Source organism: Mytilus galloprovincialis, chromosome 8 (assembly GCF_965363235.1).
Source record: "Mytilus galloprovincialis chromosome 8, xbMytGall1.hap1.1, whole genome shotgun sequence".
Lineage (NCBI taxonomy): Eukaryota > Metazoa > Mollusca > Bivalvia > Mytilida > Mytilidae > Mytilus > Mytilus galloprovincialis.
In genome coordinates this window covers 59,368,026-59,656,383 of record NC_134845.1, presented here as the reverse complement: position 1 = coordinate 59,656,383, position 288,358 = coordinate 59,368,026, and the positions used below count along the sequence as shown (strand labels likewise).

Genomic DNA, 288,358 nt, shown 5'->3' with positions numbered 1-288,358 from the left:
AGTCTAGGGAAAGGATACGCCATATTAAATATAAACGAGGCTTATATTTCTTACAAATTATTCATAATCCATATATAAAATGATATGAACACTAAATTTTAGCCCAGAAAAAAAACAGTGTTGTTTTCTAATGCCGTACATGAATACATGAATCATTGTTGTGTTTCGTTTGTTATTTTGTACATATACATTGACTTGAATTGCTACATTTGTCGTTTCCAGGCCTGTTATAGCCGACTATGCAGTATTGATTTTCTCATTGTTGAAGGCCGTTCCGTGGTCTATAGTTATAAACTGTTATGTCATTTGGGGGAGAGTTGTCATTGGCAATCATACCACGTCTTCTTACTTTTATTATTATAGAAATGGGTAATTAAATGTGTTATACATCAATTGGTACGTTTTCAAAACCCTGGATAATGTGCATACCATAAAATTGAGATTGGAAATGTTCATTACTTTGGAGAACATTTTTGAATGATATGCAAGAATAATGATTTCAGGTGTTGTAATTTGAAAATTCTTTAACCGAGATAAACGTAAGATTTGTTAAATTGGTGCATAGTCCTAGTAAACTATAGTGAAATGAAGATATTTTAAAAATATACCATTTAAAAAGTAAAATTACTAAAGACTTTTCATTAAAACGTCGGGTAGGTTGAATATATATTATCTTTGAAGAGAAATCTGTTAATAAACTATCCAAAGACAGTAACCGATACTTTTAATATTTCGGTCTGGTTTATTTAGCAGGATCGAGGTCAACATTGTTATGTATTTTGTCCCCCCCCCCCTCTTTCATGATTTAATTATTTTCTATATGTTTTTCTGCTTACGTTCTACCATTCATCTTTTGAATGGAAACTTATCTTTTTTTTTCTTTCGGAACAAACAATTTTCTCCCTCATTTTTATTAAAGAAAAGCTCAGTTTTTTTCGATGACATACAGAAACCGCAAGATATCTTAAAATATTATTATTTCGTATATTTGAACTAATACGGCGGATAGCAAAATACTATTGCACAGCAACAAGCATAATGCACTGTTATTATAGAATATCTAAAAATCGATATACTTTGTGACGTCATGAAATGAATTTCATGATATTGTTTTAAGTTTTATAAAAAATATCTATGATCGATTATTTGAAGAAAAAAATCTTCAAATCCATAAGATATAATAAAAAAATTAAAAATAAAATATGTTGGTATTGCCTAGAAGACAATATGATATCTATAAAATTCAAACAAAACCAAATGACGATTTTGATACAAATATGGTCGGAAATTAATAATATAGAGAATAATACATGGCAAAATCCGTAGCATATGTCGTATCATCCCGAGACATCAATATCAGCCCAAGGGCCTTTAGGCCCGAGGGATGATAATGGTCGAGGATGATACGGCATGTGATACGGATTTTGCCATGTATTATACGCTTCATCATATATTTCAATAGAAGAGTATTATATTATATGAATTGTTTTCTGATCCATAGCACTGGGTTACCTTCAGTTCTACTTTTGTCTTGTTTCAAAGGCCTTAAAAGAACTGCTCAATTACTTATCCAAAGCACCTGGGTTACCTTACAATTTGTGTGCTGTTGTTTTCAAAATTTTTTGTTTATTATTGTATCTTTTTGTGTTTTGTATTTTTTATATTTGCATTTAGTGTGCCAAAAAATATGAAAACTTGACGTTCGTGACGTTACATACAAAATGAAAACTTGACGTTCGTGACGTCATATACCAAACAATGACGTCATTGAAAAAATTGACCTATTTTGAGGAAAATTTTTCTTAAGCTAAAAAAAAACCAAAACTGACTTAATGTAAAAAAAAAGAAAAGAAACAGTAGGGGTGTGATAAAGGGTAGGTGTGTGATAAAGGATATGTGATAAAGGGTAGGGGTGTGATAAAGGGTATGCGATAAAGGGTGCGCATCAAAGTTGCGCGATATGGATTAAACAGCAGGCTATTTATCAAATATGCAAAACTACTGTATTTACTACTAAACATATGATAAATAACAATTATAGCATTTGTATGAGGTCAATACAGGATATATCGACCCAAGTTTTGCATAGTCATTTTCTAATATTTTATAAAAGTAAGTTAATAGTGTTTTTGTTGAGCATGTCAATTTACAAGCTACTCTTATAAATGTGTGTAATACGTGGATTTAAAGTTGAATCGATTCGTAAATTGTATAGTGTACTTTTTTGGTAATCAGTATATTTTTCAATTGTATATAATATCAAGTTTTTTCACTAATATTGTATAATAAGTATATGATATGAGGATATTATGTACTAGGTTTTTTTAAAGCAATTCGTTTTATAATTTATTTATAAAATATTAAATGCACAGTATATGTCTCAATAAAAGAGTATATCAGTTAAGGTGGCTCGGGCCTATTTGAAGTTTCTATCAGAAGTGCCGTTTTTTTTGTTATTTTATTCTTTACAGAAAGTGAATCAAATTGGTCGACAATAAATATGGGTTCACGGACATTTTAGCTCAAAATTTTACTTTTTAACAGGTATGTAAAAGGGACCATTTTTCAATGAAAAGATAAGGAAAATAGAGATGTTGACATGTTTTAATCGGAATATTAAAAAAACGTTCTATTACATTTGGTCCAAAACTGTAATATAACAAGCTGAAGTATAGCTTCAAAGAATGAGCAAATAAAAAACATAGTTCACCGATAAGGAAAACAAATATTTTGCCTTAAAACTCAAATTTTGGCGGGCAAATTGTGAAAATGGGTGAAATGTCATCTTCAGCCGTTCACAGATACACCTTATAACGATAATATTTTTTTAGTGACATAACTACAATGATTTAACATTTTTAATCAATCAAAATATTTAAAAAAATAATATCGAATTTACGACACATACTTGTCGTGTGCATTGTAATTCATGCGTGCAATTATGCGCAGTCGAATAGTCCGGATCCACCTTAAAAGTCAATTAAGAAAAATGCTTATGATTATAAGATAATCAAATATTGTATGCCTGTTATGAGACAACAACACAACATAGTTCTAACAACGAGCGTGAAAGCAATTATACATTATCAAACGTCCGTAAAAAAGAGTTGAACCACTACCGCATAGTCAGCTATATCAAATCTCCATTTTGACAAGATGACAGTTGAAACAAAAACAAAGAACAATGTTCTTATTTATGACAATACAATAAACGAAAACTTATTTAACACACCGCAACTAACGACAACCAAGGCTACCGACTTAGAACCGGCTCACATAAAGAATGTAGCGGGGGATGATGCAGATAAACATGATTATATAATGTTAGTCGTTATCTTTGCAAATCACGTTATGTCTATAAAATAGGAAAAAATCGATGTTGTGAAAGCCGTCGATGTTAAACCAATTGTTACAAGTTTGATTTTTCTTTCTAAACATTTTTTTTTACCAAATTATTCAGTCCGCTAAAGCTGTACAATCAATAATCACTTATATCCAATGGTGATCAGTATTGATATTGAAGAAGCTAACATTTTAGCTACCAGTTAACTATGATATAGTCAATTTTTAATATCCTCTACTTATAGATGAAGTTGGCAAGCAGAAATTCATACTTTGGTAAACATGTTACATGTGTTAGTTTGACGAGTTCGATATAGTCAATTTTTAATTGGTTTACCGTGTTAAGACTGTACTCTGCAATTATGAAGCCGACTTGTTCAAAAAAGAAGAGAAAGATGAAGAAGGACAATATGGACGATAAGCTGTGATGAGATGGCAAAATGAAAATGATTGAGTATAGTCTCATATGTTGTGACTGAAACGAGTGGTGCTATAACAGTCTCCGGGACAAGTTTGCAATTCCGCTGAGTGCAAAAGTTGTCACCTTAATTTTTGGAGTTAAGTCAAAATGAGGTTGATAACTTGGTTGGCATTGGTTCCCTGATATTTGTCCTAAAATTGTTTGGCTCTAGCACCACTGTTGAAAAAGTTATGCCCCTTTTTTCAACAATTTCCTCAGAGGAAAAGTAGTTTTCCTCAAGGGAAATCAAATTTCCCTAAGGGAAAAACATTTTTCCTCAAGGGAAATTGTTTTTTCCTCGAGGGAAATTGTTTTTTCCTCGAGGGAAAAAGATGTCCCTTAGGGAATTTGCTGCATAAACATTTCCTTACAGGAAATTCTATTTCCTTGGAGGAAATTCTTTTTCCTTTGAGGAAATTTGCATCTTCAAATTTTCCTTTGAGGAAATTCTATTTCCTTTGAGGAAATTTGCGACTTCAAATTTTCCTTTGAGGAAATACGTTTTCCTGCGAGGAAATTTGCAGCTCAAAATTTTCCTTGGAGGAAAATTTTTTCCTGTGAGGAAATTGTTGACAAACACTTTTCCTTGAGGGAAAATTGAACACATTAAATTTCCTCTAAGGAAATCATTGTTCTTCAAATTTCCTCTAAGGAAATTTCTAAACATCAAATTTCCCTTAAGGAAATGTTTTCCCCTATTTTTCCTCTATGGAAAATTCATGAGAGTATAAATATAATTTTTCCTAGACCGAATTATTGATACAAAAGATAATTTAAACTTTAATACAAATTTTCATGGTGAGTATTTAACATACAAAAACAAAAGGCTGACTGTTTAGCATGTTTAAGACAATACAATAATAAGCAAAATGCTATGAATATCATACCACTTGTGTTGTTATTAATATTGTGCTCATATTTGCATATATATTAAATAAAATAAACACTTTTTATGTGAAATTAACTTGTCTTCTGTTTCAGCTGCTGTGTACAATTATTCGACCCCCTACATAACAGTTCAGTGCATAAACATGATAAATAATTCCATTCACAAGACATCTTCCTTCAATTGGTTGAATAAATTTTTTGCAACTTGTTCTTCAAACATCTTCTCTGTATATTTGATATTATGGAGCCATGTACATGAATGGATAAGGCAGTTGTTTATTTCGACAACAAACATGACAAAGATACTATTTTTTTCTTAATTTCTCCATAATCCATCAGTGAATATATGTAGGTTGTTACATTTTACACAATTGTGTTCTTGTGCATCTTTGATAGTACTCCAATTTGTTAATAGCGATTTTGTAGAATTTTTTTCGATTTCTTTTTCCAGAAAACACACAGTTCATTTCATACAATATTTAATACAATTAGAACATTATGTAGAAAAGTATTAGCAATTAAGTTTCCTCTTCAGTTTAGACCCTGCAGGACCTGTTGATGATCATAAAAACCAAGATATCTGACCTATAAATAAACAAAATTAAAAAATAATGTTTAAATTGACAAAAAAACAGCAATATAAATGAGCTTATTTTATCATGGTTAATGAACATTTTGAGAAACTTTCATTTGATATTCGTACTTCATTTGTACTTATGAGTTCTCTTATTTCAGTGCTTTGTGTCCAAATTTAATATTCGTTGTTTAACTTGTCTTGCAGTGATATTTAAAGTTGAGCCACATGCAATAGTTGTTATAGAATGTTCATATGTTGTGTAATTTGAACCACTGTCTAATATTATGGTAAGGTTGAGTGCTCACAGACATGATTTTTGTTTGTTTGTTATTGACTTTGAACATGTTGAACTAAATTGGATTGTTTAAATCTTTTCATATTGGGATCTTTATTGGCTGACCTATAAAGGAAGTGTTTTCTCATTATTGAAGGCCTGTCCATCATTGGCTTTTAATTTCTTGCATCCACTTTATTGAACTCTGGTGGATAAGTCACTCGTTTACCATTTCTTCTTATTTTTATATAAGTCATCATTCAAAGGCAAATACTTTTATTTCTGTAATTCAGAATTTATCGAGAGGTTTTTAGTAATTCGAATAATGTGACTGGTGAGTATTGCAAAAATAAGAACCTATGTTTTGATAACAGAAACATATATATATATATATAGATCTTTATGCAGATTTTTTTTGTAATCACAATAAGCATGATAAGTTGTCCATTCGTGAAAAATCACAATAAGAAATGCAAGCAATAATTTCTGAATTTACAGTATATAGAAGTGGTCTTACCGTTTAGGCCTTGTTGTAGTCTGTTTATCTTGTTTTGCCACTCATTTTTATTGTAACTGTTTATATTTTTCATTATTTTTCTATATTTCTTGTCCATGTTGTCCTAAACCTAAAAAGGGTAAAAACTATTATTAAACATCAGTATGTGTTTTTCTATATATATAATATTTTGAAAGAATGGAATATGTGTGCTATTTCATTTCACAGACTTTTTGCCAGTCATCATTTTCAGACTTTCACCCTGGTCAATAGTTTAAAAAACAAACATTCCCATACTTTTTTTTCGTGTTTGTACTAATTTTTCATTGGACATCAAAGACATGATTCGCATATTCTAATATGATTTGTTTGCTTGACTACATTTAACTCTGAAATATTGTTTACAGTATAATATACATGTGTCTCACTCGTCAGAAGTTCAAATTAATATATATATATATTACTTACAGAAGCAATTAAACAAGAGGCTATCAAGAACCTGAAGTGCTCACCTGAATTTTTTTGCATCAATCTTCCATTTGTGATCATTTTACCCCCATGTTCCATTTTAGCCATGTAACTATAAAGTGACTATGTTTCTTGACCTAAAAGGAAATAAAATACAAACGTTAAACTAGTTACTCTGAAACTCATTCAGTCCAAGTTTGGCTGTAATATATTCCGCAATGTCACTTCAAAGGAGAAGATTCTTTAGAGTATTGAGCAAACTAGATGAACAAATTGTGAAAAATTGTCCTTAAAAGGCAATAACTCCTTATGGGGTCGATTGACAATTTTTGGTGTATTAATATCATCTTTGTAGACTACTTTGCGAATTATATTTGCTGTTTACAGTATATCATTATCAGAAATAAGATTCAAGATAATAACCAATAAAAATGCTACGCATGGCTCAGCTTGATACGACTGTACAGGTTGAACCCTGAACAGTTGGGACACGTATGGACACAACATTTAAGCTTGATACAGCTCTGAATTTTGAATTTGGATTGTGATTCAATATTCGACACAGCATAGGTTTCTGACACAGAATGAATGTGGTCCAAGTAATTAAAAATTTTAAATTGACAATTAACCTCTAATATGGTCCAATATTCAAAATCTTAATACATGGTTAGATGCAGCATACCACCATGATCAAAGAACCCCAATAATTCATTTTTTGATGAAATCAAATAAAGTTCAAGTTTGGACCCTTCAGACCTCCATGTGGACCAATTTGATAATGGGCCAAATTATCAAAAATCTAAATGAATGGTTAGATTCAGCATGTTCAGCATATCAAAGAACTCCATATATTCAATTTTTGTTGAAATTTAACAAAGTAAAATCTTGAACCCCTGTTTGGACCAACTTGATAACTGGGCCCATAATAAAAAATCTAAGTAAATATTCAGATTCAGCATATTCATGATATTAAAGAACACCAAGAACTTAAATATTGTTAAAATCAAAATAAGTTTAATTTTGGACCCTTTGGACCTTAAGGTAGACCAATTTAAACAGGACCAAAAAATTAAGAATCTAAATACACAGCTAGATTTGGCATATTAAAGAACCCCCTTAATTCAATTTCTATAAAATGCCTAATTCCTAAACTCTGGACAAAAACTCCCAAAATAAATCCCAACCTTCCTTTTTATTTGAATTTCATAGATTTCTATTAAATTATCCTAAAGTAATTATGCGAAAAGCAATTGGCTTCGGACAACGACTACATGATACCATTATATGATCATAAAAAACTTTTTGCAGTCGTACAAAAATTGCAATATTTCCTTAAAATTACCAATCTAGTGGCAGCAACCCAACAATGGGTTGTTACACTTGTTCTAAAAATTTATTGTTGAAGGCACTTCACCTATAAAAAAACAACTTACATTGTGTCAGATTTACTCTTAATCCTTTAATTTGGGTTCTGAGATAAAAGCCCTTTCCTCCTATGTTTTTATTTAGTAAGTTTAGTCATGATCACAATGTTTTTTGACGAAACAGAAAACAAAACAACAAGAGTGCACACGCTGAAATGTCTCGCCTTCTTTACTAATCATTGATATTATGTTGATAGTTCTAAATATAAAGATTTATTACAACTGTCACATAAATTTAACATTAACCAAGAAAACTAAACATTGACCAATGAACCCTGAAAAATAGGTCAAGGTTAAATGAGCCATGCCAGGCAGACATGTGCACCTAATAATCCTTCCATACAACAAATACAGCTGATCTATTGCTTATAGTTTAAGAAAACAGACCAAAACACAAAAACTTAACACTGAGCAATGAACCTTGAAAATAAGGTCAGGGTCAAATTATACTTAAAATATCTTAAAATATTATTATTTCGTATATTTGAACTAATACGGCGGATAGCAAAATACTATTGCACAGCAACAAGCATAATGCACTGTTATTATAGAATATCTAAAAATCGATATACTTTGTGACGTCATGAAATGAATTTCATGATATTGTTTTAAGTTTTATAAAAAATATCTATGATCGATTATTTGAAGACAAAAATCTTCAAATCCATAAGATATAATAAAAAAATTAAAATAAAATATGTTGGTATTGCCTAGAAGACAATATGATATCTATAAAATTCAAACAAAACCAAATGACGATTTTGATACAAATATGGTCGGAAATTAATAATATAGAGAATAATACATGGCAAAATCCGTAGCATATGTCGTATCATCCCGAGACATCAGTATCAGCCCAAGGGCCTTTAGGCCCGAGGGATGATAATGGTCGAGGATGATACGGCATGTGATACGGATTTTGCCATGTATTATACGCTTCATCATATATTTCAACAGAAGAGTATTATATTATAAAAAGCTTTTTGCAGTCGTACAAAAATTGCAATATTTCCTTAAAATTACCAATCTAGTGGCAGCAACCCAACAATGGGTTGTTACACTTGTTCTAAAAATTTATTGTTGATAGCACTTCACCTATAAAAAAACAACTTACATTGTGTCAGATTTACTCTTAATCCTTTAATTTGGGTTCTGAGATAAAAGCCCTTTCCTCCTATGTTTTTTTTTAGTAAGTTTAGTCATGATCACAATGTTTTTTGACGAAACAGAAAACAAAACAACAAGAGTGCACATGCTGAAATGTCTCGCCTTCTTTACTAATCATTGATATTATGTTGATAGTCCTAAATATAAAGATTTATTACAACTGTCACATAAATTTAACATTAACCAAGAAAACTAAACATTGACCAATGAACCCTGAAAAATAGGTCAAGGTTAAATGAGCCATGCCAGGCAGACATGTGCACCTAATAATCCTTCCATACAACAAATACAGCTGATCTATTGCTTATAGTTTAAGAAAACAGACCAAAACACAAAAACTTAACACTGAGCAATGAACCTTGAAAATGAGGTCAGGGTCAAATTATACTCAAATAAAACCTGGGTGACTGATATATAGATTATAAAATGTTTCCGAAAATCAAATATAGTTGACCTATTGCTTATAGTATTAGAAAAAAAGACCAAACTCAAATCTTAACTTTGACCACTGAACCATGAAAATGAGGTAAAGGTCAGATGGCACCTGCCAGTTTGATATGTACACCTTTTAATCATTCCATACACCAATTATAGTAGACCTATTGCATACAGTATGAGAAAAATAGACCGAAACACAAAAACTTAACTATAACCACTGAACCATGAAAAGGAGGTCAAGGTCAGATGACATGCACCTGCCAGTTGGACATGTACACCTTACAGTGCTTCCATACACCGCATATACTAGACCTACTGCTTATAGTATCTGAGATATGGACTTGACCACCAAAACTTAACCTTGTTCACTGATCCATGAAATGAGGTTGAGGTCAAGTGAAAGCTGTCTGAAGGGTATTAGGACCTTGCAAGGTACACACATAACAAATATAGTTATCCTATTACTTATAATAAGAGAGAATTTAACATTACAAAAAATCTTAACCTTTTTTTCAAGTAGTCACTGAACCATGAAAATGAGGTCAAGGACTTTGGATTATAGGCTTTATTTTTTTTGTTGTATATTGTGATGTTAGCTTTAAAAAGTTATTTGTTAGTATTTTGTGTAGATGCGATATATATAAATGTGTAAACAGAGCAAAATTAATTGATCTTTTTTTTTAGAGCAGATGTTTTTGGAACCTTTTTCACAAAGGGCTATGGCTATATGCTATCAATAGTATAATATTAAAAGGAAATTTCTCTGTCTGATATTGCCTTCTCTTATGAAAAACAACCATAATGATAGGAATTCAAATATAATGTAATGATTATGTTTTAACGCTTTACAGATTACCACAAAACTGGTTTATACGCTTATAAAATGCTTATTGTAATGTTGGTTGTTTAATTGCTTCGAAATCAGTTAGCAACAATTTTTTTTCGCGATTAATATTGTCTAATGATACAAAATTTAAAAACTAATATCATGCTAACTGCATACAAAGGTAAAAGGATACGAATCGAAGCTTTAAAAAAATGGAAACAAAAGTATTTTAGTTTTCAATTTCAATTTTTTTTTGCCAGATATAAAACGTTTGAATACCTTAAAATATATATTGTAATTTAATTGACAATTCAAATTTTTTGATTACTTTGTACACATATCTAATAAGGGTTACTGAAAGTATGTGTACAAACCTTTCCCCGAAAATGGTAGAGTAGACACTGGTGACCTCCTCGCTGGACCGTGGTATCCACAGCCCTGAAAAAGTAGTACTTCAGTATAGTCGTAGCAACAGGAGTACTTTGAGAATTCATCGGGAGAAAAGGAAAAAGACATAGTAGAGCGAGCGACAAGAGTGAGCGAGAAGACTGAGCGTTGGGATGCAAGAGAGCAGAGCGAGAGATAGTATCTGAGAAGGCAGAGCCAGATTTAAAATGTGAGTGCCTAGAGCGAGAGAGATTGCATGTAACAGGAAAACGAGAAAACGTCCGTTAGGGAGCCGCCTGAAACGGAATGTTGTGTGAGAGAGCAGAGCTAGAGAGAGTTGAGCGAGAAACAGCGTATGAGAGAGCAGAGCTAACAAAAGTGTGTGAATAAGCAGAGAGAGAGAGAGAGAGAGAGAGATAAGAAACACAATTCCAACAAATTGTGTCCCGATTGGGCGGCCCTATTTTGTATACTTTGAAATGGTTTATTAACGTGAGTATTAATCGTTAAAATACAATATAAAAGTTGTTTGATTACTTTTCATCATAAAGATTTAATGTGGCGAAAGCTGAAATATAAAACTAATAATCACGTGGTTTAGATGAAGTTTATAAAAGGAAAGATTAGGTATGGAATATAAGAGATAAAAGTTCAAAACAGAAATCGTCATTTTTTACAGGAAGCTGAATCGATTTCTTACATTATAATAGCTTAAGAAATCAGGAGCGCAGAAAGTAACATTAGGTGTGCTTGAGCTTTAATTTTTACATTTGATAAGGTCTTTCCGATTTGAATTTTTAATCGGAGTTCAGTATTGTTTGTTCTTTTACTTTTAACAGTTCTAATCCAACGTGCATATCTGATGGAGTGACTAGAAGCATTTATAACTCTTTTAATTAATGGCGTGTTTTACAAAAACCCTTCATAGCCTTTCTGAAATAATAAATGATGTACACATATCCTCTCTTTTGCCGACTACTTGTTTGTGGTGGCCTATACTAAAGTTATTACTGAAATTCACTTCAAACTTGGTGGATAGTTTCATTTACAATCATAACATTGTACAGGGTTTGCACTGGATCACATATTTTTTTTGCCACCTCTTTCGCCAAAACAATACATTTTTATGCCACTTTATTTTTTTGGCAAGTAACTTAAAACTTTTTCCTTCTTTCTACATACACACTAAACATTTACTTTAAAAAAGAATACTTTCCTTTTTTAACTAAAAAGGGGGAATATTCTTCATATCTGGAACAACTTTTCTATAAGAGAGGTCCACTTTCCTTTTGATAATAAAGAAGATATATAAGTCCAGGAATATAACAAAATTCTTGTTTTTACCATACAATACCACATCTCCCTTTTTTTTTTTATATTAACACACCTTTTGAATTTTGATGCAAGAATGTAATCTTGTACCAACCATTTACCGTTTATATATAAGCTTTAGTCTGCAGGTTGCTCAAATGCTAAACAGTACAACAAAAAAACTGACACAACTACCGTCTATAAACGATGACATCATTGACGTTTAAAGTTTTTAAATGTTTATGTTTTTCGAATGTAGTTTTATTGATTGTTTAGTAGTAAATACATTAAACCAATGTCCCAATTACACACGACGGGTGTAGTTGAAGAAGCAAGACATATTAACATTATGCACACTAATGCCAGTTAATTCTTAAAGCAATGGAGTAGCATGTCTTTCCTCGTTTTATACACTGTATAGGGTATACTGAAAGTAGACTGCATTCATATAGAGATAAGCATTGAAATTCAGGATATATACTTTATAATAGTTGCTAGAACCTGAAAATACTATTCAATTTACAAAACTATTATATGACTATTACAAGACGTTCAAAATATCCTCAGATGATTTTGTGATATTGTGTTATAATTTGGAGTCAGTTAACATTTGGCCTTTTTTAACTTTTTTGAATTCGAGCGTCACTGATGAGTCTTTTGTAGACGAAACGCGCATCTGGCGTATATACTAAATTTAGTCCTGGTATTTTTGATGAGTTTTTTTTACCCAAGTGCAAATTTCTTAGACTTTTATTTATAAATATTCATGACAAAATGTATGCGTAAGATGCTGCAAGTTGCGACCATGCCGTAAGATTCTCTCCTAGACCTTTTAGCTGTCTTGATTAAAGTTAAAATGGTGGGGTTTCGTGTTGTTTATTCTTTAGTTATCTATGTTGTGTCATGTGTGCTGTTGTTTGTTTGTCTTTTTCATTTTTAGCCATGGCGTTGTCAGTTTGTTTTAGATTTATGAGTTTGACTGTCCCTTTGGTATCGTTCGTCCCTCTTTTAAAAGTAATCACATACATGTTGTATATGGTTTAATTATGCATAGTAGTTTTTATAGGTAAACTTATTTCCGTTCCAAAATCAATGTTTGAATAAACCATGCATGACATCTTGGACTATTTATATGCTGATTTAATACCATGAATTAAAGAATCGGCAATAAAATTACAGATACCTTAGTTCCGGTGATTACTTTGATTGGCTTATTATCTTACTAGAGCAACGACCACTGTAATGTTTTGATAATAAAGTCACACAGATGATTTATATGGGAAATTGTTTTGTTTACAATTGATGACTGAGAAATTTCTTCCAATAACATTCTGCGGACGTGATCATTTATCTTTACAGTTTGTTAATCAGATAAAATCTTAAGGTTTTGTCTACCGTTTCTAATTTTATAGCATAACAATTATACTTTGAAGCTTATGACAAACTTGCAACACAGTGTCAAATCTAAGATTGGTTGCAAACTAAAGTTGTGATTCATTATTCAATTTGGCCTGATACTTTGATTATAATTCGTCGAAAGTAACTGGCATAAATAAAATTCATGTTGATATTAAAAGGAGATGTAGTAGGCTTGCCAATTAGACATCTTTGAAGTTTGTTATAAAAACTATAATTAATTAGGTCCGAGTACAGCATTCAATAATGAGCGAAAAACATACCGCATAACATAGCTGTAATAAGTCCGGACATGACATGACAAAATGTGAAAAAAATGGAATTCCTCAACAACGGACAATGCTATCCGCAAAATATAATCAAAAGACATAACACACCATAGACTTGACTGAGCAATACAAATAACATTATGCAAAATTCGAGTACGGATCTCATGTGCGCTAGACGGGCTATCTCAAATAACTTGTAAATGTAACAATGTGAATTCAAAGAGATGGGTGATCTGCTGGATGGGAGTCAATATTAAGTGTTTAAGGAAAAATCGATGTAATACATTACAATTGAGTTTCTAATTTCAAATTTCTTTTCCCATTAATTGCCTCGCTAAACAATCTTATAACTTAATCTTGCCGATTTATGGTAAATAATCATTGTTTTTGTTTATCGTTCATTTCCTAGTATTACCTAAATATTAAACATGTTAAAGACATAAAGTTATCCCTGATTCCGTCATGAAATCAATCAATCAATGCGATGAAAAAATATGATAAACACTTCATCTTTATCTGCTGCTGATGTGAAAGAATCTTATATTTGATATACTTCCGGCCGGAAATCCTAACAAATATCACAGAACTGAGTGTTATCTAACTAGAACCATACATTTTGTACATAAACATGAAAATAAAAAGGGATGACTTGAAATTAATGAGAAGAAAAAGAGACGACTCCAAACATTGTGTTGGCATGACCAAGTACTGATAATCTGACAAATGACAAATGACTCAGATTGGAAAGGTATAAATGGCTAATCCATAAAACAATAAACTAATCTGTACTGTAATGCTTTGCCAATGAATTGTAATAGGTGCATATTTAAAGAAATTTATAAACTGTGGTTCACAAAAAGACATGCCATACAAATACTACTTATGTCGTGACAACTCTTCCATGCTTCTCTTATGAAGTAAATGCACTTTTAATTTTGAAAACCAAAGATGAATTAGTTTGTATTTGTGTCGTTGGGTTGTTACCTCATTTCATCTTTCATGTAATAGTCCGGCGGCTACAAGCATATTTCAGACGAATTGTGCACATCCTGCTACAAGCATGAACTTTTGCATAGACCTTCCTCAACTATTTCTCTTTTATTTCAGATAGGGAGGCATTTGAAAAAAATGTCTCACTTCTGGTAAAATTCAAAATGACGGACATCATACTTAAATCAGCCCTATATCGAAGGCTGGTATGTGAAAAGGTGTTATTATCATGCTACTAACATAATATTTGGTACCAACCTTTGTTATATACTACTTTTGAATATATGAAATAGATAGGATGTCTTCAAAAACCTTACTTCCGGTAAAATCCAACACGGCGGACATAGTACAAGAATAAGCTTATTTTTAGGGAGGGTAATTGAAATGTGTTTTAATGTATTGCTACTATCATTACATTGTGCAGGAACCTTTCTTTTGTGCTTCTCATGGGTACAATGTATAAAACAGATCTCTTTAAAAACCTTACTTCCGGTAATATCCAAAATAGCGGACATAGAAATATCAATTTTCTATTTTAATATTCAACTTTTTTTAAAATGTAAAGAAAATGTTGTTTTTTCTTTTTTTTTTTTTTTTTGCTTGTCATTAAATTTTTGGCTTCTAGTAATCCTCAAAACCACTTATTTTATTCTGTTGTGAATTTTTAAATAACACTTCCGGTAAAAAAAACAATATTGCGTAAATTTAAAAAATGAGTCATCAATCCATATCTTTGATTTTGAGTTTTAGATAATTGGTTAAAACAAAATAAAATTACTAAAGTACTAAAACATTTTTCAAATTACTACTATTTGGTTAAAAAAACATGTTTATTCACAGTCACCACCACATGCAAACAAACCAGTGCACGGGAGACCCGATGTTCTACATTAACAACGACCTCTGTATCTGTATCTGTATCTTTATGAATACGTTGTCGATAACAATTCTGGCTTTAATATAACGGTTTGAGAGAGCGGCGCCGATTTATTGACGAGGCGTAAGAGCAGATTTGACGCTCTCTACGCTTGATGCGCGCACTACAGTGTCGTCTAGCTGATTCGACGCGATCACTGTCTTAACAAAGAATGAGTTTGAGTATTGTGGTGTTTTGCTTAGTGGAATGTCAAAATACTTAGAGTGGTTCTTTACTTGCTTTTCCACAATATTTTTTGCGTGGTATTCTTCGAACTTCTTGGTAGTTATGTTTATCTTAGGACGTGCTTTTTTAAGAAATTTGTTTGGTTTAATAGCGGGAATCAGCACCTTAAACACTTTGTACATAAATATCAACTTCTAGCTTGTTCGTCTTGCAATTGTCTGGAGGTCTTGTAGTTCCAGTTGGGCAAGCATATTGGAGACACACCCGTCCTCTCTTGACTTGTAATCTATGGTTCTCTAATCTTGCCGCTTGACGTTGTATCCTTTCTAGCTTAATTATGTTTGTTACCATGTAGGGGACCCATACTATGGCTCCATATTCCATCGTTGATCTGATGATCGAGATGTAAGCTGTTTGCAAACTTGTGGGCAGTATTTCAAATTTCTTCTTTGCATGCCTAGTGTTGAATTGGATGTCTTTGCCACGTTTAATATGTGGGTGGTCCATTTGAGGTCTTCCGAAATTTGTAGGCCTAGGTACGGGTTATGCTTGACTTGTTGTAGTATGTGTCCATTTAAACTGTAGATGCTATGGCTTTTGTTTCTGATGCTTAGGATGTAGCATTTGTTGGGCATTGAATCGCATTCCCCAGTACATCCACATTGTACAAGCTTCTGACAAAATGATGAGGCCTTAGAAAGAGTTATTTAAAAGTGATCATCTTTGTCCCTTCGCCATCCATCAGCGCCTGAACTGGGTAGTCTAAGAGCCAATTCCAAGCTCGTCCCCCTAAACACCTGCCTTATTATATTGGACGTTTTACATGCTGGAAAAGACTAGACCAAATTGATGGAATACTCTCAATTAGTCTTCCTTTTGCGCAAATGGTTATGTTCTTGATTCGTTAACCATGTTAACCCCATCTGATAGGTTTGTGTAATATTACAGTTAAACCGCGGTGATTTATGCTGATCAATCATCTTGTTTTATGTTAAAGTCACATCTTCAAATGCCATCAATGTCTCCCACGCAGTCTTTTTTTTCCTTTTCAAGCAATCCACCACATGAAGATGTTTCAAACTTAGCACCATGTTTACAACAAGATGCATGTGTCTGATGCAGTGAAACACAGACCTAGCTGAGTCATTACTCGAACAGTTGATACTGATGTTGCTGTCATTGCTGTTTCGCTATTCAGTGACATAGGCGCAGACGAACTTTGGCTTGCATTTGGAAGTGGGAAAAGATTCAAATATATATCTATCCATGAGCTTTCAAATACACTAGGCATTGAGAGATTACACGGTTGGTGGAAAAGGAACTGCGTTGGTGACATGGATGGTGTTTGAAGATGTGACTCTATCATTTAGAATGATGATTAATCAGCCAACATCACCAGATATGGATTTGACAATGTCATTGATAGAGCGATACATGGTTTTGTTGTAAGATCGAACAAACTTATCAGAATGGGTAAACGAAGCAATAAAACATGTGTTTTTGGAAGAGGAAATACTTATTGAGGCTATTCCTACGACTCGGTCTAGTCTTTTTCAGCAAGTAAAACGTGCAATATACCATGGCAAGTGCGAATGAGTAACACGCTTGGTATTGGTTCCTATGCTAACTAGTCCAGACGCTTATGAATGGCGAAGGGAAATATATAATCCATGGGAACCCTTTTGGACAACTCTTTGTGAGGTCACTTCATCTTATCAGGAGCTTGTACATTATAGATGTAAGAAACAATACCACGATCTTTGTAAATTTGGAAAATAAGCTCTCCGACTGTGAATAAAATGTATTAGCGGCCGTAAATTAGTTATTCTAAAGATGATTAAGAACTTAAGTGATTTTATTTTGTTTTAATCATTCTATCCAAAACTCTTTATCGAAGATATGGATTGAGGACTCGTCTTTGTAATTTACGCCATATGGTTTTTTTTTACTGGTAGTGATAACTTTGTATTTAAACATATAAAGCTGAATAGCATTAGTGGTTATGAGGATGACTGAAAGCCAAAAGTTTAATGACCAGCTAAAAAAACCATTTTCTTTACAATTTGAAAGAAGTTAAATATTAAAATGAAAAATTATCAATATTTCTATGTCCGCCATATTGGATATCACCGGAAGTAAGGGTTTTAAAGACATATGTCTTATACATTGTATACATGAGAAGCACCAAAGAAAGGTTCCAGCACAATATAATGATAGTAGCAATACTTTAAAAAACATTTCAATTACCCTCCCTAAAAATAAGTTTATTTTTAGTACAATGTCCTCCATGTTGGATTTTACCGGAAGTAGGCTTTTTGAAGACATCTTATCTATATCATATATCAAAAAGTAGTACATAACAAAGGTTTGTACCAAATAGAATGATAGTAGCATGTTTATAACACCTTTTCACATACTAGCCTTCGATATTGGGCTAATTTAAGTATGATATACGCCATTTTGAATTTTACCGGAAGTGAGACATTTTTTTCAAATGCCTCCCTATCTGAAATAAAAGAGAAATAGTTGAGGAAGGTCTGTGCCAAATTTAATGCTTGTAGCAGGATGTGCACAATTTTTCACAAAGCCGCCGAACTATAAGAACCCCAGCATAAAAGGAAATGAAGATGCTTCGGAAGGATAAGCAATTAATTGTATACGAATGCGAAAAAAAAGGAAACCGATAAAGATATGGTTTTGTTGTTCAAGGTTAAAAGGTGATTGCGGGGTTCCTATGTATTAATTCAGGAATCAGCATTCCAGCGACTTAAAAACCGGACGCCGAAGAGTCATAAAAAAACATTAAAAGGTCATGAAGTGGCACTATATTCTGAACTTACATTATGTGGTCAAGTGATCTGAAGAAAGTGTTTGTAACAGTAGTGGATTGGTAAAACAGTTTGTAGTTTTACTTAGATTTGCTGAAATATTATGGTATATATGTTGTCAGTTCAATCTCTAGGAACTAAAATTGACCATTTTTTTTACAAAAGTTGTACTATGCTCTCTTAGTGTCCTTCGAAAAGGGTTTGTCTGTATATATACCCCTCAACAGCTCCCTATATTTCATATTTGTAAATATTTAATGCAAATTGTTTTTGTGTTCAATTATCAATAGTCACTGCACGTATGCATGCGCATTAGGTAATTTTTGTAATTAACATAAACTGTTAAATATAAAAAAAAAAGATGTGGTATGAGACAACTATCCACAAAAGACCAAAATGACACAGAAATTAACAACTATAGGTCACCGTACGACCTTCAACAATGAGCAAAACCCATACCGCATAGTCAGCTATAAAAGGCCCCGATAAGACAATGTAAAACAATTCAAACGAGAAAACTAACGGCCTTATTTATGAAAAAAAATGAACAAAAAACAAATATGTAACACATAAACAAACGACAACCACTGAATTACAGGCTCCTGACTTGGGACAAGCACATACATATATAATGTGGCGGGGTTAAACATGTTAGCGGGATCCCAACCCTCCCCTAACCTGGGATAGTGGTATAACAGTACAACATCAGAACGAACTATAAAAATATGTTGAAAAAGGCTTAACTCATCAGATGGACAAAAATACAAGTGGACGTGGCCCGGTACTTTTACATCCCGACACAAACAGACACAATGGACAGATCTGAGAGTAAGTGCTTTTTTCATCCCTATTAGCAAACATGTCATCATCAAAAGTCTATGTGTATTAATTATAAATTGAAAATGTACAGAGATGTGTCTTAATAATAAAGCAAATTAAAAATTAAACTCTTTAAGTGCAATTTTTATTTAACAGATATAGTTATTTTTGAATGTCATCAATCAGTAAATAGGATATAAGTTCTTTTACATACAATTTCTAAATGATCAGTATGTTTTTAACACTTAAATTCCTTTCTGAACACAATTGAAACCTCTCAAGTATCTGATTCATTAATAGAAGTCACATAAACGAACTATAATGAAACAAAGGCAATTTTCCTGACTTGGTAAAGTTCATTTTAAGAAAAAAAAATGGTGGGTTGAACCTGGGTTTGTGCAGTGGCTTGCCAAACCTCCCGCTTTTATATAAAATCATCAATCTCTACGATAACCGTAAGTAGTGCAAACGTACGTAGTGCAAAAGCTATTTTTGAAGATTTTCGATTGCTTTACATTAAGCGACAAATATGCCATGCATGTTCATGACCGTGTTCACACTATACTATATAAAATTGTAACAAGACTATTGATTTAGATGCGTTTTCATCTATTTTTCGATTCAAAGTTGACTTTTCATCAACGTTTAAATTGTTGGATCGCAGACCTCATGAACGTGTTGCATACAGTTCGTGAACAATGATTCATAACCGTCCGATTTTGAGTTGATTGGATGTTAAATGTACTTTAATTTTTTTCAAAGATTTTCAAATATCTTTAAATAAATATGTTGAACATGTTGATATAGACTTTGACTAAATACTTGTACGTTCGATTAAGTACTTAATCTTATATAAATTGGCAGATTGATTGACAGCAATAAACAATCAAAATTGAAAGTGGTTATCATAAGTATCTATAAGGTCCCCAAACATTTAATTTTGTAAAGTCAATAATTTGATTCATAAATGTCAGTGTAGAATTCAGTACCCTGTGAACTTTAATTGTATGTAAGAGTACAATACTTATATACACTGTAGTAACTTCCTGTTTATGAAATCATATAATTGTGATAAAATCCAAGATTACCAATCCTTGACGAAAGCAAGTATTTTTCGAGATGTTTCTCTATGTAGGTTCTAACACCGTTCTTGAATCTATTTTGCGGAATTTTTGGGTCCAATTGTCTTCAATTCTGTATCAATTTGGATCTCCAACTGCTGTGTTTGAAGCCACTGATGAGTCTCTGTCGAATAAAACGCACGTCTTGCTTATCGAAGTATATAGCCTGATACATTTTGAAAATTATTTGTATCTGTCCAATCTTAGAGTTTCAAGCGAACCTCTTATGGTCATACGGTTAATCTACATGTATTAAAAACAGAAATAATATTAGCTATTTTTGGGTCCAACATATACTTCGTACTAATTTAACAAGCGGCATATATTAATTTCAAAGTCATCGTGTAGACCCAGCCGTACTCAAATGTAGATGCAGTAAGTTCGTATGTTTTATTTTTATTGCAATGTAACTACAAGTAGAGCACTGTATAGATTGGTGAAATATTCGGGGGGGGGCGGGGAGGGGGGAGGGTGTCCTTCGTACTTTTCAGTATTTATTGAGTCATGTCATTGACAAAAAGATCTGCATTCATAAATGATCAGAAGATTGACAGAGACATACTTACTGGGTGCAATAATATGTTACATGCATAACTTAATGGCCTGACGAGATGAAGTGCTGTATGGAAAAGTACGCATATTGTAAACAAGTCAAATTTCAAAAGTAAACTGTGCCTATGTGAGCTTGAACATTTCTGAAATGATCAACAGATTATTTAAGAAACGTTTGTTGAAAAATAAAATCGGTATTGGAGCATTGAATGTTGAGTCGATGAAAAACACTATTTACCAAAAAAAAAATAAGCTTAAACAAGATTCAAATATATATATATATATCGGTTTTTATTATCAAACTTTGCTGAAGTGAAATTGGAGGTACATGTAATTATTCATTTTAATGAAAATATATAATACATTGGATTCGAGGTTCAATATAAGTTTATATTACAAATATATACAATATATTTTTCTTATCATACATTAATGAAGTGAAAAATGCATTCATTTGAATGAATATAAATGTTCAGTTGAATACGAGGTTGACAAGCAGTTCATTGCCATTTAGAAAACTCCCGAGTCAATGTACTTGTGAATGATGAAATGCAATTTATGATAAGTACAATGAGATTACATCCAGATCAATATTTATTCAAATTATATCGCTTTATTTATAATATTTTGAAAGGGACAAAATTAAAAAAGATGAAATACAATTGAAAATGGATAGATATTTTCTATATCATAAAAAAAAAAAAAAAGGAAATTAAACTCAAAGTAAATATGCTATTCCAGCAAAATCAAATAATGCAGTAGTCACGAATGCTGTCTTTTCGAACTACTGTATCACTAGCCTGTCAACAATGAGGTTGTGAGTTATATTCTCGCACGTGGCAGTTGCGCTCGACACCAATCTGAATTGATATTTTTACGAATTTGGATGGTTCTCTCCAGCTTCCTGAACGGCAATTGACACTAACCGCCACAAAATAGTACAAGTATAGATCAGTAGGAAAACTGACAATCCTAATTATTTAGAATTAGAGAAGAGCAAATAGCAAATTTGCCATATGTGGAATTTGAACTCAAAACATCAGTGTTGACATTCACCATTCATTTGTCCGTTAGTTTTATCGTTAAATTGTTTTGCATTGTCATTTCGGGGCCAAATGTAGCTGACTATGTGGAGTGAATTTTTCTTTTTTGTAAGAGGTCGTACAGTGACCTATAGTTGTTAATTTATGTATTAGTTTGTCTCTTGTGGAGAGTTGTCTCATTGTCATTCATGCTACATCTCCTTTTTATACATCTTAATTTTACTTTTAAAATAAAAATTGAAAACAAAGGTTGTAACATATTTTTTTTATTCGATTGTATTTACATTTATGGTCAACTAAAATCTCGTTTTCTATACGAATAATTATTCATGCTTTACTTTTGTCAAAATTATTTTTTTCAAATTATAATTTGTAAATTGCTAATTACGACAATTACACATACAAAGATCTGGATGATCGCGCCAATTTGTGAACAAAATATTTCCATTCGTCGGAAGAGTGTTAATAAATGAAAAAGCAAAATACATAGACCTAGACCTCGATGATTACGCCAATTTGTGATAACAGATTTCCCACTCTTCGGGGGAGTGAAAAAAATGAAAATGAAAATGCTAGTTATTTTAAATGAACCGAGATAACACCGAGTACTTTACCTTTGTTAGGTTAATTGCAACCGTTTAAAAACTTAAATTATACTAATTATATATATTTTATTTAGATTTTGGTAGATAATAGAGTGATATAATCTTTGCATTCAAATAAAATACAATTTAAAATATCGCTGAATTAAGTGATTAAACTCTTGCCACGCTTTACATGCTGGTTGTTTAAATGTTTGCTTTTGTTATTATTTTTTTTATCTTTACTACAGCCGTTTAAGAAAACTAATCGATTTTTTTAAAGGTAAACGGTATTTGCTTGACAACATCAAGTGACTAAGCTTATCTGATTCTAGCCATAACCGCTCAAACTTTGATTTTAATGACTGCAATATGCTCTCATTGATCTCTATACAACACGTCATTTTGAACCAAATGTGTGCATGCTGACACGCGTTTTATTTGTGACGCTAGAATAAAAAGAAAGTTAGGAAGGCAAAATAAAGAACGAGGTTAAAGTTGTGACTCACCAGATATGTTTAAATATTTTTGTTTTACAGAACTTGAAAACCTACTTTAAAAACAAATTTGTAAATCCTTAGAATTTCACTAATCTTAGAACAAGTACTTGACAACTAACATAAGTTAAACAAAAGATTCCAGGCTTAAAATTTGAAGTGCCATAAAAATGGAAAGAAGCCCGTATTCAATGGTTTCATTTTGTAAACATTAATACATGATAATAATAACTGATTTTTTTTTTTTTTGTTTTGAAACTTACTGAAAAAAAATGAAAACAACACGTTTAATAATTTCAGTCGTCCAAAGCGCTTTTCTGGATTTACCTCCATCAGGAACGCTCAAAACCAAACATTTGAAATCCGAAGATGTATAAGAACCGAACATATGTTGCTCTATTACAAGTCGTAAAAGAAACTACTTCGGTACCGACATGAATAATGCTCATTTGAAACTTTTCTTTAATTGTCCATAGTGCAACTCAGCAAGCAGTATTATACAAACTTCTCATATACCATAAACTCTAAAGCTGACAACAGTTTCCATGTAAAATAAGGAGTAAGACAAGGCTGTGTTACGTCATCTGTGCGGTTCATAATTGCCATTGATTGGGTAATGAATACAACCTTAGCAGAAAGTAACACCGGACTGAGATGGACACTACGTACCACGCTTGAGGACACATACCTTGCTGATGATTTGGCACTTTATCTCGTACCTCAATACAGAGAGACATCCTGTCTTATTTAAAAAAGGGAAACAGATGAAAACAGTGGATTCATTTGATTATCAAGGCAGTTGTATAACACCAAAAGTTGGTGCTGAAAGAGCTATAAAGATCTGAATAGGAAAAGCTAGATCTGCATTCATTAGATTAAGCAACATCTGGAAAACAACGAAGACCAAGTTTAAACTCTATAAAAGTTGTGTACAATCTGTAATCCTATATGGCTCAGAGTGCTGAAGAATGACTAAGAAAACTAAAATTTATAATTAAAAAAATTATATTTTCAGAAGTGTCAAAAACTTGAATTCAGAATTTTGAATAATATTTTCTATAGATATTAAGATAATTAACATCGAAGGTATTTCTATATTTATCAGAGAAAAACTTAAACATGTTTTCTTCGTGTTGAAGAATTATATTTAAAACAGTATGGTCTTTAAATAAATATCAATATGTTTCTTGAATTCAAATAATAATGCAAATTGTAAACATTGTCAATGTCGAAACAATCTACAAATTAAGACCAGATATTCACACACAAACAAAAAAATACGATTTGCAAGATGACTTTTACCTTTCACCTTTCAAGATACTTTAAACTACATTAAAAAAAAAACCAATCAAGTCTAATATTCGGGAAAATAAAAGTAGCTAAATTGACAATTATTCCATATTCGTGATATTATAGCGTTTTCAATGTCAATTTCTGTCAACAATTCAATGATTTTGAAGGCATAACAAAAAAGAAAAACCGGATATTAACTATTGAATGGAGCGCTAAATTTTCGGTAATCGAAAAATATAAGCTGTTTTTTTTTGCGTCGTTAAATTGCCTTCAAATTCCTTTAAATGATACACCTGTACATACATAGCTTGAAAACTGCATTTATACGGCCATTCGGGCCATACAACGCACTCTAACAGGCCACAACACCACGCACAAACATCCATTATGACACAAAAGGCGATCGACATGAAGCGGAAGATTACGGTAATGTTTGAAACGAATTTTATATGGATCATGATAATTAATTGACAGATGTTAAACCGACCAGTTACGTTAAACGACTTCAAGCGATTCTCACATGCATATGCATTTGATTGCATGATAGATTCTTTTCTAGGCACGGGAAACGGATTTCGACAGATCATCAGCTGATCAACCGAGAACATAAGAAACGAACTTACTATTGTTTGTTCTAAAGAATAATACTAGACAAACCAAAAATCGGATAACGAATTTTCAATTGTATTTTAAAACGTGTAGTAAATGACTAAAATGTAGCAGTATCATAGTAAAAAAATGTCCGAAAGGAGAAAGAAAATGGGATTGTTTATCAACAATCGAGATAAAAAGTGAAAATTTAAAAATAACAATATTTTTGAGAAAAGTAATTCTACAACAATAAGATTTAGACTGTTTAATAATATTCTCTCTTGATATTAAACTATTTCATTTAAAATTGAACATGATAAATATTTAAAGAAAATAAACATTTTTTTTTTTTCACATGCAAGAAATTTAAAGTGATTTTTATATGATTTAAAATAACAAACACATCTAACCTTATTTCAAATTTAGATTTAGGACAATTTCAACCACTTGATGTCTAGTCAAAATAAACATTACTGAGTTTCATAATTTAATCCGATAAATCGACACAAAAGACAATTTATTATTCTTTAAAATAAATAGCGAATGTAAGTGAAAAAACAACTATTGTTTTTTTTTAAATCAAAGCACGAACTTCAAGACAATTTATAAAATCAGCATTACTGACACACAGCGACTACAGATAATAATACATATTCTCTGCTTGGTAGTGCATACAATTGGCGTTGTTATCAAACAAGATATATACAAATATAGCACCAAAGATTAGAAATGGTTACTACATCAATCAATTATGACAGTGCATTAAATTTCAAGGTCAACAGGTGTCGTTGTTTTGTTTTTTGCCTTTTTTTTACATGCACGTCTTTTTAATGTTTCTTTTTTCTATTTCAGGGACTTATATATTACGTTTGTCTAACAACCAAACGAAGCTAGTGACAAAAACCTACACAGTATACGTAGTCTTCAGTTACTGAACGCATATTTAAAGGATGTTTACTTTTATGTCATTTGGTCTCCGTCGAAGTGCCGATTAATTAGCAATCATATCATATCTTCTTATTTTATTACACTAACAGACAGTTTATTCATATCAACGTGGAGTTCCTTAATTTTTAATGGGTATAAATTACGCAGTATTGCATCGTCAATCTCGACGAGTACCAATACTTGTCACAAAATAAAGTCACGGCTAACAATAAAGTCACGTAGAAAACAAAACAACAGAAGGTTATTTATAGAAGAGACAATAAAATATAGATTCAATATCATTTTCGTATTAGTTGAAACTTTATTGGTTATAAATTACAGAGCACTCAATCCGAAATATCGACGACACGTGTCACAATACTTGATTTCAGAAGGGCCAAGGCTAACAATAAATGCACATAGAATATAATACAACAGAAGGCAAAAAAGAGAAAAAAATGAAATTCAATATCATTGTGGAATCCATCGAATCTTTATTGGTTAGAAATTACAGAGTGAAAATTTTATCGATCTTGACTTTATAAATATTTTGGTATGAGCGTCACTGATGAGTCTTATGTAGACGAAACGCGCGTCTGGCGTACTAAATTATAATTCTGGTACCTTTGATAACTATATTGACGTCTACCAATATTCGACCTCAACGTTATCAAGGCTAACAAGAAAATCACGTAAAAAATAACTTAATTGCTACATTGTAGTAGGTGTTACTCTTTTTAGAATTTGACCATCCATGCAAACGAAATTATAAGGACACATATTGTAACAACTATTGTATATTGACGAAGCATCAAACACATGTATACCACAGTCATATTCCTTAATTGGTACGGGCATTTGCTGGTTTAATACCTAGCTAAAACTGAGGATACTCTCTATAGTTGTTTTGTTTTCTATACCTATACAACGTTAATCTATGTCGATAGGCATTTCTAGGTGTATGTATGGTTTCGAAGGTTTATGCCATATTGCATGTCTACATGAAGTTATTCTATAAATTATGCGTCTACAATAGTATTCAATGTGTATTGAGTTAAAAAAGATATGGTATGATTGCCAATGAAACCACTCTCCACAAGAGACCAAATGACACAAAAAAATAACAACTATAGGTCACCTAGCGGAATTCAACAAACCCCATACCGCATAGTAAGCTATAAAAGGCCTCGGAATGACAATATAAAACAATTTAAACGAGAAAACTTAACAGCCGAATCTATGAAACAAAACATGTACGAAAAACAAATATGTAACACATAAACAAACGACAACCACTGAATTACAGGCTCCTGACTTGGTATAGACACATACATTGGTATGCTGCAGTAATATATATGTATGACATCTTGATTTTGACGTTGAATGCTAACATATTGCAAGCATAAGTTTGCCTTGTTACTGTATCTTAAAAAACGATGATCAAATGTTGCACTCATGAATGTCACATGTGGATTTAAAACAATAAAGTCCACTCCTAGCGTTTATCCCATACAAAGTACCTTGAAAGGAAATTAAAGCATTAAAATGTTATATTCAAAAACAGTGAGTGAAACCACAAACAAAGATAAATATCTGACGTCAAAAAAGGTAACGTCCTTCAAATTAAGCTCTTCATTATCCATTAGCAAACAAATTAATTTAATCACTTTTTATTGAATTTCGAAAGGCCATTCAGTTAAAACCTTATCTATATATTAATCAAAACTTAGGCACCGTCATCATGATAGCTAAATTTTAAACTATTCAGTCAATAGTGGAAAAGCGAGACAATTTCCGCTCTTTAGAAAAGGCCGTTCATAAATTTGTTTGCTTTTTAAAATGACATCTTTGTATCCATAGAAGCAAATATTTACAAAAACAAAAAATATTATCAAATTGCTATATTAAAGCGTTTATCTTGTTCTTTTAGAAGTGCATTTCGGTTAGTTGTTAAGTATTGATGTGTTTGTGGTTCGTCTGGAGTTCACCGAACGATGGAATGTGTTTACTACTTTCCAGATTTGTGGAGATTTGGTTCTACATATTTGTGTTGCATTTGTCTACTGCTGCAGACCTATTCTGACCCTAGGATGTTTTTAAATGTGTGGTCGATTTTGTATTGCTTGATTGCTGTCTTGTGAGGGCATACCCGACATATCACTTCATGAGAAATAAGGAAAACAAGTCACCAAAAATTCAGAACGACACTGTCGTGGACTGTTCTTGTCTATCAAAATCAGATGTTGTGATATCTTCATACGCAAACATCCCTTTGTGTAATTTTATAGAAAAGAAGGCTTCATCTATATTGTCCAGCTACTGCATCTAAACAAATTATGTTAGTGTTCTTATTCCGTTTATCTGACTATCATGATTGATATTAAACAAAACAATTAGAAGAAAAAGAACAACTGAACATGTTTCCATAAAATAAAGTGTTGATCTGATGTTAAGTGATAACATTTGATGAACGATCCTATCGTTTTTTAAAAGTAGCAGAGGCTTCATTTGCGTTGTATGTCGTCAAATGCAGAGGTTTAGGATCTAACAATTCGGTCACTACTTTATCGTGTTTATCGGTTAGTGTTCTAATTCCATCTATCGACTGGGATGGTTAAAATGGAAACAAGACATTTAGCTGAAATGAACACACGACATTGACATGCTTCCATTTAATAAAGTATTAATCTAAACTATAATTAGTACATAGACCCGTGATGATTGCTATCATTGTTTTACCTGTATTGTCTGTTGTTAGAGACAGAGCGTCAAAGTCGAACAAAAATCGGTCACTACTTTAGCAGTTGTTGTTTTTATTCCATTCACAGCTTAAATGATTAGGATGTAGCAAAACAATTATAAGATAAATGAACAATCGGAAATTTGAATGCTTTCATTTAATAGTAATACAGTGTTAATTTACAATTAAATGCTGGTTTGATTATAATTAATTTCATTGTTCGTGGAGGAGGATTCATATTTCATTTTGTATTTGTTGCTTAATGTATTATATTTACAGAATGACCTTATGTACATTAACAATTTGGTCACTCTTTGTGTTTATTTGAGCTCGCATACATTATTTATCAGGTCTACAGATACATTTCAGACTGAAAAAAATCTAAAACCGCGAATGCATTATCCGTTAAAACTTGGGATAGAGAACATTGCCTCAAAGATACATAGCATTTCGAAGTTAAAGCCTCCACCAACTTATCGACTTACCTTTTCAAACGAACATGCGAAACTTAAAAACAAAAGAAGAAAACAACAAATTTTAGAGCAGAAAAGGCAATTTTTCGTTGAAGGTTTTGGTTTTTGAAAAGTATACAGTAAATTAAATGTTTTTGACATAATGGATATTTTAAGGACTATCATGATTTAGATTTTTAGAAATGCCCTACACATCAACGTAAAACCAAACATAACAGGTCTTTATGAGAGAATTTAGATTAAGTACCATATCCATCCACCCTGTACTGAATCTAAATCCTCTCATAAGAACCGGGTCCACTAAGCCTTGTCATAGCGAAAGAACAAAATCCTTACACTTCGATGCATTTTGATTACTGTCTAACTTATTGTGTAAACCAACCATAGTTTCGACAGAAACGACATGGTCAAACGGATATGTACGGTATATGCGTCAACGAGAAATGTAACAACCAAATGACATATAGAGGACAACAGACAGCTCGAATAGTCTAGAGGTTGACATGTCGTCGAGTTCCGAACAATCTAATGAGCACCATAGTTTGTCGAACAATTTAAAGGGCAACATGCAGTCTCTGGCAATTTAAAGTGCATCATACACTCTGTAATAACAAAGAGTGCAACATACAGTCTTTAATAATATAGAGGGCAACATAAGTCACTAACAATCGAGTGGGCAACACACAGTATAAAACAACTTAGAGAGCAATACACAATCTCTTAAAATGGGACAACATATAATCTCGAGCAATGCACAACAAAAACCTCTATATCGTATAAAGCCTCTATGAAAATGGTGAATGACGAAAAAAATGAAAAATGTTTTCTTTGCAATCAAAGAACTAAGATTGGCTGAAATTCAAGACAAAAATAGATTATCCTTGATGTTAAACAGTTTATGTTACAAATTGTTCGCGTAGTAGAAGATTATTTCTTTTACTTTATTGCCAATAACTTCTTATTAATCACTGTTTTCCTCCTGATTTTCATCTGATCATATCGTACCATGGTGTTTCGATCCATATAAGCTCAAGTAATTTTCAAGTGTTTATTAATTGAGCAATCGTGTGAGTCCTTGATGATAAAGAAACACGGATAGCTGTAACACTAAACTGTTGTTGTTATAAAACCATTGCTTATGGATGAATACGAAGATGACTTATCTTACCGCTTGGTTGCAGTAAACCATTATGTAGTATGGACGCAGTCATATCATGAACATGGTATTTAGGATTTAGAGTATCTTAGCTAATCCTGATTGGTTGTTGTGTGCAGTCGATAATTTCTATTACTCGACAATTCATGCTCTCTTGATTAAAGCAAAATACAACAAAAAATATGCATTATCCAAAAAAGGTCTCAGAATTATTTTCTATTCTATAACAATATACGTATTTTTATAGACAAGGGCGATAAGTACATTTTGCATTGAAAATGGGAACAGTGATTTATATTTCGGACTTAACAACAATAATGTTCCTATAGTTGTTGTGTGATGCTTGCCTGTTTTTGTTCAAAACATCAACTTTCTAAAGTCTGTTTTATTTTTCGAGAAGCCTAAGTACTATCGTCGTATATCGGGAAATCAGTTGTAGTTCTCAATCTTAAGATGTATTGCTGTTTAAATTTGATCTTACTATAAATTAATCACATTTTCACTATATTGTTTATAAACTCCAATTTAATCAATGAAAGTTTATCATCTCGGCTATCGACCAATGAAATTACCAGTTGATATGGATCAATTGTATTATTATCTCGTTTTCATTTCCGGCAAGTTTTTACTTGATTTATCTGCATGGGGACAATATATATAATATATATATGATTTATTATCTTCGACTGCAATAAACAAACTACTTTACCTTATCAGTTTATTAGTATGTTTGTGAACATATATACCTAGTGTTTATCTAATGAACTCTATAACACGTTGATATGGATAATCTCGCGATACCGAGCAGGAAACTTAACAATTAATGTGTATTAGATACACATGTATAGCGATATCCCGAATGGGTATATCTATATGATGATACACGCTAAGATATGATTGTAAATGCAGAATGAAAGTTTTCAGTAATTTATGAGGAGTGTCTTGCAGCGATTCGATCTTAAGTTAATAAAAACATGATACACGCACGGTAATTGCATTAAACGACTTTTTGAAGTAAGGAAAACAAAGATTTCAAATTATTTTCATTGGTTCAAATGGATATTTAAAATAATACAAGAAACAGTGAATCAACGTGTGGTTTATACAAATAATAGATGTTAGCCTTTTGTAACTGATATGAAAGGATTGCATCTGATTCATATATAAGTAAAACATATTTGTTTTATCTTTTCTTTTGTCCTAAACAGAGAATTCTTTTGATACAAAAAGAACAGTGTCACTATTTTACATTCGTCATGGAAACGAGAAACATAAAGGTGCCACATGTGGAGCAGAATCTATTTACCCATTTACCCTTCCGGTGCACCTGAGATCACCCCAAGTTTTTGATGGGGTTCGTGTTGCTTAGTCTATGTTTTTTTATGTTGTGTCATGTGTGCTATGACTTGTCTGTTTGTCTTTTCCTTTGTTTACCATGGCGTTGTCAGTTTATTTTCGATATATGAATTTGACTGCTCCTCTTGCATCTTCCACCCCTCTTTTCTAAAGAGGTCTCATAGTGAACTACAATAAGAATGAAGAAATCCACAATCATTGAAGGATCGAGAATCATTGTGTAAGCGAACAATATAATTTTAAGTAAAAAAAAATTATCAATGAGAAATAAAGTGAACAAAAATAGTGGCTGAATGGAACAATAGCTCAGACGACTCTTCAAACAAATTGTTTTTCAAGCCTGTCCTTTCCAATGCAGTACTCCTTCCTAGAAATAGTTGTTTGTCAAGATATCGTGCCTAGTAAGGATACGGATTATAATCTTTGTTCCACAAATAACGACGCCCGTTGTCTGACAAGGTTTATTAAAAAATACCTTTCATATTATCTTGTTGATGAAAATGTTGTCCACGATTCACATTAACTTCTTCAAAATGGTTAATATTTACTCAACAAAGTTATGTAAGTTGTGAAAAACACAAACAAAAAATCCACTACAAGTAGTCTAAACGTCGATATACGCCACTGAAAAACTAGATTGTGTTTTAAAAGATACATTTGAAAATTCATTATCAGTCTGACTAAAGTGAAAAATGCAGCTTTAAATTATACCATGACATTTCGATTCATCCACTGAAACAACATACAAGAAAGCAAACATCAATCTGATTTCCATAACAAAAATTATTAAATACCACTTTAATACAATTTCATCTCTTGTGTCTACATTATAAAATATTCAAAGACCTATATCGATTGCTCATATCGCCTGTAACTAGATATATTCATTATATAGCAAAAACTAATATCTTATATTAATACATTTAATCTGTCGTATTGGTACAAGAAGTGTTAAATACCTTACACAAATCATTCCACCAACGTTATTTGAGGTTTTTTTTTAAATGGACCAATTAAGAAACATTTGTAAGGATTCAAGAGTATTTTTAAAAAAATGAATACAAGTGTATCAATTTAAATGGGCCACAAATATCTAATTAACTATCTTGAAGTACATTTTCTGTTTTGCATCATTTGATATCTTTTCAATTAGAACCTGTTATCTATATAAAATTGAGAAAGGAAATGGTGAATATGTCAAAGCGACAACCAAACAGTAGACCAAACATCAGCATTTCGAGTGCTTAATTAACATGCTATATTGTTGTTGGAAGTTGAAATTAAAATTCAATGACACTTAAAGGGTATGGATGAAGTTTACAGGAAAAAGAATAATTAGCAAAAATATAAAAAATAGAGAAAAATGGACCAAAAAAATGAAAGAATAGAAAAAAATGAGGTGCTATAATATAAAGAATAGAAAATAATGGACAAAACATATACGGAATAGAGTAAAATAGCATACAAATTAAAGAATACAGAAATGATGGACCCTCCATGCAGACCCTCACGGACGAACCCAATGCTAATAAGGCAAATGTATATACAATGCTAAGTACTCATAAAATAATTAGAAACCATCGAAATCGAGGTTGATCAAAATCTATTACCTTCCTTTCTTAGTGAATACGTAGTTACTGAAAGCTAGTTCAAAGACTTAATTTATATATAAACTATATATATATCTTACAAACCAAAACATTAATTGGAACACACAAAGCGGATTTAATTAAAACATGTTGTAAAGATGTCGTTTTGTTCTATTTGTATATTATACCCTTTTGCACAACGGACAAGCGCTAGAGGAGACACGTGCGTAATTAAAACACAATATGAACAAGCAACATTAAATACATGTTTCAAATATCTAATTTGAAATCTGAGGATATCAGTTCAGTGTCTAATAATTTCATACTTCGCCTAAATAGCATCATAACACATTGGTTTTGTTGTCAAAGCATGCACTGCAACACCTACCTCATAATGTCTAATTACATGATGTAATACATAAAAACCTTAAAAATTAAACCTTTCCCAAACAGTTAATGATATCAGAAATAAGAAATTTTATATTAAAGAAAGATCGTTCGCTCATACCGTCTGTAAAATATTTCTCTCAAATCTCAAAACAATATCCAATTCAGAACAATACAAGAAACCCATCACCTATCATGTCTAGTAAAGCCCAAACGCAAGCTGTAAAAGGCCCCGACATGCCAATATACGACAATTCAAACGACAAAACCAACGTCCTGATTTATATACAAAGCAATCAAGAATAGTTGATTTTTCATTAGAGTTAAACCAACATCATGAATACACTATACACAATACAGCATATTAGAAGCACTGTTGCCTAATTTGCAATAAAAATATACAAATCGAACCCTTAACAACTCCATTAGCAAGCTCTTAACAACGGCCGTTAATCGAAAGCAAATTGCTTCTTTGAATGATTGCGATTATGTTTGAAGAACAAAATAGATATGAATTGATCTGCTTAACACACGTAAACTTCATTGTATCAATGTTTAACTTATATGGCAATTTAAGTGAAGGTCTAAAATCTGTGTTGGACTATAATACAGGCGTGTTTGCTGTTTAGACATGTTCGCTTTCAAAGCTTTTGATCTATACTATATATTTGTTCATACAAATGTATAGATTGATATATAATATTAGGTTTAGCAAGTTTAGCGAACCAAATTTGAAGCTTGGATTCTTTGAAGATGTTTGGTTTTCTTATAGTTACTCAAACAAAAAAGAGAAGATGTGTTGCATTTATAATTGTTAATTCTAAGGCTATATAATTCCAATTAACATGTGTTTCTTATGTGAACTTCAATTGACTTTCTTTTTTTAAACAATAAAAATAAGGAGATGTGATATGTCAATGATACATCTATCCAATAAAATTCAAATGAAGAGGATGCTAGCTATTTCAGGCACTGAAAAAACACCATAACGTATAGTTCGCTACAAAAGGCCCCCGCATGTTTCATTGAAGTTAGAGTTCGAATTTCGAATATGTTTTCGGATGTACAGTTCAGCAATATAATTTCAATATCTTATATTGTTTGGTAGACAGACTATGCACTCAATGTCCTATATCACACCTTCAGTGGACCAAATTGTATTAAGGCAACTAAATCGGGATTAACATTTTAAATATAGGTACTGTTTGAAAACACCTTCCATATTTAGAACAAAGTATAAAGTCAAATATTGAAATAATATTCAGTAGGTCATTTCAATTTTAACTGAATCACAACCAAAGAGTTATTGCATAGTATCAAACACGTGTATTTGATCTCTTATGGATTCTGTATGCATGATATGGGGGTTATCTAATATAAGTTATCTACGTTCATATCCGTAGATATGAATATTCTTTCACCCTTAAGTATCCAAGTACACCCTGAGGAGTAGCCGAATGGTGTACAGGGTACCGAAAGGTGTTAAAAAATCTGTATCTATGGATATGGACGTAGATAACGAATTTATCCCCGGTTTTAGTGTAAATCTGAAGGTAACGTTTTTTTTTCTTCATTTTTTAAATGTCTGTTATTGACATTTGGGATTTTGACATAATTTTAACGGGGTTTAGGTTACTAGTACACATACAAGACGTTTTTAATCTAAAGACAGTGAAAGTGAAATGGGTTATATTTGACGCTCAAATTGTGAGAGTTCCATCATAGACGGTGTGACGTCAACGTGAATCATTTGCAGATCTAAGGTCAGTAGTCCCATTTATTGACAATGTGGCAGAATAGTGATGCATTTACTAAAATGAGTGCAAATAATCGACATAATAAGATAAAATCGTTAGTGAATTAAGTATCTTGTTATACAGACATCATGGATAATCTATAGAATTCGATAGTTCATAAGGAACAACCATGGAACTAAGGAAAACGGGCGTGAATTTCCCTGATGTAATGGGTAGCGACACTGAGGGGCTATGGGTTTTGTAACGACGTGCGTTAACCAATCAAAATTCTAGAAATATACTAAGCCAGGGGTAATGTATATTCTCTATTTGTTGATGTTTTTCTCTCTATTTTTGATGTTTAACCTATCCACACCCTATACTTTTTTGTGACGTCATAAACATGATTCTGACGTCTGAAATTTGAAGCATCTCAGAAAAAATAAGCTTGAAGGTCATGACAGTATGAGGTTTCAGATTTTCTTAATTTGAATTCGTTACTCTTGATTTGATCAAGAAACAGCACAAGTGAATGCAATACCCAAAATAGAATTAAAACAAGGACATATGTGACGTCATGCTGCCTAAATTTATTTCAATATTCTTTAGACTCGTTTTAAAGCACTTCAGCAGGATTAAAGTATAAAATCACTGCATATAAATTCTTAATGTATACATAGCATTTGTGCTATAGATTAAACAAGATTGAAATCTAAATATGTATTTGTTACTAAATCATTACACAATAAAAACATCTTTTTTCATTTATAAATTCAAATTCAGTTGAAATATGTATTCTTATATAAACTCTTAACAATAAGTTTGTGACAAATAATATAAACATACACAAAATACATTTAACAAACAAAACCATGAAAACACAAAAAAGCAAAAAAGTAAAACAATCTATCTATATGATATACAAATATATTTTATAAATAAATCAAGAGTCCCCTGTCCTCAGTTCTAACGCCTGTTTAAAATAGGACCCCAAGCTTTCTACTTCTTTTGAGGTTGATGGACAAAGAAGATATTTTTTTTTCATTTTCTTGCCAGGACATAAAATCTGGTATATGAACAACGTTAAAAAATATGATAAAATAATCCAATAAACAATAGAAATGTGTCCTCTTTTTATTTATGATTTACATAAAATATACGAACACGATGTAATATGATATTATTACGTAAGTATTTCTGTATTGGCCTTGTTATTGGTCCGAGGCTTGCTGTATTGGCATGAGTCGAAGACCAATAACAAGGCCAATACAGAAATACACGTAATAGTTTCTTTATTAATTAACTACAGTGTTACAATATTTCTTTTAATTTCATTTCAAAAGAGATAAAAAAATTTACCTTGAAGTGGAACTATCCAAATCTCAGTTTGTTTCTTTTTATTAGATGCAATACATAATGCTCTGGTGCTGTTTCCAGGTGTCTTTTCTCATCTGATGAATTTTTCTGCCCTTTTCAGTCACTATAAAGTGTTACAACTTAAATTTAGACGCAACACATTAATAGTAATTGAAAAGGTATTGCCATTGCATGTGTTATGCAGAACTAATTTAAAATCGTTGAATGAGCAGTGTTGATTTTTTCTTAAATACGTTTTAACAAATGATCAAACAAGTAACCCGACCTTTTTCTTCTTCTTCTTAGTGTAATAGATAAGAAAGAATTACAAGTGTATTGTAAACTTAAATAAAATAATATGGTAGCTAGAACAAATATTTAAAATATCAAGATGAAACGAGATGTCATCATTTATCAAATATTGTAACATCTTAATTGGACTACTAACTGTGAATTCGTGAGACTATTCTTTGTACAACATGTGCAACAATGGATACGAATAAAATAGTGTAATTTATTGCACTTTGTGTAAATATTGACCGTTATAGAACTGACACTGAAAAGTTGTCACTAGGCACATATACATTGAAATGTTAAGTATACTTCCTTAATTTTTTATGTACTTCGTCGTTCCATGGAGATAAAAACTTTCAATTAGGTCATTAGCTCTGAGTGTATTGTTTATTTTAAATTTAACATATATATATCTGTTGAGCCTATAATCTATCATTCTAAAAATGTAATTGCAATATCATGAACGTATTACTAATGCATTTGAATTTTAAAATAACCCATAACAACACCAAAAATGTCAACAAACAGAACAAAAATAAAAACTAAGGATGCAACAAGGTTTATTCAAATTATAATACCATGATTTTTACATTTAGTTCATATCTTACAGAATCCAGCAAGCCAGACTGTTCCCAAACCCAAAAGAAATGAATACATAGGTGCAGTAACATTTAATGTATACTGGTTAAAAGAGTTATACAGTTTGCGGTATGTTTTAAAGCAATTTCAAGCAACATATTAATTTTGCCAAGTTGAATGCTTATACAACTGTTTTACTCCCCCGCTGTGTCTAATCATCGATTGAAATGAGAGAAACATTGATCTACGGAAGAATAACTACAATTTTCCTCTTGTACATTGCAATTAAATTACACTAGGAAATAAAAACATTTAGATTATTCGTTCATATGTTATTCAGATATATCGATAACATATACCCTCATAATAGATAATTGTATAGGCGTACAAAAAGATCCTTCCAATGTTTATTGAATATATTGACAGCATGCACTAATTAAAGATTGCATCGCACTGTTCATGCATATGCATCAAAATTAGAGAGTAAACGAAACAAATATAGAATTATCAAAAGAAAGTAAATAATGCATTTGTAAAATACAAGGATCGAAGAATATCACATTAATTGGTTGTTGGTAAATAACGATACTTTCAGCACACTTTGCAATATCGTGATCACGGCCAGTTTTTAGAGTGAAGAAAGCCGAAATGCCCGGAGAAAATCATCGACCATCGGAAAAAAAACATAACGATTGATGTCAAACAGGAATGGAATACAACGCACCTATATTTACAAACTTAGTGACGACATGATATTGATACAGTGGAATATATTTTATTACGTAATATAAACGTATTCTTCAAATTTGGTATAATTTTAAATATTTCCTGTCAATAGCCAGGGAAGATTCATGGTATGAGTAAAATGGAGTTGCAAAAGAGTGGAATATATTAGTTACAGATCCAAGTGTAGCGAGACAATTTTCTATTTACAAAATATGAATTTTAACACTTTTCTAAACCAATGTATGAATTGGCGACACTATGTCACTGAATTTGTGTCTTGTAATTCCCATCTTGAAGTGTACATACATAAATATATACATAGGTTAAAATTTAAAAAAATGGTAGGACATGAGTTTGGTATAACACCAATGGAAGGAGGAGATACTTTGCGAAAAAAAGGCAGGGTGCCAGTTTCTTTAAAAAAAGTTACGATAAACTAATAAAACAAAGGAAGGATCGAATACAGTGAAAAATAATAAAAAAAAAAGGCAGGAAAGAGATTCAAACTTGAAAAAAAAAGAAGGACACAATTTTTCATACCAGTCCCTCACCCATCAAAATCAAGTTGTCGCTCAATAAATAGTAAAAAAGAAATCTCAACATTTACACATTCACTATTCTAAAGTTATCGAATATACCAACGCCTCTCTGATCGTCGAAGGATAAGTACAATTGTCCTGTTAAACTAGGTAATAATAACTATCTGATTAATCTTACATATTTAAGAATTTGTATTATATATATGTATAACAAAAACTTGTTTAATAGCGAAAATGAAATACAATGGAATCTTAATCGATACACAATCTATTCAATAAAGATACGCATTTAATATATATCATTGTACTGTACAGTCCCACATAGTTATATGAAAAGTATGTTATCAAACCAAATATGGAAATTTTCAAAAATATTTCTCACAACGTAAAGATAACCAGACATGATAACAAGGAAATGAGTCTAGATTGTTTTGATTATACACTATTAGTTATTGGTCTAAAACGTCATATTTTTCCTGCTTTCAAGTATTTTGGTCTATGTTCTATTAAGCGTGTTTAATTTTAAAATTGGATATTAAGATTATGTGGATGTGTTGAAATCTATCAATAATTTGGTGACACCGGAGTGGTTATGTCGAAATTCGTTTAAAAAAAATAAATTGTTCAACTTTCAACTTTAATTCCTCCTTATTCTCTATTTTTTGTACTATTTACATATTGCCTGATCGGTATGAGAAAATTATTTCTTGTCACTAGGGAAAATCTGTTCTCAGCAAATGATTGGTCGAAATTTAATAAGAACGTTTAATTTTCTTGATATTTTCTGAATTTCATATTGTGACGTGATAAAAAAGGCGATCATGCCATGTGACGTCAAATTTAAAGAACACAATTTTTTACAACCTTTGAAAAGGAAGGATACAAATCATTAGAGCAATATATCCATCACCATAAATCGAGTATAACGATATTTCTCCACTCTCAACATTTAAAATTTAATTATTTAAAAAAGCCTCTCGCTTTAAATATTAAAATTTAACTGTCTCAAGTGAATATATATTTCCAAGATCACTCTTTTTACCACCTGTATCCAACATCCCGAAATCCCCATATTATTACTTCTTATCCCAGATCCGAAAGGTGACAAACCCGTTACCTTCGGTTATTACATCAAAGCTCTGCAACTTATCTTCGGCTTTCAAATCTTATGGTGTTGAGGGTACCGAAAGATTGGTACACTTATAAATTGAAGTGTTCTTAAGTTGATAATTATAACAGAATAGGGAGATGTTGCCTTGGTTAGTTTGATAATAATTTTCTTTGTTCATGGGTAGTCAATATCGTTTACAACCGCTGTCGTTCGTTGTCGTTACTTTCTGAGACTTATTGAGGTAATGCGTGAAAATGTTCGAATCTATAACTCTATCAATTGATGTAATGTTGCATATGCAGTAATTGAAAATGTGGTTTAATGTAACATATAAGTTTTATTTTATTCAAATCATTTTCATACCAAATCTTGATCTTCTTAACATTTTATACGTTACATTAATTCCCCGCCGTGCCTTAGTCATAGATTAAATCGGAAGCATCTTTGATCAACGGAGGAACGACTGCATTTTTCTCTTACACCTTGCCATTAAATTTTGATTGGAAATTGTATCTACCGGATTTTCCGTTCAGATTATTCATTCATATATACAGCATGTTCATATTAATATCAAATACCAATACAATACCGAAAGTTTAACATTTCTTACGCCTACTTTTATCTATAAATGTCAAGCAATGCCCTTAAAATATCTTCACACCATGCGTTCACATAGGTTAAGCGATATTATAAGCTACATAGACCATATTGGTGAAGGATCGGTTTTTAAGAATTTTATTCATGATAATCTGAATTTAAAGAGGAAGTTTAGTACTACGAATTGTGTTTCAGATTAATTATATGGACAATGAAACATGTAGTGCATATTCTAAACCATATAGCTCCTTCTCCTAGCTGTAACTTTAATTGACAAAAAGTAAAATGTGTGTCGGGTAATCAAACGAAAGCTTTGGGATTTGAAGTCATGTAAGATTCATTATAGAAAGTTTCTAATGAATAAAATCCAAGTTTAGGATATTAAAATATAGGATGATATATTTGCTTTGTTGTTCAGATCAGAGATATCACTACACTTTTAAGAACCAGTGCCCCATAATATGCAGTTACAGGTACTATCATGCTGAATTTTTCAGCACACATCACGATAAGGTATAATGATAGTTTTGAATGAAATAACTGTCACTTAATTATACTAAAGACAATAAACATGTAACTTTGACTATTGCAGAACTTAATATAGGAAGCAATGCGACCAGGATTGAAGATTTTAATCATAGTACATCCATTAGTGCAAACAAAAAAATAGAGATAAATTGGCATCTTGATAAAACTGCAATGCGACGGAAATGTTAATGTGTACCACAGGTATAAAACCTTGTATGTTTACATTCTTTTAGAAAATAAAAATATTTTCCATTTGTTTGCTATTATAAATAACCAGATTAAAGCTGTCACAAACAAACATTCAACCTGCCAAAGTGGTCGTAAAGTAAGTAATAAATATCTCCAATATATACTTCAATTTGTGAAGTAATTGTATAAACCTCATTCAAGAATGTCGCTTACACAACTGTCACAGGCCAGAGATTTAAAATATACTTATTTAGAAGTACAAATATGAAAACCTTTTCATGTACCCTTTAACGAGATTGAATATACATATTATTCTAAGGAATAATGTGGATTATTAGTGTAACGGCTTTAGAGTGTCGACCTTAAAATCAGCTGGTATTTTGCCAGTTCTCGAGTACATGTACCAGTTTCAAATTTATCGTAGTTAAATATGTTAAAAACTTCTTTTCTGGCGATATTTTGTAAATCATTTTATTAGTATAATTTCTCATATTTCTACGAATAGATATATCCTCGATTTTCAAAAGTATGGGTTTGAGCGTTCCTGTTACAGGCAAATCAAGAAAATGTTTTATGCACGCGAAATTTACTAATTCAAAGTGGTTTTTTTTGTTTTATATTTTTAAAGAAACAATAACTGAACTGATCTGTCAAATTTCTTTTAACGGTTTCATGAATAATTCGTGACTTAACGAAATATTTGCTATATAGTTGCAGTTGTATTTGTGCATGTGGATGAAGCTGAAATATCTGGATAGAACCACCTACTTTCGACAGGAAAACTGCAAATCTTAGCCAAATAAGATCGGAATCGAACTTCCCAACCTCATTATTGATTTTTTCTGTTATTGCTGTAACAATAATTTACATGTCCCAGAAAACCTTTCTAAATTACTTTGGGCAAGCTCATATAAACTTTTGTTCAAGAGCTAAGTAAAATTCAAAAAAAATCATGATTTTGAATTTCTGTCATGTTAAAGTACTTTTTTGATTTGATGCTCTAAAACATTATATGAGTTTTTTTTTTTTTTCAATAGAGTGTCTCTTTGATTTTATTCAAGAAGTAGTTGCATGTAACTTTATTACACAATATTATACAACAGACACGGAAGGCGTTTTTCTAAATATCATAATTTACTTCAGTTTTTAAAAAGTAAAATTGAGAATGGAAATTGGGAATATGGCAAAGAGATCACAACCCGACTAAACTGTTATAGATACGTTGAACACTTATTAGAATCTTACAATTTCAAAATATAACACAGGACATGAATTAAGTTGTAGGAAATTTAGCATTTATACAAAAAGGTTTAAGTTTTTCACTCTAATCATTTTATTTCTGTAGTATCGTTCCTTGTTAATAAAACGCAATGATACTACATGTAATTAATTTGATGTAACATAACTTAAGATATCAAACTCTAAATATTTTTATAAAATTTATATTTTTGTCGAATAATTATAGCAAATTGCAATCGTAGCTATATTACAAGGTACAGTATAAATATTATTATACTAATTTGTAATTAAAATTATGTATCAAAAGATAAAACCAAAAAGCAAATAATATTATGTAACCATGGATATTGCAGTCTTCAAACTATAATACTTTTAAGTTGACATAATTTGGCACTACGCATATAGATAATTGTTTGACATATTAAACTTCTATAGTCCACGTAAACTAAATATTAGCTATTTGAGTAATTGATTCACACATATTTATCCTTAACAACGCAATATTATATCATCAAATACAGTGCCCTATTTTTTAAACTGTTATTAGACAAACATTTCGTGTACAAGAAAAGAGGGAGGGGAATGTTGCAGATTAATTAATTGATTTCCATCTGTTGATACACATGCTTATTTTTTTCAGTGGCTTTGAACATAATTGTTTCCTGTGTGTTGTGTTGCAGAATTTTCATTTTAATTCTATGCAATGTTATTTACTATTTGTTAATACCAAAAAAATCGTTTTTCAAAACACCCCCTTTTATTTGGTTTATATTATGGTTCCTATAATACGTGTTTTTAATTCACGTTTTGATAACGGAAATAAATCCAATTTTCTAATCAACCCTTCTTATTGTTATTAAGTGTATCTATTTGACTTTTTGCCTTTATTTGTATGCTCACGTTTCTAAAATGTAAACACTTCAGCACTGACATAATTTATATGAATGAAAACTATGCAAATCTTTATTATTAAAGATTAAATATCATATTATAATCTTGCAAGTGGACCATATAACCGTTTTTCACATACCTTAATAGATTTTGATATATAAGTAGCTATTATTCAATAAAGGGGACGTACTATTAATCTTAATCTGGAATAAGGTCAGCTCGCCATCAAATCAATATGTCGATATTATAAAGTACACTTCCGGTGCACAAGATTTCAATTCTGGCTTCTGGAGGGGTTCGTGTTGCTAAGACCTTAGTTTTCGAATTTATATTTTGTTTTTTTTTTTCTCTTTTGGTGTTGTTTGTACTCTAGCTGTTGTGTAGTCTGATCAAGGTATTTATTTTTTATTACTTATTATTCTTTTTAATTCGCCCTCGACGTCTTCTCTCTATATTTTTTTATTGTTCCAGATGGCTGTCTAAATATCTTAATTAAAAAAACTTTATAGAGTTTCTATCATACTTTTAGTTGTATTCGTTCAAATTTCCTTGAAAATGCATTCGATTTGTCTGTGCACGAAGTAAATATAACTTTAGAAATTCTGCTTCTAAATGAAAAAGGGACTTTCTATTTTATATTAGACATGTTAGAGTAAATTGATTAGACTTGATATTAACGATATTAAGATAATTAATAATTGGCTTTGCGGAACAGTTATTGCATAATCGGAAATCTTTCAGCCTTTAGTCTGAATTCTTAGATTCAAAACACTAAATTCTCAAAATTTACAACGTACAATATGCAGTCGAAAAACTCTTTAAATTCTCAAAAAGATAATATACTTCAGTTTCAAATCATGTCATACAAAACGGACAAATGTTCTCGGAACTTAAAAGTACTAAAACACCCAACAAGCATTATACATTAGGACATTGTATCAACTCAAATGTAGTAGATATGGTGAACATGTATGTATGAATGAAACAGTTAAAGATTAAGACCATGCAATATTTAATGGACATTTACCGTGTAAATTACAATTCAATATAAATGACATTGTTTTTCTTGCCAAGTTTAATTAATAATATTTTCTGGTCTAATATTTGGTCTTTACAAAAAGATCATACCCTTGAACTAAAGAATATATAGATGGTATAAGTATATACATTTGTACATATACAGGCAGATTTAAGACCTCTGATATGTGTGCTGTTGAAATGTTTTGATAAATTCATCAAAAACAATAACATTTGCGTCGTTTAAAGTTGTTTACGGCAAAGGTAATCTATTCCTTAGCTTTTCGAGAAATTCAGAGTTCTGTAACAGGAAAATTTATAAAAATGACCGTTTAACTGATATTTATGTCAAAACAGAAGAGCTGACTACTTGGGTGGTGATAACCTCGGGGATGAAACGTTCACCAGCATATTGGCATCGACCCAGTGATGTAAATAGTTATCAGAGGAACCAGGATTATAATTTAATACGCCAGATGCGCGTTTCGTCTACATAAGATGAAATCGAAGGAAAGTCATTATACTTTTTTTTATCCTGTTTAACATACTATTTAATTCATGTCGCTCATAAAAGAACAACTCATATGGAAAAAAGGCAGGATTAATTTCAAAAATGATTGTTCTAGTTCTGATATTTATCATGTTCATGTTATACCATAAGCAACACGCCGGGTGCCACATGTGGTGTAGGATCTGCTTACCCTTCTGAAGTACCGAGATCAACCCTAGTTTTTAGTGGGGTTCGTGTTGCTTATTCTTTAGTTTTCTATGTTGTGTCATGTGTTCTATTGTTTGTCTGTTTGTCTTCTTTAATTTTAGCCAGGCGTTGTCAGTTTATTTTCGATTTATGAGTTTGACTGTTCCTCTGTTATCTTTCGTCCCTCTTTTATATGAGCCGCTGAAAGTTAAACACCAATCCATTAATCCTTCATTGAAAAAAATAAACAATACTTTTTTTTTCTGAATTTCATACGTCCAAATCGCTTTTATTGATTAATCATCATCAGAAACACTTACATCTGACGATTGAATAATTACAGAAACAAATAAATTGACACTTAAGTAAAAAGTTGTGCAAAATCATTTTGACACACATATTGGACATAAGTGACACAAATATGAAAACAGTTATTTTAGTCGTAACTTATAAACTGCCATGTGCCACATCAAATTTATGTACGTTTCGTAATTTCTAAATTGTGGAAACTGGTTCATGCACGTTTTTTTTTAAATAAAAGTGAGGATAAACATACAGCTATCATTCATCATGCAGCGTTTTGATATAATTTATATTTTGGCCGTGCAAAATGTGAAAAAAAGTCATCTGTCAAATCAAATTTATGTTAATTAACTTATTTTTATTTTGGTAACTGATACAAGTAAGGGTGAATATACTTGCTATCACGCAGCGTGTCTGTTTTTATAAATTTGACATACTTTCTTTTTAACAGTTATAAATATAAAAACAAGTCATTTTGAAGCGTATCTTATAATAAACTGTCATATGTCAGAGAAAAATTATATATCTGTATCATGCCGATTTTCTATTTACAAACTTGACATAATTTCTTTTCAAACAGAAATGGCTCTATTTGATAAATAGATAAGTGTATGTATGAAGGCACGTTTAAAATATTAAATTGAATCAAACCATGAAGGCTTATTGTAGTAAAGGCATTATAATTACATAATACACCCTTTGTGAGTGTGTCATTACATACAACAATATAGGTCACAGTCTCCTTGATCTACTTATTGTAATGTTAAGTATATTACATCTCTTTGTTAAATGGTGTGTAAGCAATCTTAAAGGAATTTAATGAGTATATTTTCTCATTATGACTTAGAATACATCTTGTACCATGCACAAGGAAATCCTATCAAATTGAACGTTGAATGAAAAGAAAAGTATCATGTATGAAATATTTTCATTCTCATACGTGGACAGTTTTCGAAATTAAGTATAAAAAAGTATTTTATCAGTGAGGTAAATAAAGCTGTTAAGTTTTAGCTGTTTTTATAGCCCGGGGTTTGGCCTTTGCCTAATAAGAAATATGACATTTGTTATCCATTCGTGTGATGTGTTTGAGCTTTCGATTTTGCCATTTGATTAGGGACTTTCTTTTTAAAATTTTACTCGGAGTTCAGTATTTTGTGAATTTACCGTTTATTTCTTGCTAACGCTGCATATCGACGAAATAAAGGTTGGGATTGAGCAGGGATACAGCAAGGTTTCTCTCTCATCGTTCGTACTACATTGTACATTGTATTTACATTGTTTCAGAACCACTTGATCGGTACAATATCTGGAGTCGACCGTACTTCATTTAAAACCCAAGAGATGAGACAACTATCCCTATGAGTTTAAATAAAGTGGCATATTACATTAAATATTCATTGTCGGTACAAATGAACTAACTTACTTGTTACCTTCCACACGTGTGTGAAGTATGATTATACTCTAGACACAATAGGTACTATATTTTACATGAGATCTTCACCAATTTGGTATAATTGTTTTTGTCTGTGTTTGAGTTACAATGGAAAATTGTTGGATGTTTAAAAATTACGGTATTACCATAAGCCCGGAGATCGAATAGTATGCTAACATCCTTAGTCTCGTACTTAAAATATGCATGACCTTTCCCTATTACAGTTCCTTTCTTAATTAGATCCTATTATTGGAGTGCTTTAATTATGACACAATTCTCCACTTTATTATTTTAGTATATATCTTTACTGTCAAGTTGGTGATTTTTACATTTAATACATTTTTTTAAGTAGATAAAAACTAATACAAAATCGTGTAAATTGACAGGATATGAAGCACGATTAATAAATGTGTCCTTCCAGTACGCTAAAGACTTACAGTTACACCAACATATGAGTCCCTTACATAATTTCCAAAGACCTTGCATCAACTGCCAAATGATGTTTATTTGAAGTTCCTTGATGTTTATTTTATGATTTTTTATCGCTTAATGAAGCATAAATTCGTTCTCCTTCTTTTAAGCACACTTTAAGTTCACTTTACATTGTGTAAGGGTTTTGTAAAATGTTGTTTGTCTTTTCGTCTTTTCGTCTTTTTTTTTTGTCATCGAGTTTGGCTGCATTTTGGTCCAATATAACCTCCTTGATAACTTTTGTCTCAATTTTTATTAATTTTCAGTCCCGACCTACACAAATTGACGGTGTATAAGAACCTTTCTACTTTTAATCTATTAAAAGTACTAAGGATCGAATATGTGAAGATCTATTTTCATTGATCCATGTGATCACCATAAACACAAAGCCAATGGCATAAGCAACATCAACTACACGCCAGAATATTTCAAGATTTATAATGCCAGATTGCCTGACACTTAAACACTTACTTTGAGAATATACACAAAAATGAAAACAAGCAAAAACACGTTTGCAGATATCTTTTGTTCGAAGTTAGGAACATTGTCAGTGCTTGTCTTTAATAATGGTTAAATTTATATTTTGCCAATTCGAGATATGAATACTGATAGATTTTTTATCAAATTTATACACGGCTTTTCTAGTCTAAGGTTGATTTGAAGTTTGACATTTAGTATGAATCGTATTCATAGTCGAACAACATTAACTTACACTATTGAGTTACGAAGTTGTGTTTAGTTGTGTTGTTGTGTTGTTGGTATATTTCATACATCTTATTTTATGCATATTTGAATCGCTGTCATACTCAATTTTCAGTTTCACGTGTTTTTAGGTGTTATTTTTCTATTTGACGTTTCATGTGTTTTGTGGCGTTATTGTCTGTTTAACGTCTTCAATTTCATGTGTTTTGTGTTGTTGTTTTTTGTTCGGCGTCTTCAGTTTCACATGGTGCTGTTTGTATGTTGGATGTTTCATTTTCATGTGTTTTTAGATGGTGTTAATCTGTTACCCAATCCTAAGTTTCATGTGGTTTATGGTGTTAATAGTCTGTTCGATGTCTTCTTTTCACTAAGGTTTCTGATGTTGTTTACCTGTTACTTAATCTTAAGTTTCGTGTAGTTTGTGGTGTTTTTAGTCTGTTCGACGTCTTCTTTTCAATACGGTTTGTGGTGTTATTTATATGTTACTCAATCGTAAGGTTTCATGTGATTCGTGGTCTTATTGCTCTGTCCGACCGTCTTCATTTCTAAGTAATTTGTTATGTTGTTTATCTGTTACTCAATTTGAAAATTCATGTAGGATGTGTTGCTATTGTCTGTTCAACGTCTTCATTCCCATGTGTTTCGTGATGTTGTTTATATGTTGGACGTTTTCATTTTACATGGTTTGTGATGTTATTTATCTTACTTTAAATGTGTTTTGTGTCATTGTTAGTCTTCCCGACGTCGTCTGTTTCCTGTTTTTGTGGGGTATGTTGTTTGTTTAATGACTATCGTTTGGTGTGTTTTGCGGTTGTGTTTGCCTGTTCGGCGTCTTCATTTTATCCATGATCTTGTTTGATATGCCAACTTCCCAGCTTTCCTCTTCCAAAAAGGTTACTTGAATGGATAAGAATGTCTAATATACAAAATTGTCGGTACACAGTTTCATCGATTGATCAGTATGCTATTTGTTGTCGAAGTGTGTTTTGGGGGTGTTACTTGTCTTGTCGTCATTTTTGTCTAGATATTTTAAAACAAAAAGATACATGTAACAGATGTCTTACATACACATTAAATATTATTTCCTGTATACAAATGCATTTAGATCTGAACGAAACCATGTCCTCACAACAACTTTCAACAATTCCGATTTCATTAAAAATAAAACCTTTGATGAAAAATTTTACTACGTGGGAGATTTCTGATCTCAATTACTTTATGAATGAGCAATATATATATTGACAATATATATTTCTAGTAGAACAACTGAACCGATTATCAATAAAAATATATTATATTGCTGACAATGTGTTGACATATGATGTTCAAAAACAATTGTCTTTTACATTGTCCAAATATAAGATATTGATGGATATATCACGGGGAATTTTACCCAATGACAAGTGAATACAAGATTCACTTCCGCCCTAATTATTAAAGTCACACGAGAAAATAAAAATCAGGAAACAAGTTTGTTTGAACATTTTATCGTTTATGTATAGTTATTATAAAAATCGTATTTATGAGACATTCGTTTATCATTGATGTGAAAATGTTTATCGATGGTATATAATTATTTATTGAAATCCAGAACTTAAAATTTCATGTTTTTTGTGATTATTGTTCAATAAACATTTTGAAACATTTTAAATAGATAATATAAGATATTTGTCTGTTTAAATAAACATATACGTGTTCAATACTAAAAACCCATATTTTTGTTTACTTTTTGTTTCAATATAATTGTTCTCTCTACAGGGTTGAATATTGTCAATTTCACAAGTCTGTTAATGTGGGAAGTTTAAGTGTATACAAGTATTTCATATGGAGATCTATTGATAGCAATAAAATTGTCATGAATGAAAAGCAAAAAAACAGATGATACAAACCCATGTACAGAGAAATGTACGAGAGACAGATCAAATAGATTTGCCTTACAAAATGAATAACTTCAGTCTGCATTTTCAAAGTTCGTATATTTCAAGTTTCACCTTCAGATAATACCATTCGACTATTCACTTACTTAAGTACTTAAACTTTTGTATATGCATAACAGACATGCCAACGTTTCCGCTTTATAGGGGATATTCCCATGAGAGATGTTGACCTAACCCTAATGGTAATCAATATATTAGACTCGATACTTTTAAAAAGCCAATCGAAGGAATACAAAATATTTAAAAACATGCATACTCATTTAGAATCTTAGATGTTCTAAATAAGTACACTAATAACATGTTTAGGTATGCATTATGTCTGTTTGTGCTTATAATCCCACATGCATAGAGATTTTGAAAAGATGACAGTTGTATAGTAGGTTTCTTTTTTTAGCTCACTATGTAGTACGGTATTGCTCATTGTTGAAGGCAATAGGCGAACGATAATAGTAATTTTTATCCACGTCAGTTCGTATTTGGTAGATAGCTGTCGCATTGGCAATCAAACTACATAATTCTGCCAATTGTATAAATCTTATATAAAACCGGTGCATCTGCTTATGCACCTATTCTTATATTCACTTGTCAAGTGGCCAGCATAATAATGTCTTGTGGTTAATTTTATCAAAATGAATGTTAAGTGAATTTTAAATGATTGCAACAAAATAAAAATATTACAAATTTACCTTTTTGGAAGTTCAAGAGCATTGAGAACTTTTTTCACATCAATAAAGTTTTACTTCGATATGACGTCAACAATTCTTTCACTATTTTGTATGGAAATAAACGTATTGGTATCAAAATCATTTCTACCTAAATACGCCATTGAAATAATTTTGGATAATGATTATGTTTAAGGAAGTTATTGCATGTGTATATATAAGTAGACCAAATCTTAAGAATTTACATGATTAAACATTAATTAAAATTTAAATGGCAATTACAAATGGTTTCATTATTTAGAATGCCGTACTTATTTGAAAAACGTTAATGTAATTCGAAAAGTGCAATATTGTTTTTTCTATTTATCAATACAAATATATAATATATAGTTCAAGAAATATTAAACATGCATGACCATACATGTAGGTAAAAGATAATTAGTTAGTGCAATTATATGAAACATTGACGTAAAGGCATGTCCAATGTCGCATTTCGTGCATATTCAAACCGATTTCAAATTGAACATTATACACTTTCTGCAAAAATGAAAATGACATAACATGTTAGAGTGCCATTCTTTAGATATAGCGGTTATATCTTAGTATCTTCTGAAATGTTGTTTCAAATGTTCATCCATTCCCTATCGTTTTGTTCTATCATTTCAATTGTCTGTTGTTAAATCGACAAAAGGGTACTATAACGTTCAGTTCTACGGAGGAGAGGGAGGCTACCTTAAATATTATGACTCATTCTTTAATCGTTATGCCATGAAATAAATCTTTTGCACAGGTCTAAACGCAGGAAGAAAAAACAAAGTATTATACATACTATACATAGATATAGGACGATGTAGTATGAGTGCCAATGAGACAACTCTCCATCCAAGTAACAATTTATAAAATAAAACCAGTGTAGGTCAAGGTGTCGTCAATACGGATATCGAACAGCAGGCAGTAAAGGGGCACAAAATAACTTGTGTAAAACCATTCAAACGGGAAACTAACAGTCTAATCTATATAAAAACAAGAAATGAGAAACGCTTATGAACTACATGAACTGACGACAACCACTGACCTTCAGATTCCTGACTTGGGACAATTGCCAACAATTGCAGTAGGATTAAACATTGCAATGGTACCACACCTTCTCCCTTTTCTGAAACAATAGTATAACATCACATCATAGAAAGACATCAATTGGAATACTTAACTCAATCAAAAAACGTAGTAACATAAATTAACGCACAGTGAACGAATAAATTTGTTCTGTGATACAATGTACATACAGCTAATAAAAATAAGGGATGACTAATTAAGGTAAAAAGTAAATAAATAGGTTGAAACTGAGGTAAAATTATAAAACAGCTGTGTAATGTTAAACATTTTTTTAGGAAATTATCAATAATGAAAAAGAATGACGTCATATTGCACACAGGTAAATAAAAATAATTTTGTCGTTAAGTATACTTCTTCCTCTGTGTGTATACAAAATAAGATGGGGAGATTAACAACTATAGGTCACCGTACGGCCATTAACCACGAGTCCAAATTGCATAGTTAGCTATAAAAGTCTCCGAAATCACAAATGTAAAACATTTCAAACGAGAGAACTAATGACCTAAGTGATGTAAAATAAAATGAACGAAAAACAAATATGTAAGACAGCAAAACACGACAACCACTAAATTACAGGCCACTGACATGGAGCAGACACAGCTTACATGTATACATCCATAAGAATAATCTATTAAAATTCAAAAGATCCAAATAGAAATATTTCTAACAAAAACATAGAGTTGACGTGGCTGGGTAATTGTACATCCCAACAAAAAATCATTACGTACTGACCGCCGAGTACTTTTTTTACTATTATTTAACAGTATATCTAACAGAAATTAACTATATATAGAGAAGGACAACAATAAAAGATATAAACCAACACAAATATCAGGCAACCTCTGAGATGATATGAGTTTCGTCTGATATGAAATAATTTGAATGCACCAACTAATTGAACATTGATCATATTAACATATGCAGTTGAAAACATTTATACGTACATTCTTACTTTTGATATTATTTATGTAAATGGAAAATGATTTAATAATTCTATTTGAGATCATTTAATTAAGTAATTTTTTTCAGGAGTTAATATTGCCTTTACATCATTCAGCAATACGGCATTTGATAAACAAAATATCATTACATCATTCGTATAAGAATTTCTAATAGCTTATTTCTTTTCATAAGTTTAATTGAATATAGATTTGTGTTTGTGCATTAACGTACAGTGCAATTTTAAAAGGTATTTTATCTGCTTCATACTTATAACGAGCCTAAAATCACCACTGAAATTTTACTACCTCGTTATTAATCAGGACGCGTAGTTGTTTTTCGTCTATAGTGTACCTAAGAAAATAACGTTAGTTTCTCTTGTCTACTCACTTAAATGGTGAAGAGTCTGCTTATGTTGGCTAAACAAATGACATTTTCTCCTACAAGTCCCCGTTTATCGAAACATTTCTGTTATTTTCAAACACGTGATGAGACAAAGCACCCAATTAAGATTTAACTTAGATTTAAAAATAAAAGTACAATTCCATCTGAAACATCACTGCAGGGGATTAATTGTTTTATTAACATCATCGGAAAGTCTATTTAAAAGGCTTCTTTAATTGTTAATGAACGTTATTGATATATTTTGAATGCAATTGGAGAAACATATTAAAAACAAACCAAATTTTATTTCATTTGTACAAAGTAAAATAATTATCATGATAATGCTGTAGACATTTTCACTTAAACAATGAAATAGCATTTAATTAGCAATGTGTGTTTACTTTCATTTAATCTTATATTCAATTTCCATCAAAAAAATGTAGCTGATAAATTCATAAATATCTTATTGTCACGCGATTATTCTTATTTTTAGAAGTAAAACAAAAGGGTCTGGATTGTTGGTGGTTGGGGTGCGATGCTGCGTTTAAATTCTGTATTCCTCTTTTTTCAGTATTTATTATATGTTTTCCCCTAAGTTCTCTATATATGCTCTATATTGTAGCACCCTATTTCCATCCTTGAAGATATTTATTTTCTTTTTCTTTCGGTCCCTTAAGGATGTTCGCTGCTCAGTTTCAAAATAAATAACTTTTCATAAAACTAGTATGTATTGATAGGGAATAAATTGAGGAATTCAAAAAGCAAAAAAAAAATATAGGGGTCAATGTGCTTGTTTTCGAGATATTAGCCATTATAATGTTGGCGGGAAAATGTTCTCTCTTGATTTTTCATAGCTTTATCATTGACCAGTTAAAATTCTCAAATACTATTAAAAAATAAATAAAATTTTATAAGACTTTTACAAATGACTTATAATTATACACGTAAAAGATTTATAAAAAGAAAAATGGGAGTTCATGGGCAAAAATTTTTAAGGCATTCAAATGGTTAAAACCAGAGGATTCCGAAAATCTGACAAAAATCCCAAAACATGACAAGCAGACATCCTTAAATATGTACATGTTTGCATATTCTATGGCCATTTTTCTTCCATGCATTGGAACATGTCGTATATGATCGTGTTATTGAAACCTCTGAAAATAATAAATAAGCGAAGACTTATTATAAGTATATGTGTTGCTTCTCCGATAGAAGGTCGGAAATACGACTTAATAATCTGGAATGTACTAGCATATTTACGCATCCCTGTACTGCCTTTGAATGATTAGGTTTGAGAGTGTCTGATGCAGATAAATGCTGAAGGAAACAAAAACACTCGGACTAACGTCATGAGTTTATAAAAATGTGTATTTCATCTACATTAAAAAATAAATAGTCTGTTAAAAATGTTAAAATGCATGACTTATTATCTTCAAATATTTTGAGCACTACTTTTTATACTTGCAAGAGTCCATTTCTAAGTACGCTTGTTCGGTGATGTTGACCGTCATTTAATTTTCATACAATGTACATACGTACTATTTCGATATATCTTCCCTGATATTACCGATGGTATGAGTCGTGTTTACTTATAGGTAATAGAAGATAAATGGACAAGAAGTGCGAAATAAAGAGGGAATAGACGAAAAGGAAAGAAATTAAATAATAAAAAGTGTAAGGTATTCAACTACAAAGAATAGAGAGCAATGGTCAAAATAAATAGAGAAAAGCTTAATTGGTTAATTGCTGGTTACTTAACTTCCAGTGGCAAACATTTCATGTGAGTTCAGGACGATAAAGAGTAAAGGGGACAATGTTTAGACATTAAATAATAAAAATTTGGAGGACCCCTAATACAAAAACTTATTAATTTGTATTTTCAAGAGCAATAACTTTAATATTATCAGTTCTACATGGTTGTTACTTCAGGAACAATCTTGACGATTCTTCCTTAAATTTCTCGTTGCTCAAACTGAACGAGATATAGAATAGAATGTACTTCATGTACTGGTAGAATATACGCCTAGTTTCATTAGCAACAACAGAGAAGTCGATTATTTTTTTTTTAATTAAGCTTGTTTACCATGGAAAGAGTATTTAAAGGCTCATAAAAAAACTGTTTGAATTGTTGGCAACTAATAATTACGTTGACAATTGATTTTGATATAATATAAGGAAATTTGAGAAAGTACAATACCGTATAATTTGTATTAGATAATAAGCTACAAATTACTGTTACACGAGTTCTTTTGTAGATATATGAATGCTATTATCAAACGTATATCCTGGTGGGTGACATTGATTTTAATGATTTTTAGTTATTTTTAGTGAGGAATGTAGGGAAATAAAGCTGATTTTCTTGTATTTATACATGGAATTTTGTTTCGTGTGATTTATATCCCTGAATTAAAAACTTATGCTATGAACTCTGAACATGTAACAATTGATATATTTCTTTGATATTCCCCTTTAGTTATATAGCGCTCTACGTTTCTAAGTGTTTATTCATTGCTGCATGGGTTTCAAATGTTTAGGTTTCAGTGTTCCAAAATGAAGGTTTTCCAGAAATGTTGTTCGCACGCACGAAGTAAATTAAGCGTGTTACTTTTATTCACAGTAAATCTAACAACATTAGGAAAAAGAAGTTTGAAGGAAAAACAAACGGTGAAAACATGCACTGATTTTTACATCGACTAATCAGTGCACTTTACAAATGCGTGTAATTGGAATAGTCAATCATATTCACCATACATAAATGTCTCTAATTGAAGGCATTTTAAATCCATTCTTTTTTGTTCCTAAATACAGATTGATGTCTCGAAATTAGTTCATAATCTCTTAAAATGAGCAATCAAAATATGCACTTTATTCCCCGTAATATTGACATGACATAAAAATAGTTAAAAAAATTATTTTAAGATAATGGTTTAACAGTATTTGATATTAACGTACGCAGCAATTTATATATACCTTGGCGATTGCTACTTAAGACCGTGTTAGACACTGTCATAAATAATATTATATCTGCTTGTGAAAAAACCAATTTCAACAATTCTTTTGACGTCCATTAATGTTATTAAGATTCTTTGTAAAGGCAGGGTGTAATTATGTATCAAAGAAAAAAAAATATCGACAAGAAACACTACAAGTTTACATATTAAATTTCAAAATTATATAAGCACGGATGAGAAAGATCAGTATTGTGAAAATTGCCGCAATAAATAACATTGTGGATAAATAGTCTTTAGAAATGGCATTAAAATATTGCCAAATATGACAGCTTTATCATGTTTATTGTGCTCGTTATTTACAATACCAGGCGTGTAACGGTCTCTGTGCTTTTTTTAGTGTCACAAGTTCTTCTTTCCTTTCGCGTTTAGAAACATACTCTGGAATAATTGATGTTAATTGGGATCAAAATTTAATATGTAAACTTGTAGTGTTTCTCGTCGATTTTTTTTTCATTGATATATAATAACACCCGGTCTTCACAAAGAATCTTAATAATATTAATGGACGTCAAAAGAATTGTTGAAATTGGTTATTTTACAAGCAGATATAATATTATTAATGATAGTGTCTAACACGGTCCTCTTGCACAAGGAACCAGACGTATTTTCCCCATTCTGACCAAACGTGGCTGTGTATTCATACATCAAACATTTCAAAACGGTTGTCCCTATGCCAAATAAAATGGTGGATCAGAAAATGCAATATTTGATACACTAATTACATTGGGCTGATCTTGAAGAAGAATGTTCTTATTCTTGAGACATTAATTAAAGTCTGAACTAGTTTATGAATAGAGAATAGATGCATTTATGTGGACCAAAATATAAAGAATGGAGAATATTTACAGATACAAAAAAATGACTAACAAATTATTTGAAAAATCAAAAATCAAAAATACAAACGTGTCGTTATAACGATCATACATCCTGATAATGCTTCAAATATTGGTCACTGGATTTTAATAAAAAAACAATCAATAACTAAGCGTCCGCAATCCAAACCTCTATATATGTGTTCTGTCTGTCTGTATTAAAACAAATACGCAACATACTTATAAATTTAAAAACATCCATTAATGTGATGAAAACAGTGTTGATTTTTTACATTTACCATATTAAATATGAGTCACCAACATTTAGTCTAATACTTGCTTTTTCTAATCTTAAAGAAAGCATATATTTTTGTTTGTAACACTCAAGTTTTACACCTTTTTGACAATTTGTGTTTGATTTCTACACAAAATATTTATATATATATATAATTAATATATTTACATTTATCTCAAATTTTTGTAAGTTATGTTGGGTTTAATTACATAAGATAAATGAATTTCTTAAGAATGTAGACACATTAGATAACACTCCCACCGAGAAAATTAATAATTTATCACTACCCCCAGTAGCCAGCAACTGATATTATCTAAGTAGATATAGGGATACATTTCACGTGACCTTATAAATGAAAGAAATGAAAAGAATGTCAAAATGCTAAGAGTGTTATTTTTAGACAGGATGACATAACTATCTATTTGATGATAAGTATTATAACAATCCATCAAAGGATCATTCAAAAATAGAAAATAAAAAGATATTCCTAGTACGTACTCTCAGCAAAGGATATGACATATCAATATTAAGTATGACAGTGGCTTATATTTCATACTAACTATTCATAATCGATATATGAAATGATATGAACACTAAGGTTTGGCCCAGAAGAAACTTGTGTCGTTTGTTGATGCTGTTTACACTATACATGTATCATATTTGTATTTTGTTCATTGTTTTTTTCACATCTTCATTGAATTCTTACATTTGTCGTTTCAAGGACTTTTATAAATGATTATAAATGATAATACGGTATTCATTTTCATCATTGTTGAAGACCGTACCATTAACTATAGTCATTTAACTGTTATGTTTTTTTGGGAAAGTTGTCATTGACCATAATAACACGTCTTCTTATTTTTATATATGAAAAGAACTGGTTTTATCATTAATTGCTAAGTTTCTGAAATTTCGACGAATTTACATAATTGCATTTGGATAATACATTCTGAGATGAATAATATTCAAATGACATGAAAAAAAGTAATTTTACACGTTTTGTAATTTGAAAATCCTTGAACTGAGATATATCTTTTATTTGTTAGATTGTGCATAGTACTAATATACTAAAGTAAAATGTAAGGTTTTAAAAATAAACCATTTAAAAAGTAAAATTACAAAAGGCTTTTCATTAAAACGTCGGGTAGGTTGGATATATATTATCTTTGAAGATAAATCTGTAAATAAACTTTCCCAAGACAGTAACCGATACTCAATCTAAATAGTATATATGTTCTGATTTATTTCGCAGGATCTAGGTCAAAATTGTTGTTTTTTGCCTACGTTATGTGATATATTTTATATTTGTTTCTGCTAACGTTCGACCATCCATCTTTTGTTTCGGGTAGGATTGTGCATTTCCATTGTGTTTATCAATGAAATATTGAACAAAACTTGTGACTTTATTTACCCCTCAGTTTCAATGGAATAAAAGTGTTTCCATTTTCTCATGTTTCTCGTTCTTAGTATGGATGAAATATTTCAAATGAATTTTAAGAGGCCAATATTAAACTGCATAGTCATTTTTGATAATTGAAAAAGTAAGTAATTAGTCATTTTGTTGAGCATGTCAAATTTACAAGGTACTCTTTTAAGTGTTTTTTTTTTTGCTGGTAGGTTTTAATTAAGAATCGATTCGTAAATTTTGGTAATCAGTAAAATATTCAATTGTATCCAAAATAATGCTCTTTTACTCATATTGTATATTAAGTATTCGATCCTGGGAATATAATATATGGGTGCATACACTGTATATAGCAATTCGTCTCATTATCTAACTATGTATATTATGTCTAAATAAAAGAATTTATCATATAATAGTCGTTTAAGTATTTACTAACATATTAACATTTTAAAAAAAACAACATGCTAACTGCATACAATGGTAAAGGATATTATTCAAAGCGAAATAAAAACGACAGAGTAGAGCGATACGAAGACTGAATTTTGGGATGTGAAAGAGAAGAGCGAGAGACAGTATCTGAGAGAGCAGAGCCAGAGAGTAAATATAAGTGACTTGAGCGAAAAACAAATGTGGCAGCAAAACGAGAGAATGTCCGTTAGAGAGCAGACCGAGACGGAGTTGTGTGGGAGAGAGCAGAGTGAAAGAGAGTGCGAGAGCTGAGCATACAAAAGTGTGTAAATAAGCAAAGTGAGAGATGGTATGTGATAGAGTAGAGCACGATATAATATTGAGAGAGAGCTGAGCGAGAGTAAATGTATGAGAGAGCAAAACGAGAGAGTGTCCGTAAGAGAGTAGACCGAGACAGAGTGTGTGAGAGAGTAGAAAGAAAGAGAGAGAGAGAGAGAGAGAGAGAGAGAGAGAGAGAGAGAGAAAGAAAAAAGAGAGAGAGTATGTGAGAGAAATCATAGCTAAATAGAGAGTATGTAGGAGAGTAGAACGAGAGTAAGTTTTTGCAGAAGTTAGCAGAGCGAAAGTAAGTGAGCAGAAGTAGAGTAAGTGAGCAGAGCAAGAGTAAGTCAGAATAACGAGAGTGGGTGAGCAGAGCGAGAGCAGATAGAGAACGAGCCTTGAGGGAGCAAAGCGAAACAGTGTATGAAACAGAGTGTTTGAGAAAGAGAGGGAGAGACAACACCAATTAACACAACATTGAATAAATCCCATACCGCATAGTCAGCTTTAAAAAACCCGAAATACATACGAAACACAATTCAAACAAAAAAATTAACGGCCTGATATTATGTTTTAACAAGAAATTACATTGTTGAGTGCGGAGAAATAATCAGGAGAAAAAAAAACAAAACAATTAACTTAATCCTTCCATAACATATATAATAAGATCACCACACCAGCAGGCTGTTGGTCACAACAGAAGACTAGAAAAATCGTTCAGTCATATAATATAATTTCTTATTTTATATTTTTGTAATAAAGCTGGTAAGTAACTATTTTATTTCTATACCAAATATAAAACTCCTAAGCCGAAAAATTAAAACAATGTTATTGCCATTGTACACGTCTCTAAAGCTTTGAAGTCTTAGCTTGACTAAAATTGACAACAACTTGAATTTGGATAAACTAAAACTTGATACATTGACTTAGTGACTTGCTTTCGTGTTAACTATCTAACTCCATTGGTCGGTTTAATTTTTGCGAAGGAAGGAATTCGAAGTGTTATAAAAGAGCCACAAAACTTCAACAGAAAAATTGGCAATTTCGATTTTGCCACTTGCAGGGTTTTAACTCACAACCTCAGTATAAACATGATAGTGACACAGTCGATCGACCACTCGGCCAGAACTTCGAAGACATATACTAAATCTAAACTATATATAATACTGACTCCTGGCGACTTAGATCCAGAAAATAGTATGTATACATGCCTGTTGTCGATAGTTACAACTTTTAAAAAGGGTTACTGACTTATTGATGATCAACTCGTAAATCTTTTTATTCTAAGTCGCTGGACTATGAAGTGATGTACATTGTAAGCAATTAAAACGTTGAAATGTTCTGTTTCTATCATTACTAAAACAGTCAATGCCATGTATTATCCCTTTTTTATGTTGTGTCTCGATTGGTCGGGCCTAGTTTAGATACTTTGAAATGGTTTGTTATAGTGAATATTTATCGGTAAAACACAATATAAAATGACTATTTATCATATATATTGCTGTTTTGAATGAGAAGTTGTTTAATTACTTTCCATCATAAAGATTTAATGTGGTGAAAGCTGATATATAAAACTAATAATCACGTAGTTCAGATGAAGTTCATAAAAGGAATAGTAAGGTATCTAATAAAAGAAATGAAAGTTCAAGACAGAAATCGTCATATTTTACAGATAGCTGAATTGTATCCTTACATTATAATAGCTTACAAAATCAGGAGCGCATAACGTTACATTTGGTGTGCTTGAGTTTTAATTTTGACATTTGATGAGGACTTTCAAATTTGAACTTTTATCGGAGTTCAGTATTGTTTGTTATTTTACTTTGAACATTACAATATATAAATTTGATGGAGTGACTAGAAGCATTTAGAATTCTTAATAATAGCATATTTTACCAAAACACTTCATAGCTACTGAGCGAATCGTACCTTTCTGAAATAATGACGACATCTCGTTGAAGGCCGCACATTTGCCTATAATTGCTTAAATTCACTTCAATTGAACTTTGATTGATAGTGTTTGATTGAAAATCACACCACACCTCACTATTTTTATATTGACACACCTTTTGAATTCTTAAAGCAATGGAGTAGCACTTCTTTCGTCGTTTTATACACTGTAGGGTAAAACTGAAAGAAGACTGCATTTATATGAAGATAAACATTTTAATTCGGGATATATATTTTATAATAGTTGCTAAAAACTGAACATACTATTCAATTTACAATACTATTATATGACTATCACAAGACGTTCAAAATATCCTGAGATGAATTTTTAATATTATTGTGTTATAATTTGGAGTCACTTAACTTTTACCCAAGTGCAAATTTCTTAGGCTTTTAATTATAAATATTCATGACAAAATGTATGCGTAAGATACTTGATTACTGCAAGTTGCGTCCATGCCGTAATATTCTCTCCTATGTCAGTTATGAGAATTTTTAGTTGTCTTGATTAAAGTTAAAGTCACAGTCATGTTGTATATGTTTTAGTTATGCGTATGTGCATAGTAGTTTTTATAGGTTAGCTCATTTCCGTTCAAAAATCAATGTTGGAATGAATCATGAATGACATTGTGGACTAATTATCTGCAAATTTAATACCATGAATCAAAGAATCGGCAATTAAATTACAGATACCTTAGTTCCGGTTATTACTTTGATTGGCTTATTATCTTACTAGAGCAACGACCACTGTAATGTTTTGAAAATAAATTCACACATATGATTTATATGGGAAATTGTTTTGTTTACAATTGATGACTGAGAATTATTTTCCAATAACATTCTGCGGACGTGATCATTTATCTTTACAGTTTGTCAATCAGATAAAATCTTAAGGTTTCGTCCACCGATTCTAGTTGTATAGCATACCAATTATACTTTGATGCCTATGCCAAACTTGCAACACAGTGTCAAATCTAAGATCGGTTGCAAACAAAAGTTGTGATTCGTTATTTAATTGGGCCTGATACTTTGATTATAAATCATTGAAGTAACTGGCATAATACTTAGTACAATTAATATTGACATTAAAACGAGATGTGGTAGGCTTGCAAATGTGACATCTTTGAAGTTGGTTATAAAAACTATAATACATTACATCCGAGTACAGCATTAAATAATGAGCGAAAACCATATTGCATATATAGCTGAAATAAGTTCGGACATGACTGTAAAAAAAGATAGATTTTTTTCGACAACGGACAATGCTATGACCAACCTATAATCAAAACACAAAACACACCATAGAAACTAAAGACTGAGCAACACAAATTACATTATGCGAAATTCGAGGACGATCTCATGTGTTCCAGAAGGGATATCTCAAATAACTTGTAAATTTAAAGATATGTTCTCAAAGAATTTGGTGTTCTACTGGATGGGAGTCAATATTATGTGTTTCATGAAAAATCGATATTATCAATTAAAATGAAGCTTCTAATTACAAATTTCTTAATCCATTATTTTCTTCGGTAAACAATCTTAAAACTTAATTCTGCCGATTTATTGTAAACTATCATTGGTGTTTTTTTTCCCATTTATTTCCTTGTAATACCTGGATATTAAAGCCATTGCCCTGTTTTACCCTAATTTCGTCATGATATCAATCCTTCAATGCGATAACAAGAATATGGCAACAAGTTCATCTTTATCATGTTTATCTGCCGCTTATGTAAAAGAATATTATATCTTATATACTTCCAGTCGGAAATACTCATGAATATCACATAACTGAGTGTAATCTAACTTTAACCATAAAAACCATGAAAAGTAAACGATCATTTGAAACTTATGTGAAAGCAAATTTAATTACAAAAGATAAGGAGACGATTCTAGAACATAGTACATGCATGACCAAGTACTGTAAATCTGACAAATGAATCAGATTGGGAAGTTATAAATGGTAAACCCATTAAACAATTAACCTATCTGAATTGTAATGCTTTGATAATGCATTTTATTAAGTGCATATTTTAAGAAATTTATAAACTGTCGTTATCAAAAGAAACCTGGTATACATGTGCAATTCAGTACACAAACAAGGTATATACATACTACTTATGTTATGACAACTCTTCCGTGGTTTTCTTAGTAGTCCAAGTACTGTATATTTAGTTTACAGAATTAAGAACCAACGATAAATTAATTGGTATTTGTATCGTTGGGTTCTTTTCTCATTTCCTCTTTAACGTATGAACCACAGCATAAAAGGAAATGAGGATGCTTCCGAAAGATATGCAATAAATTGCATATGAATGAAATATGCGAGAGAAACCGATAAAGATATGTAGTTTTGTAGTTCAGGACACCATTCAAATGAGATTGCGGGAATTTTATGCATTGATGACAGAATTAGTATCCCAGCAACTAAAATACTGGACGCAGAAATATCATAAAGATTACAATAAAAGGTTATGCAGTAGCAGGATATTTTTAAGTTTACTTACATTATGTGGTCAACTGCTCTCAAGAAGGCACTGTGGTGGATTGGTTCAACAATTTGTAGTTTGATTTGGATTTTCTAAAACAATATAATGTAAATATACATTATCAGTAGAATCTCTAGGGACTCAAATTGACCATTTCTTACAAAAGTTGTATGATGCTCTTTAAATGTCCTTTTGAATGTTTGTGTCCCTAAGAGTTTGTTTCATTGACGTATATACCCCTCAACAGATTCCTATAATTCATATTTGTAAACGGCGATAGTAAAAAAATAATGCAAATTGTTTTTGTTTTCAATTATTATAAGTTTGTTTGACAAATAAAGCACATGCAATAGTCACAGAACTAATGCATGCGTGTTAGGTCAGTTTTGTAATTCACATTAACTGTTAAAGTACTTTTTTCATCCCTATTAGCAAACATGTCATCATCAAAAATATATGTGTATTAATTATAAATTCAAAATGTACTGAGATGTTTCTTAATGATCAAATAAATTGAAAATTAATCGAATTCTTTAAGTGCACTTTTAATTTAACAGATATATTCATTTTTGAATGTAATCAATCCGTAAATATGATATATTAAGTTCTTTTCCATACAATTTCCAAATGATCAGTATGTTTTCAACACTTAAATTCCTTTCTTACCAAAATTGATACCTATCAGGTATTTCCTTCATTAATAGAAGTCATCTGGGTATTGCAATGCATGTATCACACATATTCTAGTACTGACACTACAGGGAAAATACGAGAGTATACTTGATTAATTAGTATGGAATTGAACTCATATATTTGACAATGTATTGTCTCGCCTGTAACTTACTATCCGGCCACATTGAAACACAAATGTCTAGTTTATACAACCCTTGTAGTAAAATATTCATATTTAAGTCTTTCAAACTCAAATCAATGGTCAATAGACTAGGTAAAATATTTTATCATGTGCAAGCTTATGGTAATAATAACTGCCTAAAGTATAAATATCCTTTTAAAACTAAAATTAAAGTTTGAAATGGGTTAAGAAAATATTTGCACTAACTTCTCTTTATAAAAAAAGACAACATACCGCTGTTTGAAATTCATAAATCGATTGAGAAAAAAACCCGGGCTACAAACTAAAACTAAGGGAAACACATGAAATATAAGAGGAGAACTACGAAACAACAGAAACACAGCACTAAAATGTAACACACACAGAAACAAACCAAAATAAAACAAAGGCAATTTTCCTGACCTGGTACAGGACATTTTAAGAAAAAATTGGTGGGTTGAACCTGGTTTTCTGCAGTAGCTTGCAAACTTCCCGCTTTTATATAAAATCATCAATCTCTACGACAACCTCAAATTGTGCAAACGAACGTAGTGCAAAAGTTTTTTTTGCAGATTTTTGTTTGCTTTACATCCAGCGACAAATATGCCATGCATGTTCAGGACCGTGTTCAGACTATACTATATGAAACTGTAACAAGAATGTTCATTTAGATACGTTTCCATCTCTTTTTCGGTTCAGAGTGGAATTTTCATAAACGTTTAAATTTTTGGATCGCAAACCTCTTGAACGTATTGCATACAGTTCGTGATCATTGCTTCAAAAACGTCCGTTTTTGAGTGGACTGGATGTTAAATGTACTTAACTTTTTTTCAGAGATTTACAAATATCTTTAAATAAATATGTTGAACATTTTGATGTAGACTTTAGCTAAATACTTGTACGTTCGATTAGGTATTTAATCTTACAAAATGTATATAAATTGGCAGCTTGATTCACAGCAATATAAACAATCAACATTTAAAGTGGTTATCATAAGATCTATGAGATCCCCAAATATTTAATTTTGTAAAGTCAATAATTTTAGGTCATTCATAAATGTCAGTGTAGATTTCAGTACCGTACGAACTTTAATTGTTTGTAAGAGTACACTACTTATATACACTGTAGTAACTTCCTGTTTATGAAATCATACAATTGTGATAAAATCCAAGATTATCAATCCTTGACGAAAACTAGAATTATTTTTCTGTTAAAATCTTAACTGAAGCTATTTGGGTCCTAAAAAATACTTCGTAGTAAATGAACAAGCTTCATATAACAATTTCAAATTCATCGTGTAGACCAAGCCGTACTCAAGTGGAGATGCGGTAAGTTCGGATGATTTTTTTTTAATTACGATTTAACTACGAGTAAAGAACTGAAGAGATTGGTGAAATTTTCTGTTGTTTTTTTTTACGTACGTTTTAGTATATATTGAGTCATTTATTGACAAAAAGATATGCATTGATAAATGATAAGATTGACAGAGTCATATTTACTGGGTGCAATAACATGTTACATGTATAACTTAATGACCTGACAACATAAAGAGCTGTACGAAAAAGGTCACATATTGTAAACAAGTAAAATTTCAAAGGTCAATTGTGAGTGCCTGTGTAAGCTAGAACATTAGTTTCTAAACAATTTCTGAAATTCTGTAATCAACAGATTATTTTAGAAAAGTTTGTTGAATAATAAAGTCGGTACTGGAGCACTGACTGTTGAGTCGATGAAAACTCTACTTGTCAATAAAAAAGATGCTTAAACAAGATACAAATATATATACATCTGTTTTTATTATCAAACTTTAATGAAGTGAATTTTGAGGTACATGTAATCATTCATTTCATTTAAAATGTATAATACACTGGATTCGAAGTTCAACATAAGTTAATAATACAAAGATATACATTATGTTTTTCTTATCATACATGAATGAAGTGAAAAAACATTCATTTCGATGAAAATAAATTTTCAATTGAAAACGAGGTTGACGAGCAGATCATTGCCATTTGGAAAACTGCCGAGTCAGTGACTTGTAAATAATGAAATGCCATTTATGACAAGTGCAGGGAGATTACATATCAATGTAATTTAATATTCATTCTAATTATATCGCTTCATTTTGAAATATTTTGAAAGGGACAAAATTAAAAAAGATGAAATAAAATTAAAAATGGACATATACTATGTATTTCAATAACAAACACAAAAACAAAATTATACTCAAAGAAAAATGATATACCAGTAAAATCAAAGAGTGCAGTAGTCACGAATGCTGTCATTTCGATCTACTGTATCAATAGTCTGTCAACATTGAGGTTGTGAGTTCTATTCTCGCACGTGGCAGGTGTACTCGACACCAATCTTAATTGACTCGGATTGATAGTTTTGCTTAACGAATTTGGGTGGTTCTCTCCAGCGTCCTGAATATCAATTGAAACTATCCGCCACAAAATAGTACAATAGATCAGTAGGAAAACTGACAATCCTAGTTAATTAGGATTCTATTCGAGCAAATTTGCCATTTGTGGAATTTGAACTCACAACATCAGTGTTAACATTTATCATTCATTTGTCTGTTAGTTTTCTCGTTAAATTGTTATATTTTTTTTATTTCGGGGCCTTTTGTAGCGTTTCTTATTTGTAAGAGGCAGTACAGTGACCTATATTTGTTAATGTATGTATCATTTGGTCTCTTGTGGAGAATTTTCTCGTTGGTAATCATGCTACATCTTCTTTTTATACATCTTAATTTTACTATTAAACTAAAAATTCAAAACAAAGGTTGAAACATATTTGTGTATTCATTGATAGTAGTTGCATTGTTGGTCAACTAAAATCTCGTTTTATATATTAATAATTATTAATGCTTTACTTTTGTCATTATTCTATTTATCAAATGATAATTTGTAAATTGGTAATTACGACAATAACATATACAAAGACATGGATGATTGTGCGAATTCAAGACAACACATTTTCATTCTTCAAGGAAAGGTTAACAAAATGAAATTGTAAAATACATAGACCTAGATCTCGATGATTACGCCAATTTGTAACAGCACAGTTCCCACTCTTCGGGGGAGTGATACAAGTGAAAATGTAAAATCATGCAGTAATTTTAAATGAACCGAGATAACACCGAATACTTTATCTTTGTTTAGATAATTGGGACCGTTTAAAAAATTAAATTATACTTGTATATTTCATTTCGATTTTGGTAGATATAATAGAGCGATATAATCTTTGCATTCGTATAAAAATACAATTTAAAATATCTCTGAATTAAGTAATTAAACTCTTGACACGCTTTACATGTTTGTTGTTTGAATGCTTGCTTTTTCTTATTGTTTTTTTATATCTTAAATGCAACTACAGCCGATAAAGAAAACTAAGTGAAAAATATTAAGGCAAACGGTATTTGCTTGACAACATCATAGTGACTAAGCTTATCTGATTTTAGCCATAACCGTTCTAATCTTTGATTTTGATGACTTGAATATGTTCTCATGGATCTCTAACAGTCCATTTAAAATTAAATGAGAATATGCAAACGCGCGTTTCGTTAGTAACGCTTGACCAAAAAGAAAGTAAGAAAGGCCAAATAAAGAACGATGTTAAAAGTTGATACTCGCCAGATATGTTTAAATAAACAAAAACGAAATTAAAGAACTTCAAATTGAAAACCTACTTTTTAAAACTAATTTGTGAATCTTTAAAATGTCCCTAACCTTATGTCATCGACGAAGAAAGTAGAACAAGTACATGTTTTACTCGACAGCTAATAGAAGTCCCAATAGATTCCAGGCTTAAAAATTAAAGTGCCATAAAAATGGAAAGAAGCTTGTGTCCAATCGTTTCATTTTGTAATAAAATTTTGTAAACATTGATACATGATAATAAAAACTAAAAAATTGGAAAAATGTATTGGATCAAACTTGACATGTTATATAAACTTAGTTATAGCATGGACGAGTAATTTAAAACCTACTTAACATGTATTGATCTATTATAAGTCGCAAACGAAACTACTTCGGTACCGACATGATTTATGATCATTTGAAACCTTTCTTAAGGTAAATAGGGTGTCTTCCTCCATTTTGGATTTTGAAATACCAGAAAACAAGGTCTAGATTTTTGATAAAATGTGCAAATTTTGAAATTAGTAGGTAATTCATGAATAAGATTTTTCATTATAACTTAGATTATGCCATGTTTTATCATATTTTTTATTGTATTTTGCCAAAAAAAAACAAACTTTTGTTTGATTCATTTTTTACTTACTTTGCGAAATAAGGGGAGACAACTCAAATGCAAGGGCAGATAATTCAGATAGTGTTACTTTTACAATAGAATGTGTTAGGAATTTACCCATTTTATTTTGTAGCAAGAAAACGAGTCCGGTGACCCAATTTTTTCTTCTTCTTGTCTGAAAGAATAATAATGGAGCTATCTTCTCATATTTTATCTCAAAATTCTATGGTGTAGTTTTAGTTTTATGACCGAAAATTGGGTTTTTCATGCACAATCTATACAAAATTTGACAATATTGCACAACCTGTAGTGTGAAAATTAGTCCGGTGACCCATTCTTTTTATTAACGTTCTTAAACAAGCAGAATATAAACTACATTTTGGCAAATTATTAAGAAATTCTATGGATTATAATTTAGACACCCCGTCTACCTTAAATTGTCTATAGTGCAACTCATCAAGCAGTTTTATACAAACTTCTCATGTTCCATCAACTCTGAAGCTGACAACAGTTTCCATGTAAAATCAGGAATAAGACAAGGATTTACTGTCATCTGTGCTCTTCATAACTGCCATTGATTGGGTAATGAGAACGACCCTAGCAGAAAGTAAAACCAGACTGAGTTTGACATTATTAACCTCCCTTGAGGACACAGGCTCAAGATTTAGCACTTTTATCCCATACCGAACACCATATGGAAACAATGGATTCATTTAATTATCTAGGCAGTTGTATAACAACAGAAGGTGGTGCTGAAAGAGATATAAAGATCCGAATAGAAAAGCTAGATCCGAATTCATTAGATAAGGCAACATTTGGAAAACAACAGTTTTTTCAAAGAAGACCAAGCTCAGACTCTATAAAAGCTGTGTACAATATTTACTACTGTGTGAATCATAGTGCTGGAGAAAGACTAAGAAAGATATCAACAGACTCTCTAGCTTCCGTAACAAATGTCTGAGGAAGATACTGAAAATATTGCACCATAGAAAATGAACTAAAGAAAAGAGGATATACCTGAGGCACAAGGGAAAGAAAAGCAAACAACTGAGAAGAGTGGAACAAATGTGTCCTTGCCCTATGTGCCATAAGGCATAGCAAGAAGCTAGTAAGTGAGTAAGTTATATTGTCTGTTAATAAAATACGTATTAAGAAACTAGAGGTTCTACTTCTTTAACATGTTTAAACAAGGCTGATTTTGATACATGTATATGATCATTGCTTATGAAAGGTTCTTTTTGGTCATGTAGCTCATCAACTGTGTCGGTTCTTTTGCACTCTTGGATTCAAAATATTATTAAGCTTTGAGTGTTGAGAAATTTATAAAGTGTTAACTATCTTTAATTTTTTTAAAGTTTAATATCTTGGAAGAAAAATAGTCTATCCAAGTATGAACATTCAATTCACTGGTATTTTAATACGTCTTGTGAATGATAAAGTATGCTTGATTAATTACCATACATGTGTAGGTGATATAAAACATTGTCAATAATAAAATGAAAAAGTAGATTTCTAAAATAAAAAAAAAACAATGTTTTCAGAAGTTTTTAAAACTTCAATTTAGACTTTTGAATAATGTTTTCTATAGATATTAAGATAACTAACATCGAAGCGATTTCTATATTTATAAGAGAAAACATAAACAAGTTTTTTACGTATTGATGAATTATATTTATAGCAATATGGTCTTTAAATGCATATCATTATGTCTCTTGAAATCAAAGAATAATGCAAATTGTAAACATTGTCAATGTCGAAACAATCTACAAATTAGGACCAGATATTCACCCCAGAAAATTAACGGTTTGCAAGATGACTTTTACTTTCCAGTAGTTTTCAAATACTTCGAACTACATTTCCAAAAATCGATAAATTCTAATGTTCGGACAAAAAAAGTAACTAAAATTGTGTAAAGCCTTTTTATTTCACAACTAATTCCATATTGATGATATTATAGCGTTTCCAATGACAATTTTTGTCAACAATTTCATGATTTTAAAAGTAAAAACTGGATATTGACTTTTGACTGAAGCTAACAATGAGAACCGATCACTAAATTGTCGGTTATTGAAAAATATCTGGTTTTGGTGTCGTTAACTTGCTTTCAAATTCCTTAAAATGATACACCTGTACATAAATGACTTGAAAACTGAATTTATACGGCAATTTGGGCAATACAACGCACTCTAACAGACCACAACACCACGCACGAACATCAATTATGACACAAAATGCGATCAATATGAAGAGGAAGATCACGACAATGTTTGAAACGAATTTTATATGGATCATGATAATCAATTGACATATTTTAAACTGACCAATTACGTTAAATGATGCTCATGTGTTGACAAGCATATGTATTTGATTGTATGAGAGATGCTTTTCTAGCCACGGGAAACTGATTTCGACAGATCATCAGCTGATCAAACGAGAACAGTAGAAACAAACTAACTATTGTTTTGTTCTAAAGAATGATACTAGACTAACCAAAAATCGAATAACGAATTTTCAATTGTATTTTAGAACGCGTTGTAAATAACTCACGAATAGCAATATCATGTAGGATAATGTCCGAAAAGGGGAACAAAGTAGGATTGTTTATCAACAATCGAGATAAACAAATGTCAAAGCTTATATTTTCAAAATATAAAAATAATAATAGTTTTCAAAAGTGTTGTTCTACAACAATACCTTTTAGACTGTTTAATGATATTTTCTCTTGTTATTAAAATATTACATTTAAAATTGAAACATTCAGGTCAACATATTTTCTTCATATGGACGAAAAGTGATTTTTATATGATTTGAAAATAAAACATATTTTCAACTTAATTCAAATGTAAATTTAGAACAATTTCAAACACTTGATGTCCATTAAAAATAAACATGATTGTGACTCATATTTAAAAGCAAAACATCAACACAAAAGAAGAAGAAAATATGCGAAGGTGTAAGGAAACAAAGAATAATATTAAGATGAATATGAAAATGAATATCACACCATTTAAGACATCAACTTATTGGATATTTAAGTGAACAATAAGAATGTGATGTCGTCCCGTTTCAGATTTATTATATCAAACTATCCAATTCAATGAAAATGAAATAATGCAAAATATTCCCATAGATGCATATATTATATGTATTATATGTATTATATGTATTATGTATTATACATCAGGCTCTAAATTTAATGTTTAACTTACACATCTTTACCAGCAATTTTACGTTAGTGTGTTTGTATTTGAAGGTCTTTATGGAGTTTATGTGCGGATTTTAAACAATAACGTAAATTCCTTGCGTTTATCCAATATGAAATACAATTATAGGAAATTAAAGCTTTAAAATGGTATAATCAAACACATTGAATGGACACCACAATACAGATAGACAGCTGACGTCAAAAAAGGCAACGTCCTTCAACTTAATCATCTCATTTACCATTAGCAAACAAATTATTTTAATTACTTTTTATTGAATTTCGAAAGGCCATTCAGTTAAAATCTAATCTGTATATTAAACAAAACCTAGCCACCACATGATTGCTAAATATTAGTTAATGAAATTATTCAGTCGATAGTGAAAAAGCTAGACAATTTCCGCTTTTTTGTAAATAGTCATTCATAAATTTATTGGCTTTTTAAATACGCAGGTAGGTTAAGGCACTTTTAAACGTAAATAGGGGCAAAATGTGATATGTGCATATAACGATAAATTTGTACACAGTTTCGTTTTTAATTTGATTACTGTTTCGTATTCATTAAGCGCGCAGCACTTTTCTACTAGGTAATAACTACAGCTTTCTATTTCAGTTGATTTTTTTGAGAAATATCGTCTCTGGTAACCCGCTTTTTGTGAATTTAGATTTCGTAACTATGGTTTCGATAAATTGTCTATGTCATTCAAGCGCACTGACGACCCGAACAATCTCCAAAGAACCGCAACTCTGTTGTCACAGTTAACGATTCTGGAGTATTTACATTATTAAACCTCAACATAAATTGATCTTATTGACAATATCCGTTGAAAGCATTCAACCTTTGTAATAACCGACGATAGTAAAACAAGTTGTGCGTGTTTGCCGCACTTCTTCAGGTTTCAACTGTATGTGGAAAATCGAATTTTCCTGGAAAAGAGACTGACAAAATATGTGCAGTTCCACCTTCATAAATAATTTGTAATACCAATTTTTATGCAAATTTGGTCGCTTAAACTTTGAAAAGTAGTCTTATAGTGTATATGTTGATTGTCTGAGTTCTAGATATATATGTCAGGGGCGGATCCAGCCATTAAAAAAAGGGGGTGGGGGTCCCAACTCAGAGTAAAAGGGGGAATTCAAACCATATGCTCTCATTCAAATGCATTGATCGTCCAAACAAAGGGGGGTTCCAACCCCCTCCCCCCTGATCCGCCAATGTATGTTATAAGTTGACCTTGGGCCTGTTAGTCAACCATTTATTTTCCTCCAGCCCCAGGTGATTAATGACTATGTCAGACTGTTTATTTTGGGTATAGCTAGATCTTGCTATATAAATCACTGATCTTTTGCTAAATAAATCCTTGATCTCAACATATTTAAATCCTTTCTATTAAATGTGGATTTGTAAATTTATGCTAATAGCATGAATAGTATGCATTAAATATTATATAAAAGAAAACAAGCAGTTCTGACATATTCAGTTGCAAAATATGTTTGAAAATCAGTAATACAAATTCAATCAGAAGTCTTGAAAAGTATAGAGAATCAACTTAATTTTAAATGGAAGATAATTTCTATTCAGGGTAAGGCAACTTCAAAGTTTTCCATCATCTATTGCTACACAGACATATTTTTTGGTGGGGGTTGCTCACTGTTGCTGTTGCTGTGTGAAAAATTATTTTCACTTTTTCCCTCCATTTTGTGTTTTTCCAATTCTTACTAGGCAAGGATATTCATTTTCAAAATTGATGTCCCAGTCAGTAATCGCATACAATTACATTTCATCTATCATGTATTTTGTGTATATATCAAACATCACATTTCATTTTGTGACCAAAAAAAATATTTTGTATTGGTGTTTTACAGTTTTAAAGGGACAGTGGCTTGTTTTAATTTGGTTCATGTCTGTCGACATTTTTTTTTTTTATACATTAGGCTGTTAAGTTTCTCAATTGATTTTTTTTATGGCCAAGCCATACATGTATTTAGCCCACTATTCAGTATGAATTTTCTCATTGTCAAAGGAGGTATTTGCCTATAGTGTAATTACTTAATTATAAAGCTATTTCATTAGAACTTGCAATTGGTGGATAGTTGTCTCAATGGCAATCATACTGCATCTCCTTATTTGATATAAAAACAGACAAATTGCATTAAAGTCTTTTTGTGACCATGTATTGCTTACATGTTTCTTGTTGACCCGCGCCCCTCTTTAAAAAATCTGGATAAACTTAGAAATTATATAACCAACACTAACCAAATTAGATTTCACATATATATATGTCGATTTTCAATATATTTTTGAAAAATGATTCATTATTTAAAATAAAATCAGTTTATAAAACATATGAAATCAGGATACCAAGCAATTATTTTTAAAACTGTAAATACTGAAAGTTTTGCATGCATCTATTATACTATTTCCAGTATAAGATCATTTATTATTGCATGTATTCAAGAATGGATGCCTTAGCTGTTATCTGCTCTTTGGTTGGGTTGTCAAATTGACATGCACATTCCCCAAATTCCATTCTCAATTTTACTAAAAAATGTTTATTTATTGAGATTTCTAATAATTTCTCATAAAAGTGCATGTTGCAGTGAGTTACAAATGTTTAAGAATGCAAGTTCTTATTATTACGATATTTACCTAGTCACATTATTCGCATTCAATTATTTCTGAATTTTCATGTATACAGTTTGAGTGGTTTACAATAGGCGATATGTGTTATGGAACTTTCCGGAAGAAAAATAAATAAGCGTAGACAATGATAGAAGTCTCATCTGTGTCTTATTTTGATAATGGAAATGTCAATATTTTATGATTACATGTACAATGTATCTGTATATTTAATACGACTGAAAGTATGTTTTCTGTCCATATACAGTCTAATGGAACATACTTCAAGTTCAACTTTTACTGGGATTCATGTTTAGTACCAAATTGTTGTTTTTATATTTTAACTTCTTTAAATATTTCTTCATGAGTCCTTGTGCATGTTTTGTGTGTTTTACACCAATCAAGTTTGATTGAGCTATTGATATATTTTTTCTTTTTTCTGCATTGTCTACATACATGACCAAGTTTGAACTTTGTCAATTGCTGGTATTCATTGATATCTACATGTCATTCATGTTGACCGACACTCTTTACCTTATAGCATGTATAGTAGATTATTTTAAATACAATATATATTGTAAGAATATAAAAATCCTAAATTTAGCTGGTGAATGTACATGAAACTTTCCGTAACATTAGAATTAAAAGTACATGGTACCACCTTCTATTGAACAACCTGCATCTCAAACTTTGAACCTGTATTCACAACTGCATGTTTCATGTGTTTCATTTGTCATTATTTACATAATTTTCAAAGGATTTCTCAAGTTGAATATTTTTTCTGGTTTCTTTTTATTGAATTTTGTACTGCAACACCCTCAATTGTTAAAGGCAGTACAATTTTCAAGACGAGCATTTCAGCTAAATGACTATGTTGTATGAAATTTGCTCGTAGTTGTAGGCCTAACACTGACCTTTAGTTTTTTTACTTTTACATCATTTAGTTGCTTGCCCTTATTTGGGAGAGTTGTCTCATTAGCAATGAAACCACATTTTCTTAATTTTGTATGTAACCATACATGTACATGATATTTAATGCCCTTTCTTAATCTGATATATGTTAATGTCACAGAAAAACTCTAAAAAACATGTTTACGATCACATGACTATTGTCTCATTGGCAATCATACCACATCTTCTTTTTTATATTTACTAAGTCACATTTTATGTGCCAGTCTCTCAACATGCTTAAGCTAAAGATTATGTTGTTCTTTTTTGGTTGCTGTCTGTCATTATTTGTTAATTTGTGTATTAAAGGTAGCATAACTCATGTACAGATGTATGTATAAATGCAAATGATAAAGAGTTTTACTCATTGTTGAAAGCTATACAGTAACCTATAAATAGTTGTGATGAACATGATGAAACATCCAAGAACTTTCATAAAAATCTGAAATCAAACTGGCCTTATTACTCATGAAATTGAAATGCAAGTACGTACAGTGCATAAATAGAAATATTTAATCAAATTAATGTTTTGATACACATGATACACACGCTTGACAAAATATTAATGGATGACGTTACTGTTCAAATGTTGATACTGCAGCTGTTCGTATGAACATAATGTAAATTTACAGATATCTATAACATTCAGCCCTTTTATGTTGGTATTTTGTTCCTAATAAATTGCACATATAATTTTTCCACTACACAGGTACAAAATAGTACAACGTACATGTATGTATATGAGCACAAATTCTTTTTAATCAAATTGTACTTGTTTAGATTAATCTCTGTGTGACATGTCTGTGTTCATGTTGCAAACTAAAACTGTTCACCTTTGGTCATCCTTAACTGCTGTGGAACGATCTCTTCGAGGCTGCTACAAGATGTTGAATTACTTTATAGATTACATGAGGTTTTTTCTTTACCCATGTTTCCATCTGTAGGTTCTTTAAATTTTACAATTTAACAGTTACTTTCTGCATTCTTTTTAAATGGAGGGTTTTCTTTCTGTCCAGAAAAAACAGGCAAGAAAAAGTGGGTGTCAAAAACTGGATCCTCCTTTCACCTTTAAGCTGAGTCTTACTATATTGTTTTTAATCATTTTTAACATGCTGTTTGACATCACCATGATCACACTGTGGAACGTCTGGTTGGAAAGTTATCTTTGTTCCATTTCAAAAAGTTATGTTGCCCTGAACACATGTTGTCCATGTTTTCGGTTCATACATCCTGCAGTCACGTATAGCAATGTACATGTAAGGCTTATCTTTTGCACTTCACTTTTGTTCTCATCATTGTCATCTTGAACCTGTAATAAAAAAAAGTAACAATTGACAATCGTGTACACAAAAAAAAAAACATCTAGTAAGCAGTATAACAGTATTACTGATAAAAATATTTTTCATATATATAAACATGAAGGACTAATTATATTGTAATCCAAACTTACATGCAAAAATTCTGTGAAAAGAGATGTGTTCAAAACTTAACAATATCCACCTAACATTTTTGTAAAATAGTCACTAACTATCAAAATAACAACTTTTTGCAAAATTAAAATAACTCCGCTACATTATGTATGTATGTAAATATTTGTGCCTGTCTTGTTTGAACATGATGAATTGTTTTACATTGTTTTACATTGTAATTTCGATGTCTTTTATAGCTGACTATGCGGTATGGTCTTTGCTCATTGTTGAAGTCCCGTACCGTGACCTATAGTTGTTGATTTGTGTGTCATTTTGTTCTCTTGTGGAGAGGTGTCTCATTTGCATTTATACCATATCTTCTTTTTTATATTGATATTAGTTAATTTAATTTAATTCAAACCAAAACGAATTTAAATTATATGCTTGTTTCCAGCCCCCAATTTGAAACAAAAAGGTTCAGGTAGTAATTCGCCTTTTCCATAATCTATATATAGGACTATGGGTAAATGGTAATCTCATTGTTCGTACACCAAAATGAAAATAACGCCACATCATTGGATGAAATTCAAATACTTAGTACGTGTTAAGCCAATCACAACTTTTTGGTGAACTCTTTTGAAAATATTAGCCAGAATGCATAAGATTCCGAAACAACAAATCTATTTTATGTCTTATTTTTTTAAATGATTTTGGATGGCGTGGGCTCATTCATCTTTAAGGTACAGCTGAATTCGCTTTGGCCTTTTTTGTACGCCACCTTTTCTGTAGGCTGGCTTTTTATCAGGGGAGTTAAATCAGGGGCATTTAAATGTTACCATTTGTAAGATTAACTCCCCTGTTGTTGTAAATAATTTTGATCGTCGTTTTTAATAAATGACATTTTGATTGGAATCTTTTTCCTTGTTACTATTGCCTCCAAAAAACCGAGCAAGGTGTGTCCTGATATAAGTGGCTGTCTATATTTGGTATTCTCAGTTTTGATATATACATTTATAACACTGGTCACATTAGACATAAAATCTAATTTATTTAATAAATTCATTTATGTCTATGTGGACAATTTCTATTTGAATTAAACAGTCAATTTGAACTAAGTGTATATTATAGAATTATCTAATTTTTATATTTAGCCAACCAATCAAATAACAGATATGTTATGACGTAAAAATTTATCTGCGACAAGAAAGTTCGCAAAAATTTCTCTGGACAATTTTTGATCCCACCACCTACCCCAATAACTTACCACCTTGTATAAACGAGGTGGGTTTTATAATTTGTTTTTAAATTTATTTTCTTTATTAATATGATATTTTACCACTTTGTTGATCGTGGTTATGTTGTTTTTTTATACGCCACCTTTTGTTAGTGGCCTATTTTAATTTATTTGTCTTTTTTGTATGGCCTTTTTTTGTACGCCACCTTTTTTGTAGGCTGGCTTTTTATTTGTACACGGCCTTGCCTTTTTTGTACGCCACCTTTTTTGTAGGCTGGCTTTTTATCAGGGGAGTTAAATCAGGGGCATTTAAATGTTACCATTTGTAAGATTAACTCCCCTGTTGTTGTAAATAATTTTGATCGTCGTTTTTAATAAATGACATTTTGATTGGAATCTTTTTCCTTGTTACTATTGCCTCCAAAAAACCGAGCAAGGTGTGTCCTGATATAAGTGGCTGTCTATATTTGGTATTCTCAGTTTTGATATACATTTATAACACTGGTCACAATAGACATAAATGATTTTACAGGTACATTTCAGAACAGCGAATGTTCTAACTTCCAAGCCTATACCAAATTAGCATTTAACACCATATACACATGTAGCAACCCAGTGTTCACGTTCCGCAGGGTCTTTCAGTGTTTTCATGAGGCTATACATGTATTTCTTGAATGTGATGCTATCTCAGTGGTGGATCCACAAATTTTCATAAGTTGGGGCCCACTGCACTGACTACCTAAGAAGAGCCAACAAATAAATTACCTCCAGAAAAGGTGGGCCCAGAATAATTATAATATTAATTTTCCTTTTTAGGCCACACCAATTCATGATTAAGTTTCTTGTTTTACGGATTTTTGGACTCCAAAAATTGGGGCGAGCGAGCGATTTGAAAATTTTAATTAAAAAATATTAAATTTTCAATTTTTTAGGTGAAGCATGAAAAATAAAGGTGAACGAAAATAATTTTTTTTGTAAACATAAAATATTAGATTTTGACAATATTCATGATATTAAAGCTTGATTTATCACAAGTTTGTACCCTGACATTTCTTTAATTTATGAAGTGTTTTTCCCTGTACACCAAGAAATAATTGAATAATTAGGGACGACATCTAAAGTTCAATGAAGGATAAAAAAAACTTAATTCACATAGTTTTTTCACTGACCCCCACACCCCCCTCTTAACTTAATTTGGGAAAAATTGATTGACCAATAGGGATATATGTAAAATCGATTTAAGATTAACAAAACTTGCAGCAATGTTGACCCCCCCACCCCACCCCAAAACTATTTGATTTAAGTTTTTTTATCCTACATCGATCTTTTGATGTCTTCCCTTAGATGTGGTATATGTCAATGTATGTATGTGTGCCAAAGAGACAAATCTCCATCCAAGTCATAATCAGGTTGGGAACCACCCCACAATGTTATAGAATATCCCTTTTATGAGGGGTCATATGAGTTATAATATATATTTTATAAAAAAAAAAAACTTTTTAGTACAAAACACCTCATATTTTCTGAAAGAACTATATAGTTATCTGGTATTAAATGGTCAAAACATGTCTACAAATTTTGTAATATTTCTGGACTTTAATCAACGACACACATATCATTTACTTTTATATTATTCAGAAAGTGCTGACCCCTCTTTTAGAAAAGTTGTTTCAAATATGATGTAGTTTTCCTCGTTTTAAGTAAAAAATTCTAAGTTTTTCTAAGGATTTGTATAGTCATGATAGTAGCACTATAAAAATCATTGGTTTATTCTATTTTTCTTTTCTATAACAGTAAAATAACCCCTTACTTGAAGAAGGGTTCTTCCAAACCTGATAATAACAAATTCAAGTCATTTATCGACCTTTTACACCGGCTAGGGCTATGACTCAGACTAAACAGCAAGCTATAAGGGCATACGGGACCCCAACATAACTAGAGTACACAATTCAAACAGGAAAACCAACAATCTAATATATATACAAACTGAGAAATAACAGGCTATGAACCACATCAACAAACTACTGAACGACAGGCCCCAAAATCAATCCTGACAGGTACATAAACATGCAGCGAGTATGGGTTGTTTTGTTCTGCCGGCATACAATATATTTGCAATATATTTGCAATTGAAGCCAACTGTTCTTTAGAAGTTCTGACAACGAACATATTTTGTAAGTAAGGGTAAGGAAACCAATGTACAGGCATTTTTTCCTGTTATATATTTATATCGGAGTACTCCCACTTGGGATACAATGTATATAGGTTTAATTATTAATGAAAAAATTACACAAGATATTTATACAGTGTGGTCGGGTGCTTATAGGTTTTAAACAATAAATACAGGTAAGACAGTGATTTGAAAACAAGTGTTAATATCTTTTTATATTATTTACAAAAAAATATGCGGGAAATGGACATGATTACATTTCCAGATGCGGAAGGGGGAATATATATATTTAAAAAAATCCTGTTTTGAAAAAAATAAATGCGGGCGGGTTGCAATATTGATGTTAAATTAGTTGGTGCATTCAATTGATTTTATGTCACTCTCTTGGAGGTTGCCTTGGTTACCATATTTATCGTTGTCCTTCCTCTATGGTTTCTGTCAGATATCCTCTAATAAAAAATAACATTCAATGGTTTTGTCCATTATTTGGTGTGATCATCTGGTGCCAACCACCGCAATGGCTTAGACCCTCATATGTGGTAAAAACCAACGAGTAGATTGAAAGTTATCGTTTCTCAGCGCTCAGCGAGCGGTATTTTAGAGTAAGGAGAAAAACAATTACATCATGCATACCATACGTAGGCCAATGTTCTTATGTAAAAAAAATAACACTATATTCATAATACTTTGTTCATTTCGTCTTCCATTTAGACCTGTGTTACAGATATTGATTTGAACGAGTATGGAGACGAAGAATACAGATCACGATTGAAAATGTCATCCTCTCTAAACGTAAAGCTATCTGATAAAATTTCTGAACAATTTTAAGTCGTGTGCTCGTATAGTTTGCGAAAATCAGAAAACTATATTTGAATTATATTGAACGTTAAGTACTTTGTCGACTTTTTAAATAGAATTGACGAGAGGGTCATAAAACTTGAAATATACACCCTATCCTCTATAGAACGGAATATCATAGAACCCATCTTACACCATATAAATGATAAATAAACAGAAAAAAAACAATATGCGAAACAACATTTCAGAAGATACTAAGAATTATAACTGCTGTATTGAATGGAACTTTAACATTTGAAGTCCTTTTTAGTAGCTTTCGGGTTTTGCGCTTGCTGGAAATACGTTAAGTCTATAATTATAAGGTTTTTTTTCGTTTGTGTATGCACTAGGTACGATATTGGATATGGACCACAATTTTAGTCAATGCATAATTTTAATTGCACTGATACATACACATGTATTAATTTTTATAAAAAAAAAGGGAAGATATGATTGCCAATGAGATACATTTGTGACTCTCCATAAGAAATCAAATGAAACTTAAAATAACAACTATAGGTCACCGTACGGCCTTCAACAAAGAGCAAAGGCCATACCGCATAGTCAGCTATAAAAGGCCCCGAAATGAATATGTAAAACAATTCAAACGAGAAAACTATCGATTTGTATATGCATTAGATACGATATTGGATATGGACCACAATTTTGGTCAATGCATCATTTTAATTGCACTAATAAATTAATTTTTATATATAAAAAAGAGGAAGATGTGGTATGATTTCCAATGAGAAAACTCTCCATAAGAGATCAAATGACACAGAAATTTAAAATTATCAGTCACTCTGCGGCCTTCAACAATGATCAAAGTGCTTAGTCCATTGTGCATTGTCAGCTATAAAAGGTCCAAAATGACAAATGTAATGAAAACAATTCAAACGAGAAAACTAACGGCCTAACTTGATTTTACTTATAATTATGTATAATATTTCTTTTATATTTGTAAAATAAAAAAAGTATTGCACTTTTCGAACTACGTAATAAAGTTTTTCAAATAAGTATAGCATTCCTAATGGATATAGACATTTCTAATTGCTATTTAAATTCAATTAATGTTTTATATAAATTATGTAAATTCTAAAGTATCGGTCTACTTTTACACACAAATGCAATAACTTCCTTAAACATAATAATTATCTTAACTTATTTCAATAGACTATTCAGGAAGAAATGAGTTTGATCCCAATACGTTTATTTCCATACAAAATGAATGAAAGCATTTTAAAAGACGTCATTTTGAAGTAAAACTAATAACGGTGAAAATAGTTCACAATACCCTAGAAGTTCACAACGATAAATTTATGATATTTCTATTTTGTTGCAGTCAATTGTAATTCACGAAACATTCATAATAATAAAATTTTACTTCAAGACGTCATTTGCTGGCCACATAACAAATGAACATATGTATATATAAACCTTAGCAGATGTACAGGTACACATAACAAATGAACATATGTATACATGAACCTTAGCAGATGTACAGGTACACATAACAAATGAACATATGTATACATGAACCTTAGCAGATGTACAGGTACACATAACAAATGAACATATGTATACATGAACCTTAGCAGATGTACAGGTAAACATAACAAATGAACATATGTATACATGAACCTTACCAGATGTACAAGTACACATAACAAATGAACATATGTATACATGAACCTTAGCAGATGTACAGGTACACATAACAAATGAACATATGTATACATGAACCTTAGCAGATGTACAGGTACACATAACAAATGAACATATGTATACATGAACCTTAGCAGATGTGCAGGTACACATAACAAATGAACATATGTATACATGAACCATAGCAGATGTACAGGTACACATAACAAATGAACATATGTATACATGAACCTTAGCAGATGTACCGGTACACATAACAAATGAACATATGTATACGTGATCTTTAGCAGATGTACCGGTACACATAACAAATGAACATATGTATACGTGAACCTTAGCAGATGTACCGGTACACATAACAAATGAACATATGTATACATGAACCTTAGCAGATGTACCGGTACACATAACAAATGAACATATGTATACATGAACCTTAGCAGATGTACAGGTACACATAACAAATGAACATATGTATACATGAATCTTAGCAGATGTACAGGTACACATAACAAATGAACATATGTATACATGCACCTTAGCAGATGTTCCGGTACACATAACAAATGAACATATGTATACATGAACCTTAGCAGATGTTCCGGTACACATAACAAATGAACATATGTATACATGAACCTTAGCAGATGTACCGGTACAAAGTAAGGAATAATATCACTAACGTATAGCCCCTTTCTCTCTATATTAAATTCTGTAACTTCAAGCAACCATAGCTATTTTGTCATAAGTTTTTGAAAAGTAATACTCATTTCATGTCAAAACTATCCTGACTTGTGCATGTTGTGCTAAAACAAAAAACAAAACCTGGTCCCCGAAAGTTGGGTAGTACACAAACTCTGACCTTACCTGACCTGAGCAACTGGGCAAATATGAGCTCCTATCTTAATTTGATATTTCTTTTTTTTTATTATTGTAAAAAAATTAAACGGGAGTTCTCAAATGATCTCAAGTCCCCAAACTTTCATTTAATACCAAAATTAACAACACATTTTACTTATTGACAAAGTAGAAAGAGAAGGAACTTATTCGTACGTGTTCTTCATTCAGATGACCTGTATTGAAAAGATATTCGAATAATCTATTTATGAAACTGTCTTATATTCATTTGGACTTCCAACTTAAATAGACATGTGAAATTGACAATATTCAGCCTTGAGAACAATTATTATAATATTTAAACAAAAGGTAAACAAAAATATGTACTATTAGTATTGAACACGAATATGATTATTTACACATGAACGTATCTTATATTATTTATTCAAACTGTTTATCTAACAATAACCACAAAAAACATGGAATTTTAAATTCTGGCATTTAATAGATAATTATATACCATCTTTTTCACATCAATGATAAACAAATGTCTCAAAAATACGACTTTTATAATAACTTTATAGAAACGATTAGACGATCAAACAAACATCTTTCCTGATTTTTATTTTCTCGTGTGACCTTACTATTTAGGACGGAAGTGATTCAAATATTCAATTGTCATTGGATTAAATTCCCCCCAGATAGATCTATCAATATCTAATATTTGGACAATTTCAAAGACAATTGTTTTTGAACATCATATGTCAACAGAAGATCAGCAATATAAGATAATGTTATTCATAATTGATCCCATTGTTCTACTAGAAATCTATATTGTCGATATGTATATTGCTCATTCATAAAGTAATTGAGATCTCAAGTCTCCCACGTTGTCGAATTTTCATCAAATGTTTTGTTTTTGTTTTTATGGAGGGGTTGTATTTGGGACAGTTTAATGTTAATGGGGACAGGGCTCAATGCAGACAGTTATGTATGCAGGAAATTTGTATATAAGAATTTCGTCACAACTTTTTTGCAAATGTCTGGATGAAAATGTCGACAAGACAAGCAAAAACCCAAAACATTTTATGTGAAGAACAAAAATATATTAATCAATCGCAGAAACTTATTACAAGCGTATTCAAGACATTCGTTACCAATCCAATTTAAACTGAGCAGGTCGAATAGAAAAAAATACATGAAACTGAAGACGTCTAACAGACAAATAACACCACTGAACAAATGAAACTGAAGACCTCAAAAAGACATATAACACCACAAAACACATGAAACTAAAGACGTCGAACAGACAAAAAACACCACAAAACACATGAAACTGGAGACCTTAAACAGACAAACAATACCACAAAACACATAAAACTGGAGACATCAAACAGACAAAGCACCACAAAACACTGGAAAAAAGACTTCGAACAGATATAATATCCATAAAAGGAAATGTGTGGAGTATACCAACTCAGCAACACAAAACCATACGACTTTAATGGTGTTGAGTAATGGTGTTCATCAATTGAAACATTTTAGACATAATGTCAATTCTTAAGTGAACCCCAGTTTAGAAAAGTCGTGTATGAATTTATAAGAAACTATAATTAAATAATAGTGTGGAGCATTATGTCATGATTTAAGCCCTCAGGTCTGATTTAGAAAGGAACTGTAATTAAGAATGTTAATGTCCACAATATTTTAGTACAAATGTACGAAATACAATGGATAAGAGTACGAAGTTTAAAATGATACCATTTGATCTCCAGTCTTACGGTAATACCATGTTTGTTTAATGATCTGACACTTTTCATTGTAACTCAAACACAGACGAAAACATTTATACCAAATTTGGTGACGATCTTAATAATAAGTAAAACATAAACTATAATCTCTATTGTGTTTACAATGTAACGCATAGTTTATACACGTGTGAAAGGTGGTAACAACTTCGTACTTACAATTATGATGTAATAGGCCACTTCATTTTAACTCATAGGGATAGTTGTCTCATTGGCAATCGTTTCACATCTACTTATTTTTAAATGAAGTATGGTCGACGGCAGATATTATACTGATTCGGTGGTTTAGATACGATGTAATACGAAAGATGAAAGAAAACCGAACTGTATCCTTGTTCAATCCTAAATCCAAATCTTTACTTCGTTAATATGTAGCATTAGGAAGCTATGAGCCAAGACGCAGCTATAATTACAACTAGACTTACACGGCTTTCTTTATTTTACTGCCAAATTGCTTTATACATAATTTCCGCAAAATGTGTACATTTAAGAATAATAATAGTTTGTACAGAATGCTTTCATTGAACAGCATTCAATATGATAGGAATTAAACGTGTGATGTATAATAATTTGTAACTTCGAAAATATACACATTAAACCCCTTTAACATGTTCACGACTACTTACACAACATTTAACAAAGAAATGTAATAAACTTAACATTACGATAAGAAGATCAATAAGAAGATCAAGGTGACTGTGACCTACATTGTTGTATGTAATGACATAAAGGGGTATTATGTTATTATAATGCCTTTAATAAAATATTCCTTAATGGTTTAATTCAATTTTATATGTTAACGCGTCTTCATAAATACAATGTATATCCGATAGAGCTATTACTGTTAGAAAGAAACCATGTGAAGTTTGTAAAAAGTAAATCTGCATGATAGAAATATATTAATTATGTTATTCTCTTTTTCTATAATTTAAACAAACATATGTTAATGATTTAACATAAATTTACTCTGACATGTGACAGATTATCATATTACAATGGTTAAAAATAACTAATTTTATATCAAGTACTTTAAAGAAATTATTCCAACTTCATATAAAGAAAACACTGCATGATAACAATAAATCTAGCCTCGCTTTTATTCACAAAAACAACGTGCATGTACCAGCCGTTCAGTTTTCAAAATTTAGAATTAACGAAACGTCAAAAAAAAATTAAATGGCACTTTACAAATGGTTTATCAGTTACGACTTAGATAACTGTTTTCATATCTGTGTCAGTTGTGTCCTATATGTGTGTCTGAAAAGACTATGCAGAACGGTTAAACTTGAGTGTCACTTTGTGTGTGTCGGTACTTATACAATCATCATACTATCATTTCACTTGACTGTAAATCCAGACATGCTAATTGGACACATACAACTCAAAAAGGTTATTATATTTGTATGGACAGATTGCGGGTTGGTTGTTAACGTTCAGCGGTAAATTTAACATGAATAACCCGAATTTTTTTTCTAGAATGACACGTTTTTTTTTATTATGGTATGGATATATACTTTTAAATTTCAACCAATTCCATCAATCTACAATCTTTTGGTGAATCTGTTGTCCTTTGGTCAGCCATGTTCAGTAGAGTGCCCAATTCCATTTCAGTCCCCACTAGACTTTTTTTCATTGTTGTTCTATTAGAAACCAATTATGATTCTGTTTATTCACATATTTGTTATTTCATATCATTCTATAACAGTCAATGACTACACAACAAAGTAAAAATTCGTCCTTATTCACGAAACATCTTAAGACGACACAAATATTATTGTTTTGATAAAATCATCAAAACATTTCAACAGTAGACCTATCAGAGGTCTTTAATCTGTCGGTCTATGTATATCTCTATATCATCTATACTTCAGTTCAAGGATATGCTCTTTTTGTAAAAAACAAATATTAGACCAGTAATTATTATTAATTAAACTTGGCAAGAAAAACAATGCCGCTTATATTGAATCGGAATTTATAAGGCATGTGTCCATTAAATATGGCAAGGTCTTAATCTTGAACTGTTTCATTCAATATACATGTACATCACTACTAAATTTGATTGATACAATGTACTAGTACTAATGTATAATACTTGTTTGGTTTGTTGTACTTTTAAGTTCTGGGGAAAATTGTCAGCTGTGTATGACAATGATTTGAAACTGAAGTAAATACCTTTTTTATATAATTTAATGTGATTTTCAAATGCATACCGTACGTTCTAAATTCTGAGAATACTTCTCGAGTTTTCATTAAGTGTTCAACAAAGCCATTGTGAACATTGAGCAACACAAACCCGACAACAAAATTGGTGCGCTAATGTGTTCCGGAAGGGTAAACAATAATATTGATATAATCTGGTGACCAACTGACCATATAATATGTTAAGATTAAAAATACTTTCCTTTTATTGAATACTACCTACTTTTAAAATATAATCTATAAAGGTATGTACAAATGGTTACATGGTCCACTTGCAAGATTATAATATAATATTTAATCTATAATAACAAAGATTTGCATAGTTTTCATTTATGTAAGTTATGTCAGTACTTAAGTGTTTATTTTTTAGAAACCTGAGCACATAAATAAAGAAAAAAGTCAAATAGATACAACAAACATCAATAAGAGAAGTTGATTAAAAATTCGATTTATTTCCGTTATGAAAACGTGAACAAAAACACGGGTATCGTATTAAGAACCCATTATATACACCAAATAAACACATTTTAGAACAAATATAGTATTGTGGAAGGTTTATATCGTTCACGTGTATCAATTGAAGGACGATCATTAAATTTTTGGAAAGGAACAGTTTTGAAAATGAATAGCCTAGTAAGTCATAATAATAAATAACATTGCATAGAATGAAAATTAAAATTGTGCAACACAACTCGCAGGAAACTATCATGTACAGAGGGGCGGGAAAATAAGCATGTATAACAAAAAATAAAAATGAATTATCAATCCGCAAAAAACAACTACCCCCCATTTACATGTAGAATATCAAATGTTTTTTTTTACAGTTTTAAAAGTTTGGGAACACTGTTTTAGATGTCATAATGTTGTGTATTTAGGCAAACTAGTGTGAATTCAATAGATAAGAATTAAAAATATTAAGATTTTCAAGAGACATGTAAATGATTGTGACAGCAGTCACTATATTGTCAACAATGAGGTTGTGAAGCTCGACTCTGATCATATTCGATTTCGTGACTTACAGTGTCCCTGTTGAAGGTCGGTGGTTCAATCCAGATATTCCAGCTTTATCCATCAATTAAACTACCCAAGACATAGCAAATACTGCTAAAAATTGAGGCACACACCATTTCTCATGAATTACTAATTAAACCGTTGGAACAAATTTGACAAATTAGTGAAGTTCTTCTTATGATTAAAAATAGCTCTTTTTACATTTCGCGTAAATATTGCGCTATTCTAGATTTACCTTCAAGAACATCGGTCAAACTTAACCATTCAAAAACAAGAAAAGTATAAATTCGCTAAAACATTTATGAGTTATATGAATAAAAGGATTTACCAAAAGTCCCCAGAAAAGATAAGTTTGTAGAAAATTCAACTTATTTGAAATGGGTAAATGATTGTACTCGAGAACTGGCAAAATATCAGGTGATTTTAAGGTCGACACTCTAAAGCCGTTACACTAGTTATCATTATCATTCTGTATAATAATATGTATATTCAATCTACCTACAGGGTACATTTTCATATTTGTACTTTTAAATAAGTATATTTTAAATCTCTAGCTTTTGACAATTGTGAAAGCGACATTATTGAATGAGGTTTATACAATTACTTCACAAATTGAAGTATATATTGGAAATATTTATTACTTACTTTACGACCACTTTGGCAAGTTGAATGTTTGCTTGTGATAGCTTTAATCTGGTTATTTAAAATAGCAAACCAAATGGAAATATTTTTACTTTCGAAAAGAATGAAAACATATAAGGTCTTATACCTTCGGTACACATTAACTTATCCGTCACACAGTAGTTTTATAAAGATGCTAATTTTTCTTTAAGTTTTTATTTGCACCTTTGGACGTACTATGATTAAAATAACCAATCATAGTCGCATTGCTTTCTATATCAAATTCTGCAATGTCGATCAATTATAGTTACATGCTTATTGTCTTCAGTTCAATAAGTCGACAGTTATTTCATTCAAATCTATCATTAAATCATAAAACGCTTGCTGACGGGGGCGTCCGTTTGGCTGTGGCGATGTATCAAGTTCGCAGTCACGTCCGGTCAGAAGGGGGATGTTAAATCCGATGCCTCGTGTAAAGAGAGTGTCACGCTCTTTGCACGTTAAGAACCCTTGCAACAACTCTTTGAGGGGTCCGTAGGTGGCCTGTTGCAAGGCAAAATTTCTGTCCCTATCCAATATACCCTCATTTTCCAGTGGCAGTCCAAATTTCCGCGAACATCTTTCTAGATGGCATCTATTACAACAACCTACCTCTTGTATTTATTTTGAACTTGTCCTCGTCCTGAATATTTGCCACTGGACGTTAATCAACCAACAATCAATCAATCATTATATCTTATCCTGATTTGGGCTGAAAAATTCAGCATGATAGTACATGTAACTGCATATTATGGCGCACTGGTTCTTGAAAATTTAATGGTTCCTCTGATCTGAACAACAGAGCTAATATACCTCCCTATAATTCATATTTTTTTATTGTATACATTAGAGACTTTCTATAATGAATCTTAAATGATTTCAAGTTTCAAACCTTTCATTTGATTACCTGGCACATATTTTACTTTGTGCCAATTAAAATTACAGCTAGGTGAGTGAGCTACATGTATTTAGTTTAAATTATGTAGTTTTTTATTGAAAGGTGTTTCTGTGAGTGTCCGAATAAGCGGTTATATACCGACTAAATATTAAATGATCATGTCAATTTGTAATCTCTATTATGCTTTTTTTCTCGTTGAATTCTCACCGTAAGATAGTATATCTTCTCTTACCATTTTCATGGGTACCAATATTTCAAAGTATACTCATGTGTGTTATTGTTGTGATTCATAAATAATTCACACTCTCAATCTTCTTAAATCGGTTCAATTTCTACTCCTGGATAGGTAATCTTTGAATCCGAATAGATCTTCAATTTTCTTTTCTTCTTGAAAGTTGAATTGTTTCTCACCTTTTTCGGAAACTGATCGATAAGAAGTTATCAAGAGTTTCCATTTCTAGATTTGTCAAATCAAGCCTGTAATAAACGATTAAGAGTAAATGTGCCAGGTGAACGATTTAACGTGCTGGAACTTTCTTGTTCTCTCCTTGTGACTCTCCTACATATAGCCCTTCTCTACATTCTGTAATTAACACTTTACATGTTTAATAACTTATTTTTTCTATGAATGAATCTAAAAGACTTAAGATGAATCATTGGTGTCACTTGTCTGAAAAAGAAAAAAGAAATATAATTTGATGACGACATATATATGTGGACATACATGGCATGTATACTATCAAGTTTCAACACAAATTAATGTTACATTGGTCCAAACTTATTGTACTTAACTTACCATTTATATTAAGATTAATAAGAATGAAATTCTGAAAAACCGATCCTTCAACAATACGATCAATGTATCTTATAATGTCCATATTTGGCTAGTTTACATTTTCAGCTTAACTTTTGTGAACGCATGGTGGGAAGATATTATAAGGGCATTGCTTGAAATTTATTTATAAAAGTTGGCGAAAGAAATGTTAAACTTTCGGTATTGTATTAATATTTGTTATTAATATATATGAGGACGATGTATACCAATGAATAATTTGAACAGATTATCCACTGGATAATATTACCTATTGAAATTTAATTGCAAGGTGAAAGAGAAAAAATACAGTTGTTCTTTCGTGGATCAAAGATGCTTACGATTTAATCTATGACTTAGGCACAGCGGGGGAGTAATGTAACGTATAAAATGTTAAGAAGATCAAGATTTGGTATGAATATTATTTAAATAAAATACCACTAATATATTACATTAAACCACATTTTCAATTACTGCATATGCAACATTACAATAATTTATAGAATCATAGATTCGAATATTTCCACGCATTACCTCGACACGTGTCAAAAAGTAACTACAACGAACGACGGCGGTTGTAAACAATAGTGATTACCCGTGCAGGTCTTGCACAAAGAAAGTTATTATCAAACTAAACAACACTTCCCTATATTGTAATATACTTATCACTTTCAGAACACTTCAATTTATAACTATACGCATCTTTTGGTGCCCTCAACACCAAAAGAATTAAAAGCAGGAGATACGTTGAAGAGCTTACGTGTATTAACCAAAGGGTACGGATTGGCTTTCATATGTGGGGATAAGGGATAATAATGTGGGGATTTGGGGCTGTGGGATAAAGGTGATAAAAAGAGTGGTCTTGGAAATATAGCTTTCATAACTAACAAATGTTTTAAGATAATTCTCTACTAGAAACATTTAAATTTTATTTAATACGCGAGGCTTTTTTAAATAATCAAATTTTAAATGTTGAGAATGGAGAAATATCGTTATACTCGAGTTATAATGATGGAATCTATTTCTCTAATGATTTGTATCCTTCATTTTCAAAAAGGTTGCAAAAAATTGTGTTTTTTAGATTTGTCTTCACCAAACGTGATCGACTTTTTTATGACATCACAATAGCAAACTCAGAAAATATCAAGAAAATTAAACGACTAATCATTTGCTTGGAACAGATTTTCACTAGTCACCGCTCAGAAAATGTGAAGATAGTACGAAAATTAGAAAATAAGGAGGAAACAAAGTTGGAAGTTTGAAAAATAAAAAAAAAACGAATACGGGCATAAGCTACCCCGTTATCAACATCCTAAAAGGGTTTTGAAGGAACTTATATGTTTCCCCTTTATATATTATGACTGCATGCTTATAGTTACGTATACTTGCAAATACATTACAAGAATTATTCTTGATATATATATATAACTTCCATATTTGGTTTTATAACATTCTTATTATTCCTAACCTATGCTACTTTACATGAAGTAGGTGCTATGTTTAAGTTGAATTCCTTTGATTGATTGTGTAAAGATATTTTTGTATTACGCTATATACGTATTTAATGCATATGCGAGAATAATCGGATCGAATGCATTTCCTATTGTAATCTGAATGCCAGGTGTACATGGTGTAAGAGGGAAATATTTATGTGTTGTTGTTTTTTTTTTTTTTTAAGTTCAAAGATTCTAACGATTTAATCGATAATTGCTTATTCACAGCGGAGGAGGGATATAATGTTGAGAAAATAAAGATTTAGTAGGAAAATTACTTCCAAAAAACTAGTCCCACAAATGTTATATTTTCTATCACTGCATATAACTGTGTAAGCTACATTTCGACAAATTATTGATAGATTTCAACACATCCACATAACCTAAATACATAGTTGTCAAAAAATTTACCAAAAGATTTGAAAGCAAGAAAAATATGACGTTTTAGACCAATAACCAATAGTGTATAATCCAAACAATATAGACTTCTTTCCTTGATATCATGTCTGCTTATCTTAACGTTATGAGAAATACTCTTGAATTTTTCCATATTTGGTTTGATAACATACTTTTTCTACAACTATGAGTGACTGTGCAGTACGATGAATAGATTTAATACAACCTTCATTGAGTAGTAGTGTAACGCATACATGTAAGATTATATTGTACTTTTCACTTTCGCTATAAAACAGGGATTTATTTGTAATGCAATGTACATACACATTCAATGTATACAATCCATGTATGAAACACTAATCTAATAGTTATTATTTCTAGTTGCAGGGTGTATCAGGAAAATACTATTGTCCGTCGATGATCAAACGATGAACAGGTTGAGCATTTTGTAATGTGTAAATGTTAAAGATATCTGTTTAGTATAACGATATGGTTTTTAAAATTGTGACTAATCTAACAACTCCATCCACTTTATATATATGTATACACTTGCAGTTTTGAATTACAAGTCACGAATTCAGTTGCAAAGTGGTGCCAATTCGTACATGGGTTTCATTAAGTGTTATATTTTGTCAAAATTATTTTCTCATCGCTACGCTCGAATCTAAAAAAATGTATTCAGTTTTTCGAAGCTAACCATGGATCTGCACTGGCTATCTACAGAAAATATTTTTAAATTAAACTAATTTTAAAGAATACAATTGTAAGTCTGATTTCATGTATGCCACTGAATTTGTGATGAGGTGCGTTTGTTTCCGATCTTAATTGACTTAGATCGCTAGTTTTCCTTCCGATAGTCGATGTTTCTCGCCGGGCATTCCGGATATCTTCACTTTAAAAACTGACCCTGCCCACGATATCGCCAAGTTTTTGTGATGAAGAAAGCCGGCATGCCAAGATAGAAACATCGACCATCGGAGGAAAACTAGCCGCGACCACGATATCGCCAAGCGAGGGCCAAATAGCCAGTCAATGTCGCTACAAACTTCGATCATCATATCGCCAAGCTTGCTGAAAGTAGTGTTCTTTACCAACAACCAATCAATAGGATATTCTTCAATGCTAGTATTTTACAATTTCATTATTAAATTGCTATTGATAAATCTATATTTGTTTTTTTTTTACTTGCTAGTTCTAGTGCATATGCTCGTACAGTGCGATGCAAGTATTAATAAGTGCTCCCCTTATATTTAATAAATCTTGATAGCAGCATGTAACTCACCTCTAAAGTTTGCTATTGTAAGAGTATTTGTTATCGATATATCTGAATAATATATGAACGAATAATCTAGATGTTTTTATTTTCTGTTGTAATTTAATTGCAATGTACAAGAGGAAATTTGTTGTGGTTTTTCCGTAGATCAAAGATTCTCTCAATTAAATCGATGAATTAAACACAGTGGCGGAGTAATAAGATTGTATGAGCATTGGCAATATAATATGTTGCTTGAAATTGTTTTAAAAAAATAACGCAAACGGTATAACTCTTTTAACCAGTATTCATTAAATGTTACTGCGCTCATGTATTCCTTTTTTTCGTTTTTGTTTTTGGAACAGTCTTGTCTGCTTAGCTCTGTAAGATATGATAAAAATCATGGTATCAGTATTTGAATAAAACCCTGTTGTCTCCTTATATTTTATTTTTGTTCTGTCTGTTGCCATTTTTTGATGTTGCTTTTGGTTATTCAAAATTCAAATGGGTTAGTAAGATATGGTGATATTGCAATTTCATTTTTAGAATGATAGGCAAAAATATAAAGAATAGAGAAAAAGACCTTAAAAAATAGAAAGTATACATTAAATAACCCCAATATAGAATCCATAAGAGATCAAATACACATGTTAGGGTTAGTAATACGTTCATGATATTGCACTTCATTTTTAGAATGTTGGATTATAGGCTAAACAGATATATATGTTAAATTTAAAATAAACAATACACTCAGAGCTAATGACCTAATGGAAAATATTTAGCTCCATGAAACGACCAAGTACCGAAAAGTTTAAGGAAGTATACTTGACATTTCAATGTGTATGTGCCTAGTGACAACTTTTCAGTGGCAGTTTTATAATGGTCAATTTTTACACAAAATGCAATAAATTACACTATTTAAATACGTATCGATTATTGCACAAGTCGTACAAAGAATAGTCTCACGAATTCACAGTTAGTAGTCCCATTAAGATGTTACAATATTTGATAAATGATGACATCTCGTTTCATCTTGATATTTTAAATATTTGTTCTAGCTACCATATTATTTTATTAAAGTTTACAATACACTTGTAATTCTTTCTTATCTATTAAAATACAAAGAAGAAGAAAAAGGTCGGGTTTGTTGTTTGATCATTTGTTTAAAACGTATTTAAGAAAACACTGCTATTTCAACGTTTGTTTTAATTTTCCCATTCGAGTCCGTTACTTGCAGCACATGATTTGATTTAAGACTATTCTAATAATATGCATTGAATAACTTGGGTCTACTTACTTTAACAATTTTCAATATAGCGACAACAATTCATATCTCAGTTTCCCGATGATTGTTAAGTACAGCTCTTTGTAAGAACCAGGCAGCGTGCGATACATGAAGGTTTCAGATTTTTTCTATAATTGGTCCAGTAGAAGCAATAAATGAAAAATGCTCAAAAAATAATTTTGAGTGGGAAAATATGAGTGGTTGCCATGGTAACGGACAAACAATTTTTTGGTTGTTAAGCATGGTAAAATCTTTCAAAAATCAGCTAAATCACCACAATTCAGAGCCTGATTATGAATCAAATCGTGCATTTTTCATTAATTTTCATATGTATCATTGATAGAACTTGGTTTAAGCTTCATTTTGGTGAAGATTGCATGTCAACCAAATTTGTAACTTTTTTGTAAAATTTTGTGAAAAAATGCATATTTTCAACTTTTCTGAAAATGGGATTTTTGCTGAATTACCACATTTTCTCTGGTGTTTTTCAGAAAAGTGCAAATGTGTACAGAATAGTTAGCACTGTAGTTATGAAGTTTGGATACTACTTTACCAAATTTAATAGAAAAATGTGTGGGATTTTTTTTAGTTTTATCACCATAGCAACCGATTTTTTCCTTGGAAACGGAGTTTTCTTTTGCAGAATATTGCAGTTTAAGAGCTTAAATGTCCTGAATTTTTCATAACCGATAAGAAAAATACATAAAAGCTAATGCAAACTTTAAATTACAATCGTCAAGTGTTGTTGACTTCAATTGTTACCACGGAAACACATATAATCCATAGCAACATTCACTCTGAAATTGCATAAATAGAAACTTATGTAAAAAAATACATAAATAGAGGGTGTTTATTTTCAAATTGGAATATGACTGCTTTGCTTCACTTACAGTCTATTCTGTTTATTTCATAAGGTTCAACAAATGTAATATGTAATGTAATATTATGGTTGGAAGGTTAGAAAAGTGGGGGGTGGGGGGGGTGGTAGGTTTATTTTTTAAAGATATACATGTAGATTCTTGAAAAGATTATGTTTGGTCGGAGAGCCTGATTATAAATAGAATCATTTTTTTTTTCAGAAATTTTATATATACAAGATCGATTATCTATAACTTGGGTTTAGCTTCAGAGGTTTGTAAAGGTATATTGCAGTTCGCTTGTCAGGGTTTTTGATTTTTTGTCAGATTTTCGGAAACCTCAGGTTTTATTCATTTGAATACCAAAAAAAAAAAATGGCATTGACCCCCATTTATCTTTTTATAAATCTTTTACATGTATAATGATATTAAGCAATCTGTAAAAGTCTTATAAAATTCAAATTATTCTTTGATAGTTTTGAGAATGTAAACTTGTCAATGAAATAGCCATGAAAAGTCAAGCGAATATTTTCCAGCCAAAATTTCAATGGCTAATATCTCGAAATCAAGCACATTGATCTCTATATTTTTTGACTCTTTTGATTCCTTTATTAATCCCCTATCGATATTCACTTATATTTAAATTGAAAGATCCAAAATAATGTCATACAATTGTGAAACTCCAAGTCAAATGGACAAATTTATCTTTCTGCTTTAAAATGAATTTTTAATAAGGAAACATTTTTTTTTTTGAATCTCAGAATATGATCAAGATTCTTTGATAGAAAGTCATTGAATTTTTATTTCAATATAATGAAGTATTTTTAAGATGCTTGGACAGCAATTTAAATAGAGAGAACCTAATTTTATTAATAAAACATCTCCATTCTATATATATTTCTTGCCAACCTACTTTACACAAACGAGAGCTTACTTTGGTAGTATATTTATATTGGGTTATAGCTATATTAGCAGGGTTGATGTTTTGGTTTTCCGTATAACCGCAATTTACTCAATTTTCTTTGTAACATATATATATATACTAGTAGTAACAAAGATATCGTTTCTGGGGGGCCTTTATAGTTTGTTGTTCATGCAGTGTAAGCTAATGCTCCGTGTTGAAAACCATACTTTGGCCTATGATGGTTTACTTTTAGGAATAGTGACTTAGATAAAGAGTTTTCTTATTGGCATTCATACCACATTTTCTTATATTATTCTGCTCATTAATGAAGTCAATGATATATGATCTAATTATTCAATGATTTTACTTTGCAATGACTACAATAGTGATACATTTTAATATATATATACAGCCTCCTCTATTAATAACAACTGTTTCCTTTGAATCTTAAATAAGAAATAAGATAAAACAAAGGTTTGCATTATTTCGCAAAGGTTTGCATTGTAACGCAAACATTGGAAGAAAAATTTTTTAAAATGTGTGGCGCTAATACGTTTCCGTAGATTTTAAGAAAGGTAATGCATATGTTAGTTAAGAATCAGTGCTCACCCATTACATTAAGAATTGAAAAATCGTAATGTACAGCTGATAGAGTTGAGGATGAGTGTCATTTTTCAATCGAATGCTCACTTCATAATAATTTGAGGGAGGAACTCTTTCAGCACATTTCTAGCACATCTCGATGTTAACACAAGAAAACTTGACTATTATGGGGGATACTGACGATTGTATTGTTAAAAAATAGTTCTTTTGAATTATGTAGTACATGTCTTCATACTGACTGTTATTTGAAAAATATGGTTGGGTTTTTTTCTATTTTGTTTTGGCTCAGATTGTGACTGAGGCTTATGGTGCTATAAAGATAATTATATCATATTATTATTGTTGTAAAGTCTTTATGTTGTTCCAATCATTATACCGCCGCTTCAAATAAGTGTGGTATACTGTTTTTCCTCTGTCTGTCTGTCCGTCCTTCCAACCGTCCAGTTCATCCCTCCGTCCCATGACTCAACCACTTCCTGTTTACCGAACACTTTTCACATAACAGCCAAGTTAAAAAAAAATCGTCATATTTTTCTGAAGAACTACAATTTAATACAAAGATTTCTGAAAATTGGTTTCGGGGTTTATATTAGTCAGCTATACTGTGTGATGCTTTTTCAAATTCAAAACTCAACAACGAAATATTTGGGCGAGGTATCATCAGTAGTTTGCACCATCATTGGTTGTTTATATGCTCTTTATAGACCCTTTAATTTGGAAAAATGAAATATTCTGTTCTGTTTTATTCTATATACAGATTTCGAATTGAATATATAGAAAGTATTCGAACTACCTAAGCCTGATGTTATATATACGGAGTTATTTCTTTAAAAACATGTTTTTATATCTAATAATACACACAGACATTTTTTTATCCTGTTACCCTTATGCTTGACTTGATAAGTATTGGACTTATGGATTGTAGTTTCTTTAGTTAACCAGGCCATATAAGGCAAATTATACAGTTAACAGTGACACCAATAAAATTCAAACTTGATCTCTGTGTATACATGTTTCATAAGATTTGATTGAGGTAAACAAAAATTATAAAATATAAACCAACTTTGTGACAACTATTAATGTACTGACGAACATGAGTTAAACCTACTACAACTCCTCCCCGCCCCAAAAAAATAAAAAATTGCGGCACGAAAGTGTTTATTTTAGTTTTTGCCCTTGTACCTTGAATCGATCAAATGTGTGCATAAAGAGTGGGACATTGGAAATTTCCTTTTTATACGACCGCAAATTTTGAAAAAATTTTCGTCGTATATTGCTATCACGTTGGCGTCGGCGTCGTCGTCGTCGTCGTCGTCGTCGTCCGGCGTCCGAATACTTTTAGTTTTCGCACTCTAACTGTAGTAAAAGTGAATAGAAATCTATGAAATTTTAACACAAGGTTTATGACCATAAAAGGAAGGTTGGTATTGATTTTGGGAGTTTTGGTCACAACATTTTAGGAATTAGGGGCCAAAAAGGGCCCAAATAAGCATTTTCTTGGTTTTCGCACCATAACTTTAGTTTAAGTTAATAGAAATCTATGAAATTTTTGACACAAGGTTTATGACCACAAAAGAAAGATTGGGATTGATTTTGGGAGTTTTGGTTTCAATAGTTTAGGAATAAGGGGCCAATAAAGGGCCCAAATAAGCATTTTTCTTGGTTTTTGCACAATAACCTTAGGTTAAGTAAATAGAAATCTATGAAATTTAAACACAATGTTTATGACCACAAAAGGAAGGTTGGTATTGATTTTGGGAGTTTAGGACCCAACAGTTTAGGAATTAGGGGCCAAAAAGGGACCCAAATAAGCATTTTTCTTGGTTTTCGCACCATAACGTTAGTATAAGTAAATACAAATCTATGAAATTTAAACACAAGGCTTATGACCATAAAAGGAAGGTTGGTATTGATTTTGGGAGTTTTGGTCCCAACAGTTTAGGAAAAAGGGGCCCAAAGGGTCCAAAATTAAACTTTGTTTGATTTCATCAAAATTGAATAATTGGGGTTCTTTGATATGCCGAATCTAACTGTATATGTAGATTCTCAACTTTTGGTCCCGTTTTCAAATTGGTCTACATAAGGTCCAAAGGGTCCAAAATTAAACTTAGTTTGATTTTGACAAAAAATGAATCGGTTGGGTTCTTTGATATGTTGAATCTAAAAATGTACTTAGATTCTTGATTATTGAAGTTTTTTGGTCCAGTTTTCAAATTGGTCTACATTAAGGTCCAAAGGGTCCAAAATTAAACTTTGTTTGATTTCATCAAAAATTGAATCCTTGGGGTTCTTTGATATGCCAAATCTAACTGTGTATGTAGATTCTTCATTTTTGGTCCTGTTTTCAAATTTCAAATTCTACATTAAAGTCCAAAGGGTCCAAAATTAAACTAAGTTTGATTTTAACAAAAATTGAATTCTTGGGCCTCTTTGATATGCTGAATCTAAACATGTACTTAGATTTTTGATTATGGGTCCAGTTTTCAAGTTGGTCCAAATCAGGATCTAAAATTATTATATTAAGTATTGTGCAATAGCAAGTCTTTTCAATTGCACAGTATTGTGCAATGGCAAGAAATATCTAATTGCACAATATTGTGAAATAGCAAATTTTTTTTTAATTAGAGTTATCTTTCTTTGTCCAGAATAGTAAGCAAGAAATATCCTATATTGTGCAATAGCAAGAATTGTTTTTAATTGGAGTTATCTTTCTTTGTCCAGAATCAACTTAAATCTTTGTTATATACAATATACAATGTATATACACTTTTTACTACCAACTGATAAATTTAAATAATCTTTACCATTCAGTGATAACAAGCAGTTTTTTTACATCTTAATATTTTATGATGTATTTAAATGAGTAGTTATTGTTGCAAACTCCATTAGAAATTTGAATTGATATCAGTTTTGAAAAAGGGAAACGGGGATGTGAAAAAAAAAGGGGGGGGGTTAAATTTTTCTCATTTCAGATTTCATAAATAAAAAGAAAATTTCTTCAAACATTTTTTTGAGAGGATTAATATTCAACAGCATAGTGAATTGCTCAAAGGCAAAAAAAACCTTTTAAGTTCATTAGACCACATTCATTCTGTGTCAGAAACCTATGCTGTGTCAACTATTTAATTTTAGATTTAAAAAGTTTGAAGAAGAAATCTTTAATTGATTTGTAAAATCTTGGCATTTGTTTTGTGTAAAAAAAAAACATGTAATGTCAAAAATTTGATCACAATCCAAATTCAGAGCTGTATCATGCTTGAATGTTTTGTCCATACTTGCCCCAACTGTTCAGGGTTCGACCTCTGCGGTCGTATAAAGCTGCGCCCTGCGGAGCACCTTTTTTTATTTCACATGGGACACTTAAGTCTTGTATTCATGAATGTTTACAACTTGTTGGGACTAGAAAACATTGATAATTACAAAGAACAATAAGAATGGTATGTACTGCGCTGTTTCTAGTGTTGCAGTTAATTGAATGTGTGGAATTTGTATTCAAATTATTACAGTTATTAATCTTGTATTGATGCAGACATTCTCAGCTTAGTGGTTCCATTCCAAATCTCGGGATTAATGCAGTCTTTTGTAAAGGTTACAGAGACAAATACAGAAAATAAGGGCGTAATTCATGTAAAGGTTAAAAAAAAACGTTGAGAATAGCAAAACAATTTTTTTGAAGATTAATCCTAAAAAATGATACTTCTATTTACCGGTTTACTATCTTAAAGGAGAGGAGGGGGATTTCAGAAGGATAAGAAGTGTGCTTCAGCTGAATCCCCCTCCCAAACACACACACACACACAACAAGATATTAAGTTATCGGAATCTAGAACTTGTGAGATATATGTAGAACGACGCATAGTAAGGAATGATTCCTTATTGATAAAATTATATTGCTTGATAATTCTGATTTGATAGTTTTGCCGGTAATAGCATAATTATTTTACCGGGATTAGCACAATTCCAACCTAGCAGATGTATTCTATTTGTCTATCTCGGAGATCATGAATTTCATTTGCGGGATAGTAGTACAACAAAGCAGTTATTAATGATATGTTAATAGCTACATGTATATATTAAGAGGATTCCATTATACTGGACTTCCGATATTAGCTATCACCCATTGCCTATTATATTTTTTTTAAATCACCATCAACTTAAAATGTGTTCAATTTGCCTGTCCCTCTTTATCCACCCGTCCATCACACTTCAGTTTCAGTTTAGAAATGCTTTGACCAAATGATTCTATTATTGGTTTGTTAATATTATGTTACGGGTCAATTTTGTGATTCATGCTGGTGGAATAACATCTCAGACGGATGTGTGCCATAAGAAATTAAGAATTTTCTTACGTTTGTTAGGGCCATATATATCTTGCCTTTCCATAAGCCAGGTTGGCCCGGCTTTTGCAATCCCATGAAGTTCATCACCTGTCAACCTTAAACCAGATGCTCCACAGAGCACAGCTTTATACGACCGCAGAGTTCGAATCCTGAACAGTATGGACACAACATTAAAGCTTGATACAACTCTGAATTTGAATTGCGAATAGTTGACACAACATAGTTTTCTGACACAGAATGAATGTGGTCTAAGAACTTAAACTTACCTATTATGGTCCAATATCCCAATTCTAAATACATGGTTAGATTCTTCATATCAAAGAACCCCAAGAATTCATTTTTTGTTAAAATCAAAGTAAGTTTAATTTTGGACCCTTTGGACCTTAATGTAGACCAATTTGAAAACGGGACCAAAAATTAAGAATCTGCATTCACAGTTCAGATTCGGCATACTAATATTTAAGAACCCCAATTATTCAAGTTTAATTTTGACCCTTTTGGTCCCTAATTACTAAACTGTTGGGACCAAAACTCCCAAAATCAATCCTAACCTTCCTTTATGGTCATAAACCTTGTGTTAAAATTTCATAGATTTCTATTTACGTATACTGAAGTTATTGTGTGAAAATCAAGAAAAATGTCTAAATGGGCCCTTTTTTGGCCCCTAATTCCTAAACTATTGGGACCAAAACTCTCAAAATCAATCCCAACCTTCTTTTTGTGGTAAATAACCGTGTGTATAAATTTCATAGATTTCTATTAACTTAAACTAAAGTTAAAGTTCGAAAACCAATGTTTCTTCGGACGACGAAACGCAATTATCTTTTCAAGTATCTACTTGTATGCAACATTTAAACAAATCAACTTATACCCCCCCCCCCACTTTCTCCAAGGCCCCCCAACCCTAATGTTTCATGACATATTACATTTATTGAACAATCTGAAGAAAAAATCCCAGACAAGACTGTGAGTGAAGCAAAGACTTAAGTCATATTCCAATTTGAACGCTTTATTTATATGTTTTTTGTACATAAATTTCTATTTATGCAGTTTTTAGTGGATGATGCTATGGATAATGTCTTTCCGTGGTAACAATTGAAGTCAACAACACTTAACGATTGTTATTTAAAGTTTTCATTAGCTTTTATGTATTTTTCTTATCGGTTATGAAAAATTCAGGACATTTAAGCTCTTAAACTGCAATATTCTGCAAATGAAAACTCCGTTTCCAAGGAAAAAATCGGTTGCTATGGTGATAAAACTAAAAAAAATCCCACACATTTTTCTATTAAATTTGGTAAAGTAGTATCCAAACTTCATAACTACAGTGCTAACTATTCTGTACACATTTGCACTTTTCTGAAAAACACCAGAGAAAATGTGGTAATTCAGCAAAAATCCCAATTTCAGAAAAGTTGAAAATATGCATTTTTTCACAAAATTTAACAAAAAAATTACAAATTTGGTTGACATGCAATCTTCACTAAAATGAAGCTTAAACCAAGTTCTATCAATGTTACATATGAAAATTAATGAAAAATGCATGATTGTATTCATAATCAGGCTCTGAAATGTGGTGATTTAGCTGATTTTTGAAAGATTTTTCAACGCTTAACAACCAAAAAATTGTGTGTCCGTTACCATGGCAACCACTCATATTTTCCCACTCAAAATTATTTTTTGAGCGTTTTTCACTCATTGCTTCTACTAGGCCAAATATAGATAAAATCTGAAACCCCCCATGTATCACATGTATATGGCACACTGCCTGGTTCTTATAAAGAGCTGTACTTAAGTATTTAATGATATAAAATATCCGTGCACATGCTGAGAATAGAAGTAACTCGTGTAATGCTGAATACCAATACAAATAACAAATACACCAAAATACATTATTTGTCAAAACTATTTTATTACATCTTTTTCGTATATTATATATTAAATGTAAATACAAAAGGACACATTTCCAATGATCATAAGCTTTGATGTATAAGTCTATCATATTTTTTAACGATGTTTATCATTAAAAAAAACTTTTAGATTATTGGTATAATAGCAACTGCATAAAAATATTAGACACATGTTCAAATTTCAATCTTGATTATCTATTATCCACCATAAACAAACGTTATGTCCACATGGTGGATTTATATCCAGTAATTTTATACTTTAATGTTGCTGAAGTGCTTTAAAACAAGTCCAAAGAATATGTTTAGATAAATTTAGGCAGCATGACGTCACAGATGTTCTAGTTTTGATTCTAATTTGGGTATTGCATTCACTTGTTGTGCTATTTCTTGATCAAATCAATTTGCTAACATTAGGACTTGAATTGGAAACAGATAATGCAGTCATATTTGTTGAAATATGTTTCCTTTTAAAAGTTGTGTAGAGGCAAAATGTTAACTATTTGACGTCGTTAAAAGACAACAAAACAATAAAACTAGGCGTAGAAATAAAATCCGATGCAGATCCAGAAGTTAAAAAAGAGGCCGCCGTACAAGATAACGGAAAGAGTAGAACATGCAAAATGACTATGCATTAATTATATATGTAGCTGCTTTAAAAAGGGACCGGACCACATGTGCCCACCCCCCAAAAAAACCCATCTGCTTCTAAAAATAAACATCAACAGAATATTTGCTGATTATTAGGTACATCCAACGTGAAGGGTTTTTTCTCAAATCGTAAAATACAGTTTCTATGAAAATATTACACAAGTTAGCTATTACACCAAGAGTTTCAAATGGCGAACTTGAAATCATCCCTTCGTAAATTTTACAGACGCCATCACGAGTTGGTTGACCATTATGGAATATCCGTTTCACACGTGATATCGGATATGTTCCTTATGTCGTAACGACAATCCCGTTCCCTTTTCACGAATGTGACCTACCGAATTAATTTATTTACTGGTTTTGTTATAATATGAGCAACACGACGGGTGCCACATGTAGAGCAGGATCTGCTTACCCTTCCGGGGCACCTGAGACCACCCCAGTGTGTGATGGGGCTAGTATTGCTTGGTATTTAGTTATCAATGTTGTGTCCTGTGTACTAATATTTGTCTGTCTTTCTTTTTCTCGTTTAGTATTGGCTATTTTCGATCAATGTCTTCGACTGTCACTCTGAATCTTTCGCCCCATTTTTACAGATTTTTTAGCTTACCTGGTTTTGTTTCAAACCTTTTCCTATTTGATCAAAACACCGTTAATTATTCATAATGTTTTCAATGCAATACGGTTGTCTTAATGAGTCCTTATTAATAGAAATAGAAAAAAATAGAATAAAATGAATTCAAATTCAGAAAATCTGAAACATCATACTGTCATGACCTTCAAGCTTTTTTTGTCTGAGATACTTCAAAATGCAAACGTCAGAACCATGTTTAGGACGTCACAAAAAGTCTGGGGGTATGGATAGGATTAACAGAATAGAGAATAATAGACCAATACTGCCGAAAATAAAGAATAAAGAGGGGAAAAGGCAAAGAAATAAAAAATTAAGAATAAATATGATTTAAAAATAAAGAGTAGAGAATAATAGGCAAAAATATATAAAAAAAAATTGAGAACTAGACCTTAAAAATTATAGAATATATATTAAATAACCCCATATAGAATCCATAAGAGATCAAATACACGTGTTTGATACTAAGCAATAACCGTTTGGTTGTGATTCATTTTAAAATGAAATGACCTACTCAACATTATTTCAATATTTGACTTTATACTTTGTTCTAAATATGGAAGCTCTTTTCAAACAGTACCTATATTTAAAATGTTAATCCCGACTTAGCTGTCCTTAATACAATTTGGACAACTGAAGGTGTGATATAGGACATTCAGTTCATAGTTCGTCCACCAAACAATATAAGATATTGAAATTCTGTTGCTGAACTATGCATTCGAAAACATATTCGATATTCGAACTCTAACGTCAACGATTAAAACATGTCGGAGCCTTTTGTAGCCAACTATACTTTATGGTTTTTATCTCATTGTTGAAGGCCGTCCGGTTGCTTAAAATAGCTACCATCCTCTTCATTTGAATTCTGCTGGATAGATGTATCATTGGCAATCATACCACATCTCCTTATTTTTATCATTAAATAAAGAAAGTTCATCTCATCTCCTCTTTTTTATTTGAGTAACTATAACAAAACCAAACATCTTCAAAGATTCCAAGCTTAAAATTTGATTCGCTAAACTTGCTAAACATAATATCATATATCAATCTATACATTTGTATTAACAAATATATAGTATAGATGAAACGCTTTAAGCGAACAGGTACAAATAGCAAAAACGCATGTAGTATTGTTCAATACAGATTTTAGACCTTCACTTTAGTTGCCATAGAAGTGAAACATTGATACAATGAAGTTTACGTTGTTTGAGCAGATCAATCCATATCTATTTTGTTATTCAAACATAATCGCATATCAACCATTCAAAGAAGCAATTTGCTTTCGATTCACGGCAGTTGTTAAGAGCTCGCTAATGGATTTGTAAAAAGTTCGATTTGTATTGTTTATTGCAAACTTGGCAAAAGTGCTTTTAACCTGTTGTATTTTGTATAGTGTATTCATGATGTTGGTTTAAATCTTATGAAAAATAAACTATTCTTGATTGCTTCGTACATAATCAGGACGTTGGTTTTGTCCTTTGAATTGTATTATATTGGCATGTCGGGGCCGTTTACAGCTTTATTGGGCTTTACTAGACATGATAGGTGATGTTGGTTTCTTGTATTGTTCTGACTTGGATAAAGTCTTGATAAAATTTGAGAGAAGTATCTTACAGACGGTATAAGCGAACGTTCTTTCTTGAATATAAAATTTCTTATTTCTGATATCATGAACTGTTTGTGAAAGTTTTAGTTTTAAAGTTCGTATGTTTTACTACATGTAATTAGACATTGTGTTTGATACATATGAGGAAGGTGATGCAGTGCATGCTTTGACAACAAAACCAATGTGTTATGGTGCTATTTAGTCGAACTATGAAATTATAAGACACTGGACTGACATCTTCAGACTTCAAGTTAGATATTGGAAACATCTATGTAATGTTGCTTGTTTACGTTGTGTTTTAATTACGCACGTGTCTCCTCTAACGCTAGCACATCGCTATAAACGGGTGCTATTAAGATGTACAATATACAAAGAGAGCGAGAAAACATCTTTACGACATCTTTACGACATCTTTTTAAAGTCATTTAGTTAAAATTGGCTTTGAACTAGCTTTCAGTAACTTCGTATTCACTTGGAAAAGAAGGTAATAGATTTCCATCAACCTCGATTTTGATGGTTTTTAATCATTTTATGAGTACTTAGCATTGTGTGTACTTTGTTTTATTATTGATTTAGCATTGCTTTCGTCCGTGAGGATCTGCATGAAGGGTGGATCATTTATGTATTCTTTAATGTGTATGCTATTTTACTCTATTCTATATATTTTTCGTTCATTATATTTATTCTTTATATGATAGCACCTCATTTTTTTCAATCCTTTATTTTTTTTGGTCCATTTTTCTCTATTCTTTATATGTTTTGCTCAATATTCTCTTTCCTGTAAACGTCATCCAAACCCTTTATGTATTAAGTGTCATTGAATTTTAATTTCAACTTACGACGACAACATAGCATGTTAATTAAGCCCTCGAAATGCTGATTTTTGGTCTACTTATATAGATAACAGGTTCTAATTGAATAGATGTCAAATGATGTAAAAAGGAACATGAACTTCAAGATTGTTAATTAAACATTTGTGGCCCATTTAAATTGATACACTTGTATTCAGTTTTTTAAAACACTCTTGAATCTTTTTAAATTTTGCGTAATTGGTCCATTTAAAAAAATATTAAAATAACTTAGAAGGAATGTTTTATGAAAGGTATTTATCACTTTTATTACCAATACGACAGATTAAATGTATTAGAGTGAATTTATCTAGTTACAGGCGATATGAACAATCAATATAGGTCTTTGAATATTTTATAATGTAGACACTACAGATGGAATTGTAGTAAAGTGAAATTTCATTTTTTTATATGGAAATTGATGTTTGTTTTCTTGTATGTTGTTTTAGTGGATAAATCGAAATTTCATGGTATATTTTCAAGCTGCATTTTACACTTTAGTCACACTGATAATGAATTTTCAAATGTATCTTTTAAAATGCAATCTAGTTTTTCAGTGGCGTATATCGACATTTTGACTTTTGGGAAATAAAAATAATGTTTATTAATATTTAATGATCTTTAATTGTTAGGTATTTTGTAACGTTATGTCAAGTCGGATTGTCTTTTCATAGCTTGCTATGTAATATGTGATTTGTTCATTGACGAAGGTTGTTCGGTAACGCATATAATTGCTACAGGTGTTATATACGTCGTGTATTTGATGGTATTGGCAATCGTAAGAAATTATGAGAATTTTCAAGAACAATCTAGTGACTAATTAATCAATTGCATTCCTTTAATAATTTAATATTTAACTTCATTCGTACATTTGTAACAATAAATAGATAATATTAATGCCACTCTTCCAGAATTATAGTTAAATTATGCATACAATATTTAACATTATCAAATAGAGCATTACCAAATTTCAATGACACGTACACTATTCAATTATAAGAATTAAAAATTCTTTTTATCACAGATATACATATAAATAAGATCTTATCAAATAAACGGAAAATGGAAATTACATGTAAATTTTGGTGATGTACATAAACAAACAAATGTATGAAAATGAAAACAAAAATATCACAGTTATTGATCACAGAAAAATACGATAACAAGATAATAAAAATATTTCATAAATAGATATAATACACATTAATATGATATGTAAACAAAGGAAGGGAAATAGATTAACATAAACTTTTTGCACTAATTTTTAGTTAATTTTTTTTTTTTTTTTTCATATCCAACAAAGTTCTGGATTAGTTCCACTTTTTTTCTCTCAAAAATAAAACCAGCTGTATGAAAAGAAAAGGGGGGACATTCTGTTTTTCCAAAAACTACAATAGTCAATAAACAAAAAAAGACAACATACCAGATCGAAAAGAAATCCAATAAAATTACAAATTTATAATGTTTGAAAGACTGTCCGAACAAAAATGCGTATATCCGTATTATCACTACGAAGTAATGTTTCAAAAGTCAGCAATATTTAAAATCAGGAAACGTTAAATTCGTTTTGTTTGTTTGTGATTCTAAAGTTGCAATCACGGTCAAGTTCCTATAATTCTGGTTAACAAGTCCACAAAAACACAAGATAGACAGAAACAGTCGATATAACGAAAAACATTTGGCACACTGAAATATTGGCACTAATATTTCTCCACTGGAGAAATTGTCCTGTATCCTTGCTTCTATACTCATGTATGTCTATATGAGTGTCGTATAAGTTCTAACACTAAAATTATTTCACAGTTTCTTGCGATGAAATGTTAGTTGCGTATACAAACATACTGTTCTATTAACTGCGTAGCACTCAACATTGCTTGGCCCAGTCATTTGAAAAGCACCAACTGTCTTATGAACACGGTTCATGAAACTAGAACCAGCCTAGTTCCATTGAAATAAATCTTCGGAAGTCTCGAGTATGTTTAAAAATTGCACTCAAAATACAAACGCATTTTTTCTTTGTTAAACATGCCGCTCATTTCCTTTGGAGAAATGTATCGAGTTCAAGATTTTGCTGGATCTAATATATGAAGTCCCGAAAACTTTGTAGGTAAGTCATTCATCCATTTCATACATTTTTCAATAGCTTCTTTTCTCTCTTCATCATATTCATAGTCGATCACATTTTGTTGCTCCGATGAAGAGGATGCCGTATGCAACGATTCGTCGGAATTTCCACTAATCACATCCGACTTTTGTCCGGACGACGTACTGTTTGGATAAGTTTGTTTCTTCACTCGATTTAACGGTGATCTGCTCCAATTCTTCACTTGGTCACTGCGTATCCACTGTTGTTGTCTCTTAATGTGATGTCTTACATGATCGTTTGCAGCCATGTCGTGGCGGTTATCCAGTCGTAGAGAAGACATGCTATTATACACTTTTGATATCAAAGTAGGTTCCTTTAAATGTCGATTAATAAGTTGTGATGATAGTCGTTGCTTCACCTGAGTTTTAGGTTTAAATGATTCAATACAGGTAGATTGTTTGCTTATATAGCCTCCCTTCAGTGTCGAGTGATTGATCAATCGATTTCTGTCGTTCTCGAGATTCCGGATGTCCCAAGTATTTTCTGTGACGTCACGACCTTTTAATGGCAGGCGATTAGGTGGGTTTAATTTATTAATTTTCGTACCTTCCAACGGGGGAAGCCTAATGTCGGTACATGATTTAGCTTGCAAACCCATTAAAAATTGTAAAGATTTATTTCTTGAAATCTGATTCTGATTAACTCCTCCTTTATTATTTATCGATATAATTTGTTTGTTTGACACTGGATGAATATCCCATGAAAATGTTATTGAGGTTTTATTTCTCTTTTGATTTATTCTCAAATTCGTTTCTTCGTGAATCATTTTCAGTTTTTTATAACTACCTTCAACAGTTAATGGTGCTGATAATTGTATCTTCTCGTTGCTTTGTTTTTGTTTACTGTTAGGAGTAGTTATTTCCTTCGTCTTGTAGTTGCTATTGGTTTGTAGAGTTGCGATCGTTAAAATGTCTTCAAGTCGGTCTGAGAATGAAAAAAATATTTATTAGTAACAAAATATAAAACTTTTAACAGAAGAAAAAAAAAGCAAATCAATTGGACGCATACATTTTGGAGTTATTTTTGTACTATTGCGGTTCTTGGTAAATAAAGGCACAGTTGGTCTAAGTACACAATAAATATACCATAAGAAAAGAAGAAAGTCTTTGTCCTTTAAATGAAGAGCTATTTTCAGTCAATTAAAAATGTAGTAAACATCTTAAGTGTTGCTATTTAAAGGTCGCTCGTTCCTCTTCCTATATGCTCAACAATTTTATTTCATTTTCATTCATGTAACATTTAACCAGGACATAGTTTGAATTAGAACATACAAGTTTGATGTATATGTTTTTAATGAAAAATCATAAACAAGGCAATATACTGTAAAAGTATTTAAATTTAACTCTTTAGTTAGGTTCAAGTGGAAATTGAAGACCTTCCTTGTCAAAGATAGTCAACATGACCATATATTTTCTGTGAAAATCGCAAATCATCTTTCTGACATGGCTTGAAATAGAATTAAATGCGTTTTGAATATGTTGTATACATTTTATACACTTAATGGTCCATAAAGGATAATAGTAACGGACCAAGTTTGCATAAACTTTTATAGCAAGCATTAACAACTAAAAAAAGTTCATTGTATTCAAGTATTTTTAGATATTATAAAAGGAATTATTTAATGTTATGGATGGCGGATATCGAAAAAAGGGGGGTATACTATTGGTTCGGCAGTGGAAACATACATGTACAACATGGTTTAAAAGTACGAATAAACAGTAATCTACAACATAACATTAACATAACAACATATTGAGCAACACAAACAATTACTACAAAAACGTTGATGAATTCCGATAATAGAATGATTCTCAAACGTCCGTCAACACACTTTTCAAAAGGGGTTTAAAGGGGAGGGTGTTTTTAAAGAAGGGATAATAATAACGATATAATGATACCGGTACCAATAATTCTACACCTAGACGAGAATTTTAACAATCAATGACTCGTCAGTAATGCTCGAAACCGAAATATTTCAAATCCAAAAATTAATTCAAACAGTCTATCATAATTGGCGGATTTTTAGTGTTTAAAGTTTAAATCTTCTAGATGTCTCTTTGGATTCGCCAACTATCTTAAGTTACAGATTGTAAAATACTCACATAGGAGCTGAAGAGTATGTGCACTTTCACAATAGGAAACAAATACTTGAAAATCCCCGAATAGTTGGATGAACTTTCGTATTGTACTTACAATTGGCTACTAATTTAATGCACCTCTAAGATTTAAATTTTCGAAGAATAATTATACTTCTCCGTAACCCTAATTAATTCCGCGAACTTCTTTTCGTGGATTTCAATTAAACAGATCCGGCTGTACCAAGGAGCACCGTTTTAATCATTTTAATTTATAGATTGATGTATAAACATTGTACATTTTTTAACATAAATTTACATTTTAATTTATACACAATATAAACAGTACCATTAAGTATAACGTACATGTAGTTGCTTGATATTAAACGTGTTTGATAATTAAAGTTCTAATTTAATGGACTTCGTACATTTTGTAAAACTTGTATAGACTTATACATGTGGTAAAAGTATCAAAGTGTCCGCACACATTATAATTTATATGATTTTGATTTTTTTTTTAAATGTTCATTGTCATGGCGACTTATTGAGCTACATAATGGTTAATGCAGACTTTTCACCTATATAAAACTCCTAATTTTGTCTTGTATAGGCTCGCGCCTCCTCCATACTACTTTTTTTCAGAATCCTTGATCTGCATCTTATTTTGAACAATGTGTCTGTCAATTTTTTATGTTATGCGTGTGTATTTATGGCAAATCCAGAGTTTACAAACTTATAGTATCCTAGCTTGGGTTCAACTACTGCAAGATAGTGTTTTATTTTTAATGAATATATATTGCGGTAATGACAAACAAGGAAAGTGTTAATAAAATACCTATGAGACAGCAACCCAACATGTTAAATTATTCATTACAAAGTTACAGAGCTTATGTTGAATGTGCATGTTGTTTCCCAGTCAGTTTCACAATTGTGCTGATACAGGGTGTGCAATAATAAAACACCTACATAGAAAAGCCTCATCTTGTTCTAAGCTTATTGTTTCTGTTATGAATTATTCCATTTCTTTAAGAGCACTATGTAACCCGATTTTTAAGTGGAAAATAATATATCGTAATTAGAGAGAAGATTCTCGTCCATTTACATTAACTTTAACATATCATTCGTTGAAATCAAGACATACAAATGGAATGTGATAAATATCTATATTCACACTATTGACAAATTCTGATTACACGCGGAAAAAAATCAGGAATTCAATGTAAAATCCCCTTTACTATTGTTGGATTAAATTTAAATCTTCTTCTTATTATAATCCCGATTATTGGTAACGGCATATAAATTCGTCAATGGAAAAATCATTGTGTCATACCAAAGGCTATATATAATAAGCAGTTTAAATGGGCGATCCAGAAAATTCTCTGACATTAAAACGTGTAATTTATAAACGTGTCAATATTGATAATTATGATTAAATATTTAAATGTCTACCTTAAGGATGAGCTATATTAGAAATGGTCAATATAAATTCGAGAAGTGGTTGGCTCCTTTTAACATTTTGCCCATTCAATTGTGTCTGTGTTCTTTTGGTACATTGACCGAAGTGTACAATGTACGTTAATTAAGAAAAAACTAAATATGTATGATTATAGATTGTTGGTTTCTTAACGTCCAATGGCAAATATTTCATGCATTTTCAGGAGGAGTAAATAATTATGAAAGAAATTATAAAAAAGAAGATGTGGTATGATTGCCAATGAGACATCTATCCACAAAAGACCAAAATGACACAGACATTAACAACTATAGGTCACCGTATAAATAATTATGAAAGAAAATCAACTTTCATGCTGCAATTTCATTTGTTTCAAGCATACCCATACAATTGTAACTCATTTGTTTGAAGTATACCCATACAATTGTAACCGAAAGGTCTGTCACCTCTAAATATAACTGTTGAAATTGTGCATTGCCCGTAGTATATGCGCAATTAGAAAAAGGTTTTGGGAAGTATTGAACTTTGCGCTTTATTGTATTAAAATATCTACTTCTTTACGTCTGACAGGTCTGTCATATCGAAATATAACTATTCAAATTGTAAACCCTTATTTGAGTTCGTATCCAAAAGAGATCTGATGAAGAACCCCTTTTAGAAGAATATCGTGAATTCAAATATTCAAATTGTAAACCCGTATTTGATTTCGTGCCCAATAGAGATTGTGGTATTATCCCTTTTTAGAAGAATATCATGAATTCAAATATGTAAATCATAATTGGAAACAGAGCAAATACAACGAATGTAAGACACAACAAAGTAGAAAATCAATCTCAAAATTGACACCTCATAAAATTCATGATCAAAATCAACGAATATTGACCATTTACTTTTTGATGATTGAAACTTATAAAGATTCCAGTCGATAACATTAATGAGGGTCTGAATGGGGGGTCCTTCATTTCTGTATTCTTTTGAATCGTTTTCGTCATTATTTACTTTTTAGCCAGTTACTCGTTATTGTTTAATATATATATCAGCAAACCATTATTTTCTAATCTTTATTAATTTTTGTCTTATTTTTCTCAATTCTTTTTATTTTTGGCCTTTGTTCTGCACGTTGTGCCTATTATTCTCTATTCAGTTAACCCCGTCCAGAAACTTATTTGTAATAATTTTATAAATGTGGATATTAATTTATGTATTCAATTGATTTTGGTTTAGAACACGAATTTTTATTTTCACTTTTTATAATCAAAGCTTCAGATGAGTTATATATATCTAAAAAAGAAAATGTAAAATGATTGCTAATGAGACAACTCTCCACAAGCCAAATGACCAAAAAGGCCAAATGACGCAGAAATTAAAAACTATAGTTCACCGTATGGCCTTCAACAATGAGCAAACCCCATACCGCATAGTCATGTATAACCTAATGAAAATGATATTAACATGTTTATGTGCATTTCATCTTAAACGCTCATGTCTTCGATACTATCAATCTTCAAACATAAAAATATCTCTTTGATTTTTAATTGAATTACGTGTTTGATTTTTATATATTTTAACAATTATTAAATATATCTCGATGAAAAGATAAAAACATTTGAAATCCTTTTCAATTCTGTAAATACAAACATAAATTCCTGTCATTAGACATTTAACATAATTCGTTTTAAATCTATAAGAGGTCGAAACAGCATGGTTTATTTAATTCCACTGACCTACATGTACCGATATGGCGGATTTAAATGGCACGCACTGAAATAAACACGCCACTAACAAATGTTCATTACAATTAGTTACATGATTGTATTTCCGTAATTTGGATTTACAATAATCCATAAATCTTATTCTTTATTCTATCTGATGTCATCTAAGATGTTTATTTTTCTAATTATATAACAGTATTTTTCATTTAAATGGGTATTTTTGATATTAAACAAATACGAGGGTTGACAACGGTTTAATGGGGTAAACAATGATTGTCAGAATTTTTAATTAATTGATGTTTCAAGATCTAATGTTCCGTGTTAAAATGTATAATTAAAAAGTAGAACGATGAAAATTGATAGAAACATTTTAAACAGTTGTGAAAAAAAGGTTAGACGTACTAATATTTGTCAATCTCATAGTCTCAATTTGGTTTACAATTTTTCGTCTGATCCTTGGAGAAGAGATGCGAAATATACCAAAAAAGTGATATGCAAATTAACAAGTCGAAAACAAAGTGATAACTAAAAGATCATTACATAAAAAAAAAAAAAAACGTTAAAAACTGAAGACTGAGCAACACAAACCACACTGAAAAGTGGGGTTGATCTAAGTTGATCCAGAAAAATACAGAGATCCTGTTCCACACGTGGCACCGTCGTGTTGCTCGTAACAGTACAAACGCGACAGAGATTCTTACATAATCAGTTGTCTTTGAATTTGTACGGTGATCGACATGCAGCACACAGTTACACAGGACAAAACTCTTAAACCAAGATGTTTACTTTTAACATCAATGTATTAAAAGTAAAATCAAAGTTTATTGATCAACGCAAACAAGTTGACAAATAAAAAATTCCAAGATCGTAGATTTCTTGTATTTCCCTATTTTTTCAAAAGGTTGATCAGCAATGTGATAAAGACATCTCTTACAGTCGAGGAACCCAATGTTGATATGGAGTAGAGTAGGTTGGAGAAGGGGGAGTACATTCCAGGAATTAGAAATAAGAGGACTGTTAGTTTTGACACGAAATTGGGTGAAATTTTACCTTCGAATCTTTTTTCTTTCTTTTGTTCTATACAGAAAATGTAAATTGTTTTCTCACATAACAAACATTATAACACCAACACAAAGTTCAGTTTTAAATTCCATTTAATGATTTACTGTGTATGTTATTCAACCAGATTTTATCTTCCCTTTCTGCATGAAGTACAGATTAAGTAAGACTCGAAATACTTCGACACAAGAAAATTCTTCGAGGGGTTTACTGCCCTGGATCGACTTCTATAACATTCCGGTGGGCAATATCAATATGTTTAGTAAAAGTATTAACAACCCTTAAGATAAACATAGGAATGTATATGACCAGTCAGTGTTAATTGACCGCTTTGAGTTAATTCTAATCCAACACGTGGGTTACAAGTCCGTGGTGAACCGCATTATTGATATTTACAGTCAAGATTTGTTTATCTTTTGGATATATAATTCATAATCGTACTTTTACTTAAGATTTAATGGAAAGATTTGAAAAAAAGTTAACTCGCACGTTTCCCATAACAAAAGTAAAAATTCCTGGGATTTTTTGACTTTCCAATTGTTGAGGCTTCTTAATTTTATCCTTTGTTTTGATTTTAAACACCGCAATATATTACTACTGTAAGTTTAAGGGTCAATAAACAAACTGAAGTGGTTGGAATGAAAAGAAAGAAATGTTAAGAACATACCAAGGGAGGGATCTTAAACCAAATGGCGAAGAAAAAAACATTATTCCAAACAAAATAGTATACGGAATTTTCAGGTCGAAAAGGTTCGCTGAGTTTTTTTTTGCAATATTGCATTGTTAGTTATATGGATACTTTAAAGTTTAGCACTCCCTTTCATATGAAATATGAGAAACTCGCAGACTCGCTCGCAGACACAGGATCTGTAATTGATTGGCTTGTATCTTTATCAGGCATGGGGTAGTGCCTCGGGTAATGCAAATTTGCAATTGTGATGCACGGTAATCGCTACATTGCTTTTACGCCAATTGACATTTCATTTGCGCCAAAAAATCTTTCGTTTGCGCCACACACCTTATTTCATTTGCGCCAAATATAAAACCTTTCATTTGCGCCAATATTATAGGAAAATACAATATACAGATTTATTAAGAAAAAACGAAATTAAGATTTCTTTATTAACTAAGAAAATAATAATTTTCTATTTTCTATTTATTTTTCACACTTTACATAAATCACTGGAATAAATGGAATAACGCAACACTTCATATCAGATTTAGTTCCTTTTGTTATTTCATTTTATTTCATACATTTTCTATTAAAAAAAAGGTTGATATTTGAAAAAGCATTACTGTAAAAGTGTTTCATTGTTGTCAAAAGATCAATGAATACAGTCATGTTCCTTGTCATTATTAAATAACAGATAATTGAACATTGTCATAAAACACTAATTAGTTAGATTTACAATTAATTCTAAGCTTTTCACCATTTTGACACTCTGTCATAGATTATAAGCTCTATGTTTATAATATAATTAGCAAAGAAATTCTGAGGATTCATTAATAAGGAAAAAAACGTTCCGGAATATGCCTGAAATATTTGTCACTGAATTTAAGCAATATTGTCCATCAATATTACGTTAAAAGGAATCAGTTACTTCCTTTTTTCAATTTCAGAATCTTTCTCAATTTCAGAATCTTTTACAGTTTGAAACTTATATCACATATTCAACATACTATCGAACTTTACTACGGAGTTTTAAAGGAATTTTTCGAACGCAGATAATTTCAGTATAGATATAACCTGTAGTATAAAGTTCATATCAATAAAAAGTAAGGCCAGGTACAGACTTATCGATGTCCAGTGAAGTTGTGTTTATTTTAGCCTTATGTGGTCGAATCAAAATATTTCTCAACTACGTGCGAAAAGTCACAGAAAAGGCCTTTCATTAAGTTCGACAGGTACTTGTATAGAGTAATGAAACGTATTTTATATCTTATCGAACAAGTTCAACTTGAAAGTATACCTTAAAAGTTTACTCAAGGTTAACTATCTGTTTTACATAATATCTTTCAAGTTCAAGGTGCCAATAATTAATCTTGTTTCCTAGCCTTGACGGTCTTGTGACAGTTTAATGATTTTGTTTTCTTATACCAGTCTGCCAAACCAAAACTACAAATGGGAACTTAACTTAAAAGCCAGAGAAAAGTTTTTTAGACAAACACGGTGTTGCCATGGATGATCTCTTGAACGTGGATATTTGTTTCATCTAGTCCGTTTCAAACTAAAAAAGAAGATGTGGTATGATTGCCAATGAGACAACTCTTCACAAGAGACCAAATGATACAGAAATTAACAACTATACATGTAGGTCACCTTACGGCCTTCAGCAATGAGCAAAGCCCATACCGCATAGTTTTATTTAAAATGGTGAACCTGTATCATTAAAATAATGACTATTGTTCGGATGACCTGTCTACCATGTGCACTACATATCATTACAAAGTTTGAAGTGTGATTATATATGTTATAATAGATGGACAATTTTATTTTTATTAATAGCGCTCTGTCCATATCAGACCCATACGGTTAAAGAAAATACAAGTATATCAAGTCGAACCTCGTTATGTCGAAGTGAACTGACCGAGCCAAAGTTTTGGACTTATTCGAGGTTCGACTTATCATAGAATTTTTTTTCCTTTTCTTTGGAATTAGAAATGAAGAAACCTCACACCAACCAACACAGACAGATTCTTTGTTATCATATCAGTTACGGAAACGGAAAAAAAAATACTTAAGATACACTTCTTGTAAAATATGTTGTAATTTGGATTCGTTGGAGATATATAGGATGAACATATTTCATCTAGACGGTGAATTTGGATTGGTTCATTCTTTATCAAAACAGAAAATCCCTAAAAGACCCCTGCATTTAATTTTAAAACTGTTAGTAAATAACAACATTTAATGTTTCATCCGCGTTTCTATCTTATGTCACGTTTCTATAACAAATTTTAAGTCGTTACTCCTACAATGTACATTTTGTTAAGACTTTCAAATTGATACTTTGTTGATATAGCTAAACATCCAGTGCGAAATAGTCATAACAAGTATGTAAATAATGTTCTTTTGAATGATCAGTTGAGAACACTATCTCTTAGATCATTTGTCATTGATATCAAATCAAATATATTACTTATATGTCTAGTAATGTAGCTTTCCACACTAAAATAATAGACATGATAAATCAAATGAGTGCACGTCCCAGTACTGTAAAATATATATGTATATGGTACCCTTTTAAAAATTACGCGACCCCCCCCCCCCCCCCCCCCTGATATTTGTAACTAACATATCGATGTGAATTGTACTGTGCGCGTTGTATTGATACCCAGTCACGTTGGTTTACTGCGGCTTTACGAATACAGAGCCACGCCCAATTATAGGAATATAGACTTAACATGCAAGTTGGAATTCAATGACATTGACGCAGAACGTTTTTCAATGCTGTACAGCGCAATACATTTAATATTATATTTAATACAGTTATTGTGTTATGAAAGCTCACTTCTGGAATTAAATAAAAACTGCATTCAATTTCTCTATCTGAGAACTATAGACATTCTAATTATAAAGTTCAATTGTCTGATTTGTATCGCATTTATAAATACCAGTGAAAGTACGCTTAATTAAAAGTGTCTCTTTTTCGGTACTTCAAGTTGGTTCTATGATAAAATTGACCGTTGTTATTTGGAAAGGAAATATCTAGAACTCAATATCACTGCATTTTCAAGCTCTTTGTAAATGAACACATGCTTATATTTAAATGGACCGTTTAAAGTTACAGCTACATGCAAGTCGGGTCGACATAAATAAACCTCTTAGTGGCCCAAAAGGAATAGAATGACAAAAGCGGCTCTTCGCTGAATAACATTTATTATTTTACGATGTTATTTTCATGCATCAGATGCACCGTTTTCGACAATAAATGTATATAATATTTAGTGCATTGATTCTCAAAGCCAAAATACTTATAAATCCAAGCCCATTCAAAAAATGACGAACTTATTATACAAAAAAAGAACAAAAGTAGGAGCCAATGTCTGGCAGTACCCTTTCAAATTGTATCATTGTTGTCAAAGACACAGGAAATTAACATTCAGTTTTCGTGCCATGCATTTGCAAAAGGAGTGCTTTAAAATGAATCGACGTAGAATAGAAAGGGCAACCAGTACTATTGCATACAAACATTACAGTCTAGTATCTAAATTGTATATGTTTTTAGATTAAGTTATAAGTCTTTTATTTATTCATATGATAACAAAATGCAATAAAGTCTGATAATCACGATCCCTTACAGACGGAAGCGTAATGTTTGTTTATGTTTTACAAGATTTGTGACAACAATGTAGCACCAGGAAGGGAAGTTCTTCTATAGCGTAAAGGGAGTTCTAGAAGTTGAAAAAAGGTATCGTTCATGAAAAGAAACCTTTCGATCCTATTTTTATTTCTGGGTACGCTTAAGCCTGTAAATGTAACTTATTGGTCAATTAGACAGCGTTTACACATTCCATCAAAGGTTTAATACGTGTTTATCCTTAAAGTTAAACAAGATAATCAATGACAAATACGGTTGGGTACGAATGGTTTCCGCAGGTACAATGATGATTTACATCATCAATTATAACAAGGTATTTGATTGGATGAAATTGTGACGAATGCCTTGTGCTCTTTATTTGTAAACAACTTCTGCATGTAATGGTTAGATATGTCAGACTGAGGTGACATTTTATAATTTTCATTTAATAATAGGATTTTATAGATCAGTGCATGCATTCGTGGGTTCATAAGTTCAATATACTGTAGGCTCGGTAACACTTCTGCAAGAAATAGTTTCAAAAGCATTATTTACTCTTTCAACCTGTGACACTGACTACGATATTGAGTCCGACCAATAAGAAAAATAATATGCTTATTTTTAACGAATAAAAACTGTCAACACCATTTTCAAACTCAGTATAAACATAAGAAGCAGCAATTAATTAGAATACTAATATTAATATGCGTGGTAAGCGAGAACAAAAATCGCTAGCCCCTCAAGTGTTGCCTTTGGCGATTAAGGTCTACCCAAAGTCTGGAGCCTTGTCAATTGATATCGGCAGTTTTCTACCTTCTGAATGCGTATCAAGTAATCTGTGTTAAACTACACCCTTTTGCTCACACTGGGGGATATTTGGAGCTAGTTCAGATGCTTTAAATGTGATGACAATCATCTTAGGCATTATGTTTGTTATGCCCCACCTACAAAAGAAGAGGGGAATTATGTTTTCTGGTCAGTGGATCCGTTTGTTCGTCCGTCCGTCCGTCCGGCTTCAGGTTAAAGTTTTTGGTCAAGGTAGTTTTTGATGAAGTTGAAGTCCAATCAACTTGAAACTTACATGTTTATGTAGTACACATGTTTCCTATGATATAAAATCTGTCTAACTATAATACTAAATTAGAGTTTTACCCCAATTTCACGGTCCAATGAACTTAGAAAATGTTAACTTGCAAGTGGGGCATCCGTGTATTGTGGACATATTCTTGTTTTTAAATAAACTGGTGAAACATGTATTTGTTTGCTGTGCCGTAGACCATGGTAGACTTAAGCTTAAATTGTTGTTTTGCATTATATCTCTTTGGAGAGGATTTAAATATAATGAGATAAATGCATGATACCTAATACAGTTATCTCAACTAATATTTTTTTTGTATAAGTCTTTCAAATTACGTGTATAAACATATAAGTATATTGAAAACCAAAAGTTTGAGATACAGAATACAAAACACCCTCATTATCGGTGGTCTAAGTAGAGGTGTATACATTTGTATATATAAGTGTTCATGCAGTGATCACGAGTCTGACAACTGCGAGATTTTGAGTTTGAAACTGCGCTCGTATCGATGTGTGTTAGACTCCAATCTTTATAGACAAGGAAAGCTAGTTTATAAATCAAAGATTGGATTTCTCTCCGACTGATATGGCTTGAAATACATATAAACACTAGCCGACATATTGTCGATAAGTTTGCTGAAAACGAACGAACAGATAGTTTGCTTCAAATCGCTTAACAAATTTGTAGTAAAATTATCTAAACCCAAAACTACTTTAAGATCTAAGCATCTCGATTCAATAAATAAGTAACTTACAATTCATTTCCCTTCTGCAATTATTTGCCTCCATCTTGAAATTTGTCGGAAACGATTTAACAAGATGACAAGCAAAAATCCTTATACTATATTTCTTGAATGATAATAATAGTATTTTGTTTTAATATGACATTAACAAAACCTAGAGTCATTCATACAAAGATGTTGAAATTCAATACTGATGAATGCATAGATTAGAACGTCGATAACATGACAAACATGACAAAGAAAGCCGTTAAAATTTTGATGAACTTTATTAAAAATGCATCTTAATTATTTAATTTGAGACTTAATGGTCTTTTGAGAGATTATTTTGTTGTTAAAGCGAACAATTACATTCATTTACTACTACGAATTTCCATAATAAGTGTACTTTTGCTCGTAATGTATAATATTTCTGAAGCTTTTCTCGCGTCATCTGAAATCTTTTAAACAAGTCTGTTGAAAAACATTTGGACTAACTCTTAAAAGTCATTTTCAGTCTGTAAAAAAAAAAAAAAATAATAATAAAAAAAAAATGATTTTCGGAATATTTCTGCATTTTTTGCAAAAAATACTTCAATCATTAACACAAACGTTATTCTTGTTTAATATTAAATATTTACAAAGACGAGGAGTTGGGGTACATTGTAAAGACGTGAAACTAAGATGGAAGAAACCTAAGGCTAAAAGATTCCATAGTAAAACATTGGTGGTATCGGATTGGAACCTTAACCGTGACAGAAAGGATGGTCAGACTGAACGTTTGGTGACGGACACATCATTTGATATTTCTGCAATCGAAGATGAAGATATTGTTGCCATACAAAAACTAGTTTCTTGAGTTGTGTTTTTATGTTTTTAATTTGATTGAAATCAATGATGATATTTACAAAAAGAAGCATTCAATTCTTAAATACAATCAATATGTTACGTTTTCATTTTCAATGGTTGTTGAGAAATCAAAGTTATTCATCTAACTGTTTACACCGACGTTGTGATTTCAAACTCTGTTCACTTCCGATCCTAATTGACTGGATTCTCCAGTTTTCGTATCGAAGGTTGGTGACCTTCTGTATACATCAACTTCCAGCAACATTGAAAACTAGTCGCCATGATGTATGGGAGTGGCGTTAAACACCAAGAACAAATCAAACCAAATAAGGTTTGAGAACATTCACTTTTTATATGTTCTTTTCTCAGTAATTTGTTTTTTAAATATTTTTTTCTCAAATATTTGTTTGTGTGTGCTTTTTATTCAATTAAATTTGTTTCTTACACCACCAACAATTAACTGAAAAAAAAATACCATCATGCCCTTTCTTGCTATTGTGAGATTTAAGACGGTGTTATATTGGACCTATTGTTCAGAGGTGTTTCCGAATGCAACCCGATACTTGTGCGAAAAAGATAAAATAGATGATTTACAAGATTGCGTTCGGAAAACAGTTGATATTTACCTGATAATTAGGTATCTTAATTTAAATGACCAAATTGAATTAAGTATGTTTTGATTTAAATTTCAAATTTAGCATATCACACAAGAAGATATAGAACGTGTTCACTAATAAAACATTAGTGTTAATCATATTAAATATATTTAATGTGTAACTGCATGGTACTATATAATCACGTAGCATTATTCTTCTTATTTCGAATGGGGTGGCCCTTTGATAATATTGTTAGATTCGAACTACATGCACTGTGCTGTCCCTAAATTGGTTCATAAAGAACAATAAAGAGTTCAAAAACATGTCTATATTTAAAAGTTAAGTTTTCTTTCAAATAAGTGAATAGCAATTATATCATATTATAAGCTTTTAAATGCGTGTATGTGTCAGGCGTGTGTCTGCATTTTAATAGTTCTCTTTTGAATAACTTTGCTCATACCACGACAAAGCTGGTCTGTGTTGTCGCAGCGGTAATCTCCATTCAATGTTCCAAATTATTCTAATAAGTTAATATAAGATATTCAATTAGAAATACAAGTGAAGATAGACCAGTTAATTTTTGGGTAGGAGGGTACACATATATGATCATATATACGAGAGAGAGAAAATCTAAGGGAGCAACTATTTAACAGCAAAGAAGGGGGTTTATGGTTTTTGTCCGAGTCAGAAAATTTTGCAAAGCGCAAATTTTTTATTTAATTTTTCAACGCTACCAAATTTATTTTTTTTCTTCAAAATTTGTATACACCAAAAGGTTTTGGGGAAGTTAGATTCAAATTAGGGATAAGAATTCTTTTTAGTCGAAAAATCCATTACCCCCACTTGCAGTCAAATGGGCTTTACCTATTAGAGCTATAAAAGTTTCATATATTGATAATTGTAACACGTAACGTCTGGTGGCAGTGGTGGAAAGATGACATGACGTATATATGTGCAACAATGCAAATTTTCACATCAGACATAATGTACGTGTGATAAACGAGTACAACAACAAACACACATTTTCTTCAATCTTCGATGCGTTACATATAAACTAAGCTACATGTATGGATATCTAATTTTACTGTAAAGTGTAAATCCCCCACACTCCAAAAAATTACATGCATGATCCCCATTATCTAATTATATACAATTTATTCAATTCGCATATATGCGGAAGCAGTGAAAGTACTAGTAAAAAAGTGATGCATTGAAACCGTTATTATCTTTTAATAATTTTCTTATATATATGTATCACATATCATTAAATTAATATATATCACATTTTAATATTCCAACATTAAAGCCGCCATACATATGTTTTCACCAGCCAATATTTAAACAATATAAGGTGTGGTACGTACAATGTATGATTGCCAATAAGACAACTCTCACCGAGAGACCAAGTGACACTACGAAGGTCCATTATCCACCACCCCTCTCTATTTTTCAACTAGTAAAGTACAGATACATATAAAAACATTTTTTGTTAAGTAACACAAGTTACCAAAGCCGCAAATCATGGTTTCATAAGTACATGTAGTATCATAATCGACCCGTATTACAACATAAGTTTCCATAAATTATATTTTCACCAGCCAATATTTTAAGAAGCCCATAAACCCCTACTCCTCTCTATTTCTTTAACTAGTAAAGTACAGATGCATATAATATAGTTAACTTACATAACTTACCAAAGAAAAGCAAAGTCTTATTATAAGTACTATCCTAATCAAACTGTATTACAACTGAGAAATATATTCTTTTTAAACCAAACTTCATGATAGGATTTATATGTTAATTGGACATTAAATTGACAACTTCAAGGATAACGACATATATAAAAGGTTTTTGATAGTTGCAATTATTTAATGCAGATTGAAATCGATTTTTTGAGAGGCTCGGTAGGGGTGGAGTAATTTTTATTTACATTTATTTTTCGATATATTATTTTTACATAACTTTCACAAATGCCTCCTTTGGAATTTTGAAAAGTTTAAGGTTATAATGGATTAAGGTAACGAAAGGATTATAACTTTCGCATCAACTATCATATGTAAAATTGCCCCAGTGTATTGTACGGATATGATTAGCTTTTTCAATTTGATTTGTCTACCTTCAATTGGCAATTACATACTTGACAGTATAACTAAAAGAGTTGATTGACACAAGGAAATCCAGAACCTTGTCCTTATAATTGTTTACAAAATGTACAACTGAGACCTCGTAATGTGTCTATATGTCTGTGTGGTAAATAATTTTGTAATAGGAAAGTTGAAGGTTTTCTCTGTCATTACAGAGTCTGGATGGGGTTTACAGAACAAAGAATAATGGACCAAGTCTACAGAACAATAGACAAGAAAATAGAAAACAGTAAAACATTGAGTAACAAAATAATGAATATGTAATAGTAGGGTGCTTTATTGTAGAGAAAAGAGAAACATCTGTAGGTGAGACATATATAAAGAATAAAGAGAAATGAAATACAACTTAAAAAGAATACAGAAATGAAAGACCCCATACAAACCCTCATTATAGTTCCATTGCACCTCATTAAAGGAAATAAACATTGAAAATAAGTCGCCAATGACAATTAAAAATGACAGCATAATGAGATAATTGTATTTGACTGACATTTTTTTTAGATATGATTTAATTCCAGGATCGAGGACATTCGATATGATTTCATTCAAGGATCAAGAACAGATTGGTGACAGCTTTATTAAGTCAGTGGCAAATATCATAGAGGATAACATATACACTAAATGACATAGTCCATAGTTTTCATTTGTCTTAGTTTGTTTTATTTGTAACACACCTACACCTTTGACCAAAAAAGTGTATTATCATTCTCAACGTGATTATGTGTGTCTTTGAGAGTGTACTATAGTTTAGTTTAAACAAGATAAACGTTCCATATTTTAATCCAGTTTAAGCTATGAAATGTTCATATATTGACTAAAATGTCAACTTTGATGGATTGAGACAACCCATCAAACGCACCCGTAAATGACAAAAGAAATCAAACTTGATTGACTTTTATGGATAAATACATGTATTAAGCTTTGAACAGGTGTAGAAGTGCATATTGATCTAATCTTTTCGGGTTTATGTTTACATTCTTTAACTCAGAGTACTCTCAAATCTGTACTTAGTGTCATTTTGTTGTTGTGATGTACACGTACCCGGCCACGTCCACTCTATGTTTTTGTTATATGTGTTTCTACTTGTATCCCTCTGATGAGTTAAGCCTTTATCCGTTGATATTTACAGTTAATTAGTATGTTGCACTGTCACTACACCACTAGAGGAGGGTTTGGCACCCGCTAACATGTTTAACCCATCAGATCGATCCAAGCAGAAGAAAATATCTCACAAAAACACAGATCGGACGTGGTAGGGTATTTATACATGCCTTACAACAAAAATTAAATTACAAAATACTGAAATCCGATGAAAATTAAAAAACGGCAAATGGCAAAATCAAAAGCTCAAACACATCAAACGAATGGATAACAACTGTCATATTCCTAATTTGGTACAGGCATTTTCTTATGTAGAAAATAGTGCAGTAACCTGGTTTTATAGCTAGCTAAACCCCTCACTTGCATGACAGTCGCATCAAATTCCAAAAAAGACACAATATACCACGGTTAATATACATATATGAGAGTACGTGTAGCAACTGACAGATAGGCCAAATGGGCAACAACTAAAAGATAAATCATAAATCTTAAACTGTTCATAAATACCTATGTCATCATTTGTTAGAGACAGATTATAAGCATTATGATTTTGCGCTTACAAAAATTTTCACACCCGCCCCATTATGTATGTGCATGGCTCATGTCGGGAGCATGTAATGCAACTGTTGTCGTTTGTTTCTGAATATCTTATTTGTTTTCCATTTAGGGAACGACTATTTGACTTCAAACGGAGGGGGGACGGTATTTTTATAAACAAAGCATGCTGATACCAAGTTTGATGAAAAATATATTGTGGTCAAGCAGATGTAAAAATACATGTATTTGATTCCAGATTTCCCCTTTACCTTATAGTCTTAAATTATAACAGACAACAAACCATAACCCCTCCCTTCTTTTGAAGTCAAATCGTTGATCTCTTATTGTTTTAGATAAACTCGACAGTTACTTTTCTCGTTCTATTTTTCGTGTTGTGGCTTTTTATAGTTATATGTAGTATGGGGTTTCTTCATTGATAAAGCTTTGAATTTGACTTATATGTGTTAACTCTAACGTCATTTGGCCTTCGATGGAAAGTTTTCATTTTGGTTCAGTGGTAATCAAACTACATTTTCTTTTGTAGTGCTTATTACTGTAACTTATAATATTTATTCATGTTTAATGCTTATTTTATTCCTTTTTTAACAGACGAAAAAAGGAGAATTAAATGTGAATTATTAAAATTATTGTGAAAACGCCATCTAAAATGCATTAAATTGTCTTGTTTATACTATTTATAGAACTTTGAGGCGTTCCTCTTCAATGCCAAGGTAATCGGGGCAGATAAATGTGATATGTTACATACTTTGGTAAAATAGGCAAACAACTTTGGCACATTGAACAATAAGTGAAAATTCTATAAAATCCTTTTTATTTTCTGAATTATTATTGATTGAAGTTTTTAATGATAATCGGGCCAACGAGTTATGTTTGTTTTGTATGCATCAGTCAAAATAGTGTTCTAGCTAAAAGGCATAGCGTTGTAAGCTATTTTTGACGTATTCAGTCCTAAGGTTACCGGTTACAGATTGACAAAAATATGTACATTTTCTCAAAACGAAAACTTGAGATTTGAATTTTACAGAAAATTAGGAACACGTATACAAGTATAGATGATATAGATAATTATGATAATTTTATATATTATATTGGTTGTGTTTCATTCATACCCGTCTAGTATGCAGTATACTGCACTGTTAATGAAGAGTAAAGAAGTAATGGTCAACTGTCTATACCTTATCTGAGAAAAAAAGCTAGTTTGGAAACTGCGAATGACAAGACATCTCCTTTTTTAAGAGGCATGTACATGTATGTCTGTTAATATTTGAAGCAAATCAGTTTCCAAAATGAATGGACCCTGCGTGTAACTCGCATGTTTATTGTGTATGCATATCGGTAAGAATTTAGTTCAGTACATTCTGCGTCATTCTGAAACTAACTTTGAAGTTCATTCCAAATTGAAATGAAACATTCATGATGACACGAGCTTCCACAATAACGTGCACAGGCAAATCAAAGATAACTTGATAGAGATCATTGACGATTTGACGTAAATGCTAGCAACTATAAGTTACCTTGCGGCTTCAACAATGAGCAATTCAAAATTTAAACCCAATAGTAAGTTAGTTCATGAAGTTGTGGTACCTATAGGTCTTGTATTGGTGATTCTTCCTTTTCTAGAGTGGATTCTCGGAGTTCGATGGAGACTGAATGCATCCATCTGCTTTGATATGATATAGATGCATGCAAGAGCTATTTTCATCAACCCCTTTGGAATAAAGACAATTGAAATAGTTAGCTTGGTTATCATTATTAAAAGTTAAAATTTGGTATGATTAAAATGCAAGAAATACTGTTTTCAACCTCCCCGGGAATAAAAAGAGTGGATAATCGAAGTACGTCACGGTAGATGTACCATTGTTATTAAAATTAAATAATAGCATTTCAACAGATATTCATTTTTTTTTAACAAAGCAGTTTGATTATTGTAAAAGGTCGAGGGGGTAAAAAGAACATAAAACCATCTGGTAATTGTACACTTGTAACATTAATCAAAATCTTTCACAAATTAAATTTGCATCATAAAATCAAAATAGAATTGACTTTTTCTTTAGACATGTTTACCTAATGTGAATAGGAGTCATCTCTCTTAGTATATAACTGTATTTAGTTAGTGTCAAATTTAAGTTTTTCAATTTATTTCAGAACACCCAACGATGAAATTAGAAATAAAATACTTGGAGACATTAATAAGGAATAGACAACACCAGCGTTGTTCATTGTTGAAGGCCGTACGGTGACACATATTTAATTCTGTGTCACTTTGGTCTCTTGTGGAGAGTTGTCTCATTAATGATCATACCACATCTTCTTTTTAGACTTACTTAACTGAGTTAAGTATGCCTCCGAGAATGATTATTCTTACTGCAGTAAAAAATGATCTTGTTAATTCATATTGATTTTAAAGATAGGAATACCGACCTGTTATACTTTCATTATAAAATTAAAAATAACTGGAATGTTGTTTTTTTCTCTTCGATACCTCATGCTTATATCATATATAGCCTTCAATCCTACAAGTAAATGTTCACCAATATATCGGCATTTATAGTAAATACAAAATGTTGTTAAACGATTAACCAGTATACTATGAAATGACTTGAAGAGTAAAAAATACGGATTTTACTATTCATCTTTAGGGAAGGGGTCATATGTTTTTCTCTCGCTGGAAACAAACATATTTTTGTTCAACTTTATTCATACAGAAACTGTCTTTCCTTGACTCATTGTTATGATTTTTTATGGGAACTAAACGATACGATATTCAAGAGCTTGTGTTTCTTGTCATGATTTAGTTGTCAAAAGGTTGTTGTTTACATGTAAGGTATTGAGCCAAGGGTTCAATGGCTCTTTGGACATCATATAAGTCACAAATGACAACGAATACATTCCAATTTTCATAACCACAACCCCGTTCTCTTTCCCTAGAAATTGATTTAATCCAATTGGGCTTGTCACTGAATGCATGTGTGCGAGCCACATGTGGAACAGAATCGCTTTTCCATTTTGGAGCACACAATGTAACCCCCGTTTTATGTTGTTTTCGAGTTGTTCAATCTACAGTTTTCGTTGTGTTTTGTAGACTGTTGTTTGTCTATACGATGTGTTTTGCAACGGTGTTGTCAGTTTGTCTTCGACTAAAGAGTTAGAACATACCATTTGCATCTTTAGACTCCCTTGTGCAGTGCTCATCTTTTAGTCCTAGATATACATTATAAAATCTTGCATGTAAATGGCTTGAGAAATAGTATGCCTACATTTTGATTTCTGAAACTTGTGCAGAATGGTAAAAATCTTGTGCAAACACTTTTAATATATGCGTATACGTACTTGTACAAAATGTATGCAACACGCTTATTAGCAGAAAATATGAAAATAACCTTTAGTTTAAACATATTTATTTATAGTGGATTGGGAAACAAGTTTTGAAAACAAGCACAAAGATGGTGTGTGAATACCAATAAGACAGATTTCCACAACAAGCGAAACGTCAACAATAGTCAATGATGTAGAAAATATTACAAACATAGAAATGTGAGACGGTTTGGATCAATGTTTCTCGAGACTAAATTTAAGTCAGGATTAGTGTTCAGCATTTTTGGATTTACCGTTCACCCATAATTGGACCTGGATTGCTGAAACAAAGTCACTTATAAATGTACTTTTGATTGAGTTAAGCCATTTCAATTGATACTTTATACTGTGTCTTGCTATGTTGTGATGTTACACTATAATTGTTTCAGATAAGGGTGAAGGTTGGTACCTAATAAAACGTTTCAACCCGCTACATTTGATTGAACCTTTTCAATTGTTCATTGGCACTCATATTACAACTTTTTATATATATATGTACAATGTAAAAGAATACTAAAAACAAGAATGTGTCTTTCATCAGTATAGTTTTAAGTAAAATTAAGTGGGTAGTTTTCTTATTTTGTTAGCTACATGTACTTATTTTGTTAGTTTATTTGTTATGTTAGTTTATTGGTTTTGTTTTGTTATGTGTTTGTCTTGGTGCTTAAAATAGACGATATAGATATCGCCTTTAAACTTAGGTTAAGATATCAACCGAGTAGTCGAAACGTCCAGTTGAAATATTTAAAATGAAAAAATACGTCCAGTGGATAATATTTCAAATAAAAAATCTCTACAAACGTGGTATTTATCCTACACGAGGGATAGTATTTTGTAATCTGAATAAATTTTAGACTGTGATTTTGCTATGCTTTTAAGAACGACGAGATATTTCATACATAGATAGTATTAATGCACAAGAGTCAGTTTCCAGGATAATGGAAATAACAGAAAATGTAGAAAAAAAATATAACCAGCTGAAAGCAATTCACAATAAGTTTAATAATTTCTAAAAATATGGAGTTATTTTATAAATATATACGTTTGTACAATCCTATATGACAGCAATATTACACAATGAAATCAATCTTTCACATTCTATTCTCAATATGATCTGGTTGCATATTTATACATTTGAATAATGCCTAAAATTGGTACAGTTTTTAATGCCAAGCCGATGAGAGAAATTTTGATGACTATATACATGTATCTATACACTAGTTTGCTTTTGGCAAATTATTAAAGTTAAGATTTAAAAAAACATCTTTACGAATTGAATATAAAAATACTAAATTTTAGTCAACTGTAGATCTTTAATTTTCATGAGGCGAATAATATGTTCATCAAATACAATGATTATCTAATGTGTATTGAATGATTTTAACTAAGTCTATTTCAAATTAAAATGCACTCTTCTACTTGAATACACGAACATCATTTACAATCTGTGTTTTATAGTTCTTATACCGTTAAATATTTTATCACGTCATGTGGTCAGGTGGTCTGTAATCATGGTATTTTTACATGATTGAATACAAATCATGTGAGAAGCAATCTCGACGTTTACATGAACATGATGAACATCAAATCTTTGCTATAATTCACATGTTTATTTTGTAATGCAACAAGACATGATAGTTACTTATCTGAAACGAGGAACAGCAGCATTCACATGAATCAAAAATCAAACATTTTGAAAAGAGGTTTTTCATCTGGACTCAAACCTTCTTGTTTACTCCGAAAACCACACGAACACCGTCGACGAAACCTGCACGTGTTTCTTCCGAACGAGGACCTTGATTCTGTACTTCCCGGAAGCTCTTGACATTCCGCTCGCCTCCTCTTCCAGAAACTCCAACCATTTTCCTTCTTAAATTTCTTTCTTTCTTCTTCCCAAAATTTATCCTTCGCGTATCCATTATTTTTCCAAGTTTTCCATCGTTCCTCCATGTCTTCTGGGTTTGGTAATTTCGTGTTGTAAGTATCTTTCCAATATTTCTCCCAGAAATTAATTGTTTGTCCGTTTTCCTTCGATTTCTCATATTCATTCAAAACAGTTTCATGATATTCTTTCATAGTTTTGTGATTTTTCAGCACATCGTCAGTGTAACTATCCCAAATCTCCAATGGCGATTTCCCTTCTTTAATTAAGTCTTTATTTTGCCCGGGGCCCCATTTCGAAGGAGGCCAGTTCCAATAACCTACAAAATGCTGCATCCAGTCTCCCACATGATACATTTGCCACCTATCTTTACATATATCTTGATCTGAATGCTTTTTCTTCATTTCCGAATTTTCTTCATTTGACGTCATTTCGAATTCATCGTTTTCATCTGGTGGTAACATTTCACTCATTTTGAAATTTTTTAATTTTTAAATCGATAACTTGTGATATGATTTCTGTCCTTTTTATTATTGATACTGTGTGTAGTCAGTTATCTTTTATACTAGTGTAAATCTACGTGTTCTTTAGTATTATTCATGGTATTTGAAAGTTTTAACAATGTTTCGTCAGATATTAAATATTTCGTCAGACTCGATAGTAAGAAACAGAACATTCATACAAAGCGAGATAACTCAAATTAATTATGTTTTATTTATATATGAAACGTTCTATTTATCGAGGCCTCCTAAAGGAGCACGTTCGAAAACCCCAACTCCTATCTTATTCTACATATTTTGTTTACGGTTTTCATTTAGTTTTTTTTAAGTTATATTTCTATACCAGTTTTATTTCTAACTATGTGTTTTAGAATACTTTAATATAAATTATACAAAATTGTTAAATAAACAAATCCATGGATATACATGTAGCACTAGTTATCTTTTTGTTGAAATCGTAAAAATATGCTTAAATGTTTTTTGACTAGACAAAAGACGACCAAGACAGGGGATATAGAGATCCGGGGTTGGGACCTTTTTCAGAGAACCACTTTTTTGTAGTTTTTTTTCAAATTCGTATGACTGGTTGAATTGTTGTACATGTATACTATATAGTACCTGCTGGTAAGACGGATGACTTACGCATTTAAAAATATGTGGCCCCTTATTCTTACATACGGAAATATGATAAGTTTTTATATTGTTTCTATTGTATTCAAAATGATGGCATATTGGAATTTGTACTTAAGTTATTCTAAATGCAGATTTCACAAATACCTCGTAGTGTTAAATTTTGAAGAAAAAAAAAACAATTTGATTGATAGCGTCGAAAATCTAAATTAAACTTTGACTCAGAAAAATAACAATAGTCTTCATCATTTTATGTAGCGTTTTGTGACTTGATTTTCTTTTCACCCTAATTCGCTCTTTTTCTGAAATTGCTATTTGAAATTTTGTTCGACTTGTGAGCTGTGAATAGCATTGAATGGCAAAGCCTGTTATCATTTTTACAATTCAGATGCTCATATAACCTCCTTGGGTTTTAACAATATCATTGTCTACGATGATGCTGATAACGAATGGCTGCTTAATGTCCATCGGCAAATTTATATGCATAATCAGGACGAGAACATGTTAATTTAATACAAATATTATCATTAACTAAGAAAATTTTTCAAATTGCCAATATGATAAAATGGTGGTGTCCAAATTAGTTTGGGTTCTGAAACAATATTTCGTTTCAATCAATTGACTGAACGTATGTTTTCAACTTTTTTTCTGTGTTTTTCTGTTTGTCTATTGTTCCTTCTAAATGTGTACTTATAACGTTCAGCGGAAAATATCAAAAATATCTTTTAAACGAATATTTCTCAATATGTAAATGCTTTCAAATAGAATTGGAAACATATAACAACAGAAATATGTTTATACGGACAACAATCAAGACCTACATACAGTACTAGATTTATTACTGCAAATGCTCAATTCAACTACCCTTACTAAAGTGAAACAGACATTTTTGCATGAATTATGTTCTGTTTAATTCATTTTCATTACATTTTTTTATTTGTTTAGATTTTTAGTTTGTTTTTCAGGAGAGGGTCATCAAACTAAACGGGGTAAGTTTAATTCTTAGTCGGGATTATGATCCATTATCTGTGTTAGCATGTCTGTGGTGCATTTTCAATGAATTGTTCGTGAATTGAACTTATTATTCACTATATCAAATGTTATAAAATATATCCGAAAGTTGTGCAAGCATAGTCTATACATGTATGACTTCTCGATATTATTTTACGTCTTTGCAAGCCTATCAAAGATCATCAAACGAAAAATAATGTCACAAAACTGTGGATCGTACCACAGCAAGAGGAGGGAAGAAGGCGTGTAAAAACATACAGAAGATACAGTTACTGTAGTTGAGATAATCTTTAGCGCTCGAATATATTTGATCATTAACTGTCGTCCCAAAGTCCCGTATAAGTAGTACACTGTAATTACGGTATCTTGACTAATTATTTTTTGAAGGGAGTGAAGGGTGTATGTTTTCTTGTCACCTTCTTGACAATAGAAGATTCAAGAACGGGATTTTTTCAAATGCTTGCAGGGTCCAAAGCGATTCTGCTTTATGAATCAAAACATCATATAAATAAACCCGTATGGAATTAGAATAACGAGACTAACAATTCTTCTGGAGGTCATAGACGACGTATTGCTATGCAAAATGACTTACATGTACAAACCTACTCCAACAAAAACATATACATGTATATGAAGTACTTTGAAGTGATCGGTTAATTTTTTATTCAACCTTTTATAAGATCCCACGTTTTAAATTATGGAATATTCGCTCAGGCTAGGCTAGATATTATGACATACATGTACTTGCCCATGACTGAACATTCACCAACGAGACCAATGCACACACTCTGACAAGACAATTATTTTCTTTGAATAAATACTTAAATGTATATATCCATTGGGGGTACCACCATTTTACAGGCGTCAACATATATGTGCATATGTAGTACCTCTGAATTTAAAGAAATATATTGATTACGGTAATGCATTTCACTCTATAAAATTGACTGAAATTTTTTGATATATGATAGACAGGCTGCTACTCGTACCTTACTTCAGATTTAAATACCTAAAAATCCTACCAGAGTTATTCCTCTTTAAACAATTATTTGTTGACTGTTACAGATGTCAATTAATAGTCTTGATTAAACGTAATGCAGATGTATGCTTCGCTGCTGATGAATTGCATGACCACATTGAATAAGAAATGGTTCATTTCATATTGCTTTGTCTTTTTAAACTAACCACAGCAAGAAAACTGTTATTTTAGTTTTTTATGGTACCATTTTATGATTTGCACAATTATAGTCATACAAATAATCCAAATATCGTTTTGTGTTTAATTCACATTAGATTGTACCAAGCTTTATTCAATGGGGCACGCGAGTTCACAGTTGATTTTATGTGGTGACCGTGTTAGTTTTTCGTGTAGTGTTTGGTGGACTGTTGTTTGTCTTCTTTGCAAAAGTATTGTCAGCTTATCTTGACTTCTTCGATTGACTTAATAACCTTTCTCCCTCTTATTTCAATGCATATTTAACTGAAAATCTTATGCTTTAAATTCAGATTGTTTTTAACCTATTTTTCTTATGGGAGAGCTAAGGGGGTAATACAACCTGTTGTATTTTCGATGTCAGTCTAGCTACATCCCGTGGTTAAAACTTGGCTTAAATATTTATACTACTATAATACAATCTTTCAGGACCTTTGACTATTATAACATATTCATGTAATCTCGCTTCTTTTACAAATAACATGCAGACTAATTGATTAGAAATACACGCAAGAAATTTGTCGAAATTTCATTGGAAATTGTAAAACCAATCATGCTGTTCTAAAAAAAAACACCATATATGTTGCTTCATGCCATTTGAATTTATCAGGAATATGGGTATAGTGTCAGTTGAAACATGTACATGTATCAGACTAAATTACAATGCTTGAATAAAAAAGCGACTTCCATGAAAAAATCATTTCAGACCTAAAAGCACATTCATGCTTAATATTAAACAAGCAAATATTACAAATACTTGTTTTCTAATTAAAATATGTTCAATTACATTTAAATATTGTAAATTGAAACTTTAAATAATTGAAAAAAGTATGTTAAAAACTGCAGAATCGAATATTAAAAATCTTTTATATATATATATACAATATATAAATATTTGCATATTGAGGAGATATCATTTAATCACGTTCAGTTGGAAGGTTTTTATTTGTATATATATATTATATTTTATCAAACTACAAAAATAAATAACATATATGAAAATTAATAAAATACAACGCGTTTAAAGATAATTATAGTGTGATTTACTCATATGAATTGTACCACATTTGCCATTCGGTCTGTCACCTAGATTACTCTAGTTTCAGATGTGTCGTTGATAGACTGTTTTTTGAAAATATAATTTAATCGAATCTGATTTAATATCTATCCATCAATAAATAATATAGAAACTCGTACAATTTTACCATGAAAGCAGATTGCGAAAACTGGAACTACATTATGTGTAATCTCGATTGAGTTTCAATTGTGTTTTTAAACTTGGTGTAAAAGAAACGAAAATCATTCAGCAACAGCACCAGCAATAGATTCTGAATCATCTTTATTGTCGTTTACTTCCATCCACACTATACATTTTTCCACAGAATTATGTTTCGCCATCTCCTCGATAGCAAAATCATCTTCGGTAGTTTCCGTAGGTTCCGAAGCATTCACGATTTCAATCGTTTCCATAGCTGATTGCACAGGCCCGCCACCTAGAGAGCGCTTACGTAAATTCTTTTCATTAAAATTAGGGTCTGTTATGTCACGGTCTAAACGTAAAGCGGATTTCTCCAACGAATCGGTATACGTTACACTTTTTTTCTTTCGAGGTTCATCGGATTTTACCTTAGTCTTTGCGGGCTTCAAGTTAGAATATCGTCTGTCCGTGTAATTATGACTATGTTCATCAGAAGTTTGTGCTGTATTGCATGTTTTAGACTCTTCTTTTAATTGATCAATGACCATTCGAGCTTCTCGTGATAATCCATCAGAAAATCTACTAGGAGGTCTTCTTTCGAGAAGTCTCCGAAATTCCCAGTAAGTGTCACTGTTTTGGAACTGAAATCCGTCTAGAATACTTTCTCGACTTCTTTCCATTTTTTTTTTCACATCTTTTTATCTGAAATATTCAAAAATGAATGAATGAATAAAACTGGAATTTATAATTTTAATAATACTTTGTCAAAAACAAATAACAACAAGTTCTTAACTTCAGAAATAACAATATTATAAAAATGAATTTCTGACGCTGTGTATCATTACGGCACAACTAGACGCATTCGTCTCAACTCGGCCGATTCCGTACCCTCAGAAGGAGAGTAGCGGATTCTACCGAGGATTGCAGAATGAACTAGACGGTCCAGATGGCGCGTTGTCATACCCTTGTAAGCAAAGAGTGAACACATGCTCTGTATTTTAATCAGAATACCTTTTAACCTTATATACAGATATAGCAGAAAACGAAATAGTCTCTGTCGGTGGGCTACAAAAATGTATCACTATAGAAATATTGATTTGGGTCAGAACGAAATCTACTGTCAATATATCCGGTCTCGCTCATGATCAGTTTTTGGAGCTCGTATGATGTCCTGATGTTTATTTGTTTGGTTTGTATATACAAAGTTGAAAACCTGTACTCTTTTTAAAATTTTCAATTGGCCGGTGAGAAAATTTACAACACTGAACAACATAATACTAGTATATAGCCTAAGTTATTATTATTATTTTTTTTTTTTTTTTATTTTGCGTTACAAGATAAGTATAACTTTTATAGAAAGTATAAGGATATTGATATGCAAGATATGATCCATAGGCCAAAAGCACGTGAAAATAAAAATAAAAATAAAACATACTACATTTTCTGCTTTTGAAGCGCTTCCCTGACTTTGGTATAGGAAGATGTGGTATGAGTGTCAATTAGACAAATCTCCATCCGAATAACGATTTATAAAAGTAAACAATTATAGGTCAAGGTACGGCCTTTAAAACGGAACATTGGCTCACACCGAACAAGCTATCAAGGGCCCCAAAACTACAAGTGTAAAACCATTCAAACAGGAAAACCAGCGGTCCAATCTATACAAAAAAAAAAACGAGAAACGAGAAACTTGTATAAATTACATAAACAAACAGCAACTACTGTAATCAGATTCCTGACTTAGGACAGGTGAAAAAATTTGCATCGGGATTAAACGTTTTAATGGTACCAAACCTTCTCTTTTTTACTGAGACAATAGTATAACATCACAACATAGAAAACACACGATAAACTATCAATTGGAAGACTTAACTCAATCAAAAAACGTAGATTAACACACTATGAACGAATAAATTTGAGATGCGATACCTGAATGCATATACATAGTTAATAAATGTATACGAGGAGCAATTGATGACTGAAGTTTGAGTATCAAAAGTGTATCAATAGAGAGGAACTGAACACTTTAGTTTAACTTTCCCGGAAAGAATTATAAGATTTTAAAGAAGTTTCTACACATGGACAATGTATATTATTTATTATACCGAAACAGTGATAAAACTTTTCCAACTAAAATCTCGTTAACATTCTTCATGTGATGACAAAATTACGAAGCAATGTATAATATAGCTTCACGTTTAAGAGGCTCTAAAAGCAATGGCGGAGTGATACATGTATGAGATTTAGTAAAACATTCCTTACCTCCGTATTATATCGGGATGAGATTGACACAAAACTTATTTTCAACTCCAGAACCCAAATTAACTGTCGAAGTAATATACAGTGGGTTTAAAAAGGTTTCTATTTAAACAAGATGTTATCCGTAATTTATAACCGGATAAAACAGAATATTTTAAATATCAATAAAATGTTAGCGACATCCTATTTGCATATAATATATTTTTTGAAGTGTTCTCGTATAATATATAAAGATCATCTATATGTTTATTCACGACAAGTTTATGCTAATATTGTTATTACAAGGATAGAATATGATTTTGTATTCATACGACTCTGGAATTATAATATATTTAGCTCCTAAATAATTCCTAATAAATATTATAAAATCTTAACAAAATAGGTATTTTTACTTCGATCTGTTACATTTAAAATCCATTTTCTGACTTCGTGTTATCGTCTTATATAAGTTTTATAGATGCTTTTTTCTTAGAATATGTACCCATGGTTAGATTATTAGCGTGATTAAGAGGAACAGGATTTCTTTAACGATTGTGTCACCTCTTATATCCTACAATCTGCCGACTATTGTACAAATAAGGATAAAGTGGTACAGTACACACAAATATGTTGCAAGTACATATAAAGTCTCACGTTACATCGCTTCGATATCAAGAAAATGGAAAAGAGATTTTTTCTTTTTTGGTTAACAGATCTTTTTGGGGTCCTCTTCGCGATCGTCGTTTAACATCAGTTAATTTCTCCCAAAAGTCAGAAATTATTTGGATTACACCAATATCACATAAAGGGCGAACTAGGCGAGCGTCGCAATACGTTCAGTTTGCTAATTGGCGTCTTAAATTGACCATGTGTAGTGTTAAGTTCAAGTCTTGTGTTTTTGTTGATATATATATACTCCTCTTTAGGAGCACCCCTTGTTAGAATGTAAAACCAAAAATAAAGAATAATAATTGTGCAAAACTCACCAGAATGCATAGAATGAATAAATTCTATTCATATTGACTAGTTTATTTGGTGTGTATCTTGAAAGACAGAATACCTAGTATATGTTTCAACATTTATAAGTACTTGTTTTGATATGAGAAGACACTTTCATTCCAGTAACCAGATAAACATGTACAATGTATAATTATGTAACATGTATATATTGAGTATACATATGATTGATTTAATCTTTAATTTTATACATGTCAATCATCCGGCATGAAGGATTATCTATTTATTTATTTTTGCTGTGGTGTGTTTCGAAAATTCATCTCAATTAATCCTAGTATAATGATCTAGTGTATATGAGCTAAATAACGGACTCTTAAATTGATTTGCTACAGTATTTGCAATTGTATTCGCATTGATCCTTAAACTGTAACGTAATTTCAATTTGTATTCACCAACGGAGTCTTATGAATATTACAAGGGGGTATCTCAGAAAATGAAATCCCGAGGGTGGTAGACGAAGGAGAAACATTTTAATTAAATAAGCTTGTATGGACCGAAACACAATATACATTTAATTGATTATTCAATATGTGAAATAAAAGCTTTACGAACTACAATATAAAACTGAAGGGTTGTAATATAATAGTATGACATATTCGAAATGAATAAATGAATTTTTGGTTTAATAACCGTTTTTATTATCTCTAAGGTTTCCTCGCCTTAAAGTATATTGGCAAAACAACATAACACTATTTTATGAAGTTGTAAGTTTAATATGCTTTTGTTGGTAGTTTTCGTTTGATGTTCAAGGCATTTTTAATCAGCTATATCATTTCTTACTTATTATAACGTACTAATTTACACTTGTATATATAATTCAACGCTTCAATTATAATACATCTTACTGTTACGACTTTGATTTAATGCCGTTTGCACACATTGGCGTATAGACCGGCGTGCACCAGACGTAAAGAGAAAATTGACACAGTCGGTATACGTTAGTTGCACGCTACAGGAACGCTAGAGGAACGCGAAGGAATCGATTAACGCGCGTTGCATAAGTTTGAAGTACATTGTACGTCAAAATGCAAAAGTATACGCTTGGTGAACACTATACATGTAACTGCAGGAAATTTTATGCAGCTGAAAACTTCCATCCAGCTCAAGCGTTTGTCTAGCGTATATCTATACGCTATATATACATGCACGTTATACATACGCTACAAGCGCGTTGAAAACGCTGACATGTTAAATGCATGTTGTATCCGCTTCAAAATCGTTTGACTTTAACTAAAATGTATGCGAGTGTGTTTACCACAAACACCCCATAATAAAACGTCCCAGACACACCGAAAGCACAGATTATCGTCCCAGATACGACTGGGGCGCGTCTCAAATACGTCCAGGAGACTTTTTTCTACGTAGCGTGCATTTCATTTACGTTAGACAATCGCCAAACATACACCAACATACGTTACATGAACGCCCAAGAAACGCGTATGTACGCTTCTCGTACGCCCATTACACGCTTAAAGCTTGTTGTGAACACGATACAGATGATTGACAGGTTTAATGCATCTAATATTACTAGTGTATTGGCAGCGTACATGTACATGATTTCTTACCACGCCAGGCGTACAAATGTACGTCGGAGCTATACGCTGATGTGTGACGCCGGTATTAGAAATGTGGGATGTATAGACATGATCGATACGCTGTCACGTAAGTTTGGATTGGGCCGTTTGATGATGTGGGATTGAAATATACGTACGTAGCCACGTTAGGCTGAATATGACTGTTGGTCGTTTGTGATGTATAACCTCACAGTCACATTCGCCCAAATTTGTACATCAAATATGGTAGTATTACATGTCAGGCCGTCGGCACGTCATAGAATACTTGAATTGCCTTTCCTAACTTCGGTGTGGTTGCTTACAGGCAAAACTAATATATAACAACCAATCCACATAAAATCTGATCAGGAATACCGAGTATGCACGGATACATCGGGAATGAATATCTTTCAAGATGAAGCACTTAAATTGAAAGTGCCTGGATATCTTAATTTGACAACCGACAACGTTTCAATATTTGTAATACGATGTTTCACGTGATTACGTAACGAAATTATCTTGACTAAGTAGTTGTTGCTAGTGGTCCATTATAAGAAAGTTTTCAAATTAACTTAGCTTTAACACTGATTTAATAACCGTTTTTATTGTCTCTAATAAATGTTACTTTCCTCGCCTTTAAGTATATGGAAAAAATCTTAACACTGTTTTATTTGAAGTTATATGTTTATGTTTTTTGTTGGTGCAGTTTGCGTTTGATGTTTAAGACTATTTTATTTATTACATATTAATACCTACTAATTGACACTTATATATATTATCTAGCGCTTCAGTTATGCCTTTTAATGTTGCGACTTTGATTTTAGTAATATGGGATGTATAGATACGCTGTCACGTTCGTCTTGATTGGGCCGTTTGAGGATATGGGATTGAAATAAACGTAGCCACGTCCCCCTGGATATGGCCGTTAATCGAGTGAGGTCAATAACCTCACAGTCACTTTTAGCCTGATTTGGGCATCATATACAATAGTATCATATATGTCAGGCCGTTTTCACGTGAAAAAAAACACTTAAATTGCTTTTCCTTACTTCGGTTTGTTTGCTTGCATGTGATAATATGGCTGTTTTGTTATGTAACAACCAATTTAGGCGTTTCATGAATTCACTTCAAATCTGTTTAGAAATATGCACAGATAAATTGGGAATTCATATCTATCGAGATGAAACACTTTATCATTTATCTAGTATCTGGAACAAATTATGACGTAATATTGTTTTCTTAAGGTTTTAAAATGATGACAATTTATACAATTTCGTTGACAATCGATATCGTTCCAATATAAGTAAAATGATGTATCAAGTGATTACATAATGAAATTCACTTGACTAGCTAGGTGTGTCTATTAGTCCATTATAAGAATAAAGGAATAACACAATCGTAAAAATTGAATTGCACATTTAAAAATGAGATCAGAATTTATAAAAGCTTACCTCCAATGTATATAAACACATACCACATCTTCCTATATCTATTTACATAGAGTCAGACAGAGTTAGATTGCCAGTAAAACAACTATCCACAAGAGAACAAATTAAGTAGATGTAAGATAAAGCAACTGTCACTATGCGGTCTCCAACAATGAGCAAAAATCCAAACAGTATATTAAGCCATTAGTATTAAAGGGTGCGACTTTCAAGATGCATTTTAACAGTTTATACGAGAAATGTTTATAAGAAAAAGAAAAACAAGATAGTTAGCGACTAATGACAATAATTGAATTTAGCGTGTTTCATTCTTGTTCTTTTTATTAGTACACTATAAGTATACAGTTCTTTTATTTGACGAAATATCAAAGGTGACACTTTTAGGTTAAATCTAATGGCAAACATCTATATCTGTTTTGGATTACATAAATTGAGCAAATACTTCAAAGTAATTCTCTCACATTTGTGAAAAGAAAATGTGGGCAAAAGAGGTGAAATATCAATCTATTCTCAATTATTCGCATAAAAGGTTTGCACTATTGAAAATTAATGTGCCATTTTCGCCAGCAGATCTTATTCAAAATTGAATCTAAAATACACATTAATAATTCAAGCACGATTAATTTTCAATTTTAAACATAGTATTGATAGGGATTTATTGAACATTTATTTGCGTATTTTATTTCCGATTTGTTTGAATTAAAATAGAATGAAGACTTTCGTTATGAACGGTTTATAGGGACCATTAACGTATTAGAAAAGGTCGTTTTAATGTTAAAGTATATTTAGTCCTATTAGTCAAGTTTTTATTAGAAGTTTAACATTTAGAAAGATGCAAAAAATGTCCATAAATTCGTTTTTAAAGGAAAGGTACTACAAATGTATGATAAGGTTGATTTTTATTCGGCATGAAGAATTTCAAAAACATGCATTATAGATTTATCAAATTAAGACCCTTTAGCAGAAGATACATAAGTCTGTTAAATACCAATACCGATAGTCTGTAAAACTAAAAGAGTGTCCGACATATTACTAAAATGAATTCAAGTCTCCAAACTTCAGTGGCGGATCTATGTACAGCGTATAACAGCCGAACGGCTTTCTGAGTCCCGTTTTGATCAGAAAAATATCGTGTTCAGCATAATGTGCAATCACGCTCCTAACACGCTCATCTTTTCAATCTTGTAATGTATATACATTTGTTTGCCCTTTTATAGACCAAATAACAATTATCGTATATGTACATGTATCATACATCTTCCTTTCTCATACGTTACATTTCATAGATGTACAATATTCACTAGCAGTTCTCCGAAGCTTCTCTGGTCCCTTAAAATGTCCGCCGGGAATAATTAAAGATTTTAAAGTACACATTTACATTACATTTGATAATCAGTCAGAGATCTTTATAAAACAAAATTAGAAGCAATTCGGAAAAGCATTCAGGATGTCAAAGTCATTTCTGACCATTATAACCAAATGATGGCCATGGTCATTCTCTATAACATACGACAGTAAGATCCTTTCTAGTGTGTTGTCCATTTGACTGTGTTGCATGGGTGTATAAATACGCACCAATGTCCAATGAAAATGCATATATAAAATATTATTAAATGAGTTAGGAATATACAATGTACGTCCCTGTATGTCTTATAATACCTTTTAAGCTTTCTAAAATGAATTTTACTTACTTTAAATAATGGTGTACACACATGTATATAGATGACTGTGTGATAAACACATATCCTTCTTAGTAAACAGAAAACGAATTACTAAAGCATAATACAAATCACTTAACGGTTTATTTGAATATGCAATCGTCACATGCTTGTGAAATACAATTTACATACAAATATACATAAACACGCGATTCGTTGGAAGGAGTTAAAAAGCAATACTATTTAATGATGCTTTTCTAAATAGAAAATAACAAGCGATCAATTCAATACTTTATTGTTGTTACGCTGGGGACCCTGTCAACAAATTCTTTTCCAACCTTTTTTCAATTAAGTTCATCTTTCATAACTTTAAATTTAAATGAATGTTGAATAAATTTGAGACTTGGATCAATAAGGCGGATTGTTGTATTCAATTAGAAATTTACAGAATATATCTTCACAATTGAGCTCATGTTTTAAACATGATATAATTTGCCGGCTTGAACACAATACAATAGTGCGAGGGGTTGGTTGTTCCCAATTGAAATTCTGTATATTTAGAAATGTTTTTATCTTCAAAACTTGAGGTTTCCATTTAGATTAAGAGCTTAACGTGTCATTTTTCAACAGAATACAGTTTAGGCAGTTACTGCAAAAAGTTATGTATAAAATAAGTCATTTATTATTATAGTATATTTAATTATGCTCCATATCCGTCTTGTACGTTTTATATATCACACACTTTACAACGGTTACCGTTAAACTTTACGGTAAAAGTATAACATTGAAATCAATATACATATAAAAAAGAAGATGTGGTATGATTGACAATGAGACAACTATCCACAAAAGACCAAAATGACACAGACATTAACAACTACAGGTCACCGTACGGCCTTCAACAATGAGCAAAGCCCATACCGCATAGTCAGCTATAAAAGGCCCCGATAAGACAATGTAAAACAATTCAAACGAGAAAACTAACGGCCTTATTAATGTAAAAAAAATGAACGAAAAACAAATATGTAACACATAAACAAACTACAACCACTGAATTACAGGCTCCTGACTTGGGACAGACACATACATAAATAATGTGGCGGGGTTAAACATGTTACATTCTTCAACAACGCATCGTTGATACATGATATGTATAAAACTATACATCAACTCAAAGATATATGTTAATCTTTAATTTAAAATCTAAAATAATAGGCGAGGCTAGCCGAGCATTATTTTTTGTTTTGTGAAATATACCACAGAGAAAGGAAATAAACAAGTATCAAAATCAATGGGATCTTGTGGTAGAATATGCATGTTTTCTTCTTTTCAGACCACAATAAAAGGGATACAAAACCGTACTCTGTTACCTTAGGTCGTCTCGTTTAACAATGAAACATGTGTGATCCCAGTATCTCCCTTCTTGTCCTTTTTTAAATTAAGCTAATTATAAAACAATTAATCAAACACTGTTAATACTAAATGTAACAGTAGCTGTTGTTCATGTAACAAGCACAACGATTTCAAAATTTTCTGGTTGTCAAAACACCGTAACGATATGTTACTTAAACAAATATTCGAAATTTCAGCAATGGGATAAGAATTGTGATAAAGAAAACCAGTTAAATGAAGCCAAAATAATTATGTATACCAGACAATATCGAAACCCGAACCGTCACTGTCTGTGTACAGTACCTGACCCAAATCGAAACCCGATCAATCATTGAAATTTCGTTTCAGTTGTCTTGTACTGAACATTTATTATATATTTTCATTACACTTTTTTATGTACAAATGAAGATGGAAGATCATTTACACTCTGTTAATTTCATTCTAGATTCTGTATAATTCAGACCGTGGCATCTTATAAACAAACATGACATAATAATTATATTTAAATGTATATTTTTCTGTCGTTGGGTTGCTGTTTTGTTATCGTTTACCCGAGAACCTCTTTCAAATCTTTGTCAAACAAATTTAACTTACCTTTTAGACTAAAGAGTTGTACAGGGTACAACGTTAAGTACATTCTTTATGTATCCTCTTAGTTCCTAGAACTTAGTATACTTTTCATAGATCTCGTCTTTCAAGTTTAAAAAAAATACTTTTGTTACTTCCATGCAGCTCTTTTATCCGTTAGTCAATAACTTTTGAATAAAACAGTAAGAACTTATTAGTATATTCAATTACATTTTAAAATGAATAAAAATTCAATATTTAAATATGTTCACAAATCAGTTGATCGCTGATCTTTTATGATATATAGAAATGTAACTACTTCATAAGTACAGAAATGAAGGTATGCATTAAATGCCGAATCAATGTCATAAATGAATTGAACGTTTTATTGTCGTTAATTTCAGTTTGTATATAATCAGTAGTGCATTCTTTGTATAGAGTGAAATAGAATCCGTCCCTAACAGTTAAAAGGTTAGAACAGGAAATTTTATTATGATCGTTTGTGGGGTTACGAAAAGGAAATTTGTCAATTTCGGATTATTTAAAAGAATGTGTGCGATATATTTAGATACGGCAACCTAACGACAAATCAAAGATACAAAAATGAATTAAAGTGTTCGGAAATACGCTACCCTTGATCCCTTAAACTGCTGTAGTTGGATTTTCTTAAATTTAACCTAAACAGTTATTCTGCGCCATTAACTAAAGAATGATCCCCAATCGAAAAAAAAAAGAATAGAAAAAAAAAGAGAAACACGTCGCGGTAACCTGGACAGTATTTTATTTGTCAGTTGTAAGAGCCTTGAAGAAGTGTGTCGTTTTGTTGAGCAGGATGTTTACTAATATAGCATGTTTACTTTAACTTACCTCTTGTTTTCAATATGGGAGTCGAAACTAGTCAACCGCTCTGTTTTTACCTGCGACGCCGGGTATTTTGTGTCGTAGAAGGCCAAAGGCAGGTCCAGGAAACGTCCAAAAGACCTTGGTCAGAAAATTTCGTCAAAATTTTCTTAGCTTTTATCATACATGTACAAGGAAAATTAATGATTAAATATTTGGTCTGCAACTTGATATGGTTAAGTTGTAGCTAGTAAGCACTTTGTATTTCTTCCGTGTAGCCACTTCCTGAATGCCGATCATAGTTGATATTTTACATGACGGATGATAGTTGTACATAGAAAATTCTGGTCTTAAATTATCTTGCCTTCAATGAAAGGGAATAATCGGTTAAGCTTCAGTATATTTTGCAAACTCAATTAACTACCTGCAGCGAGGCAGGTTCAGACCTGGTACTGGTCTTGTGTTGAAAAAAACTGTTATAAATTCTTGTTCTTTGACATTTGTATACATGTACTCGTTATTATTCATCGAAAATGTATCACTAGCTTCGAAGCTAACTGCGTTAAATAAATCAATCTATTAAAATTCTTTTCAATTGGACTGCTTATGTAAAACTACGAAACAGGTGTAATGTGGGGTCTACATAAAACATCCATGGGACATCAATTATAATTAAGGTATATAAAGATAATCACAAATGTCATCTTGAGGTCGACGTAAGATTCCATTGAAAGCAGGAGTAGATTTCACAAAAAACACCTTACAACTGAGAGTGATCGTACTAAGTATACTGAATTACTCATGACTTACGATCAATCTTAGTCTTAACTATTTTTGTGAAACCGACTCCAAGTGTCTACCAATACATGTATGTTAATATTTAAATTTTAATGAAATATTGCATGTTACGACAAATTTGATAATCGGACATCAATTCTACGTTTGACATGAGATCAAACAGCACATCTTGCTTTAATCTCAATAAGTGGACAATCAAAAGGTACAATACACAAATAAACATACAAAATACTCGGTACAGGAAGTTTGTACAAATTAAGATCAACAACAATACAGAAGTTTCATTTGCTTTGTTTTAAGTGTACAAAAGAACCTTTTTTTGTGTAATCATGCATTACACATTATTTCAAATAACACAGTATTCTTTATTTTAACTTTATTGCAGTGACTTATTCGAAAATAGCTGATCCAAATGAAGATAATATAATTAAACAGGTAAATAGAGACAACATTTAAATTTCATCACTGGTATATCAAAGTAGTTCAACGGCTGAGTTGGATGTAGCCTCGCATCCTGGACTATATAACAACATCTTCGCTTTACTCAAGCTGTGAGCCATGATCCCTAGCCATACTGGATGTATAAATACGTAGCCACGTTTAATAGGAGCTTGACTGCTGAATAAGACTTTTCGTTACGAGAAAATTTTCTTTTCTTAGCGTAACTGAATCCAGAGAAGAATCTTTTCGTTAGGGTTCTTTTTTATCAACATGCCATCATATTTCAGTGGTTAGTTAAACCACTTTTCTCCGTCAAGCTACTTTTTGTCAAATTGTCACTGCTGTATTTTATAATAAGTTTTCGCCTTAAAGAATAGATATTTGATATATGTCAAACAAACAACGTTTTAATCAATTCTGAGATACATGATAGTTGATTGCTATGCAAAGGTTTACATACTTAGTCTATATGAAAATTAAATGTTTAGAAGAAATCAATATACATGTTTATATATTATGTATTGAAATTGGAAAAATAATAACTTTATCGGTAACTCCAAAGAGATAGCGAATGATCACGACGGGGACTGATATTTAATTTATTATGTAAGAATGTTAATAGATGTGTCTCATAATTTGTTTAGATTTGTTGTTAAGTTATTTAAATTTAAAATTGCTGTTGCACTCAATGCATTTGTTTGCTGAAATTAAAGTTAGGCGAAATAGTTCCTATAATAGGACGTAATTACATAATTCATTTTGATTGTTATACTTTATATAAGTACAAGTAAGTTTTTAAAGGGGCACTTGCTATCAAATTCATGTTCACCAATCTTACTCAAATGCATATATTTAATTTATAACCATGTAAAACATTTATCTAAATTAAGTACAGGGCATGGACTCAATAATATTTAGCTTCGTTTCGTTTGTATTTTAGTCTTGATGCCATCTAAATAACCATCGAGTTGACCTCCGAAGATCTCTAATAGTCAAAATTATAAGCGATATAAAAATAAATATATATATAAATACAAAGTGAACACGTGCAATAGGATTTTTCAAGGTCTGTTTATTTCATATCTTAGATTAAAATTATATGTTAATCATCTTTTTTACCTGTCGAATCAGTCAATCAATTATTTACATTTGTTTCACTTTCAATGTTGATATTCGTTTACTTTAAATAACCGAACACGCACACTACGTGCGCTAACCATCTCTAGCTAAGGTGTTGAAATTGAAGTTCAAATCAATAGAGATTCAAGTAGGTCGAATTATTCACTTGTAAGTGAATAATTCATCATCAATATTTCTTAGCTTAATTTTACAAAATTGAACCACACTGGCTGGCAAAAGCGAAGTACAATTTTTACTATTGCACTTTCATAAATGATTGACAAAATAAAATCATACTTTAGATTGTTCATATATCTCGTAGCAAGTGCCCGTTTATGCAATGGTGAATATTTAAATAGTTTTATGAATATTTATTTAATTTTACCCACAGTTTATAAATACCGTAAAATTAAAGGGTGCGGGATAAAGAAAATAAGGAGGAGCACACTGTCAGTATGGTCAGTCTCAATATAACATAAAAGGAATAGATTTACTTTTGAACCCCCTCTGTTAAGGGAATAAGCTTTAACATATACGAAGAAAGGCTCCATTGGAAGTCTTGTTCACAAAATAAAACTTCAAAAACGACATTTTTATTTAAACCCGAGGCAAGTTTACACAATTTCAGTTGAAGAACCATCAGTGGCGTTCAGCTGTTGTCTGCTCTTTAGTCGGGTTGTTGTTTCTTTGACATACTGCCTATTTTTCAATTTTATTATATTACTTTTCATTATCTCAAAGTCACAATGACGTCTGCAACACGTCAAAAAGCTCACACATCACTGAAAGAATAACTCCAAAAGCTATTTTTGATTGATGCCAACTGTTTAATTTTGTTATACCAAAATGCAACTACCTTCTGAGCAAAGATACATGTACTAGTATGTTCACGTGTTTACTAGGGAGACACGCATGCTTTCTAAACACTGAATTACTCAAATGACATTTTGGAAGAAGGTCAGGTGATAGATTTCTTTCATAACCATATATAGATACGAGTTGTTATCCAGTAAAGTGAAATCATGTTAACATGTATTTAATTCACGTCAAATAATTACAATAAATGGAATATATTCGTGCATGATTATTTGTGTAACATGGGAGATATTGTTTATAATGTTGTAATAACATTTTTCAATCTCTTCTGCCATATTTGTGTATAAACATGTATGTTTGCACTCAACATTTTGAAATATACACCTTAAAAGCATTAAAAAACTAGACATGTAACATGTAATAATTGATATATGCAGCGATTGAAGGAAAATTTTCGTGCATAATATAAATATGAACCACGAAAATGCGTGACTGTTATTTTCCGTTGACTGCGTGGATATACAAGTATGTGTTTTACCTGGTAAATAGTTAATGATCAATCGCACTGAATATGCATGGAAGAGGTAACCTAAGGATATTAATTAAGCTGGGGAGGATCTAGGGTTTTTGAAAGAGACATAATTCCCGTAAAAAGAATAAATTCTGCCCAGCGTAGCGAGGTAAAAATTGTTGTGACTATTTTAAGCTAAAATAACATATTTTCAAACCAAAAAAAGAGGAGGAGTGTTCGAGTTATCGTTGATTCCTTTCCTTGATCTGCAACTGCTAATTCTGTATTTATTCCACACCAGAGGTATTTTTCAAACGTTGGACAAATTTTCTAATATATGAAATTACACAGATTCATGTGTAATCATGAGCCAATTTGTATTTTAAAAACGATTTAAGATTCACTTTGTTTCCAAAAAACTACAACATTGGATTATATCTGGCATATTACAATTTGGAGTTTAGTATGGCGTTCATTATCACTAAACTAGTATATATTTGTTTAGGGGCCAGCTGAAGGACGCCTCCGGGTGCGGGAATTTCTCGTTGCATTGAAGACCTGTCGGTGAACTTCTGCTGTTGTATGCTCTATGGTCGGGTTGTTGTCTCTTTGGCACATTCCCCATTTCCATTCTCAATTTTAGAAAGTCCAATTTCATGATTCAAAATTCGTTCATACTTATTAAAAGAATCAAACCTCCTATAAAGGTCACCGCTATTAAATGAATCCATGTATTGTAAGGTCACTCTCCTCCTTTCTCACTGTGATAATTATTCTTTCTTTTTTTTTTTAAATTCTATTAAATGCGGAATTGTGCTTTAATAGCAAATGTGACAACTATCCACCAGAGACCAAAAAATAGGTCATCGCCAGTGCAAATTCAAACGAGGTAACCAGTACCGTTTAGTAAAACACAAACGACCGGGCAAGAAAACATGATGTCCAACAATTCAGAAAAGAAACAATTAACAAGATTGATGCTAAACAACAAACTAATAACCAACAACCAACGACAAACACTTTTTTTGTCTTTCCGGTTAGCATAACTTTGCCTTTATGTTGTGTACTCTATTTTGTATATATTACTATTTTAAAGGATGTCATTCTGAAAAAAATCTCAATTATAGTAGTTTATTATCGGTGTTATGATATAGAACTACATGTAGTTTGGCTATACATTGTAATATTTATTAGTGTATGAGCTCCACCAAATATTTTTAATTTGTCCTACAAATTGTAAAAGCAGATATTTTTAAACATTGTGCGTTCTGATTACTTTTTTTTTAATCTATTCCCATTCAGGTTACGTCTCTAAAAGAAATCTGAGTTATCTTTCTTATAGCACATGGGCTTATTAACACATTTTTATTAATTTTTAAAATGGTTAAGTTAAATGAGACCGTTAGTTTTCTCGTTTGGATTGTTTTACACTGTCATCATGTTCGGGGCCTTTTATAGCTGACTATGCAATATGGGCTTTGTTCATTGTTGAAGTCTGAAATAAACCAGCCTTGTACTATAAATCTGAAATATACCGCGATGCACCTAGGGTTGGAGCTAGTGCGGTTTCATATACATGTACATGTATGGTTAATATTTTTACAAAGGTAACATTTTACGTTTGATTTTATGTAAGAGATGTAGTAGATTTACATGTACACAAAAGGTATCAATAGCATTCTTTACTTTTCAGAATTTGCAGTCAGTTGCACTCTGCAATTGTTGAAGTGTACAAGTAAATTGATGACAAGGGATCATAGTTCACTTATTATTGTAACAGTTGTACATTTGATATTCAGAAGACGAATCTTGTTATAGTTGGTTCATTTAGAAATGTGCTTGAATGTCTAGCTTTGTATGATAAAAATCTTAACAAGGCATCTAGTTACATACACGTTTTAAGATGTGGTATGATTGCAATGGAGACAATTTTCCATACGATTCCAAATGACACAGGAAATACCAACAATTAATAGGTCCCTCACTGCATTCCAAAATAGCAAGAGATACTAAATAAACCCAGATGATATTCAAACTCATACGTAGAAAATGAACTAACAATGTCGTGGCTACAAAAGAAAAAGACCAAAAAAGACCAAAACAGAAAAAAACATAAATGTTTACAAAACACATGATAGAAAGCGACAGAATTGACAATTCGATCCAAACAAAAAACCGAGAATGATATCGTGTACTCCGGCAGGGTAAGAAAATACTGCTGCACATGTGTTACTCGTCTTGTAGCTCAAGAAAATACAAACTCGGTGATAAGTCTCATTCCGTTGGTCATTCGTAAAAAAAGGGCGGAATTGCGATAACGACGAGGGGAACATAATTATAATGACAGGATACGCAAGCTCTTGGAATATAAAATCAACCGATATATACTCAAAATGCAGGATATGCTGGAATGTTGCTAGATATAAATGGAAAGTTCACAATTTTGAAGGTCAAATTAGTTTTGTCTAAAAGTTTCTATCTTCAAACCCTCGTTGTCAATTTCTAGATTTTATACAAGATATGAGGGAGGCTTAACTGTATACGTATTTTGGTGTATATTTTATTTATATTCTGTGTGGTAGATTCGTTTTACATAGTCACCGAACTTTGAATTATTTAGTTAGAGGACATCATCTTTATAGGGGAATATGAAGTTATTGGATAATGCTAGCTTCTTTTGATTCACCATAAGAAGCTTCTGTATGAATTCAGCATCAAAGCCTCATATGAATAAACTGGTTATTGCATACTCTTTTTTTTAACGTTTTATTAGTCCACTTATTCAAATTAAGAGGGGGAATTGAAATATAAAATGTTAACCTCGCCACATACATGTACCAACAGATTCTTAACTTTATTGTTTCTGATCGATTTATTTAGTTCTGTATAGAATCTTAATGATTTCAAGAATAACTTTTTTCATTGTCTTCTTTGTACAGTATAACAAAATTGTCGGACACTGCTATTTGTACTCTATAGAATGTTTTATGTTGCTTTTTGTCTGCAGAATTCATCTCAGACATCGATCATTGTGATTTTTTTATACATTTTATTCTTGTACGTCGAGAAATGCAAAGAATTGGTAACATAAATATATTCTCCCCGAACTTAGTCGTTCGTTTGTAAATTGTTATTTCGTAAGACTTGCTGTATCAAACTAGGATCACATCTGTTGGTAGGGGCTTTGGATGTAGTTAAAAGAAATTTCTGCAATTTTTCTTTATGGTATTTGGCTATTATTCTCTAAAATGTATTTTTTCGATTTTTAAATTCGTTTTTAGTTCATATTTCTTTACAATGTATTAACATATTTTTTACTATCCATTTATTACTATATTAAATTATTTTTTAATTTATATATAATAGTCCTTCATTTTACACTAACTAGACGTTAGTATATATGCCTTGATTGTAGTGAGATACTATATCAATCTCTTACTTCTAATGGATGCTTATTCTTGTTCATAAAATAACTTTTCAGGCTTAAATTTATCAATTTCGTCTTTTTATAACACACTGTCTTTATAAGGTCGATAAATACCATCAACACACACAGACGTGGGAAAAACTTCTTAAGTACAGTAAAAAGTCCACGGTGGTCTTCACATTGAGCACACGAGACAATTTCTGTAATGGTACAAAAGGGTCATTGCTTGTATTCAGAAACGATAACAAAATCTCGACCTGCATTAGCCAAAACCGAAGGCAAAGAATATTTATTCATTATAGCGCTTTAAATTTAAGTTTAAATGTCCACTACATCTTGCAGGAAGGTCTTTACTATTAAAGTCCTCGTAGCAACTCTCAAGATCAACTTGTTGTTTCTTTGATGTCATGTGTGTCTTCGAAGTCCGCATTATTTGAGATGACCTTAGCCTAATTTCCACAGTTTATCTTTGTAAAAATCTACGCTTCAGAGTTACGGTATTAAAAAAAACCCCGTAAATCTCATGTATTTAGAAGTGGAGGCTTGGTTTAGATTACATTTGCATGCATATTTTATTTAATGCATGATTATCCGTACTAATGTTTAGGACGGGTGGCTACATTTTTGTATTATTTTACCTCTTAAGACATGATAATTAAAATTGAGAATGGTAATGAAGAATGCATGTGTCGTAGAGACAACAACCCAACCAAAGAACAAAAATTATCCGAAGGCTACTAATGGGTCTTCAATACAACGAGCAAATCCCGCACCCGGAATCAGGCTTTTGTAAAAATATAATTGTTAACTTTATAACATTTTTTTAAATCATTATTCTCTATCCATTGCTGATTGGTCCATTTTTCTTTATACTGATGCAATCCCAATCTAGTAAGATATCTTGTATTGCTTGTAATAGATTAGTTCCAGTTAATGTTAATGACGCAACGTTGGATATTGCTACTACCACGAAAAATAGCGTTAAGTAAATCTTTGATGGGAAATTTTTTATAGAAATGCTGAAATAAATATTTCAAATTATACATGAAAATAAAGATTGATTCTTAAATTTTCACATTATGACAGAGAAAGAATAAAAATATAATATTCATAAGCTTAAGGAAGACACAGATTATCCGAAAAACGTTTACTTAGCGTTGTCCCATGTAACAAACTCGAAACATAAAACTCTAACAATTCGCGAAATGTTAACGCAACTCTTCGAAATTTTGCATGAACATTCTATGACGTGATATATTTCAGTATTGGTTAACATGGCTGTCTCCATTTAAAATTTGCATACATATTTTCAAAAGAATATGATGTACGGAAATGTCCCATCGGAAATTTAATTTGGAAACTTGAAACATTTCAGTTCAAACATAAAAATTTGACAGACAATTCATTAAATTGTAAGCACGATCGTTTTGTACTAAGTGTTAGCTCCCAAAATTCGAATTGAAAAATAAATTGAGCTACATATTTAATTCAAAACAATAGATTTGCAATGTCTTGCGGAAATGTCCGAGTTCAACTTTCATGCCTTCACAAAACTTTTACGGCCAAAAACACAGAGATTTGATTTTGTGAAGATTATTTTTCGGCTTTGATAACTATATCAATAAAAAGTACTTTCAAAGTTGAAGTTGGTACACCAAATAGCATTAAGATTACAGGGTCATCTATAAAAAATACAGATTAATGAAAATGTCTTGCAAGTTTGTCCGTTATCATAATTTGACGTCGCCACAAGCGTAATATGCTAGAGACGGCATGAACTGCATTAGCGTGTTCCTTTCTCCACTAGTATAAATGTCCTGCTTTCAACAAAACGAAATCATGCACACATATTACAAAAATACACATCTAAAAGACGATCAAAAAGTAAGAAAACTTCAGTATCATAAGTATAATCTATTGTATGTCACTGCTTTAATAAAATCATACTCGGGTTGAATATATAATGCAGCAATATTCCTCCAAAAACACATAATTACTAGCAGTAAAATTGAATGTCCCATGTTAATTATAAAATCATATTTGATTGGATTCTCACGGCATTTATACTTGTATGTTATACTTTGCATTTACCCAAAAAGGAAAGCAGGAAGAATTAGGTAAAGCGCGTTTCCAATTTAACGTCATTTTTCTGTTACACTAAATGGTAGCAATATCTGACGTTGCGTCTAATACAAAACATATTTTTATGTAACCATTTGAAATAAGTCTCTGGCTTCTTAACCTTGACCTAAATTCCACGATTTAGTGAATATAAAGGATAAATAGTCATTATATTTGGTGTATAATCATAATATCATTTTCTTAATCACATGCAAATGAGATATTGTTATACAGTAACTGGCTTTCTGCATGATTTTTCATTTGCATGTCCTGCCTACGATAGAAGGTTGTGGGCATTATGTTTTCCTGTCTGTCCGCCCGTCCGTTCCACATCATATTAAAGTTTTGTTAAGATTTACCATTAGGTTATGGTAGTATTTAATTTGAAACTAGGTACACTTGTTCATTATGATTTGAACTTTTTTGGGAAATATAGCTTTATAATTTGACCTTGATTTCACGGACCAGTGAACATGGAAATATAGTGCAAGCGGGACATAGTGTCCTATTGACACATTTTCGTGTCTATTTTCATTTTAAAGTGGTGTCTTAATGTTACACAATAGATATTAATCTGATAACGATGTAAAGTATAATCTTTTAATTTGTTCACACGAACAATTATCTTGCTTAAGTAAGTGCGTGCGTTTTTATATAAAGTTACATATTGTGTAATAATCTCACCGACCTAAACATTAGTGATATCATGTAAGATAGACGAAAAACATGTTTCTGCAATACATGTACTTGTACGAGAACAAATAATCGACCTGTTTATAAATTTCGGTCAGAGATTAAGGAAATTCAATTCAAAAACCACTTTTAGAGTTAACACATGCAGGGACTTTCACTTTCTTTAGTATAGAAAGTCCCTGATACATGCAACATGCGTATACAAGGCATTCCCCATTCCTTAAATTGATTTATATTTCTGTGTTCATTTTTTAACCTCGCCACAATTTTACCTTAAGTTCAGCATATTTACGGATCCAACCTTTGAAGGTATATATAAGTCAAATAAACAACGAAGACCTATCTAGCATCAACAAACAAATTGAAACTCATTTCCAGGTTTCAGGTATTTAAGAACTCTTTAACTGATGAGACATATTTCAATCACTCCAAAGTATATTTGCCACCCGGATCCTCAAGATTTAAGATTAATAATTCGTGTATAAGAAAAGCCAAGGACGTAGGATAGATAAAACTTTTCCATGACGCTGTGTTATTGGGGGCAACTTATCATTAAACAAAAATCTATGTGTCCCGAAAGATAAAGTTCGGAATCTTTTCTTTTCACTCTGGAACCATGGGAAAGGTAAGACATCCGGGAATTTCTTGTTTTTCCTAACCTCTAAATAATAATTTTCAAATATTATCGTCGTTGATAATAAGTAAAGAAAATATAATAGATTTTATAAACGATTTGGTATTTTCCTTTTTTACTATAAGACAGTACCAATATGTATAAAAAAATTTTTTTATAAATTTTAATTTAATTCAATTGATTTTCAATAGTATTAGATAACGAGAGAAACTTATATTCTATGTTTTGTTACATTTGTATCGAATGAATGAAAAGAAATTATACGATAGTATTATTGCCATTCATGAATCCAACCGATGATTTGTTAACTTTACACAGGACTTGTAAAAGGAATCGATAAGACGACTATTCTAAGCGTTAAAATCACTGATAACACATATATGATAATGATAATTTTACAATTGTCTTTTAATGTTGATGAAACAAATATAAAGCTACACAATGTAGTTCTTATTTTCTTTACAAAATTTTTCGAAGATTTCCAAACATACATTAGAATAAAATGGAAATTCTATGCCAGCTAGTACTGGATACCATTTTGTAGCAACCGAAATATTTTGATTTTCAGAATATCAAATTTATCTCATATTTTGTTTGTTTATTTATCTATATTTATTTGTTAAATATTTGTTTGGGTTGTTTGCCGTTTACTTTGATTATTAGGTATAAAAATTCATTATTAACTTTAATGTTCACACTGATTCGATTACTGTATCAGATCCATCCCCTTTTTTCTTATTTTTTTTTCTTTTTAAACGAGTAAAGTATTTTTTTACGATAATTTTGTCAAATGCATTTGAAGCTTTATTTAAATCTATAAAAGTTCTTTTTAATTTGTGGAGAGGAAACTAAAAACAGGGACACACATACCCCACCGAAATATTAGGTTATCACAGGTTCTCAGCGAAACAGCAGATACGGTGGCATCGTTCGAGTTGCTGAGGCAAGTATAAATATGGAGCAGCACCCTCGATTTAGGTGGGGTTTGTGTTGCTCTTTCTTGAGACTTAATTAGTTTTTTTTTTTTATATAAATATGCATGACAATAGATAAACATGCTACTTGAGTTTCCGGTATTTTGTTATGTTGACAGTCACTGTTGTTCATCCTTTAGTTCAAACTTATTTATTTATAGTGAATTGGGAAACAAGTTTTTGCAACTTATATTAATCCCTTTCCACTTTGCGGATGCGAGAGCTGTCTTGTAGCGGCATTAGCCTACTTTTTTTTCGAAATCTACAATGTACAAGGGTGTCTTTTACGTGCAGGAGATATGAATCTCTTAACACGGTCAGTCATTTATCGTCCCCTTGTGACGGACTATCATCGTTTCTTTTGTCGTTTTTCGTTGTGACCATCCCAGATAGCAAACATGTGTTGGGCCAATATTGGCATTCTGTTGGCAACATTGTTGGGCCAATGTTGGAAAACTGGGTCAACGTCATTTTGCTCATCGGCCCTCAGTTGGCCCAACATCAGTATGCCAACAAGGTTAACTATTTGCCAACAATCTGCCAACAATGTCAACTATTTGCCAACAGTCTACCAACGTCGTCTAGTTTTAAAATTATGTTGGACCAATGTTGGTCGAACAGCAGTATGCCAACGATGGCTTCAGCCTGTCAAACATGTCTATCATGCATTTCATGTTACGTATTAAGAAATATTTATCTCTAATATATAATGTATATTAAATTGGCAGGTCAATTTCGGCTGTCATGTGGACAGTATGATATTACACTAGTGTCAAATGAGCAGCTGAATTCAGTTGATTAGTTTAACAACTTGCAGAAATTATATTCAAATTTTATTTGTTTTTTTTGGGCTGGTTTTAAGTATTTTTTGTTTGTGCATAAAATTATTCAATCATTAAGATAAATACATTTAAATGTCTACACAGATTTGAAAATATTAGATAAAGAGAATGAAGAGCACATTTTTTGGTTCGCACTTGGAAATAATATCTAAAAAAAAATCAAAAAAATCTGTGGTATAATACGGGGAGATAAGAACTTAATACGTTGGCACAATGTTGGCTCATATTTCAATATTGTCATGAAATATCAATGATAATTTTATGTTGTTTTTTTTTTATATAAATATACTGTTTTAAAAACTTTTGAATTATTCAAAATACTAAGATTTTTTTAGCTCTTGGCACAGACGGTTTAAAATAGTCCTATTTGGAAAGACTTTATTATTTGATTTTTTACTAAGTCCTCAATGCCCTTCAAACACAATCTATATTCTCTACAATAACATAGAATCATTCAAATAAAATTGGTTCAATAGTTTCAGTCAGAAGATCTTACACTGAACCAATGGATAACGTAAGTCAAATATCGTTGGGCAAGCTACTTTAAAAATAACAGTTGGTAAGAAAATGTTGGGCCAACATTGGGCCAATAACACCAAAATGACAGTTGGTGGAAAGTCGTTGGGCCAACAAGGGGCCAATAGTGTCAAAATAACTGTTGGCTGAGTTTTGTTGGGCCAACAAGGGGACAATAGTGTCAAAATAACTGTTGGTTGAGTTTTGTTGGGCCAACGTCGGTTTCTTGTTGTGCTGCCAACGCCAACTATTTACCAACTGTGCCAACCAATCACCAATGTTGGCCCAACAAAGTATTGCTATCTGGGATGGCATTGTCGGTGAATGATTTTTGAATGATGTTCATCATTAGATTAAAATCAAGTACAAATGTACATTGTACAAGGACCCCTCTTTTTCAAAATGACATTTGACTTGGTACTGTATGAAGATATTAAATCTAATTTTTATGAAGACATCACCGACTATTTTGATTCAAATTGGATGAATAAACAGCAAAAAATGCCTTTCACGTTCTTAAATCTTAAAAAAATATAATAAAAATTAATTATTCCAAAGAATTTTACACAAATTAAGAAAATATTTTTGTAATTAAAAGAAGATATTCCAAATCGTATTACAAAAAAAAAAATACATATATTTATCTTTTGAAACAAAAGAGTTTAATTTTTCTATTTACTATAGATAGAAATGTCCTAGAAACCGAGATTGTAGATAAATGTCTATAACTTCGACCCCGTATATTTCTAAATTTAGCACATGAAGGTATATTTTTTTATTACATTTTTGAATAGACCATTTGTATGCAAATTGATAGCTTCCTTGTGAGCAGCAACCCTCTATCAAGAAAATCGTGATAGGAAATACAAGCCCAGGAATATCGTATCAATTGGGAGATACATTGTACATACATGTACTCCGTATACAGACAAATTGAATGCTTGACTTTTGCTACATAGAATTGGAAAGTTCATAATTTGGAAGCTGAACTCATCTCTTTTGTCGTAAAGTTTTGTATTCAACAGATCCTCCTTGTCAATTTCTAAATTTAAGTAAAAATATCAGGCAGACTAATTAACCATTAAGGAAAGTAAGAAGAGTTTCAAAAAGTACCGAAGTATTTAAATGAATAAATTCAAACCCAAAAAGAAAAATGGGTACCACAACACTCTAAAAACAGCACAATTAATCAAAAAGATAAAGCTACATATTTTTATTAAGTAGCAGCTAAAACCGAAAACATAAATGTTGAAATAAAATTAAGTCGCATTTAATCAATCACTTATTATACTTCAAAAGACTTGTGTTGTCAACAATCCTGTCGATGCGAACTTATCGTAAATGTTTTGACAAACACACTATCTTATGTCAATAGGTCATTTATTTGGAAATACAGTTTAATTTTAACAGATTTTTCGGTCGTGGTCATGAGTGGCTCTCAGAGATAGTTCATATGAAGACTTTATCTGGATGTACCTGAAAGTTTAAATGAGGTTAAATTAGCACACATTTTTTCGATCTTATTGTGCCCCTGTCCGACATGTTTTGGGTCTAATTTAGTAACTAATAATGTTATGTCTTGACTATGACTTGCTCGTAGAGATAGTTTATATGCAGACTTTATTTGGAAAATTTTGAAGTCAACCTATATACCTAAAAGTTTAAATCAGGTTAAATAAGCACACATTTATCGATTTTATTTGCCCCTGTCCGACATGTTTTGGGGGTATGATTTATTAACTAATAATGACATGTCTTGACTGCAGCTATGACCTCTTTTAAGATTTTAAATCCCCGTTAGGATTTTTTTTATCAAGCCATGATAACCTTTCTACTGATACCAATTCGATAACATCGAATCCGTAGTAAAACTTTTAAAAGTATCACCCATTCAACTGTCATGATTTATTAGCTTAAATTTAATACAAAACATTGTTCTAGTAAAGCAAAAATGAGAAGTTCGTATTACGTAATTCAGTGTATGAAAAGTGTACTTATCTATCTTTATAGGTTCACACGAACTCTCTATTTACTTTCACCTACTTTGCAAAATTGATTTAAAAAAATAAAAACGTACTAGAAGAAATGATTATGTCACGACATGTACATGTAACAATGTTTAACTGTTCAAAAGTCACATTACACTGCATATAAAAACTGCATTGAAAGTTCATCATAAAAAATAAGAAATCGATGATTGTACATTTTGGCATTCGTTCCTTTCAAAGGTTTAAACAGTTTATTTGTTTCTATTGAGATATCTCATATCGAACTTAATTTCACGAAATACCTGAGACAATGTACAAGTATGGGATATAAACAACAGATAATAATGAACTCAAAATAAAGAAAAAAATCTAAATGGAAAATAATAAAGAATAGCACAAAATTGGCAAAAAATATAAAGAATACATGATACATGAAAATGGGGCGCTGAAATATAGAGCAAAGAGAAAAATGGACATATATATATATATATATATATATATATATATACAACTCGTCTAAACATCAACCCAACAATGTTAGATCTGCAAATTTGCTTTCGCAAATTTTTGGTTCTTTCCTCGCCGGGATTCGAACCCATGCTACTGTGATATCGTGACACCAAATCGCCTGCACTGCAGCCGTCCCGCTAGACCACACGACCACCTGGGCTCTCAAAAAAAGAGCTTTCGCTGGCCGTGTGTTACCTTTCCTCGTCAGTTTTAATCTAGCGGCGTACTACAGTACATGATATATAAGGCGTGAAGATGTTATTGTTACAGATCAGCTAAATTATCTATAGTAAAGGATCCTACAAATTAATGTAATATACAGTCACAGAAAATAATTATATTTATAAGTACGTCTGAGTCAGTGACAACTCTACAACAGATGTATCCATCGGATCGCCATCAATGATGGTGATACATGGCTGTGTACATAATGTATATACAACTCGTCTAAACATCAACCCAACAATGTTAGATCTGTAAATTTGCTTTCGCAAATTTTTGGTTCTTCCCTCGCCGGGATTCGAACCCATGCTACTGTGATATCGTGACACCAAATCGCCTGCACTGCAGCCGTCCCGCTAGACCACACGACCACCTGGGCTCTCAAAAAAAGAGCTTTCGCTGGCCGTGTGTTACCTTTCCTCGTCAGTTTTAATCTAGCGGCGTACTACAGTACATGATATATAAGGCGTGAAGATGTTATTGTTACAGATCAGCTAAATTATCTATAGTGAAGGATCCTACAAATTAATGTAATATACAGTCACAGAAATAATTATATTTATAAGTACGTCTGAGTCAGTGACAACTCTACAACATATTTTCTGTGACTGCAGTGCAGGCGATTTGGTGTCACGATATCACAGTAGCATGGGTTCGAATCCCGGCGAGGGAAGAACCAAAAATTTGCGAAAGCAAATTTACAGATCTAACATTGTTGGGTTGATGTTTAGACGAGTTGTATATACATTATGTACACAGCCATGTATCACCATCATTGATGGCGATCCGATGGATACATCTGTTGTAGAGTTGTCACTGACTCAGACGTACTTATAAATATAATTATTTTCTGTGACTGTATATTACATTAATTTGTAGGATCCTTTACTATAGATAATTTAGCTGATCTGTAACAATAACATCTTCATGCCTTTTATATCATGTACTGTAGTACGCCGCTAGATTAAAACTGACGAGGAAAGGTAACACACGGCCAGCGAAAGCTCTTTTAATGAGAGCCCAGGTGGTCGTGTGGTCTAGCGGGACGGCTGCAGTGCAGGCGATTTGGTGTCACGATATCACAGTAGCGTGGGTTCGAATCCCGGCGAGGGAAGAACCAAAAATTTGCGAAAGCAAATTTGCAGATCTAACATTGTTGGGTTGATGTTTAGACGAGTTGTATATATATATATATATATATATATATATATATAAAGAATTGAGCTATAAGTGAACAAAAATGGATGAAATACGATAAAAGTAAAGAAATTGGACAATTTGTTAAACAATGCGCAATACAATGTTCAATCATAAAGAAAAGAGAAAAAAGGACAAAATATTAAGTAAAAAAAAAAGAGAATGATAATATGACAAACAATCGATATTTTCAGCACATACAAGCTTAAACTACACGTACTAAAAACCCTACATATCATTTTAAATTAAAAAAAAATGACACCTAACATCCACGTATTCCAACATCAATCCGAATTCCGATAGCAAACAATCTTATTCGGAAAACTCCGTATACATGCTATAAGTACTTTATTGTAATTATATAACAAAATATTGATCACATGATGCTAGTATTACTAGACTTTCAATTGCTTTACATCAATCCGACATTAATTTAATGTTTCGGCGGTTTTTATATCTAAGTTTGAACATAGAAAAAATATATTTTTCTATGGAAGGTATCGTGATGATATTATATTAATATATCAAGGCGATTCGAATGAAAAAAAAAAAAAGAATTTGCTAGATTTTGCAAATAATCATCATCCGTTCCTGAAATTCACAGTTAGAATTCTCATCTAAAGAAATAATATTTCTTGATGTTAATATTTTCAAAGGATCTAAATTTTCTAATGAAAATATTTTGGATGTGAAAAAAATAACAGCTTATAAAAAGCATAAAAATATTACAGATCTATTGACAGCGACAAAATTAAAATAAATTGATATGGGTAAATCCCTGATGATGGCGGGCCTACAATGCTTAAACCCTTTCATAAATGTTATACATTTATCATTAGCATATAATACAAAAACCGCCGAAACATTAAATTAATGACAGATTGATGTAAAGCAATTGAAAGTCTAGAAACACTAGCATCATGATATCAATATTTTGTTATATAATTACAATAAAATACTTATAGTATGTATACGGAGTCTTCCGAATAAGATTGTTTGCTCTCGGAATTCGGATTGATGTTGGAACACGTGGATGTTAGGTGTTACTTTTATACAAAGCAATCATAACTTGATAACAAGTAAAGTTTATTGACAGTTCAGAAAATCTTAACATATTGAAAAACGAATTATTCTGTTGTTTGAAAGGTCTTGATTAAAAAAATAACTGTCTTGCAATGATCTTAACTTAATATATAATTCGTGCTATATTTGGCCTTGTTCACTTTTGATTCGAGCGTCACTGGTGAGTCATAAGTAGACAAATCGCGCGTCTTTCGTTTACAATGTTATGCCTGGTATCTATTTATTTATAATTTAGGAAGTAGAAAGACAAGCATGGAGTAACAAGGTAGAGTCTTCCCGTGTTAAGAGAGAGAGAGCCATATCTCATGCACGTTAAAGACACGAAAAAGAGTAGGCTAATGCCGCTACAAGGCAGCAATCGCACCCACAAAGTGGAAAGGAATTAATATAAGTTGCAAAACTTGTTTACCAATCCACTATGAATAAATGTTTAAACTAGTTCTTCCTGTCCTGTGTTGGATATGCTGTGGGTTTGGGAAATGTGTGGAGGTTTCCGTATAACGTTTTAGTCTATTTTTAGGACGAAAGTCTTAATAAGTCTGTTTTAAGGAAGTAGACAGGCATGGAGTAGAAATATATAATTAATCCGGTCTTGTGTAGGAAATGTTGTGGGTTTTGCAAATGTATTGAGGTTTCCATATAAGGTTTTAAGTCTACTTTTAGGAAGAATGTTCCATGTATATTTCAGAAAGTAAAAACACAGGCATGGAGTAACAAGGTCGAGTTCTTCCTGTCATGCTGTGGGTTTGGGAAATGTGTGGAGGTTTCATTATAACGTCTTTTGTTTTTTTTTAGGAAGTAGAAAGACAGGCATGGAGTAACAAGGTAGAGTTCTTTCTGTCCTGTGTGGGATATGCTGTGGGCTTGGGAAATGTGTGGAGATTTCCTTATAAATGTTACAGGAATGGAGGAGGTAAGTTTTACGTTTTTCAAGTACAAACAAGTACTTATGATTATGTATTATACATGTATATACTACATAATTTTTATACAACGATAGATTTTCGAGTTATAACTCGAATTTTATCGTAAAATATCATGATATTGAAATAGAAAAAAAAAACCTGTTAAACTTAATACAAACATTTTTAATGCAATTCTAGTGCACATGATTTAGAAAATCTGATATTTTTCAAGTATCAGTGAGTATCAATGGGCTTAAAATAACAATTAATAATCTATTTCAAGTTGCAAATTTTGGTTTTTGACATTAATTTTTTTTTTAATTTAGTACATTGTAATTAATTGCAATTTTTACAATATTTTTTGTAAGTTTTAAATCTGTCAGACCTCGCGATTAATCATAGTCGAATGACTGCAACATACATGTATAACCATTCGACTCATCTGAGAGTACGAGAAACATCATACTAAACGTTTTCCAATTTCCATTTTTTTCCCGATTTATCTGAGTTTCGATAAACGGTGTTCGACTTAACAGGTGTTTATCACAAAATGAACTAATGTCATTTCCATGCATATTGATGTTTTTTTTTCTTTTGCTTCTTTTAGGTGCATTTCTGATTCCATATATTCTTATGTTGGTATTAGTTGGTTTACCATGCTTCTTCCTCGAACTTGCGTTTGGACAGTTTGCATCATTAGGACCATTTACGATATGGAGAGCTAGCCCCCTATTCAAAGGTACACAACATTGTATACATGTATAAACAGTTAACAGGAATTCATAAAATATAGATAAACGGTTAACGGGAATTAACAAAATAGACATAAACGGTAAAAAGGAATTACACAAATATATACATAAACAGAAAATATGAATTACACAAATAACGAATTAATGACAAGAACTACACAAATATGCATACACGGTCAACAAGAATTATTAAAATATACATGTGAATGGTTAACAGGAAATACCAAAATATACATAAAGGGTTAACAGAAATTACCATAAAATACATTAACGGTTAACAGTAATACCAAAATATACATAATACATAATATTACATATTTGTTTTTCGTTATTTTTTTTTATACAAATAAGGTCGTTAGTTTTCTCGGTTTGAATTGTTTTACATTGTCATATCGGGGCCTTTTATAGCTGACTATGCGGTATGAGCTTTGCTCATTGTTGAAGGCCGTACGGTGACCTATAGTTGATAATGTCTGTGTCATTTTGGTCTCTTGTGGACAGTTGTCTCATTGGCAATCATACCACATCTTCATTTTTATATAAACAGTTAACAGAAATGATTAAATTAAACATAAACGATAAACAGGATATACCAACAAGAATTACACAAATGTACATACACGGTTAGCAAGAATAACTAAAATATACAAAAAATGTTAACAATAATTACCAAAATATACATATACGGTTAACAGGAATAACTAAAATATACAAAAAATGTTAACAACAATTACCAAAATATACATAAACGGTTAACAGAAATAACCAATATATACATAAAAAGTTAAGAATTATAGTTACCAAAATATTATACATAATCGTTAACAGGAATTACCAAAATGTACATAAACAGTTAACAGAAATTACCTTATCATACATAAGCGGTTAACAAGAATTGCCAAAAATAATGGACAGTACACTCGTATTAAAACAAAAACCAACAAAAAAGACGCAAAACTAAACAACGTTATACCACATGGTCCACGTAGCTTGACTCGGCACAAGCCGAACATGCGATTGGATAAAACTAGTTGCATGAGCACGCAATAAGACCAGTTTTACGTGTATGTGCGCTTTACTCTATATGATTAAACCAGGTTTATGTGCGCACAATACGATAGGGAAAATCACAAACAGAAATTCGTCTATATTCACAAAACTTCAAATTATGCATAATGGATTTCACATTAATTCTATGATACATAAAGGTTTCATCTTTAAAATCATGATACTGTAAGATTTCCACATCATTTTGTCAAAACGTAAATGATACCATATTATTGGTAACTGTATGACATGTACAAACTGTATGACATGTACACATAAAGGTTTCTCATATATTTTAAAGATACATACAGGTTTCCATATTATTGTTGTGACACACAAAGGTGTCACAATTATTTTTATGATACATACAAGTTTCCATATTATTGTTGTGACACACAAAGGTGTCCCAATTATTATTATGATACACACAGGTTTCCGTATTATTGTTGTGACACACAAAAGTGTCTCAATAATTTTTATGATACTTACAGGTTTCCATATTATTGTTGTGACACACGAAGGTGTCTCTGTCAATTATTTTTAAGATACATACATGTTTCCATATTATTTTTTTATATTTTATAGGAGTTGGTTTTGCCTCAATTGCGTTATCTGTACTTGTGAGCATCTATTACAATGTGATAATAGCCTACTCCTTATTCTACATGCTTGTGACGTTTGTCAGTTTTGATGGCGATGTTCCTTGGGCTACTTGCAATAATCCATGGAACACGCAATTCTGCATCACAGAATCGATCAGAATAACAGAAGATATGAATGAAACACAGAAACTTAACATAACCTTAGGTAAAGTTATTGTGTTATTGATGAAAATTGTATCTACGAACACGTTTTCTTTTAATTGTACTTTTTACTCTAGAGTCGACCGATCATAAATATAAAATTTTCAAGAATAATTGTGTTTGTGTTAAAATAAATACATAAATTTTGTAGTGAGTGTGCTTCTGATCGCTCAAAACACGTAAGGTTTAATCAGCTGGACATACATCACAGGTTATCTTCATTTTGTTTTAAGGTAGGTTCTTGGTATACCGCCATCTTGGATTGCACTATCGGAGTACACACTCAGTCTAGTTTTTTGCCCAAATCTGCAAATGTGTACACTGATTTGCAATTTTATTGGTTTGACTGTTAATATATATAAAGAAAACTTGCTGATTTATTGCATTATTCAAAAATATTTAAATAAATACTAAATATTTATGTCTTAGAATCAATTTTCCCCAATTAAGCCATTTAAGGGGAGATAACTCTTTAAGTAAAATAAATATATTCGACTGATAAGGATTTTTTAAAAATTTTCTTTGTAGCAAGAAAACAAGTTCGGTGACGCCATTTTTAATTTTTATTTTCGTAAAAAATATTATAAAACCTGCTCACAATTTATGTCAAAATTCTATCTCATAGATTTCTTATTATGCACAAAAATGTGTTTTTTCATTATCATTCTAAGCAAATTTAGGCAATTTCCAACTACTCCTAGCTTAAAAAATAGCACGATGACCCATCCTTTTTATTATATTTTTGAAAAGAGCATAGTGAAATCTTCCTTTTGGCAAAGTATTAGAAAATATTATCTCGGGGAAACATATACCGATGATTTACCCTACAACACAACTTAACCCTGTGACTGTGTACTTTAGGGTTTTTACAATATTTTTTGGGCTGAAGTAAGTTTAGTTAACCCAGATAATCATATTTAAATTTAAAAACGCTCATTTATATAACCTTAATTTTTACGGATTTTCCAAATTGTTTAGTATTCATTCATCTACCAACAAAGGAGTAGGTCCAGTAAGACACCTTGTTGCAAAATTTACAAAGTTGTTAAAATGTTAACTTTTAGTTATTTAATGGAAAGACGAATGCTTCTGCTACATACATGTGTGATGTTTTGTCAATATAATGCACACATATCGGGTACTTAGTCTAGCATCATTAAGTTATGCTAAATTACTGAAATCGTCACCATTTTAGCATTTTAATTAAATTTTAGACGGTTTCCGTTTTAAAAGAAAGTGGCCGCATTTGTGTTCATTCATAATATTGACACGTAAGTTGTATTTGATGATAATACATGACATATATAAATTTTGAGGATGAACACGGATGCTGCCACTTTCATATTTGACAAAACAACATCTGGAAAGTGACATTTTTTGGCATATTTGATAAATTTTTCATAATTCAGCTTGAATCGGAGCGTTTTTAATGAGTAAATTCATTACAATATTTAACATAAACTAATCGAATCAACTGAAATAGACACTTAAGTGTTTAAAAAGTGTCCAAAATAATTCGCCAGATGAACCTGAAATTTGAGGCCAGAATCGGCCCTTACCGGACCTACTCCTTTGATAGAAAGCAATTATTCAACAATATAGATTACTGTCAATGTTTGTAAAAATAAAAGTAGTGCTTTTCGTATACAGATACACTAACCTTGGTTGTAGACGTCCTTCAATGCAAATTCTTAGGTATATGCTACATAATATGTATACATTTGATATAATTCCATAGTGTTTTTAAAGATTATTGTTTGACTGGTTGTCAACACTACTCTACTATTTATTGGCGATCAGCTTTTATAAATTGCGGTAGTCGGAGCGCAATTTCAGGCTTCGGTAATTAAATTGACATTCCAAGTCAACAAAGGTTGGAGTTGCATGCACCTGCAAAGTGCGGGATTCGATCTCACAACCTCAATGTTAATAACAGGCTAGTGGTATACAATCTTATAGATTTTGATTCTGTGAATAAAAAGTACAAAGAAAAGTAGTTCTAACTCTCTTCAATAGGAATGCAAATATCATCAGCGATTCCGGACATGGTTTCCAACACTTGGTTAGTCAGCGGTACTTAAATTCGCATCAGGATGACGACAGTCGAAATTACACTTACAAATCGTATATACATATCTCATCGACCTTCAAAGAACGCTTTTTATATTTTTGTAGGTCGTATGAATACCACATGTGTGGATAACATTTTAAACATGGGTGGAATGAATTTCACTGACCTGTCCTACAACTTTACACAGACAAATCTATCCACATGTAGCTATGTCGGACGATACAAACTTCCTAGTGACGAGTATTTCAGGTAAATGCCAACAACAGAGGCCTATTATTCTTAAGTGAATTTTATTTATTTCTAATAGACTATATACATGGATGTTTAAATCAGTAAGAATAAAATCAATCAAATGAATATTCGACGACAGAGAACTTTACAAACTCCCAAACAACGGATATTTCGAGTACCGAGCCAGACAGAGACTCTGCTGCACTTGTACCGATTTGATTTGGGAAACGTTTCACGTTTCCTATTATATCAATCAATATATTTAGAAAAACATGAAGATGGTCTAAGATAAAACATGAAAGCGTAAATCAAAGTCCAAGAAGGACCAACATCACTTTGGTGCCGATAACAGACAAATAGATGTCCATAAATCGTAACACAGCAGTCCGAAGATCATAAAAACAAAGTGTGACTTCACCTCGTTATACACGTTTTATTTAAATGACCAAGCAAACATTTGTGTATCGAATCGTTAGTTTTATGGTAATAATTTCGTGTTCAAGCACATTTTGCTAAATATTGATCATAAATGTACGAAAACGGAGCATGTAATCTCTGTATTTCTCGACCGTGCAATACTCTTTTTCTTCGCTTTGTTGTAAGTGTTTTTTTTAAATGACGCTTTTATTTCAGCATTTCTTGCAGAACGTTTTATACTTGACGTTGTCAGGACAGCAATGGCGATTGGATCTTCCAGTCTAATTTAATATTTGTCTTTCAGTCGGTATGTTTTGAGACTACATGAAGCTACGGATTTTGGTGACGTAGGGGGCATCAGTCTGAAGTTGGCATTGACCTTGCTTCTAGCATGGATTTTTGTCTTCTTTGCTTTAAAGAATGGAGTGAAATCGTCCGGAAAGGTAACGTATGACCATATATCAACCTCCCCTAAACGGTGACGGGTGAACACTATTTTAATCATCATTAATAGAAAAATTAGAATTATTTTGATAATTGTTGCTACGTCATTCCCAGTGACATGATAAAATTGGCAGACGAACGCCGATATATACCGTTAAAATCACTTGACCAAAAATGAGTTAGAATAAACTAGGAGCAAATGATGCAACAACAATTCTTAAAATAATTCTCTATATTCTCTATAAAGTTATTGTTTATGCTATGCTTTATCTTTTACTATTTACTTATTTTAGATCATCTATTTTACGGCTCTTTTCCCTTACGTTGTGTTGGTAATTTTGCTAATAAGAGGACTTACATTGGAGGGATACATGGAAGGGATAAAATTCTACGTCATACCAAAATGGGAGAAACTGGCAACACCTCAGGTATTATTTTTATACATGCAGTTTAACCGTCCAAATCTCATAATTATTAAAGTTCAAAACTTACAACGTATAAACAATATGAGAAATACTTCGGAAAAACATAATCTTGTATTTCTGTATCGCGTTTGTTGGAAGACAAACACTGTAATGACACAAGAGAAAATGTACCAGAAAGGGGTCTTCTTACATTTGGTTAACGTACACATATAAATGTAGGTATCAGCAGAAATAATGCTGTTTTAGCTGTATTTGAAAAAATGTTTAGGAATGTTTGGTCCAGAATGCTTTTCAACTTCGTACATTTTTGGCCTTTTTTACATTTTGTTATTCGAAGGTCACTGGTCAGTCTTTTGTAGACAAAACGTCCTTCTGGCGTAAATATTTACTTTCAACCCTGGTACATTGTATCTATGATGAGTTTATTTAGCCTGTGTTGAAATATTTTTCAATAAACATTTTTAACAAAGCAAGGGCACGCAATATGTATGTGCATCTGCTAGTATATTCTGTTTTCTATATATAAATTAAATATTATGTTATTATCTGACTTTGAATGGAGGCTTGGTTGATCAGTAAATACATTTCACTGAACAAGATTAGATAATTGATTATGAGCCAGTTGGAGCTCGCCTGCAGTTGAGGGATATTTTCGCATTTCTCACTACACTTACGACCAATTGATTTGTTTGGTTTGTTGTCTCATTGACATGTCTACCGTTTCCCTTCTAAATGCTAATCATATTCAAACAGGTATGGGTAGATGCGGCATCACAGATCTTTTATTCGCTTGGACCAGCATTTGGAAGTTTACTTACCATGGCAAGTTATAACCAATTTAAGAACAACTGTTACAGGTAAATGTTATAAATTATTACCTTAGCCGTATTTGGCACAACTTTTTGGAATTTTGGGTCCACAATGCTCTTCAACTTTGTACTTGTTTGGCTTTATAACTATTCTGATCTGAGCGTCACTGATGAGTTTTATGGAGACGAAACGCGCGTCTGACGTATTAAATTATAATCCTGGTACCTTTGATAAGTTATTTTTTTTAAAGGAGGCACTGTTTATTACCTCATATATTTGTGAATTTATAGAGCATGTAAAATACGCTTAAACAACATAATGCCAACGGACTATTGCTATTAAGGATAAGAGCAATACAACAACTTTCTACTAAGTTTAATAAACCTTTTTGTTCACTAGATTACGAACAGAAACGTCATTTTTACCCTTTCCCCCTGCTATTTAGCGATCATTCACCGTATTACAAATATGTATTTTCAGTCGATTATGAAAACCAATTTGTTTTGCCTTTTTACCTAGACATACTCCTCATGTCTTGATTTAAAGGACACTTACTACGTCTCTGAATTTATTTTAGAGACGCTATATTGGTTGCCATCATCAATTGTGCGACCAGTGTATTTGCTGGTTTTGTGATTTTTGCTGTGCTTGGATTCATGGCTCACGTGACTAACCAAGAAGTTGGCGATGTGGCAACTGGAGGTAAAAAAAATGTCTAGATTGTAATTAATTATTGTGGTCTTATTATATAATAGGTAAAATGAGCTGATTTGTTTTATTCTACTTCAAAAATGTATAATGGCATATACTCTACTATTGCATATTATACCAGTATCATTTCTTTACGTTTTTTAAAATCTATACACCTCGCCAAAAGTTAAGCAACACCTAAATATTTTATCTTATAATTTTTGTTTCCAAGTAAGTCGTACACTTATTTTTAATCGACAGGTAAGAATTCAGGAATAATGATTTTCCTAGGTACCTTAAAACAGGTTTTATAAAGCTACACACAAGTATTTTCCTTACAAGTTTCATGCCATGAAATGTAACTGTTAACCGCAGACTACATTGTGCCAATTTATGTGCCCGTAGACCAGTCAAAAGATCACTGCTGACTCGTAAGCATCCTCAAGCCCGACATAAGTGGTCACTTGGTCACCGCATAAGACTTTGAGACAGTAGCGTCAAGTCCTTTGGTCTGACGAGGGAATATTCCTCCAACATCATATTGATGAGTGCATGCGCGTATGGCGTCCTCAGAATACAGCATACAGGAAACGGAACATTCTTGGAACCACAGCGTTTGGTGGTATGTGTTTGACAATTTGTTCATGCATGCTTTTTATTCGACTGCAAAATTGACCTTTATGTTCTGGATAGGACATGACGGGTCACAATATTGCGATAACATCATCCGGGATATCGTTGTGCCACGTTTTGACTATCACAACCTTGTAACTAGACCAGTATTCATTGATGATTATGTTAGACCACTCAGAGCACGCATTGTTTCAGCTTATTTACGTTAGGAGGTAACTGACTCTATTCCTTGGACACCCTTATCACCGGATATGAATCCCATTGAGCATGTCTGGGATGATATTGGACAAAAAATCAGCAACAGGGTTCCAGCTATAGTAATAATTAACCGGAATTACGAGCACCATTGATTGAAGAATGGCAAATAAATCCTGTTACGAATCTTAGTTCAAAGCATTAGACGACGTGTGGATGAACTTTTCCGGAAGCGTTGAGGATACATTCGCTACTGATCGCTACTAACACAAATTGTCACTCTCGAGTTTTGAAAAGAATTTTGTGTATAGTGCAAAGCAAATTTTTCAAAAACTTCAGGATAAATCGAAATTTTATCCTGTATTTTATGCTGCCATTTTACAACTATTTGCCCAAAATGAAATACATGTAGCAAAAAAATCAATCGTAAAAACAGTCCAAACTTTCACTTTTCAATTAATATTCTATGTTATCTAACAAAAACACAAATTCAGTACATTGTATCGATATTTCGATTAATTATGAATTCAGTAAAAAACGATTCTGGAAAATTATCAGGTGTTGCTTAACTTTTGGCGAGGTGTATACATTGTAAAGAATAGAAGATTGAAAATAAGATATAAACATGAAATGGCACGTGAATCCAATTTTGTTCTCATTACAAAGCTTTTGTCGTTACATGTAATGCATAACAAAGACGAGGAACATAGTGTGAGTTTCAACGCCTTGCATGAAAAGGTTTGCGCTACGATGATCACGTTGTACAGAATTTTGCCTTCTGCGAGGGGCCCTTTATAGCTTGTTGTTCGGTGTGAGCCAAGGCTCCGTGGTGAAGGCTGTACATTAACCTATAATGGTTTACTTTTTTTTAAATTGTAATTTTGGATGGAGAGTTGTCTCATTGGCACTCACACCACATCTTCCTATATCTAGCCTGTTTTATGTTTGTATTTATTTTTTCCATTTTGATTGAAGAAGCATCCAATACATATGGTTCTAAAGGATTTGTATCTATGAAAATGAAAACGGAAAAACTATACATCAAATGTTAGTTTTTTTAATTTATTGTCCCGAAGTACTGTACTAAAATCGTGAATTCTGTTACTAGTCATATGATTCCGAAAAACACGATCAAATAAACGAAAAGAATTTAATTGAGTATTCTTCAATGCGACACCCCCCCCCCCTCCCCTTTTCCACCAAAAAAAAAAAAAAAAAAAAAAACCACCAAAAAAACCCCCACAAAACACATACATTTATACGTACAAAAAAGACAATAAATATGGGTTTCAAGTGTCTCGATGACGTACTTCTACTTCCGTTTAATATTCACAGGTCCTGGGCTTGTATTTATCGCCTATCCAGAGGGTATTGCCAGAATGCCTTATCCACCAATCTGGGCATTTTTGTTCTTTTTTATGTTGCTTTCACTAGGAATGTCGAGTCAGGTAAGCACAATTATAATAGATATTCATAATTTAATTTTTGATAATAATATACAAAGATGTAACAAGTGTACAATTATACATAAACAAAGTGGGTGCATGTAAAATGGAAAAAGAACACTTTAAAATGTAGCATGCAGTTTTGGTAATAAGGATAATGAACTATAGTTCCTACGAATCCGCGTCTTTGGACTGATATTCGTCTCATTGGCATTCAAATATAATTGCAAATGTAAAGATGTTTGAATATCCGTTCCCATTTATTAAATTTAGAAAACTAGCTTATAGAAACCTCCCATTGAATTCAGAAAAAAATGAGTCATTTCGGTTGAATAGAGGAAAACTTAGTTTGAGATATACACATGTGGAATACAGTAAACAAATGAGTTGGAGATTTTGTTTCCTTGGAACACAGGAAAGTTGAGGTTGAGATAAATTCCTGTGAAACCAGGAATTAAAAACATAGATGGAGAAAAATGCCAAGTTGAAAAAAGTAAAAATTGGTCTTTTCAAAAATATTTTTCGTGTTCCCAAAAAGATGTACTTGGTAAAGAAGTCAGACCGAAAAGTCATTGGTATTATATAAATGGTGTAAATATTCATTTCCAGTTTGCAATGGTGGAAGCCATCATAAGCGCTTTAGCTGATGAATTCCCCAGTACACTCAGAAGAAATAAAGCAAAACTTTGTGCTGCAGTTTGCCTTGTACTGTTCTTGTGTGGCCTGCCTTTAGTGACAAATGTAAGCATATGTATCGTTTCACATTCATAAACTTTTCGTTCGTAATTGTATATAGTGTGGATATGTATTTCGAGATATGTGTATATTGTAAGTACACATGTATTTAAATTTTGTTCTTAAATTCATTTAAATAAATATCTTTATCATGGCATCATTTTATTCTCTCACTTGGTTGTTACGAAGTTGTTGCGAAATGTATATATATTCCCAGATTCTTCTCAATTAGTTTTGATTTATACAAATAAACGCTGCATCTCTTAATAACATTAGAATGAAATTCAAAACAGTGTAGCTGTGGCCATTGATTGACACATTAAATTCATCCATTGACTTGGACAATTTACGTGAACGTCTGTAACGACCACTGTTCACGATAGACATTTAAACTGTGGGGTCACCAAGGTTTCTTAACGCCTTTAATTATAAAAAAATTCGAAAAATTAATCAGGAATAACCTTTATGTTTTGATTTATATAATTGATATAAATCAAAACATCGTGTTATTTCTGATTAATTTTTTCGAATTACTTTATTAAGGTGTTGAGAACCTTTGGTGACCCCATAGTTTAAGTGTCTTTAAAAAGTACACAGTGAGCAATGGTCGTTACATACAAACGTTCACCTAAATTGTCCCAGTCAATGGATGAATTTAATGTGTCAATCAATGGCCACAGCCACACTGTTATGAATTTCATTCTAATCAGTATACATGTAGCAAATGTATTGTTTTCTAGTCTGTAACAGGAATCTTTGTTTCAAATACCTCAATATTAGATATGTTAAGGTTTTTTCTGACAAGTAATGGAAAAAAACATTCCCTAGTTGTCTGAATCATTTGACATATGTTCAAGCCACATAACAATTATCGAAGACATTAAACATCAAACCACGATCTGTTGTAATCTATCAACATGTATATCAGTTACAGGTATATTTGAAGGCCTTTGTATAACATTTGATTAACACGCAGTTCAACACTTTCCCATATTTCCAAATAATCTGTGGCCAAGATAATTATTTCTATTTCTTCGTCTATAATATTGTGTATTTTTACAAATCGATTACATTCTTTACAGGGTGGTATTTGGGTTCTTACTTTAATGGACGACTACTCCGGCAGTTACTCGTTGTTGTTTGTGTGTATGATTGAATTAATTGCTATCGCGTGGGTATACGGTAAGTTCTTATAGTCTGTTGTGTGTATGATTGAATTAATTGCTATCGCGTGGGTATACGGTAAGTTCTTATAGTCTGTTGTGTGTATGATTGAATTAATTGCTATCGCGTGGGTATACGGTAAGTTCTTATAGTCTGTTGTGTGTATGATTGAATTAATTGCTATCGCGTGGGTATACGGTAAGTTCTTATAGTCTGTTGTGTGTATGATTGAATTAATTGCTATCGCGTGGGTATACGGTAAGTTCTTATAGTCTGTTGTGTGTATGATTGAATTAATTGCTATCGCGTGGGTATACGGTAAGTTCTTATAGTCTGTTGTGTGTATGATTGAATTAATTGCTATCGCGTGGGTATACGGTAAGTTCTTATAGTCTGTTTTACAGTTAAGCATTTGAGAATCGGACAAAATATGAATGGATACCGCGAGACATGGTTTTATAAATACCCATAACGCCAAAAAAACAATTAGACAACAATATTTATAAAAAATACAGAAACGGCAATTAAAAGTCACCAATACTGAGGCTCCCACAGGGTACCCCCCTCAGGTCGCAAGGTCGTTTTTAAATTCGTCGAGAGGTCGTTTTTTAGGGAACTGTACAGGTCGCAGGTCGTTTTTCCCAACACAGAAAACGGAAGTCAGTCGGAGGTCGTTTTTTTCCAAACTTTACAGGTCGCAGGTCGTTTTCAGAAGGCCCTCAGGTCGGAAGTCGCCTCTAAAAAGTCCAGAGGTCGCAGGTCGCTTTTGACCCTGCGGAAGCCTCAATACTTTACACAGGTGCATGGGGAATGATCCTTTTTCTATTTTGTCTGGTTTGAAGGGTACAGAGGAGCAACCTACCTGTACATAAGATATTGTTATTGTAATATCGTACTGCTAAGAACAAATTAAATAAATGTTGAAATATTTACAGAATGTTTACCAAAACAACAAAAAGAAGGAAAAGGATAGAGGGCGCATTTCCCTATGCGCCTGTTATACTTAAAAAAACTACAGATTTAGCAACATATACATGCACCTCTCTAAAATTAATTTTTAACACCATTGTTTTAAACATGACACATATTATGAAACAGTTTTAAAGAGATTAAAAGAAACATGTCTTTTTTTAAATTGAAAGAGGAATTTCATTTCTTATTCTCAAGTCTTAGGAATTTATTTATAGTTTTAAATATGTAATACAAACTGCAAATTGTCTTGCAAAGTCAAATTTACTCAATCGTTTGAATTAAATGCACATGGTCTGAACTTTCTTACTTTCAGGTCATACTAGATTCTTAGAAGATCTTTACATGATGCTTGGCTTTAAGGTGAACTATTACTGGGTTGCAATGTGGAAGTTTGTTGCTCCTGTTATAATTGTGGTAAGTTGGTGTTTTTGTTATGTATTTTTTTCGTGTCTATATGTGTGTTAAAACATAAATCATTTTTTTACGACGTTTAGGACAGTAATGCGATGTAACAGTCACTTAAATGTAATGTAATAATAATCAAAATGGCGGGTTTTTCAAATGGAGTAAAAAACTGCTTACCCTTTTTGATTAGTTCAATGTTTTAACAGGGCTTTCTATGTCCTATTTTCATTTTTATGTCTGTTATAGTTGGGAAAATATACCTTTTTTGTAGTTTTTTTTTTGTTTGTAAATTAGAAATAATAAGTTGCCATCTCCCTTATGCAAAATTGACCTCAGATATATTCTACAATTCCTCTTTTTGGTCTTCCAGCTCATCATACATTGAAGAATTTATACATTTATGGCTTTCGATTAATTAGATTTCAGCCCTCCAAATGGAGGTAAATAAAAAAAAAAACATAAAACACATACAGCTTATACAGCGTTATTTTAATTTGATATATACAAAAAACATGTTTTTCCCATGAATTCCATTTCTAGATGGGAAGGACTGAGACCGAATATAGTAAAGCCAAATGTAGCCAGTTATAATTTTTAACCAGTTCCTGTTTTTTCATTTATCATTGTCAAAATATTTTATTTCTCCAAATGTTATCATATCCTTCGTTTTTATTTCAGCTAATATTGATTGCATCTGGTATACAGTTTTCACCATCAGGATATGGAGACTTTGTATTTCCAACCTGGGTTCAAGGTGTTGGATGGGGACTTGTGTCAATACCAATTGTCTTGCTACTTGGAACCATGCTTATTCAGCTAATTAGATATGGTGTAAGTCTATACATTATGCATTTTGTTTGTAACATATGTAATAAACTCCTTATTTTGCCACCATTTTTACACTTTGAACATATAATTTATATACATAAGCTGCCAAAGCGAGAGGATATTACGGTGTTCAATCATCTTCTCTTTAAAAAAAATGAGCTTACAAATAAAGAGATAATCCAATGTTTTAGTAGCCAGCACAGCATGGGCAGGGATTTAACTTTTTTTTTACTCATCCGCACGTTGGAAAATTATCTTTTCTCTTTATTGTGAATGACTTACCAAACTGTTGAATACTTTTGATTTAACAAGCTGCTGATTGGAAAACAATAAAATTTCAACTTTCCAGGCAGTTCATTATTATTCAGCTTATGTTCTTAATAAAGAGAGATAAAACGTTGTAGACATATGTGAAATTACTGCAATATGACTGAAAATGAAAACATGAATAGTTATCAAAGGTACCAGGATTATAATTTAGTACGCCAGACGCGCGTTTCGTCTACATAAGACTCATCAGTGACGCTAATATCAAAATATTTATAAAGCCAAACAAGTACAAAGCTGAAGAGCATTGAGGATCCGAAATTCCAAAAAGTTGTGCCAAATACGGCTAAGGTAATCTATGCCTGGGATAAGAAAATCCTTAATTTTTCGAAAAATTCAAAGTTTTGTAAACAGGAAATTTATAAAAATGACCACATTATTGATATTCGTGTCAGCACCGAAATGTTGACTACTGGGCTGATGATACCCTCGGGGATGAAACATCCACCAGCAGTTGCATCGACCCAGTGGTGTAAATAGTTATCAAAAGTACCAGGATAATAATTTAGTACACCAGACGCGCGTTTCGTCTACATAAGACTCATCAGTGACGCTCATATCAAAATATTTATAAATCCAAACAAGTACGAAGTTGAAGAGCATTGAGGATCCAAAATTCCAAAAAGTTGTGCCAAACATGACATATAATGACTGACAAAAAAGAGAAAAAAATAGAAAAGTTTTCACGTGTCAATATCAACAAATAAATACTAGAGAACAAATTGAATCAGTAAATAGCATGAGTTTTAGCTTCAACAATTGTCGATATATGATATATGATTGATTGTTGGTTGCTCAACGTTTAGTTGAATAATATCACACTTGTTTAGGGCGAGAACAAATTAACAATAAAAAGAAAATAGGTAGATATCGTAAAAGATGCCGTTTGGGATGATGTTTAATTTACTAGATCTGCAATCATTGTAATAGACTTCTATAAAAAGTATTTTTAAATCTGGAACACAGCCCTCGGCCTCTTATATAAACAAGCAGGGCACCAGTTAAGATAATGGTTGACAGCAGTAGTGCAATATGTTATTAACACATATTTAGAACATGCAACATAAATGAAAAAATATTTTAAATAAGCATTGTTTCTTCACTCATTTTAGGGTTTTAGAAATGCCTCCAGACCACAGAAAGACTGGGGCCCTGCTCTACCAGAAAACAGAACAGGTCGATATGCAGATTACTTGGAAGTTGTTTATGAATCGAAAAAAGAAGATATACAGAAAAACGGAGTCATTGAAATGGACAAAAATGAACCAAATATTGTAGAACAAATGAAGAAAAGACGAGAAAGCGCTCAATATAATAAAGGATACGAAATGGATGAAAAACCAGTGGCCGAACAAAATGGACACACCGTGCAATCTGAAGATGATAAATTGTGATTGTGTTTAAATGTAAAGACGATATTTTAACCTAAAGCATACATTTCAACTGATATAAGATTTCATGATAAATCAATGTTTAGCGAACAAAACAAGATACACCATTAATGTTTCTGTAAAAGTCATAATTGTAATTGAGAATCTATTTTAGGTTCTTAAAACGTTCAAAACTACTCTTGAAAACAGACTACAAATTGCAAGATGGAACGATAGGTGTAATCAATGCAAGACGTCAGGACGTTTTGTTTGATCTTGGTCCCTTTAGGGTTCTAACCATGACAGAGCACGGGTACAATAATTTAATCATGATGTGTCTTCAACTTTTGTCTGTATTTTTCTATAGGGTTGCTCAGTCTTTTTAAATATGTGTTCTTATTCCTAGTATTACAATAAATCATTATTTCATGATGTTTTTGTCTTTTGCGGCGTCCCCTTCAGATTAACGGTTAAAGATAACCCTTTGAAGAGGGGTGCTACCAGGGTGTTCATTTCCCAAATCCTGTTTGTTTTTATTTTCCCCATTTCTCAAATGTTTTCCTTACTTTTCCCCAAGATCCCTCTTTGTTTACCCCTATATCACAAACCCCAACATTTCCACCAACTATATTCCACATTCCGAAAACGTTTCATCCCCCTTTGTTTTCCAAATGTTTCATGTACAATACACTGTTCTTCAGATGTAAATTGTACAGTGTTCTAAGTTGAACTGAGCACTTTCAAGTCCAATAACATGGGCCAAGCCAATGACTACAATATTAAAATCTATATTTCAGAATATTATTACACAAAAATATTGTCTTTTGAGTGAATATTTACTTTACTACAGATTTGATTAAGGAAAATGTGCAGTGTTTGATGATACGAGAATATTGTACAGATATTCTAAACACTAACTTGCAATATTTAAGAAAATATTAGTAGTCAATTCTTATTACAAACGCACTATACAAGTTATTTTATTTATTTGTTAATTTGTATCAAGTATTTTATGTTTATAAATTACGATGACTTTCAAGACTGTATTGAAGATCTGGTTACAAAGAACAAGAATGTATAACACAAACAATATATAGTTAATGGGTGCAATATTATATGTACTCTTTTGTTACAATTAAAGATCAAGATTTAAATAATTTCATATGTTTCTCCTTTTGCTTAAAAAATGTAAACACGAATATCATTGTTTGAGTCATCAGAAAAATTTAGTAATAACATCGATATTAGGTATTTGTAAATGACAGTGCAATACCATTACACAAAACATGATATTCAGAGATCAACATATGGTCTCCAACAATTGATAATTATCTACAGATGTGTCTATCCACAACTAACCGGCATATTTATCATACGCTATGTTTGGAAAACGGCAAATCTCAATGGTTTCAAAAAGCCATAGCAGTTTCTCTTGCAATTTTTATATGGTTCTTGTTTTTCATTTTTTGTGAGGTGTCGACTTATTTTTCTTTTCGTTGTTGTTTGCTACGGTCTTGTCTGTTGGTCATCGATTATTGATTTTGTATTCGTCTCCTGGTACAAATGTATCGTCTGTCACTTTTATACGAAAGGTTTACGCGGTAATCATTTAATTTACCAGATTCTGTATGTGTCAGACGTCAAGTAACAAAAAAGTACGACGAAAGCAAATGTCGTTATACAAAATTACCGAACTCAATGGTAAATTAAAATAGGGTAAGTCCGTAAAAACTGCAAATCAAATTCTATCAATCAATGAAAGAAGGGAAACTATTCCATATATCTGACTTAGGCTTACATAAAGATTATATATAATAGAGGATTGAACCAGTTGTAGAGTAGTTTACCATTATCTATTAAAGCTAGTATATGTAAAGGAACGGACTTGTCTATTCTTTTGATATTTAAAAAAGAAGCAATAACAAATTGTATCATACATAAGATTTATTACAAAAGGCACATAGAATTCAATATTTATAAAATGCAATAACATTATGTAAGTATCGTTTTATATAATTTTTTTTTACACACATCACATACAACAAAATATAACAATCAGCACCCATACGTACACACAGTTCTCAGTTTTCTCACTAATTTTAAATGTTTGATGACATTGTAATTTTGGATACAACTCGGAATAACCAGGAACACAATTTGAACATCTGTTGTATGGAAACGTATTGCGTGTCAGTCGAGCATACAAATCAGATTCTTTGTTGTGTAAAATAATGGGAAACTAATATCAGATAGAATTTTTAAATATTAACAAGCAATTTAGTTTGAATATATTGTTTTTTAAAGAATGGTCATGAAATTCAGTTGGTATCCCATAGCAATATAATATATTGTTATTTTCACTCCTGTGTAATCAAATTTAGCATGACCAGGAGACAGCTTGTTTGTTTTCAATAACCCATTTCGTTACCCTGTGTAGTTATAATGTATAAGATGTAATGTCATTTATAATTTGTATATTTTTTACACTAACATAGGAATAAAACAGCAAACGTATGTAAATCATCAAAGTGCTGCAAAATGTAACATAACATTAAACATCAATGTCCAACGCAGATATATATCTCCTTATTTCTCTTTGCAGAAGCACTCTGTGCCACACACATCACATAAAGTTGACTTTTCCAATAATTTTGATAAATAAAATGAAGTCTTTTGTTTGCCTGAAAAAGAACTTAGTACATTTACTCATTGCAAAAAACCCCAAATACTTGCATACACCCCCCAAAAAAGGGAAAAAAATAATAAAATGCTGCAATATGTTCATTAATTGGGAAATTTCCGTTTTGATTTTTCTCGGATATTGTATTTTTACCTTTTTGGGGGAAAGTTAGACATACATACTAAACAAAACAAGTGTTTGTGACTTTTTAAACTTCAGAAAACCAATTCGTCGGTATTGACATGGCAAACAGAATACTTTTTATTTGTCAATTTATAGTTCTTTAACAATATGCTTCTGACAGCGTCCTCTAATCACTCCCTAAGACAAAACTGGTCATCAAAGGCTTCATTTGTTCTATTGTGGTCCTTTCCAATTTTATACTCAATTTAGATATATATTTAGGTTTTGAAAACAATTTGACAAAGCTTATTCCATAACAAGTGTTTTGCGCATGCAAATCCTTGTTTTTGCAATAATGTCTATATATTAAAACATATTCGCTTATTTACATAAAAATACTGCTATATATTTTTACATTAATAAAAAAGAGATTTTAATCACGATTGTTTCCCTTTCATCGGTAGGATTATGGAGATGAAGTTGATTTTGAATTTAACAATTCATATTTAAACATTCAACACAAGTATATCTAAAGAATTATCAATATCAAAACATTTGGAATATTATATAAATTTAATAAACTAAACTAAAGTTTATTTGAAGAAGCATTAAGTGATTAGTGAGAGACAACTCGAGGTAACACACGCAAACTGTGTGCATTGCATTATCTCTAAAAAGAGCAAGATCGGGTGCTATATGAATGCATGACTACAATGCGAATTCACATTGTAAATATATTTTCATTATTTAAGGAATGACTTTAATATATTTTCTGTCTATGAAGAAATAAATCAAAATCTGAATAATTGGCGTAGTGGGTTATTTAAAAGTGTGCATGATATTTTTTTTTATGTAATAACGAATAGGCAGAATTCCTTATAATTTAATTCTAAAAAGCTGTAAATAATGGTGAAAACATTGATGACGTCGCGATAAATGACAAACTTATGTGTATGAGCTGATAGACAAAACACTGTCAAAATTAAATTATTCCTTATTTAAGCAAATAAAACTTACTTGGTTCATAATAGTCATATATTCTGACTGGTGATGGTTGCAGCTCTGCCACTCGATCAGTTCGCACAATATTCAGTGATACACATTGTTCCTGAGCATCAAACTAAAATAATGAAGACATATTAATCAAAATAGGTGTAGCAATTGAGGGAAAGGGAAATGAACACATTTAAATGAAGATTGATAAGTTACGGTTGTGTGCAGAGCAAGCATTACATAAACTGGACGCTGTGTGCATCATATGAATTATATAATTCAAATAATTAGGTATTTAGTGATTTGAGGGGAAACATAAACAACAATAAAAATGCTGAGAATATTCATAAAAAATCCAAAATAAAATAAGAGTGTTTAAGAGTGCATTTAAAATGGTAATAAGTTCAGACTCATCATCAGTGTTCGACAGCCATATTTAAATTATCATTTCTATTTTGTTTTAAGTCAAGTAATTTCTGAGTGCCTTTAATTATCACTGTCTTCAATAGTTATCAAAGGTAACAGGCTTTTAATTTAATACACCAGACACACGTTCCGTCTTCATAAGACTCATCAGTGACGCTCTAATCAAACTATACTGAGCCAAACAAGTTTAGCAACAAAAATGTGAAATTTTATTTTATTACAAAATCATAAAAACATATAATGTTATTAATAACAAAATGAAATAATGACATGTCAGACATGAATATTTATCAAACACATTCATTAGGATTTCTTTGTAGGGAGCGCGGGAAGGTCAAAATGCGGAAATGAATATAGTGTTATTCAAAATCTGTTTCTCAGCCATGTCCTTAGTGCACCAATGAAGGATTGGCATGCACACCAGCAGCTGCCCTTAGTCAATACCGTTCTCTTGAGGCCGAAAAAAACTTGTCACGTGTTGAAGTGAAGGTAGCGCTCCTCCATTGACGATAGTTTTTTTGGTCTAAGAGATATCGACCTATCTTTTACAGTTGCAATTTGCAGATATCTGTTTGTTAGTCTCTAAACTGTTGCCTTATGGACATTAAATTGAGCCACGATGTCAGCAACACTCATTCTGGCATCAACCATTCCAAGAGCTTTCTGACGGTCATTTCATGGAAGGCCTGGTTGGTGTCCCATTCAATTTTTTCAAATGTGTATGTGTTTTGCTTACCAATGGTGTGTTTCTGAACGCGAGTAAATACGAAATTTTTAATATCGTTTTAAAAGTACAGGTACAGAAGGTAAAACATAAATTACACGTGCAAAGCCGAAATTGCGTAAAATCAATCACCAGGAAAAAAGCACGACTGCTTTAAATTACAGGTAAAACTAATGATTATATACTAATGATGTTTACCCCCCCCCCCCAAAAAAAAATAAAAAAGGTGTTGCTTTACTTTTTTGGCTCAGTATAGTTAGAAAGACAAACAAGTACAAAGTTAAAGATCAGTATACTTTTAGCTATTATCTATATATATATAAGATACATGCATTTCATTTACTTATTGTATACATACCTTGTCAAAATACAATACTAGCTTTCTAAATAATTCTTCTTTTCGTTTATACTCTGGAGCTAACGTAAAATCAAGAGATTCATAGTCTGGTGTCATTCCTGATGGTATGCCAATTTCCATTATAGACATTCCAGTTTCACCTTCCTGACGCCATCTTTTTTAATTGAAAACAAAGATATTCGTTTATTTCTGATTTTAATTCATTATTTCAAGCATGATTCTTCAAATATGTATGATCACAACCATGACCTTTACTTTTTCTGTCAAATGTAGTCATATTACTGCGTGTATTTGAACTCCTTCACATAACAAATGATCGAAACTGTTTTCCTATCTTGTATTTTGAACTGTATACCGTAAAAAAATGAGCTTGTGAACCTTTTTAACGAAACTGTCTTATAATATAGGTACCAAATCAAGTAAATTTGATTGGCTGAATTTTTTAGCTCAAATTCACGTGATATGGCTAGTTTGCATTTGCCTGAAGCAACGCTGATCTTAGATGATTTAGTCTGTTCTATGTGTGCTCATTGGTGTATAATTATTATCATATTTAAAATTTGTGGCTCTATAACTCTTAAGTTGTCCTAGCTATGATTCATTTGTTCCAAAATAAATTGTTTTGAGCATTCACATCTTCTAAACAGCAGTTGTGAAACTAGACTGATGGCGAATTTAACCTTGAATTACAGCCAACTTTGTCCAATTAATTTCGAAAAATAATAACATACCTTCCGCAAACTTGAAGTCTTAATCCTTTTGTTGTTTCCTCTGATATTGTGGTATTGATATCAAATGCTGACGTTTTTATGTCATCAGCAGTGTAGAAATAAACAGCAACCTGAAAGTAAGAGATTTAAATGTAATTATCCAAATTATTCATTTAAAAATGGTATAACAAGTCTTTTGTATAAAAATTTTAAAACCGCTTTTACCAATCAGTTTCGGTAAACACTTGATCCTTTTTTTTTATTCAAAACGATTTGAACTAATTACACATTTTATGAATAAATAAAATCCTTCTTAACTTGTTCATTCCCAAATTTTATCAGGAAAGAAAATTAAATATATTTGCCTAAAATTATTATTTTTTGTTTTGATTTTTAATCAATATGCATATAATAAATTTGATAAATAATGTTTTTAGTAATAATTGATAGTATTTTGTGACTGAACAAATAATTAAGCCCTACACATACCTAAATGTTTTCAAGAAATGCTTTATACTTGGTTCTGTCTTTTCTTATTTGTACAAGATTAACATTTGCTTTGTATATATTACTGTAATATGTAAGAATATAGAAATTCTAATTCTAACTGAAATTTCAAATTTGATTTATACAATTTGAATTAGGATTCTGCGAATCTTTTGATAAAAATTCATAGGAAAAAATAGGTCATGAGAATTTTTTTTTCGAAAAGAGCTGTTGATCCACTTAATATATCATGTTGCGAGACGGAGTGTTATCCTTTTTTTGTAAGATTTTCTTGTTCTTTTAATGGTAGTGATATGCTGGATGTTGGCATTGTCTGTTGTGCTATCCAATTATTATGGCAATTTCTGTTATTGTGTTTCTATATATTATCTAAGACATATTTTGCGGACCATATGGTTATCCATTCTTACCTCCGCTAAGGAAACTCCTTTACCCTTTGCAAATACCGTGAGTTCCTCTACTCCCGTGGGAACCTAAAAAATATATCAAAGTACATGTAAAATAGGATACCAAACTATATATCTGTAGATATCGGACGAGTAAAATAGTCTGCATTCAAGGACATAAACGATACACTAGCTGCTGGTTACCATAAGGTATACAAATATGCAAACCAATAAACTAAAATACGTAGTTCGCTGTAAAAACCATTCTGAAAATTGAACCGACATTAAAGAATGAATCATAAAATAAATGCACATATCTTCAACTAGAACATTGGAAAAAACTTTTATTTTAGTCTTTAGTAACGCATGAGTATATCCTGCTACTTTTTCGGCAACCACCTCATAATATCCCTTAAATATTGGTGGAAAGGGCTTAGGCTAAGCTCTGTTAAATACTGCAAGGGTTTTGTGCAATGACTGCTTGTGCGATGATTTCCCGCAATTCAATATTTACATTTTTCAACAATGTAAAAGGTAAGCATAATTTTTATGTTTTTAAAAACTTGTAGTATCATATTTATAATTTTCTTGTAGCAAATACTATACTATGACATTTAACAAATATTGTTTTACATAAAATCCTTGTTCTTTAAAATTCATATTGTGTCAATTCTTATTTTAAAAAATATTGTAAGTAAGAGATTGCAGCCATTTCTACTTGCTGAATTTGGTATTGTTGCATTTTTTTGTCTAAAAATCAAATCCGATTTTGCTTGGCTTAATTCAAGCACAATGGCTGACTCTTTTGTAGATGAATCGTACGACTTTTATTATAAATTACTGGACTGCTGTATAATGATGACTTTGGTCATATTCATTTTAGTCTCGTTTTCTTCATTTTCGTCTTGTTTTATTTCTTTCGTACATTCAAAAATCGATAAGAAATTTAGATTAATATTAAATAAAAAAAGGTTTGTTTGTAGTTAAAGGCTTCCTTCTTTCAATCTTTCATTTTCAATCTTTCAAGAGTTGTTACGCATTCTTTAGATTTCCATGTTGTATTATATCTATCGTTGTTTATCTTTTTTTGCCATAACATTGTCAGTCTATGATATTGAATATCCCTTTAGAACTTTCGTTTCTTTTTTTAAATTAAGTAACTAAATATATGGATACACGATGTATTTTGATTACTAGAACAGTAAATTCAGTAAGAATGGTAAACTAAATTATAACGTGATCTTTCTCAACTTACCTCAAATACTTTCAGAACTAGAGCATTATCACGAGTAATGATATGTTTATCTTCAAACTTTTCACCTTTAAGGCTTTTTATTGTTATTTCCATGTTAAAGTCATTCGAGTATATCTCCCCTGCAAACTCTGCTAAAGCTTGTAATGCAATAATTGTGTCCTGCAATATATTCAGAAAATCAATATTATTCGTGTGTTACTAAGGTAGTAGTTCTATGTATAAAAATTTAATTTTCTTTTTTGTGTTACTAAGGTAGCAGTTCTTAGTTTGTAAACTGAATTTTCTTTTTACAGTTTCAAATTGATATTGATGTAAACGATAAGTCTTAAATGGATAGATCATTTTAAGATTTATAAACTATACACGGACTATTTATACCACGGATACAACAATGTGTGAATTTCCTGTTCTGTACTTGAAACATAAGGTAATTATAGTGTCCATTTATTTTCATGATGGTGCATCATTTATAAAACGTGTTTAAATTACACATTTTTCTCTTTAAACGAAAATACAACTTTATAAATTACGGAAACCCTGAACACTTGAAGTTCAAGGATTGTTTAATGGCTACAACAGAAAGAGTTCTATGAAAATAAAGGCCAGGGAAGTACCCAGTACAGCCGAATCCACATAAAACCAACTACTTGATTATCTTATCAGTAATCCTTTATATTTATTTTCATAACAAGTAGAGTTGGGTAATAAAACATATTTAATAAATTCTAGTCCTTACTTGTCTTGACGAAAATATAGCTGTATTTAATATCCTTCTGTTGTTACTACCATAACAAGTGTAGTTTTATAAAAGTAAACATCAAATTATCCTAATCTATTTTTTCCTTACTTTTGTTGTCGACAATCATATATCCTTCTTTTAGTAACACCATTACAAGAAGAATTTCGTAAAAGAACAAATAAAAATTATAGAAATATATCTTTTCCTTACCTGTGTTGAGGCAAATCCACCATTAGGATTTCGTTGTGATGTCAACCAACGTAGTACTGGTAAACCATTTTCAACATCATTGTTCATTGCATAGTTCATGAGAATATATGAGGTCAGTTCAATATCTATAGCATTTGACTGACTGTGAGGAGGATTCCAATTTGAATATTTCTTTTCGTTTGACTCTTTAGCATTATGTTTCCAGTACCTTGTGCCATCTAAAAATATAAACAACACCATGTGATCTAACACAAAAACAGACTGGCAACGCAAAGCAGATTTATGCATTCAGACGCAGCAATAAATAAGCTATAAACATGATAGAGACCATGTGAATATCTTAACGCTTAACCAGTTAATGGCCTTCTCCCATATACCATATATCCTGAGAAAAAAACCTTCCTCTCTTACTATTCTCTTTTATATCCCACCACACCATATTGACAACACTGTTGCTTTAGATTTTTCAGTCACCAAAACGATAAAAAAAACTTAATTATATATGTCATCATTCCGATGCCCATTGTCTGTGGGTTTTTTTTTTTTTTAGTTCTTTAAATTTTGATGTTTGGAATAACATACTCAATCGGCGCAATATATTTGAATTTTCCTTCTGGTTGCGACTGCCACATACTATATATAAAACATAGATATGTATGAGATATAAACACTTTTTATTTTACATTATTTCTATTCAGTAGGAATATTTACCTTCATCTACAGCCAACATCTTCAGTCTCTCTAATATGATGATTGACTTTGGACTGTTTACAAGTTTTAAAGCATACGAAACTATTGCCATTTCGTAAGTGTCAATCAACTTGTCAACCTCTCCCTCAAGGAACGTTGTTGCCCGTTTAATAGATCTTGCAGTTCGGTCGCTGGCCTAGAAAATGATTGAACATACATATCAGTAATGATAAAAGTGAAGACGAAAATGTTTTATTTTTCTATAAAACTCTTTGGTTCACAGTTATGGTTTCAACTTTATGTCTACGATTGTCTTTTATACTTAGCATGAATAAATTGTATGCTGACAGTCAGGTTTAAGAAATCTCCTATAAATAGAGCATCAAATTTTTCAAAAATAACTGCATTGAAATAGCTGTCAAATTTTAATTTGAAAAGACAAAAAAGAAAAGTGGTGTTTACCAATTATTACTTTGTATTTAATATGTACGTATTCTTAATTAAAAATTATTATATTATTTGTATTTAATTTGCAGCTTGTTTGTAACACGTACAAAAAAAAAAGTATAAGGGCTTTTGACTTGACAAACATTCAAACAAAAGCGAAACATTATTGAGTATTAATGACAATACGTATAAGTTGTATTAAATTCATGATTTGTAAATCAAAAAGCCGTATGTTGACGTCTGGTTCTCTTTTCTTATTGTGTTGTTTCATTGGTTTATATCAAATATCACCTTTTATCCGTAAATTATTTAATATTGCATTAATTTTGTTTATCTTACCCCTTTAATGACATCGGCTTCTTTCATCGCAATCAATACAAATGCTGTTAACGATCTCTCTCCTGCTGCTGAACCACCCTGTAATTATATCACAGGAATCGTGAATCTTATATATTGTATATATGTTTACTTTACAAAAGATTATTCCCATTGTATTTAAATGTATTTTTCTTTCAAATCGACATAGGAAGTAATATGAAATTTATTTTATAATTTCGTAATATGCTATTTTGCTTTATTCTGATTGTTTGAGATGACGATACCACCAACATTATTTTTTATTATAAGTTAGAATAGCTCTCATGATAAATTTTAAACCCAACACATATATTTAATTTTTAAAGCTGGGGCATTTACTAATACTGTGGACTCGTTATTATTCGTTGGATAACAACTTCGTTGGTTTCGTGGTTACTGGCAAACCACGAATTCAAATGTCCAACAAATAACAAAGTTTCTACAGGCTTTGTAGGAAGTAATTGTCATAAACAACAAAATCAAATACGCAACTTTTTCTCAATCCATGAAAATTAATACCCAAAACATAAATGTATCTACAGTTTCTTTTAACGTAGTCAACATACCTGCATAGCTTTGTGTAACACTTTACCAGGTTCTTTAAATGTCCCAATTTCTGTTTGTTGTAATACAAGCCAATCAAGTGCTTTATGGAATAATTTGTCGTCAATGAATATATCATCAGACGCTTGGGCAAACGATTTCACGACAAATGCAGTAAGCCTAAAAAATAACAGTTCAATGAAATTCGATGTGACTGTCAAACAAGTGAGAGGCTTAGCTAGCTTTAAAACTAGGTTCGATCCACCATTTATACATAAGAAAATGCCTGTACCAAGTCAAGAATATGGAAGTTTTTATCCATTCGTTAAATGTGTTTTATCTTTTAATTTTTCCATTTGATTAAGGACTTTCCGTTTTTTAGTTTTCCTAGGAGTACAGTATTTTCATAACAGGGTTGAAAGTAAGTTGAAACAGGGTTGAAATCTCGCAGATGTATTTAACCCTGCCTGTCCTAAGTTAGAAGCCTTTGTTAGTTTTTTTGGGGTTTGTTTTAAATGTTGGTTTACTTCTAAATTTAAGATATTACCCGGTAGTTAGATATCGGTTTATTTTCTCTTTTAAACATACCCATTTCCTTTTTATATTTTTAACCATCAATAACTTAAACATAAGAACGCGAATAGTAAAAAAAATAGTCAAATTAATATAGTAATCATTAATAATTCATTAAAGTAGAGCTTTTTGTAATTTCCCTGTGTTTTGATTTTATTCTGTGCGATAACTTCATTCCGTCTTTCCATTTTTGCCGTTTGATTGGTTGGTTATTGTTTGCAATATATTTATTTTTTCAATCTCTTTCATGCTTAACAGTCCTGTTACGGCGTTTCATTATGTGGCGTAACAGGACTCGTATTTCATCTGTAATTTCCCTCTGTAATTAAAGCTTACCATGTAGTTCCAGATTTATCGCTATTTCCAAAAGCACTGTATGATCCATCGTCATGTTGGTAAGTGAGTTCTCTCTGATATCCTAAAAGTTAAAAATATTTCCTTAGTACAATTATGAAATGAATCACTGCAATACCGACACAGATTGAAGCATGTTTACTTAATGACTGAAATATTGTTTTGCTTTCCTTATTATATAATCGTTTTGGCGAAAGAAAGTCAATATATTTAAAGGCGACAATAATGTTGCCAAAATTAAAATGGCGACAATCGATTAAGGAGAAACAAATAAAGGTAACAAAAAAATGACAAGGTAATAGCATGAACGTTCATGTCCAATTGACTGAATCTATATATGTTTCTTTGTTATCTAAATTTCAAATTTTAAAAAATATGTCCATGTCTTTTGATTGAGTTAAGCCATTTCATTTCAATTGGTATTATGTATTATGTCTTTCTATCGGGAGATGTTACACTATTGTTTCAGATAAGGGTGAAGGTTTGGTACCATTAAAACTTTTAAACCTGCTGAAATTGTTAGCATCTATCCTAAGTTAGAAATCTGATGTTTAACAGTTGTTGTTTGCTGATGTTGTTCATAAGTGTTTCTAGTTTCTCGTTTTTTGTTTTAAAGATTATTAGTCCATTGGTTTCCTGTTTGAATGATTTTACACTTATAGTAATTGTTGGGTCCTTTATAGCTTGCTGTTCTGTGGGAGCCAATGCTCCGTGTTGTAAACCGTACTTTGACCTATAATGATTTACTTTTATAAATTCTGACTTGGAGGGCACTCATACCACATCTTCTATATCTATTCACAATTGATTATATTTTACTATGTTTAGTCTTACCTTTTATCATATACTCCTTTGATTTCGAATCCATATTAGATTTTAGATTGTTTGTGACATTCAAATATCTTCGTACAAAAATATTTGGTGCAAAATTTAACATGTTTTGCTCTCCACAACCATAAGGCATTTTGATCAATTTCTCCAAACCATTAATTGAAGGTCCCATCAAGTCACCTGAAAGTAATCAAAAGATATACATACTACATTCTCTAAACTTTTCCGGTTCCGGTTTTGTTTATGATGATGGAAAATTAAACCACCAAATTGAAAATCCACAATAAATCAACTTTCTCATTCTTCCATTATAATTTTTACTTTAAAACTATATTTCTCACAAACTGTATTTCAAATAACGAACTCTCAATAACTGTCGCACAACCATGACAACAGGAGAGTTTTATTAGCTGTAAAATGATATTAAGCTTACCATTTATTTTCTCGGAAATATCTGTACTAAATGAGGAAATAATAGTTGCTATCTAGTTTTTCCTTTTGTTAATATAGTCGGGCATTTAATTTGTTAGACTTTAAGTTATAAAATAAAGGCAACTATGTACTTTATTTGGAATTTGGAACATTTTTTTATTCGTTTGCAGCTAACGAGTCTTTAGTAGACGAAACGCGTGTCTTGCGTTCTACATTTTAGGATCTATGATAAGTCTTTACAGCAAAATTTCTTGTGGAGCTGTTACTTACCTATTACAGATGCCGTCACACGTCGTGAACCTGCAGTGGTATTGGCTGGGAAGGTAATATTTACTGTTTTATTAAATGTACCCACTGTCTTCAGGTCAATCAGTACCGGTATGTTATATTCCTGAGCTGTTCCGGAAGGCTGCAAAATTGTAGTTTTAAAATATATACTCATATTGATATTATTTTAGAAACCGTTCAAACTATTCATAAACGAATGCAATTATTAAATCATGTCAGATTTGCATACCTAAACGTTTCTTGGATCAACTTAATGTTAACAGGAATAAAACTGTAAATATTAAAGGGAAATCAGTTGATTGAAATATAAAAACAGTAAAGAATTAGCAAAGTAATTACATTTCAAACAGACCCTATGGGAAAATTCAGCATTTCAGTCTACCAGTACGTAGACAGCTTCCATGTACGATATACTTGGATTAAATTTACATAAAACTAATTACAGATGATGTATTTCCGAAATTATTAAATAATTTTTATGTTAGTTTTTAATACCTCTACAAGAAGATCCTTTTCAACGGCATCAGACGCCGATGCAGTCTGCGCAGTAACGGAAATCTTCAATTGACCAACTGCAATCGGAACAATTGGAAAGAAAACAGAGCCAATTCCTCCTTTAAGCAACTGAAAATATTACACGAATTAGAATTTTAAATCAGTGAAATGCATTTTAAATTATACCCCATTTTTTACAACTGTTTAAATCATTTTGGATCATTACATTTAGCCTTAGTAAACGTTACTGCATTGATTTCCCGGGACTTAAACTGAATTGTTACGCATTAAACACTTGTTATTTGTGATCAGGTAGATAAAGACAACAGTAATATACCGTTGTTCAAAAGTAATAAATCGACTGAGAGAAAACACTTCTGGATTACAAACCAAAACCGAGGAAAATCTTCAACTATAAGAGGAAAACAAAGGAACAGATGGACCTTCGAAATTTAAAACAAACAAAAGGCAACATATATATATATATATAATAGAACTACTGCCATATTCCTGACTTGGTACAGGACATTTTAATACATTTTTGCTTGCCAAGGGTTTCGATCGAGTCCCCTTCACACCACCCTTCACGGATTAAGATAGAATTTCGAAGACAAGAGGTATTGATTTCTATCGGTCGCATTTGTAACTAACTGCATCCTATCAAAAACCACCTTTTTTTAAGTCGATCACATGTAACTGTAGAAGATGTAAATAAACAGTTGTCATGTGCTAATTATGCAACAAGTCTTATCCCTTAAAGCATTGAACGATATTTTGAGACAATTTTAAAGCTCTTTTGTAACTAATCGAAGTGCCTGTGTATGTTTCTAGCGCAGACGTTGGGATGTCAACATATATTTTCAATTCCTGTTTCATGAAATTTGTAGACTCTAAACATGGCCATGCTTACACTCTACACTGAAGAGAGTTTAAGTGCTGCTATTGGTCAAGAATGACGATGTCGGAATGGCGTGACTTATATCTTCTGGCAGATGGCGGAGCACAAATATTGGCTATATCTGCCATGAAGGGCCTGAATCGTTAACCTTGGCTAGCTTTATTTAAGATGATTTTAAGAAACAAAATGGGTGTTTGATGACATGCTACACCCCCTCCCACTGTAGGACAATCTTAAACAATATCGCTAAAACTGAGATCCAGATTGATTGACAGATACATCTATCTTAAACTAATTTTTACATTTAATGATAAATTAAATTTGTATCGATTCAGAACAAAACAGAAGATGAAGTAAAATTAACATCAACATCAAAGTGTCGTTCAATATAAACATATAAGATCAAACAATATAATGTTTAAACATACATTGGAAATGGTGTTAAAGGACAACCAGGGCGATGTTGTACGTACTGTGTATGTATCAAAGTTCCTATACGGATAAGACTCACCTTAATCCACCTGCCAACTTTAGCATGCATTCGTTTCCTTGCTCCAGAGCTGTATGTTATCTCATTTTCCATATCCATATTTTTCTCCAATATCACCAAAACCTGCAAAATAAAATGTAAGCCACACATAAAAATGTTTGGTATAGAACAGTTGTGTTTGCTCTTAAACTTCGTACTTTATTTTGCCTTTATAACTTTTTGGGATTGGAGCGTCACTGATGAGTCTTTTGTAGACGAAATACGCATCTTGCGTAAATAAAAAATTAAATCCTGGTATCTATGGTGAGTTTATTTAAAAACTAAGAAGGAACATTACTTCAGTTGGTGTGTACGTATGTCATTCAATGCTCCAAGAACGCCTCCGAAACAACTGATATGTAACTCAGCAGGATAAAACTTTGAAAAAACTCATTACATAAAAAAGCATCTGCGTGTACGATCACAATCATTATGGAGGTTCTAATCACAATACAAATAATATTTTGCTATTTAATATTGAATGAAGAAATGGCATGTGATCTTTCTAATAAATTCATTAACAGCCGATTGCATTGAGTTTGTCTGTAAATGTAATATCTTTGGTTAACTTGCTTGCTAGCTGAACTGCGAAGTCTATATAAGTTAAGGTATACTATCTCCTTTCGAAGTAGCATAGTCTTACAGACAGATATATTTGTTATCTGTCCGTCTAGTTGTCCGTCTAGTTTACTCTTAGTTTACCTAACCTAATTATAACTCCACGGTTCATCTAGAAGCAAGCTAACCAAAGATATTACCTTTACCTACACAATCAAAGCAATCGGCTGTAACTTATCATTTTTGTCTACAGAATTAGACAGTTGGTTCACATTCTCACTCTGTAAAATGATATCTGTTTAAATTCTCATATGAATCACATTCTGTGTAAACCATTAGTATCAGTTGGTGTGGCTACCTTAATTAATTCATTGAGTAAATCCTCTATCAATAATGTATAAGACCTTGAAGACAGTACTTTGACCTATAATGGTTTACTTTTATAAATTGTGACTTGGATGGAGAGTCGTCTCATTGGCATTGATACCACACTTCTTATATCTATATAAGACATTATTTGGTAACTTTACAATTTACTTTTAAAATTGCATTAGAAGCTCAATAGAACACAGATTGGAACTAGTAAAGAGCATTGTTAAAACTCATCTACAAAAGGGAGTTATTCACTAGGCAATACTACTAATTATACATACCCATTCACTTGTTGCTAAATAATTGTGTATGTTGATCTGTAAAACTACAAGTTCTCCTCGTACAACTGAATATGGTAGTACCAATTGCATAAAGAACGGCATGAATACATTCAACTGTAATCAGAAATAAACATTTTAACATAATGAAATCAATCGTTAAACAATTTAATTAAGTCTAGAATGTAATGCGTCTTCTGATTAACTAAAAGTGTTTTGTTTATCAGCTCATAGACGTAATTGTGACAGGTGACCGTGATTTACATTTTTCATGTTCATGATTTACTACGGCTTGAAATGGAATTTATTATTAAATTATAAGAAATGACTGTAATATATTTTCTGTTTAGTCAACAATAACATAACATAATGTGGTTCACACTTTTACATAACCCGCATGGGCGTTATTCAGTGTGCACCACATTTTTTTTACGTCATTCCTTCAAACAGAAAAACTATTACAGTCATTCCTTAATAAATTTAGTATTTAAATTGGAAATGGTTGTAGTTTGAACTCGTTTCTTACACTTCTAAGAAGTTTTGTTTATGTAAATGAATTATCGAATGAAATCATATGAAGTATATAAGACGTACAATTCATAAAATGTAAGTTGGTACATAAATCGTTATTCTCAGTATACTGCATTGCAAACTGATTACAACACGTGTCTAGATTGTCTACAGCACCAAATTTAAGAAAAAGAATTGCCGTTTGTTTAGGAAAAATAAAAATGGAAAAACAACATACGTTTGATGGTTGGGCTGTCAGTCCAAGTCCAGACTCGGGATTGACTGCAAAAGCCGTTGCAACCCATGAAGTAATAGTATCTGGAACTTTAACGTTGATTGTTGTTTTTCCTGTGTCACTGTAAAAAAACATAAATGTTCCAGAACTTTGTTTTGAGAAAGCTAACACTGATCGAATATTCTTGAATGTATTTTACCAATACATTTTTAATTGACGTGAATTTATATTTTAAGTTTCACGTCATTGAAGTTGGCAATTATAACTTCGTAATAATAAATTCAGATCTTGCTTATCGTTATAATTCATTCTACGAAACAAAATTCATAGTAAATAAACAAAACAGATATGAAAAAACGAGATAAAAACCGGTAATAATAAATGTAGTTCGAGTTTGCTCTTTAATTTAAAGTAATTAATTCAAATGATAAAAAAAATTAAATATCACATTTAATTTTTAAGTTATATCTGTTGATAATGAGTATCATCCTACAATACACTTAAAGTTAAACAATAACAAAATACATTTTTCAACATTTTAAGATATCAACACATGCTATACATTTCACATCACATGCTACATGCATCTATTTGAATTGTTTAATATATACTCACATTTTAATAACATCACAATTTGATTCCTGATATTCTCATTTCTTACTCGTCAAACTTACCTTTCGATAGCCAGGTATAGTGTCTCTCTGAACTTCGACTTATACTATTCAGAATATTTAATTTTTTAAAATTTGTAAAGAAATAGAAAGCAGTAGAGGGGTATACTGTTTACAATAATATTGACTTATGCTATTCATAACATATTTACGTTGTAATAGGCTTGTTTTGCAACGTATGATACTTTTTGCATATTTATGTTTATCTTTTGTATATTTTATGGTTATTTTTTGTATATTTTATGGTTATTTATATATATTTGGCATTGTACTTGATAATCAGGATGACAAATAACTTAGGATGCTTTCCTTACATATAAATAAAGTTTTAGGCTAACGCATTAGTACAGTAACAGTACATTTTCAAATGCATTATCCATGATACCTTAATCTTTAAACTAAAAACATATCTGACAATGAAGTGGATGCTGAAAGTTTCTAATGATTTATGAAATATAAGATTAATTAGGTGTTAATTTTAAATTCGTGCCAGGTGTTTAACATAATAATCAAGTAGTGATGTTTTCAATATAATTTTTACTACATACACTGTTTAGTATAGATATATTTTGAAGCTTAAAACTATAGTACAATATAAGGACTATCCCCTGGTGTATCAACTCACGAAACAGTCAAATTACTCCACAACCAAGTATCTGGAAATATCTTTCGGACACGTTTAATTGGTTCTAAAGATTTTCCCTGCATAGCTACGGGCCTTAAGGAAGTTGTTGTGGTCACTGGTAATGTCGGCATCACGAAAAGTCTCGTAGTCATAAATGACGAATAGTACAATGGATCTTAAACAGAACATACAAAAGCTAATGTATTTGTATATGTAACGGAGCTATGGACATCTGTCATACATGAGGGAGGTTCAACAAGCTAGAGCACCAGCACACCAACCATGAATAACATATGCATATAGGTAAATAAAAATGTTAAGTATAAGCTATACGTCAAGCTACATAAAGAAAACATAAAAGCATGAGCGCATGTTCGATGTAAACAAAGGACAGCACTACACATAAAAAAAAGAATCTGTTTATATATTTTATATGCATCTTCACCATTTGCCGCATTTTACTGTTGTGAGATGAAGAGATTTGTTATTTGCATCTGTGGCAAGCAGTTACTCACGGAATCGTTTCATTAAGCCATATCCAACTTTCAGGAAAGTGTTTTCTTATTTGACTCGTTGGTTTTAAGACGTTAGGACGAAGATTTTCATTTTCAAGGTGATTTGCATGTTGGTCCTGCGACATGCGTAGACCCCCATCGTCATTCACATCGCCATTCATATAGGCACTCACTTCATAGACATCGTAGTAATGAACTTTGAATATGTATTTGTATATATTTTAAATGAATATACTAACAGGTTAAATCAAAAACATATTGAACTCAAAAGGAAAATTAAAATGGAAAGTCCCTAATCAAATGGCAAAATCAAAAGTTCAAACACATCAAACAAATAGATAACAACTGTCATATTTCTAACTTGATTCAGGCATTTTCGTAGTTAGAAAACATGGTGGATTGAATCTCGTTATATAGCTAGTTTAACCACTCACTTGTATGACAGTCGCATCAAAAACCCCCATTTTAAAAGTGTTAAAACCAATCAAGGGGTTGGAAAGATTTCCAATCCTATTTATCTGCAACTTTTTTAGAAGCTTTACCTAGGTTTAGAGTTATATCTTTAAAAAACATTATTTATTTTGTATATGTCAACCCTTTCATGAATGTTGTCACGTTTTTCAGAGATTCTTGTTACTTAGCTTGATTTTATTTCGTATGAAGCTCAGACTATTAAAGAAACTATAAACATAAGGATACCCCCTCAATTGTTTTTGTATGAAACTGCGTAATGAAATCATGAATGTAATCCAATGACAATAGAGAAGTGCGGCAAAGTTTTTACTAAATTAAAGAAAAGAAGCCAACAAAAACCTTGTTTATAAAAACAAAATGAACATAAAAACATAACAATTTAAACACACCTTAAACCTTCCAAAAATCGAATAAGTTTATAGTCTGCAGAGTGACGGAAATACCTTAAATAGTAGGGACGATTGACGACCTATGTCATGTGACAAGCCTTGTCAATTTCCCATTATATATTTCAATACGAAGCTTTCACCTATTTGATGGCATACAGAGCTAGCAGTATTATTACATTATAAGTCTTAGATTGCAAGGCATCTCTTTTATGATGGATACATTAGTGTATGTCCTATTCAAACTACACGACAATGCCTTTATTCTGATATGAAGCAATGTAAGCATGCAATAAACATGGTGCTGTTCACAATATATGCCATTCAAAATTACATGAAATCAAAATTGCAGTTCAATTTGCCAGTAACACCAAGAACATCCGTTTAGCTATGTAAATATATGGAAATGATTTTCAGTATCCAAATCCTTCAAAGAACAAGATGCGTATAGGTATGAAAGATTGTTCTTTCTAAACGAAATTTGGCTCACTCAGTCGTTTTGTTTATCCATAGCCACGTTTCAGGAAATTCAGTTCGAACTTTTTTAACATGCGCCAACAGTCCAACTTCTGGTCTGCCTCCATCATCCATGTCCATGTACACACGTGGCGTCCCTTTCAACATACATTTGAATTCGTTTGTATATTACTATGATATATGTGTCGTGCATATCAAGTTTTCATTTTAAATCAGGGTCAACATGTTTAAATCGAAAAACAGAAATGCAGTTTTATTCCTGTATTTAAATAATTATGTACTGCTAGGAACAGTTCAATACAATGTGATAAAAATCTAAACAGCGGATATAACTAGTCATAATGTTTTATGCACATCTTTGCCTCATAAACTTACAGAGACTGTTAATATGAACGAGTTGTGACAGCAAGGGTTAAAATGCTCGGAAAATATTAATCAAGCCTATTTAAAAAAAAAAAAAGATATAAAAACCAAAACATCTGCAGATTGATGAAAATATAACATGTACAATTTAACTTGTATGGACGTTTGACGTTCTACCGTCTTAAGACTGCATGTCAATGCCTAATATAAATCAATTGGTGCATGCTATCAAAATAAATCAAGAGCTCTTTAGAAATGATTTTGAACTGAGACTAGCGTTTTCAGTTGAATAGATATGTTATATTACTATAATACGTGTCACGGTACTTTTCTATCCCAAATTCATGTATTTGGTTTTGATGTTATATTTGTTATTCTCATCGAATTTTGTCTAATGCTTAGTCTGTTTCTGTGTGTGTTAGATTTTAATGTTGTGTCGTTGTACTCCTCTTATATTTAATGTGTTTCCCTCAGTTTTAGTCTGTTACCCCGATTTTGTTTTTTGTTCATAGATTTACGAGTTTTTAACAGCGGTATACTATTATTGCCTTTATTTATAGATACATGTCATGTTGTTTCATGTAGTCAATATAAGATCATATGTTTTGGGGCATCAATAAGGAATGGTAGTAGATGAATTGTACATACTATAGATTCTTTTATTTCAGCGGTATCAATTTTCGTAGATATTTCATATTTCAAAATATTGGATACAGGTCTATATTTCTTTTTAGCTCGTTGAATAATTTACATTGTATTTGCCCTATACCGAAGTAATCAACATATATTGCTGCACATAATATAGTTCAAACGTTTGTAAATTGAACCGTTCAATTTCCGGTAGGTCTACATCATCCATGTCATACACACGTTCCTTTCCTTTACTATAAAAATGGATGTGCCCTCTTTTAGAATTTTCAATGGAGTTCGGTGTTATTGTTTGTCTTTGTTGAAGTAAATATACCCTTTTACGAAAGAAATACAGTGCTAAACAAAAACTCTATAAAAAGGAAAAATAAAATGCACAAAACAGTGTTTGAACACATATCAGACCAAAGTAGTTAAATTTACATAGTTATGGTGATAAAAGTTAAGTATTCATCTCTTCCATTTTGATTTATACAGGCCGTCACAACACTGTTATGACTTACATTCTTAAATTAAACAACAAAAATTGTAATAATAAAATTGAGAATGGAAATGGGGAATGTGCCAAAGAGACAACAACCCGACCATAGAAAAAAACAACAGCAGAAGGTCACCAACAGGTCTTCAATGTAGCGAGAAATTCCCGCACCCGGAGGCGTCCTTCGACTGGCCCCTTAACAAATATATACTAGTTCAGTGATAATGAACGCCATACTAATTTCCAAATTGTACACAAGAAACTAAAATTAAAATAATACAAGACTAACAAAGGCCAGAGGCTCCTGACTTGGGACAGGCGCAAAAATGCGGCGGGGTTAAACATGTTTGTGAGATCTCAACCCTCCACCTATACCTCTAGCCAATGTAGAAAAGTAAACGCATAATAATACGCACATTAAAATTCAGTTCAAGAGAAGTCCGAGTCTGATGTCAGAAGATGTAACCAAAGAAAACAAAATGACAATAATACATAAATAACAACAGACAAAGCTATCAAACTAATCTACATGGAGCCAACGTGTGCATATTTTAGATTTAATGAAATTACAACACTACAAAATACTATATAAATATAAAACAGCTTGTATTTGTACTCGTTATATATTTACCTAAACTAAGAGCCGCATTTTACTATTCTGAGATAGAGAGATAAATATATATTTGTTTTTTTAGCTGATGCAAGCAGCATTTACTCACGAAATTGTTTCATTTAACCATATCCAACTTTCAGGAAAGTGTTTCCTTACTCGACTTATTGATTTTAATTCAACTCGATTTTTTTCGTTTCCGGGGCTTGCATCCTCCATAAGAAGACCATCCACATCATCATATACTTCCTCGGTCTCGTAGTAGTAGTTTGGGGAGTCTACGTACTCATCTATTAAAAATGTGTTGCCAATACAATGGCATAACCATTAACTAATTTTTGAAACACAATAATCAAATTATCAAAAATATAGTCCTAGATTATAAAATAATCAAATAATCATGAAATATTTGGTCTTGCATTCAAATAATCATTACAAACTCAGTCATGTAATCAAATATTCAAAACCCAAATTGAGGAGGCTCATGTATCGTTGGAAACCTAAAGATGAGTATTTAGAAGTGTTTAAACCATACAAGGGGTTGAATATATTTCCAATGTGATTTTTTTGCAGATTCCATGTAGTTTAACGAGATATCACTAGGTTTATGTGAAAATAACCTGCTTTGCGTTAGATTAAAAGTTGAACGACCAGACTTTTAAATAAATGTAAGACCTAAAAAAAACCTTTTTGTTTAGATTTCAATGTTAGGATGGCAGGAATTTGTATACCGTCTGGGCCGTTCTAAATAACTTTCAATAAAATATCTGATAGATAAAATGTTAAAGCCGTAAATATTTATGTTTTGACATTTCAGAAATTAAAATCAAAATGATCGTTCGGACTAAAATAAATTTACTTGTAATTGAAAGAGCATCCATTTTGTTTTCATCATATATGGAAATAAAATACGTGAATAAAAGAGCTGTGTATTGGTAAGGAAAATTGCTCTTTTTAACGAAATGTTACTCAGTCAGCCAGTTTGGTGTCTCTATTTACCCATTTGAGGGAATAACCCTTATAGCTTGCGCCAAAGCCCAACTTTCAGTTTGCTTTAATCCTCCATGTAATACACCCATTTGATCATTTTCAACATACAATTCTCTTTACGAATTTATCTTTGATATTAGTTGGCATAGCTCTGTTTATGTATTTCAAGTGAAGTCAACATGCTTGCCATTAAATAGAAACACACTAAGCCGTTAGTTTAATCGCAGTATAAAAATAATTTAAACATTATTTAGTCCATTGAGGAGTTTAATATCCCTACAATGGAATAACTATTTTTACAGCGGACGTACATCTTTTTAGTTTTAATGTGTAAATGCAAATAGTTGCCTCTTAAATCTACAGACTAACAACGTTAACGAATTATGACAGACCATGTTTGAATATTCGAATGAAATAATGTGATTTTATCCATCAAAACCAATCAAAAATAGTTTTTACTATATTTAAATAAGGAGATGTTGTATGTTTGTGATTGCCAACTATCCATCAGAGATCAAACGAAGAAATAGTTAGCAATTATAGTCCACCATATTCATGATCATCGTTCCTTATATTCTTTATTTCAAGCTAATTTAACGTGCAGTTTTTTTTAAATTTTGGTCGCAAACGAACCTTTTATATATCTTGTTTTAAGCACGAACCATTTCGTAAAAAATTGTAAGCACAAGGGTATACTAATATCATTTACTTATTAAATATAATCCGAGTACAATAAATGTAGCAACGTGAAAACGAAAAAAAATATTTTAGCAGTGAATGGCCATTTTGATATGCAAGTAAATAAAAAGGAATGAATAATGAAAGAAAAAAATATCATATGAACATGAAAATAATTCATATTATATAGAATGAACGATATAGACTATGCGTTTTTCATGCCATTGATTTTAAAATGTATAGTGTGTTTATATACTAGTAAATGAAATAAGGATAACAATATTGTACACAGTCTCAATACATGCATATATATGTAAACAAATAAAATATATATAAAACCCCGCAAAAATTGCTATAATATAAGGCATGTGTTGTATAAACAAGCGCTTCTAACCACACAAGCATGCAAACACAACGAAATTTCTTTCTATCTCTTATCATATCAAATAGGTGTGGATGCAGTTGGTCCAAAAATGTTAATGACCATCAAATAAGCCAGTATCATTTATATTCGTTTCAAACACATTAAGTCGAAATTGTGTTTAATTATTTTTTAAAAATCATAAAAGTATGAATAAAAAACTGAATATAATTCGAACGCAACCAACAAGTGAAGAAACAATTGTTTCGTATCAAATTTTGAATACGTCAAAAAGATGTGTTGTCGGCAGACGACCACTTTTAATCTTATTATCATGCTTATAAGATTTAGAATACATAATGACTAATGAGAATTATCTTTCAATCCGTAATTGTAATGTTTCAAACTGACAAAACGTTAATATAAATGTAAGTAAGTGAACATGATTTAGAAAAAAAAATCAAAATGACCTTTTCGACAGCTGGTTTTACGTTTTTGGATCAACTAGCAAACATCTGCATTTTTAATAGTTTAAAACTCACGGCAGTGTTTTATTCAACCACATCCATGTTTCTGGAAAAATCTTTCTGACTGTTGTAACAGGTTTTAAACCATTTGGGGATGGTGGACCCGGTACACCACCCATACCACCAAAAGCAACTGGACTGTTCATCATCATTACTGGCAAAGGCCGGAATAAAGCATAATTATTGAAATGAATTTATCGACAGGGATAAGACAGTTTACATAAACAAAATATTACAAAGATGAAGGGGATAGTAATAAAGATAAAATAGAGAGTAGAAAGAAGTGTTGTGTTTGATAGCAGATTACCAAATTAGCAGCTTTTAGCAAGCGTTGAATAGCAAATGAATGCCATATCATATTACATAAAACATGTTATTGTAAGCTATCGTTTGAAAGATATTTGAATCTGGCACCAAGAATTATGCACTCAAATGTGATTAGTTTGAATTAAGCATTTAGCAAGTAGCAATTACAAAAATGTTACTGCAAATAAGTAGAATTCAATTCAGATTTATTTTTAGCAACCGTAAACTCATGATGTTAGATCCTTATATTTTAATACTTTCATCCATTCGGAACATAGCAAATGCTTTAAAAGGATTACTCTATTAACAAATCCTTCCACAACCAGGTTTCTGGGAATATTTTTCTAACTTTCGTTATCTTTTTCAATGTGCTTTGCAATGGTTGCGTTAGTCTTGCAGATGTCATTGATTTTTTTGCAAATTGTTGCTCTTTAAATGGTCGCAGCATTTTATAGCTTCTCCATGAACCTTTAGGTTTTCTTAAACGACGACGACGAGATGCGTTGTCTTGAAAAAAGAAGAAAATACAATGATGGGCAGTGTAATCAAATTGTCTTATTATTATGCAATATTTGTTTTAGCTGTATCTTTTTTTCTGTTTACGTTATTCATAATCTTCAAACAAATTGTCCAAACAAAGCTTGATTAGTTGAAAGTGATATATCGGCGTTTTAAAACACTTGTATTGAAGAATAACTTCTAGTATCGAGGGTATTTAGCAGAACTAAAAATTAAATATAATAAATGGTTTAAAAACAGATAAATTTGCTCTTTCAGTTTAATCTACATTGACATTTTAAACGTTTTCCATCCAAAGGAAGTAAACTAAAAAGGGGTCTTTAATCGAAGGGCCAAATGAGGCCACCAGTAGTATACCGCTGTTAAAAAGTCATAAATCTATTGATAGAAAACAAATCTTGGTTACAAACTAAAACCAATAATTGGAATTGACAAACATACTACCAATAAAGTTACCGCAAACAAGGTTATTTCTAAATATTAACATCCTTTTTTGAAGCGTGTATTCGCGAATTTCTTTTTATAAATGGTAGGTGAAATGTATATGCACTTCTATGTGAACATAACAATGTAGTAGTTGTAGTTCATTAATAACACAGCGTTTAGTAGAAGTTTATTTGCAATCTATTTGAATATAAAAAAAAAAAGATGGTCAATGCAACTTCTTTTTTTAAATTAAGTTAAATAGCATTAAAAATGGTCAGCATATGATATTTGATTAGAGGCTCCCGAGCATGGATAGCCTTGTTAAAGAATAGATTGATATTTATTGTATTCCTTTATTTCAATCAGTTATTTTTGCATGGGTACCTTGTTAAAGGATATGTTTATGTTTATTGTATTCCTTTATTTCAATCAGTTGTTTTGCATTTTTGTAAATGATTGATTTTGACCTGATCATTTAAACCTGTTATATTTGCTGTATTGCTCCAGTTTTTGAGAATACTGCTATGTACCCCTATGATCTATGCTTAGCAACAACAACCATTTGTGTTGATCGGTAACATCCCCAGATACAAATTTTTAAACTTGGTAAGCAAGGAAACATTTAGATAAAGATGAATATCATTTGGCCAGTAGTATCGGAGGAGGGCACGGTTTTTAAGTTTATGACAACAGACGAACGACAGATGATGGGGCTTTCTTTGAATTTTTCACCTGGTGAGAAAAAAAATAATCCTTGCACTAAACCTGTACGTTAGAAGTATAAAAAATATACACATAGAGTGCATACATCTTGTGAACTCTTCTCTATATCTCTTATTGGCACCAAAAAAGAAGGTTGAACCAGCGTTTGAATTGACATCTGCAATTTGATATCAATGACTATATCATAATGTATAAGCACTATCATGCTATTACGTGTCACTTTTTGTTTTGAAATTTTGACCCATCTTTGATTAAATAAAAACCTTTTGACATGATTGCCACAATATATCACTGCAATATAGGTTTGTAAAATTATCCCACAGCTGGCAAGTGCTTTTACATTGGAAAATACAAGTTAGCACGCTGAACAAAAATGAGTTTATGCCTTAAAAACTAGACTAGACACATGTCAATGTTGACACGTTTTACTACTAACTCCTGTCATTTTTTAATCTTATTCGTCAGAGTCGAACAATAAATTAAGGTGGTACAATTGGAGACCCAAGTATTTAATGTCAGCCTACAGCACCATATGGTCGAAATGAAATACTTACCTATATCTTACAGTTTGACTCAAGTCAAAATCCAAGCAAGATTCAACTATTTCTCCGAGTTTCTACTTACCTTTTACTCATCTCAATGCAATTGATTTTGTAAAAGAATAAGACAAATAAGGGGTCTGGGGATTTCAAAGACATTTTTGTTTTATATAATTTCTGTTGCGTTCATTTTCATAAATACATGTTCAGAACGAACTGCAAACTTAATTTACAAAAGTGTGAACATCAAATAATTGAACTTCTATTTAAAACAAAACACACTATTGTTTTGATCTTGGTATTGAAATTTGAAATTGATTGCATCTCTCACGAAATAACGGTAAGATTGTCTTATTCTTAGTTACAGTAGCTACTAACTATAGAAATAGTGAAAATGATATAATCTGTTTAAACATGTAAAAAAGTCAAATCAATGAAATTAATTGTAAATGTCCATACATTTTTAATATGAAAATTAACAATCTTCTCAATCATTTTAGGTTCTGAGCACTACTTAAATGATATAGGTTTATTCTAAAGAGTTAATTTCAGAATTAAATCATTTTCACTCAATCGTTAATTGCTAAAAAAAAACATTGTTCATCTCTTTTATCATAACTCTCTACAATAAAATGAACTTAATAGAAAAATCTTTTGATTTGGATCATTTTATTCTCGTTTCATTCAAGTAATGACGATACTACACGATACAGCAATCGTCAGATCAATGGATGTTAAATCTGCAGTTCTTACAACTTAGCCGAAATAATATCAAATTCGAATGAAATATTGTGCTGAATAACAGTTTTTTTTTTACACAAGAAGAACTTTGAATCAAAATCAAACTATGTAACTCTTGAAATCTTACTATGTTGAATGTAAATTTTGAAATCAAATGTTCTTGTATGTGAATATAACATTTTATTTTCTTGAATTTCAATTTTGTTATCAAAAAATTAATATGAATTTTGAACAGTAATTTTTTTTGGTAAATCCATAGCCACATAAGTATCTGTTTTATCGTGAAAATTACCAATTTTATTTTTAAAAAAGGTCGAAAAAAATAAGAGTATTTCACAATTGCCAATTTACAAATAATGCACAAAAATAAAGATTTTAGAAAAACAGCTACGAAGGTAAGCATACTGTTTTTAAAAAGTTAAAACGAATATCTAAAAATATGTTTAAGACAATCACGTTCTTTTATCTAATTGTTATAGAAAAACGGAATCAAACGAAGACAAAGGTCAAAAGTAAAATCAACTATTGTGTCGTGTCTCCGAGTATGTACTCCTATGTTATTTATAATATCAAATATTTAAAAAAAACCAAAAAACTTTACTCATATCATTGGTAGAGGTATATAACAGAGAGGAACAATAAAGTATTATGGTTAGGTTTTAACAGTTAACAAAAACACCTTCAAATCTTCCACCACAGGGGAACTTACCCTGATGAAATATTTTGCCATAGCCAAGTTTCTGGGAAAAGTTTTCTAACTTTTGTCACAGGTTTGAGATTGTTAGGGGCAGGTCGTCCCAGTTCGGCCATTTCTGGTGCCATATTAGCCATAGGCATACCTCCAGAGAGCATACCTTGGAGCATAGGTCCTCCTCTTCGTAACATTAAAGGACGGACTGATATGTATATATTTAAAAGTATTACAATGTGGATAATAAAATTTGAAAAAAAAATCAGAAAAATCCTACAACGGATGCATGTTTACAAAAGACATACAATCTTTACCAATACAAATATTGGATAAGAACACCAATGTCCAGAATAAAACCAGGTGGATCCAATTTTTACTAGTATAACTTCATTTACCGCACCATCGATTGAACTGTTGTTTGATCAAGTCACGTTGGGTACCACAAACCTAGCTATAATAGCTTACACTGTTGGTACCCACAATATAATATGTACTATTTCATGTATTTTGTTAGTGGATTTTGATGTCAACAAAGTTTTGATGTGATTTGAAATTTAGAAGAAAAAAAACACACATATATACATAACTTGTCTACTCTGCATGCTCATCTACTAAATTATCTTAATTATGTAAGTTTTCTAATAACGAAGTGAGAAAGAAAATTGCGTGTAAGTGATGAAGAAAGAGTATTGTGTGCAAGTAAAAAAGGAAACAGTTATGCAAGTGAAAAAGGAAACAGTTATGCAAGTGAAAAAGGAAAATTGCATGCAAGATGATAAACCAATGCCTGAACATAAAAATGTTCGAAGATGTTTTTAATTTATTTGCAGAAATTAAAACATAATTTTGAGATTTATATACGTCACTTGATTGTCAGAGTTGCTTAACAAAAACAAGTATACAGTAGTGTTTCTGTTACAGCAGGAAAAATATAGTATATAATTTCGTGTATACAAGATAGTTATCAATGAGTAACACATAATAACACATAAGCTAAAAGTCATGTTTGATATAAATATTGAAAATCACGACTGAACAATACACGGTAAAATACACTTTAAAGGGAGGATGGGAACTACACAAATTGATCCATAAGAAATATGAATGTGCTCATTGAAAATTGGTCTGCGATGGTAAAAAGGAAAATGTTTGTGTTTTTCCCACTTAAACAAGTAAATTATCAGTGATTTCTTAGTCAAAGAGTATTATAACAGAAATACGCCTTGAGCAGGTTCTAAGAATATGCTATCTAATCTTCTGGACTCTTCCCCATTAAGTTTCAACGTTTTTACAGATTGAGGAAATATATTATAATTAGTAATATCTAACAGTGTATAGCACTAAAAATGAAAGCGGCTGGAGATAGCAACTGGACTGTTCATCATCATTACTGGCAAAGGCCGGACTAAAGCATAATTATTGAAATGAATTTATCGACAGGGATACGACAGTTTATATCAACAAAATATTACAAAGATGAAGGGGATAGTAATAAAGATAAAATAGAGAGTAGAAAGAAGTGTTGTGTTTGATAGCAGATTACCAAATTAGCAGCTTTTAGCAAGCGTTGAATAGCAAATGAATGCCATATCATATTACATAACACATGTTATTGTAAGCTATCGTTTGAAAGATATTTGAATCTGGCACCAAGAATTATGCACTCAAACGTGATTAGTTTGAATTAAGCATTTAGCAAGTAGCAATTACAAACATGTTACTGCAAATAAGTAGAATTCAATTCAGATTCATTTTTAGCAACCGTAAACTCATGATGTTTGATCCTTATATTTTAATACTTTCAGCCATTCGGAACATAGCAAATGCTTTAAAAGGATTACTCTATTAACAAATCCTTCCACAACCAGGTTTCTGGGAATATTTTTCTAACTTTCGTTATCTTTTTCAATGTGCTTTGCAATGGTTGCGTTAGTCTTGCAGATGTCATTGATTTTTTTGCAAATTGTTGCTCTATAAATGGTCGCAGCATTTTATAGCTTCTCCATGAACCTTTAGGTTTTCTTAAACGACGACGACGAGATGCGTTGTCTTGAAAAAAGAAGAAAATACAATGATGGGCTGTGTAATCAAATTGTCTTATTATTATGCAATATTTGTTTTAGCTGTATCTTTTTTTTCTGTTTAAGTTATCCATAATCTTCAAACAAATTGTGCAAACAAAGCTTGATTAGTTGAAAGTGATATATCGGCGTTTTAAAACATTTGTATTGAAGAATAACTTCTAGTATCGAGGGCATTTAGCATAACTAAAAATTAAATATAATAAATGGTTTAAAAACAGATAAATTTGCTCTTTCAGTTAAATCTACATTGACATTTTAAACGTTTTCCATCCAAAGGAAGTAAACTAAAAAGGGGTCTTTAATCCAAGGGCCAATGAGGCCACCAGTAGTGTACCGCTGTTTAAAAGTCATAAATCTATTGATAGAAAACAAATCTTGTTTACAAACTAAAACCAATAATTGGAATTGACAAACATACTATCAGTTGAGTTACCGCAAACAAGGTTATTTCTAAATATTAACATTTTTTTTTGAAGCGTGTATTTGGGAATTTCTTTTTATAAATGCTGGTGAAATGTATATGCACTTCTGTGTGAACATAACAATGTAGTAGTTGTAGTTCATTAATAACACAGCGTTAAGTAGTAGTTTATTTGCAATCTATTTGAATATAAAAAAGATGGTCAATGCAACTTCTTTTTTTTAAATTAAGTTAAATAGCATTAAAAATGGTCAGCATATGATATTTGATTAGAGGCTCCCGAGCATGGATAGCCTTGTTAAAGAATAGATTGATATTTATTGTATTCCTTTATTTCAATCAGTTATTTTTGCATGGGTACCTTGTTAAAGGATATTTTGATGTTTATTGTATTCCTTTATTTCAATCAGTTTTTTTGCATTTTTGTAAAGGATTGATTTTAACCTAATCATTTAAACCAGTGATATCTGCTGTATTGCTCCAGTTTTTGAGAATACTGCTATGTACCCCTATGATCTATGCTTAGCAACAACAACCATTTGTGTTGATCGGTAACATCCCCAGATACAAATTTTTAAACTTGGTATCCAAGCAAACATTTTGATAAAAATGAATATCATTTGGCCAGTAGTATCGGAGGGGAGCACGGTTTTTAGTTTATGACAACAGACGAACGACAGATGACGGGGCTTCCTTTGAATTTTTCACCTGGTGAGAAAAAAAAATAATCCTTGCACTAAACCTGTACGTTAGAAGTATAAACAATATACACATAGAGTGCATACATCTTGTGAACTCTTCTCTATATCTCTTATTGGCACCAAAAAAGAAGGTTCAACCAGCGTTTGAATTGACATCTGCAAATTTGATAGCAATGACTATATTATTATATATAAGCACTATTACCTATCACTTTTTGTTTTGAAATAATTACCCATATTTGATAAAATAAAAACCTTTTGACATGTTTGACACAATATATGACTGCAATATAGATTTGTAAATTTATTCCACATCGAGCAAGTGCTTTAAAATTGGAAAATACAAGTTAGTTAACTGAACAAAAATTAGTGTATGACTTAAAAACTATACTAGATGCATGTCAATGTTGACACGTTTTACTACTAACTCCTGCCATTGTAAACACTAAACACGACAAAATATGGAACTATTATATTGTCGTTTTTTAATCTTACTCGTCTGAGTCGAACAATAAATTAAGGGGGTACAATTGGAGACCGAAGTATTTAATTTCAGCCGACAGAATCAAATGGGCAAAATGAAATACTTACCTATATCTAACAGTTTGACTCAAGTCAAAATCTAAGCAAGATTAAACTATTTCTCCGAGTTTCTACTTACCTTTTACTCATCTCAATGCAAATGATTTTGTATAAGAATAAGACAAATAAAGGGTCCAGGGATTTTAAAGACATTGTTGTTTCATATAATTTCTGTTGCGTTCATTTCCTATACATATATGTTAAGAACGAACTACAAACTTAATTTACAAAAGTGTAAACATAAAATAATTGAACTTCTATTTAAAGCAAAACACACTATTGGTTTGATCTTGGTATTGAAATTTGAGATTGATTGTAACTCTCACGAATTACCGGGAAGATTGTCTTATTCTTAGTTGCACTAGCTACTAACTAAAGAAATAGTGAAAATGATATAATCTGTTTAAACATGTAAAGAAAGTCAAAGCTATTCGAGCAAATATATTTAATTATAAATGGCCATACAATTTTAATATGGAAATTTTCAATCTACTCAATTATTTAAGGTTCTGAGCACTACTAAAATGATTTAGGTGTATTCTAAAGATTTAAGTTCAGAATTAAATCATTTTCACACAATCGTTAATTGCTAAACAAACATTGTTCATCTCTGTTATCAAAACCCTCTACAATGAAATAGACTTAAAAGAAAAAAATCTATCTTTTAATTTAGATCAATTTATTCTAGTGTAATTCAAGTAATGACGATAATACACGATACAGCGGTCGTAAGATCAATGGAAGTTTAATCTGAAATACTTACAACATTGCCGAAATAATTACAGATTCGAATTAAATGTTCTGATGGATATGATATCTGTTTTTTTTTTCATAAAAGAAGCATTTTTTTAAACAAAATCAAACTATGTTACTTTTGAAATCTTACTATGTTGAATGTTAATTTTCAAATCAAATGTTCTTGTATGTGAATTTAAAATTTTGTTTTCTTGTATTTCAATTTTGTAATAAAAAATGAATGTGAATTTTTAACAGTAATTTTTTTTTGGTAAATCCATAGCCACATTATTATCTGTTTTATCGTGAAAATTACCAATTTTATTTTTAAAAAAGGTCGAAAAATAAGAGTATTTCACAATTGCCAATTTACAAATAATGCACAAAAATAAAGATTTTAGAAAAACAGCTACGAAGGAAAGCAGACTGTTTTTAAAAAGTTTAAAACGAATGTTTAACATATGTTTAAAACAATCACGTTCTCTTATCTAATTGTTATAGAAAAACGGAATCAAACGAAGACAAAAGTCAAAAGTAAAATCAACTAGTGTGTCGTGTCTCGGAGTATGTATTGTCAGGTTATTTATGATTTCAAATAAAAAAAAAAAACTTTTATCAAATCATTGGTAGAGATATATAACAGAGATGAACAATACCGTGTCATGGTTAGATTAAAAAACACCTTCAAATCTTCCACCACAGGGGAACTTACCCTGATGAGATATTTTGCCAGAGCCATGTTTCTGGGAAAAGTTTTCTAACTTTTGTCACAGGTTTGAGATTGTTAGGGGAAGGTCGTCCCATTTCGGACATTTCTGGTGCCATATTAGACATAGCCATCATAGGCATAGCTTGCAGCATAGGTCCACCTCTTCGTAACATTACAGGACGGACTAATATGTATATAAAAGTATTACAATGTGGATAATAAATTTGAATAAAATCATAAAAATGCAAGATAACAAAAGGCATACAATCTTTACCAATTCAAATATTAGATAAGAACACAAATGTCCAGAAATGAACCAAGTGAATCCAATGTTTACTAGAATAACCACCGCACGATCGATAAGAGTGTTGATTGAACAAGTCATTTAGAGTTTCACGAACCTAGTATCTCGGATCGTAGGTACCGGCAATATGATATGTACTATTTTGTTAGTGGATTTTGACGTTATTAAAGTTTCGATGTGATTTGAAAATTGCCAAAAAACAACACACATATATGCACTATTTGTCTACTTGATCATCTGCTAATGTTAGATAATACACCGATTTATCTTAGTTTAAAATAATGAATTGCAAAAAGGTTGCAAATGAGAAGTAAAATTGCATGCAAGTGATGAAGAAGGAGTATTGTGTGCGAGTAAAAAAAGAAGACAGGTGTGCAAGTGAAAAGGAAAATTGTATGCAAGATGATAAACAAATGCCTGACCAACAAAATGTTCAAAGATGTTTTTAATTCATTTGTCAGAAATTAGTACATAATTTTGAGATGTATATACGTCTCTCAATTGTCAGAGCTGCTTAACCCAAAAAAATTATACAACATGAGTAAAACATAATAAAAAATAAGCTCAAAGTCATGTTTGAAATAAATGTTAAAAATCACGACTGAACAATACACGGCAAAATACACTTTAAAGAGATGATGGGTACTAATCAAATTGAACCATAAGGTATGTAAATGTGCTCATTGAAAATTGATCTGAGAGGGTAAAAAGGAAAGTTTTGGTGTTTATCCCACTTAAAATAGTTAATTATTGGTGATTTCATAGTCAAAGAGTATTATAACAAAAATATGCCTTAAGGAGGTTCTAAAAATAAGCTATCTAATCTTCTGGACTCTTCCCAATTTTGTTTCAACATTCTTACAGATTGAGGAAATATATTATCATCAGTGATGTCTAACAGTGTATAGCACTAAAAATGAAAGCTGCTGGAGATAGCGAAAGTATAGGTTAAAGATATACTGACAATCCCATGGCAAAATTAGAAAACAAGAGTAACAGACGAACAGAAAAATAACACTCTACAAAAACACCGTAAAACAAGAATGTGTCCTCAGTACACGAATGCCCCACTCGCACTATCATTTTCCATGTCCAGTGGACCGTGAAATTGGGGTAAAAACTCTAATTTGGCATTAAAATTAGAAAGATCATGTCATAGGGAACATGTGTACTAAGTTTGAAGTCGATTAGACTTCAACTTCATCAAAAACTACCTTGACCAAAAACTTTAACCTGGAGCGGGACAGACGGACGGACGAACGAACGGACGAACGAACGGACGAACGGACGCACAGACCAGAAAACATAATGCCCCTCTACTATCGTAGGTGGGGCATAAAAATCAATACAGAATTTTCTAAAGATCAAAACAAAACAAATTAAAATATGATATATTACAACCACTGACAAATTGCCAGACTGGGTACGTAAGAAACATTGTGGAGGAGTTAAACTACGTCATAACGTTTGTACCATGTATAGCTCGAATCGAGTTTTGTTAAGTTCTACACGTACAACATTTAAATAATAGCTTCAAGCAAGACTCAATTTTAAATGATTGATACCAAATCATGATCACTGATCAGAATTTGAAAAGTGATTGCACAGACACTACACAATTTTCAACACCTCCCAATTTATTTTCTTTCAAAAAGTCATTTAAACTGTTATATCTATTCTCTTCTTTTCCATACTTGATGGAATATAAAACTTGAAAACATTTGAATGGAAATTGGGTGTTTTATTTTTAAAGCAGCATGATGATGATGAAACGTCTTACTGAGTTTTGTGTTTATGAGAGCAATCTCATTCAAAAAAACATATTTTTTCGAATTCTTAGTCGGTTGATACATGTTTATGTTTCTATTTTAATCAACATGGGGTTCTTTTAATCTTAGGTTTTTACTGTTTAAAATTCAATAGTGACGTCAATTGTTCATTCTTTTGTCTTCATTTCCTATTATGAAGTCACGATTAAAGGTATCCATACCTTATAACATTACACAGAAAGGATATATAGTATTGCAGATCTATGGAAACGAAGGACCACGATTGTATGACTATCGAGTAAAAATCTTATTATCGTGCAATACGATGTTTCTCTACCATCGACATTTAATTATTGTAATATGTAACTGTCTCGTGTGTCTTGAGAAAAAAATGTATCACAGTGTCAGTTTAAATATGTACTTTTTCTATATATGTATGAAAATACTTACAAGGTTCTTGATAATTATACAACAAAGCATCTGTCAGAACAACCATTCCATTATTCTAAAAAAAATATTTGATAATTAAAAAACAAATGAGTGTAAACAACTAGACCCTTGTTTTAAAAACAATATTAAGAGATCACGTTTAAAAGATAATTTAAATAATTTGTAACGATCTTCTCTTCCGATGACAAAATGTATGTAATAAATGTTGTATGTTGTAAAGATTAAAGGTGTGTTGTGCCCTTGAAATAATGTATGGTACATGAATAATGATTTGAAGAATCAAAATTAAGAATCTGTTACATGTATAATACTGCATTCTAAGATGAAATATGAAGCACTTTTAATTAATTATCCCTTGAAATAACAATTATCATGTGTATATGAAAATGATAAAGAAAATTTTCTGAATAATAAGTAGCAATAAGGTAGACAAAATAACTATGATTAGAAAAAATGTAAATTTCCAGTGATTTTGTTGCTATAGTTATGTAGGATAAACCGTCTACTGACTTTTCTTCTTCCTTAAACCTGTTCAATTGTAACAAGTTCTGCTCGGTAACAACAGAAAACATCACAACTATATTTAAGACTTAAAAAACCCATAATTTTGAAGGGTACAAATCTTGTTTGATTCAAATGAGAGAAAGGGGGAGAAAACATATTTGGTGTCAATGGGAAACATTTGGATAAATTTGTAATAAACATACTTATTAAAATTGCATTCATGTTGGCATGCATGGCCCCTCATAGGGGTGTATAAGTAATCACATGTTCACAAAATTTTGGGCCAATATTATCACATAACAAATTACTATATTTCAAACGAAATATTTGGTCTGGTAATCAAATGATCACTATTAAAAGGACCAGGTAATCATAAAAATCAAAAATCTCTCCCGGAGGCTCACTTACGTCAAACACGTCTGAAGCATCTCTGCCTGTGCTCGGCCAATACCACATTCTAGCGTAATACGGATAATATCCTCCTCCGGCATTATCATATGACTGTAGTTCCTTTGTTATCTATAAAAAAAAAATGAAACAAAACATATTAAAAAGATGTTCGTCTTCATTTAATCTGAGTATGGGTTTATTAAGGTTGGTGCTCTAATTATCTTATGTTTAAATATATTATATCTCATGCAATGCTGACATTCAGACATATTTTGATATTTGAAAGTTCGTGCAAAACAAAACGATTCATATTTGAAAAAATATATATATTGTGACATAAAGTTTTACACTCGCATTCACTCTCTTATAAAGTCAAATATCAGAAAAAATATGTAAATAATCAATCAGTTTTTTTTCATTATTACAGAAAAACCATTAGTACCTGATCTTCGCTGATGTCATTTCCTGTTTTCAAGAGAAGAACACTTTTATCCACAGCAAGTACATTAATTTGAGACTTGGGATCAGCTTGTAGATCTACTAACATATTGGAACCAGGTAAAACTTCATCTTTCATGAATTTCAGTGATACCTGAAACATTATATACAATACAATACAATAGTTTCTTTGATTAATCAAAGTGTCCTCAAGAAAGCAGAATGATTAGAGGTGAATAAAAGTTACAAAACGAAAGATACATTACTTTTAATGCCGTTTTGTTATTTGATTTTGCCATGTGACTATGGACTTTCCCAATTGATCTTCCTCTAAGTTCAGTATTTTTGTGATTTTACTTTTTACTAATACTAGAATAAGAATATGACGAATCATCGCCAATGAGAAAACTCTCCACAAGAGACCAAATGACACAGAAATGTACAAATACAAGTCATCGTGTTTCCATATGTGTAGTCTAATTACATAATGTGTGTATGCATTAATGGCCGACAAGCTAGCTGATGCAATCCATTGATATTTTGAAGCTATTGTGTATCATATGATCTTGGTCATCTGCTTTGAGTCTTTGTAAATATTTTCAAGGAAATTTTGCACGACTGTACGAACATTTGCCTTTAGGAAACAAACCCAGAAACATGAGTTTCTATCTTTAACTCTTCATAAACAAATCACTAATTTTAAAACAGTTTATTTGGTACGTGTTTTCTAGCATTTTTTCATATAGTTGTTAGTTTAATCTACGTTTGACTTCGTCACTTTTCATTGACCCAATTCGTTATGAATTTACCTTTGAGTTTGGTATTTGTGTTATACCTTTTTATAATTGTCTGGTGTGTATACAATAATTCATCTTTTATACCACCTCTGTCATAGTATTTGGCAAAACGAATATAACTCGATTATCCTAAATTGAGCCGTTTCATTATTTGCGCTCTCTATTAGCGCCTGCTACTGAAAGCATCTTTATAAGGAAAGAACAATGAGATAAATTTGATTAGATAGACAAACTGAGAACGCCATGAAAAAACGTCCCAGTAAATTGTCGATGGAACTGTGTAGGTATGTTATGTCTGAAAGGCATTTTCGAAAAACACCAGTCCAAAGAAAAAATTTCCTTCGCCGCCAATCCTCAACTTTATATATCTATTCATAAGTGTCAACAAAAAGGACCTGAACAATAAATTTAAATAGACCATCTAATGAAAAATATTGTACCCGAATTTATAAATCTTACCTTATTTTTGAATATACCGTCAACACTAAATGTCACCCCATCGGTAACGATTTCACCATCAGGTCTGACGTAATTGATAATCAGACGAGCTTTAGGGGCCATCTCAGGAGTAATTAGTATTTTAAACTCTGTTTGTTTGAGACCTCCCATTGGTATTTCCCCTGTCTTAACTATGTTTCCTTTGGAGATCATCTGAAAATAAAAGATATATACAAGTGTAAAATACCACAAAATCTTAAAACGTCTCATCCGGTTGTTTACGGAAAAAGGTAGAAAAAAATTATTCCCTTGAATCTAGCAGTTGTGGGAACCTAATCCTATGTTTTATTGCAGTAAGAAATGTCCGAGTCATACACATATATATATTGTGTGTTTCACAGCAACATTAGATTGCAAATTGAAGAAAGACAAATAAGGGAAATACAATGATTGTATAATACCTACACAACAACATTTTAGTTACAAGTAACAGTTCGTTTTTACTACTACATGATTCATACGTATTTGTTTTACATCTTTTTTTTCAAGTCACACAAAACATATTAATCAAACAAAAATCATATCAGATGTGGAGAGAAACAACGAATAGATGTCTTTCTGCAAGATGTCCACAAAATTCGGTCTTGTTATAACTTCAGTTTTCTTTGCGTAAAGAAAATAAATAATTTACCTGGTAAAAGACTTTTTCTGGTGCTTCTGTAGCTTTTACATCGATTGAAATTGTCTGTCCAGCCTGAAATTATATTGATAAAGAGTTGCATACAATAAAGCTTACTAAAATGCATTGTATTATAATAATATGCTAATTGAGTGAACATAATTGAATTAAAAAAGAAATGTGCAATCATTTACATAGATTATTGATATCATCACACCATACAATGCATTTATATGCATATTAAAATTTGAAATTTTATATGATTACCAATGAGACAACTAAAGTCGATGTACATATTATCAAAGCACAAGAAACCATTAAACAATTATAGATCGCTCTCATTTTTAATTTTGAAAAAAAAATCATCATTTTATCGATGAAACATTAATAAGACCTCTTGCTCAGATTGGTAATAGATGGACCCCAAGTTTAAAATTGGGTCAAATATCAGTAAATCTAAACCAATCACGTTCTTATAATGCATCACTAGTTCTGAAATGGTTCATTTTATTGGTACTTACCATGGGTTTTTCATTCAGAAGACGAACTTGGATAAAACTTTTGCTGGGGGATTTGAATGGCTGTAAATACTTGTATGCCGACTCTTTCATGTATCGTGCCTTAAGAAAAGAAAAATCAAGTGAAACAATGATTATAATGTATTAAATAGCTGAAAAACATGTAATGTAGTGTTAATTAATCCATTGTTTGATGATTGTCGGTTTAAAGTGTTAACAAATTTTAAGAAATGCATTATAACATGTATAACGTTATGTAACATAATGAAATGTAATGATATATTATGTGATGTTTTGTAATGGTATGCATTGTTATCTTGGTATGCATAATAATGTAATAGGATAATTATATCGGGTAACATGACCGTCAAAAGTCTTCGGAGGTCATTTCGATGAAAAATTAGATGATGTCTCGACAAAAACAAATACGAATTGCTGATACATATTATCGAGTCTATTTATTGTTAATTACTTATTTTAGACATTTTATTATGTTGATCTACGTTTTAGTATGTTATTAATCAAATATGAGAATTTGAGTCAAATCGGTGAACATGAATTTCAGCTTATGCCCCTGAAATAATTCATATATACCTCAATATCAAAGGAAACAGCATCATTTGGTACATCGATATCAAACTTCACAAGACCGTCTGGATTAATGTCTAAATACATGACTGGTATTGGAACTCTCTTTGTTGGAGGGACATGAGGTCCGCGCCATGGGTCAAAAATTTCCGGTTCAATCAAGGCTTCAACAACCTCGGTCAGGTTTCCTTCTTCTGGTAGGGGGGCTGTTGTCGTTGTTGTTGTTGTTGTTGTTGTTGTTGTGGTAGTAGTAATAACCTCTACATTGTAGAACATTTCGACCTTGACTCTGCTACTTGGATTAACAACTGGTTTATCATCTGGTTGTGTTACTTTTAGCTGAAACATTTATAAGAGTTTTACGGAGAACATGCAATTTTTTTTTCTTTCTATTTCTTCCTTCCCTCGCGTTGTATAAGTATGTTGGTTCTATTCATTAACCTGAATGAACTTATTGACTTTGGTCATTAGGCAAACAACATCCAATGAACCTTTCAACTAGTCTGTCTTTGGCAAACAAGATGTTTTGTTAGTTTTTTTCGTGGTCTGTTTTTTAATTTTCTTGTCTATGCAACAGTTTTTCCTTGACAAAAACAACTAAATTCGTTGAGATATATTCGCTCAAATGTAAAAAGAACAAACATGAACATCTGGTCCATATTTCTCAAACACAATCGGAAACAAAGATAGTGTTTTAGTTCTATAAATATATTTCTTGTGTATAGATTTAATGAAATTTATAACATATGAACATACTAAGGTTTATATGTAATTAAGAAAAGACAACAACAATATCTTTATTTGAATATTTGATAAAAAATGGATTTAACAAATAAAAAAACATTATGCTTACAAGTGCTGTATATATTAGCCCTGGTTTATAGTTTGCTGGTAAAGACTCTACAAAATCAATCTTGGCAGGGTTGTCATAAAATTTAATCTCTGCTGAATCTTTCATCTTTAATCCTGTTACACCCTCGGTCACATTGGCTTCTATCACAAAATCAGTGTAAGCGAGGTTTTGCTGTAATCTCTTTAACTGCCCCAAGGAGAAAGTGAATTTGGATTCGCCATCAATCTGAATATAGAGTAAAAAACAAGATTTCAAAGTAATTTCATAGTTAGTTCACATGTAAAGCATATGTTTAATCAAATAACAGGCTATTATTTGAACTTGGAATTATTATTTATTGTGGAATTTGCAAAATTTCTTGTGCTTGAAATTTAAATAGACTGTGTTGTGCGCAGCACAGAACTATTAAAGTTCAGAATCAACATGGAATGTATTAAAAAATTCAAGCACAAGAAATAATGCAAATTCCATAATTAAAAATAATTCCAAGTTCAAATAATAGCTTGTTAAATGTTTTATTATTTTTATAAAAATAATATGTTTCTTTTTTCAATGCTGAACATACATTTTTCGTGGGAAAACACATAATGTTTGATAAAGTTTTGTTTCTGTTCTTTGTTACATAAATTGTAGACATAAAAAATAATATCACAAAAACACTGAACTCAGAGGAACATTCAAAACTGTCATAAACTGACAGGGTATTCTCTATGTAATGTGTCTATGATACCAATAGAAAAATATCCGATCAAGTTTTATCGTGTCTGATGTAATCTCCATCGGTACCCATCTGCCTTTGATTCTTGGTTAAGTAATTTGTGACGAAACTCGCCTTCCGAATGTTATATAAAAATGAAAACATAGTTTAAAGTCTTGTCATCTCACAGCGATGGTACTTCTTTTTCTTAATAAATTTATGTTCGGCAATGGTCTACTCTTTGGTCGGGTTGGTGTTTCTTTGACATATTCTTTATTTACATTTATCAATTTTATTAAGCAAAATTGTTCATTTCAATCATAATAAGATGGTACACAAGACATAAGTTGCGCCCGAATGAATACACAAATTGAGAAGAATGACTGTACAGTCAAGACAAAGGCAGACCATTTTACTAAGACACATTTGCTTTTTTTTTGTCATCATGGACTCCAAAACCCCCGTTTTGGCTATTTATCAATATGTGAATCACGTGATACTTACCGGAAATGATTGTTCAATACTATCGACATATTCCTCTGGGTGGTCTTGTCTCCATCCCCATGACCTATGGTTGTACTTCTTTTTCAGTCTAATATTAGCATTTCCACTGACAGATTTGCCATAAGTATATCTGAAAAACGATCATTTATTTTTTTATATATTTTACTATATCTGAATTACAGATTAACTGAGTGGTAACATTAATTTAAGTTTATTTTGACGTTTGTTTTGAACATCTTTTAATAATTGATGAATAGATGCATCCTCATTTTTTTCTAATTTCCGGTGAACTTATTTTCAATTGTTCCATATTTCCTAATGTTATTTTCGTAATGATTTGTTTCGATTGATTGAATTTGCTATGTTAATATACATTCTGAAATGTAACTTGCGTTCGTACAATCAGACTGGTAATTTGTGACACAAAGTTAAGTATGTCAAACTGGCTTAGACTAGAATTGTTAAATTGATAAAAATCATACTTACTTTGCTTTTACAGTACCGTGAAACATCAAGTCTGTCGTCAATCCATACGGTGGTAAATCTACTGTTACTTCAAATTTTGGAAGAACTAAAAGAAAACAAAAATAGCTTCAATGTCTTTTTTTATTTTATTTATACGATGTTTATTCATCAGGGCTTATGTGTATGTCAACTAAACCTACCTTATTCGTTTATGAAATGATATAAGTGCTTAATACAATTTCTATATGAGTTGGTTACATTGATTAATTAAACGATTGGTTGTTGTATGTTTTTGTTTATAATTTTTACTCAAAAAGCTATGCAATGAGTAAAAACATACCTAAATAAAGGCAACAGTAGTATACCGGTGTTCAAAATTCATAAATCGCTTGAGAAAAAAATATTCCGGGATACAAACCAACCTGAGGGAAACACATCATCTACTAGTGAAACAAAATGAAAAAAAAATTAGAAAAGCTAATTTGTTGTTTAAAAACATTAAATTAAAAAGAAGAGACGTACCATATTCATCAACTGTAAACACCTTTTCTTCAGCTGCCGCCTGAAATAATAAATAAAAAATATCGGTATATCAACAATAGACAATTTCTGTACTCTAAAGCGCAAGCAGTAAACTAGTATGATGAATACAAAGAGCGGGGTCTACTTAAATTATTACCGACAGTGGAAAGGGAAACTGTCAACCCTAGTCAATTAAGATTTCAGTCGTGTGCACCAACAGGAGCAGGGTTCAAACTCACAAACTTGACTGGATAGTGATTACAGTAGTACATGCAACTACTTAGACCACCGAGTTGCTGTGTATATAATCTGTCCATTCCAGAATATGATTTTGTATGAAACTTCTTAGTAAACTTGACACAATTTGAGCCGTAAAGGGAGTTCCAATAGGAAATTATATTGTATATACTCAGAGACGTGCAACCTATATTATATATAGCCTAGGTAACAATAAACAAATACATCGTTTAGCTACCTATCTACATTAATTGTATTATATGTTTTTCTGCATGGAGATTGGAAAAAAATAATATATTTTCTGGACTTAATATAAAGATGGAGAAATACATACGCCTTGTGTGACTTTCATTTTCCAGTCCCCTAGAACTGGATGGTCTGACATGACGAGTTTGTCCGAAAAGACGCCATTCTCTTCTGTTGCGTCTCTCCATTGGGCTATTTTGTTACCTTTAGGGTCCTGCAAAAAAAACCCACTTATACTGTCACTTGAAAAAGTAAAAAATTATACACTCGAACAAATTACGAAATTATACACTCGAACAAAGTATGAAATTATAAACTCAAACACAATATTAAATTTAACACTTGAACATAGTATGAAAACACTCAAACATAGTATGAAAACACTCAAACAAAGTATGAAATTATACACTCGAACAAATGAAATTATAGACCCGAATAAAGTATGATTGATACTGCAGCTCGAACAAAAATAAAATTATATTGATACTGTAGCTCGATCACAAAAACAAATTATATTGATACTGCCGCTCGAACACAAAATTAAGTTATATCGAACACTTCGTGTTGTTTTTATCTACAAATAGTCAAATACTGATTGTTTTTAAACTATTATATATAAGTAAGGAAATTTTGCATGAATGTCAATAAGACAACTATTGACCCGGGTACAATTGATGTGCTAATTTGCATTTGTGGGTTAGCGTACGACATTCAACAATAAGCAAAACTCATACCGTTAAGTCAGCTTTTTGTAAACAGAACAATTAATTAAAAACAAACCTTACAGAAACAACCACCGGTAATCACTGAATTTCAAGACACTGCTTTGGGTTATGGATATGCAGAATCTTACGAGGTTAAACATATGTACATGTACGCGTGCTCAAATCTCCTCCTAACTGGGTAAATGCCTATGGTGTTATAGAACAGAACGGTAAAAAATCCAAAGAAGACAGATACATTGTGTAACACAAATTTTAATCTGATTCCATTTTTAACATGTTTAAGGTAAACCTAAAAATTCCGTGATTTAAATAATTCATACTTACGTAAATGTCTATGTCAAACGTCTGTTTGACGATAGAAAGATCTGGATATACCCCCAAGATACGGAATTGTACTAAAAAAAATAGACGTTATAATTAAAATGAAAATATCAAAACATTAATATTAAATAAAATGAAATGTCAGATACTGAAAATAAGATAAACTTTGTTAACTTCTACACACTTTGGTCTCCGTGAGAGATCTAGAGTTTTCACATAGGCAATCATACATTTTGTACCTCAGCTTCTTATTTTTATATCTTAAAGCATCACAAGTATGACAAATCTAAATTTATTCAAGTAATATTAATTGAGTATTTGTCATTGCTGATCATTATGCAAAAAAGAATGATACAAAAACAACTTCCCTTTAAAGGGGTTAGAAATACCCATGGGAAAATTTAAAGCAGGAAGTTCAACGTAATAACTATCATTGTAACTGATATACATGTAGGCATGCAAATAGTACCACATTATACCAAGCCATCTTCTTTTTAGTTGAAAATAAAAACTTGACCCCCCTTTGGATGCAACGTTAAGTTACATGGTTCTTTTCTTTCTAAAAAAGCAACCATCGCATTACATGGGGGGAATCATATATATATATAGCTAACTGCAATATAATGCTGTCATTAATTTATTACATTAATTCATTGTTTCTATATGTTTTGGAGTTTAGTTTGTCGTTCAATGTCTTTGAATTTATACACGTTTTTGTTTAGGGGCTAGTTAAAACCCGTTGCCGGTTGCGGGATTTTCCCGATGTGTTGGGGAGATTTAGCTGCTCATAGATCGGGATGGTGTCTCTTAGACATATTCATCATTTCCATTCTCGTTTTTAATTTTATAAATGCCACCGGTTGCCCCGCACCATAATAAACAATTGATATTGTACTTACTTGTCTGGCCTGGTTTGTATATTGCTTTGTCTGTCTGGATCAGGATCGATGTACTTTTGGCTTGGAAGCTGACTTTTGACCAGTTTGCAAATCTTTGTCCCCCTGTTCCTTCTATTTTTAATCCATAATCTAACCCAGCTTTTAGGTCTAGGGGAATCTAGAAACACACGATAATACAATAAAAACATCCATGTTTGTCATGAACATTTTTTTTTAAATATTTTCTAAGAATATAAGAATATGACAATTTGTTTCTCACTTTCGAATTTCAACAACGGTTTATTACATTTTTGCTAGTTTTTATTTTATTTATTTTTCAGAAAGAGTGAAAATTCTTGGGCTCATAAAACACTAATGGTTGAATAAAATTTACTGGAAATTCGATTTGTTATAACCACGAATAACATGACTAGTGCCAGTATGGAAACGAAGTCTGCTGTTCCTTCAGGAGCAGCTGTCGTGAGATCACCCAAGTGTTTCTTTGGGGGTTCGTTAGTTTTCTATGAATCATATTAAAAAGACGTGGTCGTCTTTTTTTTTTAAGCCATGTCGTTGTCAGTTTTAGTGAATTTTGAATGTTTTTATTTTCTTGGTTTTTTTTTTTTAGATACTTGTTTATCAATATTATGATCATATTATTGATGTTATAAGTGATTTTTGAACACTTGATGTGATTTCAATGGTGTTTATTTACTACGTGTATTTACCTTTAATTGTACGGTACTGGGTGTACCAACAGATATGTCTTTAGTACCCGACGCAACTGTAATGTTTTTGCTATCTTGTAAGTTTGCTGTCACCGTCACAGGGCCAGTAGCTTCTAGTATGTTGACATAGACCTCTGTAACTAGGCCTGGACGTATTGTCCTCGGAAACATCACAACATACGTGCTGGAATCAAATAAAAAAAGGGAAATGAATTAGAAGTATTGATTGATTGATTTTTGGTGTTTTAACGCCACTTTTGAGCACCACTTTCATGCTATTTCGCGGCGGTCAGTTTTTATTGGTGTAGGAAATAAGGAAGACATTTGAAAACAAGGACTTTTGATTTTATATAAAGAATAACATATCTTTTAGAAAAGGATTTATCTAAAGAATTAGAAAAATACTAAACTGCTATTTGGTTAAATCCTACCCAACTAAAAATATTCATTTGTACTCTGTTTCTATTGGCTTTAATCTTTTCAAACGGTTGACTTTATTTTATAACTTTTCCTGAATCGGGGCAATATAAAGTTAATCGTATAGAATAATTGATTATTGTTGAAGACTGTGTGATGCTTTCTAAAAAAAAAAAACACACACACACACAAAAACAACAAATTAAACGTGTAGAAGGGTCCGTCTTATTGACGTATACGTTATGTCTCTCTTTTTACTGTTGGAATATTAATGATTTCAGCTGTCATGGTTTTAATGAATCATAGAACCTGTCCGACTTTTAACATCCGTGTGATAGCGAGGCTGAAAAGGGGATAGAAAGTTGCTGATATACCGGTAGCAAAATGTGCTGTAATTATTAATAAGTTTAAAAACAACTTCAATTATCATGTTATTCATTTAGAAACTATGGAAAATAATGCTTTGGTAGAAGTAAAATATGATTTCTGCTATATACATGTGAATACGAGGGTATGGATGGTTTTACCGGATAGGGAAAAAAGGACAAATAAGACATAATAAAGGATGAAAAAAAAGAAAAGATAAAAAATAAGGACCACAAAAATAAAGTATATAAAACAATTATGCGCCAAATTATATAGGATAAAGAAAAATATGGGCAACAATAGAATTGAAGAATAATGAAAAATGGGTTAAATATTTGAGAAAACAGAAATGAATGTTCTCGTTGATTCGAATTAGCTGATTAATTATACATGTACACATAGGTTGCTTGGTGCTGTCAGCTCGCGTTATAATTATGAATGTAAGCTGTTATGTGCTGTCAACTCGCGTTATACATGTACAATTAGGTTGACATGTAATGTTCATTCTTCTTTAATTTGACAAGCAATGGAGTGTTTTAGCAGCCTAATGTTTAAATTTGATGAATGGATATTTAAGAAAAATTTGATTTATTTGAAAAAATGAAATGTTGTGCCTCATTATGTCAGATGAAGTCTTACCTTATTAACATAATTTGATATAGAACGTATGATATTAATCTAGAACAGACAAGACGGATAGAAATATGCAAGACAATTACAAAAAGTTCACATACAACTAAGGAGAACTAGGAGATGCGACGATTGCAAATGATACAACTGTCCACTAGAGTTCAAATTAATGTAAATGTAAGCAATTATTATAAGCAACCATGTTGTCTTCAACAGTGAGAAAATCCAAAACCACATAGTCGGCTTTAAAAGACCCCGACATGTAAAATTTTGAAACAATCAAAAAGAGAAACTAACAGAATAATTTATCAGAATACTATTTATGAGAAAAAATATGACAGACATGAACCGACGACTGCCACTAAACTCCGTGCTTCTAACTTTTGACAGGCAATTGGTGCACATATGAATATCAGCAAATTGTCGATAAACGCTACTGCTGTAACATACATCAATGTTGTCAAGAAGAAAATGTAAAGCATTTCAAAATCGTATCATCTCAGTTCCAGTACATATTTCTAGCATATTTGTTTCTCTTTTCCATTACAAAAGTTGTCTCATTGGCAATAATCCCACATCTTCTTTATAAATTAATATGAGTTGAGAGTTGGAATCTATATAAACCAATTTTCAAAAGATCATTTAAATTAATAAGAGAATTTCTGTTTGATAAGATTGTTTTTTTAGTGTAGTACTGTAAACAGGGTCGAAGAATTAACTGAATTGAACGGACCATCAAAAGCACGCAATTTATCCAAATCCAAAGTCTTTGTCACTCCAACAATATAGGTAATTCCATTAAATTGTCATAAGTTTTATTATAAAAATCTATAACAAAACACGTAAAGATGATAAATAAATAAACACATAATGATGATAGGTAACTAAACACATAAAGATGATAGGTAACTAAACACATAAAGATGATAGGTAACTAAACACATAAAGATGATAGGTTCGTTATAAAATAGTGGATTAAGAACATAATGTACTTGTAGGTTGTTAGGTGCTAAAATAGTTTGCGTTTAAATCACATGACATGTTTGCACCTAAATGCAGTCGTACATATTTTACGCATTGCATACCATACATTTACCAGGGTGACAGACTCAAATGCATGTGATGCATGCATTTTATTGACAAGATAATCCATCTAATTACCCATAGGCAAAGTTATGCAATATTTATAAATTAAGACGTCTAATATATGACAAATTTATAATTTTTCACGGACTTTCAAATTATGATTAATCAAATATAGTTTCGGGGGATTTTGTACGAGACTTGACTACATGACAAGACCGTTGCTAAGGGGTAAATATGTTTTCGTCGTGTAATCATTACCATAATGATAGTATTTATCTTTTTATCAAGCCGGATACACAAGATAAATATACCATTGTAAACAACAAAAATAGTTTGCTTACTATAATTTATTCAACGATTTCTATGAATATCAACGAACAAAAGCGGATCAAGTAGACACGAACTCGCCGACATGCTGTCCAGGTTTCAGATCAAATTAAGTAGATCCTTTGTTTCCTATATATACCATATTTATAAAGTTGAAACAAATATTTCGCAAAGTCATGCATATCTGAACTTCGAAATAAAATATAAAAAAATGCATGTTTCTCACATGAACTTGTAATTTCTAACTTCTTTGCGGAACACCTTCTTTTCGAAATGTCACGATTTTCACTCTCTGGACAGTGCTATATTTTTCCTTCATGGTCTTATCCATATATCATACATTTTGTACAATGTACACGCATCCTTAGATGTTTCTAGTTAACTGATTGTTTTATGTATAGTGCCGTGAAGATATTGGAACTGGAAACAGAGGCGGCAAGATGGTGTGACCAAGAAAGCCATTTAGTGAAACTATTCATTACAAAAAAGATGAACATTACTTATGTTGGCTTATGAATCGCTCAAGACGAGTTTGTCAAAATTTCAAAATATCCTATTCACATGATATATGTTGGTGCTACTTAAATTATTTTTCTTGATTCGAATTTTTAATTGCGTAAATCGACTTCGTTATATTTGATTTAAAAAAAAAAAAAAAAACACTACAGAGATGTTCATTTAAAACAGTTGGTTATTATCGGAGTTCGACTTCTTTTAAACTGAGTTGTACTGTGAATATGGATGTGTGTTTGTGTATTCAACATTGCCTAGATGTATAGGGGAAGGTTGAAATCTCTCACAACATGTTTAACCACGAACATGTTGAAAACCGTATGTGCAGTTGCGGATCCAGGGGGGGGGGGGGGGGGGAGGGGGTGGTTCCGGGGGTTGTAACCCCCCTTTTTTTGGACGATCAATGCATTTGAATGGGTGCATATAGTTGGAACCCTCCCCCCCCCCTTTACTCTGGGTTGGGAACTCCCCTTTTTTAATGGCTTGATCCGTCACTGATGTGATACTTCTGTCATTGTTGTTTGCTAACTGAAAGACGTATACCTATACCTATACGTATTTTTTTTTCTGTCATATTAACCAGAAACTCGGTCAGTTGTTCGTGATCTTTTAGAGTTTCAAATTCTATTTATAGTACAGTGTACAAAAGAAGAACACCAATCCATTTGCGTACGAAGTCGTAAAATGAAAAATCGGTACAAACGTGTTATAATCAGTCTTCCTAACTTTTGTAACATCATAGTACTAGGTGTTTTTGTTGATATAGATGTAAGTGACGAACATCAAACGGTACGTAGGGAAAAGAATGTACATGTCATCAAATGTGTTTGTCATTTTGATGAAAATATGAAATTAATCACATGTTTATTATAGAAGGAAAAGTGTTTGAAAATAACATCTATGGTCCGAATTTGCCATGAGGGAAATTTCTCCGGTATTAACGGCTAATGTGCGGTTCAATCAGTACTTTGGACAACACGTTATTATTATTCAGCAAATTTAATCCAACCAAGTTGGAAATTGTAAAAAGTGCAATTATCAACATACAAACATTTGTTGAAAATTATGACAAACTTTAATTTCGAAGATTTATATCCAAATATCCGAGAAATCATTTATAAATGTAATTAGACCATGTTTGATTCAAGTTTAAAGTTCTCAGTTTTTGAAATTTCTGATAGATTTTTTGTGTAAAAACAATTAAAACATTTTGCGTGTTTACCCTTTAGATTAATGATTTTGATAAGAAAACAGCACCTCGTGAATATTCACTTAGATTACTTATAGCGGAATTTTAATTAGCTTGGGACCGTGTTTTAGTATGTGTGGAAAATGAATTGACTTACATCGTTTCATTTGTTGACAAGTATAATGAATTGTCTTTAAGTAACAAATTTGACTCTGTATAAAAGGAAGTTGTAGTAACTATGTCTGCAAATGATACATACATGTACATTGTATTAATTAAAATATTGCATCTGATTATTTGACGATCGTGCAATACTTAGGCTGCCAGTGCACATGCACATAAAACCATAAAGAAACTCTTTCATGTTATTATGATATACACCTACAAATGTATACCCAGTGGTACCTTAATAGTTGCAAATTACACACTTTTCCGTTAAAAAATATATACTAAAAAGTCTTCAAGACGACACTGGGCTTGTAGGACGGACATATTCTTAATTAGAAAACAGAGGTCCGTTTTATTGGAAACAGGGGGCTCGGAATCTCCCTTATGGAACTACAGTTATCATGGTTAATGAACAAAATGTGTAGACATTTGACAACGTTGTCTCATCTTCCGTTTCAAAATCATGGTCCCGCAACTGGAATACTATAGTTACATGTAGCACTTTGATCTTGCTTTTAGTCACTTTCGGATACGGTTTGTATTTGTGTTTAATTTTACATGTGCATATAAAAAAGAAGATGAGGTATGATTGCCAATGATCCAACTCTCTCCAAGAGACAAAATGACATAACAATTATCAACTGTAATAGGTCACCGTACGGCCTTCAACAATGAGCAAGCTCATACCGCATATTCAGCTATACAAGGTCCCGAAATAATGAATGTAACAACAATTCAAACAAGAAAACTAACGGTCAAATGTATGTACAAAAAATGAACGAAAAACAAATATGTAACACATCAGCAAACGACAACAACTGATTTGCAGGCTCCTGACTTGGGACAGGCACATATATATATACATACAGAATGTTGCAGGGTTAAACATGTTACAGGGACCCCAACCATCCCCCTAACCTGGGACAGTTCTGTAACAGTATAATACAAGAACGAACTATAAAACTCAGTTGACAAAGGCTTAACTCATTAGATGGATACAAATAGAAATACATCTAACAAACACGTGGTCGGGTACTGATCTGAGAGTATTCGCAGTTACTGACGGCTAGTTCAAAGCTATAACATGTACAAATGTAACAACTAATAAACAAAATCATGCATCTAGTCATTGTTTAAAATAGGGTGTGTTTTTCTGATTTACATTAAAACAGGGAGAGTTGTTTAAATAAAATTTGCTTATCCCCTTCCACCACCACCCTGTTCGACCCACAATTATGACTATCCCAAAGTCAGGAACCTAGCATATCTATGTTTTTGTTTGTGTAAGCTATGAGACATTAAATGACCTTAACAAGATTTTACAAGCCAATTTTTTGGTTTAATTTCAAAATTGTTACACATATATAAATAACAAGAGATTGTTGTCGTCGACATAATACTTAATAATTGCATCGACATTTCAATCAAATATTAAAGCACAGTTGTCGTTGCATTGTTATTTTTAGCCTGAAATACGAGGATCATACCACCCTCATTTTACGCACTCTACAATTTAATTGATATAAGTGTGCAATATGATAATACAGCCAAAGAGTCGTGACTTAGAAAAAAAAATACTTCAAAATTTAACAATATCATGAAAAAAAAAAAAATGGAAAACACGTGGACCTTAGCCCAAGGTCGAAGTTAAACACTATATGTATGCAACACAGATTATATTTTTTAAACTGTATTTTATGCTTTCTAAATAAAATGCAAGTCAGCTGACTTGTAAATAAGTTAATGTATTAGAGTTTTTACTTGCTCGTAAGTCATTTTAACAAGTACAAATTGTAAACTGTACGAAGTAAACTGATTATGCATTTAAATTTTAATGTCTGGCACATATATATACAGACCAACATGTACAATGTATAGAAGAAGAGTCTGGCAGATACATGTGTATAAACATGTACCTAGCGATATATAGAAGAAGCTACTATTACTCGATGGGTGTAATAAGGTGCATATTACAATAGATTAATACATCTTTTTAGACAAAAACTAAAAGAAAACAAAAAACAAGTAAACCTTATTATGTATATTTGTCTTTTTGTGGGGAGGGAGCAGTTTTGCAAGAAAAACATAATGCATAAACCAGTAACAACTAGAGCCTAAGCTATTCAAATGTGGTAATATCTCCACTTTGAATACATAAACATTCTGCACATGCTTTCAGCTATTAAATGATATATTACTAAATCTTTAAGTATTTTACTTACTTTTTGGCACATGATATCGAAATCACACTAAAAATCAGCACAAAAATTAATCCGTCTCGCCTCATTATGTTTTCCTATAAAGATTGAAAATAAAAAATCAACGTTAACAGATAAATGAAGTTACAACTATGCTCCGGGCTAAGATACGTCAAAAATACAGGAGTTACTTTTATTAATGCAAATGTTTACAGCTTGAGGTCACTAGCGGACCATCTTCGTGGTGTTTACGATGCAAATATGCTATTAACATATTTAATCTTTGTCAAAAATATTTATCCCTTAAGAGTGCAAAGTTGAAAGAAATAAAAGGTGTAAAATGTATGTCCATCAAACAAAATATTGATAAATGAACCAGTAGTTAAGGGGAGAATTGAATGTACCACGGTAGAATTAATATGCAATAATGAATTGATAAATGGATAAATAAATAATATTTGATTGATTAATTGATTGATTGATTGATGTTTGCCTTAAGCCGCCTCAGCACAAAAAGATTATAATGCAATAATAAAAGATTATATAAACTAAAACTTGTACTAGGTAATCACAAAATGTTTTAATCTAAAGGGCAAAAAACGTAAACTATGTACAGTAGCTTGAATGTCCGTGCAAGCATTGACGATTTTAAAATTGAAAATATTTTTTTTTATCAAGTGCATGTACATGTAAATACGAATTGCATTAACGAAACAAGATTTAGGAAGCATTTTATATATTCACGATCAAGTTAGAAAAAATACTAAAATCAATATATATTTATTCAATGATATTTTTATTAAAAATCAAATGCATCTAGAATTTAATGATTAATTTGTTTTTCATTAATTGTGTTTATAACATAGAAGTTAGGCCTTACCACACTAAGAATTTATTAAGAATGGTCTAATTCTATCAACAAATATAAAAGAATTTACAGATTTCTGCCTTATATATGTATTGATTACAATTTTGTAAGCGATGACTTTACTATGTTTTAGAAGACGTCAATCATCATTTTCATGTCACAGGACTTTCCCTCTGCTTTGTAAGCGGCGATATGATTGGTTAACCTCAACTACTTTTCAACGTCATTTCAAAACATCTCGTCCGGTATATGCTATACTTAGAAATACTGTCTTCAGGGGAAGGATTCATCTACATGCACTCCAAAACCATATAATTGAGACATCAAATATTTGTAAACAAATTGATATTGCGATCATTTAATCGTAAGATTATGGGGATTGACTTTATTCGTGTTTAATTTGTTTTCGTGACTGGTGCGTCTCTGCCTCATCCTTAATGTTCTTGATCTTATAGGATTCTTCGGCTTTCTGCGTCGTTTTTGTTAAAGAAAAATTCCTGTGTGTCTCCAGGACAATTATTGTTTCATCGTTGACGATTGAATAGTTTATCAAATCATGGTTAATGAATGAACATTCAAACCAACAAAATTGTTATCGACTCCTAGGAGTCGATTTTAAGAATTGAACGATGGACAGTCAGTGCGTGAATTTTTTTTTGCTAACTGATTGGAAGATATTACGAGACGTGAATAATCAAAGTTTATTGATTGGTTAGGACAATCCAAACCTAGTAAATGTCCTTCAATCCCGTAGAGTATCGGATTTTAGCAATTAGATTTTGCCTGGTCATTAATCATGCATATCATATTCATGATATTGGTACACAGGTAACTTTTATCTATAAATAGTCGAATCTTCTGGAGTTTCGTAAACAACAACGTTAAACGATATATACTACTTCATAACGTGTGACCTCACGTTTGTGGTAAAATTTGTTGATTGATGCACCTGGCTATTCTAGTAAATGAATAAATCTACAAAGGGAGAGCACTTTCCATTTTCATCAGCTAAGAGTCGACTAGCCGTTTTTGAAAGGCTAATGCTTGTTTCACGGTATTGTTGAATGCCGATAAAACCAATAAATGTTCTGTCCCTGTGCAATCTCGTAGTAATGAAAGCATCATAACGTAAGAACGAAAAAGCAGGAAATCTTTAGAGTGAACCAAGATAATGTTCATGTCAATTACATCTCATGAAAGTCGGTCAAACCAAATTTCTGTAAATTTGTAAATGTAGGTAAAAAAAGTCAGTGTCCCATGAAACTGTGTCTTCTTGAAATATACAGGCGCGTAGCTGCCTTTACGCAAAAAATCATTTGCTTGCACATGTTTTTCACAAAAAAAAAAAAAAAAAAAAAATCTGAGATCATTTGCCTTGGCAAAAAATAGATATATGGACTTTGGATATTAACTAGTCTATACTTTAGTTTAAGTCTTACATGCAGTATTAACATTTAATTATACAGGCTCAATAAAATCACCTTGAAAACATCTTAGATTTATTTCCCTTACTTATAAGTCAAGACTTAAAAGTAGCCGTTCGATTTCGTATTCCCATTGTCATTTCGTCCAAAAGACTATTGATTCACCTAGGGTATCTGTGTTACAAATGACCTTCTACCGTTGTCGTAGAAACCTCTCATTTGATTTTAAAATGCCCCTCGTGAGAAACACCACGGGTGTCTTGCAAGAAGCAGGAGCTGCTTACCTTCGGAGCACCGGAGGTCGCCACATTTTTTCGGGGTCCGTGTTTTTCATCTGTAGTTAGTTTTCAATGTTGAAAATTTTTGCTTGTCATTTTGTGTCTTATCTGTTCCCGGGTTTCCAAATTACGAAACCCACTAGGATGTTACTATCGTTTCTTGAAATATGGTATAGTAAGAAACAGATAGGGTATTTATCATTTTCATCATAAAATGGTCCAAAAAAATCTGTGAAATTTCGTTCACGGGACAGAATATCTCATAAACAATAAAATAGTGTCTCTCTTAGTGAACAATTGTCCCTAGTACTTAGACATAATTTCATAGATGATAAAGACAATAACGTGAAGTCTTGGAGATATTTGAACATTGTATTTTCATAAAGTTAATTGTATTTAATTTATCAATTGTATTTTGCCTTTCAAAGTTGTATCGTGCTTTTCCTTTGGATCAAAGTCTGGATTAAGAAATATTTAGCCTAAATCTAAAGACGCATAACAATCTTTGACACCCACCCCCCCCCCCCTTAAATGGCATAAGAAATAGAGTCATTTTGTTGATTTCTGAGTTGAGGCAACAGGTCATCTTTTGCAATTGTGGTTTCATTACTTTGTAAGAAGAATAAAAAAAGGGTGCGCAACAAGGCACCGACCCATCAAAATATTTTTGTGTTGGGTGTTGGCTGTTGAGTTTAATTTTAACAAATTATTTCGGATTTGATTTCTTAAAAATATTTTTTCAAAGCATCATGCAACCATAACCTCTTAAGGGCATACGATACAGTTTTGATCCCGTATTTAAAGTTTGATGAACATTTTCATATAGGCTATTTTTGTCTGATTAAATCAAATATGTAATAAAAAATATACCTTCATGTGCTACTTTTTGAGATATATGAGGTCGAAATTTTGTACATTTACTCAAAATTCGGATTTGTGGCCGTATTTTTCCTTTCGAAAGAAAGCCATAACTTTTTGTTTTAAAAGATAAACACAAATTGTTTTTTGTTAAATAATTATTAATTTCTGTATTTTATAAGTATCCTAAAACTTTATGCATTTTTTATTCAGAAATAACTCATATTTATCAAATGGTCATGAATTGAGAAAAAAAACGTAACTTTTATCAAAATTAAAATAATTCCTTTATTTACAGTTTTATAAAATTTGGTCAACATGACCTCCCTGCAAAATGAAAGTAAATGTCGTTTTAAAAAATAGGGGTCCATGCACTCGTTTTCAAATTTAATTGAATGATAAAAATCAGTTGAAAAATGCATTTTTCCAGATATGTCACAGTTTGACGTCGCGAAAATAACATTTTACGTTAGCAACGTCATTACCTCGCCTGTAACTGTATCGTATGCGTTTAAGAGTTGGAGATACATAACAAGAGTCTTAAACTATTATGGTTTGTCTTGCAAGTGCATGGAATGTTTACCACTGGACTTAAATATACAACAACAATCAATCAAACAAAATGGCAAGACTCATTATAAATATTATACACAAGAACGAACAGATTTACTGATGGTTGGGTAAGTTATGAAATTTCTAGTGGCAGATCCAGAATTTTAAAAGGGGACCTTCGTTATTGAAGAAAAAAATTAAAATAAATTTATTAAAAAATAAAAAAAAAAAAAGAGTGTGATAAACTTTTTAATGGTGATCAATCGAGAGGTGACGTACTTTCTGGACGTACCTGGTTCAAATTCGATATAATTGTTACTTAATCGTGATCAGGAACAGTCTATACTATAATAGTATAGAAAGTCCTTGCAGTGATATAATTATACAGAAACAAGTTTTTTCAGAAGAACTCTCTTTGAGAGCTTGTGAAGGTCAGTAACTAGTTACTAAAAAGAAAGAAAGGGATCTTCATGTGTATTCGGCAACTAGAGACATATAGAATTACTATAAACATGTATATACAAAATTCAATATTACCATACATTGAAATCCCGTATTATTTAACCATACCTATAATTAAGGTCCTCTCGATTATCAGTCTCAGTAATTCATATATGATCTACTCGACTTGCGTGTTTAGCTTTATGTAACCCATTTCGCGGCAGTTTAATTTCGGATTCAAACATTTTCCTGATAAAGATTATCAAGGAAAAATCCAAGTATTCGCGACGATTTATACTCTCGCTATCTTTTACTCTCGAATATAAATTAATGACGAAAATAAGATGGATATAGGAAGATGTGGTGTGAGTGCAGGGGTTGAAATTAGCGCTAGTCCGGTAGTCCGGGACTAGTAAAATTTGCGTCGGACCAGTAGATTTTGTCAGCTGGTGGTCCGGCGGACCAGTAGAAATTTGTCGATAAAAATCACTGATTGCATCGCAATCTCCGTTTGGTTACAAAACAACTTACCTGTGAAATCAATTACACGGTACTGGGGGGTATTACAATTGATCGATCAAGTTAATTAATATCTCGGGTGAGCGTCCTTCACAACAATACAAAATGTGGAAATTCCTTTGTTACTGTCTCACTTATGTTAAATAAAACGAAAGCATCAAAATAAAATTAAACATCTGTCATTTATATTAGTGTTTGTCAAATTAATGTCATTTTTGCAGGACCAGTAGATTTGGAGCCGGACCAGTAGAGTTTTCAGTCCACTGGTCCGGCTGGCTAGTACACAAAAAAGCTTAAATTCGACCCCTGTGTGAGTGCCTATGAGACAACTCTCCATCCAAATAACAATTTAAAAAAGTAAACCATTATAGGTCAATGTACGGCCTTCAACACGGAGCCTTGGCTCACAACGAACAACAAGCTATAAAGGGCCCCATAATTACTAGTGTAAAACCATTCAAACGGGAAAACCAACGGTAAACAATGGTTTACTGTATATCTGTAGTTTATAACATAATTGTGAGGGGAACATTCCAAGGAAGTTCAATTGACATCAAGAACGTGTCGGCATGATAAGGCCATGTATGACCCTTTTTGGTTTGTGTTTTAATTATTTGTAGTGCACCGAATTTAAGATTATATATTTAAAAAAAAAGCATCGAAGTGTTGTTGCCCCGACTGTCTCATTGTGAGTGCGTTCACGTCAAGTGTTGAGGGCGAACAAACCGTTGGTCAAACAAACGACTGGAAAACTGATATTGGTGACTTCTTCATAAAGCTCACAGTACGTAGTACTTAGTAGTAAGAACAAAGACTGGTTTGCTCAGAGTGAGCATTGTGTGTCCTTGGAAGGTGTCTTCAAGTGTAATATGATATTCTAAAAAGGAGCTACCATTTGATTGTTATGGGGAGGGGGAGACTGTATGAAAAGTTTTTTCCAGCATTTTTGTTTAGTTGTAATCTCTATCCTGCCTTTTTTTCAGCAATTTATCTGTCACTGTATTTCATCCTCATCCTCCTCATCTTTATCGATCTTATTAATGTTTCCAATAAATATAGGAATTCCGCATACCGTAAATTTCTTTCGTATCAATAACGCTTATAGACTGCCGATCAGAACGCACGTCATTTCATTTGTAAAATACAGCAACGTTCGTGTATAACAATGAGGACCGGGAAAACATATCACATGGATCGAAGGACATAATGTATCTACAAGATTTGCTGACCGTTCATTAAGAATCGCGTTAATTGATTGGGAGGCGATGTGCAAACTGTGTCCTTTTGATTTTTAAATCTGTCGTCATACATATAATTTAAGATGCTTTCTCTATACATTATACTGTATAGCTTGCCGCTGAGCGTTAAACAGTAAATCATCATTCTCCTTTCTCCATAGAAACTAAATCAATGTTTGTTGCATCTCAGTAGCTTTATAAAATTTGTTTCCTGTTATTTTGTTCTTAAAGACAAAATCGAATGTGAAAATCGTGCGATATCATAATAATTGTACAGTCTATAAATTTCACAAGTATCACACAATCAACTTTTCATAATTTATATTGCAAAACGACAAGCAAACATCTTCAAGCTAAACATATTTAAATGTTCGATAAATTGAGGTATGCATGCGCGTAGCTACGTTTACGTCAAAACGCCCGGGCGTACACTTGAATTTTGAAAATAAAACAAATAATCGACATAGTATAAGAAAATCTGGTCAAAAGCACATCAGCCTTGTGCTTCTTTTTTTAATGGATTTTAATTTTGAATAAAAATTGGGACTAAATTTACTGAAATAGATCATTTAATATATCTGTTCGAATCTTTTGTAAAAGTCTGAATCCACTTTGAATTCTACCTTCTTTTCTTATATTTAAAGCAATTCACTATCTGCTCAGATTCGATATGCTGTTTGTATTTTTGTCGAGCCTGTGTTTTATGTCCCAAAAGCGAGACAAAGTTATGTCAATATTTAGGTTTCCGAATGTGGATAAATTCTTTTAAATGACTCTCCGACCGTGAAATTTTACGAAAGTTGTACAGAAACACTTTATGATCAAAAGAGTATTCAGAGCAATATAATATATCTTTAATTTTCCCGCATTTTAAGGATAAAATGAATTTCTTTCTGCAATTAATCTGAGATTACTATAACACATGTGTTATAGTAGTCTCAGAATTAATAAGTGGTCGCAGTTTGGGCTTACATTTTGTTATTTCTTCTACTTGTCGAACCTTCATCGAAATTTATGAAAATGTCGAAGAAGCTTTTTCTATGACTAATGTCTAAAGCTAAAATTTTAGAAGCATTTGTTTTCGTTCATTTTTCGGTTCTTTTCTGATAGACAGATAGCTGGACTCTTCTTTACGCAATTACATGCTCAATTTATAAACCTTCATAGATTGTCGTGAAAAATTCCAGATCAAGAAAAAAATATCAAAAGAAAATTTTAATCTTTTTTTAAATCCCTGTAAAGGAATAATACATTGATTCACTTTTTGTGGAAGAAATCCTAGGTGTTCCAGAATTTTTTTATATTGCACCTCTTAGAAATATTTTTTTTCGTGTTCATTAAAAGGTGCTTTTGTTAATTATATGCTCACTCACGGCACCATTTAAACTTATTTAAAAGTAATATTGGTTTGGACGTTTTCTCTTAAACCAATGACCATAAGGCTAGCTTCCAGTTTAACACGATGAATAAGTTAACATATTACAAAATTTAACCAAAAAAAAAGAAACCATTTAGATTCAAAAATATGTTGTTATCAATGATTTTTTACTGACAGGAATCATTATGGTATCCCATTCTCGATAGCTTTCGGGGGCTTCGTCCCTTTCGAACCCACTACCAACAGGTGCTTTGACATTGAGCGGTTGGCAACCCTCATATCCCTCGCCTAGGTTCGGGCGTACACGTAAAAATGACCCAGCTACGCCACTGGTATGTTCAAATGAATCGATCATATAGACAGAAATTCAGTGAAATGCATGATATCTTCTCAAATCCTTATAATTACTGTTACAACAAACTAAATGCAGCAGTCGTTAAAACTTGAAGTGGATGTTAGAAACTTAAAAATGGGCAAAACCGTATTATTCGGCTACAAAACATGAACAAATTAAAAGAGAAAAAACAATATTTTGTTGACGGTGTAAAACAATAATAGAAAAAGATCGCAAACAACGAAAACCACTAAATTACAGGCTCTTGACTTGGGTTAGGCTGTTTGCTTAAATACCGATAGACTCTATCCTAATCTAGCACATTGGCGTAATTGTACGACATAAACAAAAAATTGAAGATTTTAAAAGCCAAAAAAAAAAAAAGCCCCCCCCCCCCCCAAAAAAAAAAAAAAACAATAAAAAAAAAATACTTAGAAAATACCGAATGTTACTTTGCATAATCGTAATCTGAGCTCGCATCATTGGTACATATAATTAGAAATTCACAGCAGTCTTTCGAAAGAGGGGCGAAATATACAAAAGGGACATTAAAACTCATAAATCTAAAATAAACTGACAACGTCAAGGCTAAAAAAGACAATATATAGACAATCAGACAAATAATTGTACACAAAACACAACAAAGTACAACGGGAAATAATTAATTTACACAAATACCTACTTTTTTTTTTAAAGAATACAAAAACATACCAAAAATAAAAACTTGCTGACTGTAACATCATATACGAATCCAATTAAGCAATAAACAATCCTTCGAGAATTTCCAAAACATCCAGTTTCCACCAGTTTTAGAAAAAAATATGAATTATGTCACAATTTATCTTTTTCCATGGAAGAAGTCCGCACTAATTTTCTTACTGAATGAATGGAAAATATAGTCAATAAAGACCATGATGCTACTACAATGTAATTGACAGGTATAAAACATGCATTCAATAAATTATGCAAATTGAAAGATTACTAGTTTTTACATTTTTTAAAATCTTTTTTGTACTTCGTGTTGAAGGTCTCTCTATGACCTTGAGATGAAGAACAACAATAAAAGCGTTGTTCCTTGGGTTGTTTTTTTTTTTTGTTGCGTTTTAATGTACACTTGTACATGTAGTGATTTTGTGTCGTGTATTATAATGGATACCCCATTTCTTTTCTTTTTTTCGATTATCGATATTATAATTATAACATAATCGTGCATTATGTCACCGACGGCATTTGAATTAAGTCCCCATTCCAGACGTGGCCTTACAACCTACTCGTCTAAAAAATCCTATATATCTTAATATAGTGTTATATTAAGGTATATAGGAATATTTTTTTTCTGAGACAAGTGCCTGTGTTACAACCGGAAAAAAAACATTTCTATAATCGAATAAATTGCATTTCAGCAACTTGTTCTTTATTACCAAATATTGTGTATGATAATAGTACCTTAAAAAGAAAAGAAAAATACGAATTTATGAAAAACGTCACAGAAGGCCATTCATTATTCGTCGATCAGTATTTTATCAGTGGTTACAGTGTTACATGTATATTATAGTATCTGGTCCGAGACCACAATTGTCGTCCCTTGATTTTCGTATATAGTCCCTAGTGTTGACAGTGGGTTACTTGCCATTAATTTTTATAACCCTTCCAAATTTATTTCTCCATGTTTAATGCCTCAAATTGCAAGTAGGGGGGTGAAATTACACTGTAAAAAAATTTAGGTCCAGAATTTTAAAGGAAAGTAGTGATTTGGTCCAGGTGAAAAAGGTTGAAAAATAGTACTTCGGAAGCTGTCAAAAGATATCAAGACGCCCTAAAGATAAAATTGTCCATATTTTGAGTTAGAGGCGATGAAGTTTTCTATAATTTTGATTTAATTTGTCCCAAAAGTAGTACAACACACTGTAAAAGTTTCTTTGAGAAAGCGCAGGTGTTTTTTTTTTATTTTCATTTATGTTCTAAAAGAAATGCACTACGAAATAATTGTGGTCTCGGACCATCTATAATTTTCGATTTATCTCCCGTTGCTTAATAAATAAATCATAAATTAACATTTGTGATCCGATAGTTTGAGTTTAGATTATTAGTCTTTTATTGGTTGTACGAAGCCCCCCTTTTTGATGGTTGTTCCCATTTTCGCCTTGTTTTTTCTCAGCTTCATTTCGTATCGTTCCGATACTTTACCAGGTTTTCTTTTTACCTGCACTCAACATCACTTAATTGCTTTTTGTAACTTAATATGTATGTCTTCGTCGACCTTTTAACATTTTTAGATTGCACCGTCTCAATTTGACAGTCAATTACTTATGGAATACATATATCTATCAGTTTTTATTCTCTTTTCCTCTTTTAAGGGTTTATAACCTGAGCATCACCAGACTTGACATAGCTGTACACGTGAATCAATAGATTTAACAGTAATAAAAGTGGAGCGTAATTGGTTGTCTGTTCTGTGGCATTCTAGCTCACCTCGGGTTTTGAAAGCGTACGTAAGTGAAGCTCAAAGTTATTCAAATTATCAGGTGATTGATCTCTGGTTGCTTAACGTTCAGGGGCAAATATTTTATCCGTATTCCGGAAGAGTACGCATAAACAGTTAGTTGAATATGCAGGATAGGACGAACGGAAAGAAGGTCGGGAAATAAGAACCACAACTTAAGAAAAACATTGAGGTAGAATGGATAGGGACAGATAGTTGTATGTTCAACAGGCAATTGGCATACTACCAATCAGTAAGTTGGTACAATGAATGTTTAGTGTTCAGATATAGTGACACGGACCCCTCACGTAGCATCGAATTTAAGGAATATTTCCGATGTGCCGTATTCACCTTTTAATTGTTTTGTCATAGCAACTTCTTTTTAAATCGATATCTTCAGTTTTTCTTTAAGCTTTAATTTTATCAGCCAACAGCTGGTTTTTCAAAGCTTCACAGTCAGTACTGATGTGTTACTTTTTCTTTTGGTCCCTTTTCTATTTATGTACACCTTTCTTGTTATTGCACACATCATGACATGGGTCAACATGTTTTTTCTTAACCTACTGTAGTTATATTATTAAACACTGTGCTTGTTGTATTCTTCTACTTGTCTAAATAAATATATTTTTTTTATATCATTGTGTCTTAATCATATTGAATCACTTGTAATCATTTGTATGTAATTAATGTTGATTGTTCTGCTCCTTGTGGGCGCTTTGATTAGCAATAAAATATATTTGATTTGATTTGTTATATTATATAAATGCTGTCCCCCCTTTCATATAATGTGACCTACCGAATTGTACTTATTACCAGGTTACATGTAGTACTTTAGTAAAATGGCCAACAAGACGGTTGCCACATATGGGGTAAGATCTGCTACGATCACCTGAGATCACCCCCGAATTTTTGTCGGGTTTGTGTTGCTCGGTCTTTAGTTTTCTATGTTGTGATTTTTGTAGTTGTTTGTTTGTTTACAATGTAACTTTTCTTTTTTTAAGCCATATCGTAGTGCGTTTATTTGTGACTTATGAGTTCCATTATGGGCATCCCTTGTACATGTTTCGCCTCTCTTTTATTTCTCACTTAGGAGCATTATGCATTACGGTCTGATCATCCCTTCATGCGTTCGTTCGTCCGTCTCTACGCCAGTCTGTTTTTTGTTTAAGTTTTTTGATAAGATTGTTTAGAGTATAAACAACTTTTAATAGAAATACTAGTTTTGCATTTAAACTCCAACCATGGTTTCTGCTTGTACAATTAGCATATAAACAAAAGTGTTTGAGAAGAACGTAAATTTTAGGGTCATTTCGATAAGACATTTAGTTACTGTTACATGTAGGTCTAGTATACTGGAAGACGTCACTGTATGGGACTTTAAATTTTATTCTATTTTTAACCGATTTTTTTTAAAATTCAACCGAATTCATGTTTCCAATGGCTTATCAAGGTTGTTTGCTATAATTTAAAACATGATTTTAAATAATGTTTGTCTCTTTTGATACCAATTGGTCTCCAAATACATGTCTTTAAAAATAATTCACATATGACAGCCTATTATTTCAACTTGGAATTATTTTTATTTATGGAATTTGCATAATTTCTTGTACATGAAATTTTTAATAAATTCCATGTTTTTTCTTGTTATAATGTTCTGTGCGGCGCACACCACTACCTATTACAAGAAGATAGCACATGTTCAATAGAATGTACTGTGCCGCGCACAACACTATGCATACAAAATACATTGTATGGAAAATGATATGCACCACTCAAAACATTACAATACAGATCAAACATGGAATGTAATAAACATTTCAAGCACAAGAAATTATGCAAATTCCATAATTAAAAATGATTCCAAGTTGAAATAATAGCCTGTTATATATAGATTGTACCTTAAGGAGGTAGACCTAGGTTAAGGGAAATAACTCTTAAAATCATCAGTACGTTTGTGTCAACCGATTTCATAAATATATTCTAAGCTTCTAGGTTACATAGATTATTTCCAATCTGTTTCAGGTAAATGCTTGAAAAACATTGATGAAACTTGACTTTAACAAACACATAACTGATTTTAAGAGTTATCTCCCTGAACCAAGGTCTACCACCTTAAAGGATTGTATACATTTGTCGTTGACTCATGTCCATCATATTTGTTTTCCGTAATTTGTAATTTGATAAACTAATAATTTAATTTTGGATGTAACGCTTCTTCTGTATGGCTGACGTTGTTATATTTATCAGCTCATAGACATAATTTTGTCATGTGCAACGCAGGTTATTCAGTGTGCACCAAAGTTGCGATGTTATTTCTTCACAGACAGAAATAATATTATACAGTCATTCCTTAATGAAGTTTATTTTTTCGTTTGAACTGTTTGATATTTTTTTTGTATGTCCGAATCTTTTATAACTAACTACAATGTATTTAGTAATAGTTTCTCTCATTGTTGAAGGCTATACGGTAACCTAAAATTATCTGCCTTTACGTCATTTGATATATTGGCAATAATACCATACAAAAAAGTCATGTATTTATTTTTATGTCGATACACGAATTGCTGTAGAAACACTTGTTCGACCATTCGGCACCTAGAATCTCAGTTTATGTTCAGATTGAATGTTATCAGGTAGTGCATGCTCAATGGTAAAATTAAACGTTATGTACAAGTACTTTTTGAAATAATATTTACTATTGAATATTGCATTAATTGTTCACTTGACTTTTAAATGATATCATGTTATATCGTAGCGTGCATATAGTGCATACGACTTAAATTTGCCATGATATATTTGTTCATATGTGTACATATGTTTCAGTTTGTATTAATAAGAATAAGAATAAGAATATTTATTATTCCAATCAAGGGCCCTTAAAGGGCAGCATAACATGTACACATAAAAAAAATACATCATTATTTGTAACAGAAAAACATTTTTATATAATAAAATGAAACATTAAAAAAAGTTGAGACGGATGTTATTATCTTCATACTATAAAAATCATATACATTTAATTCCAGGCAGGATCAGAACCATAAAATTATTACAATTATCATTGTTATTACATACATTAATTAACATGTCGTCTAACATCTAGACATGTAATAATATAGCTCCCTAAATATTTAAGTACAGACAAATTTTCATTAGTAAATAACCAAACAAATTTTGCCTCATTTGAAAGATGTATAAAATTAGGACAAATACAGTTTATCTCCTTGAAAAATATCTCCTTATCATTTTTGTATGCTGGACAACTAGTTATAAAATGTTGTTCATCTTCAACCAGATTTAGAGTACATTTCTTACAAAGCCTTTGATCTCTTTCTATATATAATGTTTTATACCTGTCTCTTTCTATTTTGAGATCATGTGCACTGATTCTAATTTTACATATGGCACTTCTCAATTGAAAATTGTTTAAAGATAGATACATTTCTTTCGAAAACAAGTTTTAAGTTTGAAATAAGTATCTACATGTAATTTACTACTCTGTGTATCTGTTCTTTTTGTGTTCCAAAATTTTACAAAACTATTACCAAGTTTTTGATTAACTGACTTGATAAAAAAGTTGAGCTTCACCTTCAAATTATGAATATTCAGCTTTTTAAAAATGAAATGTATGGATGAATACCAGCATTCAATATTATTATTAAACATGTGTTTGTAACACATATAGGTATCATACAGTAAACCTTCTTTCATATTCTTTATTCTAAACCAATATTTTAGCATTGATAATACAACTGAAAAATATAAAGGGAATCTACCAAGCTCTCCTAGCACAGCTAGGTTAGAAGACTTTTTGTTTACACCTAATATATACAATGTACTTCATAGATCTTAAATTGGATTTATTTAAAAAATCATTCATATAAATGTGCTGTAATAAATATTCACTTTCTTTCTGGCATTAATCGAGCAATACATAAACAAATAACAACAAATGGTTATACCATTTACGTCAGAAATTATATAATTTAGTATTTTTAAAATTGCGTAATACTTTATGCATGATGTCTTTCTTTAAACGAAGTTGATCTTTTCGAACGATATAGATAATAAAGGACTTTGCAAAAAGTAATTATATTTTATATTTATTCGAAATGGGTTTAACATGTCGACTTCAGTTGAAACACAGTTTCAGAATATTTGAAATTGTAATAAGTATTCAAAAAATTTATTCATACATAGCCAAAAGTTAAAATTGTTGACTTTAACCTACATGTAAATCTTCAAGTTATACTCCCTAAATATACAAGTGTTATTCATTATAAGAATTGATTAACATTTTGAAAAAGTATAAAGTACAGGCGTGCCGGGAGATTTCGCCAACTACATGTATTTTAAGAAGTAATTAAAAGTTTGAATAAGTGCAGTACAGTCATATTGGGAGATTAGGCCGTCCGCATTTTAATGCGATTTTCTTAGCACATCCTACATGTAACCATGTATGATACATGTATGTACCCTGATATAATCGAAGTGTGTACTTTTATATTTTATTTAAGATTTTAATTAACAAACAACGTGTTTCTATTTGTTTGACATAACATGACACAAATCAAAAGGGAATAAATACAATGTACAAGAGACACCAAACAGATATTTAGCTCATAAATCGAATACCTCAAACTAACAACGTAATGGACGAAAAAAAAGAAAAATGGTCTACAGGAAACATATAAAACTAGATGCTGAGCAACACGGATCCAACATAAAGCCTCTCATGTGCTCTAAAAGGGTAACAGATCCAGACCTGCTCTTATCTACATGTACATACCACATGCAGAAAAAAATGTAACATATAATAAAATGTATCAAATTTCATTTTCTAAACCGCAACGTCTCTTCCTCAGTGCTCTTTCAAAAAATTAAATGGACAACCCTTAATTGCGAATATTTTACCACGACTGTGCCTTTATTCTCGATCGTTGGCACGATAATCATTGTTTTTTTTCTGAAATCACTTTTTAGCCCTATAAAACATACCTGTTTTCAGTAACGTTATCTTAAGGTCTTCTAACTGTGAAAACCTACCTACTGGATTAAATGTATTGTAAATTTGTTCTCGTAATTCATGAAATATATGCCACTGGACAATACTGGACAAAACAAACGACAACAATCAACTAATATGTCTTCACATTACAAGACATGAACACTTGTATGATTTCTTTCTCATAAACATAATGGTTGTTTATATTTATCTTTATTTTTAAAACATATAATAATAACTTCATGATTACAAATAAATATTATTGCACGATAAAAGAAGCAGAAAAATTAACACAAATTAAAGAAGGTATATTTACAATGAGGGAAATTAAAAAATCAAGGTGCAGTCTTCATTCATTTATTTTTTGTAAGACAACAATTGACAACCTTATGCCATATACAGCCTCGATATCGTCAATAAACTACGCCATGCTTGATTTGAAAGACAGAGTAGCAAAGAAAACAACCATTGTTTCGGAGATGGCATCACAAGAATATTGTTACTGTACAAAGGAATTTAACAAGAATTTGATATTTTAAGAATCAAACTAGATCATAAGTTTATACATGACCAAAACGTATAATAACAAAAATAATATTTGACCGTAGCAAAAGAATGACTAAATTCAAATGATATTTACACTGTTCTACAACTGTGAAGCTTAACACAAATGAATTAGAATATGAAGCCATGTTGGGGTCTATACAGATAAAAATGTAAGGGTTACGCGGAACCCAGTGTATCGACTACTTTATGAATCTAATAAATGTTTCAGGAACTTTAACTGCAGGTTGTATGTAATGTTACCTGGAAGAAAACTACGTACATAATCAAGTAACGAAAAATATTTTTACAACATTCACTTCTGGATACCATCTTCTGGTCATAAAAAGGCTTCTGTCCAAGTTTGGTAGAAATTCGGGATAGTTGAAGAAACTAATTTCAAAAAACTTTAACCACAGAGTGAATATTTGTGGACGCCGCCGACGATGGAATGTAGGATCGCTATATCTCGCTTCGACAAAAGTGAAGGCTCGAAAAAAGTATAAAGTGTGCGCACAATTACTATATTGGGATCACAATATATAATATTTTGTCTGCACAATATATTAGTGTGTGTGCACTTTATAATATATTATGCGCATTATAATAATTTGTTTTCCGTGTTGGTCTTCAACGTGGCTCTTTTTAAGACTAACTTAGCTATGAAATATAAACATAAGCACATAAAAGTGGCACATCTGATGCCCTTACATAAAAATAAATAAAGATTTAATAAAAAATATTGCATGATTACAACTTATCCATATTTCATACATAATTTTTTGTAGACATATGGCACACAAGAGTAGAGTGTTTAGAAATTCTATTATAAATTCGGTTGCCTTTCTATTATGATTGTCAGATATCCTACCGATGGTCGAAGGTTCTCTCCGGGCACCCTAGCTTCCTCGGCCTATAAAAACTGACCGCCAGCCATAAATTAGCGCACTAGTGTTGATTGAAAGAGGCGTTAAATACCAATCAATCAATCTTAGCTGACTATAACAAATTAATAGATAGATCAAAAATTAATTTAGACATGTTTTACTTAACATATAATTTTGAATTCACATGTAGTCTCTAACTTATATAAATTCTTTGATTGCTTAACGTCTAGTTGCAAATATTGCATGCATTCTCAAGACGATAGTCTCTTACACAATACAATGAAAATCCCTATACAGATGAATTGATAGAAATCATTATACTATTAAAATTTCAAAAAGTATAAATATTTTTGAAACATCTATAATGGTTGAAAGGTGAGATACATATATACTGACCGACTTTAATAACGCAACACTAAATTATTCTTTTTAAATTTTTGAATGAATGTGTCACCGACGAAAGCAATAACTGCCTGTAACAAACGCCGAAATGATTGCCAGAAAGGTCAACCAATTCTGTTTAACATGTTTGGGGTTCTGTTTTACACCTTCTGATTTCTCCTTTGTTTTCCCACCTTTTACAATGGGTTTTGGCAATTATGCGGATGAAACTTTCGGGCTTCAAATGTTTTTCTTCAGCCGATTCATTGGCATTACATTTTATGGGAAACATTTATTGCATGGATCTGTGCTCAATGGCATTCGGCAATTTGATTAGCAGTTGATGTTGCGGCCGTAAACATGTCTCGCAAATGACGTTGCGTTATCAAATTCTATTGACGTTGCATTGTCACTACATGTTGATCTGGTCATTGATGGTCAGCAACAAATCCCGTCTACCTGTATCGTTGTCGGAAGAACAGTAAGATGAGTTTCTGAAGTAAAACTGTATGTTTGCAGCACGTTCACGGTTTTCTGTTTGCAGTATTCGTATGGGTAGATTTGGTCTTTTATTCCTCAGTCTTGTCAAGATGGAGATGAAACAATTTTAACTAATTTATGTATGGCCAAGGAAAGAAAGAATTGTTTTACGAAGCTATAACAACTGACAATCTTTTAAGGGTTCCAAATTTCGCTTAAAGAAATTCGTTCAGCTTCAAAAATCCGGTTAGTTCAATAACCACAGGTAAGTCAGATTTTGATTTTTTCTAAAGAGAGAGAAGCATGGTTAGCATGAATAGTAGTTGTATGAGAAATTAAACTGAATCAAACATGATTTTGTAAAAAAAAATCAACAACATGAGTGTTGCGTTTTTAAGGTCAGTCAGTATACATGTAATTATATTTTGTTCTTCTCTAGAAAGATTTTCTAGACTCCCTGTAAAAAAAGACATTAAGCAATGATGAATTTTAGAAGAAAGATAATCTCAACTGTTTGTACACGTACGTACTAGCAGAGGTATATATACTCTACGTTTGTATTAAAACATGAGGTTACAGTTTTGTTTTCAATATGAACGATGTCGATGGCAAGAATACTGGTTAAGAAGAGATATTTCTGAAAATCTTTTCACCAATACACTTTATCCGATATGTCTTGTCTGAGAGATTGGCACCATTTGTAGCCTGAAATGAAAATTATGAAAACATAGGAAAAATTGTGTCACTGTATAAAAGTACATTTAACTTGTTTAAAGTTATAACAGCATTCACTTTAACTGGGCGGGCTTTGCCTCCTATTAATGTAAATATAGACCCCCCCCCCATTTACCTGAGTAAAATTCAGCTGTTAGAATCGCTCCTTGGAAGTTGATTATTGATGACTCGTTTGAAAACATACCCAACCATGGTTGTCACGAACAAAACAGACCAACACAAAAAATATACTGTTATATAAGTTGCACACGATTTCTTTACATATGCAAAACTAAAATGATAAAATAAAACAAACAAAAAATGAATATATGTACTTATGACAGGATTTTGGGGAAAAAAAACTTGCAGAATGACAGTCAGCACAACATCAATAGCTGCAATATGTACTTCTAAACTGCATATGTATGTAAAACCCTAATATATTTTGTGTGTCTCATTTTAACTGAATACCATAAAGGAATTTCATTCGACTGTCATACACAGTTATCGCCCAGTTGGAATAATTAATTTCAAAGCGAGGTCACAGCAAAGCATGATGAGTGATTATAAGTACAGTATAGGTACACCATATTTGAAAAAAATAGTTAAAGAGGGTTCGCAAAATGTGTACTGGTGTTGATATGATTAATCATAGACATGATGTTATAATTTATATCGCTTTATGTTGTAATTACAGTAAGATTCATATTGGTTGCTGAACAGAAGTTGGGTAAACCGCTTCGTGCAATGTACCGCTTCAGAACATATGTTGTATCGGCTACTTCGTGAATTGTACCACAATAGAACAGATGGTGTATCCGCCGCTTCTTGCAATGTACGGCGCCAAAACATTATATGTTGTGTCGCTTGCTTCATTCAATGTTCCGCGTCAGAACATATTTGGTATCGGCTGCTTCGTGAATTGTACCACAACAGAACAGATGGTGTATCCGCCGCTTCTTGCAATGTACGGCGCCAAAACATATGTTGTATCGGCCGCTTCAGCAATGCACAAGGCAGCAAATTTGCTCCATCGGTCGCTTCGTACAATGTACAAGGCAGCACAGATGATATATCGGCCGCTCCGTTTAATTTGCAAGGCCAGAACAGATGTTATATCGACCGCTTCGTGCAATTAACAAGGCTAAAACAGTTGTTATTGTGGCTGCTTCGTGCAATGTACAAGGCCAAAACAGATTTTGCATCGGCCGCTTTGTGCAATGTACAAGGCTAGAACAGTTGTTGTTTCGGCTTCTTTGTTAAATGTACAAGGCCAGAACAGATGTTGTATCGACCGCTTCGTGCGATTAACCACGACAGAACAGATTTATTATCGGCCACTTCATACAATATTCAAGGCCAGAACAAATGATCTATCGGCGGCTACGTGCAATTGACCACGACAGAACATATATATTTTATCGACCGCTTGTGCATAGCGCCACGACAAAACATATGTTGTGTCTGCCGCTTGTAACAATGTACCACGAAAACATGCTGTCCGTTAAGTATATACAGAAGTATCTCACACAGATGAAACACAATTTATCAAGGATACTACATTTATAATTATGTATGCCAGACGATTATTTCGTTTAAAGAAGACTCATCAGTGACGCTCGAATCAAAACAGTCAATGGAATTGTCCTAATGAAATGTAAAGTTGAAGAGCATTAAAACCCGAAATTCTTTATAAGGTTCATATAATTAGAGTTACGTTTTAATTGGACAGATAATAAATAAACATTGATGGTATTTTTATGTCATGTGTATATAATGCAGAATGCACTTGTAAACATTATATTCGTAAAGTAGCTTATACATGTTTCTGCATTTATATATGGAATGCTAATTATTATGTATCAATACGTACCTATTGGTTATATCCACCGTGTTCATAGCTATCGAATATTAAAATTGAAAACCAGTCCTATAGCCACAAAGACAGTCGTCCAAGTTTTGTTGAAATCTGTCAAGTAAAAAAAGAAGATTTAGAGTTTAGCGTATATTAAAGATACAAATGTAACTCCATATGATAGAGGACTTAATATTGTATGTTTACTTCGAGATTTTTCACCTTCCTTTTGATTTTCATTCATTTATTTATTGTATCTTTATTGTATAAGTTATTATGGCTACTCCAAATCTAAACTAGTCAGATAGAGGTTAATTGAAAAAAAGTAAAGTTTGGGTTTTCAAAGCAATGCAACCAATCTAGGCAATATTTGAATTGCAGTTACCATTCTTTGTCAATTATAATTGTATGTAGCACAGATATATTCTAACGTCATGAACTTTTTACATAATATGTATTTTTTCATCGTATTTTATTCATCAAAAATGGTGAAGGCCTCATTGCGACTTTGAGATGAAGAGCAGCAATAAAAGCGCCGTTCCTTTTCTTTTTGTGTGTTTTTTGTTGTTGTTGTGCATGTTCTGATTTTGTATCATGGATGAATACCCCTTATCCTTTGTTTCTATTATGCAAATACATGTTTTCATCAGATTGTAGCTTTTGAAATTTTGAGAATATACTATTAATGCATAGTTTGACGGATGCATGGAGAGGATTTTATCTATGTAATGTATACATAAAGTCTGGCATGTAGCGTAAGACAACGAAAGATAGCTATCAACACGTGACAATAGTGTTTTGATTAGTCTAATATAACCTTAACCCTTAAAACGTACCTATAGAATAAGCTTTACTTTTGCAAGAGCTGCCACACGCACATAATGGTGTACTGCTGGGCAAGGTATCCATTGTGCCTGTTAAGAAACATAGTAAAGTGATTTAAGGATATTCGCTTTTTGTCAGATATTCGGAATCCTCTGGTTTTATTCATGTAGTACCATGAAAATATGTACCCGCTTACCCGTAATTTTCATTTCATAATTTTACAACGTATTTTTTTATTTTTATAATTCAATAATTCTATAAATTCTTGTTATTTTTCATATTTTTTTTAAAGAAAAAGGGTGCAAATGTTTATTGTATGAAAAGTCTAGAGAGAATTATTTTCCGCCAAATTTTCAATGTCTTATATCTCTAAAACAAGCGTACAGGCCCTTTATTTTTTTCAAATTTTTTAGTTCTTTTATTTATAAAATATTAATTTATAACAGTCGTTTTAAAAGCTTGTTATTTTGAAACAGCGTAGCAAACAACCTTATTTGACAAAAAAGATGCACCATCCCCGCAATGCTGCACAAACAAGTATTTTGAAGAAAATTACTATTTATGTTTAATATGCTGTTATATTCTCTTGTACACATCCATATATATGTAATACTTTACAACAACATTAATAATCAGCAATGAAACGTTGAGCAAGGGGTCGAACTCTACATATACGATCTCATCGTAATTCCTTCAGAGGGGTGCCAACCTCCCCCCTTGTTTTTACTATACATGTACTTGCTTTTGAATAGGGACATATGATTGGAGCCCTCCTTTTTATCCTGGGTTAGAACCCCCTGTTTCCAAACAAAGTGTGTGTGTGATACCTATACGGGGAGGAGTATAACAAATCAAGAAAAATGATTAAACACGAGGATTCCACACAAAGTTCGAGACAGGTAAATTTTTTATATCGGGAAAGAAAAATAGTAGTCAGGAACATAGGGTTTTGCTTGCATTTGATGCAATCTTTACCCAAAAACCTGTTAAGCATCTATGATATTATTTTCATTAGGCTATATAACATACCTGGTTTTCTTAATGTACGAATTTTCGGTGTCTGTGCGGTCTGACAGAAAGTGCTACATATTGGAGCATCATCAGCTGGACTGTCACTTGCCACGAACGCGAGCGTTCTTTCGTCCGGGTCTACGACATCATAAATATCTGTTCAAAGAATAAAGTTACATATGCTAAATTGAAAGAGAGCTTAATTCCCGAAAATTTAATATAATATTCTGCCGAGCGCAGTGATGCAAAAGTGTTTAGAAGATTTTGTATACTACAAACTTCTATATAGCAAAATTATATATTTTTTTATCTTTGGGACGACCAAAAGGAGAGGGTTTTGTACGCCCTCTTCGCCCCCTGGATCCAGCACTTGTAATTACGTGTATTTTGATTTATATATACATTTGTAAGCATATATTTTTTTATATATGCTTGAAGATTTATAAAGTAAAATCACAAAAATACTGAACTCCGAGGAAAGTTCAAAACAAAAGATCCTAATCAAAGCAAAATCAAAATCTTAAAAACATTAAACGACTGTCATATTCCTGACTCGGTACACGCATTTTCCTATGTAGAAAATGGTGGATTGAACCTGGTTTTATAGCTAGCTAATTATCTCACTTGTATGACAGTCGCATTAAATTCCATTAAATTGACAACGATGCGTGAAAACATATTTTTCGTCATCATTCGAAGGAATTTACATATCTAGAATTATATATTTAACTTCAATTTAAAGACGAGTCCGTTTTGAAATTAGATACATTAATCAAAACACACATTTGTTTCCATGTTTAATTTCTTTTAAATTCTAAATAATTTTACCGCTAGTCGACATATTTTTTTAATTCGGGCGTGCATGTGTGTATGTACATGTTTTGTGAGTGAGTATGTCTGCCCCTAATAATACTTGTTGTCGATGATTGTGTATACTACAATATACAATATCAAATGACTGAATAATAACCAACGATAAATCTTACGGGGCAATGGATCATACAATTATGATACAGTACACTGCAAAATATAATATATAACCAGTCTAAAAGGATACATCACCAAACATAACAATACAATGAACAAATGTTAGATATTTCGGAAAACAGATATCCTTCATCAGTATGATCACGATGTAAATGAATCATGTCAATCTATTTTTTTTTATAAAACTATCACAATCTTGAAATGTATACCCAAAAAAACCAACAGTTTAGACGAATACATTGTAACAGAGACGTTGGTACAATTTTAAAAATTCCAAACATGACGCAAATACTGCATAGGTATGCAAAAATAAAAATAGTAATTTGCGATATGAACTGGCACAACTCTAAAATTTTAAAGGTGACGACAGTTAAGATATTACAACAACTGCGTGGAAAAACAGTCCCAATAAACAGCCCTAACCGATCTAAGTTGGTATAATATTTCGATTTTCACAACGGAAGATCAATTGCAACAGAGACTGCATATCTAAATAACCAAAATAAATCGCAGTTTAATAATGATAAGAAAAAATAATAAGAATTTCATTTACTAAGGTAAAATAATTGAACGTGGCTAGGTACTTGTGCATCGATCCCAAATGAATAGAACCTGTATTTTGAACTGGTATATTTTTTTTAAAATCCTTAAAATAGTAAGTACAGTACGGAAGCCGGAGTTACTAGAAACAAGTGATGGCAGAAAAAATGAGTAATGGCAGGAAAATGAGTGACTTATTCTATGTTTTTTAATAAATGCCTTCTGGGTAAACTGTCCTTATATTCATTATTCAAAACATTTCCCGAGCAAGTATTTGGCCCTTTACCAACCTTCGTTGTGGTCTATGATTGTGATGGTAAGGTTTTTGAGATCAATTTGAACTTGCCTAGGTGTATCTGCGCTCATTTCACTTTCAAAACTTTTAAATTGTTTCGGTGTTGTCTAATTTGAAATAAAGTTACATACCTGACAAAAAGTAAAAGTAATATAAGTCTGGGGTCACTTTTGTAAATTTCATACAAAGATACAGCCTGTAGTTAACGAAAGTTCCTCCGGACGACATGGAAAAGGATGAGTCACTTCTGAAATATATATCCAGGAAGTTCGCTACTGAGTTTCAAAATGAATAGCTTTTCATAAAACTAGTATATACACGTATTGATAGTGGATAGTGAATAAAAAAAGCAAAAAATATATAGGGGTCAATGTGCTATTTTCGAGATATTACCCATTGAAATTTGGGGAAATGTTATGTCTTGTCTGCCCCACCATTGTTTTACTCGTATTAGTTTTTTTTGTCAGCTATTGTTTCTAACGAGAAAACCTTGTATAAATGACGTCTGAGCTATGTTTGGTGTTAAGTTGAGTAAAATGTTATTTATTCAGGAATTAATTTAAAATTCAACTTACATCTTAACAATCATAATTAATAGCACTGCATAAATGACAATGACTTTAATGAGCAAAGGTGGGGTTGAAAAAGTGCCACACCCTTACATAATAAACATATTCATAAAAATGACAAATAAAAGTGAGTTGAAAAAATAACTCACCAAAATATATATATACTACATGTAGTATATAAACAAATACAACGAAATTTGTCATTAATTGATGTTTAAAGATAATAATGTCCTCTATAATAGCGCTAAAAAGGGAGGGTAGTAGGAGGGAGTTCAATTAAAACTCAAAAACGATCTTTTCTCCCTATCAAAACAAAGGCGAATGACCGCATGTCCGAGCACATGTAGAAATATGATCTTAATTACCATCTCAAGAACTGACCAATCATACAATATAATTAGATGATCATGCATTGACCATGCAGTCCTTGACCTCATGTTGATATAGTATAACTTAAACAAAGAAATGTCTCTTACATCAATATTATCGGAAATTCCAGTTACGAAGTCTTTTATTTACAACAAATGTTATTTTTAAATTGGCACTTTTATAAAGAAAACATACAGAATTTATCGTTGTTTATAATTAAAGAAATGCTCTGCATGAGTAAAGTCTTAGCATGCCGAGAAAAAATTTCATATGATATTTTATTACATATTATACTTGAGATATATAAATTACATGTACCCATTATTTTTACCTATTTACAAGCTTTAAAATTAATAGTTTTGTAACCTCAAGCTTACATAAAACACCAAGTAAATATTGAAGGTGCTTAAAACAAACAACGACATATGTTCATGGCTCAAACATGTTGTATGCATTGAAATGCAAGTTTAATTTCCTACAACTGTCAATTACAAGGGAGCCTTTGTTTTTGGCTCTTTTTTGCGTGAAGCCGGATGTGACGTATTATCATTTGGTTGAATTACACCTTTAAATATATAGAAATTTCATTCACAAATGCATATAAAAGTCAATCTTTATATATAAATAGTACGATTGTTTACAATATTCTGAGTTATTTTTTTCAAAATTTAAGAAATGTAGAAATGCATGTAACGAATGACGAAAATACAGTAACAAATTAGGAATTGCATTCACAAATTAAGAAGTTACATTTCACATATCAAAAAATTCAGATTCAGATGGAAAAAATATATGTTACAAATCGAGAAAATGCCATTTACAAATTAAGATATTACATGCTACAAATTAAAAAAAAATTACATTTTACAAATTAAGAATTGTATAATTATGGCGGATAACATCCCATACCCTTCAACGTTCGGTAGCTGTCTTATTTATTTTACCTCTAAGAATTTTTAGTCATTCCATTTTTTACAGTTTAATTATTAAATAAATTATAGATATGTCTTACTTGAAAACCACAACCCCCTCAGTGCTAGAGATGGTTAAATTATTTATGCAAGTCCAATCGTCTAACGTTGTCCCCCGACCATCTAAACTGATTACGGAATTCTGTAGAGTTGTAGTTGAGATGACGAGAGTTTTTGATTTATCCGAGTTGTCTGATACATCTGTGTAGTTATATTCCCACGAGCTACTTCGCAGATCTTCAGGCAAAGTACAAGCGGCATCTGAAAAAAAAACTAGGATAATAAATATCAAACCTCATGAAATTTTACAAATTTGTATAACAGTAAATCGCGCAATTGCAAAAATAAATTAAACAAGAGGCAAGGAAGGATGTAAATAAGAACAAATCGTTACGGTAAATGCCAAGAAAGAGAGAAGGATGGAAGGTTGTTAATAAATTTCGTATTGTTTCGTTAAATTTCGGAATGATTTTTTTTCCCATAAGATTTCGATCCCATACACTTATGCTTAAGAAAAGTAGAGATTAATAATTTTTTGAGCTTAACTCATCCTTATGTCAATGAGTGTGGCGAGTAAAACCTATAACTTGCCACTAACCTGCTGAAGGGAATCAACTACAACAAGATGCAGTACGATTATCATAATGTTCGTGTAAATATTCTAAGTTAGTTGCTGTCTCGGAGGCTTATCCAGCCCTTTCTTCGAAGGGGATTTTCAACCCAGGATAATGGTGTTTTACAATCTAGAATAAATGGAGTTTTCAACCATATGACCCTATTCAAAAGCATTGATCATAAAAAGAAAGTAGGTTCCAAACCCCCGGAACCAATGGATCTGACACTGTCTTTTCGCTGATATCAAACAGACACCTTTTATTCATATTACCCAGCGTTTATTTTTTAAAAGAACTCATTTACATATTATATTTTATACAAAAAAATGTTTATTAAAAGTCAATTAAATCATCATAGATACGTGTATGTGTTCGCCATACGTACGTTTCATCTACAAAAGTCTCAACAGTGTCGCTTGAATAAAAAAAAAGGGTAAAAAAGGCAAAATAAAGTACAAGGTTGGAAACATCGAGGATTCAAAATTCCGAAAGATATTGCCATATGCAGTTAAGAGTATCTATTTCTAGGGTAGACACTCCTTTGTTTTTCAAAAAATAAAAAAGTTTATGACAGTACAGTCACTGAAAAACAGAAAAAGAAAAAAAAAAAACAGATAAGAAACAACTACAGATCAGAATACCAGAAGTCTTCATAATCCAATGTAAAGCTTTTACTGGTGCGTCCAAAATTAAAATTCCAAAAATTTGAAAATTAATATTCCGCGATGGAAATATTAAGTATTTATGATGCATGTGGTTTGATTGCGCAATTTTCAAAAATCAAAGCTTGTCCTATCAAAGTTGTAAAAAGTAAAATATCAAAAATACTGAACTTCAAGAAAAATTCTTATCGGAAAGTCCCTTATCAAATGGCAAAAACAAAGCCCAAACACATCAAACGAATGGATCCATTTTTGTAAACCTGTCATATTCCTGACTTGGTACAGGTGTTTCCTGATACAGAAAATGGTGGATTAAAACTGGTTTTGAAACTAGATTAAACCTTTTAAAAGTTTCACTTGTTTCCATATATTCGTAAACAACTATGATTTTACAGTTACTTTATGATATTATGTTATGTGTGTGTGTTTTAATATTTTCTATTTTGTATTATTGAAGAGAATTCAAAGGTTGTTAACTGTTTTTCTATTCAATTTCTTCATATATTATTGTTTGTTCTAGAATGTAGACTCCAGTCTATTGTAGAAGACAGCATGTTTATTGACCACTAGAAGTAACTTTCAGTTGCGTCGTTGGGTTCGCTCCACGTTCCTCAGACCTTTATATCAAACGACATGTTTTATTTGGGGTAAAAGTATGGATTGTAGTGTAAAAAAACCCATATTTCTTTTTAATATGTTTCTCGTGATTGAAGACATTCGTTTATACTACATTAATAATTTTGTAAAATCAGATTTCTATCTGGTATAAATCAAAATATGTATGGATTTTGATTATTTGCCAGAAATATTTATTTTTCATTTAAAAGGCGTATTCTACTTCAAATAACATTGATATTAAACTCTGTTTTTTTGGTAACATTTTTATCATTTTGCATTCAAAATTCAACTGGGGAATTTACATTATAAAAACTTTTGAATAATTTTTCCGGTTTCGTGTTGTGCAAGTCTTTAATCTATGTTTCAACACCTATACGTTTGTGGAATTAAAATTATTAGAAGTGAACATCTAAGATAACAAATTGAGGCTGAATGGTAGATATTCTATACAGGGAGTGACTTTAAAAATATCAATGTATGACAAACATATACATAAAATTATTACATAAGTGCCTATAAATAGCAGCACATGACATACAAATCTATGGGAGTGTGGATTAATAAGTACAGAGATTAATTCAATTACACAAATAAAACTATAGATTGCATAACAATCTAACACACTAAATACTAAATATTGTGTTAAAATTTCATTGTTAGGCAATCTAAATTTATTACATAACATGTATGTTTTACTCCTTAATCAAATTATTTAGCAAATGTATTTATTATAAAACAATCCAACCTGTGAAAATACCATATATATTAACAAATTTGTACTGATATTTGAAAATGAGGGTTTATTTAATTTGATAGGGACAGACACACTGCCTTGCAACAGGCCTCCTATAGACTCCCAGGGGGTTGATGTAATGGTCTTTTAGTGTTGCCGAAATTGTCCAGTTAGCTTTCACAAATCGTGAACATAAAATATTTACATCATGACTAATGCCACACTTTGTCATACACATACGATCTGGAAGGTTTTTATTTTTATGCCCCATTATGGACATTATGTTTTTCGATCAGTGGTACCGTTCGTTCGTTCGTCCGTTTGTCCTTCTTTTCCGCATCAGGTTAGAGCTTTGGTCAAGGTAGTTTTTGATGAAGTTGAAGTTCAATCTACTTGAATCTTACATGTAGTACACATGTTCCCTATGTTATGATCTTTCTACTTTTAATGCCAACTAGAGTTTTGACCCCAATTTCACGGTCCATGCACTAAACATAGAAATATATAGTGCGATGGGGCATCCTTGTACTATGGACACATTCTTGTTTCAATTGTTTTAAAAGTTTCGCAAGAAATCTTAGCATAGTATATCAAAGAAAATTTAAGCGAGCACATTGTTTTTGTGTGGCACACATTTTATCAACTGGTATGTTTAGTTGTTAGTTTGTTTGTGTGTTTGTTTGGTTTCTTCCTCTACAATTAACAGACTGTTCAAGAAAGAGTTTTCAAAATTAAAATTAATACTTAAAAGACTGAGGCGCTTGACTGTTTTTAAAACTTTAAAAAATTTTGGTCCTCAATGCTCTTCAATTTCGTACTCTATTTGGCCTTTTTTACTTTTTTATTTCAGCGTCACTGATGAGTTTTTATTTTAGACGAAACGTTCGTCTGGCATAAATACAAAATTTAATCCTGGTATCTATAATGAGTTTATTTCCTTTCACCGTTATAGGTCAAAGAACGGTCTTCAACACGGAGTATTGGCTCACACCGAACAGCAAGCTACAAAGGATAAAACGATTCAAACGGGAAAATCAACGGTATAATCTGTATATCTGAAGCACGGATACATGTAACTGAGCATACAGTTACTAGTATTAAAATGATTGGACATCAATTAATTTTTTTTTAGAAAGAGTCACATGTACTTACCAAAATAAATAGATATACTAATTTAAAAATATTATGATATAAATCTTACTAATTACTAGAGCATTCTCGTTGCACATTCAGACAAACATTATATAATATAGGAATACATACTACTACAAAAGAAGTGTACTAATTTAAACTTAAACATAATAGTTCGACTTACAATTTGTTTTATTCGTTTTGTCACGTGTTTGCATACGACTAGTAAACAAACCACGGGAGTAACCTCGGTATATTCTTGGTATGGGTGTGACAATTTTGCCTCAAAGAACGTATCCATTTTAATATACCCTATAGTTATATAAGTATTCAAGAACCGGAATGACCTATACGTATATACAATATTCAAAATATGACTCATGATTACATAAGGGGAAACAAAGCACTAAATCTATATCATCACGCATATTTCATACATATACAGCTACCCTTAAGTTTTGTGAACTTTTTTGAAAGGTGAACTTTTAAAATGAATATTGATTTACTTTGATATAACAATTGGCAATTAATGATGTAAGATCCCCATTAGTATATTTATATATCATATGAAATGTAGATCATATCCCAAAATAATATACAGTTATCAAACGTAAATGCGTTTTAATATAGAATGTTATTAAAAAATCAAGATTATTTTTTATATAAAATCTCGCAAATTTATGCCCCTTATTTTCTGGCATATACCCGTTAATATGAAGTAACCCCCTCCCCCTCCTCGCTAAAAACCTTTTTCTCTGATTCTTAAAACCCTTTTTCCCTAGTCTTTATTTATATTTTCCATTGATCTCTTTTTTATTATATTTTAGCCCCTCCCACTTTTTTCTACTTATCTGGTACAAATAGCTGTCAATAATTATCTTTTCACCTCTTAGTTACTTGTTTTTGTTGACTCTATATATAGCTATTTTGTTCTACTTTTTCAAGATTTATTTACTCATTTAACACAATGTTGACTGCTGTATCCATATTTTTACATGTTTACCTATTATGTCTTATTGTATTGTTCACACTTTGTTGTCATAAAATGGAATTTTATGCGACTGTCATACAAGTGAGAGGTTAAGTAAGCTAAAAAAAACCAGGTATAATCCTACATGTTCCAAAAAAAAGTAGTGTTATTACTTCGTCATGACAGTTGTTTTTATTCGGTTGATGTGTTTGAGTTCTTAATTTTGTCGTTTGATATGGGACTTTCCGATTTAAATATTCCTTGGAGTTAAGTTTTTTTTGTTATTTGTTCAATAGGTAGTATAGAGTTTTAAAACAAAAACATAAGGCATGGACTTTTCCCTTGTGTCTGCAAGTATTTGTTAAAAGTGTTTTTTATGTGTTCTAGTATCAAAACACAGTAACGTCTTGTCAGAAATCTTTTGTCAATTGTAAAGAGGGAGTTACTCTCTCTGAATGCCTTAATTTTCAGCTTGTGAGAATTCAGTTTGTGGCTTATCCTTTCCAAAAACCGTATTATCCAAGCTTCAGTTCAAATATTCCGCCGTTTAACAAACTTTACATTACCTTACTATTATTTTATTGTCCTGAATATGTGTGAAATATTTGCCACTGTGCAAAAATTAAACAACTAATATTTAAAAAAGAATGGTTATAGTGATTACACGATTCATATCGAAAACATCTACATGACTTATTGTGATACAATCTGATAATTATGGTTCACTTTGAGATATATATAAATAATTAAAACTTCAAATAGTATTAATCAATAATTGGTGTTGGAAGAAAAATTGACCATACTTGCTACGATAAATTTTTATTCTTTTCAAAAGTTAGCACACTTAAAAAAAAAACCAACCATTTACTAATAAACAAGGAACATTTTCAAGCTTTTATTGAATCAAAATGAAAATCCCTCATTAATATAAAAATAATTTCTCAATTCCCTTTTTCTTCTTCCCTTTTTTCTATTCTATATAACTTTTGGTCTTTGTTTTGCAGTTTTTAACCATTATTCTCCATTCTGTTCTGAACATGCATGTAATATTTGACACTGGACGTTAACAAAGCAACTATCAATTAATCTATTATGTAAACCACATCCATATCCTCATGAAGTAATATTTAGATTTTTATATTCTTTTGTCATGTACAAATTTAAATACTGGAAATGATTTATAAATGATTAATTTTATCAACTTTATGGTACATATTAAATCTCTTTAGATTGAGACCAGATAATACAAATGATGTTAGAATATTGTCTTATATATATTTTAATATTTATACGTGTGAATACATGGTTGTGTTTTTGTAATTTATTTGTATAGTTACCTACTGGTTATTGGTTATTATTTTGGTAGAATACCTATAGTTTTGGATTAAAATAAAATAAAATACAACATTATCCGAGATAAAAAGCAAACGTATTACTGATTTTTTTTGCACACACTTAATTAGACATATTGCGAGTAAGTAATTTAGTTAGGTTTCAAATAATTCAGTATTAAATGTATACTAGCACATGTCAATCATTTGCGGAAGGTGTAGGGTTTTTTTAATGAATAACTATCAATTTTGTTTGATAAAACTATTGTATCAATATACCAAATAAAAGTGTAGTTTTTTTTTAAAGATGAATAACTATCAATTTTGTTTAATAAAGCTATTGTATTAATATACCAAATAGATAATCTATATATGTTTCGGAGTTAAGTGTAACGTTTATTTTCGCTGAACTGGTAGACCTTTTTTGTTTAGGGGCCAGATGAATCCCGCCTTCTCGGATGATATGTTTTCTCTACGTTGAAGACCCAACCCATAATTTGTAGCCTTGGACTGATTTCTGGTCTTTGATCTGGGTGAATAAAATTGAGAATGGAAATGGGGAATGTGTCAAAGAGACAACAACCCGACCATAGAACAGACAACAGCAGAAGGTGACCAACAGGTCTTCAATGCAGCGCGAAATTCCCGCACCCAGAGGCGTCCTTTAGCTGGCCCCTAAACAAATGCATATTCTAGTTCAGTCATAATGAACGCCATACTAAACTCCAAATTGTACACAAGAAACTAAAATTAAAAATAATACAAGACTAACAAAGGCCAGAGACTCCTGACTTGGGACATGCGCAAAGTCTCTTAGACACATTCCCTGTTTTTATTCTCAAATTTTATTTCACACATTACACATACACATTTTATAGCTTTTCTCAGTTAACGTTCAAAATTACGACGAACCCGTCAGTTTTTCTGTCTGTGTGTTTGTAGCATTCGAATTCACAGCTTAGCTTATTTGTTTATAGTACTCGTATCAAACTTTTTTCGTGAGATGTGAAGCGTTTGAAAATTTTGAACTAACAAATTGATTATAAATAAACTCATCATAGATACCAGGATAAACGCCAGACGCGCGTTTCGTCTACTAAAGACTGATCAGTGACGCTCGAATAAAAAATGGTTAAAAAGTCCAAATAAAGTACGAAGTTGAAGAGCACTGATAAATTGACGTTTATACAAATAAAATTTTTATAATGTAACTTTGAAAATTAACATGCAAATACATGTAAGAAGTACACACATTCATAATCTAAAATAGATTGGAAAGACGACAATTTGACTGCTGACTTTGTGACCCCGATCACACAGGTACCTGTCTCTGAAAAAAAATACCTACACACCTTAATGTCATGTTATATTAAGGTATATATGTATATGTTTATGTTTAGAGACCAAGTTATTGGATTATCATAGTCGATTGAATATTCAAAAAGAATCACAGAGTCATAACGGAAAAATGTGGTGAATAAAATTACAGTTGCAGTAAGGTGTTTGATTTGATTTATCGCTGTGTTGAATGCCCCAGTTGGGATGACGACTTTGGTATGACAAAAGGCAATACAAGCAATATGTATTACTTTGTCATGAATTTGATCTGTTTTTGTATCTTATGTCAGGAGAATATGTATTCATTTTATAAAATGTTAATATGAAAAACTTAAACCTTGATAATTATGACCTATTAAAAATAAGCAGATGTGGTATGACTGCAAGTGTCATTATAAAACATTTATCGAATGAAGTGGATGCAAGATCTTTTGAGCAACCGTACGTCTTTCAACAATGAGAAAATCCTTTACTGTATAGCTGGCTATTCAAGGTAACGACATGAAAAATTTGAAACTACTCAATGAAGATGAACTATATTACTACCTGTATTATTATTATAACAAAACTATTTACATTAAAACATTTAAGTCAAAATATTATCTAACGACAACATCTTAACTAAGTGAAGTATGTGGCGAGGTTAGTAGATATATATATATATATATATATATATGTCAAAAATATGAAGTCAATGGTTCAATAGCTTAAGGTTTAATTTTAAATGAATCTTTTCAATATATAACGACTAAAAGTAAGAAAATAAACAAATCCTTAACTGAACTGCAATAATACTGATAAATATCACTTTAAGATTTGTAAATCAAAGTCTTACCTATTACGTTCATTCCGTTAAGCACAAAAATTGAAAGTAAAATAAAGTAAAATCCAGTAGAAATATGATCTTTTAGTATATCCATATTCGAGCTTTAAAATCCTTTAAACGATGTGTTATGAAAATAATCATAAAATGTTCATCCAAAACGTATACAGTATTATGTAAATCTCAAGTTCAATAGACATATTCAATACAGTCTACCTGTATATATATCGTTTACGGGCGGTTTGAGAAAATCAATCATGAATATATATTATACATACATTATTGCATTCATGCATTGAATTGAGTGTGAAATATATGGTATGAAGGCCTGTGACCAATTGTCTTCCTTTTTGACTTTGAATGATCACTTTGTTTAAAAGTTTCTTTTTTGCTAATCACGATTGAGTAGAACAGTAATATAGGGGCACAGTTATATTAGTATGACAAATTACAGTAATCATAACAAGCAATGTACATAGTCAGAAGCTCTGAGAAGAAAGATTGTATCTTAAAACATATAATGAATATTTACATATAATACAAATATAATGAATACTTACGTATGATACAAAATTGGTTTTTTTGCAATGTTGTTATTTATTCAATGAGGTAGGCCATATAATGGTATTGCTGTGCTGTTACCTATTGTCTTCTTTGTTGACTTTGAATGATCACTTTTTTTTAAAAGTTTCTTTTTTGCTAATTACGCGTCAAGATACAATAACAATGGAACAAAACAGTAAAAGAGGGACACAGTGATATTAGTATGACAAATTAAAGTAATTATAACAAGCAATGTACATAGTCAGAAGCTCTGAGAAGAAAGACTGTGTCTTAAAACATGTAATGAATACTTACATATAATACAAATATAATGAATACTTACATATAATACAAAATTGTTTTTTTCAATGTTGTTATTTATACCAATGAGGTAGGCCATATAATGGTGTTGCTGTGCTATTACCTATTGTCTTCTTTGTGGACTTTGAATGATCACTTTTTTTTTTTAAGTTTCTTTTTTGCTAATTACGCGTCAAGATACAATCACAATGGAACAAAACAGTAAAAGAGGGACATAGTTATATTAGTATGACAAATTAAAGTAATTATAACAAGCAATGTACATAGTCAGAAGCTTTGAGAATAAAGACTGTATCTTAAAACATATAATGAATACTTACATATAATACAAAATTGTTTTTTTCAATGTTGTTATTTATTCCAATGAGGTAGGCCATATAATGGTGTTGCTGTGCTGTTACCTATTGTCTTCTTTGTTGACTTTGAATGATCACATTATTAAAAAAGTTTCTATTTTGCTAATAACGCGTCAAGATACAATCACAATGGAACAAAACAGTTAAAGAGGGACATAGTTATATTAGTATGACAAATTAAAGTAATTATAACAAGCAATGTACATAGTCAGAAGCTCTGAGAATAAAGACTGTATCTTAAAACATATAATGAATACTTACATATAATACAAAATTGTGTTTTTCAATGTTGTTATTTATTCCAATGAGGTAGGCCATATAATGGTTTGCTGTGCTGTTACCTATTGTCTTCTTTGTTGACTTTGAATGATCACATTATTAAAAAAGTTTCTTTTTTGCTAATAACGCGTCAAGATACAATCACAATGGAACAAAACAGTTAAAGGGGGACATAGTTATATTAGTATGACAAATTAAAGTAATTGTAACAAGCAATGTACATAGTGGAAAGCTCCGAGATAAAGATTGAATCGTAAAACATATAATAAATACTTGGTGTTCTTCTCATATATGTTATGATGGTATGATACTAAACCCCTAACGGGAAGGATTGTGCCTGATGTTCATATGATGAAATCATAAGCTCTCAGTCAGTTTAATTGAAGTCTGGAGCTGGCATGTCAGTTAACTGCTAGTAGTCTGTTGTTATTTATGTATTATTGTCATTTTGTTTTTTTTCTTTGGTTACATCTTCTGACATCAGACTCGGACTTCTCTTGAACTGAATTTTAATGTGCGTATTGTTATGCGTTTACTTTTCTACATTGGCTGGAGGTATAGGGGGAGGGTTGAGATCTCACAAACATGTTTAACCCCGCCGCATTTTTGCGCCTGTCCCAAGTCAGGAGCCTCTGGCCTTTGTTAGTCTTGTATTATTTTAATTTTAGTTTCTTGTGTACAATTTGAAAATTAGTATGGCGTTCATTATGACTGAACTAGTATATATTTGTTTAGGTGCCAGTTGAAAGACTCCTCCGGGTGCGGGAATTTCTTGCTACATTGAAGACCTGTTGGTGACCTTCTGCTGTTGTTTTGTTCTATGGTCGGGTTGTTTTCTCTTTGGCACATTCCCCATTTCCATTCTCAATTTTATTGGATATGAATATATATAATTGTTGTTTCAATGTTGTAATTTATTCCAATGAGGTTGGCCATAATGCTCAAACTGTATACAAACTGTGTTATAGTTTTATTATACAATCAATCATAATTAATTGCGGTTCCTTCAACCAACATTCGTAATAAATCTCAAGACTTTACACCGTTTTTAAATTTTATTTAATGAAAGTTTGTTGCCTATAATTAAAATAATAACTAACAGTGTTTCGGGATTTTTGGTTATACTATTAAAGCATGGGTTTTTAAAAGCCTTCCAACTATTTCCTTGATTTAGCAATATATTCTTTGATATTTTTGTTACGTTTATACGCTATGATAGGCACCTGGGTAAAGATTTCACTACATTGTTTGTCTTTTTGCAGATTGCTCCAACGTTTTCTTATAACCTTACTAAGGTTTTTAACCATTGGATTATATTTAGTAATGGGAGTGAGTGGGACATTCTTTGTCCTATCGGCCTTCAAAAAGGTTGTTTGTCCATTTGTGGTATTTTTAACGCTTTTACTGAGGACGGTTTTATGGTCTTCACAGGCACATTAAAACAGGTTGAAGATTTCTTTAACATAGCGAACAAAATTGGCCCTCTACTTAAATTCACATCACATTTGAGGTGTCTAGTTCTAGTATGACCTATTTAGATACCGAAGTGTACAAAGGTGAAAGATTCCATAATAATAATATCCTTGATGTGAAATAACATATTTAAAAAACTGAAACGTATCTTCATTTACCAATCACTAGTGCACATCCGAAACACACATTCACAAGTATTACAGTGTGTGAATATATACGTCATATTAGAAATAATAGTGACATCTATGAGTTAGATAGACATTTAACTAACTTACAAGATAAGTTTGTTGAAAGAGGATGCTGTAAAAATAAAACAGAGAATGTTATAAGAAACGTTAAACTACGAGACAAAAACAAATATGATTTTATTTGCTCTTTCATTAATGCAATTGAAATTGTGATATAATAATTCGCTGAAAGCAGTTAAGTTCAATTTTGTCAAAAATATACGCTTAGAAACATGGCTGATAAATTATTGACTTTCAAGTGAATAATTCGACTTCATTGAATCCGTATTCATGCGACTTTCAATTTAAACCTTAGCTCGATATTGGTTACGCGTGTACTATGCGTGTATAGTAAGAACAATTTATCCCATGATGACGCGATGTGTTAGTGTAAGATCACCACGATGGCCGGAGGCCAGTAGGTGGTCTTACAAGATATTCCAAGTCCGATTTGGATAACTATTGTACATCCAAGATGTTCTAGATTAATATGAAAAAACATTTACAATTCAGAAAATCTAGTTTAGAATGCCACACAACCATTATTATATACTTTATATATTACTATATAATATATACCTTTTATGACACCAGAATGATTTTTTTTTATGTCTAGGATTTCAAAAAAGGTTTTTTATAGATTTCAGAAGATTTATTGTTTCATTACAGTAATAATATTTTGAATAAAATTTTACATTTTATTTAATGTAATATCCGTTTTAATGATTTAAAAACTCACCAAAGATACAGTCAAAATTATATTCAAGATCTTAACAGATAAATTTTTAGTGTAACATAATTGTAAAAAAAATGATTTATATTTAAATTGTTCATGATGAAACATTAATGAAAATGTTGTTTTTTTTCACAAAGAAATAGCTCACACAAATACAAGATTGCTTAAATCCCAGATGTCCCTTTAATACGTTCAAATTAACAAAATCATAACAATTTTAGTATCCCATCTAAAGAATTCACTAATATGTTCATGTGAAGCCTGTTAAAATTAAATTGAATGATGATAAATGTTTGGTAAAATACTGTATCCTGTACAAGCCGTGCACAAATTCATGCCACATAACCCGATCTAAACATAAATATAGATATAAATAAGATAGCAATTTAGTGCAATTCGATTTTTTCTAGGTCTCTTTGATTACATACAAAAGGTAAAACAAAATGTTATTAATCGTTTTTACCTGTATAAGAATGTTTTTTTTTGTAGAAACAAACAGTCAATCAAATGATTTACCTGTGTTTCACTTTCAATGTTGACATTCTTTTACTTTTACTAGCTGAACATCTATAGTGAAGATGTTCAATTGAAGTTCACATGAATACGGATTTGATAAGGTCAAATTGCATTATTCACTTGCAAGTGAGTTATTTATTACTGATGTTTCTGTGTCACTTTGTCAAACTAAACCAAACTGGTGCCAAAAGCGAACTTTTGTTTCATCATTTTACGTTTTAATGATTGAACAAATAAAAATCGATCTTCAATTATAGCTACATATTAACGTAAGATTTCTGTATCAGTGTTTGAGGTTCCACGTGTGAATCTGCATTGTCCCCTTGATATATTTTACCTTTTTGTATTTTTGTAAAAATTGCGAATTATTCGAACATCCTGGCTATAAGGTGATAAATGTGTTAACCTAATTTTAGCTACGTACAATCAATTTAATTTTATAGCTGTACACATCTTGTAATCAACAAATGAAAAACAAAATAGAACCAAAAGTTTCTACTGTTTAAAGTCATTCTTTCGAAACTAATAAACCGCCTCGATGATTTCATGGAATCGTGTTCGTCTCGAGTTCGGTTGGCCTCTTCAAATCAGATTAACATTGGTATATGCTATTTAATTTACTTTAAAGGAATTGAAGTAAAGACTGGTCGGTTCGGAATTGAAATAAAGTGTCCGATAATTCTGACATGTCTTTTTACGGACTCTTACCTTGTGATCTAGCAAGTAAATAGGCTGGCTTAGTGTGTGGGTCTAGTACAAAGCAGGGTCATTAGTGCTCATAACAAATCATCTTATTTATATTTAGTATTTATATTACACAAACATGTTCTCGTTCTAAACATTAACGCTGGACATTTAGTAGACATACACCATAATCATCATCCTTATAGAAACTAATACGGACGCCAATTTATATGAATTATTAATTTTGAGTGTTTCGGTTTTTTTGTCGAAGCCACTATCCAGTCTTCTCTTCTTCACATTGACATCAACTGATCAAAATGAACATGGACAATATGGAGGTTTCCACTAGTGGAGCAGGATTTGACCACCTTTGAGGTTGACATGATGCCATTCTCGGTTGATTAGTGGTTTTCCTATTCCATCTTTATTATTCTATTTTGCGATATATTTAGTTTTTAATGGACTCCTGTTTGTCTCTTCTATTCTGGTAAATTTTCTGTCCATGGTTTTCAATTCGATTAGCGGTTTCTGCCGCTCTATTTGGCAACGTTTGTCCCTTTTTAGATATACAACATATGTTAAAAGTATTCAACATTCAATTTTAAAATCTATTAAAATTTTAAATTAATTTCAAACTAAATTTTTGAAGTGTTCATCTTTCAATACATTGGAAAAAACTTGATATATAATTGTATCGAAAAGGATTGTGGTTGATTACATAACTGAAAGAACCATAACGATGTAATTAAATACAAATATTTTTTTTCACATATGTTTGAAAAAGAAAACGAAATTAAAATTTCCCTTTTCATGCATTGTTGGAAAACAAGGACATCAATCTTATTGTGAACTGCGACAAAATTATCAAATGAGCACAATACAAATATTAAGTTTCATTTTCATGTGTGTTAAATAACACAAAACCCAACAATTATTAAATGCAGAAAATCGGTATCAATATCGACGAGGACAGAATGAGGCCTATATAATGGGGAATGTTGGACAATTTTATTAAAGAAAAATGATCAGAATAAATAGAGGACAGACACAAGTACTAAATAATTGAAAATGTACAAACCTATCAATTAATAGAGAAAAATAATACCAAAATATCAGAATAATTTTAATACAGAAATGAAGACGCCCTCCCATCTATATACTCATAGATATACTTTTTTTTAATGATGATCGAATTTCATTGTTCACTGTATACATGCCATTCTTCGTGTAGTATTATGTTCGAAGTAGAAAAACAAATATATGTTACTAAACTGACACCCGTTTATCACAAACTATAGTTTTGTACAAGGATTTCAAAAGATATTAGTTACTTACCAATTCACAAAAAATCAGCAAATAACAAATGAATCTTATTGTATGAGCGAACAGTGGTACATTACTGTTGATTTATTTACTGTATACGCCTCCTGGAAGCAGTAATCAAAAATTAAAAGTGTGCAGTATAATTGTCAATAAGACAGCTCTCCGCCAAATATCAAATAATAAAGAGGTTTACAATTACATCTAACCGTACGACTTTCAACAACGAGCAAAACATATACCACATAGTCAGCTGTATTGCTGTGCCTATATCTCGTAGTAATATTTAAAATACAATGGGACATAGTTTAGAAAAAAGAAGTTATGATGTATGGGACAATGAGAATGCAACCCTACAATACAGGACACACAAGAAGAGGTTAACTTACAAATTTAACACATTATTAATCAAATGACAAAGACAAAAACAAATAGGTTTCCTCCTGGTGCGAAATTTTCTCGCTATGTTGAAAACCCATTGATGGCCTTGCTGTTTGTATGGTTTTTTGTATCTTTGACACATTCCATATTTCCATTCTCAATTTCATTGTAAATGTTGAACCTAATCGTTAGGTCTTTTTTTATATAATCTTGATATTGAGCAACCGGGAACGATGGAGATGTTATATCGTACAAAAGTCCTACTAAAACGAGTAAAAGCTATGCAATTCAGTGCGGCCAATTGCAAATACAGGGTAAATTTTAAATAGAGAAATGCAAAAAACGTTTCATACAATGTAGTTGTCACAAATAGTGAACTATGTATAATTTATAATGCCAAAAGAATTTCTTGAAAGTATTGATTCAATAATATAATTTCATGTTTTTGTACTAAAAAGACTCATTCCTGTTCCTTTTTTCATTTTATTGTAAAAATTAAATCTAATTGTAAAACTTTTGCTATATTAAATTGAACTTGGTATCTAGTGTCAAGAGAAAGAATTTTAACTCTGTCATACAAATAAGATTTAAAACCATTCAATTCAAATGTGCCAACTTTGAATTAAGACTTAGTTGGAAATAGCAAATTGGAACCAGAAGTTTCGTTATTGACAAAAATAGTGAACTATATAAAATTCATAATGTAAAAATAATTGCTGTCGTGATTTTTAAATGTATGTTAAATTTATATATTAATCAATTTATAATTACTATATATTTATATATAAACAAAACCGCATTATTATAAGAAGAAAGTGTTTACTGTGTTTAGTTAAAAACCATTTAAAAGTTATTGTTACCATTCACTAATTATTATATATAAAAAGGTTCTACAAAATAAAATGCACTTGGAAAAATAAATTATCAAACGCCTTAATGTTTTCAAACGACTAATTTGACACGAAAGGCTTTTCTTCTTTAGTTTGGCGTTCAAAAAAACTACATATAATCCTTTAAGTAAGACTGTAATGCATGCAGCGTAAAACAGAAAAAATCACAAAAATACAGAAATGAACGAGTTTTCTCCTTAATATTTTAAATATGTTTTAGCATACATACAGTTTGACATTAACGCTCGAATAAAGCAAAAAAGTAAAAAAAATACCAAATAAATTACAAACTTGCGCAGCATTATAGACCAATAATTCCAAATAGGTTTTTGTCGAGCCTGCAACTTTTGTTGCAGAAAGCTCAACATAGGGATAGTGATCCGGCGTTAGCTCACTTCTTAAAAGCTTTATATTTTAGAAAGTGGAAGACCTGGATGCTTCATACTTTGTATATAGATGCTTCATGTTACGAGGTTTCCGTCAGTCACATGTCTAATGTCCTTGACCTCATTTTCATGGTTCAGTGACCACCTGAAAAAAAAGTTCAAATTATTTGTAATGTTGAATTCTCTCCTATTATAAGTAATCGGATAACTATATTTGATATGTGCGTACCTTGCAAGGTCTTCATGTCTGTCAGACAGTTTTCCCTTGACCTCGACCTCATTTCATGGATCAGTGAACAAGGTTAAGTTTTGGAGGTCATGTCCATATCTCAGATACTATAAGCAATAGGGCTAGTATATTCGGTGAATGGAATAATTGTTAGGTGTACATGTCTAGCGGGCAGATCTCATGTGACCTTGACCTCATTTTCATGGTTCAGTGGTCAAAGTTAAGTTTTTGAGTTTTGGTCTTTTTATCTAATACTATATGCCATAGATCAACTATATTTGGTGTATGGAAATATTTTATGATCTTTATGTCAGTCGCTCAAGTTTTATTTGACCGTGACCTCATTTTCACGGTTAATTGCACAGTGTTAAGTTTTTGTGTTTTGGTCTATTTTTCTTAAATTATAAGTAATGGGTCAACTATATATGTTGTATAGAAGCATTGTTAGCTGTACATGTCTGCCTGACATGGCTCATCTGACCTTGACCTCATTTTCAAGGTTCATTGGTCTTTGTTTAGTTATCTGGGTTAATGTTAAGTTTATGTGACAGTTGTAATAAAGCTTAGCTTTATTCTTAGGACTATCAACATAATATCAATGATAAGTATAGAAGGCGAGACATTTTAGCGTGTGCACTCTTGTTAAAAATACAACTACTTTTATCTATTCATTGGGTATGACCACCGTAGTGTTTTTTTTTTAATTTTAAAATTATGATCGTATCATTGAAAATTCATGCAAACACGAAAGTGGTGAATACTAGAGTAGTGAAAGCTGCGAGTAAATGTAGGAGTCCTCCGACAGCAATGGCATCCACCCATAGATAGGGAAGAAACTCATCATATAAACCAGGTATTAGAAAAAGGTCGTTGATATAACCAACAAAAATAATGTAAATAAAAAAAAAAAACGAAATAAAAAGATGTTTCCAATTAACAAATTAATTTACATGGTTTGGATTTGAGACAATTAGATGAAACTCGATTGATGATTAAGGAGAACCGTCAGAAGCGGGATGTTCCAACAGTGTTCGAATCAATATTAAGTTATTTAAACAGAATTCTAATTTAAATCCCAGATGTCCTTTTAGATACTCTCAAATTGTCAAAATCATGACAATTTTAGTATCCCATCAACGGAAATCACTAATATGTTTATGTGAAGCCTGTTGAAATTAATTAGAAAGATGATAAATATTAGGTAAAATACTGTATCCTGTACTAGCCCTGCACAAAATGCATACTTTATAACCCGATCTAAACATACATATAGATATAAATAGATAGCGAATTTGTGCAATTAGATTTTATCTAGGTCTGTTTGATTTCATACAAAAGGTGAAAAATATGTTAATAATCTTTTTACCTGTATAAGAAGGTTTTATAGATACAAACAGTCAATCCAACGGTTTACCTTTGTTTCACTTTCAATGTTGACATTTTTTTACTTTTGCTTGCTGAACATGCCTTATTCTTATGCGACCCATTTCTAGTAAAGAGGTTCAATTAAAGTTCATATGAATACGGATTTAATTGGGTCAAATTGCATTTTTCACTTGCAAGTGAGTTATTTATCAGTGATGTTTCTGTGGTCACTTTGTCAAACTAAAGCAAACTGCCTGCCAAAAGCAAAATTTCACTTTCATTTATGATTGAACAAATAAAATTCGATCTTCAATTTTGGCCACATATTTATGTATGATTTCTGTACCTTTTTTGAGGTTACACGTGGTAATCTGCATTGTTCTCTTTATTTATTTTACCTTTTTGTACAAATTGCGAATTATTCGAAAAAAAAACTGGCTGTAAAGCGTTAAATGTGTTAATCGAATTTTAGCTACGTACAATCAATTCTATTTTTTAGCTGAACACATTTTGTAAAATGTTTCTTTTTTGCTTCATTGAAAATGAAAAACACAATAGAACCAAAAATTACTACTTGTTAAAGTCATCCTTTCGAAACTATAAAACTGCCTCGGTGATTTCATGGAATCGTGTTCACCACTATTCTTGTAAATTATCTGTCCATGGTTTTCATATCGATTAGTGATTTCTGCCGATCGTTTGTCTCCTTTGAGATATACAATATCTGTTAAAAGTATTCAACATTCAATTTTGGAATCTATTCAGAATTTAGATTAATTTCATACTGAATTTTTGAAGGTATTCAACTTTCAATACATTGAGAAAAAATAGGATAAAAAATATATAATTATAACGAACAGGATTGTTGTTGATTACACAAAGAAAAGAGCCATTTCAAAAAGTGATCCGAATGATTAGTCTAACATAAATTAACTTTGAAATTAGAAAAAAATTAAAACATCAGTTTCAAGTTTTTTTCCTATAGAAATCAAGTAAGTCTTAGACCTCAATAAAACTTGATATGTAATTAAATACAAATTAAAAACACGCAATCATATTTGAAAAGAAAACGAAATCAAAATTCCCCTTTTCATGCATTGTTGGAGTACAAGGACTTCAATCTTTTTGTGAAATGCGACAAAACATGTACTTAGTTTCATTTTCATGTGTGTTAAATAACAGAAACCTAACAATTATGAAATGCAGTAATAACACCGACGAGGACAGAATGGGGCCTATAGAATTGAGAATGTTGGACAATTTTATTAAAGAATTAACTTCAGTATAAATAGAGGACAGAGAAAAATGTAAAAGATTACACAAGTATTAAAAGAAGAAAAGAATCGAAAATGTACAAACCTATCAAACAATAGAGAAAATAGTACCAAAATATTAAAAAAATAATAATACAGAAATAAAGACACCCTCTCATTTATATCATCATATATATACTTTTTAATGACGATCGAATTTCATTGTTCACTTTAAACATACTATACTTTGTGTAATATAGTGTCGAAAGTACAATAACAAATCTAACGAGCAACGAGGAAATTTAAGCGGAAGTCCCTAAGTAAATTGCAAAATCAAAAGCTCACACACATTAAACGAGTGGAGAACTCGCAGTTTTACTTATTAAGCATGACTCTTGTTTATCAACAAGTTATCATAAATTCTTTTCTAAAAAATGTGGTTTTTAATTTTTATTAATACAGTCGAACAACCATTGCGACTCACGCAAGCAAACAATGTAATTTAAATGAGACCCGTTTATTACGAACTATAGTATTTTATAAAGAAATTCATTACATACCCATTCACAAAAAATCAGCAAATAACAATCTTACTGTGTGAGCGAACAGTGGTACATTACTGATGACTTTATTTACTGTATACGCCTCCTGGAGCAGTTATAAAAAAGGGAAGGTGTGCGGTATAAGTGTCAATAAATAAAGGCAACAGTAGTATACCGCTGTTCAAACTCATAAATCCATAGACAAAAAACAAAATCGGGGTAACAAACTAAAACTGAGGGAAACGCATTAAATATAAGAGGAGAACAACGACACAACACTACAATGTAACACGCACAGAAACGGACTAAGCATTGGACAAAATCCGATAAGAATAACCAATATAACATCAAAACCGAATATATGAATTTGGGATAGAAAAGTACCGTGACACGTCATATAGTAATGTGAATTCACACTCAAATATCGGAGAAAACAAACGACACAATGGAAACACAACGTAAAAATATTACACACACAGAAACGAACTATGATATAACAATGGCCATTTTCCTGACTTGGTACAGGACATTTTTAAAGAAAAAATGGTGGCTTGAACCTGGTTTTGTGGCATGCCAAACCTCGCACTTTGATGGAATTGTTAAATATAACATTAAAATGACAACATAATAATACAGGACTACAATACAAATAAGTAGGAGAACGTATTAGGCAAAGAAACACATGAATGATAGATAACAAAAGGCATAAGGTTTAAAACTCTTTACGTCAAAAACGCACCTCGTCCAAACAAGACTTACCAGTGACGCCCAGATATAAAAGTTCGAAAGTAAAAAAAAAGCAGGGTACAAAGTTGTACAGCTCTGAGGATCAAAAGTTGAAAAAGGTTGTGCCAAATACGGCTAGAGTTTTCTGCTTGTGATAAGAACATCCTTATTATATAGAACAATTTATGCTATTGCAAACAGTAAATTTTATCAAATGAATATAAAAGATTTACATGATAAAACTGACGTCTTAAAACATAAAACAGGCATACAAACCAGACGAACAACACTCCAATTCAGTTTGGCCATTTAAAAATGCCGACCTAGTTTAGAATAAAAAAATGAACTATACGTTTCATAATTGTCTCGAATAGTGTCAAAAAAATTTCTGTTCGGTAATTCCTGTTTTTATTCTCAATATAATTGTAAATATTGAATTAAATCGTAGAGCTTTTGCTGTGCTTAAAAAAAATTGATATTAATCGTCAAGATCTTTTACAAGGAGGTTGGACAAAGGCACTTCATTATAAAACGGCATACAAGGAAGAGTCAAAGCCATTCATTTAGTTTTGCAAACTTCGAATGTAAAATTTGTTAAAAATAACAAATTGGAACCTGTCGTTTCATTATGGACAAAAATAGTGAACGATATACAATTCATGATGTCAAACAATTCCTTTCGAAATAACAAAATCGTGTTTCTTCAATGTATTTAAAAATTATATAATTATATAAAAAAAATCATAATATGAAGTAAGTAGGTGTAAGTATCTATAATACTAAAATTACGAGGTCCAATTTGTCAGCCGTCATCACGTAAAAACGACGAATCACAGAATTCAACTTTATATATAACTAATATAGTACAAAGGTGTAGATTAAAAATTACACCACTCCAGGCCCTTTTGTTTTCCACGTAATTAATATTGCCAATAATTAAGAAGTTCCGGGTCAAGTCCGCTACCGATACCAATAGTATATTCACCTGTTACCTATTACCTTATCTGTACGTTCCGCATCTGACAGGCGCACCACCAAACGTTGTATTCAGGATTAATATGCTATATACACAGGTCATAACCACAGGGTTGACACTACTAAATTGTCAAATTGTTACCTAATGTAGTATTTTAATCAGTAAGACTTTCTAAGATAACAATACGAATACTAAAAATCTGGACTAAAAATAAGGCGTATAGGTACAGTTTTCAATTTGTTAGTGGGCATGACGTAAAACAGCGAAGCAAAGAATTCAACTTTATTTATAACTTATATAGGACAATGCTGTTGATTAAAAAATACTCTATTCCAGGACCTTTTGTTTTCCAAATAATTAATATTATTGTTTCAGTTCGACGGGTTCAAACAGAAAGACTTGAAAGCAGAGAAAAACTGTATCTTATAATCGGCATGACTTTATCAGATGACAATACTAATACTAAAATAAGGCTTGCGCATAGTTATATACTTTAATTCAGTCACGGACCCGTGATATCACGGGTGTGTTCTAGTACTGTGTATAATTATGTAAAAAAATCATAAGGTAAAGAATGTTAGTGTATACTGTGTCTAGTTCAACACATTTTAAAATTCATTGTTGCCATTCACTAATGATTATACATGAAAAGATTCTACAAAATAAAATGCACTTAGAAAATATATTACCAACCGCCTTAATGTTTTTAAATTACTAAATTGACACGAAAGGCTTTTCTTCCTTATGTTAGCGTTCAAAAGTATTAAGTTCATACCTGTAAGTATGACTGTAATCCATGCAGTGCGTAATGGAGAATTTCACATAGTTTGAAAAATATAGAAATTAACGGATTTTATCCCTATTGGTTTCAATGTTTTTCAGCATGCATAAATACCTAAATTAATGTGTATTTAAAGCATACTACTGCATCAGATGTGGTTCGTCAGCGCTCATCTTGAGACAGTTCAGTAATTAATCAATATGACTGGAAAATTGTCGTTTTGTAATATATTTGATAAGGGAATTTTGTTCAATTTCTTTCAAAAAGATTGATTATAAGTGTAAGTCAGTGCCTCCCTTTTTTATAAAGTAACATAAACAATTACAGAGGAAAGCAGGAAATATGAAGTAATAAATTAAATTTCGAGTTGAAATTTGAGAGGTATTCACTCCTTTAAGAATTTTGGTAAAAAAGATGTTACATGTACAGCGGAGTTTTTATACCAGTATCAACCGTTTCTATGCTGTTTTATAAAAAGTCTGTACAGTTTGAATTCAATCATCAGCAAACCAAAGTAGAAATAACGCTACCACAATGATTTCAACTAGCCCCTTCCAATAAATAAACAATATATACCGTATTGAACTTTTTTTCAACTTTTATTAGACAACCGTTTGAGAGATAACAATTTAATTTGTTTGTACGCCAGACGAGCGATTTGACGTTCGAATAAAGCAAGCGTTAAAATACCAAATAAAGTACGAATTCGCGCAACATTAAGAACCAATAATTCCAAAAAAAAAAAAAAGGTTTTGTCATATACAACTGATATCATCTATTCATTAGGTATGACATCCTTATTGTTTTTTTTTTAATTTTTTAAATTATGATCGTATCAGTGATAAATCATGTCAACACAAATTAGGTGAATACTGGAGTGGTGAAAGCTTCGAGTAACTGTAGAAATCCTCCAACAGCAATGGCATATTCCCAGAGATATTGAAGAAACGAACATATACTAGTCAACAAAAGAAACGATACACAACAATTTTTTTTTCGAATTCAAGATGAAGGTTTCATTATATACGACCAATATTGAACATTAAATCTGTTTACAAAAATCAATTGTTTGCTTCCATGACGTCATTGAGTGAAATTATTTTTATTGGAAAAAATTTACAAAATATGACAATTTTTAAAACTTCTTTTATTTGTAAAGCGAAATTCGGCCACATAAGAAATCGGTGAAATGCATACATTATCCTTGTTTTTACCATGTACAGCATATATCAACTTTAAACTAATCTGAAAGGTTCAAAATTGACAGTGTGGTGTTTCCATGTCTTAAGCATTGATTTAAGAAGTAAACATATTATTATTTTTTTCATTTTTTGAGATTTAGAAAATTATTTTTTTTCAAAAAAATAACTAAAAATAAAACACAATACTTCGACCCATAATTTACAACATGCACATAACATAATTAGCATATTGCATAATTTTAATCAAATTATAACTTTTTTCAGTACTTTGAAAATTGTATGTCGATTTTAATCGATTTTTTCGCAAAATAATTTGAATCCTGTGATCATTTCCGCGGCATTTAATTTCTTTCCGACAGATTTTGATTTTCATAATTATATGCACATACATCATGTACATGGCAAATGAAAAGTTTTTAAAATAGTGCATCTTTTTTGTTCTATATCAAATACTTTTTGATCAATTTGATTTCAAAGTCGTGTATCTTTTGTTGACTGGTATATATACCCTGTATTGGAAAAAGGTTGTTGATATGCACAAGGGAACCAGTAAAAACAATTTCAATTAAAAAAACGAAATGAAATGATGTTTCCAACTAATAGATAAATTTACATGGTTAAGATTTGAGACAATTAGATAAAACTCGTATAATGATTTAGGAAAACAGATGATACCACATTGTGCTGTAGTGTGCTAGAGGAGTTTTACAATCAAAAACCCCTATTCACCCGAATAATAAAAAAGAAAATTCAAAAGTAATGCATATTAAACTTGAAGTTTCTCAAAACTCTGGATTGGTTCAGGAGCAATCGCGCAGACAACAGCAGTAGGACTTGAAACAGAGGAGACAGAAGAATACTACCACTTCTATTATATAACACCGCCAGAAGCAAGGTGTTCCAACAGTGTTGCAATCAATATTAAGTAATTTAAACAGAAATCTAATTTAAATCCACGATTTTAGTTTTTACTAAACCGTTCAAACATCTAAAATATACAAAGAAACTTCGTCAACACATGAATAGTTTATTGTTTGTATGAAGATGAGATAGCAAATTACACAATAAGTTGCGTTATAATATGCATAGCCTGTCAATTGGATCATTATACATGGTCACACCTATTTAAAGTCTTTCAGGAACAGTTGTAGCGATAAATTAATTTATCTCCAAGGAAAGAATGACAAGTGTATATTATTAAATAATGTATGTGATTAAATATACAAATTACACATATCAAGCTGATTTTTGTTTACAAATAAGTGGATATTTGGTCCAATTATCTATCATTTTTTTACCTTAAAGACATTGTCACTTGGGTGGTGAGTTGTCTCACTGGCACTCATACTACATCTTCCGGTATTTAGTTATACGATATAATGTTTGCATTGTACGCACTATAGTTCTGAAAGTTGATATTAAACGGCTTGAAGTAAATATAGATGTGAGATATATACAATACTATTACTTATATACAACTCGTCTAAACATCAATCCAACAATGTTAGATCTGTAAATTTGCTTTCGCAGTTTGTTTGTTCTTCCCTCGCCGGGATTCGAACCCATGCTACTGAGATATCGTGACACTTAATCGCCTGCACTTTAGCCGTCCCGCTAGACCACACGACCACCTGGGCTTCACATTACTATTACTTATACACTCTTAGAGATAAATTTGTCAAAAAGATTGTATTCATCGCAAAACATATATTTCAACAGTTGGTGTATTTTGTGTTTAATTATAGTAAAGACATATTTTGGAGTAGATTTTACACTGAAAG

At 31.5% G+C, this 288,358-nt stretch overlaps 4 protein-coding genes across 9 annotated transcripts; 1 reads left to right on the top strand and 3 right to left on the bottom strand.

Annotated features, from left to right (window-relative positions):
* Positions 1–137,053: 137,053 nt before the first annotated feature.
* Positions 137,054–147,911, bottom strand: LOC143042299 (uncharacterized). Of its 3 annotated transcripts, none has more exons than XM_076214567.1 (2): positions 147,568–147,911; positions 137,054–138,372 (listed from the first exon to the last, which is right to left on the bottom strand). In XM_076214567.1, exon 2 carries the CDS (start codon positions 138,348–138,350, stop codon positions 137,772–137,774), a length of 579 nt encoding a protein of 192 aa, XP_076070682.1. In that variant the 5' UTR covers positions 138,351–138,372; positions 147,568–147,911; the 3' UTR covers positions 137,054–137,771. The 3 variants fall into 3 exon arrangements, with proteins under 3 accessions (XP_076070682.1, XP_076070683.1, XP_076070684.1); XM_076214568.1 differs by lacking the exon at positions 147,568–147,911 and adding an exon at positions 145,615–145,711; XM_076214569.1 differs by lacking the exon at positions 147,568–147,911 and adding an exon at positions 139,933–140,021.
* Positions 147,912–158,798: 10,887 nt separating this feature from the next.
* LOC143042298 (sodium-dependent proline transporter-like) lies at positions 158,799–183,373 on the top strand. The gene is made up of 15 exons (XM_076214566.1): positions 158,799–158,931; positions 167,068–167,185; positions 167,785–167,916; positions 169,562–169,783; positions 171,955–172,099; positions 172,803–172,941; positions 173,236–173,370; positions 174,121–174,224; positions 174,755–174,879; positions 177,031–177,143; positions 177,750–177,881; positions 178,958–179,057; positions 180,325–180,425; positions 181,095–181,247; positions 182,684–183,373. The coding sequence occupies exons 1-15, from the start codon at positions 158,923–158,925 to the stop codon at positions 182,963–182,965; spliced, it is 2,010 nt and encodes a 669-aa protein (XP_076070681.1). The 5' UTR covers positions 158,799–158,922; the 3' UTR covers positions 182,966–183,373.
* A 1,494-nt stretch (positions 183,374–184,867) lies between these two features.
* LOC143042300 (CD109 antigen-like) lies at positions 184,868–237,465 on the bottom strand. 4 transcript variants are annotated; one of them, XM_076214574.1, is made up of 34 exons: positions 237,392–237,465; positions 230,474–230,657; positions 229,767–229,923; positions 228,871–228,941; positions 227,910–228,035; positions 227,339–227,378; positions 226,838–226,922; positions 226,352–226,481; positions 225,151–225,375; positions 224,304–224,636; positions 223,713–223,811; positions 223,204–223,266; positions 222,534–222,725; positions 221,282–221,431; positions 220,858–220,968; positions 219,946–220,000; positions 217,426–217,606; positions 200,446–200,563; positions 199,701–199,814; positions 198,472–198,573; positions 197,063–197,191; positions 196,550–196,688; positions 195,851–196,027; positions 194,999–195,080; positions 194,113–194,269; positions 193,529–193,606; positions 192,764–192,938; positions 192,053–192,270; positions 191,104–191,262; positions 189,873–189,935; positions 188,977–189,086; positions 188,246–188,399; positions 186,762–186,864; positions 184,868–185,622 (listed from the first exon to the last, which is right to left on the bottom strand). In XM_076214574.1, the coding sequence occupies exons 1-34, from the start codon at positions 237,454–237,456 to the stop codon at positions 185,528–185,530; spliced, it is 4,440 nt and encodes a 1,479-aa protein (XP_076070689.1). In that variant the 5' UTR covers positions 237,457–237,465; the 3' UTR covers positions 184,868–185,527. The 4 variants fall into 4 exon arrangements, with proteins under 4 accessions (XP_076070689.1, XP_076070686.1, XP_076070688.1 ...); XM_076214571.1 differs by lacking the exons at positions 217,426–217,606; positions 227,910–228,035; positions 228,871–228,941; ... (1 more) ...; positions 230,474–230,657; positions 237,392–237,465 and adding an exon at positions 212,209–212,395 and having other exon boundaries at positions 227,339–227,373; XM_076214573.1 differs by lacking the exons at positions 217,426–217,606; positions 227,910–228,035; positions 228,871–228,941; ... (1 more) ...; positions 230,474–230,657; positions 237,392–237,465 and adding an exon at positions 203,604–203,727 and having other exon boundaries at positions 227,339–227,373.
* Positions 237,466–250,578: 13,113 nt separating this feature from the next.
* On the bottom strand, positions 250,579–271,615 carry LOC143042296 (uncharacterized). Its single transcript, XM_076214565.1, has 7 exons — positions 271,404–271,615; positions 263,213–263,432; positions 261,394–261,509; positions 259,459–259,596; positions 258,441–258,518; positions 257,623–257,718; positions 250,579–255,740 (listed from the first exon to the last, which is right to left on the bottom strand). Exons 1-6 carry the CDS (start codon positions 271,486–271,488, stop codon positions 257,651–257,653), a joined length of 705 nt encoding a protein of 234 aa, XP_076070680.1. The 5' UTR covers positions 271,489–271,615; the 3' UTR covers positions 250,579–255,740; positions 257,623–257,650.
* Between the last annotated feature and the right edge of the window lie 16,743 nt (positions 271,616–288,358).

What these genes read in the sequence shown, in the direction of transcription:
- LOC143042299 (XM_076214567.1), bottom strand. Translation starts at nt 138,350, where the DNA reads ATGGAAAGAAGTCGAGAAAGTATTCTAGACGGATTTCAGTTCCAAAAC.
- LOC143042298 (XM_076214566.1), top strand. An exon ending in ATGTTACAGGAATGGAGGAG is followed by an intron (nt 167,186 to 167,784) that starts GTAAGTTTTACG and finishes TGCTTCTTTTAG; the next exon opens with GTGCATTTCTGATTCCATAT. An exon ending in GAAACTTAACATAACCTTAG is followed by an intron (nt 169,784 to 171,954) that starts GTAAAGTTATTG and finishes ATATTTTTGTAG; the next exon opens with GTCGTATGAATACCACATGT.
- LOC143042300 (XM_076214574.1), bottom strand. Translation starts at nt 237,456, where the DNA reads ATGAGGCGAGACGGATTAATTTTTGTGCTGATTTTTAGTGTGATTTCG. An exon ending in TCGATATCATGTGCCAAAAA is followed by an intron (nt 230,658 to 237,391) that starts GTAAGTAAAATA and finishes ATTTGATTCCAG; the next exon opens with CACGTATGTTGTGATGTTTC. An exon ending in ATGACATCAGCGAAGATCAG is followed by an intron (nt 220,969 to 221,281) that starts GTACTAATGGTT and finishes TTTTTTTTATAG; the next exon opens with ATAACAAAGGAACTACAGTC.
- LOC143042296 (XM_076214565.1), bottom strand. Translation starts at nt 271,488, where the DNA reads ATGGATATACTAAAAGATCATATTTCTACTGGATTTTACTTTATTTTA. An exon ending in TAACGGAATGAACGTAATAG is followed by an intron (nt 263,433 to 271,403) that starts GTAAGACTTTGA and finishes TTTTTTTTTCAG; the next exon opens with ATGCCGCTTGTACTTTGCCT. An exon ending in GAGGGGGTTGTGGTTTTCAA is followed by an intron (nt 261,510 to 263,212) that starts GTAAGACATATC and finishes TATATATTTCAG; the next exon opens with AAGTGACTCATCCTTTTCCA.